This window comes from Anabrus simplex, chromosome 2, assembly GCF_040414725.1.
Source record: "Anabrus simplex isolate iqAnaSimp1 chromosome 2, ASM4041472v1, whole genome shotgun sequence".
In the NCBI taxonomy this organism is placed as follows: domain Eukaryota; kingdom Metazoa; phylum Arthropoda; class Insecta; order Orthoptera; family Tettigoniidae; genus Anabrus; species Anabrus simplex.
The window spans coordinates 837975409-838258863 of NC_090266.1; the positions used below are offsets into that span (position 1 = coordinate 837975409).

General features: G+C 39.3%; 2 protein-coding genes across 4 annotated transcripts; one reads left to right on the top strand and one right to left on the bottom strand.

Moving 5' to 3' along the window:
* Positions 1-5609: 5609 nt before the first annotated feature.
* On the top strand, positions 5610-118021 carry LOC136864500 (cytochrome P450 6j1). Of its 2 annotated transcripts, XM_067141551.2 has the most exons (9): positions 5610-5737; positions 26318-26534; positions 35116-35388; positions 47428-47675; positions 48865-48991; positions 66454-66675; positions 83211-83462; positions 101580-101681; positions 116729-118021. In XM_067141551.2, the coding sequence occupies exons 2-9, from the start codon at positions 26321-26323 to the stop codon at positions 116752-116754; spliced, it is 1464 nt and encodes a 487-aa protein (XP_066997652.1). In that variant the 5' UTR covers positions 5610-5737; positions 26318-26320; the 3' UTR covers positions 116755-118021. The 2 variants fall into 2 exon arrangements, with proteins under 2 accessions (XP_066997652.1, XP_066997651.1); XM_067141550.2 differs by lacking the exon at positions 116729-118021 and having other exon boundaries at positions 101580-102307.
* Positions 118022-118142: 121 nt separating this feature from the next.
* On the bottom strand, positions 118143-188509 carry LOC136864501 (hemolymph lipopolysaccharide-binding protein). Of its 2 annotated transcripts, XM_067141552.2 has the most exons (4): positions 188316-188509; positions 157934-158108; positions 144311-144574; positions 118143-118411 (listed from the first exon to the last, which is right to left on the bottom strand). In XM_067141552.2, the coding sequence occupies exons 1-4, from the start codon at positions 188463-188465 to the stop codon at positions 118245-118247; spliced, it is 756 nt and encodes a 251-aa protein (XP_066997653.2). In that variant the 5' UTR covers positions 188466-188509; the 3' UTR covers positions 118143-118244. The 2 variants fall into 2 exon arrangements, 1 of the variants encoding a protein (XP_066997653.2); XR_011017841.1 differs by lacking the exon at positions 157934-158108.
* Positions 188510-283455: the final 94946 nt, after the last annotated feature.

A 283455-nucleotide genomic window follows, 5' to 3' on the forward strand; every position in this document is an offset into this window, starting at 1 on the left:
CACCAACTAAATTTGACAATGCAGAAGGCTTGTTCGTACAATCCCCAAGTCAAATTATTTTTCTGTAACCTGTCCGCAATCTCAACATTTTTTTCCAACTCGTCTCACAGAAGTGACATTTTGAATGAAATAATAATAATCACTAGTCGTTGGAACTACAACATTCGTACGGGGAATATAGTTTACGAGAATAGAGAGAAATTGACTGAGTGCTTTCGTAGAATAGAAGAAGAAGGTAAGACGTCTATTAGCGTAAATGAAACCAGTGGACTGCGCCGTGCACTTGAGGATACCATATTCATGTTTTTTTCACAAATGAATGCCGCATGTTGACATACCTACTGTACAATCAGCTACAAAAACGCGAAACAGATTCCGTCCAAATAAGAAAAGGCTATTTCTGACTTCGCAAAGTGTGTAACACAACAACGTGAATAAATAGATACAATTGCATGTGATCTCACGGACTACAATAATTCCGATAAAAGACGTAGAGTAAGTGTCACAAGGACCATTGCAGCGAAAGCAGTCTGTGACGTTGTTATGAACCAGGTGCATGATAGGTTTTCATTTACTGGATATATTGAAGCTGCATGCTTTTGCTGGCGGGACCTAGTGTTTACAGTGCACTATGTCGTCTGGTTTGGGCTAGAGCAATCTTGTTACTTTCATTGATCTGTCTCAGCTTTATCCTTGGCTTTGACAAAATGAAAGTGACTGAGGTATGAGTGATGCTACTAATGCCATTAATTCTGCAGCCAGTCCCTGCTATGAACGGTGTGAAAATATTGCTCATAGGGTCGGTTGGTGCTTGCATTTTAGTGGGCTTGGCAGACTGATATGTAATAGCAACTTCTGGCTCGGTGAAGAAAGCAACGGGGAACTACCGCACTCCTCATTTCCCTAGTACGCCTCTTCAGTGATGCCTAGGCCATCTATGACAGCTGATGGCGGAGCTGTTGAGGATCCAACCAGCCTTCGGGCTGAGGACTAAACATACATTGAAGCTGCAAGACTACCGTACTCCGATTCATTTGACAAATTCTTTATACTTTCCAGAAAATGTATTAAATTCTACTGTGTTACATTATCCAATGTTTCAGAAAGAAAAGCTAAAGACGGAATTAGAAGTGATTTATAAACGGACAGATTTCAGACAAGTCAAAGGAGCTCTACCACTCCTCGCTTTTATTTCAGAAAGTAATCTCAAATCAACGTTCAAATACACGCTAAAGCTTCTCAGGATAATTGTGACAGAGCGCTGTTTTTCGACACTGGCTCGTATTAAGACATTTCTATGCAACACAATGACCGAAGAACGACTGTCTGCTCTAGCAATGATGTCTATTGCGAAAGACCTCATTTACGATATGCCTGACTTTGACAATAAAGTCATTTCTAAGTTTGTGGATTTACGGCGTAGAAGAATGGAATTCGTGTTTAAATAAAGGAATAGCACTGCCATCGTCGAACAAGGCCCTACCATATTCTTAATTTGTATGGCCACAGGCGAGTAGTACTTCATTCGTCCTGTTGACTCAGTAGTAGGCCTATCAGTCGGTACAGTAATTTGAATGGACTTAAGGATTACGCGGCCATCCAACGGTAATTCGATAATGTATATAGCGCAGTGAACGTATTCCAGATAGACTTCAGTGACAGTAGGTACCTACATCTAAATAGTTCAGGATACTTCAGTGACAGTACTTACTGTACATTTAAACAGTTCAAGATACTTGGGTGAGGTAAAAGTCTGGATCGCCGCCTTCTTCGAATGGACACCAATATTTCATTCCAGATTTTATCTTAAAGTGAATAAGATGACAGTGAAGTAGGTGAGTAATGATCAAGTATTTAACATTGTATGATGTGTATCCGGGTATGAATTTGTTTATTGTGTGTGTTTAGTAAGAATGTAAATTTGTGAAAAAGTAGTGCCCGTCCGCCAGTCCCCCTCCGCAGCCGCTGCTGGCTTTTGCTCCCGTTTAACATAAGAATTGTAGGTACCAAAGTATTACAGCGAATTAAAATTAAATTCAGTCGGATTGTGTTAAAGTCATCTCCTAAATCCACTCGTCTCCGGTCAAGGTGGTTAAAGGCAGCGGTTCTCAGCCCTTGAGAGGCCCCAGCCCGCTAGATTCTTTTTATAGTATCCCTTCCCAACAATTTACTCTTAAGGTATGTTTCCTATTTTCTTTTCATGCAGAAGTATTTAATATTTAACAACGGCGTAATCTTGAACAGTGTTAGCACACCATGAAAACGGTGACATGTTGATAAATAAATAAATAAATAAATAAATAAATAAATAAATAAATAAATAAATAAATAAATAAATAAATAAATAAATAAATAAATAAACTATTAAATAAATAAGTGAATACATAAATACAATTTTGTAACATGTGTGGTTCCCTCAAGCCAACATCATTAAATAATTTAAGCTAATTTTAATTGGCATACTGTCCCATTCTCACCACCAAAACTCATAAAATTTGTGACCAGTATTCGGGAGATAGTAGGTTCGAACCCCACTGTCGGCAGCCCTGAAGATGGTTTTCCGTGGTTTCCCATTTTCACACCAGGCAAATACTGGGGCTGCACGTTAAATAAGGCCACGGTCGCTTCCTTCCCATTCCTAGCCCCTTCCTGTCCCATCGTCGCCATAAGACCTATCTGTGTCTGTGCGACGTGAAGCAGCTTGTAAAAAATGTGACATTGATGACGATGATGATGATGATGATGCTTGTTGTTTGACGGGGTCTAATATCTAGGTCATCGGTCCCAGAAAAATCGAAATTGTATTATTAAATTGATCCTTTTCCTTTCTAATACGTCGCACCGACACAGATGGGTCTTATGGAGATGATTGGATAGGGAAGAGCTAGGACCGGAAAGGAAGCGATCGTGTTTTTTTATTACGGTAGGTACACCCCCGGCATTTGCCTAGTGTGAAAATGAGAGAACTTCGCCTCGAATTTATTTTATTTTTAAAGCACTTTTCACGAAAAAAGTATTTTATATTCCTAGAGGAATAAGTTTCGTGTTCCGGTTCTTTGGCTGAATGGTCAGCGTACAGGCCTTTAGTGCAGAGGGCCCCAGATTCGATTCCTGACCACGCCGAGGATTTAACTGCGTATGATTAATTTCTCTGGCTCGGGGATTGGATGTTTGTGTTTATCTAAATATACTACTTTTCATGTACAATTGCCCAAGGAAAAAAAATGCGAATGGTAATGTAAAAGTTTCTCAAGGGTACACTTTTCTTAGAAACAATTCAACCTATATATAATGTTTAGTGTGGTTATCCACAGGGTTTTTATCTACATGAGAAGTGAATTATAATTATAATGAATTCTGATAAAATATCAAAATGGTCGTTGATTATAGCTATCGTTGGAGGCTGTTTACCTTGGATTGTGTAGGGTTACATCAGTCGCCTTGAAAAAAGAATACTGCAATGCGTTGGAAACGTCGGCAAACAGCGGTTTAAGCCGGAAGAAGAACTAAATACTATAAAATAACACCAATGTAAGTTTAGCTAATGTCAGTGACCTAGCCACTTATTTTAGAATGATCGGTAATTAAAACATTGAACATTCGGGAGAGGGAATACCGCTGTTTATGACCGGTCATGTCCGGCTCCATGGCTAAATGGTTAGCGTGCTGGCCTTTGGTCACAGGGGTCCCGGGTTCGATTCTCGGCCGGGTCGGAGATTTTAACCTTAAATGGTTAATTCCCTTGGCTCGGGGACCCAACATCCCTGCAGCTCACACACCACACACAACACTATCCTCCACCTCAATAACACGCAGTTACTTACACATGGCAGATGCCGCCCACCCTGAGCGGAGGGTCTGCCTTACAAGCGCTGCACCCGGCTAGAAATAACCACACGAAATTATTATTATTATTATTATTATTATTATTATTATTATTATTATTATTATTATTATTATTATTATTATTATTATTATTATTATTATTATTATACCGGTCATCAAAATTGCTTGCAAGTCAATTATAACAATGGGTGGGAAATCGTCTGTACTCAAAAGTAAACGAAATAACAGCTGTGTTGCAAATGTCAGTGACCAATTAGCTGGAAAATATAAACAAAATATGTTCGTTTACATTGAAAGTTAAGAAAGTCTGAACCTGATTCTCGATACTGAATAGTCATAGTGAATTCTGTCTCTTGGCAGTTTCTTATTGAGTGTCAGTTTTCAAACCAATATCATTAAGATCAATTTAGCCGAGCGAGTGGCTGCGTGGTGTGGATCACGTTGCTGTCAGCTTGCATTCGGGAGATGGTGGGTTCGAACCCCACAGTCGACAGCCCTGAAGATGGTTTTTGGTGGTTTCCCCTTTCCATACCAGGCAAATGCTGGGACTATACCTTAATTAAGGCCACGGTCTCTTCCTTCCCAATTTCAGCCCTTTCCTATCCCATTATCACCATAAAATCTGTTAGTGTTGGTGCTACGTAAAGCAAATGGCAAAAGAAAAAGAAAAACATGCATCTCAGTCACTTCAAGGTTCAGAATTTTAAGAATTAGATATTATGTCACAAACCAAAAGGTAAACAAGAAATAATAATAATAATAATAATAATAATAATAATAATAATAATAATAATAATAATAATAATAGTCCGCCTATGTGGTATAGTGGTTAGCGTGATTAGCTGCCACCCCCGGAGGTCCGGGTTCGATTCCCGGCTCTGCCACGAAATTTGAAAAGTGGTACGAGGGCTGGAACGGGGTCCACTCAGCCTCGGGAGGTCGACTGAGTAGAGGTGGGTTCGATTCCCACCTCAGCCATCCTCGAAGTGGCTTTCCGTGGTTTCCCACTTCACCTCCAGGCGAATGCCGGGATGGTACCTAACTTAAGGCCACGGCCGCTTCCTTCCCTCTTCCTTGTCTATCCCTTCCAATCTTCCCATCCCCCTACAAGGCCCCTGTTCACCATAGCAGGTCAGGCCGCCTGGGCGAGGTACTGGTCATACTCCCCAGTTGTATCCCCCGACCAAGAGTCTGAAGCTCCAGGACACTGCCCTTGAGGCGGTAGAGGTGGGATCCCTCGCTGAGTCCGAGGGAAAAGCCGAACCTGGAGGGTAAACAGATGATGATGATGATGATGATGATGATAATAATAATGTTATTTGCTTTACGTCCCACTAACTACTTTTACGGTATTCGGAGACGCCGAGGTACCGGAATTTAGTCCCGCAGGAGTTCTTTTACGTGTCAGTAAATCTACTGACACGAGGCTGTCGTATTTGAGCACCTTCAAATATCACCGGACTGAGCCAGGATCGAGCCTGCCAAGTTGGGGTTAGAAGGCCAGCGCCTTAACCGTCTGAGCCACTCAGCCCGGCAAGCAGGGAAAAACGGTGATGAGGGAGTCTATTAGCCATTTTATAGGAAGATAGCTGAAGAGTGAAATGATTAATTTCCGCAGCTCCACTAAATCGTTAATAATAAACAAATGTTTTCCTAATGTCGCTGTCCTAGCTATTCAGAAGACGGCGCTAGTTCGCGAGGTCGCTGAAGGTCGACCTCGCTACGTATAGTATCGACTACTCTCGCTATCACTTCATGCCGAGAGCGAGAGTCAGCTGATTTTATGACCGGTCGTTAAGTAGACACATTCGTCTGCTGTAACGCCGTTGTGATGTTATGGTATTTTGTTTTTTAAACAGCAGTTTTCACTGAAGAGAACGCCGAAAGGAAGGTAGGTACCTTGAATGTAAACCGTCCAAATTTGAATGCTGTAAGCAGAGCGCATGGTCAAGACGTATTTTACAGCTGACCAGCAGATAGCAGTAGGGTTGAATATGGGAACACATGGAAGTTTATTTCATTGTTTTCCTACATCGCATTACTGTATTTTTAAGAAATGCATCGGTGACATTTGTTGTGTTAAAACTGGTTGGTTTCGAGACTTGCGCGCAATATATCTTTAGTAAGTTCCTACTTCGCCAGCTAGCGATCATTATGATTTTCTTTTGTATGTCGAAATGAATACATTACCTACAGTAATTTCACGTACTACTCGTTTTCCTGTGTAAGGAGGATTAAAAATCAGACTCCCTATATAGTTGTGAAAACCATCGTTTATCATTATGTAGGCCTGCTGTAGTGCATCAGTAAATATAGGTTATGGTCATAACCTCTCGTGAACTGTTTGTTGCTTTAAGCGATGCCAAGGTAGCCTACCAGAAATCTTTTTTAAAAGAGGATATTTATTGTGATAGTTTTAAAAGAGGATATTTATTGTGACAGTAAATCTGAGGTGGGGCTCTTGTACTTAATCCTCGAAGCCCACTGATTGGTTCTGAACGCGAGCGCTTTAAGTAAGAAAAAATCTAGTAGAGCCAGGAAAAAAATGTTTTCCATGGATACAGCAGGACCCCTCTTAAAGCGTTCCCCCTGCTTTTAAGTCCCTGCATTACACTACCGAGTGAGGTGGCCGTGCAGTTAGGGTCGCGCAGGTATGAGCTTGCATTCGGGAGATAGTGGGTTCGAATCCCACCGTCAGCAGCCCTGAAGATGGTTTCCCGTGGTTTCTCATGTTCACACCAGGCAATTTAATTTCGTTTGGCTATTTCTAGCCCCGAATGCAGCCCTTGTAAAGCAGACCCTCCGATGAGGGTGGGCGGCATCTTCCATGTGTAGGTAACTGCGTGTTATTGTGGTGAATGACTGTTATGTGTGGTGTGTCCGTTGCAGGGATGTTGGGGACAGCACAAACACCCAGCACCCGGGCCATTGGAATTAACCAATGAAGGCTAAAATCCTCGACCCGGCCGAGAATGGAACCCGGGGCTCTCTGAACCGAAGGCCAGTACGCTGACCATTCAGCCAACGAGTCGGACTAGGCAAATGCTGGGGCTGTACCTAAGGTCACGACCGTTGCCTTCCGTATCCTAGCCCTTTCCCATCCTTCCGTCGCCGAAATCCTTCGATGTATTATTGTGGTGGAGGATAGTGTTATGTGTGGTGTGTGAGTTGCAGGGATGTTGGAGACAGCACAAACACCCAGCTGCGGCGTTAAACAAGTAGTAAAAATAATCATTATACTGTAGTAATAACGAGAGTTTGCAAGTCTTCAGTATGTCCGATACCTGTCGTATCGTAGCCTTTTGAAGAATGATTTTGACTTATAAGAAGGCTTAGGTAAACCAATAAAGGACACTGGAGGGAAGGAGAATTTGTTTTTAATACTGAGTACGGTATCTCTCTTAGTTTATAACTGATAGGTTCTGCGGTCTGTCGAAACTAATTTATGAATAAAAATTGTAGAAAGTAACTGAAAAAAGAAAAATAACAGATTATACCTGAAAAAGAAACAACTTAATTAAATAGAATTCTTACGTGTTCCTGTGTGCTTTAACACGGCCCTGAACGTGCTGATTTAACGCTTGAATGGTATAGCATACTTGCAACATATATTACAGTATGATTTGCGCGCCTTTATAGAGAATTTCATGAATAAATCCTTTAATTAATGTATGTTTAACACATGCTACACAATGCACTGCAGGCTTGTTACATCTGTCGATGAGCCTGATCGAAAAGTGGCTACGTTATTTTGTATTTTGAACTAGAGTCGGAGTTCGTAATTTTTTGGTATTATAATCTTAATGAAACATGCAAAGACATTCAATTTTTCAATGCTTGTTTCGTCCACCGTAGCGTTCCAAACCTTGGGAAAGATGTGTAAATTAACCATAAAGGATAAAAGTTTAATTTCTTTTTTTAATTTGCTTTACGTCGCACCGACACAGATAGGTCTTGTGGAGACAGTGGGATAGGAAAGGGCTAGGAGTGGGAAGGAAGCGGCCGTGGCCTTAGTTAAGGTACAGCCCCGGCATTTACCTGGTGTGAAAATGGGAAACCATGGAAAACCATCTTCAGGGCTGCCGACATTGGGGTTCGAACACACTATCTACCGAATGCAAGCTCACAGCTGCGCGACCCTAACCGCAGGGCCACTTGTTCGGTAAATTCAATTTTAGTTTTACATAACTGTTAACGGTAATTTTTGTTTACCACTTTCACAATAATAATAATAATAATAATAATAATAATAATAATAATAATAATAATAATAATAATAATAATAATAATAATAATGTTATTTACTGTACGTCTCACGAACTAATTTTACGGCTCTCGGGGACGCTGAGGTGCCGGACGTTTGTCCCGCATGAGTTCTTTTACGTGCCTGTAAATCTAACGACACCAGGCTGACGTATTTGAGCACCTTCAAATATCACCGGACTGAGCCCGGTTCGAACCCGCCAACTTGAGCTCAGCAGGCCAGCGCTATACCGTCTGATCTGTTCAACCTGGCTATTTTTTAAATCGATACACTAACACAGATAGGTATATGGTAATGCTGGGATTGGGGAAACGGCTAGGACTAGGAAGATAACGGCTGTGGCCTTAAGTAAGATACAGCTCCGAAATTTGCTTCGCGTGAAAGTGAGAAACACCGGGCGAGTTGGCCGTGCGGTTAGGAGCGCGGAGCTGTGAGCTCGCATCCGGGAGATAGTGGGTTCGAACCTCACTGTCGGCAGCTCTGAAGATGGTTTTCCGTGGTTTCCCATTTTCACACCACGCAAATGCTGGGGCTGTACCTTAATTAAGGCCACGGCCGCTTCCTTCACATTCCTAGGCCTTTCCTGTCCCATCGTCGCCATAAGATCTATCTCTGTCGGTGCGACGTAAAGCAAAAAAAAAAAAAAAAAAAAAAAAAAAAAGAGAAAGAAAGTGAGAAATTAAAGGAAAACCATTGTAGCACCATTCCCCCAATGCAAGAATCGTAGGTACCGTTTAGTCAAATCGCTTGACAATTAATTTCACCTTTGATTCTGACCTATATGACCAATGTTTTGAATAACATTTCCTGACATAGTTTCAAATTAATTAATAACGATGGAAAAATGTTTTGCTTGTATATGATTTTTTTCCACAGATATCTTGAACAGCGTCTTAGCTTCACGTTATGATTTAAACAGTAAGATGATTCCTCTGCATGATCCATTGTTCTATGCTTTTCGCACTTGTCCTGCCATCTGTTACACGTTGTCAGAACATGCTCTATAGATGTGTCTCCATGCTGTAATAGCTTCATTACGTTATGTCCAATATCATTAAACTCATAGAAAGTTGTCATATTTTTTTGTCGCACCCACAGTGGGATAGGAATGGGCTAGGAGTGGGAAGAAAGCGGCCGTGGCCTTAGTGAAGATACAGCTACAGCATTTGCCTGGTGTGAAAATGGGAAACCTTGGAAAAACCCATCTTTAGATGGGCCGACAGTGGGGCTCGAACATACTATCTCCCGATTGCAAGCCAACAGCTGCGCGACCCTAACCGCACGGCCAACTCGTTCGGCCAGAAAGTTTTCGTTCGTTAACTGAATTGCTTCCGTATATTCACATTATCACTATTTCCCACCAAGCAATTTGGTATCATGACTGGTACTTCACTCTGAAAAATTACACTTTTGTTCTCAGACGAGGTCCTGCTTGAACTTCCCATGTCTTCATTAATTTTAAAGAGTGCCGAAATTCTCAGCCACCTCTTCCGTTCAGGAATTAACCAACATTCCTGAACACAGTGTATTTGCTGTGTAGACATTGTGGATAACTGTAATACTACCTCAATTATTGTAACACAGAAGAAACTGTAACATGCATTGTTAGCTTTTCCCATCTACTTTAAAAACCAAGCTAACTTAATAATGAAGAATTGGTATGGTAAGGTAAGGGTGTATTCTGCCCGAAGGCAGGTCCGAACCTACGCAGAGGTGTGCCTGGACCGGAGTTTACGTACGGTAGGGTGACCAGTTCCTTTCCACTCCTCCATTTCCTACCCCCACCAACAGCGCGTGGCAACCCATCCAAATCTTGACCACGCCCAATGTTGCTTAACTTCGGAGATCTCACGGGATCCGGTGTTTCAACACGGCTACGGCCGTTGGTAATTGGTATGGAAAACTGCAAAACATCCACATGCCTATGTGAGAAGAAAATCATACTGTATGGAAACTTTTTGGCTAGGATTATGTCTGATCCTGTCATAAAATAGCGTGGCTTTCTTTGTCAAGCGTAGTACAAGCTTGTTTGCGAATGTTAAGGAAACTGATCTAAAATTATTCTTATTCTTATTCTTTATCTGTTTACCCTCCAGGGTCGGTTTTTCCCTCGGACTCAGCGAGGTATCCCACCCCTACCGCCTGGAGAAGTGGGAGACCACGGAAAACCACTTCGACGATGACTGAGGTGGGAATCGAACCCACCTCCACTCAGTTGACCTCCCGAGGCTGAGTGGACCCCGTTCCAGCCCTCGTACCACTTTTCAAATTTCGTGGCAGAGCCGGGAATCGAACCCGGTCCTCTCAGGGTGGCAGCTAATCACGCTAACCACTACACCTTAGAGGCGAACCTAAACCTCAACCTATCATACATTTGTCCTAACAAAGGCTGTTTTGCTCATACATTGCCAGCAAAGCGGCTTCGCCAGTTCCCCAGGCACTCTGATAAATACTTCACTTATAAATGCCGGTACCGTATTTGTTTGCCAAGGTCGAAATGTGAAAAGACTGGTGTACGTATGGTTTTCCTTGTCTCTAAAACCAAGCAAATGGCCGCGCGGTTTGAGTCACGTAGCTATCTGCTTGCATTCGGGAGATAGTGGGTTCGAATCCCACTGTCGGCAGCCCTGAAGATGGTATTCCGTTGTTTCACATTTTCACACCGGGCATATGCTGGGGCTGTACGTTAATTAAGGTCACGGTCGCTTCTTTCCAACTCCTAGCCTACGCTAATTTACACTTTGCAATGCGCACCTCTCCCCAAAGTCAAAAATTGTTCCTGACAGATGCTGATAATATAATCAATAGTGCTGTGAAAGAAATCATCGGTATCCCCATTTACTGTCCTGATTCTGTGTGCCATTCTTCGAGAAAAGTACGTGATCGTTGGATTATGAAAGCTGAGTGGGAGGCTTATTTACAGCATATTAATATCTGCGCACGATTGCGTCAATCCAGTATCCTCATCTACAAAACACTTGGAACTTAAGTCTCGAGATTGGAGATTGTCTACGAAAACTTTGTTTGAATTGTGATTCGCAACTTCGTGCGAATAAACAGAGGGCAGAACTACGTTTGAGAGAGTTAGGAACAGGGAAACAGCTCTCACATAAAGATAAGGATAGTGTTCGCTTTGATGAGTGGCACGAATCTAATAACTGGATCTCGACTTAACATGGTCTTTCTTCGTCACAGCAGACGAACGCAGTTAAAATGAATTAATGTAATGTTGTTGCGGTAAGATGTGTCCATGACAGAGTCAAGTATCCCGCTGTCGTAAATGCAGTGAGTAGGGTTCGGAACGTTATGACCTAAAGAAGTACAAAATATGCAAGGATAGGTCTATATGTTCTAAAAACTAGCTAAATATCACCTATAAAAGGTAAAATAGGACTTATACATTTTAGGGATAGGTTGCAAGTGTTAGAGTATTACTAACATTAAAAGTGTCGAAAAGTTATAAGCGATAATTCAGCAGACACATTTAATCATGCAAACGGACAGAGCTACAGTAGGTAAATTAAAACTTTATACTTCATTCAGTATCATAACCCCGAGGCGCAGTTCTCGGTCTGTTTTCCTAAAAAGGAACCAACAATTAAGTATTAGCACGGTTTTTGGTATCGGTCGGCGTACGTTCGTACAGTATCTCTTTCTCAGAATCATGTCTTCTAAACATGCTACCTATCTCTTTCGGGAAAAGAAAGAAAAATACATCTACTACAGTATTTCGAAATCCTGTGTTTGAAAATCGACGCAGATAACATGTACCTTGTAAACGGCGCTTCATCTTAAACAAAAAATGCACAAAATATAACCAAGTATGACCTTATATCACTAAAATAAGCAAAATATGACCAAAGCAATAAAATGGCCGAAATATGCATTTATATGCAACATCAAATTGCTTTAAGTGTCCGACTCGTTGGCTAAATGGTCAGCGTACTGGCCTTTGGTTCAGAGGGTCCCGGGTTCGATTCCTGGCCGGGTCGGGGATTTTAATCGTTTCTGATTAATTCTTCTGGCTCGGGGACTGGATGTATGTGTCCGTCCCAACACTATCCTCATCATATTCAGACAACATTCCACACTACCAACCACCACAGAAACACGCAATAGTGATTTCATCCCTCCATATAGGGTTGGCGTCAGGAAGGGCATCCGGCCGTAAACAGGGCCAAATCCACATGTGCGACGCAGTTCGCACCCGCGACCCCTCAGGTGTGGGAAAAAGCAGTAGCAAAAGAAGATAAGATTGCTTTAATTGGGTCAGATTTCGGGTAAAATTACCCCAGTAAAGAAATATGACTTTTCCTTAATATCTGAACCTTAGCAATGAGTTTGAAACCCTCCCTCATGTGCCTTGCTTTTGTCTTATGGGTGAGCTCATCCACAACAACAGACGTTACAGGCTCTTGTCAGCCATTGCAGATTCTCTAAAAGTGCTTCAGAAATATGTCGTCTCTGAAGAAGTCTCATGGGTATCGAACAATGGATCACTGAGAAGAGCTGACATCATGGTTATTTACCATAAAGGGAACAGAAGATACGTACTCGACCCAGTGATTGAATTTGGGAAAACTGCAAACCAAGAATAAGGAAGTTAGTTAAGGAAAGAAGTAACATTACAAACCTTGCACACAATACATACAAGAGAAGTATGGAATATCGAAATGGGAGGTCATTGTATTACTTTTCGGAACAAGAGGATTGATTCCAAAATGTACTCTTAACCTCCTTAGAAGTTTTGGTATCAGCAGTTCAAAATTACATTTATTCGCTCTGAATGTACTCGAATATCCGTTGTCAAGTGTACATAATCATCTCTACCTCAGTTTTAAATACAATTCCTAAATTGATAGCCCCTAGCCAATACGTTTAAAAAATAAATGAAAATAATTGTACCAGTATGCTTTTTATGATAATCATTATTAATGTTATTGTTTGTACCTACTAATTGTTTGGTGCCGGCCCCGTGGTGTAGGGGTAGGGTGCCTGCCTCTTACCCGGAGGCCCCGGGTTCGATTCCCAGCCAGTCGGCGATTTTTACCTGGACATGAGGGCTGGTTCGAGGTCCACTCAGCCTACGTGATTAGAATTGAGGAGCTATCTGACTGTGAGATAGCGGCCCCGGTCTAGAAAGCCAAGAATAACGGCCGAGAGGATTCGTCGTGCTGACCACACGACACCTCGTAATCTGCAGGCCTTCGAGCTGGGCAGCGGTCGCTTGGTAGGCCAAGGCCCTTCAAGGGCTGTAGTGCCAGGGGGGTAATTGATTGGTAGACTGTATCTTTCAAATAACCCTTGGCTACGGACAGTTATCCGCTTTTCGGTTGTCCACCTTCTTAACTAGAATAAAAGTGTGATCATGTAGGCATAATTCGGGGGTGGCAAGGGGTGGTGCCACCCCAATATTTCGAAGGAAACCAAATTTTCGTAATATTACAGACTTAGGAATGCATATTTTACAAGTCGTTTTTCATTACTCTGTTTAATTTAGCTCAATGAAACAAAATTATCATTGCAAAGTTGTATAGACTATCTACAGCAGGGGTGTCCAACGTTCGTTTCTACGCGAGCACATTCACATGATAACTGAGGGTATGCGGGCGCCAGGTACGATTCCACTAATTCGACTACTGTTATCGGTACTACAACGACTATACTGTATAATAATAATAATAATAATAATAATAATAATAATAATAATAATAATAATAATAATAATAATAATAATAATTGTTACGGAGTTTTCTGTGGTAGTTAGAGGTGAAAGAAGGTGCGGGCGGGAATAGGTCTCAACTTTCGAAATTAAAGTTAATTTAAAACATTAACAAAGGTTATATTTTCTTTTCAAAATCAACAAATGACAACAAATAACAAAGATGTAACAGGTACCAAGTAGCAAGTTAACAATTTAAGAATTTACAGAGCCCCAAGATTAATTTATGAGCTCTCAGCTCACCACCACAATAGTTACAGGGCAGAAAACCCCTAAGTACAAGGAGCACTTGCTCCTAACTACAATATTAAGAGGGAAAGAGCAGACCCACTCTCAATTTTGCAAGCCTATCACAGGCTAAAACAAACTTCTTTCCTAACTGCCCTTAAGGCACACATACAGAGAAACAGGGGTATCTAGTACCCAACCTACTGGGCCTTCACATGAAGAAAACAAACTCTTGGTTAATTAAATGGCCCAAAAAACCAAATTGACTGGAGGCATAGCTTGCACTCCTACATGAAACTTCTTAAAACCTAGATGGCACTCGGCCAGTTATACAGGGGCTAATCCCATACTAGGGAGGTGACTAGTTGGCAAATAAGTTTAAGACTTTAAGAAGGAAGAGAAAAATGGTTACGAAAACATAGTCACCTCAAATTCAAAATGAAGGGGAGTTCGAGAGGGTTAAGCACACTCTATCCCAACTTGCGGCTAATTTACATGAATACAGTAAGGTTTACATTAAAAAGGATTTGAACCTTCCCCCGCGGGTTAAAACTGCTGAGCTAGCAAGACATAAAGATGTTAACAGGCCATTACCTTGTAGATGAACCGCTGCTTGGAGAAAGAGGCGCTTCCCGCCCCCTGCTATATATTGTTCACACACTGCGAAAGATGTTACTGAAGTGGCCCCGAGACCAAAAAATCAGCAGTTTTTATACCCTCGTGGAAAATTCGAGACCTTTCAAGAATGAAAAAGACACACCCCTTCAATGTTATTGGTAGACAAGGAATTACACATGGAAACCTGAGGAAGAAAGCTATGATTGGAGGAAAATTAATTACAGAAATTACCGATTGGTTAAATTCAAAACTGGTGGAAAGAGAAGGGTTATACTGCCAAACCAAAAAATGACTGAAAGAAATTTAACAAAGAACAAACTTATGAATAACAAATTTCTTCAAAAAAAAAAAAAAAAAAAAAAGTTCCTTCACTTCGCACTAGGGTGCACAATTATAGTTCTTAAGTAGTGCCATCTAGAAGAGAATGTTCACACTTCTTACTACAGAGCAAACAAATACAAATCGAAACAGACATAGTTCAGAACACTTCAAAATTTACAGTAGAGACATCTTCCGAGAAACTTTTGATTTAATACAGATTGTTAAAGTTCAGGCTTCCTCCTGTAGAGGGATTTCAACTGGCGCAATATTTGAATTCGCGGCGTGGAGGTGTACCGCCCGGTACAATAATAATAATAATAATAATAATAATAATAATAATAATAATAATAATAATAATAATAATAATAATAATAATAATAATAATAATAATAATAATAATAATAATAACAATAATAATAATAAATCTAGAATTAAAAATTATATGAAAATATATTTACTCACATAATTGTGAAATCTGGCACTGCATGCTCGCTGCAAGTTGAGGAAAGTCTGGTGTGTAACTGGAACAGGCTGCTCTTAAAGCGTCATCCAGGTGTGAGTCTGTCAGGCAGGATCGGTATTTGTTTTTTATTATGTTCATAGTCGAAAACGCGACTTCACAAAGAGGTTGAACCAAAACAAGATTGCATCTTCAGAGCAACACTGCGAGTAATGGGATATTTTTTACCGTCCACCAGAGTCCAGAAATTGCCACATTTTGCGTAGGAGGATTTCAAAGAATGGTCTGACTGAAGGCTTAAAATTTCCATTTCTAATTCTTCAGGATTATAATTTTCGAATATTTCACACACCCTCCCTCCAAGCTCACAAACGTCAACAGAAGCGAAGGGATTATTGACAAGCATGATCACTGGTTCAAGCATTGAAAATTGGCTAAATCTGCTACCAAATTCGGACCCAAGAGTTTCAAGATGTTTAGCAAGAGATGAAAAATCACGCTTGCCGCCATTTACTGTATCTGCCATAGATTTCAAATTTGGAAAATGTGAAAGGGAATTTCTGTTTAAATGGACAATCCATACCTTAAGTTTCTTTTCAAATCCATTGACAATACTTATCATACCTGAAATATTATGATCTTTTCCTTGCAATTCGAGATTAAACTCATTTAATTTTGAGGTGATGTCTGCCAATAATGCTAATTCGATTAGCCAAGATATATCATCAAGTTCGTGATAACATTTCCCAGGAGATGATTTCATAAAGTCTCGTATCTCATCCAACAGGCAGCAAGTCCGTTCGAGTGTTTTCCCCCTACTAAGCCACCTTACGTCTGCATGAAGGATGACGTCACCATACTCCGAATATGACATACTTAAAATATTTCTGAACAATCGATGACGAGTAGATGACGATCTTATATAATTCACTACATGAGTTACAATTTTCATGACATGATCGAACTTTAAAAGATTTGCGCATAAAGCTTCTTGGTGAATAATACAATGATAAGAAAGAAATACACCTGTTGCTATTTCTTGATGGATGCAGTACTTTTGTATCCGTCTCTTGGCACAGGCCAAAGCAAAGTGTAGCTTCCACTGAAGTCCCAGTCTCATCTATGGCTGTGACAATCTGGAAGTTGCTGGGGTATGGGTGGTGTTGAATAATGACATTCAGAGCACAAATAGTGTCTGAATGTTATGAAAGGTGTTGCTCATAGGGTCAGTCGTGCTGCAGTGGCACATTCTGGCCCAGTGTGGAAAGCAATGGCAAACTACCTCACTCCTCACCTTGCCTAGTACTCCTCATTTGGGTTCTGCCATTGGTTTTTGCTGTTTCCGTATAACTGCATAGCCTTTGGTGGTGCTATTTGAGGATTCAACCAGCCTCTGGGCTGATGACCTAACAGACAAGAAGTAATCCATTATTTCTACCAGTCATAGACAGTGCCCCATTTGTTGTTATAGAGACAAGCTTTGACAGTTGTAAGTTACTCTCTTTGGTGAATTTAACGAAAGCATAAAATATGTCTTCTCCCCTAGTACGTCCACGAAGTGGCAATAGCTTGACAAATTCTTCCTTTACTGTAAAAACATTAAACACCATTCTAGCAAATACATACAACTCAGCAGTGTCAGACATATCAGCACTTCCATCAAACTGGAGCGAAAAATGTTCACACGATTTCAAATCATGATGTAATTGAGATTCCATATTATTAGAAATCTGTTCAACCTGCCTAGCAACAGTTTGGTGAGACAACTGAAGTCGTTTGATTGAAGATATCAATTCAGATTTATCTTTGTGAGATTCAAACAGAGAATCAGCGGCATTTAGCATAGATTCTTTCACTACTTCCCCATCACTGAAAGCTCTTTCCCTTTTAGCTAGGACGTAACAAACTTTGTAAGAAGCTATTGTCACGTTACGCGTTTGCTGAACTGGCTTCTTAAACGCACATTGTTGCAATGATAATTTAGATTTTAGGTCTTTCACTTTGGGTTTTCTTAGTTCAGAATTAACAGGAAATTCACTGTCAAATTTTTTGTGATTAGTCAAAAAATGTCGCTGTACATTACTTCTTTTAGGAACAGACACGCTAGCATTACACAATAAACACACAGACTTTCCTTTGTTGTCAATAAAGCAATACTGGTCCTCCCATTCACTGTTAAAGTTATAATTTCTTTGCCTTTTAGCCATGTTAAGAAGAGTTATGTTTAATGAAATGTAACTGATTATAAACTGAATAATTTAAAGTTTAAATAGTAATGAAAAAAAAAAAAGCACACGAAACATGTTGAATGTACAACTTATCACAACACAAGGCATTCAAAACGTATTCCATAAGCCCTGCATAAGCTCACAAGTAATACTGAATGTTCGCCTGAAAGCTAAGAACTGGGAACATTCCAATTGCAAGACTTTCATAAATCGTTTGTTCATTGTTTATGGCACAGCCTTGTTGGGATTAAAGTTACTTTGTGGGCAAATTGGGTGTCCCATTTTCGTCCTGGTGAAACTCTGTCATGGTAGGAAGTTTATGGCATTGCAGTCAAGTGAATCATAAGGAAGTGGTTCCGTTTGGCAGAATAAATATGCGGCTATATTTGGCTCCCTGAGTAGAGAGGGCCTTATACCTGGCGCTAGCCCCCCCCACACAGTGAGAGATTTGTGGAGGATTTCCCTTTGTCGAAACTACTTACATGTCGAATAGCTCTCTTTCTGAACCTTTCTTCTATCTCTTCACTAATTGCGGACACGAGTCAGTTAGGCCTAGATCATATTTATGGCTTACTCATAGCTCTTTGTGTATTTGGAGGTACTGATATAACAAATTTCCTGACTTTGAGGACGGTATTTTTAAGAGAAAAGTAAGAATAACAAATTTCCTGACTTTGAGGACGGTATTTTTAAGAGAAAAGTAAGAATATTTATTGAAATGCAAAAGTATTGTTTTCAAATATTAAGTAAAAATGAATTTGGAAATTAATTGCAAAGGGCACCATAAAAGGGCACCTCAGGCGCCATGGTGCCCGCGGGTGCCGCTTTGGACAGGGCTGATCTACAGTGTATGATATTGATAGAAATAATTTATATTATTTTTCAATTTTACCTTCCCCCATCATTCTAATTAAAATGTCTCCAATAAGTAGAGCCCTGCACGGATGCGGATATCTGCTAAGTTAGAGTCTTGGGGGATGCAGACTGTATGGCAGTGCGGATAATTTCTAAAGAATGAAGTTTATTGATTTTCACTCAAATATGCTCTTTTTATTTGTTACTTGTGGTTAGGCCACCCTTGACATTGGTATGGGGAATGGTGATATATAAAGAGCCTTGACTCCATAAAGCTGTAAATGTGATCTAAGCCTAACTGGCTCCTGCCCGCAGTTAATGGAAAGAAGGAACAAAGGTCAGTACCGTACGTTGGTAGTTGTCGCGAGGGAAAGTCGCTCATAAACCTGTGACTGTAGGGGTTCTGGTGCCAGGTACCAGACCTATTGTTATTGTTTTAACAGATCTATCTGTTTCAATACCTTGGGTGTAGTTAAATATTTGCAATATCCATGGATAGCCATTCACGGATGCGGGTGCGGGTCAGCTGAGTAGAGGAGGTTTGATTCCCACCTCAGCCATCTTCGAAGTGGTTTTCCGTGGTTTCCCCACTTTTTATCCAGGTAAATGCTGGGCTAGTACCTAACGTAAAGCCACGGCCGCTTCACTCACTCCTCCTTGCCTATCCCTTCCAATCTTCCCATCCCTGACAATGCCCCTGTTTAGCATGGTAGGTGCGGATGAAGGAAGTGCGGGTGCGGAGCGGATAATATTTTGTATATCCGCGCAGGGCTCTGCGCAATAAGTTTGGGAAAAAATGCTGACGGGTGGGTGCCGACTACCATGGATTGCGGTCTGTGGCTCTACATGACTGTCTTGATGATCAGGGGTTCAGAGATTCTCCTGTAGTTATATATAATGGCTGTTCTTTTTTTGCTGCATTCTTCAATATTCTTATTAGCTAAATGGTTAGCAAACTCTCTACTATATTATTTTCTTAGGTTTAATACGGCTCCGTGGTGTAGTGTTTAGTGTGATTAGCTGCCACAAAATTTTAGAAAGTGGTACAAGGACTGGAACGTGGTCCACTCAGCCTCGAAAGGTCAGCTGAGTAGAGGTGGTTCAATTCCCACCTCAGCAATCTTCGAAGTGGTTTTCCGTGGTTTGCCACTTTTTCTCCTGGTAAATGCCAGGCTGGTACCTAACTTAAAGCCATGGCCACTTCCCTCCCTCTTCCTTGCCTATCCCTTCCAATCTTCCCATCCCCCACAATGCCCCTGTTTAGCATAGTAGGTGAAGCCCCTTGGGCAAGGTACCGGTCCTCTTCCCCAGTTTTATCTCCTATCATATGTCTCACACTCCACTCGGTAGAAGTGGGATCCTTTGCTGAGTCTGAGGAAAAATCCATCCCTGGTGGGTAAAAGGATTTTTTTTTAAAGTTTAATGTGTGCTATTTTGCGTTAATGTTTAATAGAACATTTTAAGTCAAAATGTTATCTTTATGTAGAAACTTTATCAGACTTGACTAACACTATTAGTTTTACTTGCAAATAAGTAGGTATTTAATATTTGTTAGATAACTTTGAAGCCACTCTGTCTATTCTACAAGAAATTTCATGGACTGACTGTCAGCGGTAGACAAGCCAATGCTCTGATATGGAGGTTTTCAACTTTTTATTTGATTTGCTTGTACTCAAAGAGCTCTAAAACAATGTGACTCATTATGAAAGACACTACAGTCCAGCAGTGTGCCCTACGAAGTTGTAAAACTCGAGGTTTTACAATCTTTTAGAACTGGATAATTTTTTATTCAGTACTGTTCAATCACTGCATGGAGGTAGTGGTTGCCAAGAAAAGGCAACAATCCGGTGAAAGTTGGCAGTGGGTGTAAAGCTCAATTTGAGACAGTGCTACAGTACTATAAAGTTAGCAATGCTGTTTCTCGTTATTGGCATACACACACACACAAACACGCGCGCGCACACACACACACACACGCACGCACACACGCAAACACAGAGAGAGAGAGAGAGACCAGGCTTCAGTGAAATAACTGGGATGTTCTCAACCATTTTAAGTCAAGTTATAAATGGAAGCGAAGTAGACATGGTCAGTGTAAAATAGGTTAGTAACTTTTACAGCTTGGACAAGAAACTTCTTCTGTATGAGTTGCAGTGCTTTTTTAATTTTACATAATGGAAGAATCAAAAAACAAATATATCCAAAGAAAGAGCTGCCATTTTTGTAGTGAAACACTTGCAAAATGTATTCACTTTCATTTTGTAAGTTTTCCCATATGTTTTTTACAGTTCCAGTGAATTCAGAAACCTTTGAGAGGTATTTTTCATGGTTGCAGGCATTTAAAAACATACCTACTGCAGGAACACGATCGCCCAGGAGAGGTTATCCTCTTTAGCTTTTTGGCTATAAGAAGTAGTACTGATGTTGCCATTTCAAAAGTAGTTAATGAATTTAATTCAAATCAAAAGAGAGGACATAATTATGTGTAAACATACGATGTGATCAGATTATGTAAAATAGAGAAAAGATTTACCTATGTTGTCTGCTTGATTTTTACTTCTACGTATAAAAACAGGACGAGTAGCAAATAAATTTGAAATAGGTCTACTTTTTAATTCTGTGCGAATGTTCTTTTTAGAGGTTTGGTTATTAAATTAAAAGATTAACATAGAATATTAACAATAATTTTCTGGTCGTAAATTGCTCTCAAAAGATAGGAGCCATGGAACCCTCGGTGATACCTTCCTCCCCACCCCCAATCAGAATGCTCAAATTACGCCCATGTGTGCAGCAGATATTCAGGCACTTCTTCACTTCAAGGAAAGTCTCATGTCACTCATCTCTCTCTTCTTTGTAAATCTTACCATACAATTCATGATCCTACTCAATACCAGTATCTGAAGCTGGGTGTTGCACCAACATTTTCAGTGTCACATTTTCATTGCTTACAGAAATAACAAGAAACTGTATTATCGTTAAGTAATGAACTACATTCCTACTAAAACTGTAATATATCTGGCAATTACAACCCAGGAAATAAGAGGCTAATTGTACACTGTAACTACAGTTACTCTTAATAATAATGTTATTGACTTTACGACCCACTAACGAGTTTTTACGGTTTTCGGAAACCCCGAGCTGCTGGAGTTCATTTACATGCCGGTAAATCTACTGACACGAGGCTGATGTATGTGAGCACCGTCAAATACTACCAGACTGAGCCAGGTCGAACCTGTCACGATGGGGTCAGAAGGCCATCGCCTCAACTCTCTGAGCCACTCGGCCTAGCACAGTTACTTTTGCCTCACTTGAATTGAAAATTTGCCATCCTGTTTTTCATTGAAGCAAGATGTTGGTAATATTTTGCCTGGTCTGGTATGGCGTGGAAAAGAATTACCCAGCAAGTTGGCCATGTGGTTAGGGTCGCGTAGCTGTGAGCTTGCATTCGGGGTATAGTGGGTTCGAACACCACTGTCAGAAGCACTGAAGATGGTTTTCTGCAGTTTCCCATTTTCACACCACCCAAATGCTGTGGCTGTGCCTTAATTAAAGCCACAGTCGCTTCCTTCCAACTCCCAGCCCTTTCCTATCCCATAGGCGCCGTAAGACCTATCTGCATCGGTGCAATGTAATTGAAATTTGTAAATTTAAAAAATGTTAATGAATTACCTTTGCGAGAGGAGAGAAAGTAGGAATGAAGTAATCTCTGCAGAGGGGTGCAACCTAGTGGGGACATTTGGAACTGTTCCTCAGTAGGGGACTTGCTAGTCTCGTGCAACTCCCTGAGACCGATACTGGCGAGCATGCTACCTGATGCTATACAGGCTTAGGCTTGTCCCTGCTGAGGCACATTGCGCGTGCTGTCTGCTAGGGAGTTGCCGTAGGAAAGCAAACCCCGTGAATTTGATTCGAAGCCAGAAGCATTTGTAGGTCCATTACGAAGCATTAGTACAGTGAATGACCAAAGATGGTTGATTTTGACATGTTTTTGAATACATGTTCGGTTTATTAATCTAAAACATTAGAAGAAAAGACGACAAATGAAGAGCAAAATTATTGGGAGTTGTGCAGCCCTGCAACAATACCATGCACCGCCCCTGCTCAATACAACAGAATACCGTTACTTACTTGTTAGTAGAATATTCGCAACATTATGAATATGTAAGAGCTCAACTTTTTAAGTACTAACGTGAAAATAAAAGAACCTACAATGCTAAAAATTTTTTGAAATTATATGGAAACTGAAAAGGACACATTTTTAAACTTCAAAACTTAATATCTTAGCCCTCGGATTGTGGGCCGTAGGGGTCCGTTGATTTTGCCTCTGGTGATATACATGAACGTAGTGAGAGTGATTTCCGGTACTAATTGGTGGGAATAACGGCTGTAGATTGCTCGTAATGAAAAAAATAAATGTCATTTTAGGACCAAACTCTTTGAACAAAGCTATGCTGCATGGGGTCGGCTTGTTGCCCTATCACCGAACGAACGAAATGGTATAGAACCAGGTGAAATTGCAGTTGCAATGTCACGTAGAGGATCGTGGAGGAGGTAAAAATATTCACAGATGCTATCAGATGAACGCTCCTAGTCATTGTAGTTTATCATTAAAAATAATAATAATAATGTTATTTGCTTTACATCCCACTAACTACTCTTTTATGGTTTTCGGAGACGCCGAGGTGCCGGAATTTAGTCCCGCAGGAGTTCTTTTATGTGCCAGTAAATCTACCGACACGAGGCTGATGTATTTGAGCACCTCCAAATACCACCAGACTGAGCCAGGTTCGAACCTGCCAAGTTGGGGTCAGAATGCCAGCGCCTCAACCGTCTGAGCCGCTCAGCCTGGCTAATTGAAAACATAGGAGCATGCATCTACAACATACGAAACTAACATCAGCCTGAGTTCAAACAAGAGTTAATACTAGTGGTGGGATATTCGATTCATTTTACAAAATTGAATCATTTGATTCTGTTCACGTTCCTGAATCGATACAGTGATCTGATTCACAGCACATTAGAGTCACCATTCCTATTACATCTGAGTAGTGGCTACTGATATGACAGCAGCAACAACATTCAAAGCTTGCTGCTGCCATCTGGTCTTCATTCTATGAACTGCTTTCCTACGGGTCATCTAGCTTTCAGATTCAGGGTTCTCCTGGCAGCCACCTCTTCGTATCAAATTTTGATGATACAAAGCATTTCCCCCACAGTGACATTAGATAAGTATATAGAATTATATGAAAAAATATCTCTATGCACAATCATCAGTGATCTGCATTTAGAGCTCTCGCCCAGGTGGGAGATTCCATATCAATTGTTTGCCTAGTCTTTTCTTTCAAAGAACATGGACATTTCATTGTATTCACGGTAAGTACACAAGACGAAACAAATAAGTTAAAAATGAAATGCGGGAAAAAATAGACACTTGTGCGTTACTATACATGCTCGTTATATTACAATACAAAACTTACATAGTTAATGATAATAATAATAATAATAATAATAATAATAATAATAATAATAATAATAATAATAATAATAATAATAATAATAATAATAAGAAGAAGAAGAAGAAGAAGAAGAAGAAGAAGAAGAAGAAGAAGAAGAAGAACTGACATAACTCAAATTTTATACACTAACTTATGGTTATCCCTCAGTTCTCTGAAAGTCACAACTGTATTATATACATACATACATTATATACAGAATTCGATGTAAAAATACCTGTGTAGCCTACATATTAAATATAAATCAAATAAGTTGCTTTACCTCGCACCGACACAGACAGGCCTTATGGCGATGATGAGCTTGGAGTGGAAAGGAAGCGTCCGTGGTCTTAATTAAGGTACAATGCCAGCATTTTCCTGGTGTGAAAGTAGGAAACCACGGAAAACCATCTTAACGGCTGCTGACGGTAGGATTCGAACCCACCATCCCTCGAATGCAAGCTCATAGCTACGCGACCCTAACCGCATGGCCAACTTGCTCAGTCATCTTTGAAACTATGTCTTTCTACAATAGAGGATTTTTTAAATCGTCATATTTTGTATAGGCTACCCGAGATGCAGAGTAGCCCTGTGGTTATCTGATTCAACATTTTTTATTTAAGTTATTGCATCAGTCAGCTCACTTACCCACTGTCCACGTACACTGGTGATCTCGTGATTCGATTACTGAAGTCTTGTGCAAGGATGTGACATACGAACTGAGAAAATACTGAGCGGTTCTTCCAAATATAAAGCAGATAATTTCGAGTGGTCACGAGCATGACTTATAGTAATTAGGTAGGCTAGAGAGTTGAGTTGAATTAATTGTCGAATGTCAACTAATTTATAACACTGATTCATTAAACTAATAAATAGAAGAACCTAATAGCCTACCTATTTACTAGCTAGTTACTTTGGATTTGACTACCTTTTCAACACTGCAAATAAATCCATATATTATTTAAACCTCCCTGTAAGAAGAGGACAGTGAATGCAAATGGGTATTATTTTCAAATGAGCTGAGAGTGAGAGCTGGTCTTAGCGTATGATTCTTTCAATGTGCTATGGCTCTGTATGTCTCGCTGCAGTGGAAGCTCGGCTCCCCGTCAATGTCCAGTGTGCCGATAATGAACCGTGTGTGTGTTGAGTCTCACTGATCCGTGAGTGAGCAACTCTGCACTGTCTGCTGTGAGTCATCGTGTGCCGTGAGCTCATCGTTCCTGTGAATCGATTCACTCGGATACTTGAATGAATCGATGCACTGCTTCGAATCATACATTCAGTAGTCAACACTAGTTGCTACAGCATTATTCACATCGCTGCCAGCACGGAAGGAGTTTTCAATGAATAGCGGTTATGCCACTTGAATCTGTCTGCCCTCGTGTGCATTGTGTGTTGAAATTTTGCCTCTATCCTATCTTTTGTTCCTATTGAGAACTATTTACAATCAGACATGATTTCTTTTGTCAACAAAATGTAATCACCATAAAACCTCTGTTTAACTTGTGTGTTCTTTCTCTGGTTGATTAGAGCGGTCTAGTTTGGCTCTGATTTACTCATTTTTATTTTATTTATTTCAGATATTGTTACAGCAATCAGAGAGTTAATATTGACCCTGAATGATGTTTTAGTGTGGTAGGAGGACTGTAACTGGAATTAACCTACCTTCGTGAGGACATTTGAGTAGCTGCGTGGGGTGTGATAGCCAAGTGGCGTCACTGGCGTCCTACCTGGAGAGCCACGCTTGGAATCTTGACCAGTGCATGTGGGATTTTAGAAATTAAAAGTCGCGTTCCTGTAGTTCAGTTCCACGTAAACTGGAGGTCCCACGGCAACGATCATGGTAACAAGTTTTTAGCTTCAAGCATCTGACTTACAAAATAACACACTTGGTTGAAAATACAATGTTAATGGCTGAAGGTGTTGTTGGGGTGAACACTCGTTCCACATAATCCGCAAGGTGTTCCACATAATCCTCAAGGTGTGAAATATTCAGCAGTTGCCTTTAATTTAGGAAAATCCAAAAATAAATAAATAACATAGTGTCGTATGATATATGCAACGGTAAATAATTGTCAGCCTGGGAAGGTAGCTCTTCAAAGGACACCATCTCAGTCTGTGACAGGAATGGCTGTGTTGAGATAAATCTGGGTTAAATCCTGTCAAGATAGATTGAACCATACTGTTTTGAATTTCCAGCACTCCCGTAATATTGTTCATATATTAAACATGGTTTTGCATGTAGGTTTTACACAATGTAGTTTACCCAAGTTCTTATTTCAGACGATGGAGTACGCGTGGTGGTTGTGTCTGCCGGGTGTGGCGGTTATCATCTACTGGCACTACACAAAAACTTTCTCATACTGGAAGAAGAAAGGAGTGCATTACATTGAGCCTACTATTCTGTTTGGGAATATTAAGGACAGGATGCTATTTAGAAAATCTTTCCATGAATTTCAGTTGGAACTATACAAAAAATTTCATGGTTATCGCTATGCAGGTAATCTTTTATGTTTTATTACATTTTAAGTTTTTAAAATGTGAATGTAAGAACTTCTCTATCACTGATTTTGATTAGCTAGATATTTCTGGTGTAATTTAGTCTGTTTCAGTACAAGTGACTTAAATACCCTTGTAGGCCCTATCTTTTGCTTACATATTACATATCACAAAATAGTGGTATTGAATTGATCTGAACTATGATATAACTGCTCAGTTTATTTGAGTTGGTTTACTCTGCCTTGCAGTATAATTCAGGTAGGTCGTAATCATCAAAAAATATTATAGTCCTCATAAGGCACAATTTTAGCTTCAAAGTGGAAAAAAAATTCAAAACTCTCTTGAGATCTGTGCTGAAAGTAGTAAAAGAAAATTGTGTTCTTGAAATTATTTAGTTTTGCTGGCATGAATAATCCTTTTTTCATCAGCAACATATATTGAACTGTTGTTGTATATTTTGATTGAAAAACTTTGTTATGTTACCTTTTTGTATTTTTCATTTTGAACTGTTAATAACTTATACTAAAATTATTTCATAGCTTCTTCAAACAGTATGGTCACGTTTTAGGAAGAGTATTACCTGATTTAAAGAATTTGCAAGGATGTATACCATATTGTTGTCTTCTTCTTCTACTTCTTCTTCTTCCTGGCTTCCTTTTTTTTTTTTTTTTTTTTTTTTTTTGTTAGTACTTGGAGTCGGTTCTTGATGAAGATTTATCCTGTTTTACTGCCGGATGCCTTTCCTGACACCAACTCTATGTGGAAGGATTCACTATTGCGTGCTTCTGTGTATATCAAGAGAAGTGTATCAAGATGAACAAAAACACCCAGCCCCTGATCAAGATGAATTTACTATGCGCAGTTAAAATCCTCGGCCCGGGCAGGAATCGAACCCGGGGCCCTCTGAACTGAAAGCCAGTATACTGACCAATCATCCAAGGAGCCATACATTTAGTTAACCATTATAATTCTATAAAGTTAAGGCTTTTGAGGCTGAATTTATATTACAACTTTTCTGCAGTCCTCAGTTATGTGTGTAATTAAAGCTTTATATGAAATGTCGCTGACAACGTACTTGGTCATAAGTTGTACACTCCGATCATTAGGATTTTAGGTGGGAAGGGAATTAGGCGGAGCCTCTGTGGCTCAGGCAGCAGCGTGCCGGCCTCTCACCGCTGGGTTCTGTGGTTCAAATCCTGTCCATCTATGTATGATTTGTGCTGGACAAAGCGGTGGTGGGACAGGTTTTTCTCCAGGTACTCCGGTGTTTCCTCTCATCTTTAATTCCAGCAGCATCTCCAATATAATTTCATTTCATCTGTCAGGCATTAATCATTGTCCCAGAGGAGTGCGAGAGGCTTCGGCATCCGGCACAGTTTATATCCTCACCGCTAGATGGGGCTTCATTCATTCCACTCCTTATCCAGTCAAATGACTAGGAACAGGCTGTGGATTATCAGTATGAAGGGAATCAGGTTAACGTTTGGATGAAGATTTTGGCCAACCTTGAGCATGGATAAGAGACAAGCAAGGCAACGTCACACGTGGTTTTTTTCCAGGAGGTGTGGCTTATGGTGTCACACACTCGCAAGATGCTCACAAGTCACGCCTACTCGATTGGCATTTTCCCGGGAACTGATTAAGGTGTTTCTATGATTAAATATTCTGGCTATACTGGCTTTTCCTTGTTGGTGATAAATAATTCTGTACACCATTTGGGAAATAACTTTAACAGTTATTTAAATTCGATGCCATGTTCATTTTATGTGTGTACAAGAAACAGGACTAAACGGTAGACGTACATACATTTATTTTTATGTGTGTTGAGTTTTATGTTATACATCTCCACCTGTTTTGAGTATTTTTATAAGGGAATATATCACAGCCCATATTGAAAGGTAAATCTGAAGATGCCACATTCTCTTTTAGAGGGTGGGGAACATAATTTATTACATCACTACCACACTTATATTACAAAAGACTGATAGCGTTAGTAAAAGCATGGCCATTAAGGGTGATGAATGTGTTTCCATTTGATTTGCATTGCCAATCAATCAATCAATCAATCAATCAATCAATCAATCAATCAATCAATCAATCAATCAATCAATCAATCAATCAATCAATCAATCAATCAATCAATCACTACTGATCTGCATTTAGGGCAGTCGTCCAGGTGGCAGATTCCGTATCTGTTGTTTTCCTAGCCTTTTCTTATCGCAAAGAAATTGGAAAATTATTGAACATTTCCCTTGGTAAGTTATTCCAATCCGTAACTCCCCTTCCTATAAACAAATATTTGCCCCAATTTGTCCTCATGAATTCCAACTTTATCTTCATACTAGCGAATGTACCCGTGCTTCGCTACGGTATTCTACATTGTATTCGAATATCGAAGTAAATAGTGTACATGCAGTAAATAAGATTGTTTTAAAATTGCATGTCTCTTAGCGTTATCCGAGAAAGAGCATGGGGAGGTCCCCGTACGTTGTTTCCAATGTAAAGTGTTTGTTACGGATTTGTGATATAACGGCAGGCTCACTTGCCTACTGCCATTCACAATCGATTTGGGGAGTTTTCGTTAAAATGGCAGCCCCCCTTTCCTACTTCCAGACAAATTACAGTTGAGGAGTTTCTATTATAATGGTAGGAAATTACCCTACTATCACTCGAAATTGAGTTGTGCAGTTATCATTACAATGCCAGGCCCATTTTCCTACTGCCAGCCAGCTTACTGCCAGTCACACCAAGTTGGTGAGTTTCCATCAAAATAGCAGGCCGCTATGCCTAATGCCAGTCACATTTTAGATGAGGACATTTCTTTATAATGGCGGGCACCCTTGCCTACTGCCAAACACTATCGGGTAGGGGAGTTTTAAAGAAAACTGCATGCTCACTTGCCTTCTGCAAGTCAAATGGAGAAGGGAACTATTCATTACAATTGTAGGCCTTCCTTACTAATGACAGTTACACAGGAGTTGGAGAAGGAACCCTTTCCTACTGCCAGTCAAAGTTGGTGTGGGGAGTACTGATTACAATAGCAGACCCACCCTTTCTCGATCGCTAAAAATCGACATCAGTGAATATATATAGATCGACATACGAAAGTATATGCGTGTTTACAATATTGAAGACCTTCATTTACAGATTAACTGCTACTAAACGTACGTCATATCGACAAAGGATTATACCATAAGACACGTCCTATGATATGTCATCTATTCTTGGGTCAGATTGAGTTAGAAACGTGGAACAGGGTAAAGGTTTTGTAAGATTATCTCACATTACATTACTTTTCGGATAATTATGTGACAGCTACATACATAGCATTTGGCTCATATATGCCTACTGGGTGGGCCAATTTTCGTGAAGAGTTTGATGATTCTGTATTTCATATAAGTAATTGAAAGTATGAATTATGCATGTGAAAATTCCAAATTGACTAAACATCGATTAATAGAGAAAAATCACACGTAAAAGGGATACAGATACGGCAAAAAGTCATAAGACCAAGGTTGTATATCATTTCAAATTGAACGGAGATTGTGCAATCCGTTATGTGATAGGAATTTCCGAAGGTCTGCACCATCATTAAAATTGCCTGCATATTTCGATATTCTTCGGGGATAAAAAGTGAAAAATTTAATGATCTAGGATGTTTTCCGTTCGTTACAGGCTAAAACGTATAATTTTGTCAAATTTCAATTATCTTCTTTTTCTTCTGGCAGATTATGCCGCAATGTGGATTTTGGGCGAGGCGGGTAAAATTAGGACTTTCAGGAAACTAAACCAAAAATTATGGAGATGGTCATTATTACCCCTTAAACGGAAAGCTGTAAGAAAATTTCGCCAAAATAGTCAGTGTAGAGGCACACAGTCATTACGATTTGATTTATATAGATAAGGAATCTGCTCCATGTAAAACACCTTTGTGGCTATGTCCGCTGGACTTAACCTGCAAAACTGACCATTCATGATATCTCCCTTATTAATCCTCCTGACGAAAAAATGCACATGAAGAAAAGGTTTAGAGGTGGAATTCCATCACGTTTGGTCGATTTCCAGTCAGGTTGGTCTTGTTCTGTATATATTGTGGAAGAGTAAAATCACCATTTCGGTTCCCTATAAACCGCCAGTCCATTCCGGAACATGAAATGTTATTTACGTTTAAAACCTTCCCTTTGGACAGGTGGATGCTAAATATAAATTTTGGTTCGAATGTCTTCAGTAGTTTTTAAGTTGTAAGGAATACGCTTTACACGCATCCGCTCGTGAGTCAAGTCCGATGGGACTTGTACAGAAAAACGGTCCGTTAATGATATCTCCCTTATTAATCCTCGTATCAAAATGATGCACATGAGAAAAAAGGTTTAGAAATTAATTTCTACCAAGGTAGGTAGATTTCCATTAAGTTTGGTTGTGTATATTTTGTGGAAGTGCAAAATCACTGTTTCGGTTTCGTATAAACCCCCAGTCAGTTCAGGGATTTAGAAACAATATTTGCCCTAAAACCTATCAAGGACAGGTGTATTCTAAATATGAGTCTTGGTGGAAATACATCCAGTAGTTTGTAGCACTCGTGTACATACGGTGTAATTAAGGAAGAAATAATACAGTTAAGAAAGTTGAAAGTAATAGAAAATGGATTATAACTGAGGACAGCCGGATAACGACAAATATGTAAATGCCAAGTGAATGTATTGGAAAATCAATTGCCCCTCAATAAATTATGCTAGTGTGAGTTATGGATATAATAAAGCGGTAACAGAGGAGAAATTTAGGTCCAGTGATTCTTAGGTAAACAAATAATAAGAAGATGACTAATGGTGTTATTACTTAATCTATTCGAGGGCGGTTATAACATCCAACGATATTCCGCCAATATTCCGCAGATAGGCCGATTGACGCCTCTCTTGCCTTCTACCCAAGGAACAACCACGAATTTAAAAGCATGATGAGGAAAATGGCAATACGTTACTTCCCTGCTGGCATGCAGTCAGAGACGTTGCCATGGTAACCTGTAGGTTCGTTGTCGGTCTGTCGGTCACTCAATGCAGAGCATGATACCAGCGGAAAATTGTAAATTTCTCCGTCATGTGAAGAGCAAGGTAAATTATGAACATAATGAAAGTTGTTTATAATGAAGAGACGTTTCACGTACGGTAAACGAAGTTTACAGAAAATCAATAGTATAAGAGAAAATGGAACCCCCCGTCTATTCAAAGATTTTAAAATGATATGCATATCCTAACCTTCCCCAGGATGAGTATACTCTAAATATGAAGTTTGGTTGAGATCTATCCAGCCGTTTCGACGTGAGGGTTGAAAAACCATTCAGGTTTTCCTATAAACCCCCGTCTATTCAAAGATTTTAAAATGATATGCATATCGAAACCTTCCCCTGGATGAGTATACTCTAAATATGAAGTTTGGTTGAGATCTATCCAGCCGTTTCGACGTGATGGTGGAAAAACCATTCTGGTTTTCCTATAAACCCCCCGAGTATTCAAAGATTTTAAAATGAGATGCATATCGAAACCTTCCCCGGGATGAGTATACTCTAAATATGAAGTTTGGTTGAGATCTATCCAGCCGTTTCGACGTGATGGTGGAACAGACAAACAGACAGACAAACAGACAAACAAACAGACACGAAACGTAAAAACCACCGATTCGGTCTTGAGTTGACCTAAAACGGATAAATATCTGAAAAATGGCAAAACAAAAGAAATTACAGACAGCGGACCCCCTACAGTTTTATTTATATAGATTGTGATCTTTCCTACTTTTAAGGACACCACTCAAACTTATTCGCCTACTGATGTCCTCCCACACCATCTCTCCACTGACAGCTCGGAACATACCACTTAATCGAGCAGTCCGTCTCCTTTCTCCGAAACATAAACATGATTGTATTTTACATGCAGTTTAAAATGTATTTAGTAAATTAGTATAACATGAAATATTTTGTTTTAAGTATTCATCTGTTCTTGTTCTTCTTCCATGGGCTTATACAGACATATTTTCTGACCAGATACACTGCAAATATCTAAAATTTTACAAATTCGTTTTGAAAGAAGTAATTTAAGTTGATGCATGATATATGTACAACCTTCTTTACATTGCTCCGACAGAGATAAGTCTTATGACAACGATGGGATAGGAGTAGGAAGGAAGGAACCATGGCCTCAATTAAGGTACAGCCCCAGCATTTGCTGGTGTGAAAATGGGAGACTACGGAAAACTATCTTCAGGGCTGCCGACAGTGGGGTTCGAACCCACTATCTCCCGAATGCAAGCTGATAGCTACGTGACTGAAACCACACGTCCACTTGCTCGGTATGATATTTGTAGATGTCTAAAATGAGAGTCAGGACAATGTAACGCCAGAGCTGGGATATAGAAAGAATGTGGGAATAACCAGTTGACTGAATCCTTCAGAAATGTCAAGTTCTATGATATTTCATGGGCTATGCTACATAGACATTGGACTGTCTTCTCTGCCTTCTATACTAAGGAAAAAGAATACACACAAAAGTCTTGTGGCGTTGATGGTTAAGGAGTGCTTTTCTGTAACATATAGAAAGAAGAAAGCAAAATTAAATGCTACCTGTAAACAGAAACTTGCATTGTGTCATAGTGGTTTTGTGTGTGGAAAGTGTTCATAAGCAACATTTTTATTGCTAGCCACATTACAAGAATGTCCTCTAAAATGGGCTATTGTGTCCTGTTAAACTAGGATTACAAAGAAGCAGGATAATTTCACCCTCATTGAGTAGACATACTTAAGTTTGCTCTTCGGTTGTGTGCAGGGCTCTACTCTGACCAGTGAGAGAGAGTGTAAGCCTGTACTGGACGGTTCTGAGGATTGTACAGATTTCCTTGCCTGAAATTAATATTTCTAGCCACTAGTTACTAATGATCATTAGTGTGCACATTATGATTGCAACTGTGAAGGAGATGATTTATTTTCTTTCTTCTCCATTCTGCGAGAAGCCTATTCCACTTCGAGGTCGGGAAAACACAATGTTGTCGATATCGTTGAAAACGCCATGCAATGTCTAGTTCACACGCATAATATTAGCTACTAATGTGAAACGTATAGCCAGGAAGTAAAAAGAAAGTTTCCATTATATACTGGCTGTGAAAGCTGACATCATTGTATGCCTTCACATTATCAGTGATCTCTGTTCGCTCTACACTTGTCGATCGTCAATCTGTAGAGGTCTCCAGATTAGCGACTGTTAATTTCAATACCCATATAAATGGTCCGTTACTGGACATTATAAATTTTCCAGCTAACTCATTTCTGGTTGCCAGTGTTTCGCCCCTGTGTGCTAGGTTGGGCTCATCAGTTGGTACCTAGCACACCTGCCAAGGCGCATGGCTAGTGCATACCATGGAGGCCACTGAATAGGCTAATTGTAGCCACCAGCAGTGCCAATGCACTATGAGACACTTTGTCTTACCGTATTATTGTATGATAAATTTACTCATTCGGAACAAATATTTCAGATTCCCTATGGGAATCAACAGCTATATCATCTGATGGCCAAGTAGGCATCAATTTTTGTCTGAAGACGTGTACCTGTCATTTTATCTCTTCTTTTGATCAACTTTCTCCAACTCATTCTCCTCTCACAACTCAATTTTTTATCTCTTCATTTGTGATTCAGTCCATTTGTTTAACTTTAAGCATTCTTCTGTAACAAACATTTCAAAAGCTTCTATTTTCTTTCTTTCTGCACTAATTATAATTAGCCATCTTTCACTTCAGTGCAGTGCTATGCTCCATGCAAAAGTTTTCAAAAACATCTTTCTAATATGCATACTTATGTTCTTCTTCTTCTTAACCTTGCTGGCCTTTTCCATTTATCTGGGGTCGACACTTTGTATGGATTCAGCCTAGTTTTACAGCCAGTCGCCTTTCCTGTCGCCAACCCTGTATACGGAGAAATGTATTTACTATTGCGTGTTTCCGTAGTGGTTTGTAGTGTGATATGTTGTTTGTAAATGAAGATATTTATTAAGATGAACACAAACACCCAGTCTATGAGCTAGAGGAATAAACTAGACACGGTTAAAATCCCCAAACTGGCTGGGAATCGAACCCGGCACCCTCTGAACCGAAGGCCACAACGCTGTCCATTCAGCCATGCATACCTGTGTTTGATGTGAGCATATTTATTTTCTCAGAAATCATTCCTTTTGCTACTCTCCATTTTATGTCCTCACTTCTGCCATCATTAGCTATTCTGCTACCCAAGTAAAAATATCCATCTGCTTCCTTTAAGACTTCATTTCCTAATCTAATATTTCCCGTATCACCTAAATTTGTTCGACCACATTCTATTACTTCTGTTTTGGATTTATATATTCTCATCTTGTACTCCTCCATGATTGTGTCCATACCATTCAGCAACTATCTTCTGCATACTGTATAAAGGCTAGGACAACAATAATGCATTGAAATAACTGCAAGTAGGCTAAATTGTACTACCATTAAAGATAGCCGGAATGAGGGCTGACAGCATAGTTGTTTCTTTTAAAATAAATTTTGAACATTTTCAATTTCATTGCAGGCTTCTTTGAAGGTCGCCGACCATCTTTGATGATACGTGATCCCGAGCTGATACGCTACGTTTTGATCCGAGACTTTGAACACTTCACTGATCGGCCCACGTTGCGCCTACGACATAGTCCATACATTGAAAACATGCTGATTAACCTCAAAGGACAACGATGGAAAAATGTACGTGCTGTGCTTACACCTACTTTCACTACTGGAAAACTGCGTGCCATGGAAAACTTGGTCTTGCTGTGTGGTGAGCAGCTGCATGATTATCTATACAAAAGTAAGTAACTTGTTCTCATAGTGTACATTTATATGATAAATAAAGGCAGAAAGAATGAACTAACGATAGTGGTAATATGTGTTCAACTTTTTCCTAATCCTGAATGATATTAAGCTGTGCTGGAGTTGTACAATTTTTGCTGATAAGTGTTTGATATGACAGTTAATCTTTTAACCCAGGGCTCTCACATTTAAGTACCCTGAACTTCTGATTGACTGTGCCAGGATTCAAACCTTCTAACAATCTTGGGCCCAGAAAGTGAGCATCCACACAGTATGTCTGAATGAGCTAATGCAGGCCTGCCCGTACAGCGCTTCTCGGGCGCAAGCGTGATCGCGAGCACTCTGGCCACAAGTAGTGGTTCTAGGGGAGAGGAGGAGGAGGAGGAGGAGGAGGGAAAGGTTAGTATATGTACAATGTGGCCAATGAGTGCTTCATTCTGATTGGCTCCACCATGTTTTAGCCAAATGCCCCGTCAGCTGATTTAAACGTATGTATTCCGCACTGGGTAAGATCACTCTTTATGCAATTTCAGCGAAATACAGAGTAACTATTTTAACTTTAATACTACCGAAAATACGTTTTATTAAACACGGGGAATTATTTAGTATTATTAGTTTCAAAATGTGTGTGAATTTACGTATTTCTGAGGTCTGAGATTTGAAGAAAATTATGCCAGGCTGTTGTGCTTATGGATGCAAAGACAGATCCGGAAAAGATTTCAAAATGAAAGTGGACTATTGCTTGTTTTCAGCTTTGAAAGTAGCACGTTATAAGATGCTCCCAGCAACGTGTAGAGCTGTCTCATGCATTATAATGGTAACAATAATAACAAATTGGGTTCATAATTTTATAGAGGCCAAGGCAGTCAATGTCAGATTTCTCCATTAATACGGTATCGAAAACTTGTACATAACAAAATATGTTTAGAACATAATTTCTGATCTTTTATGTTTTGTGCGATTTTACCGTGTAAGGAAAAATAACAGATTTTCACAAATATATTATTTTTCACAAATTTCCAAATATCCCTGAAAATATCTGTTTTATCTAAAACTTGTCCACAACAAAACTTACAGAAAAGGTCACTCCCGGTCATTTATGTCTCATTCATTTTCATCGTATGAGCTATCATCTTTCTTAATCTGTTTACCCTCCAGGGTTTTCACTCGGACTCTGGGAGGGATCTCATCTCTACTGCCTCAAGGGCAGTGTCCTGGAGCTCGAGACTTTGGGTCAGCGTGATACAACTGAGGAGGAGGACCAGTACCTCGCTCAGGCTGCCTCACCTCCAATGCTGAACAAGGGATGGGAAGATTGGAAGGGACAGGCAAGGGAAAGGGAAGGAAGGCCGTGGCCTTAAGAAAGGTACCATCCCAGCATTTGCCTGGAGGAGAGTGGGAAACCATGGAAAACCACTTTGAGGATGTCTGAGGTGGGAATTGGACCCACCTCTATTCAGTTGAACTCCGAGGTTTAGTTGACCTGGTTCCAGCTCTCTTACCACTTTTTAAATTTCGTGGCATAGCCGGCAGTCGAACCCGGGCCTCCGGGGGTGGCAGTTAATCAACTAACCACTACACAACAGAGGCGGACATGAACTATTATGATGGATACATTCTCGAATTCAAGCTTTTATGGCTAAAGGACATGGTTATAAATGCTGCCTAGCATCAAGTTGAATTTTTCCATATATTATAATGATAACAATAATAGTCCGACTCCATGGCTGAATGGTCAGCATACTGCCCTTTGATTCAGAGAGTCGTGGGTTCTATTCCCGGCTGAGTGGGGTATTTTAATAACTTGGGCTTGGGAACTGGGTGCTTGTGTTTCAATCAATCAATACTGATCTGCATTTAGGGCAGTCGCCCAGGTGGCAGATTTCCTATCTGTTGCTTTCCTAGCCGTTTCCTAAATGATTTCAAAGAAATTGGAAATTTATTGAACATCTCCCTTGGTAAGTTATTCCAATCCCTAACTCCCCTTCCTATAAATGAATATTTGCCCCAGTTTGTCCTCTTGAATTCCAACTTTATCTTCATATTGAGATCTTTCCTACTTTTATAAACGGCATTCAAACTTATTCGTCTACTGTCATTCCACGCCATCTCTCCGCTGACAGCTCGGAACATACCACTTAGTCGAGCAGCTCTTCTTCTTTCTCTCAATTCTTCCCAACCCAAACATTGCAACATTTTTGTAACGCTACTCTTTTGTCGGAAATCACCCAGAACAAATCGAGCTGCTTTTCTTTGGATATTTTCCAGTTCTTGAATCAGGTAATCCTGATGAGGGTCCCATACACTGGAACCATACTCTAGTTGGGGTCTTACCAGAGACTTATATGCCCTCTCCTTTAAATCCTTACTACAACCTCTAAACACCCTCATAACCATGTGCAGAGATCTGTACCCTTTATTTATAATCCCATTTATGTGATTACCCCAATAAGATCTTTCCTTATATTAACACCTAGATACTTACAATGATCCCCAAAAGGAACTTTCACCGCATCAACGCAGTAATTAAAACTGAGAGGACTTTTCCTATTTGTGAAACTCACAACCTGACTTTTAATCCCGTTTATCAACATACCATTGCCTGCTGTCCATCTCACAACATTTTCGAGGTCACGTTTCAGTTGCTCACAATCTCGTAACTTATTTATCACTCTATAGAGAATAACATCATCCGCAAAAAGCCTTACCTCCGATTCCACTCCTTTACTCATATCATTTATATATATAAGAAAACATGAAGGTCCAATAAGGCCTTGAGGAATTCCCCTCTTAATTATTACAGGGTCAGATAAAGCTTCACCTACTCAAATTCTCTGAGATCTGTTTTCTAGAAATATAGCAACCCATTCAGTCACTCTTTTGTCTAGTCCAATTGCACTCATTTTTGCCAGTAGTCTCCCATGATCCACCCTATCAAATGCTTTAGACAGGTCAATCGCGATACAGTCCATTTGACCTCCAGAATGCAAGATATCTGCTATATCTTGCTGGAATCCTACAAGTTGAGCTTCAGTGGAATAACCTTTCCTAAAACCGAATTGCCTTCTATCGAACCAGTTATTAATTTCACAAACATGTCCAATATAATCAGAAAGAATGCCTTCCCAAAGCTTACATACAATGCATATCAAACTTACTGGCCTGTAATTTTCAGCTTTATGTCTATCACCCTTTCCTTTATACACAGGGGCTACTATACCAACTCTCCATTCATCTGGTATAGCTCCGCCAACCAAACAATAATCAAATAAGTACTTCACTCTCCTTTTCCTATTCAGACAACACACCACACTGCAAACCACCACAGAAACACACAATAGTATTACATCCCTCCATATAGGATTGGCATCAAGAAGGGCATCTGGCTGATCGACAGGGCCAAATCCACATGTGTGACGCAGTTCGCTTCCACAACCCCACAGTTGTGGGAAGAGCGGTAGAAAAAGAAGAACAGAATTATTATCAGTAATAAAAATGTATTTGAGAAACCAAGTCCGCCTCTGTGGTGTAGTGGTTAGTGTGATTAACTGCCACCCGCGGAGGCCCGGGTTCGATTCCCGGCTCCCCCACGAAATTTGAAAAGTGGTACGAGTGCTGGAACGGAATCCACTCAGCCTTGGGAGGTCAACTGAGTAGAGGTGGATTCGATTCCCAGGTCAGCCATCCTCGAAGTAGTTTTCTGTGGTTTCCCACTTCTCCAAGCAAAGGCCGGGATGGTACCTAACTTAAGGCCATGGCCGCCTCCTTCCCTCTTCATTGTCTATCCCTTCCAATCTTCCCATCCCCCACCAAGGCCTCTGTTCAGCATAGCAGGTGAAGTCGCCTGGGCGAGGTACTGGTCAGCCTCCCCAGTTATATCCCCCGACCCAATGTCTCACGCTCCAGGACACTACCCTTGTGGCGGCAGAGGTGGGATCCGTTGCTGAGTCCGAGGGAAAAACCTACCCTAGAGGGTAAGCAGATTGAGAAAGAAAGAAGAAAAACCAATAGTAGCAAATATAATGTTTAAAATACAACGGATATCTGCCAATACTAACCGAACCGGAGCACAGAATTAGTCGCTCATCACGGGGATCGAACCGCGTGTGGTCGGTAACAGAGTCCTGAATACAAGTACTCCAGGACCAGGATAACCATTTGTTTCCACCGAGCAACAAGTAGTATTTTCTCAAACTATATTGTATAGTGATACCAATATTTAACGGGATTCAAACCATGGCCGTCATTAAGAGACAACTATCCGGGGACCATGACAGTTACTTGGTTTCACCACTAAAGAGTAGTTATTATTATTATTATTATTATTATTATTATTATTATTATTATTATTATTATTATTATTATTATTATTATTATTATTATTATTATTATTATTATTATTATTATATATCTGGAACCCACAGCAAGATGCCAGACCGCTACTTGGCAGTAAATTATATCTGCTGCCATTGTCATTGCTGACAATGTGACCAGCACCATCGTCGCGCGTAGGCAAGTGCTCGAGATTTCTGGCGACACCAATGATATACTTCCGTGAATTATTGACCTTATTATAGAGGTGAACAATTGCACGGTCAATATCATTCACATCGTATATTTCAAATGTGTTTAAATTTTTATTTATATGTCAGGAGAATCGACTGTAATCTAACTTTATGTACTCCAAAGGAAAAGATGGTTCTTGAAAACGAACCCGGGAAAGATTAAAAATGATCAGTTTATGATCAGAATAAGTACATTATGAACAGTAAACTCAATTGGTCTCAACTCCTTTTTCACCCCACTGCCGTTAAGTTGATTTACCTCCCCCCCCCCCCAAAAAAAAAAAGCGAAGGCGTGTTTCCTTATGTTTAAAGGAGATTCCAAATACCAATGTTCACGATTGTTACCTTCAGTTCTGAGACATAAGTATCCCCATTAAAAGAAGTCATTTTTTTCACTTCCTTTCACACTCCCCTCCCCCCCCAAGTGAATTTCTTGTTTAAATACGTGTCTCTTTAATAGTAAAGGATCTTCTAAATACCAATTATCACGACTCTAACATCTTCAATTTTTGATATATGTGTCCACATAAAAGGAGTTCAACTTTTTTCAACCCGCCCCCCAAAATGATTTGGCCCAAAAACGCTTTTTTCTTTGTTTTTAAAGGAGATCCATATATCAATTTTTACGTCGATAACGACTTTAGTTTTTATTAGATGTAAGTATCCTCATACAATTAATTCAATTAATTTTTCAATTTTTTTATCCCCCCCCTTCATTGGATTTTCCGAGAATACGTGTTTGTTTAATTTTAAAGCAGATTCCAAATACCAATTTTTACGTCTGCAAAATCTTTCATTTTTGAGATAATAGTATCCTCATACAAATAATTCTACTAATTTTTTAATTTCCTTCCTCCCTTTAGGTGGATTTCCGAAAACAAAAAATACGTATTCCTTTACTTTTAAAGGAAATTCCAAATACCAAATTTCACGTCTGTAACATCTTCAGCTTTTGAGATATCAGTATCCTAATTAAAATAATTTAACCCCATTTTCAGTCTCCTTTACCCCTCCAACCAAGTGGTTTTTCAGAAAACAAAAAATACATGTTTCTTTATTTCCAATAGAGATTAAAAAATACTATGTCACTTCGGTAACATGTTCAGTTTTTGAGATATACTGTAGAAATGCTCATTTTAAAATTTCACCCCCTTTTTAGTTCCCCTTAAGTGGAGTTTCCAAAGACAAATCACCTATGTTTCTTTACTTTTACAGGAGATTCCAAATACCAATTTTTACATCTATAACATTTTACGTTTCTGAGATATACTGTAGATGTAGTCTTTCTAAAAATTCACCCCAATTTGTCACTCCTGTTTAACCCCCATTAATTGGATTTTCCAAAAACAAAAAATACGTGTTTCTTTATTTTCAAAGGAGATCCCAAATACCAATTTTCAGGTCTGTAATGTCTTCTGTTTCTGAGATATAAGTATCCTCATTTAAGGCATTCAACCCATTTTCACCCTTTTTCACCCCTCCTATTAGGATTTTCCAAAAACAAAATAATACATGTTTCTTTATTTTTAAAGGGGATTATAAATACCAATTTTCACATCTGTACACTTTAAAGGTTTTGAGATATAGATACACTCATTTTAAAAATTCACCCGCCTTTTCAACCCCCCTCCCCCATTAATTGGATTTTCCAAAAACAAATATGTTTTTCTTTATTTTTAAAGGAGATCCCAAATACCAATTTTCATGTCCGTAATATCTTCGGTTTCTGAGATATAAGTATCCTCATTGAAGGCATTCAACCCCTTTTTCACCATTTTCCACCCTTCCTATTGGGATTTTCTGAAAACAAAAATACGTGCTTCTTTATTTTGAAAGGAGATTCTAAATACCAATTTTTACATCTATAAACTTTAAAAGTTTTGAGATATAGGTACACTCATTTTAAAAATTAAACCCCCCCCCCATAAATTGGATTTTCTAAAAACAAAAAAATGTGTGTTTCTTTTTTTAAAAGGATATCCCAAACACCAATTTTCAGGTCTGTAATATCGTCAGTTTCTGAGATATAAGTATCCTCATTAAAGGGATTCAACCCCTTTTTCACCCCTCTTATTGGGATTTTCCGAAAACAAAAAATTACGTGTTTCTTTATTTTTAATGAAGATTCTAAATACCCATTTTTACATCTGTAAACTTTGAAAGTGTTGAGATATAGATACACTCATTTTAAAAATTCACCCCCCTTTTCAACCTCCCATTAATTGGATTTTCCAAAAACAAAAAATACCTGTTTCTTTATTTTTAAAAGAGATCAAAAGTACCCATTTTAAGGTCTGTAATATCTTCAGCTTCTGAGATATAAGTACCGGTATCCTGATTGAAGGCATTCAACCCCCTTTTCATCCTTTTCACTCCTCCTATTGGGATTTTCTGAAAACAAAAAAATACGTATTTCCTTATTTTTAAAGAAAATTCTAAATACCAATTTTTACATCTGTAAACTTTTAAAGTTTTCAGATACAGGTACACTCATTTTAAAATTTCACCCCCCTTTTCACCCCCTTAGCGACGGTATATCCAAAAATCCTCTCTTAGCGAGCACCTACATCTTAATATGAATGTATCCCCAAAATTTCATTTCATTATGTCCAGTAGTTTTGGCTCGGCGATGATGTGTCAGTCAGGACAAGTTCTTTTATATATATAGTGCACCCTACGGGTCAGGGTGACCACAGTATTTTCCCAACTAGTCAGTTACATATCTCAGGGTATTCATGCCTCCAGAAAAATGGTTAATTTTTCTATGTTTTGGTTTAACGTGTGTTCAAAGAGGAAAATAATGACACCGTATGCGGTTCAGAATTACGTAATTCAACGCTCAGTAGTGGATTTTGTGAACATAAACATCAGTCAACCTTTCAAAAAACACATCCGCATAACGAGAACCTTACTCACGAAGTACAACTACAGACTACCATTATAAATGAAAACTCATTCCATTCTATAAAAATTAATCAAGAAACACATTTATTAAACTATCAAGATTCGCGAAAGAAATGGTTAATGTCAAGTATTGCTCATAATCTTCCAATTATCAACCTAATAAATAAATATTTTAATTACTGAATCAAATATTCTAGGTCAGCGCTGCCTTACTCCTAAACTAAGTTTACATATCTTAACATTCTGGGTCGCGTATTCCTGAAATGAATTGTTGCTTTTTTTTATCTTCCTATTAAAATTTACATCTGGTCACTTAAGTATATACTACCTCAAAGTCTTCAGACCACGGTCAAAATTCGGTATATCAATAAATTATTCCATCACTCACGGTGTTAATTATACACCCACATCAAAAATACAACCATTACATTGTTCAAGTTATCGCGGAAATGAACTGAATTTGAATAAAGTGTCCTGAATACAAATATCAGTGACCTAAGTTACATTGAAAATTATCTGAGTTCGTTGGTGCAGACTACGGTGAAGAAAATGAAATATTGAATGGCGCACTAAGTTTCTCGGTCCGATTGCCACTTAAATTACGGCTCCTAACTAAATATTCGCTCTAATAATATTTCAGATTAACAAAACATCGATGATATCCTACGTAAATCTCAAATAATTTCCCTACTCTAGCTAGATAATTTCTTATGTAACGTATTCCAGTTCAATATGCACATAGTCAATAAGCATTTTTCATATATAGATGTGCAAATGCCTACATAAAGATATTTCAACACTACATTATCATACTAGTTGCATACAAGTTTGATCTTCCACGCAATTACCATTCATTCAGGATATGATACAATCATGTATTCATTTACCCATCACCGGTTGTTATTATTGTCAAACCACTTTCACACTTCATTAAAATATGCGTAATTTTATTGTCCATACCTTGCTATAGTTCCTCCCTGGGGCATACTTATATTCCGTAGTTGCTTTACATGTGCTCCTACATCGCACATTATATATATCATATACGTTTTACTTCCTGTTAATCTGCGCAATATATCATTTAAAATACCATATATACTTCCATTATTTCAATATTAACCTTCGTTTCAACCCATATTTAATTCATTTAACATCTATAATTACCGCGTTTAACCTCCAATATTAATTAAACACAACGATACGTATCTTTCCAATAGCGCAGAATTCGTTCCTCAAAACGCATTTTGTCATACAATTCAACATATAACCCCAAATTCAGTATGTATTCTTTCAATATATTCACATAGCGAAGAGTATGGTAATTTAACTTAATCAATTCAAACATGCGTCCCTCTGTGACGTAAACTGGGTTTGACTGGTATTACATCACTCATGGATCTTTCTAACTAACTGGGATTCTTTGAAAACAGCTGTTACATTATGTCACATTTTAAATCGTATTCCTTCATCCTTGGATAAGATAATGTAGTAAACACGTTACCATTCTGTCACGAGATATCGTCTTAAATATTTCACACTGCACTTTCTTATATTCACTGCACACTTAATTATCTCACGCTTAGGCTATTCAGATCTATTGCATATACTGGTAATACTCTACATAAGAAATTATACTACTTAATACTATTACTTAGCTCGCCATTCAATATCTCGGGCCTTAGTTGCTCTTCGGTCTGGTCGCAGGCCTTGAATTGAGAACTGGGCAGGTTCTCCACCACTGGTATCTCAGGTATAGTGACCTCCTCCACACGGGTCGGGTGGTTTTAACAGCCAGGATGACATCTCCCTCCAGGTTGGTCTATGCCGATTTAGCAAGCCATCATCTGTTCAGGAACACAGTAGACAATATGCGTCGATTCTGGAAAATATAAATTCATCATGGTTCTGCGTAGTATATATATATATATATTTTTTTTAGTGATTGCTTCTTTATTTAGGCTATCCTTGCTATTATTTCCACTTAATATAGCTCAACCTCGAGCTCTCACGTCTCAATCAACTTCTTGTTTCCAAACGATTTTGCGTCTAAGTATTTGGACGGACTTTTCAAAATTTCTGGATTTTATTCCTTTTTTACGGTATTTCAACGTTTATCTCTTCGTTTCGTTCAATATTTCCGTCCTCTCAGCTTAAAATTTCACGTTAGATATTGCAAATCTTGCTTATTTTTGAGAGCGATGTTCGGGATATCTTGTCCTTACCACGTCAATTTTTTAAGTCAGTTTTTTATAATAATCTGTTTGATCCTTCTTATTTTTTTAAAAACAATTCTATCGATTCTACACCATTGTACACCGCCTTCATAGTGGTAGGTTTAAGTTAGTCATGGCCTTCTAGCATACATCAATATCGATACCCTATTACACATTTCTTTGCCTTGGCTGGCCTCTACCTTCCGTAGGCGCCATTTTTAATACGTCCAGTAAATGCATCGGGTACAATAGATAAAACCTGGAATATGGTAATGTTCATTTTTTAATTTTAATGTAGGCTTCCTCTACAGTCATCACATACATTATTCAAGATAATGGCTATACTATTTTATGCCACATGTATTATAATAAGAATGTCATTATAGGCCTAGCTACCAACACAGAATTTTTAACCTCTTAAATAACTGTGACTTATATACCATGTGTACATCTAAATTTTGAAGTCTTACATCAGATAGTCAGATTCTGAATATAACAAATACTGATAGGCATATATACACATAGTATAAGAAAAATAAATAACACCTTAAAACATTGAACTAGTCTATTTTTTATTGAAACAATAATATCACACTCCTTCATCTATCAGCTGATTGAGTACTTGGCTAAAACATGGCGGCTGAACTGGACTTTGCCACACTGTACATATAGAGTCACTGTAGGTTAGCGGTCTGGCCATGCAGTGGTGAGGAATAACCAGAGTGTTGTCTAGACTTGGTTGTGCTCCTAGGGGCGTGCTAGCGTGCAAGGGGTGAATGCCTTGACCACCACTGAGCTAATGGTTGGGAAGAATGGCAGATGGCTTGTTATACTCCTAGCCATCTGAGATTATACCTTTTAGCGAAGGTCTTTGTGCCATATTACTGTACACCATTTGAACATTTCACACTCTGAAGATCACTGGAAGGTCCTGTCCGAACATACACCATTCAGTATTTTCTGGTGACATATGGTCATATATAGAGCCTAGTTTATGTCAGTCTCACATGTTGGAAAACTATACAATCTTTTAAATTATATATTTTTTTATTATACAAATGCTGGTGTACTTTCCTAAAAGTTTTAATAATTTAATTGGTAAGAGAATATTATACAGAGGTATTTTATTATAGTCATTCACAAGAGAAAGGTTTAGGAATTAGCTAGACATGTCTTGTCCGTGTGGTTGCCTGGGAAATGTTCTTCTTCCTGACCTTTTCTCTATTACTTTAGGTCAGCACACCAGATGGGTATTAAGCCCATTTTGACGACTGGATGCCTTTCTTCATGCCAACGCTGTGTGGATGGCTGTATTCACTATAGTGTGTTTCTGTGTTGGATGGTAGTCTGATGTGTTGTATGTGAATGAAGTTGTGTATTAAAGTGAACACACACATCCAGTCCCTGAGCCAGAGGAATTAATTAGCCGCAGCTAACATCCTTGACCTGATCGTGAATTGAACCCTGGCCCTCTGAACAGAAAATAACTACTCTTACCTTTCACTCAAGGAGTCAGACTTACTTGAGAAATATTATAAAAGGAAAAGAGAAAAATGTACTCTTGCTATTGTGAACTGTAATAGAACTATATTCTCCTGTTGGTGCATCCCATGTGAAACCTAGATCATAGTTGTAGGAAATTAATAACCCATATTAGATAGAATAAAAGTGTCTACTTCTGGAGCTCTTGAGTGAAGACTGACTCAAGAATTTCGTAAAGTGATTTTTGTCATTAATTATTCTTGATTATTATGGAGAAGGATCTAATTCTATTTGCACTTCATAATGAGCTTGTGTTAGATTGCTCATTATTTCCCATCTACAGTGCAATAATTTTTTCTTTACAATTTTGTTTTACATTGTACCGATACAGATAGGTTTTATGGCGCTGATGAGATAGGAAAAAGCTAGGAGTAGGAAGGAAGTGACCATGGCCTTGATTAAGGTATGGCCTCCGCATTAGTCTGGTGTGAAAATAGGAAACTGTAGAAAACTCGCTGGTCTCTGATTTCTCGAATTGATTTAATACCTTCCAACAAAACACTTCAATTCCCAATTTGCTTGGCATTTTGTACCACAAGGTAACGCTCAAGGGAAAACATTGAAATGTATAGGTCTCTATTTACCTCAGCCATGGCCAGATAGTTACATGCTGCAATGTGTAGTGTGATCTTTTGATGTCCTTAAAGTTGCAATAGTGCCAAAAAGTAATTGTACAAAGATTGTTGTATATGAGAAAATCCTTTGCAAAATATTTACCCCACTAACCTTCATGTTTTGGTGGGTTTCAGGTAGTCAGTTATAAAAAATAAAAAAAACACATAGAAAATATTTCTTAATCTGATTTGTTTACAGCTACAGACGGAAATAACACAACAGAATTTGAAATGAAGGACTTATTTGGTCGATTTACGATGGATGTAATTGCATCATGTGCCTTTGGTGTGGAATGTGACTCATTAAAACAGCCAGATGCAGAATTTGTAAAAATAGCTTCTCAGTTCAACGATATACCTCTTCTCCACCGCATAGGCCTGTTCGCAGTCATACTTCTGATTCCTCAGCTAGCAAAGTTTCTGCCCCTTTCATTCTTTAACACCAAGGTAAGGCAATAATTGTGTGGATTATTGTATGAGTATGTGGTATATAAATTGTATAACCAAAAGAAGAAAAGTATTTAAAGAAAATTATGGACTGTAATTGAAATACCAGATGATGAATACCTTAATACATAAAATTGAAAAGACTAATTTATTTATGCATTGCATTTCATGTTTATTATTTAATTCTGTTTAGGGTCTTTCTTTGTGTGGAGTATTATTTAGTCATATGATTCCCCTTAAGTAATAATTGAAATTGACGTAAACATTTTTTCTGATAGACAACTTAAAATACTACTTGTTTCTGCCAGTGAACAATGTACTTGTCGCAACAGTGAACAAATAATTGACAATTGTCATAATTTTCCTTATATGGGAGTCAGACATTTCTGTCTGCCTTACTGCAAGATGCAATAAGTGATAGAGAAAAGTGTGGTGATTGTAGAAGTTATGGGGGAATGCTTTCACTTCTGCCATTTGGGAAGCTAACACCTAACTCATTGAGCCCCACAACTCTTCCCTGTCTGCTGTGGTTCATAAGAAACTGAAATAGATCTAGATATATGGTCCTGACATCTCATTTATAGCTGTGACCTCTATAAATAGTCAGTTTTTGTGGTTCAATGATTTATTGCAATTGGGTACTTACAAGAGGTCTCGGGTTTTATTCTGGGTTCTGTCCAAGTTCTTAAGTCCTATTGTGAACTACTTCAGGATTTCTCAACCTTGAAACTTAGAAATGTGCCTGATCCTGTGGTAGATGAAAAGGCGGAGAGTAGTCACTCTGCCATATTTAAACTCTGGATCAGAATATTTGACATTTAAAAAATGCATAAACAATAGTAGTAAAATAACCAAAGCTTACTTTCATAATGTGAAAGAAATAGGATGATTTTCAAATTATTTACAGTACAAAAGGTTTTAAGCTGTGAAATTTTCCATTGGAAATATTCTGCAGTTCCTATCCTTCGATTTTTTGATTGTTAGGGAACTTCCAGGATATTGATTTTATAATGTCCTAACGAATGAACATTCTTCTGCACCTAGTTGAGGTTCACTTCTAATACGTCTTCAGTTAACTGGTTAATATTATGCAAACAAAGTTAATCCATCTAGTCACTCTGCAAGTTTTTGTTCACTATTACCCTAAATATTTTATTAATATTATTCTCTTTTGTTTTTATTATGGCAGACAATGGATTTCTTGGCAGATGTAATCTCTCGAGCAAAGAAAGTACGTGAAAATTCCACTAGTCATAGACGAAATGATTTCCTTCAACTAGTCTTGGATGCCTCTCACAAAGAACCTGGAGCTTCAGGTATGTTGAGTAATTGATTTGAGAAAGTATAACAATTGGTGGAAGAAGACATTTTCATGTTAAGTAATTTGCTTTCAGATTTTGGAGTCCAGAATTTGATTCCAAGTAAGGGGAAGAATGTTTTACATTAATCTCCCAAGTATATTTATTGCAAGAAGTTAAGGCTACCAGTTTGATAATGTCAGATTATTTTGTGATATACTTCTTTCCCCTTTGTGTTTACCTTTACTCACTAAATACCAAGATCAGTGCTTTGGTTCACTGCCCTGGTCTAGCTGCCCACTGCCCTGACCTGGGTTTGATTCCAAGCTATGTTACAAATTGAAGGCTAATTTGAGGTACTGAACCAGGGTGCAGTCATCCTTAGGTAAAATAATGCAAGTACTTAATAAGAAAGAGTGGAGCCTTTCTAGAAATAATTTTCTGTGGTTTCCCACTTCAGCTACAAGTGAATAATAAATGGAACCTAGCATATAGGTTATGACTGCTTCTTTCCCAGTCTTGGGCCCAGTTAATTATAAATAAATACATGCAGACACCACATCAACACAGGTTATCAGATAACCCATACACATATACTGTATCTCTCTCTCTCTCTCATACCACTTTCACTATCCCTACTATGCATGGATATTCCTTTCCTTGTTTGCTTTGTGCTAACATTTTAAGCCTTTAATTTAGTAAAAGTCTCTCTGTAGTAACCTTTGAGTAATTTGTACTCATTGTAATGGTTTTTTGAATTGGTTGACTTGAAGATCTCATATGCTGCTTTCATCTTATCTTGAACATAGTTCAGTTCTGATTCTTCTAACCTACATACTGATGTTCTTATGTTCTCAAACTTCTTTTCCACATAATAGGCTTTGTTGTAGTGGATTCTGAAAATGTAATAAAATACATCCCACATAGGTACTATGAATATTATCGACTATGAAGATTGGATTCCATTTTTGTGTTTGAAGACACTCTTATAAGTCTGACATGTGTGTTTATTTATATTCTTACGCTGGGCGGAAGTTTTATATGATATATCTATTGTCTGCCTCCCCTGCGAACAATGTGACCTTGATGCAGTGGAGAGGCTTGTGCGTCCCAGTGATGCAGATAGCCGAGTCATAGATGTATACATATCAGGTGGGTATCTGTCGAGAGACCAGACTAACGAATGGATCATTCGAAGGAGAGTAGCGGCCTTTCAGAAGTGGCAGTGGCAGCAGTCTGGATGATTGACTGATATGGCCTTGTAATAATATTTAACATGGCTTAGCTAAGTTGATACTGCTACACAGCTGAATGCAGCAGGAAATTACAGCCGTGAGTAACTCCCGAGGACATGGAGCTCTCTCTGTATGAATGATGTACTGATGATGGCTTCCTCCTGGGTAAAATATTCCAGAGGTAAAATAGTGCCCCATTTGGATCTCCAGGTGGCGACTACATGAGAGAGGGTAATCATCAGAAAGATGGATGCTGACATTTTGCGAGTCAGAGCATGGAATGTTAGAAGTTTGAATCGTTGTGGTAGGTTAGCAAATCTAAACAGGGAAATGGATAGACTAGAGTTAGGTGCAGTCAGTATAAGTACGTTGGCAGGAAGAGCAGGATTTTTTGTCAGGTGACTACAGAATTATCAACACAACATCAAACAGGGAAAATGCAGGAGTTGGCTTAATAATGAATAAGAAAATGGGACAGCAAGTAAGCTACTACGAACAGAATAGTGAAAAAGTTATTGTTGTCGTGGTAGACACCAAGCCAATGCCCACCATAATAGTGCAGGTCTATAAGCCTACTAATTCAGCAGATGATGAAGAAATTAAAGAATATGTAAAAGGTGATGAGAATGTAATTGTGATGGGAAACTGGAAGAGAAGGTAATTCAGTAGGATCATTCAGATTGAGACAAAGGAATGAAAGAGGAAGTTGGCTGCTTGAATTCTGCACTGATCGTAAATTAGTCCTCACTAATACTTGCTTCAAACACCACAGGTGATGCCTGTATATGTGGACGAGACCTGCAGACACTGGAAGGTATCATATACCAGTCTAATTGCATACCTGCCAACTTTCCTGATTTAGGTGGGAGACTCCTGATATTCAACAGTTTTTCCCGCCTCCCGATTATTCTATTATTTCTCCCAATTTTACTTTATTTTTTGTGAACATCAATTAATTGTTTTCAGATCCCGCCATTTCACCTTTTTTTCGCCAGTGGATGGTAGTCCTTCGGTCATTGGCTGCATTCAAACGAAATATCGATGTTTATTAATGCTAGAAATTAATGTCCGTGAATGTACGATGTTTATTGAATCCTGTATATCGCGACACGTATATCGATTGTCAATCTCTCGTTCTCGCCTGCTATGTTCGTGTTTGTTCACATCAGTCTAGTCGATTCTAGAAACTTTTAAAAATAATTTTGCTTTACGTCGCACCAACACAAATAGGTCTTATAGCGATGATGGGATAGGAAAAGCTTAGGAGTGGGAAGGAAGCGACCATGGCCTTAATTAAGGTACAGCCCCAGCATTTGCCCAGTGTGAAAATGAGAAACCATGGAAAGCCAACTTCAGGGCTGCCGACAGTGGGATTCACACTTACTATCTCCTGGATGCAAGCTCACAGCTGCATGCCGTAACCGCACGGCCAACTCGCCCGGTGATTGTAGAGACTAGTTGGTAGATATAGAGTCTTTTTTAGTAATTTAGTGACAGAATTTCAGTGATAATGACTAGTGACTTTTCTAGAGAATTTAGGAGCCATTTGGAGACAATTCTGTCTCATTTTAATTTATCTCAGTGTAAATAAAATAAGAGTTTTGTCTGTACATTGCTCAGAATTTAAAAAGAATGATATTTCTGTACCGGTCGTGAGCACAGTAAGAAGGGAAAATGCACGTTTTAATTTTCCGTAGTTTCTGACTGTCTGTCTGTATGTATGTATGTATGTACTAGAAAGATACCCGTGCTTCGCTATGGTATTATACTGAAATTTATAATTAAATGCTTAACGTTTTATAAATAATTCGCCTAAATTCCGATCTGACTCGTTTTCTGAGAGATTACGGCAATGTTCCTCCCATTTTTCAATCTTTCTTTCCAGCAATCGATTTCGTACTTCCCGGGCTAGGTCCAGGTAGTCCACCCGCTCAGTTGGGTCCCTAAATCTTTGCCATCTTTTCCTATAAGCATTTTTAATATGGATCAAATCCTTCAGGAGATCCGGCGTGGTGTCGTCTTGGGCGCCTTGGCACTACTGACCCCTCGGCCAGACTGCATTCTTAATCATTACCCGTCGAGGACCCGTTTCCGGCGCTGTCCGCACATTTGACGACGGTCCAGAATATTATTATTATTATTATTATTATTATTATTATTATTATTATTATTATTATTATTATTATTATAGATGTCCTGGACCCCACAGCAAGATGCAAGACCGCTACTTGGCGGTAAATTACATCTGTTGCCATTGTCATTGTTGACAATGTGACCAGCACCATTGTCGCACGTAGGCAAGTGTGCGGGATTTCTGGCGATATGAAAGACATACTTCCGTGCATTATTGACCTTATTATAGAGGTGAACAATTTGACGGACAATCTCATTCCTATCGTTTATTTCAATTGTGTTTACATTTTTATTTATATGCCAGGAGAATCTACTGTAATCTAAGAACGTTCTCCGAAGGAATAGATGGCTGTTGAAAACGAACCCAGGAAAGATTAAAAATGATCGGTTTATGATCAGAATAAGTACATAGAAAATCTACAGCCTGTTTCCAGTCATTCGACAGGGTCAGGAATGGAATGAATAAAGTTCCATCTAGCGGCGACAATAGGAATTGTGCCAGCTGCCGAAGCACTCCTCTGGGGCAATGATCGATGAATGACAAATGAAATGAAATATTGGACAGTGTTGCTGGAATGAATGATGACAGGGAAAACCAGAGCATCCGGAGAAAACCCTGTCCCGCCTCCATTTTGTCCAGCACGAATGTCACGTGGAGTGACCTGGATTTGAACCACGGAACCCAGCTGTGAGAGGCCGGCGCGCTGCCGCCTGAGCAACAGAGGCTCCTTATAAGTATATTATGAACAGTAAAATAAATTGGTCTCACCTCCTGTTACACCCCACTGTCGTTAAGTTTATTTACCCCCTCCCCCCCCAAAAAATAAGGCGTGTTTCTTTATGTTTAAAGGAGATTCCAAACACCAATCTTCACGTCTATTACCTTCAGTTTTGAGATATATGTATCCCCATAAAAATAAATCACTTTTTTCACTTCCTTTCACACTCCCCCCCCCCCTTAAGTGAATTTTCCAGCAAAATATACTTGTTTCTTTAATAGTAAAGGATCTTCTAAATACCAATTATCATGACTCTAACTTCTTCAGTTTTTGATGTATGTGTCCTCGTGAAAGGAATTCAACTCCTTTTCACTCCTGCCACCCAAGATGGTTCCCTCCCCCCAAAAAACGTGATTTTTTTTGTTTTTAAAGGAGATCCAAATACCAATTTCCACGTCTGTAACAACTGTAGTTTTTATAAGATTTATGTATTCTCATACAATTAAGTCAATTAATTTTTCAATTTTTTTACCCCACCCCCACCCCCCACTTCATTGGATTTTCCGAGAATACGTGTTTCTTTAGTTTTAAAGCAGATTCCAAATATCAACTTTCACGTCTGTAACATCTTCCTTTTTGAGATATCAGTAGCCTAATTAAAAGAACTCAACACCATTTTCAGTCACTTTTAACCCCCCCTCCACCCAAGTGAAATTTCGAAAACTAAAAATACACGTTTCTTCATTTTTAATAGAGATAAAAAAATACCATTTTTCACTTCTGTAACATGTTAAGTTTTTTGAGATATACTGTAGAAATTCTCATTTTAAAATTTCACCCTTATTTAGTTCCCCTTAAGTGGAGTTTCCAAAAACAAATCATCTATGTTTCTTTACATTTACAGGAGATTCCAAATACCCACTTTCTACGTTTGTAACATTTTACGTTTCTCAGATATTCTGTAGATATAGTCTTTCAAAAAATTCACCCCAATTTGTCACTCCTGTTTAACCGCCATTAATTGGATTTTCTAAAAACAAAAAATACGTGTTTCTTTATTTATAAAGGAGATCCCATATACAAATTTTCAGGTTTGTAATATCTTCAGTTTCTGAGATATATGTATCCTCATTAAAGGCATTCAACCCATTATTCACCCTTTTACACTATTGGGATTTACAGAAAAGAAAAAAATACGTGTTCCTGTATTCTTAAAGGAGATTCTAAATACCAATTTTTATATCTGTAAACTTTTAAATTTTTAAGATGTAGACACACTCATTTTAAAAATTCGCCCCCCTTTTCACCCCCCCCCCCCCGCATTATTAGGATTTTCCAAAAACAAAAAAATATCTGTTTCTTTATTTTTAAAGGAGATCCCAAATACCAATTTTCATGTCTGTAATATCTTCAGGTTCTGAAATATAAGTAGCCGCATTAAAGGCGTTCAACCCCTTTTTCACCCTTTTCCACCTTTCCTATTGGGATTTTCCGAAAACAAAAAAATACGTGTTTCATTATTTTTAAAGGAGATTCTAAATACCAATTCTTACATCTATAAACTTTAATAGTTTTGAGATATAGATACACTCATTTTAAAAATTCACTCCCCTTTTCACCCCACCCATTAATTGGATTTTCCAAAAACAAAAAAAATACGTGTTTCTCTATTTTTAAAGGAGATCCCAAACACTAATTTTCAGGTCTGTAATATCTTCAGTTTCTGAGATATAAGTATTCTCATTAAAGGCATTCAACCCATTTTTCACCCCGTTTCACCCCTCCTATTGGGATTTTCCGAAAACAAAAAATACATGTTTATTTATTTTTAATGAAGATTCTAAATACCGGTACCAATTTTTACATCTATAAACTTTAAAAGTTTTGAGATATAGATACACTCATTTTAAAAATTCACCCCCTTTTCACCCCCCTCCATTAATTGGATTTTCCAAAAAAAATACGTGTTTCTTTCTTTTTAAAGGAGATCCCAATCACCAATTTTCAGGTCTGTAATATCTTCAGCTTCTGAGATATAAGTATTCTCATTAAAGGCATTCAACCCATTTTTCATCCCTCCTATTGGGATTTTCCGAAAACAAAAAAATACATGTTTCTTTATTTTTAATGAAGATTCTAAATACCAATTTTTACATCTATAAACTTTTAAAGTTTCGAGATATAGATACACTCATTTTAAAAATTCACCCCCTTTTCACCCCCCATTAATTGGATTTTCCAAAAACAAAAAATACATGTTTCTTTATTTTTAAAGGAGATCCCAAATACAAATTTTCAGGTCTGTAATATCTTCAGTTCCTGAGATATATGTATCCTCATTAAAGGCATTCAACCCATTATTCACCCTTTTACACCCCTCCTATTGGGATTTTCTGAAAACCAAAAAAAATACGTGTTTCCTTATCTATCCAATTAATGGGAGGGTGAAAAGGGGGTGAATTTTTAAAATGGGTGCATCTATATCTCAAAACTTTTAAAGTTTACAGATGTAAAAATTGGTACTTAGAATCTTCATTAAAAACAAAGAAACACGTATTTTTTTGTTTTCGGAAAATCCCAATAGGAGGGGTGAAAAGGGGTGAAAACGTGGTTGAATGACTTTCGTGAGGATACTTATATCTCAGAAACTGAAGATATTACAGACCTGAAAATTGGTGTTTAGGATCTCCTTTAAAAATAAAGAAATACATATTTTTTGTTTTTGGAAAATCCAATTAATGGGGGGTGTGAAAAGGGGGTGAATTTTTAAAATGAGTCTATCTATATCTCAAAACTTTTAAAGTTTAAAGATGTAAAAATTGGCATTTAGAATCTCCTTTAAAAATAAAGAAACACGTATTTTTTTGTTTTCGGAAAATCCCAATTGGAAGGGTGGAAAAGGGTGAAAAAGCGGTTGAATGCCTTTAATGAGGCTACTTATATTTCAGAACCTGAAGGTATTACAGACCTGAAAATTGGTATTTGGGATTTACTTTAAAAATAAAGAAACAGGTATTTTTTGATTTTGGAAAATCCAAATAATGGAGGGTGAAAAGGGGGGTGAATTTTTAAAATGAGTGTGTCTACATCTTAAAACTTTAAAAGTTTACAGATGTAAAAAAATGGTATTTAGAATCTTCTTTAAAAATACAAGAACACGTATTTTTTGCTTTCTTTAAATCCCAATAAGAGGGGTGTAAATGGGTGAATAATGGGATGAATGCCTTTAATGAGGATACATATATCTCAGAAACTGAAAATATTACGGAACTGAAAATTTGTATATGGGAGCTCCTTTAAAAATAAGGAAACACGTATTTTTTTGTTTTTGGAAAATCCAATTAATGGGGGTTAAACAGGAGTGACAAACTGGGGTGAATTTTTTGAAAGACTATATCTACAGAATATCTGAGAAACGTAAAATGTTATAGACCTAAAAAGTGGGTATTTGGAATCTCCTGTAAATGTAAAGAAAGATAGGTGATTTGTTTTCGGAAACTCCACGTAAGGGGAAATAAAAAGGGGTGAAATTTTAAAAAGCGAATTTCTACAGTATATCTCAAAAACTTAACATGTTACAGAAGTGAAAAATGGTATTTTTATCTCTATTAAAAATAAAGAAACGTGTATTTTCAGCTTTCGGAAATACCACTTGGGTGGAAGGGGGGGGGGGGGTAAAAGTGACTGAAAATGGTGTTGAATTCTTTTAATTAGGCTACTGATATCTCAAAAATGAAGATATTACAGACGTGAATCCTGCTTTGGAATCTGCTTTAAAAGTAAAGAAACACGTATTCTCGGAAAATCCAATGAAGGGGGGGGGGGGGGGTAAAAGAATTGAAAAATTAATTGAATTAATTGTATGAGAATACATACATCTAATAGAAACTAAAGTTGTTACGGACGTGAAAATTGGTATTTGAATCTCCTTAAACAAAGAAAAACGCGTTTGGGGGGCGGGAGTGAAAAGGAGTTGAATTCCTTTCATGAAGACACATAAATCAAAAACTGAAGAAGTTAGAGTCGTGATAATTACTATTTAGAAGATCCTTTACTATTAAGGAAACAAGTATATTTTGCCGGAAAATTCACTTACGGGGTGGGGGGAGGGGAGTGTGAAAGGAAGTGAAAATAAAGTGAATTATTTTTATGGGGATACTTATATCTCAAAACTGAATGTAACAGATGTGAACATTGGTGTTTGCAATATCTTTTAAACATAAAGAAACACGTCTTCTATTTTTTTGGGGGGGGGGGGGTAAATAAACTTAACGGCGGTGGGGTGTAAAAGGAGGTGAGATCGATTGATTTTACTGTTCATAATGTATTTAAGGAGCCTCCGTTGCTCAGGCGGCAGCGCGCCGACCTCTCACAGCTGGGTTCCGTGGTTCAAATCCCGGTCACTCCAAGTGACATTCGTGCTGGACAAAACGGAGGCGGGACAGGTTTTTCTCCGGATACTTCGATTTTCTCTCTCATCATTCATTCCAGCAACACTGTCCAATATTTCATTTCATTTGTCATTCAACGATCATTGCCCCAGAGGTGTGCTTCGGCAGCCGGCACAATTCCTATTGTCGCTGCTAGATGGGGCTTTATTCATTCCATTCCTGACCCTGTCGAATGACTGGAAACAGGCTATATAGTTTCGATGTACTTATTCTGATCATCAACCGATCATTTTTAATCTTTCCTGGGCTGGTTTTCAACAGCCATCTTTTCCTTCGGAGAACGTTCTTAGATTACAGTAGATCCTCCTGGCATGTAAATAAAAATTTAAACACATTTGAAATAAACGATAGGAATGAGATGGACCGTCAAATTGTTCACCTCTATAATAAGGTCAACAATGCACGGAAGTATGTCATTGGTATCGCCAGAAATCCCGCACACTTGCCTACGCGCGACGATGGTGCTGGTCACATTGTAACAATGACACTGGCAGCAGATGTAATTTACCGCCAAGTAGCGATCTTGCAGCTTGCTGTGGGGTTCAGAACATCTTTTAATAATAATAATAATAATAATAATAATAATAATAATAATAATAATAATAATAATGTTCTGGACCGTTGTCAAATGTGCGGACCCCCCTGGAAAATGGTCCTGGACGGGTAATGACTAAGAATGCAGTCCGGCCGCGGGTTCAGTACCGCCAAGGCACCTAAGACGACACCACGCCGGATCTCCTGAAGGATTTGATCCATATTAAAAACGCTTATAGGAAAAGATGGCAAAGATTTAGGGACCCAACTGACGGGGTGGAATATCTGGACCTAGCCCGGGAAGTACGAAATCGATTGCTGGAAAGAAAGATTGAAAAATGTGAGGAAACATACCGTAATCTATTAGAAAACGAGTCAGATCGCGAATTTTGGCGGATTCTCGCAGAAAACGAGTCAGATCGCGAATTTCGGCGGATTATATATCCAAAACAATTAGCATTCAATTATAAATTTCAGTATAATACCGTAGCGAAGCACGGGTATCTTGCTAGTATATATATAAAATAACTTGTCCTGACTGACTGACTGACTGACTCATCATCGCCGAGCCAAAACTACTGGACATAAAGACATGAAATTTTGGGGATATATTCATATTAAGATGTAGATGCTCACTAAGAGAGGATTTTTGGATATTTCGTTGCTAAGGGGGTGAAGAGGGGTGTGAATATTTAAAATGAGTGTATCTATATCTCAAAACTTTAAAAGTTTACAGATGTAAAAATTGGACATTAGAATCTTATTTAAAAATAAGGAAACACGTATTTTTTTGTTTTCAGAAAATCCCAATAGGAGGGGTGCAAAAGGGTGAATAATGGGTTGAATGCCTTTAATGAGGATACGTATATCTCAGAAACTGAAGATATTACAGACCTGAAAATTGGTGTTTGGGATCTCCTTTAAAAATAAAGAAACACGTTTTTTGTTTTAGGAAAATCCAATTAATGGTGGTTTAACAGGAGTGACAAATTGGGGTGAATTTTTTGAAAGACTATATCTACAGAATATCTGAGAAACGTAAAATGTTACAAACGTAGAAAGTGGGTATTTGGAATCTCCTGTAAATGTAAAGAAACATAGATGTTTTGTTTTTGGAAACTCCACTTAAGGGGAACTAAAAAAGGGTGAAATTTTAAAATGAGAATTTCTACAGTATATCTCAAAAAACTTAACATGTTACAGAAGTGAAAAATGGCATTTTTTTATCTCTATTAAAAATGAAGAAACGTGTATTTTTAGTTTTCGAAATTTCACTTGGGTGGAGGGGGGGTTAAAAGTGACTGAAAATGGTGTTGAGTTCTTTTAATTAGGCTACTGATATCTCAAAAAGGAAGATGTTACAGACGTGAAAGTTGATATTTGGAATCTGCTTTAAAACTAAAGAAACACGTATTCTCGGAAAATCCTATGAAATGGGGGGGGGGGGTAAAAATTGAGAAATTAATTGACTTAATTGTATGAGAATACATAAATCTTATAAAAACTACAGTTGTTACAGACGTGGAAATTGGTATATTGGATCTCCTTTAAAAACAAATTTTTTTTTTTTTTTGGGGGGGGGGAACCATCTTGGGGGGCGGGAGTGAAAAGGAGTTGAATTCCTTTCAGGAGGACACATACATCAAAAACTGAAGAAGTTAGAGTCGTAATAATTGGTATTTAGAAGATCCTTTAGTATTAAAGAAAGGTGTTTGCAATCTCCTTTAAACATAAAGAAACATGCCTTATTTTTTTGGGGGTGGAGGGGTATAAATAAACTTAACGGCAGTGTGGTGTAAAAGGAAGTGAGACCAATTGATTTTACTGTTCATAATGTACTTATAAGGAGCCTGCGTTGCTCAGGCGGCAGCACGCCGGCCTCTCACAGCTGGGTTCCGTGGTTCAAATCCAGGTCACTCCACGTGACTTTCGTGCTGGACAAAGCGGAGGCGGGACAGGGTTTTCTCTGGATACTCTGGTTTTCCCTGTCATCATTCATTCCAGCAACACTGTCCAATATTTCATTTCATTTGTCATTCATCGATCATTGCCCCAGAGGAGTGCTTCGGCAGCCGGCACAATTCCTATTGTCGCCGCTAGATGGGACATTATTCATTCCGTTCCTGACCCTGTCGAATGACTGGAAACAGGCTGTAGATTTTCTATGTACTTATTCTGATCATAAACCGATCATTTTTAATCTTTCCTGGGTTCGTTTTCAACAACCATCTTTTCCTTCGGAGAACGTTCTTAGATTACAGTAGATTCTCCTGGCATATAAATAAAAATGTAAACACATTTGAAATAAACGATAGAAATGAGATTGCCCGTCAAATTGTTCACCTCTATAATAAGGTCAATAATGCATGGAAGTATGTAATTCGTATCGCCAGAAATCCCGCACACTTGCCTACGTGCAACAATGGTGCTGGTCACATTGTCAACAATGACAATGGCAACAGATGTAATTTACCGCCAAGTAGCGGTCTTGCATCTTGCTGTGGGATCCAGAACATCTATAATAATAATAATAATAATAATAATAATAATAATAATAATAATAATAATAATAATAATAATAATATTCTGGACCGTCGTCAAATGTGCGGACAGCGCTGGGAACGGGTCCTGGACGGTTAATGACTAAGAATGCAGTCCGGCCGAGGGGTCAGTAGCGCCAAGGTACCCAAGGCGACACCACGCCGGATCTCCTGAAGGATTTGATCCATATTAAAAATGCTTATAGGAAAAGATGGCAAAGATCTAGGGACTCAACTGAGCGGGTGGACTACCTGGACCTAGTCCGGGAAGTATGAAATCGATTGCTGGAAAGAAAGATTGAAAACTGGGAGGAAGATTGCCATAATCTCTCAAAAAGGAGTCAGATCGGAATTTCGGCGGATTATTTATAAAACGTTAAGCATTTAATTATAAATTTCAGTATAATACCATAGCAAAGCACGGGTATCTTGCTAGTTTTTAAATAAGATTCTAAATACCAATTTTTACATCTGTAAACTTTTAAAGTTTTGAGATATAGATTCACTCATTTTAAATATTCACCCCCCTTTTCACCCCTTTAGCGATGGAATATCCAAAAATCCTATCTTAGCGAGCACCTACATCTTAATATGAATATATCCCCAAAATTTCATGTCTTTATGTCCAGTAGTTTTGGCTCGGCGATGATGAATCAGTCAGTCAGTCAGTCAGTCAGTCAGTCAGGACAAGTTATTTTATATATATATATATATATATATATGTGTGCATGTATGTATGTAAAGTATGTATGTATGTATGTATGTATCTATGTATCTATGCGCATTACGAGAAAACGGCTGAAGAGAATGTAATGAATATCGGTATATAAAATGGGGGAATATGTCGCTACAATCTAGGCTATAAATAATTTTATTCCCACTGAGTGAAATGGTAGTTTAGGGGAAGGTTAAAATTTAATTCTCAAATATTTATGTTATTATTGGCCCTGTTGATAAATACTACGTAACTAAAGTTATATATTATTAAATTTCCTATCATTTGTGTATTATTCATTTTTACCGTAGGCCTACCGGCTATGATAATAGAGATATTCATGAATTTGGATTTTTGTTGCTAAGTCCATATCAGCGCCGATGTTCGAGAAAATGAGTGTACAGAATTTAATGAAAATGGAATGTAAAGTCGGGGAATCAGGAACTACAGTCTACGCTACAAATAATTTTATTCACTCTGTTCGAAATGGTAGTTTAGGGAAAGGTTGCTAAATTTTAATTTTTAATTACCTATCTTATTGGTCATATCGAAAAGTACTACATAACAAAAGTTATAGAGATTACAATTTCTGGTTATTTATGTCTTATTCAGTTTTACCGTACCGACTATATAATAATATTGGTGGTGATGTTGATTAAATTGTGAAGATGATTATAAGATTGAGAAAAAAGTCATGAAGGAACACAAGAAGGAATCATGAAAGAAAGGAGGACTCACTTTACATTAGATGCTCTAATATCACAGAGTCGGAAGAAAACTAAATGTGAAGACCTGCAGTATAGAAAGGTTATAAAATTGATCAAAATTAACATTACATTGATCATTGTTTGTTGTGATGTACTTTTTGTATTCTGCTGCCATATTTCTCCGATAGATGGGATTACTACTGTGTACCGAGTATAGCAGCCTGGCTGAATATTGGTGGGAAGTAGCTGGGGAGTTAGATCACTCTCTTCTTTAGCATCCATTTCTCTGGTTCATAAATTTTCTTTTTCCACTGGTACGTAACACCAGTGGCATGCGGTGAACACATTCATTACCCGAGATGCAAAAATATGTTTCCAATATAAGCAATCTTAGCCCCACTACACTCTCTAAAGTTAACATTACCACTCTATAAGGCTGCATTTTTCTTGAAAAGGTCTACGTGAGAAAGATCTTTCAAGAATATTTTCAACCACACACTCGCACATACTTCCAAATTTATATTCATGGCAGGATGACACCATCATAACTTAATCTATAGCAGATTTTAAACAACGTACTTACAGTTTCATCTGGTGACACTTCGTGACAGTACAGTCATAGTTTTCACAAAAATACACTAGGACTAACTATTTGTTTTTAACTTAAAAAGCCTAATCTAAACTGAAGCAGCAAAATTTAACTGGTATTTTACCGTCGCCAAAGTTTTATAGTTTCACTTGTCTACTGAGTGTATGTGCATCAATGACAAATGAGGGAAAATATTTGCCACGATGTTTAACACACGCACACATTATATTCATGAAGAATGCCACAGAACTCGCGAAACCTTTGTCTATAATCCAAGAGGAACACTACAGAAATTCACTATACCACCATCACAGAAAACCAAGTACAAATTTTTTTACTTCACGCTTAGCTCTGTGTTCAAGCTGGGTAACCTAAATATTTTTCTGCGGCTATCACATACTTTGCACGTGCCATCAATGAATTGCTCGAAAAAGCTGTATACATGCCAAAACCCACGAATAAAATATATTCCCCTATATTACAATTGATTTCATAAACTGGCTCTACTTTTATTGGCAAGGCGATATGCAAGTGGTTATACTGTTAACATGTTGATATTTTTCTTGTAGCCTCTAGTGTGTGGCACTGAACACTTCGAGTGTCAAGTATTAAACTAACATACTTTATCCAAGCTAGGTGGACTGTTGCTGTACATTGCTGTCGGGGGAATGTCCACAGCTCCGCCCCACTCCCAGGGCAAGGAACCAACTCGCTGGAGAAGCTGAACTGCGGTAGTGCGAGGGGATTGTCGAGACAGCTGTACTTGGCTTGGTTTAGATTTTTTGCAGTTTTTTAAACTTTATAAAAAGCGTTCTATGCAATAATAAGGAAATGTAAATACAAATTTATTTACCCCCAGCAGTTCTGGGGTAGATGGGGCTCAGTGCACCCCACTGCGTAACACACTGGATCATCATAGCATTCCAGCTATTCGATCACTACTCTGAGGTAGTGATTGGAATGAGCAGTGTGAACACTTAAACAGAATAATGCTGCGGGAGTATTCGCGGCTGTCTGCGGCCTGGTCATTCTAGCTCTGGAACTTTGAACTGTTGGATCGACACCGTAGTACTCTACTTTTCGTTAAAAGTGAGAAAATGTGATTTTTTTTTTTCTCATTTTATTGAATATTTCACATGAGAACATTGCTTTTAATCGCGACATTCATACTGGCGTCATTGTAATGACCTATGTTGACTTCAGTTGGGAAAACTATAAGGAGAGTCTTTCTGAGAATTCCATAGCGAAGCACGGGTACATCAGCTAGTTATTTGATACAAATAGCATTGTGCTTCGCATAATTGCGCGGGCGCTTGATGCAATACACGAGGATTGGGGCAAAAGTCATGGCAACTATATTTTTTTTTCTTTTTCTTGTAGATATGTGAACGGATCACAAACATATATGTGTTGTGTAGAAGTTCTGCAGGCATAGTGTGTATTCCGAACAACAGATGGCTCTGTGATAGCTGGTAGACCGAGTTCAATAGCTGCAGTCACTTAAGTGCGGCCAGTATCCAGTAATCGGGAGATAGTGGGTTCGAGCCCCACTGTCGGCAGCCCTGAAGATGGTTTCTCCGTGGTTTCCCATTTTCACACCAGACATATGCCGGGGCTGTACCTTAATTAAGGCCACGGCTGCATCCTTCCAATTCCTAGGCCTTTCCTATCCCGTCGTCGCCATAAGACATATCTGTGTCGGTACGACGTAAAGCAAATAGCAAAAAAAAAAAAAAAAAAAAAAAAAAAAATGGTAGTAGCGCAGTGAGGGCTGTGAAATCAGTCAATTGGTGAGTGTCGTGCGAGATGGAAGTATGGAAGTAATCCGTGTTGAGCAGCGCGCTTACATCAAAATAACACCAATATAAATGGTCCGTTATTCGACATTATAAGTTTTCCAGCTAACTCATTCCTGGCCGTTCTCCGAGGGAGAAATGCAATGGAATGTCACAGTGAATCAGTGGAAGCCCTTGGGAATAATGCTCTACCATACCGTACAGTAGCACGGTGGGTAGGAAAGTTTCAGCAAGGACGTGTGTCAACCAGTGATGAGCAACGTTCGGGACGACCTGTCAGGTGCGGACCGACGTGGCACGCGTCGTCATCGAGCAGCTCTTGGATGAAGACAGACAATGGACGCTACTGGAGTTAGAGAGGGAAAGTGGCATCGAAAAACGCACCGTCCACAGGATGTTGCGTAATGAGCTGCAACTAATCACATCGCGGTGGGTACCGCATGCACTGACTAAAGTTCAAAGGTGGGTGCGCTATGCAATATGCTCCGACCACCACCTTGCACACTGGCAACAGGACGGCAATCAATTCTTGTCACAAATAATCGCCATCGATGAATTTTGGGCCAGGGCATACGAACCAGAACTGAAACGTCAGTCCGCGGAGTGGCGACATGCTGGATCACCAAGGAGGCAGAAGGTCCATCAGAATCCTTCCCCCCTGGGGCCGATGACCTTCGATGTTAGGCCCCTTAAAACAACAATCATCTTCATCAGAATCCTTCCCCAGTCAAATTGATGGTGATCATCGCGTCTGACATCAAGGGTGTCATTGTTAGCCACTTTGTTCCACATGGCAGAATAGTGACCGCACAGTACTACAGAGACTTCCTGGTGCGACAGGTACGACGTGGTGTTTGGGAGAAATGTCTGGATCTTATGGACAGTGCAATAATCCTGCACGACAATGCAAAACCACATAAAGAAGAGTGTGTAGGGCAGCTACTGCGACGTTGGGGATGGGAAGAATTTGAGCACCCACCGTACTCTCCCGACATTTCACCCTGTGACTTTGATCTCATTTGAAAGATCAAGGAACCACTACGTGGTAGGCGGTTTGCAACACAAGAGGACATTGCTAATGCTGTGCACCAACAGGTGACCCGATTTACACATGGTGTGGCAAATGCTGAGGCAGATGGTATTCAGAGCCTCCCACATCGTTGGCAGCGTGTGGTGTCAGTAGCAGGGGACTACTTTGAGGGTCTTTAGGCCCAGATTTGTCATGTCAACTTTATGTATACTGTGTTGTTATTCTTTTGCACCGAGAAAGACATATTGCCCTGCAAACTACCATAATAAATTAGTGTGTTACGATATTTCAGTGCTATTCATTGTCCACACATGTAGTTAACACCTTGTCCTTTCGCCTGTATATGTCACATTTTCCAACCGGACTGGTATCTTCAAGAAAAAAAAAAAATAGTTGCCATGACTTTTGCCCCAACCCTCGTATTAATTTATGTATTTACTAAGTAATGGCATCTAAGTGCATTACTGATTCACACGTGTGGAGCACGAGTTCATACTATTTTCGAAAGGCTTATCAGAGACTGACCCTCTCACTCACGTATTTCCTGTGAGGGAATAGAGATTTGTAATATTTAGCATTGTTGCCTTATATAGCAACAGTCGGGCTTTGAGACAGTAAGTGTTATATCATAGTACTGTATTGCACAAGACTTGTAGAATAAGCAGTTTTAACCAATTGTATCGCCTAAATTTTCCTGATTTTTATATCAAAATCCTGATTTTTGGTTTTGTAAAGTTGGCAGGTATGTAATGGCATCTGATATAAAAACACCTAGCTAATAAACAAGTACTGTATGGAGAAAAAGAAAAATTAAAAAATATAATGTGATAAAACAGGTAAAAGGCTGAATTAAAAACATGCAATTCTCATCACAGTGCAAGGAGTCATACAATTCCCCATTCATAAAATTCCATTCATCATACAGAAGTACTCCCAACAATCATTAATATTTCTCATGATTAAAGGCATTTGAATTAACTGTGATTTGTACATACATTCCTTTTGTAAAGGCTTTGTTCTTTCTTTTACAGTGTTGGATGATGATACTATTATAGCACAAGCAGTATTGTTTCTGTTAGCTGGCTTTGAGACATCAAGCACCCTACTTACATTTGCAAGTTATGAGCTTGCTCTTAACCAAGATGTTCAGGATGCAGCTCGTAAGGAAGTTAATGAAGTTCTGGAGAGAAATGATGGTTCCTGTCCATATGAAGCTCTGCAAGATATGCCTTACTTGGAAAATGTTCTCTTTGGTTAGTTCTACTATGAAATAGTGTATAAGCTTGAGTATGCTTTTGTTCATATGCCAAGATATTACAACCACTTTCCTAATAACCTGTTTCTCCTCTGTATATTTATAAAAGCTGTGACCTACCAAGACATGGACTGAAAGTACAGTAATTTGTGGTATCAGGTTCTGATACATTTACTACCAGTTCCCGAATTCCTGGAACTTTTGATGAGAAATTGCTGTGGATTGAACATAATCTTGAAAAACATTTCAAAGATGTCCTGTTGTATCCTGTTCTGGAGAGTAGTGATGCTAGGACATCTTATATTTGTGTTCCTCAAACTGATCCTGGTTGGTGCTGTGACGTGGAGCATGTTCTTCTGTGGAAGTAGTCAAGCACAGTACTACCGGAGAAGCCTGTTCCTAGGAAGGATAACTCTCAACCTCATTAATTACATTAATGTTTTTAATCATCAATTTCTCAGAATAAGAGTGCTACTCTAAGTCCGACTCATTGGCTGAATGGTCAGCGTCGAGGTGTTCAGTTCAGAGGATCCCGGGTTTGATTCCCAGCTGAGTCAGGGATTTTAATTGCCTCTGATTAATTCTTCTGGCGTGGGGACTGGTTGTTTGTGTTTGCCCGAACACCTTCCTCTTCATATTCAGAAAACACTACACTACCAACCACCACAGAAACATGCAGTAGTGATTACATTGTCATGACAGACAGGTTTAGGACCTCGTAAAAGGTTGGTAAGTTGGCTGGTCAGTTGATTGGAAAGTTCCCGAGCGGTTGGAGTGAGTTGGTTAGGAAGCTCCAACTAGGTGAGAAGATGAGGGATAAGAAGAAGATGCTGAGTTCCATCAATGAAGTTTTACTTGTCTTAAAAGACTGAACTATGTACACTATGTACAGACAAAATAAAGACTCTTTAAGTGAATGAGTCTTGATTTGAAGTCGTCCAGGCAAGTCTTAGTACTTTGCTGCCGAGTTGAAGAAGACTTATTATTATACTCGGTTGTACAATCGTCTCGTTGCTGACAAGGATTTCCCTAGCAACCGCTCCATCGAGTTTCTAACAGAAGGCCCCAGGGTAAAATTTCCCAGGCTTATATAGGCACTTGGGCCCCACCCAATGTTCACCAAGCCCGTCGAATGTTCCATCAAACGTCATCTTAGAACCTTCCAGGGTTTAGCCAATCAGAGGCCTGTATATCCCGTAATATTCCTCTGCGACTTAGCCTGCTCAGTGGCCTGACCTGTGTTCTGTATGCTTATGACTCATGACTCTATGACTATTAATCTTAAGCCTTGTGACCGGCTTCCTGCCCAAGATTCTGAAACTCATTCTTTCAGCCATATTACAATTTATGTGAATCACATATTATAATTCCTTTACCATGTTGTATCCTGTTCTGGAGAGTGGGGAGGTTAGGACATCTTATATTTGTGCTCCTCAAACTGTTCCTGGTTTGTGCTGTGACGTGGAGCATGTTCTTCTCTGGAAGTAGTCAAGCACAGTACTACCGGAGAAGCCTGTTCCTAGGAAGGATGACTCACAACCTCATTTAGACTGCCAGGCATTTTTACATGAATGTTTTAAATCATTAGTTTCTATGCTGGTTAACTCCAATATGTCAGGCCACAGCAGTTTCTCCTACTTCCCTATGGGTCGATTCTCGGAGGAAACTGCCGTCCTAACTTCATGTCCCAGGGAGGACACAACACCTCCCTCCCCTAGGGAGAAATGAATGCAAGGCTTCATTTGCATTCATTTCGCTACAACAATTTTACAGTCTATCAGAAGCTGTACTCCTAATTATAGGACTACGCTGTGCCAGAGTCTCACCTGTAATCGTCCTCACCCCGAACATTTGTTCTACTAACTCTAACTATAATATAATTTACTGCTTCTTGTAAATAAACATTGTATTGATAAGGTGGAGGCTTTTATATTATTTTTATATTTTAGTAGCAATACGGAGATGAAGCTCATAGATTATAACTCTAACTATGGCAACGAACCGGACACACTGGGGGACCTTCCAGCCTGTCTGGGTCGCTGAAAGTGGATGGTAATATCCTCATCTGATACCTTTGCCTTACTGTTTGCAGTAAATACATTTTGATATATACAGAGATTGGGACAGCGTTCCTTATAACCATCAATACATTTAGGAATGTACTAACATCGTCTACAGCAATTACTACAACAGCAACACAATATTAGAATCATTACTAGTAAAACACTCCATGTTATTATTCGGTACATATTCATGTAGTGGTAAGCCATTTTGTGCTTAAATTCAGTCTCTTGTTTTTGCACTAACTGTTCCACTTCTTCGCTTTGTGACTAGCTCACTTAAGATCATTGATATGACTTAATAAATTTCCTACAGTCACTGTATTTAATTCAGGGATCTGACCTAATTTTACATCACTATAACAGGCTTCACAACAGTCATATTCTAAGACAACTTCGGGAATTATATCCCTTTTCATTGTAGAGTTCACTGATCGCAAACCTTGTATTTTTACTACTTACAGTCAAGTCAGAGAGCTTTTATGGGATGACAGAGTACCCAAGAGAATGAAATTAACATTATATAAACAGTATTTCATGCCAATTGTAAGATACGGATTAGAATCATTGGTAACTAATAAGAGACAAGATAGTAAGATCCAAGCAGTAGAAATGAAACTTTTAAGAACATCGGTTAAAAAGACAAGCAGGGATAGAATTCAAAATATTAAAATCAGAGAAGAGCTAAATATAGAACCGTTAGTACAGAACATACAGAAAGCAAGACTGAAATGGTTTGGACATGTAAAAAGAATGGGGAAAGGAACGGGTAGCAAGAAGGGAATTGGAAAGAGAAGTTACGGGAAAGAGACCAGTTGGAAGACTGAGAAGAAGGTAGATGGATTAGATTTTGAAGGACATTAGAGAAGCTGGATTGGATGTGGCAGATGTAATGAAGCAGGAAAAGTGGAAGGACAGAAAAGAGTGGAGGAGGCTTGTTAACCACACCTGGGCGACTAGAGTGGGACATTGATGATGATGATGATGATGATGATGAGTATATATAGTACACAAATCCATAAAACTTATCATGCCTATACCTTGTAAATTCACATCACTGGTGGAGTCTTTGCATACACATGTTACCTTTGTCTTATGAGGTGAAAAGTAAATTTACTTATTATCATTTACAGGTATCCAGGTGAGTTAAAAAATAGGCAGCACTCTCTTTTCACAGTTCTCCGGTTTGTGACTTATACCTGTCTGTAGACTAACTAAACAATTTTGTGCTGCTACATTTCTTATAGGAAAATTAATTTTACATAACCTCTGATTATTATCTACTTCTTTACATTGTTGTAGCTGTTCATCGCTTAATTGTGCGTATGTTTGTTTCTCCACATCAAGTATTATGTATTCCTTTTCTTCCTCCAAGTATACAAAATGGTTGGGATTATCCTTTATTTTGGTAGGAAAGGGAATACATTTATACAACAAACATTTAATTCCGTTTGTTAAAGGAATTGTTAATATATACATCAGTGTGTCCTTCATCAGGTAAACACTTACCGACGAGATTTGATATATGAGATACCCATAACTTTCTCTCATTTCCATTGGCAGATCGTATCCCTTAGGAAAATCATTCTGTGACTTTTTATAAGCCTTAATTATATCATCAGGACCGAGGATCTGTACCTGTACTATTCCTAGTTGCACATTCATAATGCTGTCCAATACTACTTGATAAAGCTCATGCAGTTGAAGTAAAAACCCTTGCAATTCAATCAAGTGTTTATTTAACGTTATTTGCAGCTCTGACTGTCGGAAGGCCTCCGAAATTTGCATGCCTTCATTTTGCATGTGCTGTTTTAAGCCATTCAAAATTTTCACTTAATCTTACCTCATTCACGGTGATGTTATACAGAGTGTTATTTATAGGCTGAAGGGTAGATTTCACAATGATCATTTGTTCTTTTGTTAACTTGATTAATGACAACTGATCCTGTTCTAATTCACTAATCTTACTCTGATAAAATTCTGCGTCCTCTTGGCCTAATGTGCCAAACAATGTTTTAGCTACGGTATCTACCACATTTATTAATCCTCTTTTATTCTGCCTGCTTTCAGTGTCCGAAATTTTTCCTTTTGAAATTTTCCTTAATATATCCCTTATCCTTTGTATACGTTGTAATTGTTTTTCTACTAATCTTACGTCATGTTGGCAAGGTAAGTGCATTTCCTTTTCTGTATCAGTGCACAAATGTTGCACCTTTTGCAGGTTCTTACCAGCTAGAATATACAACTCAGATAATTTATTTAATTGGACGTATGTAATCGGTTTCCATTCTGCTCCATATAATCGCAGTTCGCCTTTATCTTCAAAGTATGCGCCTGGCGTGTTGTCGTACTGCGTTATCTGCAAGTCTAATGGCACTCCATATACGGCTACTAATGTTGTTATCGGCACCAAGGCTATTGTCCCTAATTGCTTGCCATACTTCATGTCTGCTTGGCCCATGCTGGCCTGCGAGTCAACGTCTGGTAGTGCTGGTCTGTAATTCAAATACAACCTCTCTTATCGTCTGGTAGTGCTGACATAATATTGTCTTACACTAATGTCAGATTAGTGTAGCACTTGGTGTCAGCATGACGAGGTATTACTGTTTACCCCTCAGTGATCTTCGAAGTATCTGTAATGGGCATTATTACATCAACTGACCGCACAGCGGTCCACGGTGCCATGAGTCCTGGGTTCGATGTACCCTCACGTCACATAATTGGACTCAGAGTACGACTGACTCTGTTTCAAGCTAGAGGTTATTCGAATTGATATACCTTCGTATCACTTTATTCTTTACTTTGACATGACCTTATTAATTGAGTGTTAGTCTCCAACTATATGAGAATTTACAATCTTTTAAACTGTGCCCTGCTAGGATAATACCTCGCTTCGCCTTATCCCATGAACAGGGAATCCATTGGTCGCCTGCTACGACCGGTTGGATGGACCGTGGTGCTATTCTGCCTGTGTCTTATGTGTTTCCAGTCATCCCTTACTGCTTGTAACTGTTGCTTGTATAATCGCCGGGCACCACATGGGGTTTTTCCATCTCCCTTTCATCATTAGGACTCAACTGTTCCTCTCAGTAATAAGGAGCATTACCGTAAATCTGACCATGCAGTTCAATTTCCTTTCAGTGTTGATCCGCATTATAACAGTTCAGCTGCAATTGTAATTTAATCATAGTCTCTTGGCCTTGATGCTGGCTAGGTTGTGCTTGATTCAACCAATTACTATGCCCATTTACTAGGATAATTACTGTTAAATCCCAATTAATATCACGCTTCCTATCTTTACTATGTAGGTGAGCTTTGTGCTTAATTCTGGACCTCGTGGGTCGAAGTTCAGCGAGGGATGACGTCTGAACACACAGCCTCGCCACTGTAATCCCTCTGATGAGTACTAAGGATCGTGCAATGCTTGACATCCCGTACTAATAATCCTGGCCGTGCGATTTTCTAGGTTGAATTCTCTAGACATCCCTAATTTAGCACGTCACCTGACAGGGTATTTACACTAAACCTATCAGCGGCCATCGAAAATTCGCAATGCCATTGGTGTAAGGGGAGTGTGGCTAAAATAGGGCCATTCATTACTATCTGTAATCTCCTAGTTGATATACAGTTTTTATCTATTCTTATGGACTCTTGTTTGTTTTCCCTGCTTACTTAACTGAAGTGTGCAGTTCACACCGTCTACCTTTGTGATTTTATAAGGACCCTGATAGGGAGGAGATAATTTCGATTTGCTACGCCCTCATCTTAGGGCATCATTATGAAGTAATACTAAATCTCTACCTTAAAGGAAACTTCATGCTGTGTTGTATTGTACCGTTCCTTCTCTTCTCTTTACTTTTCACTAGGGTTTACCTAGCTATCTCGTGACTCTCTTGAAGTCGTTGAGTTACTTCCTCCACTACGTTTTGTTACTCATAGCTTTGTTTGGGTTTCTTCTGAAGCACTTCTGGAATATTGGCTTTTCTTCCGAAAATCAATTCAAATGGCATGTACCCGGTACTGGTATGTTTGCTGGTATTACACACAAACATAGTCACTGGGAGATATTTGTCCCAGTCGTTCCGAGAGCTACACACACACACACACACACACACACGCACGCACGCACGCACGCACACGCACACACACACACACAGTGTCTCAGAAATTCACCAAGAACTCTGTGTGATGTTTCTAGGCTTCCGTTCGACTACGGTCAAGAGGCGGCGGTGTGTACCTTCTTAATTTGTAATGTCCATCATAATTTCTTAAACACATCCACCATGAAATTCGCACCTTGATCTGTTAAGATCGTTCCGGGTATGCCAAAAATGCTAATTATATTATTGATCAGAATTCTGGCTACAGTCTCTGTGCTCTGATCTGGCATTGCACTAACGACCAGGTACTTTGATAACTAGTCCTGACCGGTAAGTATATACCTATTTCCAGCTTCCGTTAAGTCCATAGGACCTATGATATCTAATGAAATCTTATCAACCGTGGTAGGTGTGTCCGTGTGGTGCTTTTACTTCAGGTCCGGTAATCTTGTTCCTTTGACTAGGACATGAACGAATATTGTTCTCTATGTCTCTGTGCATACCATCCCATTGGATGTAGTCCTTGACTCAAGCATATGTTCTGGCAATGCCTTAGTGACCTCCGAGGAGAGGAAGTATGCGCTTCTTCAATTATATCTAACTTTTCCTGTTCTGTTAGTTCCGACTCCTTGTGACTACTATTAGCAGGCGTTTTTCCTTCATTCTCAGACCGCTACCGAAGCTTCCTCGGATTCAGAGCTGAGTCCTTCTATCTGACTATGTTCCCTGTTCGGCTTTATGTTAAGATGATATAGATGTTGATTCCATAGGGAACCATATTTGCCCCTAATGAGTAAATTATAATACCAATATAAATGGTCCATTATTGGACATTATAAATTTTCCAGCTAACTCATTCCTGGTTGTCAGCATTTTGCCCCGGTGTGTTAAGTTGGGCTCATCAGTTGTTAAATAGCACATCTACCAAGACGCTTGGCTAGTGCAGACCGTGGAGGCCACTGCGTAGGCTATTTGGAGCCACTGGCAGTGCCAATGCACTACGAAAGACTGTCTCATTACCAAAAATGGATGCCTGCCTGGCCATCAGATGATATAGATGTTGATTCCCATAGGGAACCTGAAATATTTGTCCTGAATGAGTAAATTTATAATATCAATATAAATGGTCCATTATTGGACGTTATAAATTTTTCAGCTAACTCATTCCTGGTTGCACACGGGAGCGAAATGCTGGCAACCAGGAATGTGTTAGCTGGAAAATGTATAATGTCCAATAATGGACCATTTATATTGGTTTTATATTAAGAGTCGACGTCTTATCGTTAGTTCATTTCCCGTCACCTGCTGTGTCTGCCTCTTGGCTTTCAGAACTAACCACCTTTACCTCGTGCTTATGTACTACAGGGCATCTGCGTTACAATTATGCTTGCCCTCTTTGCATGCAATATCGAAATCAAACTCAGCTAGTTTAAGCCTGTATTTCTGTAATCTAGCGGATGGGTCTTGCATATTAAAGACCCATTTTAATGGCTTTTAACGGCTTATGGTCAGTCACCACAGTGAAACGGCGTCCAAACAGGTATGAAAGGAAATATTTCACACCGAATACTATGGCCAATGCTTCCCGTTTGGTGGTACTATAGTGTCCTTCAGCCTTATTGAGTGTTCTACTGGCATAGGCTACAGGTAAGTCCTTGCCTAATGGGCCTGGAGATAAAATAGCACCTAGTGCTTCTCCACTTGTATCTGTGGTTAAAATAAACGGTTTCTCAAAATCCGGGTATTAAAAGACCAGTTTCTCAGGAAGGTTTTGTTTCAGCACCTGGAATGCATGTTCCTGTTTTTCTGTCCACACATAGGGTACATCCTTCTATAGGAGTTCATATATTGGCTTCTTTATTTTGCTATAATTAGGTATGAACCTACAACAATAGCCTGACAACTCTAAAAATCCTTTTAACTGCTTTGTAGTGGTAGGTTGTGGAAAATCCCTTACAGCTTGGGTCCTTCGTAACAATGTGTTCTAAGAAGGTGACCTCTGTTTGCAAAAATTCACCCTTATCTGGCCCTAGTTTTATCTTTTTGAGCGCCAAGGGATAATTTTTCATTCCTCGGTGAACTTGCCGAAAGTGCTCATGCAGACTCATTTAGAAACTGTCATAGTTGTTCCTTTTCTGTTAGATGGTAGCACATATCAGTATATTCTTATCAAGGAAGGTGTCTAGTGTACATATTTACCACTAGGAGCCATTTAAATTTATTAGTTTTCATGTGATGAACATTTAAAAATGTGAAGGCTGTGCCTGCACATCTTGTGCACATGTCAACTGTGATGGCGGAATTATGGGACGACGTATTTACAAATAATGATGATCTAGCTGACTACATACACAGATTAGGGAATGACAATGATTATGCAGAGTCAGGAAGTGAATTGGACTTCATAATAGTGTTGAAAACACTTCTAGTGAGGTTATAGTCAGTGAGAGTGATTCTGAAATGGATTTTGTAAACACCACCAATTGCCAAAATTAGAAATAATTCAGAATGTAACGAAGATTTCCATGGTAATATTGGTATTAACAATATCACACATTGCCATTATTCAGTGAAGTTACCCATGATAGTGATTTACCATACCAACCACCTCACACTTTCCTCGAATTACCCAGACCGAAACATACCCCGCCTCATGATGCTGCGCCTGTACCTTATATTTTGATTTTTAAGACATATTATCACTCAAAATAACACAATTTCCATCCAGAACGTCAGTCAAGAGCCTGTGCTACAAAAAATACCATCAGTTAGCGTGTCATACTGATTTTTGGAACTACATATTTGCCTTAAAATGTGAATTTTCATTAATTGTATCTTAAATTTTTAAATTCATGATTTATTTTAATTTTAACTATAAACAATTTTTAGGTATAAAGTGCCATTAATTCAAAGGAACATTGCTTTCATATAATAGAAAAAGTTTCACTGAGAATAGGTGTAAATTGAGAGAGTGATGAATTTTTTTGTAGAGAGTTGCAAATCGTACAAAATGTGGGTGGCACTTTTGGCTAGTACCTAACAAATACATGCTGCACTGAGAGGGATAAGTTGGCTTCTCTTAGCCTTTGAAATACGTCTTGAAGCTTCTGATTATGGTCTTCTATCGAGCTACCATAACAAATTATGTCATTCAGGTAACACAGGCATTTTATACCTTCTAGACCTGTCAATATGGTTTTCGTTAACCGTGTAATTGTTGCTGGGGCGAACTTCAACCCCATCGGCATTTGCATGTATTCATGATGCCTGCCTAGTGCAGAGGATGGGGTCTTTTCTCTCTGTCTTCCGGTCTCAGCATGACCTGATGATAGCCGTGGGCTAAGTCTAATGTGGAAAAATAGTTTGCCTTCCCCAAGGCATCTAATAATTCAGTGATTAAAGGAAACGGGTATGCTGTACCGATGGTAATTCAGTTCAACTCGTGAAATCCACTACGACCCTGTACTTCTGTTTCCCAGAAGCGTCCATTTTCTTTGGGATTAAGAGGATTAGAGAAGACCAGGCGCTGGTGGAATGTGTTATAATTTCATCTTCTAACATCCTATCAATCTGTTTTCCTATCTCCTCTTTTCGGGCTGCAGGTAGCCTATATTGCCTTAAATGAATAGGAGGCTGGTTCGCTAGTGTCAGAATGGCATGTTGCAGCACATCTTTATGTGTCAGTTTATCACCTTCCAAATAAAATATATCTTTATAGGTGGTACAGACTGCGTATATCTCTTCATGATCTTTAGCTGCTAAATGACTCAAACGTAATTGTTCTCGCAGTCTTTGAGCTCTAGACTTGGCAATTGGAGATTCGGTTTCCTTACTGCCACTGTTATTATTATTATTATTATTATTATTATTATTATCATGATCTTCAGTGTGTTCTCGCATCCCGTTACATTCTCTAGATAAGGCGGATCTCTCAACCTTGTTTACTAACGCCGGTGAGTTAGCTGCTTCATTCATTACAACTTGCAGTTCCACTACTGGGCTTTGTAATCTCCAAGCCCTATCTGTTGTGTTCAACATGTTAACAAGAGATGTGTATTCCTTTGACTTGGTCAAACACTTGGCTAAGTAAACGCCCGGTTTAATTTCTTGCCTCTCAATCAGGCCTTTGGTATTGTCCTTATCTACTTCGATAGCTACTATCTTTTTTATGTGGGGTTCAAGTGTGATGAACACAGGTTCTCGTGCACCGAAGGAGTACCTTTTCCCTGCTATCAGTGCGTAGCCTTCCCGGTAATCCAATATACTATTGCATAGGACATCCTACCCAATGATTCCATCTTGCTTTAAGTTAAAATCAGTACTCACTAGATGGAAGTCTAGAATGTTTCCTCCTATCGGGATTCGAACTTCTCCCTTTGAACGTACTGTGTCTCCACTGATTCCTTTCAGCTGGAGAGTTTCTTTTCGATTTACGAAAATATCTCTTGGCACACACCTTTTTTTGAGAAGGGACACGTCCCTGTGTCAATTAAGAACCTAACAGGATCCCTTCTCCCTGCTAAATCAGTACCGTACCCTCATATTTGGATACGTCTGATATATTAACACATTGCGGACCGGGTGCACTTCACCCCATGCACAGCCCTGTTCCCGGCCACTTTCTAACTACCTCTAAGCTGGAGTGCATGCATTCAAATAAACTCTCAGAACTTCACTAGCTTTTGAAGGACTACTGCGTATTTTTCTAGTGGCCTTCCTGAATAGATGTTGAAATGCAGGGTATTTCTTGAAATCTATTTTGGCTCATAGTTTTCGGAAATATAGGTTTTATTTATTAGGGGATCGGTTGGCCAGTAATCTTCCAGACATGATTTCTTCACCTGCCCTATCAATATACACAGAGCAATATTTTTTAATTTCCCTGCTAGTGACATTAGTCCACTTTAGTGTTTTAGGGGATACGTTATAAGAATGTGAATTCTGCTCATAGTATAAGTTTGTCTTTTCAGCTACATACTGAAAATATTCATCACAAATCATAAGTCCTGCTACTTGTCCTACGTTTCCAGATTCATTAGACCATACCTTTATACCAGCAGCACCTTCAAAATCCTATAGCCTAGGTTCACTGTTGCCCATAACCCAGTTGTCAGAAAACACTACATTCTTTACAATATTTTGAATATTTACACCCGGAACACAATTATCAGACTCGTTCTGCGCTACGAGTGTTTCACACCTTGAAGATAAGACTATATAATCGTCATCACTTGAAACATTTCCGTTATAAGATATTTCATCATCGAACTCTAAATATTCAGCATTACTTAGATATTTGGAGCCTGTATCAGCACATAATTCGCGAATAATTTCATCTTTGTCTAAACACGTGCGATCCCTGGGCGCTGCCGTTTTGCATGGCTCTTCGAACTTTGTAAACATGTTGTCAGGAAATGCAAAGAAAATCTATGATATGAAGAATACTCTAAAAGAAATGCGACTATCGATTGTGTAGAACCATACATAACAGAGTTCTATCACCCCTGACCTCCAAATAGTTCCCGTATATCTCAAAAGATAGCACTAAAGTTCAGTCTGCTGCTAACACGAGATAACTCGGGACCGGTCCGCAACGCTCGGCAAGGCAAACACGAGTTTTCTCGGGACCGGTCCGCAATGTGTTAAGACTTGCTACTATCGGGGTCTTCACAGTCCTCCCTACCTTGTAGCCCCTTATTAGTTTAAAGTGTCCCGTGACTGAAACCAACAGTCCTTACTCTCATGCATCCACCATTTACATATATCACACCGTAATTTGCAGCTGTGATCGCGTACGAGAGTTATCTCTACACTCTGGTCCTTTCTTTTAGGACTAGTTCGTGCATCTTCACTAGATTTTGCCGTACAAGATTTCTCTACTTTCTGGTCCCTTCATTTAGGACTAGTTTGTACGTCTCGGCTAGATTTTGTTGTACACTGCCATCGACAATGGCCCGGCCTTCCACGGGCATAACAGTGCCTACGTGCACATCTGTTATTCATATCACTTTTGCCATTCCTTTAAGGGCATTCAGGCATCTTGTGACCCACTTCATTACACTCGTAACATCGTATTGTGGATGGGGACTGCCCTTTTCGGTACTCTGTTTCCTGCGCATGCTGAGATTGTGCTTGTGGCGGTACCTTTGTGGACCTGACTATATTTACATTCCTCTCTGCAAGTTTCTCATTGTCTTTTGATTTCTTCCTGCACTCTCACTCTCCATAGCGTAACTTTTTAAAGTAAGTACACTTGATCCGACTCACAGTCAAATTATTCTTTGCCCTTGGTCGATTGCATTCTTTTGCAATGTGACCCTCCTGTTTGCATTAAAACAGGTCATTAATACATTTCTGGTCTTGTACTGCTTGTTCCTTGATGCTTTCTGTCGCCCTGCGTTCCCCTTGGTTGGTACCACCTGCCGACCTTCCTTACGAGGGGTTCTAGGTGGGCATGGTTTATACAATGCCTCGTGTTTCTCCTGGGAATTTAATAGTGCTTCTTCCTGCCTAGCTACGCTTACGGCTTCCTCAAAGGTTTTTGGGTTCCTGTCTTGTACCTTATTCTGTATTCGCCTATTTTGGAGCCCTTGGGTGAACCCGGCCACCGCTATCTTTACTATTAGCCAATACTGATACTCGCGGCCTTCTATCAGTTCCTCCTCTAATATCACATTTCGGAGCATAACCATGATCTCTTCTACTTAATGTGCCCAGTCTGCTATGGTGTCCCCAGTCCCTTGCTTTGACTGGAAAAGCTGACACAAATACAACTTAAATGTGCCCTGTTTTCCATCGTATTCCATGTGACCCTCCTGTTTGCATTAAAACAGGTCATTAATACATTTCTGGTCTTGTACTGCTTGTTCCTTGATGCTTTCTGTCGCCCTGCGTTCCCCTTGGTTGGTACATTGCGTGCCTCCAGTTAATAATACCACCCTGTCATAGTAATTTCTCACGAGCTGGACCCGTCATTTTCATCAGAATGTACTTGAAAAGGAGAGTTTTCTCAGTTGGCTTTATCATACAGTGCGAATCTTCTACGTTAGCTATAAACTTGCGGAGGCATTCCAGCTTACTGCCGTCAAACTCATGCCCTATTAATTCATGGCCTTCTGCAGCTGATATATACAAGTGTTCTTCTGCATGCACACTATCGGTACCAGATCCTGAGTCACTAATCTGATCCACCATATTACTAGATTCTGCCATTGTAGTAAAGATAGTTATAGGCACTCACCCGTGAATGCTGGTCTGCCTGCTGATACTGGGCTGGTTCCTTGGTCAGCTGTCTTGTCTGCACCAGTTCCGCTACCTCGCGCTGGACTGGATTAGTAGGCTGCTCGTGTGCTGCTGGAGCCTCTCACTGGAACAGTAACTCCGGGTCAGTCTTCTTGCTTGACTAAGCCTCTTCTGCGGGGCCTTTAACCCTTTGGCACTCAGCCTATATGCAGGAGTTTGCTCGAAGACACTCGGACTAATTTCTGCCATTTTCCAAACCAAATTACAAAAAATCAACACGTAAAGGGTTTAACACACATTAAAATAAAATAAATCACACTAATACAGGAAACTATGAGCATTTCAGAAATGAACATACCTAGGACGTATTGTTATTGGTAAAGCCAAAAATATTATTAAATTTTGAAAATAAATTTTAAAAAATTTTTTTGATTTTCAATAACTGAAAAATCAGACATTATTGCGTCTTCCTTCTTTACTCCTAGACGTGAAAGAAAGAACATTGAATTCTGAATAATTTGATATCAATATGATGTGTGTGCTGCAATTCATTCATGAAGCATAGCACATAGTTATTCACTGTAGATGTAACGGTCATCGATGTCAGGTCCTCGTGGTCCGATGCGTGGTGAGCAGCTGTGACTGTGTCATTTCCCACATAATGCGAATCACTTTCAGCAAAAGAAGGTCATTATTACTGTCTAAATCATCTGAAAATTCAAGGATATCGGCCTCATTCGGCCGTGAATATGGCCTAGCCATTACGATAAAAAGATGATGCAAGCACGTGGAACAACGGAGTTATGAAATGGAGCAAAATTATAGTTTGTGAAGTACAGCGAACACACAATATACCAAAGAAACAAAATATACTCTTAACTAAACTCATATCAAGATCAAATTGTTGTATTCATAAGCCAACCAAAACAGATCCACGCAATAACAACTTCAAATAACACAACATAAACATTCACGGTCAACAGATTTCATTTGTCGAAAATAAACATATTTTGTAGGGCTGGTGGATATATCTGTAGAGTAAAACGCAAATTCAACGTTTTAAGGTACCGTCACGATCAACTGTTACAATTTAACAGCCACGCAAATGACGAAAATGCCTAAATAGGACAGAGTCGATGTATCAGCGCCGTGAGCTTTCTCGCCATAACCTCTCGCGCCAATAGATCGGCACGCTGCGAAAGGGTTAAAAACCAATGCTTCTTCTTCTCCACTCCACATCTGACACCAACATTTCCTCTTCTGCCGTGACAGACAGGTTTAGGACCTCGTAGGAGGTTGGTAGATTGGCTAGTTGGTTGATTGGAAAGTTCCCGGGAGGTTGGCATGAGTTGGTTAGGAAGCTCCAACTAGGTGAGGAGGAGGACGAGGAGAAGAGGAATGAATAAAAAGAAGATGCTGAGTTCCCTCAGTTAAGATTTACTAGTCTTAAAAGACTGAACTATGTACACTATGTACAGATAAAATAAAGACTCTTTAAGTGACTGAGTCTTGAGCTGAAGTCATCCAGGCAAGTCTTAATACTTTGCTGCTAAGTTGAAGAAGACTTATTATTATACCCATTTGCATAATCATCTCGTCGACTGACAAGGATTTCCCTAGCAACAGCTCCATCGAGTTTCTAACAGAAGGCCCCAGGGTAAAATTTCCCAGGCTTATATAGGCACTTGGGCCCCACCCAATGTTCTCTAAGCCCTTCGAATGTTCCATCGAACGTCATCTTAGAACCTTCCATGGTTCTAGCCAATCAGAGGTCTGTATATCCCGTAATATTCCTCTGCGACTTAGGTCAGGCCATTGAGCAGGCTATGTTCTGTATGCTTATGACTCATGACTCTATGACTATTACTCTAAGCCTTGTGACCAGCTTCTTGCCCAAGATTCTAAAACTCATACTTTCTACCATATTACAATTTATGTGAATTACATATCATAATTCTTTTACCATATTTATAAGTAATCGTAATTATAAGTACTGAATCCCAGCTCCTATGCTGGTTAACTCTATTATGTCAGGCCACAGCAGTTTCCCTACGGGTTGATTCTCAGAGGAAATTGCCGTCCTGAGATCATGTCCCGAGGAGGACGCGACAACATCCCTCCATATAGGGTTGGCGTCAGGAAGGGCAGCCGGGCATAAAACAGGGCCAAATCAACATGTGTGACACAGTTCGCACCCGCGACCTCACAGGTGTAGCAAAAGCAGTAGAAAAATAAGAAGAAGATTGCTACTAAAAATATAATCTTCCCTCTACTTTATAAAATTGTCTCCTTCCAACTGGGTATCCTGCAGCCAGTGCTTCTGAAGACATGTAGCCGGTTGTATACAGGATTCAAAGGAAATTTGAATTTAGGGGAACAGATGACTTCCTGTCATTCATCCATGATCCATTGTTCGTGCTAGTTAGTATGAGAAAGGTCAAATTCAGATGATGGTGTCCCACAGAGGGTCGCTCACTGGGTGTGACAGGTTGCAATAGGGTAGAAATGTCGAATGATCATTTTTGTGGAGGAGTCCAGGTTTACAGTCATTCCTGGTATGGTGTATTTGCATATGGCGACAACAGTGGGGTGCAGTCCAGATAACATTGTTATCTGGTCTATTCTCCTAATCTCAATCATAACAGGCATTCTTATCATACACTTGGGAATTGTGAGGCATTATATACTGTTATCTTCTTAAACCGTTCAGGAACTTTGGGTGGCTTTGGTCTATCTGAACTCATTATAGTATACACATTTCACTGGTGGTCACTTTACAAATGTTCACTCTTGAACTGCAATACTATAATTCCCCTACATTGACAAAGGGTGCAGTGGAGAGTTTTAGCCACTCTTAGGAATGCAGTTTAAGGCATGGAAGAGCTAGTCATTGTTACCTTCCAGCAGTGCCTATTACCATGTGTAAGTAATGCTATTTTCAGAGCCTAACAGCCTCATCAGCAATGGAGTAGCAGTATTTCTGTATTTCATTTTGGAGGATTCAGTATGTGAGTCCTCCTTTTTTATTTTTCATTCTTTTACGTGATGGAGTCTTATATGCAAGTGAATTTGGTAATTTCATTTTAATTGGTAAACATCTCTCATCATATATCATGTATCTTGTATTTCAGAAACACTGAGGAAATATCCACCTGTAGCTCGTGTGGATCGTACTTGTACAACAAACTACACTCTGCCTGGAACAGATGTAACTCTGGATGTGGGGTATGCTGTGGCCATTCCTGTTATGGGATTGCATTATGATCCACAGTACTTCCCTGAGCCAGATCTCTTTAACCCAGATCGATTTCTACCTGAGGAGAAATTAAAGCGTTCTCCATATGTGTATATGCCATTTGGTGCTGGTCCAAGAAACTGCATAGGTATGTAATATTTTTTTAAATGGAATAATTCATCATCATTTGAAACATTTATGATAATCATGAAAATGTTTTCAATGAGATACACTGACTGACAGTGACAATGCAACACCAAGGAGGAGTGGTTCGAAAGGGATGAAAGTTGGGGAAAAAACAGAGACGGCACGGATGAATAATTGATGTTTATTTCAAACCGATATGCAGGTTACACAATGCGCACGGCATCGACTCAGTAGGATGTAGGACCACCGCGAGCGGCGATGCACGCAGAAACACGTCGAGGTACAGAGTCAATAAGAGTGCGGATGGTGTCCTGAGGGATGGTTCTCCATTCTCTGTCAACCATTTGCCACAGTTGGTCGTCCGTACGAGGCTGGGGCAGAGTTTGCAAACGGCGTCCAATGAGATCCAACACGTGTTCGATTGGTGAGAGATCCGGAGAGTACGCTGGCCACGGAAGCATCTGTACACCTCGTAGAGCCTGTTGGGAGATGCGAGCAGTGTGTGGGCGGGCATTATCCTGCTGAAACAGAGCATTGGGCAGCCCCTGAAGGTACGGGAGTGCCACCGGCCGCAGCACATGCTGCACGTAGCGGTGGGCATTTAACGTGCCTTGAATACGCACTAGAGGTGACGTGGAATCATACGCAATAGCGCCCCAAACCATGATGCCGCGTTGTCTAGCGGTAGGGCGCTCCACAGTTACTGCCGGATTTGACCTTTCTCCACGCCGACGCCACACTCGTCTGCGGTGACTATCACTGACAGAACAGAAGCGTGACTCATCGGAGAACACGACGTTTCGCCATTCCCTCATCCAAGTCACTCTAGCCCGGCACCATGCCAGACGTGCACGTCTATGCTGTGGAGTCAATGGTAGTCTTCTGAGCGGACGCCGGGAGTGCAGGCCTCCTTCAACCAATCGACGGGAAATTGTTCTGGTCGATATTGGAACAGCCAGGGTGTCTTGCACATGCTGAAGAATGGTGGTTGACGTGGCGTGCGGGGCTGCCACCGCTTGGCGGCGGATGCCGATCCTCGCGTGCTGACGTCACTTGGGCTGCGCCTGGACCCCTCGCACGTGCCACATGTCCCTGCGCCAACCATCTTCGCCACAGGCGCTGCACCGTGGACACATTCCTATGGGTATCGGCTGCGATTTGACGAAGCGACCAACCTGCCCTTCTCAGCCCGATCACCATACCCCTCGTAAAGTCGTCTGTCTGCTGGAAATGCCTCCGTTGACGGCGGCCTGGCATTCTTAGCTATACACGTGTCCTGTGGCACACGACAACACGTTCTACAATGACTGTCGGCTGAGAAATCACGGTACGAAGTGGGCCATTCGCCAAGGCCGTGTCCCATTTATCGTTCGCTACGTGCGCAGCACAGCGGCGCATTTCACATCATGAGCATACCTCAGTGACGTCAGTCTACCCTGCAATTGGCATAAAGTTCTGACCACTCCTTCTTGGTGTTGCATTTGCTCTGTCAGTCAGTGTATTTTCTTATCTGCTTTTCTTTTAGGAAAGATATGAAGGAAAAATCTTTACTCTAGAATCATAGTCCATTCATTGTTAGAAGGTGAGATCAGCAAAATATGCTGAAGGTTTCTGATATTGAAGTAAACATATGGAAAGTAGGCAAACCTCATACAATTTTGTCCCAGTCCCAATTTTTTACATATCAGTTATTTTGAAAATCTCAGCAGCTACTTAGTTTGCAGGCAGAACTTCCAAAACATAGTTTCTACTCTTTACCCAATGAGATCGACAAACATGATGGTTATGGAATTTCTTAACTGTGTGGGGGTTGAAACTTTCCCTCAGAATAGGGTCTTATATACTTCCCTGACAATTTCCACATTCTGGTGAGAATGAGAAGTCCAGTTTGGGGAGATTTCAGAACAAAATAAGAGCTTGGCAGAGCTGGTGTGCTTCATTTGCATACAGGGTGGCACACCTAAGTTTTCGCTTCAAATATCTCCCGTCTAGTAGAAGGCGGTTTTAATCTAGGTGAATAAAAATAAGGAACACATGAAAGATTGCGGATTGCAGTACCACACAAATTAATCATAACAAGAATTTTTTTTTTCATAATTTTCCCAAGGGTTGGCAACAGAATACTACATATTGCTTATTCTTAGATCCTGCACTCTCTATGCATACTTTGCACTGTTATTTATTGGTAATTAGTCTGTGAAACAAGTATTTTAGGTTAAAAGTTTATTTATTTTGATGTGCATCACTTTTGAGAAATTTTGAAGTTTCGTTGTGCAATTAATTATTACCTAGGCCCCTATGTTGTGCCATAGGGTTTGGTTTTGGTTATGTCTTCAATGGATACGACTCTCAGGAAAAGTACTGCGATTGTAGCATTATTTTGGAATACTTCCATGACACAAAGAGAGTTAGCTACTAACTTTGGTGTCAGTATAGGCAATATAAATAAAAGTATTCAGCAGGACAAACAGACTGGCTCAGTATCACTGAAGAAAAAGGGAAACTGTAGCAGGAAAAAGGAAACAACATCAACTGATAAACATTTCCTCCTCAGAAGAAGCAAATCCAACTCCATGCTCACTGCTGTGGAATTGGCTCGCAAATTAGTGGGAAAAGGGAGTGAACCTGTACATTTCTAATGTTCAGCTTGGACTTCTGGCAGCTGAAAGGAAAGCCCACAAACCTGTAAAGAAACATCCTCTAACAGGAGAAATGTGCAGGAAATGTTTCTTGTGGGCACATAGTAATCAGGATTGGAAAATGGAACACCAGAAGTTGTTATTTTGTGATTAGAGTCGCTTTGAATTACAGTGGCAGAGGGTTCACTATGTGCACCAGCTTCATCACATTCGTAACAAACTGTAAAACACCCCATGAAGAAGATCTTTTGGGGGTGTTTCACGAATGAAGGACTGGGACCTTTAGTACTAGTTGATGGAGTGATGAAATCTGACCAGTATATTAAAATACTGGAAAGGAGAGTTGTTGGTGATCTGCAGAATATGTATCCAGCTGGTGACAGAATTTTTCAGCAAGATTTGGCTCTTTGTCATAGTTCAAAGAAAATGAAGAAATACATCAGTGAGAACAATATGCTTGTCTTAGAGTGGCCAGGGAACTCCCCTGACATGAATCCAATAGAAAATATGTCTGGTATTTGCAAAAGGAGGTGCACAAAATTTGGGTGTTCCACAAAAATATGTATTTTTTTGTTGGTTAAATTTTTTTTTACAATTGGCTTTACATCTCACCAACACAGATAGGTCTTACGGCAACAATAGGGTAGGAAAGGCCTAGGAATGGGAAGGAAGTGGCCGTGGCCTTAATTAAGGTACAGTCAAAACTTTTTAACAATAAACAATAACCAGATTATGAAATCTTGTACATTCCTTCTCCTATTATCCCTCGGTGGGTTACCTCCTTTCCTTGGGTTTTTCCCCAAATGATTGGTCATTCAAACTTTAACTGATATAAATTATTGCCTGGTGTGAGAATGGCAAACCACAGAAAACCATCTTCAGGGCTGCCGACAGTGGGATTTGAACCCACTATCTCCTGGATGCAAGCTCAGAGGTGCGTGCCCCTAAACACACGGCCAATTAAGACCACGGCCACTTCCTTCATACTCCTAGCCCTTTCCTTTTTTTTTACAAGTTGCTTTACATCGCACCGACACAGAGAGGTCTTACAGCGGCGATGGGATAGGAAAGGGCTAGGAGTAGGAAGGAAGCGGCCGTGGCCTTCATTAAGGTACAGCCCCAGCATTTGCCTGGTGTGAAAATGGGAAGCCAAGGAAAACCATCTTCAGGGCTGCTGACAGTGGGGCTCGAACCCACTAGCTCCCGAATACTGGATACTGGCTGCACTTAAGTGACTGCAGCTATCGAGCTTGGTCTAGTCCTTTCCTATCCCATCGTCACCGTAAGACCCATCTGTTGATTGAAATAATAACATTAAGTTATTTATTAGACCACCTAATCAATACAAAATCGTCTTGGATGATTTACATAAATTTGTTAGCTAATAATGGGACATGTTTCGCCTTCCCTGAAGGCATCATCAGCCATAGTCTTAACCTTAAATTAAAAATAAGCGTCTAAATAACATGTAGTAATGAAATGAATTTTAAAAATCTTGAAGAGATTTGAAGTAAAATAACATTAAAAATAACAATGATGGTTTGAAAATACAATGTGATGAGATACAATAGTGGAAGTATTAACAAAATTAACATTAGAAGGCTGCTAAAATAAGTACAATGGATAAAACAACAGATTGTTATACAATAAGTAGTAAGATTGCATAAAAGTAAAGTTGATAGTCAAGGCGGTTATAATTAGACGATGGCGAAAAATCTTATATAATCAAAGTAAAGAGGAGAGAATAAAAGTCGAAGTTAGTCGAGAGATCCAAAGTTCATCATGATCTTGAAGATAAAAGACGAAAGTCAGATGCATATGGTGAAGTTGAAGAACAGTTTCAAATAGGATCACTATGGACCATCTCAAAATTTGAAGTGATGTTCAAATGTTGTAAATTGTGAGTTTGTAGATATTCTAGTTGAAAAAGCATATAAAAGTGGAATCTGTAAATGGAAGCAAGAAACGTAGAGTTAATTGTGTGAAAAGATATTTGAAAAATATTGAAGTAGAATCGTATGCACTTACCATTTGACGGTGACAAAGATAGCTTGTAATATTATGAGTTAGAAGAATTTGCAACCGTAGACTTCTTGCTACGTGTGTTATAACTGAAGTTTTGTGCTGGAGGGGGATCTGTTTGCGTTGACGTAACTATTGGAGGGGGGCTGCTATTGGTGGGAGGGAAGGAAGAGAGTGTATTACTGCGCGTGTTGTAACGGTGTAAGGCTATTGGAGGGAGCGATGTTCCGGTGGGTGTGGCTATGGGTTTATTGGTTGTATTTGAATTAGCGGTACTAGCGGCGGGGGGAAGGGAGGGGGGTATATTAGCTGTAGGGGAGGTGGGAACCCTAATTGATGTGAGGTTGAAGATTTTTAAGAATTTGTTGGTGAGGGAAGTTGATTCTCGTAATAAAATAATAATCTGTTCATACAAGGGGCTTTTTTTATCAATAGTGTCGTTTAGATTTTTATCTTTATTAAAATGTTGGTCGAGGAAAATAAATAAGTTTTCATATTCTGTCATGAGTTTGCTTTTATCGACTCTTTTTAGGATATGGAGGTCTTGTTCTATTGTGGTGAATTTATGCCCGGTGTCCCTCATATGGTTGGCCATTGCGGAGAATTTGTTGTGTCTTTGGGCATTGTAATGCTCGGCATATCTGGTAGAGAAGCTGCGGCCAGTTTGGCCAACATAAGAAAAATTACATGTAGAGCATTTCAATCTGTATATTCCTGATCCAGAGTAACTATTGTCTGTGATGTTGATAGAGTTGTGATTGAAGAATAAATTACGATTAGTGTTTTTTGTTGTGTAGGCTATTTTTATTTCGTGCTTCATTAATGAATTGGTTATCGGGTAAATGCTATGGTTAGTGAACGTGAATTTAGCGTATTTTGGTTTGACGGGTTTTAATGGGGTTAAATTGGTAGCTAGTTTCAGTTTGGTTTTATTGATGATTTTATCAATCATACTCGTGTTAAATCCATTGAATTTAGCTATTTCCTTGATGAATAGTAATTCTTTCTTTAAATTAGTAGAGGACATAGGGATCTTTAATGCTCTATATATTAAACTGTGATAAGTGGCTTTTTTATGTGAGTTGGGATGTAAAGAATCATTTTTTATGGTTGTTGGAGAAAAGGTGGGTTTTCTGTATATTTGGAAGTCGAATTTGTTCAATGCTCGTGTGATTTTGATATCTAAGAAGTTCAAAGAGTTATTGAACTCATCTTCTTTAGTGAATTTAATATTATTATCTAAGTTGTTGAGGAATGATAGTATGTTATTGCTGTTGTTGATTTGTTTATCAATGATAGCTATGGTATCATGATAGCTATCATTGATAAACAAATCAACAACAGCAATAACATACTATCATTCCTCAACAACTTAGATAATAATATTAAATTCACTAAAGAAGATGAGTTCAATAACTCTTTGAACTTCTTAGATATCAAAATCACACGAGCATTGAACAAATTCGACTTCCAAATATACAGAAAACCCACCTTTTCTCCAACAACCACAAAAAATGATTCTTTACATCCCAACTCACATAAAAAAGCCACTTATCACAGTTTAATATATAGAGCATTAAAGATCCCTATGTCCTCTACTAATTTAAAGAAAGAATTACTATTCATCAAGGAAATAGCTAAATTCAATGGATTTAACACGAGTATGATTGATAAAATCATCAATAAAACCAAACTGAAACTAGCTACCAATTTAACCCCATTAAAACCCGTCAAACCAAAATACGCTAAATTCACGTTCACTAACCATAGCATTTACCCGATAACCAATTCATTAATGAAGCACGAAATAAAAATAGCCTACACAACAAAAAACACTAATCGTAATTTATTCTTCAATCACAACTCTATCAACATCACAGACAATAGTTACTCTGGATCAGGAATATACAGATTGAAATGCTCTACATGTAATTTTTCTTATGTTGGCCAAACTGGCCGCAGCTTCTCTACCAGATATGCCGAGCATTACAATGCCCAAAGACACAACAAATTCTCCGCAATGGCCAACCATACGAGGGACACCGGGCATAAATTCACCACAATAGAACAAGACCTCCATATCCTAAAAAGAGTCGATAAAAGCAAACTCATGACAGAATATGAAAACTTATTTATTTTCCTCGACCAACATTTTAATAAAGATAAAAATCTAAACGACACTATTGATAAAAAAAGCCCCTTGTATGAACAGATTATTATTTTATTACGAGAATCAACTTCCCTCACCAACAAATTCTTAAAAATCTTCAACCTCACATCAATTAGAGTTCCCACCTCCCCTACAGCTAATATACCCCCCTCCCTTCCCCCCGCCGCTAGTACCGCTAATTCAAATACAACCAATAAACCCATAGCCACACCCACCGGAACATCGCTCCCTCCAATAGCCTTACACCGTTACAACACGCGCAGTAATACACTCTCTTCCTTCCCTCCCACCAATAGCAGCCCCCCTCCAATAGTTACGTCAACGCAAACAGATCCCCCTCCAGCACAAAACTTCAGTTATAACACACGTAGCAAGAAGTCTACGGTTGCAAATTCTTCTAACTCATAATATTACAAGCTATCTTTGTCACCGTCAAATGGTAAGTGCATACGATTCTACTTCAATATTTTTCAAATATCTTTTCACACAATTAACTCTACGTTTCTTGCTTCCATTTACAGATTCCACTTTTATATGCTTTTTCAACTAGAATATCTACAAACTCACAATTTACAACATTTGAACATCACTTCAAATTTTGAGATGGTCCATAGTGATCCTATTTGAAACTGTTCTTCAACTTCACCATATGCATCTGACTTTCGTCTTTTATCTTCAAGATCATGATGAACTTTGGATCTCTCGACTAACTTCGACTTTTATTCTCTCCTCTTTACTTTGATTATATAAGATTTTTCGCCATCGTCTAATTATAACCGCCTTGACTATCAACTTTACTTTTATGCAATCTTACTACTTATTGTATAACAATCTGTTGTTTTATCCATTGTACTTATTTTAGCAGCCTTCTAATGTTAATTTTGTTAATACTTCCACTATTGTATCTCATCACATTGTATTTTCAAACCATCATTGTTATTTTTAATGTTATTTTACTTCAAATCTCTTCAAGATTTTTAAAATTCATTTCATTACTACATGTTATTTAGACGCTTATTTTTAATTTAAGGTTAAGACTATGGCTGATGATGCCTTCAGGGAAGGCGAAACATGTCCCATTATTAGCTAACAAATTTATGTAAATCATCCAAGACGATTTTGTATTGATTAGGTGGTCTAATAAATAACTTAATGTTATTATTTCAATCTAATATCATCAATACGGACCAAAAATGATATTTATTACATGTAAAGACCCATCTGTGTCGGGGTGACATAAAGCCAGTTTAAGGAAAAGTAGGTTGGTGGACGATAACAAAATAGTATCGTATTACCCACATCGTATTGTAGACAGTGCATGAAGTGTACTCGTGAATGTGCAAGGACAACATTCTCAAAATATAAATGTACTATATTCTAATACACCTTACATTCATATTACATGACAGTTGTTACATTACCATTTCGTTGATTGTATCTAACAATTTTCCAAACTTTATAAATTTGGCTTTACATAATGACTTAGTGAATTTGTCTGCAATATTTTCATTTGAATCTACTTGAACACTGTCTATTATACCATTCATATAGCACTCATTAACAAAATGATAATGTACTCCTATGTACTTCAAATTCTTTGTAAAATGACGATGCCTAGCCATAATCAAGGCTCCCAAACTGTCTTCATACAAACTAATAGGTTTCTCAAAATTTACATGAAAAATTTGTATTATATTTCTTATGAGTTTTATTTTGCTTACAGCTTCTGATTATGCTACACACTCCATGAAGGTTGAGGATTTGGTAATGCTTCCCTGTTTTCTAGTTTTCCAAAATACTACATTTGCGATACTCCCATTACATAGCCTAAGGTGATCTGTGCTATTAGCTGCCCAATATGCATATATGAAACAGTTGAGAGTTGCAATGTTTTTCCTTTTTACAGTACCTTAGTTTCAATTCTTTAGTTAAATACGAATACTTCAAGACTTTCAATGCAGACTTAAAATGGGTTTCGTTATAACAATTCTGGAAAATGCTTAAGTACCACAATTAAAGGCCAATGACCTAGATGCCAGGCCCCTTTAAACAACAAGCATCATCGTCAAGTAATTAATACTGTAACTTGTATCTGGTCTTGTTCCTGAACTGATGTACAAAAGTGCACCTATTAAGCTTCTGTATCTAATATTGTGACTTATTTCTTGTGCTGGTTGTAGTTCTAGATTTACTTCCATCAGGGTATTACACAACACTGAATTTGCACTCTTGTATTTCACAGCTAGAGAATCAGTCTTTCTTGACTCACTGCCATTACATTTTTGTTTCTGAGATATTTCTTTACTTCACCTAAATCTTTCATTCTGAATCACTGTGACTATAAATTCTTAAAGTTTTCTATTTTGTCTTTCCTTTTACAACAAATTAGCAAGTCATCAACAAACATAATTACATCGTTTCTATCTTGCTTAGCATTAAAGGCACTGATCATATTTCCTTCTCACAAAACCTAAATTCTTTATAAATTTATCAAAACAATCATACCATGCTTGAGGACTTCCTCCAAAACCATTTAATGCTTTATTTAGTTTACAAACCTTCTTTGTACCATCCTCTTAGTTGCTTTACATAAATTTAAGAGCAGCAGGATCCCCAGACAGAACCTTACCCACTGTTTCTACATGCATTAGTTCAATAGTTAAATTTTCTCGACAACAATAAGATAAAATATTTTCAATGTCTACATGTTAACAACAGGTGAACAAATATCATCTATAATTTCCTTTTGTTGAAAACCCTCATAGCTAACCTAGCTTTATAATTGTTTTCTGACTTTTTGGTATAAACCCACTTTACATCAAGAGCACTTTTGTTCTCTGTCTTTTGATTCATTTTCAAGTCTTATATTTTTATTCAAATAGTCATTTTCTCTATTCATTGCTTGTTTCCAGTATTCTGACTCATTACTATTTATTACCTCCTCAAAATTAACTGGACTATCTGCACTACAAAAGTGTATGTAAATGAAGTTATTATAAATATAGCTATCATCAAATCTACCTGGTAATCTACTTTCCCTATTTGACCTCCTCATTTCTTATATTTGTTCTTGTTCATGTTTATTCGCAACAATTTTTTAGTTTTCTTCTCTATCTTCCCATTCAAATTCATTTTTACTCTCAGAATCATTTGAGCATTCACTCCCTGAATCATAATCTTTCAAACCAATAAATTTGACATTTTCTTCTATGATATCTACATGTCTTGTAATGATGATTGTATTTTTTTTCCAACACCCTGTAACCAATTTACAGTAGAAGTCCGCTATAGCGAGTACGGCATATAACGAGAACTCCGTTATAGCGACGACTTTTTTCTGTCCCTTCAAAATTCCTATATTAAACTGTGTATCATCCTTCGGTTACAGCGAGAACCCTATCACTGGCGCATCCGTTATTACGAGCGATTAAGCGTGCGCGCGTTTTCCGTTACCGATAATTATGCACCACAGCGATGATATTGCATGCGATCGATTACCTTCGGCATCGTGTCCTCGCTATGTGCACTAGCGATTTCCCTCGTCGACATTCGTAGGCGATGTCGGAGTCGATTAGTAATACCCTCGACAGCTGTTCCGTAAAGAAAATTCGAAATGAAAGAGAACATATTTTCGTAATAAATGCGTAAATGTGTCCGATAACGGTTGTTAAATCGTTAAAAATTAAGGCTGACTAAACGACCGCTTAATTTTGAGGCTAAATACTGCACTTAAGTAAGAATGGGATACACCTCGAGATATGGCAGAGTACCGTACATCACTGATTTCAGAGGATATTTCATATCTTCTCCCGTTTAGTTACGGCTATTTACATGTAAATTTTTCGCGAGGAGGTTTTTCTCTACATGCATTTCAAATATGTTTTTATGTTAGGCTACATATACGGTTATGTTAAGTGACGCTGTTTGAAGAAGAAAGCTGAGGTGTTTGCCACATAAATCTCTGGAATGATACCGTATTTTTCCGAATCCAAGACTTTTTTTCTCAGAATCTCATGCGAAAACTCAAAGGTTGTTGCATTCGCGGCCTAACAGTAAGTTAATGGATAGGCCTACCACTAGCAACTACCGCGGTAACCACGCTGCTTCTTGTCACACGCGCATAACTCGTTGACAATAAACGACCGCCTCTTTACTACACATCGCTAGCCGCGACAACCGGTTGTGCAGTGCCTGGGTGTTTCTCAAATCTGCAGAATGGCATCAAAACATGCGACCCTTCGAATTCTTAGAAAGGCCATGGCTACTCAGTGGCAGAGTCATAACGCGTCTATTGTACTTGACGCTTAGTAAAATTAAGTTTTATACACAGCAGGAATATTTTCGTGATGGATAGTCGTATTGTAAAGATACGTGGAAAAGGTATTGCCGGCAAATTTTCAACGGGTTCTAGTCGATATTATGATGCCAATTTTAAGTTAATGTTTATTAAACACTCGGAAATGTAGAATAATTGTGCAGCCGCAAGAAAATACGGCATAGGCCTAACTAAAGCCAATATTTGACGTTAGCGTGAAGACAAAGAGCTAAAAAAATGCGTACTGCACAAAAAATGCATTCAGTGGTCCGCAACAAGGACGCTTTAAAGAAGTCGAAGGTGAAAATTATGAGGAATGTGCACGAAAACCGCAAGGGCGGAATGGCCATACCGTGGCGCAATAAACTCGTTCGTTGACTTTCAACGTTCGCGATTAAGCCTATACATCGCTAGCCGCTGAATTTGGCCGAACCCGACAAGCGAGACGTGCGTGTAGCGGTAGCCGGTTATATCTGACGCTGCGTAAAAGTAACAGTTTTATAGACAGCAAGAATAATTTCCTGATGGATCGTTGTATTGTAGAGACGCATGGAATAGGTATTGCCGGAAAATTTTCAACAAGGAAAAGTGGGGTTCATCTTGGATTTGGAGAAATACGCTACTATATTTTTTTCAGAAATAAATTAAACATACACTTTCACCTAGTATCGGATTACGAAAAATAACAAACACGTAAGCCGTAGTGTGGATATAATCTGCGGAAACACAAGTTTTGAACAAACGGATTGCCGTTTCATACCGATTTTAATGTGCATGAAGGGTTTTCCGACTTTTATAAAAAAATCTGATATAACGACAATCCGTTATAGCGAGTGAATTTTTCGCTGTTGTGAATTCTCGCTATAACGGACTTCTACTGTAATTATAACCTAATAAAATCCCCAAATCAGCTTTTATTACCATTAATAAGACATCATCATCATCATACTTCCTCAGTTGTTAATGAACATTGCATGTGCATGAGAGGCACATGTTTTAACTTTAAGAAAGATGTTACAAATAGTCTAAATTAACATAGACATTGTCTACATGATTGTGTGCACAAAGATAATAAACATTTAAAACAAGGTCTAACACATTAAAAACCCTGTATACACAGTATGTATCAAATACATTCAACTTGAGTCTTAAAAGAAGTTCAAAGTCCAAATTAAAATCTAAAATCAAAAGATATAACACAAATTTTTCATGTAAATTTTGAGAAACCTATTAGTTTGTATGAAGACAGTTTGGGAGCCTTGATTATGGCTAGGCATCGTCATTTTACAAAGAATTTGAAGTACATAGGAGTACATTATCATTTTGTTAATGAGTGCTATATGAATGGTATAATAGACAGTGTTCAAGTAGATTCAAATGAAAATATTGCAGACAAATTCACTAAGTCATTATGTAAAGCCAAATTTATAAAGTTTGGAAAATTGTTAGATACAATCAACGAAATGGTAATGTAACAACTGTCATGTAATATGAATGTAAGGTGTATTAGAATATAGTACATTTATATTCTGAGATATTTTAAATGGGACCATTGTAATTTGGTAGAGTAAAAGAGAACGTTGACTTTGACATGCAGGCACCCTAAATAGCATCAAATCAAAATGTTTGCGCACAGTAGCTGAGGTCATCTGATTTTAAAATTCTTTTCTGTAGTGGAAAATTCCCCACCCACCATTATACCCAAATATCGGCATTTTGCCCCATAATGTTACCCCATCTTGTTGACATGCACCAGTACTTATACAAAACCAGATGTTTACTATGATGATGTATATATATTTTAAAAACTAGTATTATTGTTCCCTCTAGTCAATACATTCAAATGTATTCACAATTTAGGACTGCAAAAACATTACATTAAAAGTAACAGTACATGTTTTGGCCTCATTAGGCCATCTTCAGCTGCATAGAACTAACATTGGCTGAGAATTAATAATGATGTACCCAAGAGATATAAACACTGGCTGCTCACCATTGCCATTGCAGTTTGAATCCAATGCATGCAAGTTTTCTGAAATGGAAGATCATGTCCCTCTAGTCAAGATTACACATTCAACCATATGCCGCCACCCCCTCCGCTCCCTCACCCTCACATAAAAGTCACAAGTTTGTATATTTGAAAACTTGCGATAAAACTGTATGAAGCATCTATGAACATACATGTTCCAGTAACTTTTTATTGAGCAATCCCCTTAAAAACACTGTATATATACATATATATATATCTCCTTCTATTTTTCTCTATATGTATTAGTTTTCCTACTGTTTTAGAATTTAATAAATTTGCTTCTGGAATGTTAGGAAATGCAATGTTGGCAGGATGATAGAGGGTATCTGTACACACAGAGCACTCTAAAATTTTTGAAGAACCTTTTGTGACAAATCCTGGTATTCAACTACTTCAGCCATACAATAATCATGTTTAACAGTTTCATCACAGTCCTATGAACAGTGATTGTCCAGTTTAGTCTTTATATTATCTATTGAAGACGAGACTTTATGAGCTCAAGAAATGCTTGAAAAGTTGTAGAAAGTAATATAAGTTCCTTTTTGGTATTTGGTTTACGTCACACCAACTCAGAGAGTCTTCATGGCAACAGTGGGATAAGACAGGTCTAGGACTGTGTAGAAAACAATGATGGCTTGTATTAAGGTGCAGCTCCAGCATTTACCTGGTGTGAAATTGGCTGCCTACAGTGGGGCTCGAAGCCACTATCTCTGAATACAAGCTATCAGCAACACATCTCGAACCCCTTAGCCAACTTGCTTAATAATATAAAATTTATCTTCATTCTGCAGTGTCTCACAATTTCTAAATTTCAGTGGCTTTAAGAAAAAAAGCATTGTTGAATGGTCATTCTAGAAATAAAGTGGTATTATAATTCTGAAAATCTTTCATAAAGAATCCTAGTTGAAATTCACAGATAACACATACTGCAACATTCTAGCAAGCATTTTGAAATGCCTTTAGTTGGTTTTAAAGTTACCCTCAAACCCTCTGCTGTGCTACTGGTTAAAAAGCTGTTCTTATGAATTTTTTTGAGATTAATCTAGTCATTGTAATCCTTCTTCAGTTATTGCAAAGTATATGCTGTCCTTTCTTATTGCTTCTGCATTAAATTGTCTGTATAAAGCATTCAAGAAATTGTTCATTTTAAAAGTAAATAAAATAGTAGACTCTGTATTCCCTAATCAGTTGGCCTGTCATCTTGAATAAAATACAAACCCACTGGCAGTTGAATTAATAAATGATTGTGATATGTATATTACTCTTCCTTTTTTGCCTGGAGTTTTAGGATTCACATGTGCCTGAGTCAGTTTAGGACATACTTATAGATGAGTTGCATGTACCATGTCAGTAACAATTAAGCTTTCATAGTGACACCACTTCATAATGCTTCCCTCAGAAACAAACTGGTTATTGTTATGTAGACGGTTTCATATACATACACAAATATTGCAAAGAAATAATTTAAACATTCCTTCTTCCCTGTAATGCTGAATTCTTTCTTTCCAGACACCCCGGTTTGTTGATACACCATCAGCAACAATTCCGTTGAACATGTGTTCCAGACATCACAATTATTATTATTGATGTTGTTGTTATTGCAGAGTTTCCGTGGCTCACAGGCGAATAAGAAAATGCCTGGGTTGAATGGGACAAGGAATTAACTAGAGCAGAATTTAACACAACAAATTTGGGCGTTTTATTTATTTCTTTTTTTTTTTAATTGAGAGATAGAAAAACAGAATGAATAACAAACAATAGAACAAGTTATTAACAAGCTCAACAGCTCTAACAATATCGGAGACTTAGAATCCGAACATCAGGGACAAAAACTTGCGATACTTACAAGTTGGTTAAATTACATAGAGAAGAGCATAATTGCTCCGGACATGTACAATATTTTACAAGAGCAAGGTTTGCTCTTAGCGGTTACATTACACAGGAGTCTGAGTTCCAAAATACCATAGTCAAGCCTCTCAGAGGCAATAACAATAATATTAAGCACTGTTCCTAAAGGGAAACCAAATGCAGAAACGGTTACAAAATAAATAGGGGCATTATTGCCCATACTACATGGCATTAACAGTAAAAAGAAAAGGGTTGCACATAACCAGCCATAAACAAAAGGCAAGGAGGGAAAACACCCGCACTCATTATAGAAATTGCTAAGTGGGCTTATGGCCCAATGATACGAGGCTGATCCTATGATACAAGGTGTGACTAAAGCAGGAACATATAAAAGCGAGACAAGATTGACCAAATTTTGAGGTTGAAAACTTTAGTCACCCAATGCAAGGTTGAATGGGAAACAACAGAGGGTCATCACTCTTTGTTCTCTTACATTACATATTTCCAAGTAGAAAATAAAAATAGAGTCCTCAGACTTCACCTGCATTGAAACAACCAGTTTACAAAATTACATTAAAACAAAACTAGTGAAACCTTCCCCCCAAAATACCCGCAGGTGCTATCACATGTTTAGATAAAATTCTGCCGTTACCTTTTGTCGCTGGGTGTTCTTCAAGCGGGCCTCGCCCCTGCCTCCTGGGCTTCCATCAAGTCACACTCACAAACACTGGAGCAATTCGGACACGACAGCCCTATAAAGTGCCCTACTTTTATAGTTCTGTAAGGGGAAGCGTCCAGAACACTTAACTGATAAGCTGGATTCCTGTACACATCCCAAGTTTTAATTGGCACGAGAACATACTTTGCAGGCCTCTGATAGGTAGATTACAATCGAGGAAGAACCAGCTGAAGTGTTGACGACTTCGGTACATTAAAAAACAATCCTCAGAAAAAGGTTTACTAACTCCAAAAATAAATATTACTCTATTAAAATTCACAGCCTGTTTCCAGTGATTTGACCAGTCAGGAATGGAATGAATGAAGCCCCACTTAGCGGCGAGGATAGGAATTGTGCCAGCTGCCGAAACCTGTCGCACTCCTGTGAGGCAATGATTAATGACTGACAGATGAAATGAAATGATAGTGGAGAGTGTTGCTGGAATGAAAGATCACAGGGAAAACTGGAGTACCCGGAGATAAACCTGTCCTGCCTCCGCTTTGTCCAGCATAAATATCACACGGAGTGACTGGGATTTGAACCACAGAACCCAGCGGTGAGAGGCTGCTGCCTGAGCCACGGAGGCTCCAAATATTACTATATCCAGTCGTTCATTTTAGTCCAGTAGAGGTAGCAAACAAATAGGCCAACATGTGCTAACCATTTAGCTCATACTATACATACCGGTATCAAAATATTGCAACCGTGATATAAGCCTACGAGATGAAAATGAAAAGTGTGACTTTTATGCCGTTTCGTTTCACATCTTTTTACACATTTCTTAATAATTAAAAACCTTTATGTTCAGTTCTCTTATTGCAAATTAAAGATATATATAGATATTACGGCGATAACCTGTATTTAGAAAAAGATACCGTAGAACCTTTGCGAACAATAGGTTAGATATCCAACACGGTGCGGTTCCTGCAGCTCAGCTCAGACAATGTCACGGAGGTTAGAAATTCAACGCGGCGCGTCTCGAACGATGTCATAGCAGCTTGTGCGAAGCTTTCAACTTAAGAACTAGTTACAAGACTAGGCTATGATAAAATATTATTGGTCTGGCTTGGTTAGGTCCGGCTTGTAACAAGACCATTGTGCAGAGGGCAACTGAGCAGTCAACAGGCCTCTAGCATCCCACTCACTCCACAAGGTACAATGCGATTAATCACCCTGTGACTGATTAAAACGTATCTGACGCACTACGCGATTTTCTCTTTTTTTCAATTAAGTTGGCAGCCCTAGTCAGCCTACACCAGCACAGAAAATGGTGGCAAATTTGAGTTTTACGCTGTCTAAGTTTTAATTCTTGTAAATAAGGATACTTCTAGGGGTGGTTAGTGGGCCGTGGAGAAGCGTTGACACCAGGAGGCTAGTAGTGAGGTTGCGCATGAATAACCTGCGCACATCACTCCAGCCTACAAGATCCTTGTTCAAGACTAACAACTCCGAATCGCTCGTACATTCTCGTGTAATAGGGTGCTGCTTTGGTGCTATTATATGCTAAGTGTATTGAGCAGTCCCTCTAAATTAAAAAAACCTTTTGCGTATATTTTTCTTACATACGATTGATCAATGCAGGAAAATTGTGACCGAGGACAAATATTTTTCGACGATCGTTCGAGAAACGATAGATGCGGGGAAATTTAACTTTGGATTATATGGAACATTTTTGGGACCAAATAAATTCAACGATGAATACGGGAAAACGACATTTCAGGGAACGATGCATCGATGTTCTACTGTATTTGACTTGTCTTAGTATTGTTTATAATTCCCCCCCCCCTCCCCGCCGACCTTTTTCATCATGTCTCAAAACTGTATAAATATATTGCGAGAGGGAGTGGGGGTGGGGATGCTGTTGGCCCATCCCATGGATGCATAATTGCAAACAACAGGGATATTTGATTGAATGGAAACATGACAATGACATCATTACCTAACAAAGCAGTTCAGCAGATGCCACACAAATTTTTGCTGTGTGCAGACTGGCAAACAAAGCATTATTATTAAAGTGATAAATTGTTTGAATTCAGTGGAATAACTTTGTGACAAGAAAGAAGACGCTCAATCTTTCCAATTTCAGTCATTAAAAAAAACCCACCAAATTGAGGAAAATATTGATTTTTATCTTCGGAATGTCACCTTAAAACCTTACTAATCTAGGCCATAATTGCTAGGATGTATGAAAGGAATGCCTTTCTTTGACATGTCTTTACCTGTTTCTCCTCCAATCACGGAGGAGACTTTAAGAGTTCTCTTTGTTTCATTTGTGCTGTATCCATTAACTTGTAAAGAGGAGAAATGCTTTACCATATTTTTGGTTAAACTTTTATATAATATATTCCTTTTTTCCTTCTTCTTTTCTTCTCCACAGGGACACGCTTCGCTCTCATGAGCACAAAGATTGCGATGGTGCATCTCTTAAAAGGCTTTGTTGTGAAACCATCACCAAAAACTGAAGTACCTTTCCAGTATAGTAAGTTCTCAATGTTGCTCAAGGCTAAGAATGGCATCTGGCTGAATGTAGAAAGGATAAATTCTGCAGAATAATATCAGTTTTAAATAATTTAATATAAAGTTCCTCTCACTTGAGTCATGTGGTTATCTAAACAAAATGTTTGTCCTACTTATCATAAAGAAGTTTGTTTTGTACATGTTCTGCATTGACATTCCATTGGCATTGTATATGATAGTACTCGTTATGCATAAAGGCCAAAATGTGTGGTTGTTTTTCTTTTTCAGGGAAATAATAGATAAGCTGTTAGTTTTAATTTCATACAGGTGTATAACAGAGACCTAACTAAATTTTTGCCATTATTTCTTGCATTTTCTGTACTTGATTTACAGTGGTTGAAAATACATCTAAAAATTAACATAAGGAAAGAAACCACTGAACATTTGCTCTAAAAGTGTTCAAAATGTTTCACTAATTGTTAAAAAGATATGTATTATAGAAAAGTAATTTTATTTCTACATTATATGAGTTAATTTGTTAAACCAATGAGAGTGCATATTTATTCATGAAATATCTGAAATTTGGAATTTATGCTAGTCTTATCCTGTGTCAAATTTCTTCTTTAGAATAAGAATATGCTTATTTGTTGTCTCTTCATGAAGAAAGTAAGACATAGAACCTGAAACTCTGGAGGGTTATATATATGAAAATGATTAGCTGAGAGAGAGAGAGAGAGAGAGAGAGAGAGAGAGAGAGAGAGAGAGAGAGAGAGAGAGAGAGAGAGAGCGCGCACGTGCGCGCTTGCACATAGTGCTGAGATAAGAATAACAGAGAAATCTAACAACGTATTGAAGTAAGAATATTGTCAAACTATTGAGAGAGCAGTTGATTTTCAGGAAAAAATATATTTTGACATTTATCTCCATCAGATGAAGAAGAAATGTATGGAAAATATTACATGTGGATTGTATGATGCTATCAGCCAACACTAAATAATTATAAACCTTTTTCTTTATGGTTATCTTTATTCCTGATATATACAGGGTTATTCACTTAAGATGTTACATGGAAATAACGTCTAAACCATTAAAGATATTGGTATTCTGTTTTCATATTCATAATTGATACTCAGGAGCTTGTAAAATAATGTGCTATGTATTCTCATGGGGTGATTAATAAATGAGATATTGATACTAACTACATATTTTTAAACAGAATGGCACAAATTCATACAGCTGGCGTAAAAGTTCAACAGTGTACAAGTTCAAATGTGTAAGTATTTTCAAAATCGGACAGTTAGTTTTTGAGATATCAATAAGAACAGCATGCACAGTTTTGCATGCCGCATCAGACAGCGTGCAGTCGGGCAAGGATATACTGACACGCAAGCAGTTTCCTGGCTGTAATTCCAGCCACAGGATGGAGACTAGGCATGTAAGCATATCGTACACATGTGATCGGTTTGCAAAGTGTGTATGGCAGGCGAACCCATGGCATGATGTAACGAAAGCTATAATTGTCACTGGTTTAAATGTACAGTGCATACTACTGTATGAATTGAGAAATAAATGTAACACAGGACACCTGCATAGCTCCTTCTAGAAAAGCAAATGAATAATGTCCGAATAATCTCCTTTCCCCGTTGTGTGTTCGCCAGTCATACAATAACGTTGCACACCCAGGATATGTTACAGAACATCACATCATGTGTACAATAGTTTACAGTACATGCGTTGTATCCGTTCTGTGTCTGGAATCAATACTAGGCAACAGCTTGCATGTCAATAATTCCTTTGCTGACCATACACTGTCTGATGCGGCATGCAAAAACCCAAATGTGGTTTTTATTGATATCTCAAAACGTAACTGTCCGATTTTGAAAATACTCACATATTTGAACTTATACGCGGTTGAAATTTTAGGCCAGCTTCTTGTATTCGTGCTGTTCCATTTAAAAATATGGAGTTAGTATCAACATCTCGGTTCATAACCACCACAGAGAATAAGTAGCATATTATTTTACAAGCCCCTGCGTATTATTTACGAATATGAAAACAGAATACTAATACCTTTAATGGTTTAAACGTTATTTCCGTGTAATATCTTAGGTGAATAACCCTGTATATGACAAGAGATACTGTATGCACACATGTTTAGTTTGTATGATGGTATCATCCTCCATTGTCTTCACCCTGAATATTCAAATGACAGAGACCGTATCATCTTAGAGGAAGTTAGGATTAAGGACATGAAAGTCATTAAAAAATTACCTTTGATCACAAAATAAGTCTCTCCACACTAGTGAATTATATTTTCTGTTTGGACATCGAATCCTAAGTATCAAAAGACTTTAAAAAGTTTTGAAAATATAATTTTTTGAAAATAGGTTTAAGTGAATGAAAAATATTAGAATGGAAAGTTTGACTACTCCTTCTGGCACTAATACCTAACCATGAAGTAAATTGGCTGCATGGTTCAGGTCACTTAGCTGTGAGCTTGCACTGGGGATATGGTGGGAAAAACCGCACTGTTTGCAACCCTGAAGATGGTTATTTTGTGGGCTCCCATATTCACACTTGTTCCTTAATGAAGGCCATGGTTGCTTCCTTCCCAGTCCAAGTCCTAGTCCTGTCCTATCCCATAATTGCTATAAGACCTGTCTGAGTTGGTGTGACATAAAACCATTAGAAAAAATGTGAAACAAAGCAGAACAGTTTACTACCAGTAGATTTCTAAATAATACTTTTTATTTACTAGTGGTTTAATGTTACACTAACACGTCAAAGATTTTTGGCAACGGAAGGATGGGAAAGGTCTGGGATTGGGAAGGTAACTGCCATGGCCTTAATTAAGGTACAGCCTGGTATGAAGATGGGTAACCACAGGAAACCATCTTCAGGGCTGCCGTTGTTGGTATTTGGAACCCTTCCCCCATCTTCTGAATCTTTCTAAGTAATAATTGTGTTGATCAGTATCAGCCCTCATCATGTATGCCATTTTGATTTTAAACCCTCTTAAAATTGTTTTGGTGTGATATTGATCAGTATTTTAATTTTTACAAAACATTAGTACAATTTAAAATATTAATTTATATTGGCGGCATGTTATAAAAATAATTTTTTGAGAAGTAGTACCTACATTTAAATTGATGGAGATAAATACATGCATTCCTATTCCACATTTATGTCAGCAGAATAATATCTCCCAGAATTATCACACATACTTTCATATGTGTCTATAAATTAAAATTTCTATATTTCACAATCAACCAGTTATAATGGATAAACAAAGCTCATATGGCTGTTAAGTTGCATTTTTTCCTCAATAAGCTAATTTCATATTGTTGCAGATAGTTTCTCCTGTATTTTTGCAGCAAAGTTTCTGAACCCTTTTATAGGTGGAAATTTTGCCATTACAAAATCACCAAGTGATTATTTGGCTCATTTGCCTAAAATATCCATGTTCTCATGAAATTGAGAATTGTTAAATAGTGTTGAATGTTTGGTATCCAGAAAGGATATTTTGGCATTTTCAGTTTTGACCATTAAAAATTCTGCTGATCCATCAGCCTTCTCAGAATCCTTCATCACAATTATCTTTCCAGTGGGAACATCCCGTTGCATTTGTTGATAAACAGGTCATTTTGGCTTTGGTTCCTTAGCATGATTCATGAAAGCACCAATCCACAAACTCTCATTGCCTTGAACCACCCTCAGATGAGTCAGGGATTTGATCCAGCAATTCTTTTCATTTTATTTTTAGTTGTTTTATTTATTTTGTGGACAGGAAGGAAGAATTCTGTATAGTCCGTGCACCTTTTAGCAATATTTCTTTGTGGAGGAAGGAGGGAGCTCTCACGGTTCCGGTTATACTGCCAACTGAATGAAAATGAAATCTGAATTGAATCGATAATATGATCGATCGATATGAATTTTCTAAACCTTTATTATCTTAAGCCAACAACTGTGTCATACACACTTTATATAACATTTCTCGATGTGAATCTTGTTCCCAGCATGATTTCTATAGTTTGGCTTTGCTGTATAAACAACAACAGTACTAGTACGTAAAGTGTACGCCAGATGTCACACAGTGATGCATAAGCGATTCATAGTTTGTGTTTCAAAGGTTGCCAATACGAATCTCGAAGATACCCGAGGTCAACCTATTCAGCACTAGGGTGTCCATGTATCGCTAAACGGTGCATGTACGCTTCCTGAATCTAGATGTTATGTTAGGTGCTGTATTAAAATCAGTGTTATGAATTATTTTATGGAGCAAGTTTGGAAATTCACTCTTAGAGAAAACTCATTTGTTTGATCTCTCTCACTTGTTCAAAATCTGCTTCCATGCCCTTTTCAATGTTAAATATGAAATGGAACATCAAATGTTTGACAAATAAGGGTGAACCTTTTTTGAATTTAAAGTAATATGAACCTAACACTGTAGTCTTCACAGAACTTTGTTATGCAAAGACAAGTTGTTACTGTTGGTATCCTTGGGTTTCTGTAATTTAATTATAAAGAGTATTGAAACTTCTGTGACCCAGGCCTATGATCTAGTTACATAAAATCAACCATTGGTATTATAATTGTATCCAGATCTGTGGATTCCTCCTTCCATTGAGGTATCATATAAGTGTTTACTTTTGTTGGAATGTATATGGTGGAATCAATCAATCTTTACTTCTGTTAAAGTAACTATCATTGCACTAATGCTGGAGTATGATGTGTTGAGGGTATGTTTGGGGTGCTTTATGCCCCATTTCACAATCACCTTGGCTTTCCCGACTCATCAAAAAAGATTGTTTTAGTGCAGGAGCATACGCAGAAATTATTTTTGGGGGGGATATTAAATATTAAAATTTGAGGACTTATATAAAATAATGTTGGATGCATATTGTGAAATTAGAAACACTAAATTAAAACTTTCAAAATAACACAATCATAAATTAAGACACATTTGTATTTATGTTGATTACAATAGCAAACATCTCTTGGATTTTTGGCCAGCTCATGGATTATAATTTCTATGGTATCATATTCTTGCAGTCATGCAGTCATATTCTGCAAAAGGCCTCTAAATATTTCAGGGATGTGAAAGAGCATTCTGGTGTTTCAGTACTCGATGTATTGTTGCAAAAATATCACTGTTGCAAAATGTTAAGTGCAGAAATGAGGTCCATTGGTTCAGGATGATTGTTTTTAGCAGAAAAGCTTATACAGTGTATATTTATTAATGGAAGCATCAACACATTGTTGGCAAATACATTCAATGATCTACCTAAAATGTTCATTTACATATTTGCTGTAATTTATCACAAGTTCTACATTTCTAAATTTGGTGGGGGTGGGGGGCATTTATCCCCCCAATCCCCCAATCTGCATACACCCCTGTTTCATTTTAATTGTTGTCCGACTTATTGGCTGAACGGTCAGCCTACTGGCCTTCGGTTCAGAGGGTCCGGGGTTTGATTCCCGGCCGGGTGGGGGATTTTAACCTTAATTGGTTAATTCCAGTGATACGGGGGCTGGGTGTATGTGTTGTCTTCATCACCATTTCATCCTCATCACGACGCGCAGGTCGCCTACAGGAGTCAAATAGAAAGACCTGCACCTGGCGAGCCGAACCCGTCCTGGGATATCCCGGCACTAAAAGCCATACGACATTTCATTTTAATTGTTGATATCTGAGAGGAAACATGTTGAAATGTTACCTTCAAACCAACAAAATAGTGATGTAGATCCTATCTTGTTTGGGCCAGTGACCTCGATATTAGGACCCATAGAGCAATAATAATAATATTAATAATAATAATTAGGAGAAGAAGAAAAGGAATTAACATCATCTCTGATGGTAAGTTAGCTCCTTCATTCACCAAACGTATTTAACACTGCATGATCCTCTTTCTAGTTACTCGTACTTCTTCAGGGGGATTCTTGATGTTCTCTAGAAATTATACTAATGGTAATTCTGGAATAAGAAATCTTGGAACCTTTCACAAGCAGGTCACTTATCCAAGTCTTTCCTTTATTCTACCTGATTAATTAAAGTACTTTTGCTCATCATATACACCCAGAACTTTTTAGAGTGAATTCCCTTCTTTTCATAATTGTACAGCTTTTCAACAAGATTCTGTACATCCAACAAATTCAAAAGTGTGGGAGTACTTACTTCAAGATTATTTGTGTTTAATTTTATCATTTGGACTTGCACATGTCATACTGTATGTCTCTTAAGCTTTGGCTTAACATCAAAATTACAGCTAATAGTAAATACCACTATTGTTTAAATATTATAATACACTTATGATTCTTTTCCATTTTCTTACAACTTGCTTTACGTCGCACCGAAACAGATAGGTCTTATGGCGATGATGGGATAGGAAAGGGCTAGGAGTGGGAAAGAAGCATCCGTGACCTTAATTAAGGTACAGCCCCAGCATTTACCTGGTGTGAATATGGGAAACCATGAACAGCCACCTTAAGGGCTGCCAACAGTGGGGTTCAAACTCACTATCTCCCGGATGCAAGCTCATAGCTGCGCACCCCTAAATGCATGGCCAACTCGCCTGGTCTTATGATTCTTTATACTGTATTGTTAAAGTTTACATAATACTTAATTAGTATCACAAGTTTGATTCACTATGCAGAATATGGTTTTGCTGTCATCCAAAATATGATTTCATATGCATAACCATGGCTGATGTGCTTATGGTTTCCCATGTTAAGCTACTTACTCCTTATTGTTCTTAAAGCTTCTGCGCAACTCCAACTTTAGAATACTCATTATGGTGCCAATGTTTACAATAGGTTTTAAAGTTTATTTCTCAATTTTTTCTTCATAATGAGATGTCGTTCTAGTATGGAATGATTGGTATTACCTCATTTTAGAGCAAGTATAAGGATATCATTCTTCTATTCATTTGTAAGAATTGGTTGACATTTTCTCACATTCTGTTCAGTTGTAATTTTGGTGAGTGCAAATAAGGTGTGAAATGCTTAATGTTCTGTTGTCATTTGCTAATCCAGTTATTGTAATACTGGAAATAATGAGGTTTAAAAAGGATTTATAATATTCATTTTTAGAATTAGAGCCAATAATCTTACACATAAACAATATTCTTGAATAATATCTTAAAGAAATGACTAATAAGGCAAAATACAAAATCTCAAAACTAACATGCAAGTCTAATTTTCACTGTAGGTTGTGTATTATTCACATTTTGAGAATCATCTCACTGTACAGCTAACTGGTTAGCATGCTGACCTTTGGTACATGGAATCCCGGGTTTGATTCCAAGCTGAGTTGGGGATTTTAACCTTCATTGGTTATTTCCTCTGGCTTGGGGACTGGGTATTTGTGCTGTCTTCAGCATTAGACTGCATTTTGAGGATATCAAGATGAATTACACTGAGTGGCCAAAAGTCGTGGGAAGACACTGAATGTGATGTTAATAATGAGTTGCTCCTCTGCGACCCTTCAAAACGGCAGCAATACAGCGAGGCATGGATTCTACAAGGTGTTGGAATCATTCTGGAGGGATCTGGACCCACACATCTTGCACTGCTACCCACAAATTGGTCTTGTGTAGTGGGTGTGGGGTTCATGGAGCGTGCACCAGCATCTACAGCATCCCATAAATGCTTGAATGGATTAAGGTCGGGGGATCTGGAGGGCCATCCATGGTCGTAACTTCACTTGAGTGCTCCTCCAACCACCTGCGTGCCACCACAGAGCGGTGACCTAGTGCATTGTCCTGTTGAAACATGGCATCTCCATCAGGGTACTGTAGGGCCAGAAAGGGATGCAGATGGTCTGAAAGAATGTCCACATAACGTGCACCTGTCAGCGCCCCTGCAGCTGGAGAGTGGGGCCTAATTGCGACTATGAGAACACCGCCTAGACCAGAACTGAGCCACCTCCTGCCTGGACACAACCTTGTTGACACACAGGATCCATAGCTTCATGGAGCATACACCACAAGCTCATGCGCCCTTCAGCTCGATACAACTGGAACCAGGATTCATCGGACCATACCACAAGCCACCACTGTTCCATGGTCCATTGCCGATGTTCGCGAGCCCATGCATGTCATTAAGCTCTGTGTCGTGGTATCAGCAAAGGGACATGAGTTGGTCGTCGGTTGGTGAAGCCTATGCGGTGCAGTTGCCTCCTTACAGTCCTGGTAGAAATTGGTTCCTGCTTCCCAACATTCAACTGGGCTGTGATCTGACTCACAGTAGCCCGTCGAGCGCCCAGTATGGTTCTGCGGAGGCGACATGATGTCCGTTCGTTAAACATCTGTCATCTTTCCGTGCGGTGGTTTACGCAGGTGGCAACATTCTCTCTGAGATATTGAAGATCCACCCTCGACACTGCTGACCTCGGAAACCGGAATTCATGAATAATCTCCGCAATGCTGTGACCCGTGCGCCGGTGATCATCCCACATTCAAAGACTGTTAACTCACGACAAGTTGCCATCTTCATGACACTGGTGTCTGTACCAGACTGTTCAACTACGCTGCAGCTAGCCTCAATGCTCAGGGGTCATACACGGCACATTTTCTAATGGGACACCCTTTCCCATGACTTTTGGCCACTCAGTTTATATAAATAATGGCCAGTACTGAATACTACTCATTATGAGATATAAAAGGTTCTAATCCCAGCCAGGACTTAAGCCATGTCTGGTTAAATCCTCTAGCTTTGGGGCTGGGTGTTTGTATCTTTTGTCATACTCATATTCACATAGGCTACATACAACACATTTCACTACCAACCACTACAGACACACAATGGTGAACACATCCCTCCACATAGGGTTGGTGCCAGTAAGTTTTGACTGTACTGTATTGTTTATTATATTAATATTATATTTTATAATACACTTACTTATAGTCATTCTGCATAATAGTTTGATTGGATTCACACTTGAGAGTAATTGGTGATTTGTATATTGTACAATCTATTTGTATATCATTGATTGAATCCTGCATAACTATGGTACCACTTGATATTGTATATTGGGGCACTACCTAGTTGTTTAGTAGATCTCCTTAAATTATTAAAAAATATTTCATGTCAATTCCCTTCATTATTAATGGTAGGACTTGTTAAAGTGAAGAGTGCAGCTGATATTTTTGTAAAGTTGTGACATAAAAGTAACATTGAAACATAAAAGAATAACCATCTGAAATAAAGTATGGTGTATTTTTTGAATACTCATATGATGCTATGCTTCTATGCATATGGTGTATAATATGTTGGAGATCTGAATTTTATAGCAATTTTAGAAGTTGTTATTGTGTTAGCCTTAATTTTCTTTGTACAATTTTTAAATGCTGTGACTGGTGTGTATATGTCATAAATTAGTGGTAAGGAATGTAAACTTCCTATGTCAATTTTTTATATTTTTGGGTTAAGACATGTACATATTCACAGTTTTTTGTGGAATCTTTTCCACAATCATCCTATGTCAACTTATATCCGAATACTTCTTCATACAAAATTATACTTCTAACTCCTGTGTCACAATCTAAAACTGGTTTTACCTGTCTCCTCGTAAAGTTGACAATATTGACATAGAAGGTTTTCATTCTGGACTATCAAAATGCTGTTATATTTTCTAGTCTTCCAAAAACAAGTAAATATATCACCTATTAAATTTCTTGTTTTATTGTATTCCTAACTGTGATATCCTGTGTATATTGCAGACAAGAGCAAACAATTCTTAAAAGAACAAACTGTAAGAAAGGAGTGATGTATCTTTATGTTTCAATGGCATCTCAACTGCAGGTCATCATCATGGCATATGATGAGAATAGATTGTTTGTGTGCCAGGATGATTTTACTACTAAAGATTGAAGGTTATAGAGGATTCTGTCTTACAGGAATACTTGTACATTTTAGTAAATCCATTCACATGAGGCTCGAGCATTCCAGGAACCAAGAATTAATACACGCTCACAAGATTAGAGGGTCAACTCCCAATTTACATTGCTTTCCAAGCAAAGTAGAATATTGAGAATGATAATAAAATGTGAAGTTGCAATTATTAATCTCTGTTTTGAAGCATGTACTAAATTCTAAACTACATAGGGTATACAAAAAATGTCGTCCAATAATAGCAGGTCATGATAAAGGACCTGGACAATGAAAATGAGGATAGGACCCAATCTTCAAACTCGGGCCTCTCAGAGTGCATGCATTGGCTGGCCAGAGTGCAGATCCCCACTCCTTGATTTTGAGCAAGAGCACTGTCTCTCTCTTTCCTTATGCCTGTCTTGCTCGCTCTGCCTCTCTCCCTCTTCCTCACTAGCTCTGCAGCGCTCCACCATCCGAGCAGAAATGAGCTGAGCTTAGTAGAGTCATCCCATAATAAAACGTTAGTCAGCACCAAGCCGAGTCGGACCAATGCATGACGCACAGAACCTCTGTGCCTCAGTTTGCATGTGTGAGATTTTGGACATTTGAGAGGCCCTGCTCTAACTTGAAATTTTCATCCAGATTCAAATTGGACAAGTAATGTAATGTTTTAGATGAGGTCTGTGGTCCAGATGCCTCAAATGGAGCCCTCACAAAATCTTAAAACACAGTTATGTTGCAAAAAACCAATTTTTCAGCATCCAGTGGTTATGAAACGTCAAGATCCATTGAAAACCATATGTCGAATTTATGCACGAATACAATACCATAATCCCTTCGATCACACCATTGTTTAAAAGTAAAAAATCACACAGAATGACCCCAGAGACTCTCACCTGATAAGTTCTAGTTGTAAAACTACCTAGGCACATTACTTTCATTTCCTCCAAGTTGACTCTGCATGAATATTGATAGTTAGAGAGTTTTTTGCCATCCTCATTTTAATTGTCATGGTCCTTTTAATCTCCCTTCCCTTAATCCTGCATATGCACATGCAGTATGGAGGTCTACTTGAAAACAAAAATATTCCAATATCATTATCATCATCATCATCATCATCATCATCATCAATCCTTCCTTCAACTAACTGGGATATAAGATTTGTATTGACATAATCTACTAGCTACGAGGCCATTCATGGATTCTATTGGCACCACACAGACGAATGATTGTTCTGTGGGATCTGTTTCCTTTCAGACGATTCTATGGAACTAGATATGTTCCATAGTTGAAACACATTGTATTAAGAGGAAATACAACTGGGCAACCATCACGACCAGTCTGATCCTTCTTTATGATGTTCTCTAGATCATTATGCAACACCTTAATTTAAAGAGAATAGTGCTCACCCAGCAAATAACTACTGTAATAGGGAGTGTCTTTCTTTCTTTCTATGCAGATTAAAATGAACGGGTTGCCAATGTTAGTTTATTCAAAGGCATATTTTATGTGGACATTTTAGAAATTTTAAATGCAACTATTAATCATGTTACTGATAATGGAATTTTGTTTCAAAAACCATTCTAATAAATTTTAATGTGTGGTGATACAGACTGTAGTTATATTTGTTTACTACTTATAATATCAATAATCATAATAACAGTGATAGTGAAGACCATGAATATGGTGTTGGCGACACAGAGACGAACTATTGTTCAGTCACCCTTAACTTCATTGGTAATTTAGTAAACGTTTTGGAAGCTCTAACAAGCAATGAAATAAAGTAATTTTATTACTGCTGGGCTGGTCCAGCCCCGTGATGTAGGGGGCAAAGCGTCCGCCTGTCACCCGGTGGCCCCGGGTTTGATTCCCGGCTGGGTCAAGGGTTTTTAATTGTTAATTATTAATATTCCTGGCCTGGGGACTGGCTGTTTGTGTTGTCTTTAACGTTTCTTTCCTCACAATCAATACTCTACACTTCTGCAACTCCACTTACACGCAGGTTCATTTCATAGGGTGAAAGTAGTGGTGAAAGATCTACAGAGGTCAACACCATGAACAAATATCATTTATTTAAAAAAAAAAAGTAAAGAAAAACTGCTGGGCTGGGTGGCTCAAATCCAAGTTGGTGTGTTTAATCTTGACTCAATCCAGAGGTATCTGGAGGTGATCAAATATGCTAGCCTTGTGCGCATAGATGCACCGACACATAAAGAACCTCTAATAGACAAAGTTCCAGCATTTCAGAATCTCTGAAGGCTGTAAGGTAGTTAGTGGGACTAAAACCAAATTACATTATTATAACAATTCAGCTACCAGTATCCATTTGTCTGATACGGACTTGTAAAACAGTGTAGAGTTAGAAACGATGATAATGATATGATGGTGATAATACCTGTTTTGAATCTCTTGCTTTAAAATATTTTCTATAATTTCTTCAGAATCAAAATCTGAACTCAGTCCAGCTCCTTGACAATATTAAGTTTAGCGACCTTTCTTTCAGAGGGCCCAAGCTTTGATTCACAGCCAGGTCAGAGAATTTAGCCACATGTGCTCAATTCCTCTGGCTCGGGAACTGAGGACATGTGTTCCTCTTAATATACACCTCTTCATTCACTTACAACATATCACACTAGGCTACCAACCAGCTTAGAAACACGCAGTAGCCAATATATAACTCTATATAGGGTTGGCATCAGGAAAGACATCCGGCCATAAAACTTGGCTTAATTCACGTGTAATGCAACTACAAATAACTTGTAATAAAACAGGAAGGAAGGATTGATTGATTGATTGATTGATTGATTGATTGATTGATTGATTTATTTATTTATTTATTTATTTATTTATTTATTTATTTATTTATTTATTTATTTATTTATTTATTTATTTATTTATTTATTTATTTATTTATTTATTTATTTATTTATTTATTTATTTATTTATTTATTTATTTATTTATTTATTTATTTATTTATTTATTTATTTATTTATTTATTTATTTATTTATTTATTTATTTATTTATTTATTTATTTATTTATTTATTTATTTATTTATTTATTTATTTATTTATTTATTTATTTATTTATTTATTTATTTATTTATTTATTTATTTATTTATTTATTTATTTATTTATTTATTTATTTATTTATTTATTTATTTATTTATTTATTTATTTATTTATTTATTTATTTATTTATTTATTTATTTATTTATTTATTTATTTATTTATTTATTTATTTATTTATTTATTTATTTATTTATTTATTTATTTATTTATTTATTTATTTATTTATTTATTTATTTATTTATTTATTTATTTATTTATTTATTTATTTATTTATTTATTTATTTATTTATTTATTTATTTATTTATTTATTTATTTATTTATTTATTTATTTATTTATTTATTTATTTATTTATTTATTTATTTATTTATTTATTTATTTATTTATTTATTTATTTATTTATTTATTTATTTATTTATTTATTTATTTATTTATTTATTTATTTATTTATTTATTTATTTATTTATTTATTTATTTATTTATTTATTTATTTATTTATTTATTTATTTATTTATTTATTTATTTATTTATTTATTTATTTATTTATTTATTTATTTATTTATTTATTTATTTATTTATTTATTTATTTATTTATTTATTTATTTATTTATTTATTTATTTATTTATTTATTTATTTATTTATTTATTTATTTATTTATTTATTTATTTATTTATTTATTTATTTATTTATTTATTTATTTATTTATTTATTTATTTATTTATTTATTTATTTATTTATTTATTTATTTATTTATTTATTTATTTATTTATTTATTTATTTATTTATTTATTTATTTATTTATTTATTTATTTATTTATTTATTTATTTATTTATTTATTTATTTATTTATTTATTTATTTATTTATTTATTTATTTATTTATTTATTTATTTATTTATTTATTTATTTATTTATTTATTTATTTATTTATTTATTTATTTATTTATTTATTTATTTATTTATTTATTTATTTATTTATTTATTTATTTATTTATTTATTTATTTATTTATTTATTTATTTATTTATTTATTTATTTATTTATTTATTTATTTATTTATTTATTTATTTATTTATTTATTTATTTATTTATTTATTTATTTATTTATTTATTTATTTATTTATTTATTTATTTATTTATTTATTTATTTATTTATTTATTTATTTATTTATTTATTTATTTATTTATTTATTTATTTATTTATTTATTTATTTATTTTCAAGCTTAAGCCTATTAGTTGAAACTGAGGTAAAGGTGCTGTAGGTGAGTTATATGATGAGTACTTTATTCTGAAGAATTCATTAACCATTATTTATTGTGACTTCATTCCTGTGTTGAAAAAAGTTAGATGGTCTCAAAAAAAAAAAAAACAGTTGTCATAGGAAATATAGAGGCTTATTATCCTTCAGCAACAATCTACTTATATGGGGCTGATGTATTTGAGCAAATACCTTCAAATACCAAGAAGCCTCCGTGGCTCAGGCGGCAGCACATCGGCATCTCACCGCTGGGTTCCATGGTTCAAATCCCGGTCACTCCATGTGGGATTTGTGTTGGAGAAAGCGGAGGCGGGACAGGTTTTTCTCCGGGTACTCCAGATTTCCCTGTCATCTTTCATTCCAGCAACACTCTCCAATATCAGTTCATTAATCATTGCCTCAGAGGAGTGCGACAGGCCTCGACAGCCAGCACAATTCCCATTTTCGCTGCTAGAAGGGGGCTTCATTCATTCCATTCCTGACCCGGTCAAATGACTGGAAACAGGCTGTGGGTTTTCATTTTCACTAATGGGAAATAATGACCATGGAAGTGTAATGTTTGTACTCGTATTGACTCTGCTACCCAAAACCATCAGACAAAATTCACTGAAACAAACTCTGTGTTAGCTAATAATCTGTGCCAGAGATAGATTATAACCTTCTAGAAGGCCTGGCTGGACAAATGAAATTACTTTGTAAATAAATAATAGCAGCATGTTTCTGTAGATATACAGGGTGTGCACAAATGATTTGAGTGGTTTTATCAATTATTTCTAGGCATATTATTAGAGATATGGTGATGGTGTTTGATGGTGTAAGGCAAGTATCCCTCAAAGTTTTGTTTTGTTTTGTTTTGTTTTGTTTGAATAGCCCTCCATACATTGTGCTTCCCCTAACGCCCACGAGACCGCAACAGTTGCAACATCCGGCAGACATGATGCATCCTCTACTCCAACAGTTGCAAAGATGGCGACTAACAGTGAAAAAGCGTATGCTGTTCTGGAATTTCATTCCAGCCAATCTGTGACAACCGTGCGACGAAACTTTAGAACAAAGTATCGGAAAGATCCACCCAGTGCCAACTCCAGTCGCCAATGGTATGAACAGTTCAAAACTATGGGATGTCTGCGCAAGGGAAAATCAACAGGCCGGCTTAGTGTGCCTGAAGAAACGGTTGAATGTATGTGACGCAGTTTTGAACTTAGCCCACGAAAGTCAACTCATCGAGCGAGCAGGGAAATGAACATGCCTCATTCGACCGTTTGGAAAGTCGTAAGGAAAAGATTGCATATGCGCCCTTACCGTCTGCATCTGCTCCAAGCCTTGTCACCGGCTGACAAGGTGAACCGTGTTCAGTTTTGTACAAGTTTTCAGGAGCGTATGGAAGATGATGAATTTTGTGACAACGTTGTCTTCAGTGATGAGGCAGCATTTTTTCTGAGTGGAAAAGTTAACAGGCACATTGTACGAATTTGGGGGACTGAAAATCCCCATACTTGTGTGCAGCACATTTGTGGACTCTCCCAAGCTCAATGTTTTCTGTGCCATCTCGAAATGTGAAGTTTACGGTCCCTTCTTCTTCGCTGAAAAATCCATTACAGGGCACATCTACCTGGATATGCTGGAGAATTGGCTCATGCCACAGTATGAGAGCGATAGCATGAACTTCATCTACCAACAGCGGCTTTTAATGTGTACAATTAATCTTCAAGCTCTAAACACATGTTTTAAATGTGGATACAGTAGTCACTGTAGATATTTTAAACTCACCTGAATGTTAACTTTCAACACAGTATTGTATTTTAACCTAATTACCATTAACTGATTCACCAGTTGAATCACCCTTTATTCATCAAGTGTTTTATATTAACCTTGTTCCAATTATTTTGTCTTTCGCCAGTTAGTTGACAATGTCCAAAATGTGGGCAAAACATGTCCTATTTTAATAAGTATGCTATTTTGAAATCAATAAAATAACTTTCATATTGTAAGTGGAACTCTTCACTAAAGATTTATAATGGCGGCTGTTTGGTCAAGATTTCCTTCTTGCCCTGTGCTGTCATGTGGGCCTTTCCACTTATTTTGACTTGACGTTGGTTTCCTTTGAAAGATTTAGATGTATTTCCATATTGAAAAGCATGCAGGTTTCTATTGGTTGCCTCCACTTCTTTACTGGCACATAACTCTGTTAGCTTTGCAGGAGGTGCTTTTGTGCTGATTCTGCTGGCTGTATAAATTGTTTCAGAAGGATGAAGGCACATAGACTCAATGGCTGGCTATCGGCCTTGGGACATAGAGATGCAAAACTATTTTATTTTTTCAATTTTGGCACTAAGCTTCATTAGCATTTCCACTCTACAATTGCATTGAAATAGTAATAATAATATCATAACTCTTGTTCACACAAATAAAATAGTGCCGCATTGCACTTAGCATCACTGAGATAGCGGATCTTCTTCTGCACTAAGTAGACACGCAGTGCCCCGCAATCACCGTGATCACTAGGCCAACCAGATCCCCACTTGAGGAAGCCGAGATGACCCAGAGGGCGGCCTGAAACAAAGATATTTTTCAGCACTGCACCGACACTGACAGAAAATTAAAAAATAACGCCTTTAAGAAAGTTGTTCTTTTTGCTGTTGTTTGTTTTAACATCACATTAACTCCTGAAGGTTTTTCAGCATGATGTGATAGGAAAGGGCTAGATCTGGGGAAGTGCTGTCTTGGCCTTAATTAAGATACAGGACTGGTGTTTGCTTGTTGTGAAAATCAGAAACCAAAAGAGGCCATCCTCAGGGCTGTCATCGATGGGATTTATGCTCACCGTCTGCTGAATGCAAACTTACAGCTACACAATCTGTTCCTTGCAGCCAACTTGCTCGGTGTCTTTAGTTCCAATGGTTAGAAATGTGTTTTAAAAAATCTTATCTGAAAACTGAAATTCTAACTTGTAAAACTACATATAATAATTGGTATTAAGTATTCATGAAGGATATGTTTTCCATATGCTAGTAACATTGCTAATGTATTTAAATAGCAGTCATTAATAATAATAATAATAATAATAATAATAATAATAATAATAATAATAATAATGTATGGTTGATTGCCAAGTCCAATGAGTTTCATCATAAGAGAAACACCAGAAGTGATAAACATTTAAATGCGATTTTCTCTCAGAACTTAATTTATAAGCAAATACGTTCCTTCCTCTCAGCCTCTATAGTATACACAACAGGAGTTTCATATTTTTATGACTTGTCCAGTGATACAGACACAAAATTTTAATGCAGGGATATTCTTCTAAGAATATGAGTTTCCATAATATTAATATCCTTATAGTCACTCTTTTTTTTTTAGGAACATACTGGCATCAATGAAAAAAATTATAAATAATGTTGCATTGATAGGAAAACAGATGCTTTTATTGAATTTGTAAGCAGTGCCTATAAATTTTCAATAAAATTTCATCACTGTATGCCTAGTAGTTACTGAGAAAAAGGGTCATAAAGTTAAGAAAATAAGCATTATCGAAATAGGCCACTGAAACCCATCCCTCTCCCACAAACCTCTTAGTGCCATGCTCTTATGCTGAAAATGTGCTAAGATTTAATAGCATTTTGCAAGTTCCTATTTAAAATGGCACATAATTTACAGTTTAGAATATTTTGACTTTAAAATTGCAGGAAATGTTGAGGATAGTATGTTCGTACTACTGATAATGATTGCAATACCATTAAGTTTCAATATACTGCTGGGGAAAAAAAAACAAAAAACATGCAACATCCTCAAGGACAAGGTCATTTTATTCACAGACAATGTGACAGGTAGTTCATCATTGCAGGAGTATATGATTACAAATTAAGACCAAATGAAACACACGTCACAGTAAAGGGTGCCCAAACAGTCGCATCAATACACAGTGTAGACCCCGCCCTCTCAGGAGGCAATGCAGCTGTGTATTCACAAATGCAAATGATCATAAATGTGCCGAACGGCATTCGGCGATAGATTGTCCCAAGCTTCTTGCACCTTTTGATGCAATTCGGCAATGGTTATTGCAGGCTCTGGAGAATACGTAAGTTCCCACTTCATCATGTCCCATATGTGTTCAGTTGGCGAGAGATCCGGTGATCTTGCTGGCCAGGGCAGTTGTTGTACATCACGTAGAGCACGTTGCATTGCAACAGTTGTATATGGACGTGCATTGTCCTGCTGAAAAAAGCACGTTACCTTCCTGTCAAAGAAATGGCAGTAGCATGGGTACATCAACCTGTGCAGTGTAGTGAGCACTGGTTACGTTACCCTGCAGAAACACCAACTGTGACCGTGAGTTGTATCTGATGGCCCCCCACAGCATGAAGGCTGGGGTGGGACCTGGGTGTCGTGGGCAAATGCGCTGCGGAATAGGTCGCTCACCAGGTCTACGCCGTACATGTGTATGTCCATCTCTTGCATACAGACAGAACCTACTCTCGTCACTGATGACAACAGAGCGCCATTCCCCTCTCCACCCGACACTTTTCACAACACCAGAGTAGCCGTGCTTGGCGGTATCACGGTGTCAGTGGTAGCCTGGCCAGAGGCACACGTGATCATAATCCTGCTGTAAGCAGATGGTTCCCTAGGGTCCTTGGTGACATAGCAGGTGCAACATGTGACCGGATTTTGTTCCTGGATGATGTTCGGTCAGCCACCGCTGCCCGCACAATGCGTTGATCTTGACGTGCGTCTGTACTACGCGGATGTCCGGTGCCTGGTCTACACAGACCACTGTTGAAAGCAGCGAAACACCACCGATACATTGTGCCCGACATGTGCGGCAATCCGTCGATACGTCTATCCAGCTTCCCGCAGGATCAAATGTGACCACGCTCGAATTGCTGGAATCTTTCGACAGGAGCACATACTTGTCAGTGGGAGATGGTTGTACCCTAGAATGAATCTTGCAAACACTGTTCACCCCTAACCTCAGCACAATTACTGCCTGCATAGTCAAAACAGAGTGCACATGGACAGGCCTCCTGAGCGCCATCTGATCGCCAATGTCAGTGACAAGTGAATCACTAACACAACAACCCCTCAGTATGCACTGAACACAATCCTTGAGGATGTTGCATGGTTTTTTCCGACAGTATGTATTGAACACTTTGAAAAAAAAAAAAGTCAAATTTCAGAAATAGCAATAAAAAACTCAAAATTTAACTTTGCACAAAATGTGGTAATCCCTCTGCAATGCTGCCATCCAAGTTCTAAACACAAAATTTGAAAAATATCTGTTTGGTAGTTCAACAGGTAATTACCATTAAACCTTAACACTACATACACAACTTATTATGTACAGAATTATATGTCATGACAATGACCAATTCCTTACAATTAACATTCATGTTTTGATATGCACAAGCCATGAAGGTCTCTTCCACACTTTTGACATGCAGTGCAGTATCTTCAGACAGGTCCACTATCTTTTCTGGTATAAAATATGCACACTTTTTCCTTTTGCCCTGGTAACCTTCAGATTCCTATTTTATAGACAGGGTGTGTTTTGGACTAGGTGTTTCATAATAACCAGGTGAGGGCTGATGTTTAGAATCTTGGCTGGTGAAAATTTCATGGAAATCTGGAATTTGATTAGTATTATTACCATCATCGGCAGTGCTGTTATCATTCTGGAGATTGTTGTCATTATCACTGCTGGTGTCAAAATTCCTATCAGCATGTGGCTGAATGTTTATGTAATGATGACTACTATCCCTCTAATTATGATCTTCAGCTTTCTCCTTGTCATCTGTTGGAGGAATTAAATATTCATGTGAACCAATATAATCCTCTCATTCACTTAAATTATTCATAGTTTCAGCCAAATAATCATCAGCAAAATCATTCTTATTACCAGTCACCATCCTGGATAACTGCCAGTTGTCACATGGCCAGCGAAACACATCAATTTCAGAAATTCTTGGTGCGTAAATAAATGAACGAGTGTGCTGCCTAGTGATAAAATAGAAACTACATTCTTCAATGTATGGAAACAACACATAAGATGTTGCCATCTGCCATTCATAATCATACTAAATGCACATAGTAAGGCATGCTATTCAAACAACGATAAATCATTGCTGGCATTTTATGCGCAAGTACCCAACAATGATATATCATTATGTGGCATTCTAAAGGTTAAAGAAGTGAAGGTAAATGACCATATTTCCTGTGCCATTCTTTGTTCAAGTTATGTTATGCATTGTGGCTTGCCAGAACAGTGTAAATGACCAATCATTTGAGCAATTAACGCAGTTTAAATGGGACCATATAGTGAGGCCAAATGAGCAAACTGGAGAACTGTGCAACACTTTGGATGACAAGTATCTGATGTACATCAATGTTGGTCAAAAGAAAAGTGCACATACCCTTACACCTGATTTCAGACTTTCAAGGGAACATCAAATAGTGCAAGGTTCATTCAAAACATCATCGAGCCCATTCTGCTGCCATTTCTGCAACAACTCTGAAAACCATCAGAAGTAGTTTATGGGACGTAAAAATAATAACGAAACAATTTCTGCAACAACAGAGTGATGTGAGACAATACTCTTCTGCATACCATGCATGTAAATCAGCATGCTCTCCAAGGTGTTCATCAGATCCCCTGGCTAACAGAATCATTAAACTTGTTTTCCAGCCTCATCTATGATATCAACGACAACCTTCGCCGAATTGTACCATCAGGCTGAAGGTGGAAGGTGCATGTGAATCCGTTCAACATCATGATATTCATCCTCTCTACAATCATTTCCATGCTAGAGTTCGGGCTACATTACTGATAGAGGAGGGTACTAAGAATACTGAAATTTTCTTTCAACACGCATTGTGAAATACATGCACAAGAGTATGGTCTCATGCGATTTATTGAGTACAATATTCCATCTAAAATGTGTCTGTATTCCTATTTCCTGAAGTCTTTTATCATTTTTCATTAGTGTATTACGGAACCTCATTCACTGAACCAGAAACATGAGAACAAACCGTATAGTCGATACACTGGTACGTATCTTTAAAGAGAGCTACTGTAATAGTATCAGTATCAGGGAAGGACTCTACCATGGGTTGCGTTCCTCCACAAGCCACAAACACACATACGCAACTAATGACATAGAGTAAAAACAGAAGTTATCTCCCCATACTTCATAAAGAAATTGAAAAATAGTGGTCTAAAAGTAAATGTAAATGACCACGTAAACATAAGTGGTGAAACATCATGTTATGCAACATCCTGCCAATCATGGATTGTACATGTTTGACAGCCTTTTACTGTCTAATCATGAATGCAGTTAAGCCTAAATACAGACAGTTAATAGCAATTGTTATTTTAGGGGAACTGTGAGAAAACCTCTGTTATTATGAAGTTTGAGATAATGTGAGCAATTACACGAAAAGTAAGGGATCCCATGTACGATTCCTGATCATGTCATCCCATTCTAGCTGTATCAGCTTATCTGTGTACGATAAACTAAATGAACCCCACATGATATAACAAGTGAAAAAAATTGTATTGTATTGTAAATTCAACCACATGTAACACGTGGTATTTTAAGATTGTATCCTATGGTATTTACACCAGATCATGGTCACTACATGGACTTTTGAGTAATCTTAGACAAGAGTGCATCAGTTTATTAGGGCATTACAATTGCTTTCTGAATTACCTGTAACTCATTTTGAAACATGTTCTTCATTGAAGAACAGATCCTGACAGCTTCTTTCAGGACATACATTGTCGAAGATTGTTAGTGACTGAGAGCTTCTTTGATGTAGGAGACAAAATGTTTTACTATAATGCTATGATGTCCTAAAAGTCAAGAAAATGTGTGATGATGATGATGCTTGTTGTTTAAAGGGGCCTAACATCTAACATTAGGAAATATATATAAAAAGGCTCTTTATCAGATTTTTTTGGTTAGGCCTATTTATTAATCTTAATTAATCTTAAATAGTCAGTTGAGCAGGTGTCTATATAGTAAAACCCTGTAAGCTTAAAGTGAAAGTAAAACAATAGGAAAAGTGGCTTGATGAACTGGGTATCAACTTTCTGTTTAAATGCAGTCAACTGTTCGTGCAAACAGGCATATCTGCTCAGGTTTCATTTCTTTCCTTAGAGCAAGGTTGGGCAGACAAGAGCCACGGTGACTGCACATGCCAGCTGGATGAAAAGTATGCAAGCCTGCCAAACACAAGTGGTGGTGTGATGTTTGGTTAGAACCTTGCTTTATGAGATGGCTGGGTGTAGCAGAACAAAGTAAAGACCGGGATATCTATTTATCCCCTTCTGAGAGAGCATGTTACTCTTCACTAGTCAAGGGAATTCTGCTCACTGTTTGGTGTGTAACAGATTACTTACAAAATTATGATGATTCCACTTAGATGTACCACATTGCTCAACAATATACTGAAGATGTGGATGACAGTGAAGCGATTACATGAAGACAAGCTCTAATTGATGTATTTAATTGACATTCGGTTACCACAGTGATAGTTGAATGCAGTTGCTGTTATGGATATCTAAATTGGCTCCAACTAACTTGATACCTGCCCTAATTATTGCTCGTTCTTCACGTCCGTTTAGTGATAGTGAATTTGTGAAACAGTGTTTGTTAACAGTGATGTGTGATTTCTTCCCAAATATGACTTGGACAGTTGAATCCATTAATCTTTCTAAATATACACTCACATGGTGCATTGAACATCTTGAAGACAGCTTAGGGGGGACAACTAGAAGATGCCATCAAAAAGTCTATAACATTCTCATTTGCCCTCGATGAGAGAAGTAACAACCTCAACTAGCGACTTTTATTCGAGGAGTTGATGAAAATTTGATAGTGGGGGAAGAATGGCTGAATCCTATTCCCGTAACAAGGACGACTACTGGTGATGACATATTACAAGCTGTGGATGAAACTGTGAGTCATTTCTGTCTTTCATGGGAAAAATTAAGCTCTGTAACTACAGATGGGATTCCAGCAATGACTGACATGAATGTTGTATTTTTAGGACACTTGAAAACTAAAGTGTTCTTAACAGGTATTAAAAAAGGGAAGGGCAGAGTGGGGTAGGACTGTTCATCAGGAATACTATTGTATGTAACATAGTTTCTGTTAGGCATGTAAATGAGAGAATGTTTGGGTAGATTTAGAAGTTGGAGGAATTACTGTAGGATGAGAATAGTCTCAATCTATTCACCATGTAAAGGAGTAGATGAGGATGAAGTTGACAAATTTTATGAAACACTGAGTGACATCCTAGTCAGGGTCAACAGCTAGGATAGTGCTAATGAGCAATTTCAAGGCCTGAGCTGGCAATAGAACTCAAGTATATGTGGATGTGATGGGTAAAATGCAGGGAAGATATGTAAGCTAATAGGACTCAAAAGTTTTTACAGGATATCTGTGCTGATATGGGATTAGCAATTATGAATACATTCTGCAAACTTAAGGCTATTCACCACTACACATGGGTGGGAAGGGGCACCAAATTCATAATAGACTATATCATAACTGATCTTGAATTCAGAAAATTTGTTAGGAATTTGCAAGTATTCCAGGAAATTTTCGATGATACAGACCACTCACTATCTGATTGGTAATAAACTAAGTATGTCTAGGCTTTGGATATAGAAAGTGAAATCTGTCTGCAGACAAATAAGGATAGAAAATTTCCAGGATGAGGAAATTAGACAGAAGTACATGGATAGGATTAGTGAAAGGTTCTAAACAATAGACAATATGAAGGATCAGGATATAGAAAGAGAATGGGTGGCATGCAGGAATGCTGTAATAGAAACAGCAATGGAATGCCTAGGATCATCTGTGTATCAAGAAGGGAAAAAGTAAACAACTTAGAGGAATGACGAAGTGATGGCAGCTTGTAAACGTAAAACAGAAAGGACTGATGCAGACAGGGAACTGTATGTAGATGAAAGAAACAGAGCAAAACAAATACTTGTTGAATCCAAGAAGTCATGGGAAGATTTTGGTAATAACCTGGAAAGGCTAGGTCAAGCAGCAGGGAAGAAGCCTTTCTGGATAGTAATTAAGAATCTTCGAAAGGAAGGGGAAAAAAGAAAATGAACAGTGTTTTGGGTAAATCAGGTAAACTCATAGTAGATCCCAGGGAATCACTGGACAGGTGGAAAAAATATTTTTGAAAATCTTCTCAGTATAAAAGGAAATCTTTCTGTTGAGGTCACCAACAATTGAGCTTATATGGAGGAGGACAATGATGTCAGTGAATTTATGTTTGAAGAAGTGGAAAAGATTGTAAATAAATTTAATTGTAATACAGCAGCAGGAATAGATGAAATTAGACCTGAAAAGGGGAAATATAGTGGGAAGGCAGGAATGAAATGGCTTCATAGAGTAATAAGAATAGAATGGAATGTTAGTAAGGTACCTTCTGATTGGATGAAAGCAGTAATTGGACCTATCTATAAGCAAGGGAACAAGAAGGATAGTAAAAACTACTGAGGTATTTCATTGATCAGTGTACAAGGCAAGGTGTTCACTGGCATTTTGAGGATCAATCAGTACCTACTGATCTGCATTTAGGGCAGTCGCCCAGGTGGCAAATTCCCTATCTATTGCTTTCCTAGTCTTTTCTGAAATGATTTCAAAGAAATTGGAAATTCGTGTGCTAAGTTGGGCTCGTCAGTTGGGACTTAGCACACCTCCCAAGACGCAAGGCTAGTGCATACCGTAGAGGCCACTGCATAGGCTACTTGACGCCACCAGCAGTGCCAATGCACTATGAGAGCTATGTCTCATTTCTATATCATCTGATGGCCAGGCAGGCATCAATTTTTGGAAATGAGACATAGCTCTCTAAGTGCATTGGCACTGCTGGTGGCTTCAAGTAGCCTATGCAGTGGCCTCCACGGTATGCACTAGCCTTGCGTCTTGGGAGATGTGCTAAGTCCCAACTGACGAGCCCAACTTAGCACACAAGAGCGAAACGCAGGCAACCAACAATGAGTTAGCTGGAAAATTTATAATGTCCAATAACGGACCATTATATTGGTATTAGAAATTTACTCATTCAGGACAAATATTTTAAGTTCCCTATGGGAATCAACATCTATAACATACCACTTAGCCGAGCAGCTTGTCTCCCTTCTCCCAAGTCTTCCCAGCCCAATGTTTGCGACATTTTTGTAACGCTACTCTTTTGTCGAAAATCACGCATAACAAATCGAGCTGCTTTCTTTGGATTTTTTTCAGTTCTTGAATCAAGTAATCCTGGTGAGGGTGCCATACACTGGAACCATACTTAGTTGGGGTCTTATGAGAGACTTATATGCCCTCTCCTTTACATCCTTACTACAACCCCTAAAAAAAAAACCTCAAAACCATGTGCATGTACCCTTTATTTACACTACTGTTTATGTGATTACCACAATGAAGATCTTCTCTTATATCAACACCTAGGTACTTACAATAACTGATTTCCATAAGGAACTTTCACCCCATCAACGCAGTAATTAACACTGAGAGGACTTTTTCTGTTTGTGAAACTCACAACCTGACTTTTAACCCCGTTTATCATCATACCATTGCGTGCTGTGCATCTCACAACATTATCGAAGTCATTTTGCAATTGGTCACAATCTTGTAACTATTACTCTATACTGAATAACATCATCTGCAAAAAGCCTTATTGCTGGTTCCACTTCCTTACAAATATCATTTATACCAGGTGGCACCCGAACGCCGTACTTTCTACTTATAAATGTCCCGCATGCACAAATGACGAATGGGTTATTGTAAGTACCTAGGTGTTAATATAAAGAAAGATCTTCATTGTGGTAATCACATAAACAACTGATATTCATAGGGGCACTACTGCTAGCGGACAGGTTACGTCAGAATATGAAGAGAGAAGAACCGGACTGTCGCTAGCAGATTGTTACTCAGCGCTACCGATCTAATGCACCCCTTGCATTAGTAAACCTCGTCTTCCACCGCATAGTTCTAGGCTGGGTATGGTACAGCCGCACTATATTTGCTGTCTACATATCGGCAATGGCTAGTGTGTTCAGCAGCGACGAATACACAGACATTTTTTAAATCTAGACAACCTGGTTGGAATGCAGCCGAAGCTCCAAACAGACGTATGCCTTCTACACACGTATTTCGCTGAAAAGTATTAGTTTTTGTTTCATACAAGCAACTCTTTTATCGAGGGGAATGTCAACACGTGTATAAATTAATAATTTATTAAATTTCCTTTTCTGCATCTTTGGTGTGTTTACAAACAGTAGCGGCGATTGGGGGTGGGGCGAGGAGGGACAGTCGTCATCGTCGTCCCTCTCCCCACTTTGTGGAGTAAACATTACATTTTTATTCCACTTTAGCCAGCTGGAACCAGGATTTATTTTAAAAAAGCTATTTGTACAAGCCTTGTTGTCTTATCTGCTAGTTCTTTTCTTTATTTTCTTTAATTATTAACATAATTATTGGTGGAAATACGCTCAAAATGCCGTTCATCGCGGCAAACCGATTTGTATAGCGCTACGGCAAGTAGTGGAGACTTTGCATGTGCTGTGAGGAAGGATAGAATGGGTACACATTTTTTTGCCAAGGTCGTGGACACTGAGATATAATTCACCCGCTTGCCGCGCGCATTCGTGTGGCAGTCTCTTAGTGTGTATTCAAATACTAAATTATTTTTAATTGCATAATCATGCCGTACTTCTATTTAATTGTACCGGGCGTGCTAGCCATGAGATTAGGGGCGCGCAGCTGTGAGCTTGCACCCGGGAGGTAGTGGTTTCGAATCCCACCATCGGCAGACCTGAAGATGGTTTTCCGTGGTTTCCCATTTTCATACCAGGCAAATGCTGGGGCTTTACCTTAATTAAAGCCACGGCCACTTCCTTTTCACGCATAGCCCTTTCCTGTCTCATCGTCTCCATGAGTCCTATCTGTGTCGGTGAAACGTTAAGCCAATTGTAAAAAAATATTCAGTTGTAATTTCAACGGCAGATAATACCAACGTTCCTTTCACTGGACTAACAAAGCTAAATGCTTAGACAGATTATTATGAGTACTATTTTATCCTATTGTGCTCTAATAGATACACACGAAAGATACACACAAATATAGCAGGCAAGGTACTATCTAATATACCGTACATTACAATTGTCAACTGAAATGTGGTTATATGATTTTACAGCTGGTGGATTACTATTATTTTCCCTACTATGCAAGACGGAGAATAAAGTGTTCTTAAATGCTGAAAAATAAGAGGTTGTCTACAACAATTTCCATTTAAAAAAACTGTCAAAACTACGTCGGGGATTTGAATTGCAATATTATTGGGATATAGGAATAAGCTGAAAATGTTATTATACAGCATTGAATCAAAATCTCAAAGAAACTATTATTACAAATAAACCACGGGGCAGGTTAATTACATTTACATAATAAATAACATAACACAAACGAAAGAATTTAGTCCGGTGAAAGTAAAGTTGGTATTATCTCCCCGTTGAAATTACAATTAAATATACGTTTTTTTTTGTTTTGTTTTTACAATTGCCTTTACGTCCCACCGACACAGATAGATGACGATGGGGCAGGAAAGGGCTATGCGTGGAAAGATGTTATCGACGTGAAAGTTAGAATTTTGAATCTCCTTTAAAAATAAAGAAACACGTATTCATTTTTTCGGAAAGTCAGAAGAAGAAATAAACAAGATTTTGTAATCTGGTTGTTGGTTGTTGTTAAGAGGGGAGAGGTGTGTAAAGATGTGAAGAAGAGGTAGAATTTTTTTAATCAGGACACTTACATCTCAAAAACTGAAGATGTTACAGACGTGATAACTGGTATTTGGAACCTCCTTTAAAAATAAAAGAAATGTACTTTTTGTTTTAGGAAAATCCCCTTAAGGGGGTGAAAAGAATTGAAAAAGCAGGTGATTTTTTAAAATGATTACCAGTATATGCGCAGTATATGTCAAAATCTTAACATGTTACAGACGTGAAACTTGGTATTTGTGAAGTCCTTTAAAAATACAGGAACATGTTTTATTTTTATTTTTCAGAAAAGGTACTTAACGGGATTGGAAAGAAGTGAAAAAAGAGTTGATTTTTTTTGTGAGGGTACTTATATCTCAAAAACTGAAGATGTTACAGATGTGAAAATCGGTACTTTGAATCTCCTTGAAAAATGAACATATAGTTTTTATTTTCGGAATAATCCACTTAGGTGGGGGTGGGGTGGGGGAAGGACTGAAAATTGGGTTGAATTCCGTTTTATGGGGATACATATATCTGAAAAACTGAAGATGTCACAGGCATGGGTAGAGGTATTTGGAATCTCTTTTAAAAATAAGGAAACATAGATCATTTGTTTTTTGGAAAATCCACCTAAAGGGAGCTAAAAAAGGGGTGAATTATTAAAATTGAACATATCTATAGTATATCTAAAAAACTTAACATGCTACAGACGTGAAAACTGGTAATTTTAATTTTTAAAAAATAAGAAAACGTGTAGTTTTTGTTTTCGGAAAAACCACTTGAGGTGGGGTTTAAAAGGACTGAAAAGGGGGTTGATTTGTTTTTATTAGGATACAGATATCTCAAAAACAGATGATGTTACAGACGTGAAAACTGGTAATTTTAATCTTTTAAAAATAAGAAAACATGTAGTTTTTTGTTTGCGGAAAAACCACTTGAGGTGGGGGTTTAAAAGAACTGAAAAGGGGGTTGAATTCTTTTTATTAGGATATAGATATCTCAAAAACCGAAGATGTTACAGACGCGAAAAAATGGTATTCGTAATCACCTTTAAAAATAAAGAAATACGTATTTTTTGTTTTCGGAATATCCACTTAAGGGGGGTGAAAGAATTAAAAAATGAGTTAAATTCTTTGTATGAGGATACTTAAATTTCAAAAACTAAAAATGTTGGAAATGTGAAAATTGGTATTTGGTATCTCTTTTAAAAATAAAGAAACACGTATTCTTTTGTTTCCGGATTATCCGCTTAAATTAGTTGAATTATTTGTATGAGCATACTTATATAAAGAACTAAAGATGTTGCAGACAAGAAACTTGGTATTTGGAAAGTCCTTTAAAATACAGGAACATGTTTTTTAACAGAAAAGGCACTTAACGGGGGTGGAAAGAAGTGAAAATGAGTTGAATTATATTTTATGAGGATACGTATAGCCCCAAAACTGAAGATGTTACAGACGTGAAGATTGGTATTTGGAATCTCCTTTAAAAATAAAGAAACATTTTAATTTATATTTTTCGAGTTGAAATAAGACTTTTTCTCACATGTAGGCCTACAGTTCTATGTCGCAAGGTCATCTTTTCCCCAAAAGGCAATACCACAAACATGGTTTACGAAGATTTTCTGGGGTAAATGAAACTCATTATCTTGGTGAGTTTTTATACTTTAGGGATTTTCAGATAATGTCTTAGTACAGTGCCGAGGAACGGTTACTTTCATCAAATTACGAAATCCACGCGAGCGAAGCCCTGGTAACTGCTAGTTTCTAATAAGATACTACAATACACTACAGTAATTTTAAACTACGTTCAGACGTTTCCTAATTACAATATGTTATTACTAAGCACAAATAGAACCGAAAATTACAAGTTTGTCATTCGCAAGAACTACTCAAAGATTATCAACAAAGCTAAATGCTTAGACAGATTATTATGAGTACTATTTTATCCTATTGTGCTCTAATAGATACACACGAAAGATACACACAAATATAGCAGGCAAGGTACTATCTAATATACCGTACATTACAATTGTCAACTGAAATGTGGTTATATGATTTTACAGCTGGTGGATTACTATTATTTTCACTACTATGCAAGCCGGAGAATAAAGTGTTCTTAAATACTGAAAAATAAGAGGTTGTCTACAATAATTTCCATTAAAAAAGCTGTCAAAACTACGTCGGGGATTTGAATTGCAATATTATTGGGATATAGGAATTTGATTAACTTATTAACTCGATGAATAAACGAAGGTGCAAAGTACAAAGTATACCGGGGACTAAGAACTACAAATTATACTACCCTGCGAATTAAAACTTTTCGTATGTTGCCTAAAGTAAAAAATGTGATTGTATATAATGTCGATGTGCTGAATCTGAATTTTCAATCCATTTACTTCTATCACATAAAGTTTTCTTGCGAAATCACTTTACATGTATTGTATAAATTACGCGAATTTCATCACAAACATTCTCATAATACTTTTTCTTATTTTAAAGAAAAAACAATATTTAATATAAGTTACACAACTTGCTGAAATTAATGTGAATCTCTCTGGTTAAAACAGCAGATGATCCTGGTAGGTAGTCACTGTCACTCGTCTCAATTTCCATCACTTCTACATCAGACTCAGTTGAAAACTGTTCAAGATTTTCCGGTCGCACAGGGATTGATACATTAGGCCCATGGAGGACAGGTAAAATGGCTGACCGAACAACTGGATACACAATTTGCTTTTGTATTTTTAGAATTGTATCCCTTCACATCATATGAACAGAAGTAGCAGTCATTACTATGGTTTGTCTGCTCTCTCCAAACCATAGGTATTCCATAAGATAGCGACGGTCGTTTGCCGTTGACCTAAATCTAAGATCTTCAATGGATACTCTACATACTTTGTGGGGTGCCCAAGGTTTACTTTGGTCTCCAGGTTTGATTCCAAAGTAGGCAAGATATGATTTTTTTACAAAATCTGTAATATTATGCCTTTGCTTAGGCAATGTGTATTTCCCACATACAGTATATAACAAAAGTGGTCTGGACCATTTATACATGAGCGATGTGAAAAGGTAAATAGGTGGTACTTTCGTATGGAACTACAAACTCACAACATTCTACTCCACAATACAGCTTGAAACTGATATCTTTTCCAGATGATGCACATTAATGCAATGTGAGAGAAACTAGAACAGGATGTGTAAGTTTTCACAAAGATAAGATAAGAATGTGTCTGTCACCAAGGAGTGGCTATCTGTCTCCCGCAAATAAACCTCACATGGCAAGGGTGCTCGTTGTTTCGATCTAACTTCCTGAGGCGCTCGCACCCCGTATCAGATAAGAAACATCTGATGCCCTCAGTGTTTACTATAAACACGTTAAAAGCATTCTAAATACATTTGGTGTTGAAATCCTGACATCATAAAACTACACATGATAAAGTATTACAGTTTCTCTTTGGGCATACAAAAATTACGCTATAAGGAAAATAAAATCATTTTTTCAAAAATGGAATGGTATTTGATGGGAACTTTCTGGCTTTGAATTTGAATTCAGCATGCTAGAAATACCCCAAAACAAACAAACTTCGGAAGCAGCAATTTCATCGCAGACTAGTATTATCAGAATACAGTAATCAGCTGACATTCTTGTATTTGTTTACTCCACCACCATCCTACTCTTTGATCTCGTCGGAATGCAGCAAACAATCATCAACAATCCAAAGATTGTTGAGTAATTCTCCAGTGAAATACCATGTATTCTCTTGAACTTCTTTTGTTTTTTAATCGAAGTTTACAGGCATATCGTGTTATTTAATTGAATAAATTATTACCTTCGTGATAATTTGAACGGATATCTATACGAAATACCGGGTCTTTTGTCTGCACGAATGTAAAAGGTATGGAAGTTACAACTCCTTATGATAATCTGCCTTTGTATACCAACGAACCTACAGATATTTAAAAAATTAAAAAGTTAATATTATTACCTAAATTATTTCCTAAATCTAAATTTGAAACAAAGTACACCTAACTAGCCTACTTAACCAAGAAAACGTAATCTACTGAACACCAACTGAACTACTTGATATAGGCCTACAATTCAAATAAATATCACTATTTCCACTTTCTTCCAACAAGCACTGGACACCAATATATAAATAGCAGTAAATAGATCACACACACAAAATTAAACAATTTCAATAGATTTTAACTACTTTATCAGTACTATAATGCAAGATCACTCTCAACAGCCGACCATTCACAAGCGCATCCAACAATGGAAGGGAGGGTGCGATCAGTGGTTGAGAGGAAGATGGATGAAAACCGATGTGGTTTCAGACCACACAGGGGCTGCCTGGATCAGATTTTCAGTATGAATCAGATAATTGAAAAATCCTACGAAAGGAATAGATAGTTATGTTTCGTAGATCTAGAGAAGGCCCTTGACAGAGTACTGAGGGAAAAGATGTTAGCTGTACTGAGGGATTGAGGGATTAAGGGTAGATTATTAAAAGCAATCAAAGGCATTTATGTTGAAAATTTGGCTGCGGTAAGAAATGATGGTAGAATGAGTTCTTGGTTCAAGATACAGTGGTTAGATAAGGCTGTAATCTTTCACCTTTGGTTTACATACTGAGAGGTATAAAGTGGCAGGGAGGAATTCATATGGGTAGAAATGTAGTAGGCAGTTGGCCTATGCCAATGATTTGGTGTTAATGACAGACTGTGCTGAAAGCCTGCAATCTAACAATTTGGACCCTGAAAATAGGTGCAATGAGTATGATATGAAAATTAGCTTATCCAAGACTAAAGTGATGTCAGTAGGGAAGAAACCTAAGGGAACTGAATGTCAGACTGGGAATTCAAAATTGGAACAGGTAGATCTTTTGAAGTATTCAGTATGTTTATTCTTGCAGGATGGTATTGTAGTAAGTGAGATTGAATGAAGGTGCATCAAAGCTGGTGCAGTGAGCTCACAGTTGCAATCAGCAATATTCTGTAAGAAAGAAGTCGGCCCCCGTAAAAAACTATCTTTACACCGGCCTGTTCTCAGACCAACTTTGTTGTACAATAGTGAAAGCTGGGTGGATTCAGTATATCTTATTCATAAGTTAGAAATAACAGACATGAAAGTAGCGAGAATGATCATTGGTACAAACAGGTGGGAATGGCAGGAGGTTACTTGGAATGAGGAGATAAAGGATAATTTAGGAATGAACTCGATTGATGAAGCCGTACACATAACCTGACTTCGGTCGTAGGGTAATGTGAGGTGAATTGAGGGTGATAGGTTACCTACGAGAATAGTGGACTCGGCCATGGGGGGTAAGAGAAGTAGAACAATAGTTAGACTCGATTTATAATGATTTAAAGATAATAGGTATAGAACTAAGCGAGGCCTCAGAGCTAGTTAGAAATAGAGGATTATGGAGGCATTTAGTAAATTCACAGTGGCTTGCAATAGTGATGGGCAGTCTGAGACGAGGTCTCGAGATTTCTCTAGATTTCTCGAGACTAGCACAGGCACTAATTCTCGCGAGAAATTTCGAGAGATCTCGAGAGCGTTTTCCTCGCATTGTGTCTCCAGAAGCGTGTTGTAGGCCTACAGGTACACGGAGCTGAATGTTGTTTACGCCGAGTATGTGAATAGCAAACAATGCGCCTTCTCCATTCCGTAAGTACGTGTCAACAAGCGACTAGGCCGTTCGTTTCTACCGCTGTCTATTTTGACGCAGTATAGCATAATTATAAAGGATACGCATTCTGGCATTGTGTGCAGCGGCAAGTACACGAATGGATAGGCTAAGTACAGAAACACCGAGCTAGATAGCTGCAGTCGCTTAAGTGTGGCCAGTATCCAGTATTCGGGAGATAGTGGGTTCGAACCCCACTGTCGGCAGCCTGAAGATGGTTTTCCGTGGTTTACCATTTTCACACCAAGCAAATGCTGGGGCTGTACCTTAATTAAGACCACGGCCGCTTCCTTACCACTCAGCCCTTTCCTGTCCCATCGTCGCCATAAGACCTATCTATGTCGATGCGACGTAAAACAGCTAGCAAAAAAAGTACAGAAACTGATGGCTTCTGTAGGTACACCTACCCCCCTTGGATTCTAAAGGCGTGCATTACTCGAGATGAGGCGAGATGCGCCTTACTGGATATGCAACCACCATTACGCATGAATGGAACGTGTAATTTACAGTGCCTGAGTTTGCCCAAATTATTTCAACAGTCAGGTGTACATCGTTATCAGACCCTACATTCAATATCACATCACCACTGCTTGTGTTTACCAATATTTTGGTGACAGAGGAAGTAATTCCTTAATATGTTATAGAGTATTCGCGTCGTAATTAGGTACTTCGTTATATGACGGTACAATTGTGTGTAATTGTACGCGCCCATTTTAAGACGATGTCCGAAACACAACGTAAGTCGCGGATGTAGGTTATTTTGAAGAGATGCCACATAGCACAGTCCGCTGTGTTGTTTATTCAAAAGAAGTAAAATACGTCAGCCAAAAGTACTTCTGGGATGATCCGGCACTGAAAACACATAATATCGCTGAAGGTAGTGATGGGCAGTCTGAGACGAGGTCTCGTGATTTCTCGAGACTAGCGCAGGCACTGTTCCTCGCGAGAAATGTCGAGAGATCTCGAGATTGTTGTCCCCGCATTGTACAGCGAGCAGCGTGTCGTAGGTTTACAAGTAGACGGAGCTGAATGTTGTTTGTGCGCGGAGTAGGTGAGTAGCCAAGCACGAGCGTTCTCCATTCCGTAAATGCGTGTCAGAAAGTGACTAGGCCGGTCATTTCTACCGAGGTCTTTTATAAAGGATACACATTCTGGCATTGTATGCAGCGGTAAGTACACGAATGAGTGGGTTAAATACAGAAATTGGCGGCTACTGTACGTCCTACATCGCTATCACTATATTGATCAGACCCCACATTCAATACCCATTTGACCAGTGCTTTTATGTACCGACATGACGGTGACGAAGAAAAGAATCCCTTACAATATTATAGAGTATTCGCGTCATAATCAGATACTTCGGCATACGACTGTGCAATATGTAATTGGTCTCCGAAACGCAACGTAAGTCGTGGACTTGGGATTATTTTGAAGAGACGCCGCGTAGCAAAGTTCGCTGTGTTGTTTGTTCCAAAGAACTGAAATACGTCAGCAGAAATACTTCTGGCATGATCCTGCATTTAAAAACACATAACCTCTCAGCGAACTGGTAGAGAAACATGTTCGTAATGAAGTAGCTGCAGCAGCGCATGTTTCCTTGACAACCGACATGTGGACATCGATGAACTGTGAATCGTACATGACCGTAACAAGTCTCGACAACGAATGGGTCATGCGGAGTATACCGCTCGAAACATTTCGATTTCCCCAGAGACAAACGGCGTTGAATATTAGTGAAGTACTGGATCCTGTAATTACAGACTGGGGGATAAGTGGGGAAGTAATATCAGTTGTTACGGATAATGCTGCCAACATGACAGCTGCTATGCAATTGGTCCTTAGCGGAGGTGAGGGTGTGCAACACGGATCATGCATGGCGTACACGCTTAACGTAGCTACAAAGAAAGTTCTTGTGAGCAATGAAGTGTTATCAGCCGTACGAGAAAAGGCGAGAAAAATAGTTTTATACTTCAAGTCCAGCAGCTGCACTGCTAAGGAGAAACTAACGGAGACACAAAAACAACTTAAAAACCATGAACACAAGCTCATTCAGGAGGTGGAAACGCGTTGGAATAGTACTTTTCACATGTTTAGGAGGCTGCAGGAGCAAAAGGAGTGCATTGCAGCCTGTCTGACAGCTCTCCGTGTAGGCATTGAATGTCTGTCGCAGGAAGAATGGCATGTTCTAAATGAAGCCCTCCAACTATTACAGCCATTTGAACACATTACCACAGAGATGTCAACAGAACAGCATACTTCGATATCTAAAGTTATACCTATCAACAGGCAACTTCGTCTGACGCTGTCAAGGGGAGGCGAGTAAACAGAGGCAGCGCGGCAATTCGAGAATAACTTGCGGGAATCCGTAAGTATAAAGCTAGATGACCCTGAAACCTATCTCCTATTCGCCACCGCGACCATTCTCGACCCTCGTTTCAAAACGTTGCCATTCACGGACGAACATCATGCGACAAGCGCAGTGGAGTATTTGACGATTGGCGGAGGCTTTCGCAATCCGTCAAGCCTTACTATACGTCAAGTATTCGCATCTAGATAATGCGTACATTGCCTCCGATTCCCTGAGTGTGCTTCAAGCCTTACATAGTCCCAGTTTCCGGTCACATTGGCATATTCAAAATCTCCGTAAACTTTGTTTCGATCTTCACCAACTCGGTAAAAAGATTACATTACATTGGGTTCCGGGTCATTCAAATATCACAGGTAATGAACAGGCGGATGCCTTGGCTCAGGCGGCAGCTCAAGGTTAGGGTGTGGCGTTTCATTTGGCGTTGCCCTTCATGGAGTATTGGAGTGGTTGTCGCGAGAAGATAAGACAGTTATGGCAGAATGAGTGGAGTAACCCCGCGTGTCGTACAGGACGGCGCTTGTTTACGATCCTTCCGAACGTCCCACGTTCTCCGTGGTTTACAAAACGTTACTCTACTAGACGTCATATTACTAACATTATCCGTATGCGGCTTAATCACATGTGCACGCCGGATCAATTATTTCGTATGAAGTTGGTCGAGTCTAACCTCTGTAAATGTCGTACTTCGGTTGCTACTATTAATCATATATTGTTTCAGTGTCCGTTGCTCGAAGTTAGTAGGCGAAAATGGTTACAGCCTTTTTTCCCGAAACACCTTGACATGTTGGATACTCGATCCCACGCCCACTACGGTAGTTGCTTTATCGAATTTCCTTTCTGACTCCAACATTTTCCTTTAAGTTATGTCCCTTTCTCCCTCCCTTCTGTGTTGACCAGGGAATGTACGTGTATGTAGAAAGTCGCCAAGTATCGGTCGCTCTGGCGTGAAGCTTTGTACCTTGTGTCTTTGCGTTTCTCCTGTGTGGTGTAGATTTGTAGTTATACTCATAACCCCCCTTTTACATTTTCTATTTTGTGTTTTCGCCTCCTCCATACTTTGAGTTTTATTATGGGATTTGTGACTGGGTATACCGCTCCCAAGCGAAGCCCATTAAATTATCAAGACAAGACAAGACAAGACAAGACAAGAAGAGTATTTGACGACACAGTGTACGGCTTTACTGACCAATACATCGAGTAATGTTTCAGATACCTCAACCAGTGAGCAATGCACACCATCATCATCCGACGTATTTTCAGTATGGGCATCATATGATGCCGTAGTCGCAGCAGCAAGAAACAGAAGCCATAAAGCAGCAGCCCATGCTGCTGTAGAGATCCAGCGTTAATTTGGTGAAGCCTATGTTCAGCGCACAGACAATCCTCTACAATACTGGCGCTGTAAAGAGAGCCGATATCCAACATCGAGTGTTTTACCCAGGAAACTCCTCTCCATACCGGATGCATCAGTTCCGAGTGAAGGGATTCTTTCCAAGACTGGTTTTCTGGTTAATAAACACAGAAATATGTTGAATGGGAATCTCATGGATAAACTTATATTTTTGAATAAGAATTATGTGGCTGAGACGGTGTAATCAAGTTGCATTGTGATGAAGAAGCCCATATTATTGTTACTAATTAATTATTCATTTCAAAGAGCAGTTTGGTCGGACAATGTATTGCAGATGTTTGGAGCATATACAGTATAATTTCACAAGTAGTTATAAATTAAATTAATGAGAAGGTTATTCACATTAGGACGTAGACTGACTGACAGAGCAAATGCAACACCAAGGAGGAGTGGTTCGAAAGGGATGAAAGTTGGGGAAAAAACAGAGTCGGCACGGACGAATAATTGATGTTTATTTCAAACCGAAATGCAGGTTACACAATGCGCACGGCATCGACTCAGTAGGATGTAGGACCACCGCGAGCGGCGATGCACGCAGAAACACGTCGAGGTACAAAGTCAATAAGAGTGCGGATGGTGTCCTGAGGGATGGTTCTCCATTCTCTGTCAACCATTTGCCACAGTTGGTCGTCCGTACGAGGCTGGGACAGAGTTTGCAAACGGCGTCCAATGAGATCCCACACGTGTTCGATTGGTGAGAGATCCGGAGAGTACGCTGGCCACGGAAGCATCTGTACACCTCGTAGAGCCTGTTGGGAGATGCGAGCAGTGTGTGGGCGGGCATTATCCTGCTGAAACAGAGCATTGGGCAGCCCCTGAAGGTACGGGAGTGCCACCGGCCGCAGCACATGCTGCACGTAGCGGTGGGCATTTAACGTGCCTTGAATACGCACTAGAGGTGACGTGGAATCATACGCAATAGCGCCCCAAACCATGATGCCGCGTTGTCTAGCGGTAGGGCGCTCCACAATTACTGCCGGATTTGACCTTTCTCCACGCCGACGCCACACTCGTCCGCGGTGACTATCGCTGACAGAACAGAAGCGTGACTCATCGGAGAATACGACGTTCCGCCATTCCCTCATCCAAGTCGCTCTAGCCCGGCACCATGCCATGCGTGCACGTCTATGCTGTGGAGTCAATGGTAGTCTTCTGAGCGGACGCCGGGAGTGCAGGCCTCCTTCAACCAATCGACGGGAAATTGTTCTGGTCGATATTGGAACAGCCAGGGTGTCCTGCACATGCTGAAGAATGGCGGTTGACGTGGCGTGCGTGGCTGCCACCGCTTGGCGGCGGATGCGCCGATCCTCGCGTGCTGACGTCACTCGGGCTGCGCCTGGACCCCTCGCACGTGCCACATGTCCCTGCGCCAACCATCTTCGCCACAGGCGCTGCACCGTGGACACATCCCTATGGGTATCGGCTGCGATTTGACGAAGCGACCAACCTGCCCTTCTCAGCCCGATCACCATACCCCTCGTAAAGTCGTCTGTCTGCTGGAAATGCCTCCGTTGACGGCGGCCTGGCATTCTTAGCTATACACGTGTCCTGTGGCACACGACAACACGTTCTACAATGACTGTCGGCTGAGAAATCACGGTACGAAGTGGGCCATTCGCCAACGCCGTGTCCCATTTATCGTTCGCTACGTGCGCAGCACAGCGGCGCATTTCACATCATGAGCATACCTCAGTGACGTCAGTCTACCCTGCAATTGGCATAAAGTTCTGACCACTCCTTCTTGGTGTTGCATTTGCTCTGTCAGTCAGTGTATATTGTACAGTAAATGTGTTATTGCTGTATTCTAACACAAAGAATATTGTATGTGGTCTCGTGTGTTAAACATTTATATCGTAAATTATTTTATCACATCATTATTAAATGTTATTCGTTCATTGTCTGGTTTTCACATTGCAGATTATGACATATGTTTACGTCTGGTATGCAGTCAAATCTTCTGTTTGTGATATGCTCCAAGAACCCAGCCGAGTAAACTAATAAATAAATAATGCTTTCGGACCCAATATTTCTCAATATAAAACTAACTTGGCCGTAATACTCTTATTCAAGTTGACCCAGTAAAGCAATGATTTATGGACGAGAACTCTTGGATTATAGAGGTCGTCCTAATGCCAAATTACGTCATGACTAGAGTGGTAATGATATTATTTTGTGTTTTATACCGAGCGTGGTATGGTAAGGCATTTAATTTGGCCTCGGTTCTTAAGTCATAAGTTCTAAACATTTCTCGTGGTTATACTGTAGCCCTATGATGAATAACTATTCAGAACTTAGGCAGCAGGATTTTAACAAAAATTGTCGGTGCACACGTTTCCATATAAGAACAGTATTTCACGCAATAACTGCTTATAACATACCATCAAGTTTACACTCGTACTTACTGGGACGTCGCATAGATCTCAGCACAGGAGAATCGGTTTCGAGAGCAACCCTATCGAAAGAATTGTAGCCAACTCAGTCATTTTAGATTACACATTCGATTCATTCGTAATTATGGTTGCGTGTGCAGCAAGACACATCTTGTCCCACCTAAAGTTCGAGTAATGCACGCCTCTAGTACATCCCATCTACTGTACAGTTATTCACAAATTATGCATGATTATTCAGCTAAGATGTCACATCAAATGAGCCGTGAACAGTTTAAGATACTGACATTCTATTTTCACTTTCGTTAATGGATTCATAGTTGAAAATGCACGACTTTTCCAGGCTTTTGACGAAATTTATCGGCACACACGTTTCCATATGAGAACATTATTTCACGCAATAACTGCGTATGGTATTCTGTCGTGCATACACTCGTACTTACTGGGACGTCGCACAAATCGCAGCACAGGAGAACCGGCCTCGAGATTCTCGAGATCTGTGACGTCAGTCTCGAGAGTCTCGAGCGAGAGCATTGCCCATCACCCATGCTGAAAACATTGGAGCAAAATCGGGTATTTTAGATTACACGTTCCACTCAAATGTAATGGGGGTTGCATATGTAGCAAAGCACATCTTCCCCGTCTCAAGTTCGAATAATGCTCGCCGCTATTATCCAAGTAATTGTACATCCTATCTACAGTTATTCACAAATTATGCATGGTTATTCAGCTAAGATGTCCACCCCAAATATGCCGTGAACAGTTTAAGATACTGAAATTCGTTTTTCACTTACGTTAATGGTATTAAGAGGTTCATAGTTGAACATGCAGTACTTTTCCAGGCTTTTGACAAAATGTATTGGCTCACACGTTTTCATATGAGAACGTTATTTCACGCAATAACTGCCAATGATATACTATCAAGGTTACAGTCGTAGTTACTGGTACGTCACACAACTTGCACTACAGGAGGATCGGTCTCGAGATTCTCGCGGGAGTCTCGAGATCTGCGACGTCGTTCTCGAGAGTCTCTAGCGAGATTGCTGCCCATCACAATTGCAAACTAAACAGGCAGCTTCTGGTCGTACATTTATTACGATTCACTACCTGTTCTTTCAGCAAAATCTTTATGCAAAAAGTGTGCAAATGATTAAATTAATGAAGGTTGTAATAATTGTCAACTTCATTAAGACTTAAGCCCTGAGCCTACAGGCCACAACTTGCCTCAGTGATTTGGCTTGTGAATATGGTGACATTCTATATTTCACAAATGTTCGTTGGCCCAGCCATGATGCAGTGTTAAGCAGATTATATGATTTTTTAGATGAGATTGCTATGTTCACGGAGATGAAAAATTGCCACGTTCCAGAACTTCGTTATCCAGATTTGAGCAACAACCTTACATTTTTGTGTGACATAACTAAACACATGAATGCACTTACTCTTCAGGTTCAGGGCAAGATTGAACTAATAATGCATTTTGAAGACAGAACCAAAGGTTTGAAACTGAAACTTGTATTATGACAGCATATTCCTGCCTTGTTTTCTAATCAATGGTGTAACTAACTGCAATAGTTCTACATTCATTTCTTCATGCATTCAAAGGAAGTCTGATAAATTAATTGGTTTGAAATGAAGCTATTTTTGTCTTCATTTATACCTATTTCCGCTCCATTTTGACCTTTCTCGCTTGGGCCTGTGTAATGCAAAAATAACAGAAACTCCTAATAATATGTCTTCACCCATACCTGCTCATCTGTGAAATGATTTTTCTTTTTACATTTGGCTTTATGTTGCACCGACTTAGATAGTCTTATGGGGCCGACCTATGAAATGAGAACCGACATGGAACGTGTAAACAAAACTGATGTATACATATCATATTACTGAAATGGAAACTGAACTGACAACTGAACCAGCTGTGTAAAGCCATTTAAGAGCTACGCTAGGTGTGGTGCCTCATAGTGGACTGACATGAGTACTTGATGTGTGAAGTCCAATTGATGGCCTATGTTGCTGAAGTCTTGTGTGCATTTGTAATCGATTGGGTTGGGATTGAGAAGGGAGCGACAATAACATATATACTGTAGTGTCTTATGAATTATCCTAGCATTCTTCTGGAGTTGAAGCAAAAAACGATGGAAAACGACTTCTGGGTTGACCAAGAGGGGAATTTTAACCCACATCACTACTGATAGATGTTATGAGATGCTGTGTGCATCCTGTTCTTATTCAAGCCAGACTCAAATGCATGTTGGAGTCAGGAATGCCTATAACCCAAGCCAAGTGAACAGAAATTTCCTATCCTAGCCTATAAAGCGTGGAGGATGAAATTACTATCGGGTTGTTTCCTTCAATCATGTACTGTACACTGCTCAAATAAGAAATTCGGTCACACATTCAGATGTTCCTAACTACATTGTATGAATGCAGATTGGAATAGATATTGGACTTTTACAGCAATACCGTGTCCTGTTTACATAACAGAGGGCTTCACTGTCATCCGGATGCTTGTAAGTTGTCAATGTCAATTGAAAGGTACGACTATTTCAATTCAAAATGTGTGTGAATATTAGTAGCCATTTTGGTGTATGACCAGAGACCACATTTTTATGACACATTCTGCAATGACATTGTGTTTTGAGAGTCCAAAGAACACTTTTTTCAGTTCTTAAGTGTTGCAAAAAGGTTTTATTTCATTTCAGTACGAATGCTATCATGGAGGTACGAACTCATAAAAAAGTGACCAGATTTATTTTCTGAGCAGTGTGGTAACTTATGATGGAGCTGTTGTAAACTTGCCAAAGACATTTCTCCATGTTGATCCGTTTACACGATGCACTCCTATCCATAGTGTGATGTGAGACCAAGATTGACCCACACGACGCAGCATATCTGACAGCAAATCAAACTCTTCTTTAGTTTCAATGACCGCCAGGTGAGAGCCTTCATCTTCACAAGCTTTCTTGGCGGACGCCCATGTACAGGCTTTCTCATGCACTTTATAAGCACCCATACCCGGCACTAGCAGGCAGTAATCCAAACGTCGTGGGCGTCTCTTTACACCTGAAAAGACACAAAATAATTTAATATTGTCTATCCTGAGAGAGAAAGCTCTTGCATGAAATCAGAGGTACCTACTTCATTTATGTTAAAATAGGATGACTAGATTTCCATAATAATAATAATAATAATAATAATAATAATAATAATAATAATAATAATAATAATAATAATAATAATAATAATAATAATCTATATTGTAGGTTGATTCCATCATGCTATCAAGTTAAAAGTACTGGGGACATCGATCTATGTCGGTGTCATGGTTACAACTGAAGTAGTGAGCTTCAGAGGTTGCTGAAAATGTTGGCGAGCAGCTGGCTTCGTGAAATTGAAACAGATCTCCAGGAAATCAACATCTCAGAAGACATTGTACAGGACAGATGTAAATTCAGAACCAAAATCGACAATCACCACTTTGAAGACAAACCCAACACCAGAGCTACTATAACTTGGACAGAAGAACGAAGGAAGAAGCTCAGCGAGAGGATGAAGAGATTTTGGGAGGAAAAGAAGGCCAACGCATCAGCTAAGCAAGTTCAACCGTGCTCCTGAGTAGGGCATAACGATGTTAAAAAATCTGTATATATAAAATAAAAGTTTTGTCTGTACATTGCTCAGAATTTGAAAATAATGGTATTTATGCATCGGTCATGTCCACAGTAACAAGGAAATGCACTTTTCACTTTTCCGTAATGTCTGTCTGTCTGTCTGTCTGTCTGTCTGTCTGTCTGTCTGTCTGTCTGTCTGTCTGCTTGTCTGTCTGTCTGTCTGTCTGTCTGTCTGTCTGTACACGCATCACGAGAAAACGGCTGAAGAGAATTTCATGAAAATCGGTATGTAAAGTCGGAGGATGAGCCACTACAATCTAGGCCATAAATAATTTGATTCACGCTTTGTGAAATGGTAGTTTAGAGGAAGGCCTAAAATTCATTTCTCAAATATTTATATTATTAGTTTTCCTATCGATAAATACTACATAACTAAAGTTACAGAGAATTAAATTTCCGAACATTTATGTCTTATACCGGTACGTTTTTGCCGTACCGCCTATGATAACACAGATATTCGTGAATTTCTATTTTTGTGGCTAAGTCCACATCAACGCCGAGCCACGAGAAAATGGATGAGCAGAATTGAATGAAAATCGGTATATAGAGTCGGGGAAGAAGAAACTATAGTCCAAGCTAAAAACAATTATCATTAGTCCAGCCCGGGAGGCACTCACGCGTAGCGACTGTCGTTTGTTTCCTCGCTCGCGGCCTACTCGGAAAGGATGTTCTCTAGCAGTGCTCAGCGCTGCCAACCTCTGTACGTAGGAACTATGCTTGCTTCGATAGCTGGTAGTAGTGGTGGTGGTGGCGGTGATTATTAGTTTGATTCTTGCCGTGGACAAGACCATTGGTCTGGATAGTTAGGATTCTTGCCGTGGACAAGACTATTGGTCTGGATAGTTAGGATTCTTGCCGTGGACAAGACCATTGGTCTGGACGGTTAGAAGCCGCGAAGCGGCGTTAGGCCCCTAGTTTCGTGAGGAAAGACGATTGGTCTGGACAGTTAGGATTCTTGCCGTGGAGAAAACCATTGGTCTGGATAGTTAGGATTCTTGCCGTGGACAAGACCATTGGTCTGGTCGGTTAGAAGCCGCGAAGCGGCGTTAGGCCCCTAGTTTCGTGAGGAAAGACGATTGGTCTGGACAGTTAGAATTCTTGCCGTGAAGAAAACCATTGGTCTGGATAGTTAGGATTCTTGCCGTGGACAAGACCATTGGTCTGGTCGGTTAGAAGCCGCGAAGCGGCGTTAGGCCCCTAGTTTTCTGAGCGCGGCCCTAGCCGTCTAGTTTCGTGGACTGGGACGACGACACATTTACTTGCGCTTTTATTGTGCTGCGGTTGGTAACGCATTATGATGAAGTTCCTTCTCGGGAAGGAGATCACGTGCCAGTTTACATTGACCAATAGGAATACAAGAAGCTACTTGAGAAATGAATATGGCGTGTAATAATCTTCATTAGGTTATAAAAGTAAATGTAGTTTTTGGGGCGGGTTGGTGGGTTCCTGGACATCGCAATGAACACATCTCTCCTCTCGGACGTTCTCTAAGTAAGATTGCATTAATTTCCACTCACTTATAACATTACAAATGTAGTGCCTCCCGGGCTGGATTAATATCAAACAATTTTACTGGCCCTGATTGAAATGGTAGTTTAGGGGTGGGCACCTAAAATTTAATTTTTAACTACGTATGTTTTTGGTCCTATCGGAAAGTACTAACTTACTTAACAAGAGTTATAGAGAATACAGTTTCCGATCATTTATGTTTTATTAAGTTTTACCGTACCGACTATGATAAGAGTAGTATTTCAGAGTCGGAAGAAAACTAAATGTGAAGGCCTACAATATCGAAAGCGCATAACATTGATCAACAATAACATTATATTGACCATTGTTTGTTGTGATGTTCTTTGTCTCTTATGGTGCCATCAACTCTGATAGATGGGATTACTGTTGCGTACCGAGTATAACAGCCTGACTGAATATTGGCGGGAAATAGCTGGGGAGTTAGAAAACTTTTTTCTTTAGCATGACATTCCTCTGGTTCATACATTGTCTGATACTGTTGGTACGTAACACACTGGTTCATCATAGTATTCCAGCTATTCGATCCCTACTCTGACGCGCAGTTTTGAACGAGCAGTGTGCACATTTGGCAGAGGCTCACTTAGTAATGGTAGTTTGACCTGTCTAGAATTACAATTTAGGCCTATTCCAAATTATACCACCACAATTCACTAAATAATTAAAAATTCAACCCTGAAAAAAGCCGTTTCTTAAAAAGCGTCTTCCTCTTCACTTTTATTAAATTCTACATTAATTTTATTCCAAATTAGCAGTGAAGAGGGGTTTTCTCCTCTGGCTTGGAGGAAAAATTTGCCTCCAAGTCAGATTTTTCCGTCACTAGCATGGGCGCCCGCAAGGGGCGGGAGGTGGGCAAGGGGGGGCGCTTGCCCCCTCCTGGAATTCTAGAAAGGTTGATGTTCAATTGTTTAATATCATACTAGATTATTTCATAAACTGAACTTACTGACAGTCAGAAAATTTCTGTAAACAATTGAATGTTGCTGACGTTATATTGGTTTTATATTCAAGAAAATTGTTAATGTGCCCCCCCCCCCCATGGAAAAGATCCTGTGGCCGCCCATGGCCGCCAGTGTAGTTAAATGAGATTTTCCGACTCATCGGGTACTCCTAGGAAACAGATTAGTAAAAGGGCATAGATTTGCCCTGGGACTCTTCACTATTCGACCTTCCCCCCTCCCCCCCGCCGAAAAAAGCCGAAGAGTGTTCACGGATCACGGCTGTCTGCGGCTTGGTCATTCCAGCTCTGGAACTTTGGACTGTTAGATCGGTAGCGTAGTACTGTTCGTTAAAAGCGAGAAAATGCGTGGTTTTTCATTTGATAGAGTATTTCATACGTTATTGCTTTTAGTCGCGTCATTCCTACTGACGTCATTGTAACGAGTAATGACCTATGTTCATCTCACTTGGAAAAACCACTAAGACAGTCTTTCTGAGGATGCAAAAACAGGTGGAGTGTGAATGTCTGCCATTATAATGAAAACTCCCCAACCTGACTGTGACTGATGGTAGGCAAGCGGGCCTACAATTACAATGAAAATTCCCTAACCCAGTCTTCATATGAGAAAAGATGTTTGGTGACTTCCCCGTCGCGTTTCTAAGGTAACGTTAAGAGCTGTGCAATATAATACAATCTTGCTCACAAGGTGTACACTACCTAACCTAGAATTCTGTATACAATGTAGAATTCCGTAGCGAAGCACGGGTACATCAGCTAGTAATAATAATAATAATAATAATAATAATAATAATAATAATAATAATAATAATAATAATAATAATAATAATAATAATAATAATAATAATAATAATAATAATAATGTAAACATGAGACACTCGGATTAGATCCCATTTTGTGTTATATCGTTGAGATGGTCATCTGAGAGTCTGGAGAAGACTTAAAAAGCGATTTCATCCAACAGCTGCACAATCTAACGTGCACTAATATGAATAAACATTTTATTGAACATTCATTTATTACACGTTTATATTATGTCAGTCAGCAAGAAGAGTCCAGTTTTATTTACAATAATAAATACCGTCCTGTTTACAATGATTACATGTAAGTACATAATACAATAGCATGGATATTTGGCCTAAATTATTGTTGACATTCATTTTTTTAAATTACAGCTAGGCTGGGTTGGGTTAGCTGTTTAAAGTTGGTTAATTAGGCCTTATATCACACCCATGTCACTGTATTCTGAACTTGTTCCTCATTAACTAAAAATTCTTCGCCTCATGTTACCCTTTTAACTTTCTCCAGGGGGCCAATGACCTTCGATGTTAGGCACATTTAAACAACAAGCATCATCACAAGCACTTTCCCCAGGAAGATTATATTTTTGAAAGACTTTGTTATTAACAAGGCCTTTACAGATTGAATTTTAAGTTTATTCCTATCATCCAACCGAATTGAATTCCAATATAAAAACTCCCTTTCAACAGCTTTCACCCTTCCAACACAATATTACGTTATTATTAAATTATTATTATTATTATTATTATTATTATTATTATTATTATTATTATTATTATTATTATTATTATTAAATTACTTGTATGCTGTTTTTGTAAGCTGGACATTGGCTTCTTGAACAGACTTTTCTCAGGACAGAAAACAAGAGACTAATAAAGGGACAGTTCTGGTAGAAACGATATGTCTGGTCACACGGTGTTAAAATCATTAGACTGCATTGAGATTCAATTATACTGTAGAATGAGTTTCTAATTCAAAGCACAACATTTTCCCAATGAAACCGAGAATTTAATATGATCGTCATATTATTACGAAGCAAGAGAACATTGCACGTGCGTCGGATGGCTTTGTATGTTGGGAAGAAATCTAATATCATCAGAAAATATTTGTATGCTGTTTGTACATGTGAAACCAATATGACTAGGTATGGTTTTGCCAGAATTGTCCAGCGTTGGTTATAAAGTTTATGTTGGGAAATAATTTTAGCGTCGTATGAAGGATGTGCACGGGAATGAAGGTGCATCATGCTATACAGTGTTCATACGGTGTTGGGAACTTCATCAGATATGAGTAAGGATGTGTCGAAAGCAGATCAGGCACAGTGAGGAAATGACAAAAATAAAATAAGGAAGAATAACAATCAAGGGATCCTGGTCTGCAAGCAGTGGTGAGTCTGGGAAACCGTTGAAGAATGGTTCCACCCCCAACCACGGACGTTCGCTCGGGGCATCCATCATCAAATTGACCACTGGGACACTGCTTGAACCAACAAGGCAACTATATTTAGGCAGATATATCACCCATACATCACTCTTTACTTCCTGCACGTTCACGTATTCCAAACAACAAACTATTACTGAAACCAACATAAGTCTCAATTTCATTTGGGCAATCCTTATAGTTCCAGGCAGAGGCATGCTCAAGATTTTTCATGATGGGTTGGGGAATGGAATGTCTGAATACTTTGAAATGAGATTATCAATACTGTTATTTCCTCATTCTTTTCTCTTCAAGTAGGACATTCTTTGTGTGGGAGTGGGTGGGATTGAGGGGTAGTGTAGTGTTCCACACCTTAGACCAGGGCCTCTCAGGGTGCATGCGCCGTGCAGTGCACGGGCGCAAGGTGCAGGAGACGACTTCACTAGGTTGACCAGAGTGCAAACCCCCACTCCACTTCCCCTACACCTGTCTCGCCCGTTCGGCCTGTCTTCGCCTTCTCCACCTTCCCCGCTGATCTTCCCCTCATTGCGAAATGTTTATGTGCGGTGAGCGGTGACACTGTTGTATGGGACAACGTTACCGGTGTTAAAACACTCTTGTTTCAATTTGGTTTGAGCAGACAATTTATCTTCTCTAGCTCTTCTCTCCCTTTATCTTTGCAATGATACCAGTTATGCCTGCAACAAGGGACCGGCTGACAGCAATTTGAGAGTATTCTTTAAATTACAATCAGAAATAGGCCCTTGCACGCAATTTAGTTTTCGCACAAGTCAAAGCAGGAAAAAATACCTTTCACATATGCGTGTGGAACCAAACATAGAAATAATCTTAGCTGCTTCTCGATGCAGCTTAGGAAAATCTGCCTTAGAAAAATTCTCGTAGAATTTGAGCAAAGCCTTTGTATTGGAAAGTAGATCTTTTTGATTAACTTATCGCATAATTATTGTCTCGCGGATTAAGCATTTGGCTTTATCGTCACGACTGACAAAGAGATACGAAAGTTTCCCAGTTCGATTAAAATTGACTTTCGGAAGTCTTTGCTTTCTTTGAAATAGGTTGCTCCATCATTATGTTGTTGTCTTGCGCTTATCTATTTCACTGATAAACAAGCCGTCTATCACCGAACGCTTCGTCGCTCTCAGCGCACTACACCATCCGAGTCAAGCCGAGTTGAGCCGAGGCGGAACGATGCACAGTGCATGGAGTCTCTGCGCCTCGATATGCACGCGTGAGATTTTAAGCGTTTGAAAGGCCCTACCTTAGAGAGTCAGTATTGCATAATATAAGTCTCTTTGTTTTGCTCTGGTTATTATCCACATTACCCTTCTATTCAGTTCCATGCTTCACACAAAAGTATTCTGAAATTTTTGTTTGAAGTAAACAAATTTATTTTCTTAAGGAAGACCTTCCTTGCTTGAGCTAGTTTACATTTACATGTTTAATTGACTTTTATGTCCAAGTTCACATGTAAGATGTAAGTTATTATTGGAAGGCTTCATTCTTTACTTTAAACCATTCATAGTTATATGTTTGTAAACGAGTGGAGTGGCTGTGTATGATAATACGCTAACGGCTATGGAGCCAATCTCTGCATTCAGAAGATGAGTGGGTTCGAAGCCCACCATCCGCCATCCTTATAATGGTTTTCTGTTTCTTTACATGGCGTATCAAACCCGTCGACTTGTTCTCAGAAAGTCGGCTCTTTCCTGCTCAACGTGTTGTGTTATGAGGCCGTGAGAGTTCGGGAATTATCATTATTGTACATTATTATTGGTATACCGAGTGAGTTGGCCGTGCAGTTCAACCCCGACTGTCAACAGCCCTGAAGATGGTTTTCTATGGTTTCCCATTTTCCTGCATGTCTTCCATTCTTCTCCCACCATTCGTTATTCTGCTCCCCTACTAACAATATTTTTCTGTTTCCTCTAAACCTTTCAGATCTCACTTCTCTCCCGCAGGTAATAAGAATATTCTAAAAACAGTGGCGTATGCTGAGTCCAAGACGTGGGCTACCACTAGACTTAGGTTACCCCTTTTAGATTGTTGGTTTAGTGAATGTGAAGCCCTAAGCGTTCTGAGCTGCAGCCAGTAGCCAACGGATTTGCCTGCTGTGTTGTCAACGCTGCTTCACAAACTACTGTCCTGGTCTCTGCTACTGTCAATAATCAGCACCTGATCAGTGAAGATGATAGCCTAAGGTTTAGCAAATTAAAGTCCGGCGTTGTGGCTAAATGGATAGAATGCTTGCCTTTGCTACAATGGCCCCGGATCAATTCTCAGAATCAACCCCCTCATAATGTTAATTCCTTTCGCTTGGAGACTGGGTGTTTATGACGTCTTCGCCATTCATTTCGTCCTCATTAGGTCACTACCAAACCTATACAGATGCCATGCACTATTATCATCATCATCATCATTATTATTATTATTATTATTATTATTATTATAATTATTATAATAATAATAATAATTATTATTATTATTATTATTATTATTAAATACAAATTTTGAATTATACAACATTACCAGATGTCGTACGTATCGTTCACTGATTTATTAGCTTCCTCAGGAGATCAGTGGTGGTGTTCGACCCATGATCACGGGTTCGATTCCAACCAACGAAAGAGAACACTAAACCTGAAAGAATGCATTTCATTTTAGCAGATCTGCCTATAAAAAGGAAACTATATTACTGCTATAACAGCAGCCCTGCAGTGTCTTCCTACAAGGATGTAGAAGTAACGGAAGTAAAATATCAGCACTCTCTTATCTATGAGTATGAGATGAGTAAATATATACGATGAGGAACGCATGGCTGTTGGTTAGCAGTGGCGATCTGTTAGACCGAAGCCTAGCACAACTATTCCCTCGGTCCCCGTACCTATCGAGCATACATCAGCAAGCCGCGCGCGGTGGGTCCAGGGGAGAGGGGCGCAGAGCTAGGGCTGCGAGATCTGTCTCCGATGCCTTGCTCTCAAAAATACGTGCGTCGTATTTTCTCATTGGTTTGAAGTTTTGTAAATGGAACAATATGTCAGATGCTTGCATTGTAATGTGCTTTAGATTTCCATCGTTTCCATGGTTTTATTTTTTGCTATTTGCTTTACGTCGCACCGACACGACACAGATATGTCTTATGGCGACGATGGAATAGGAAAGGGCTAGGAAGTGGAAGGAAGCGGCCGTGACCTTAATTAAGGTGCAGCCCCGGCATTTGCCTGTGTGTGAAAATGGGAAACCACGGAAAACAATCTTTACTGGATACTGGCCGCACTTAAGCGACTGCAGCTATCGAGCTCGGTCATTTGAGGTTTGGGCTTCACCGATAGCCTTGGTAGCCCTCAGCATACGCCACTGTCTAAAAATGAAATTTGACCTATACAGACATGTTTCATTGACAAGTTCACATGAAAGTTATTATTGTAAGGTTTCCTTGTTTACATCAAACCATTCATGGTTTGTAACCGAGCTCTACCTTAATTGAGGCCACAGCCACTTCCTTCCCATGCCTAGCCTTTCCTATCATCGCCATACGACATAAAGCAAATTGTAAAAAGGAAAATAATATCATTGGTATGTACTTCCTTTGGAAAACTTATGATTTCCTTCTATACTATACTAGTAAATTTACTGACACGTTAGAGAACCTTTTTCCACAGCATAATTTGAGTGCTCCAAGGATTTTTGAAATCCATATTAATTGAAGATAATTGAACAAATTTAACAGTTATTATTATTATTATTATTATTATTATTATTATTATTATTATTATTATTATTATGACACCGTCTGTTGTGTTCATTTCTTGTAGGTCTTCCTTTGTTTCTTCCAGCCAGTTTATCTTGGAATTCTGTAAGTTCATTATATTGAAAGTTCATTTGGTGAGTTTATTGCTGTATATCCTATAGGTATATCCATAGAATTGCAAGCATACTTTGGGTACAATATTCATGAATATGTCTGTCAGACTGTAGAGGTCTGTAATTCTCCTCGTGATCCAGATTCCATTTTCTCTCATGAGGCCATATATTTTCCTGGGAATTTTCTGTTTTTGCTTTTTAATTTTTGCAATTTTAGAATAACCTAAGGTTGTGGTTTCTGATGCATAGAGAGCATCTGCTAGGGCAACTGTTTTGAAGTGTTTCAGTTTTGCTTATGCGATATCACTCTTTGGCTGTAATAATTCCACGCTAGTCTGTATGCCTTCCGGAATTTGGTGACTCGTTTTGTGTTGGCCCACCTGTGCCATCCTGATGGTTGAACAATTTTACCGAGGTATTTAAAGAAGGACACCTGTGAGATCATCCTGTATTTCATTTCTAGTTGGGATTTTGTGATATTTTGACATTGATAACTGTGTCTACAACTAAGCTAAACACATGGGGGAGAGGTCATCTCATTGTCGGATGCCCATGTGTACGGTACTTCGAAATACTCAGCTATTTTTCCAAGGAATTTCACTTTTGCCGTGTTCGTGTGGGTCTGATGGATCAGTTCTCTGGTCTTCCTGTCCAGTTCTAGTACTTCTGTCATGTTGAACAAGGTCTGTCTGTCCACAGAGTCGTATGCTTTCTTCAAGTCCATGAAAAATGACAATAATTTTATTGCGTCTGTGGATCTTTAATATCGTCTTCAGGTTCCATATCTCTATGACACACTATAGACCTTCCCTGAAACCCCCTTTGTACTCGCTGATCATATGGTCAACCTGTTGTTCTAGCCAAATCAGGAGGGATGTTAAGAGACCATTAGTAGTTTAAGATAGGCCTGTGTTCTTCTACGGATTCATCTTGTCACCCTTCTTATGTAATGGATATATTAATGCGCACTTTCAGTCCTATGGAATTGTTTTGGTTTCCGATAAGTGTGTGTATTTTTCAGGCAAGGTCATTCCCTCCTAGTTTCCACATCTCTGCGGTGATGCCATCCACTCCGTGTGCTTTGTTTTTTTAAGCGATCGGATGATCTTTGCTGTTTTCTGTAGTGTCGGGGTCGTGAATAAGAGTTTGGTGTAGGATTTTTCAAAGTGTAGTTTTTCTTTTCATGGATCACAGTTGAGTACGTCTTGGAAGCAGTCAGCTAGGATCATGCAGTTTTCTTTAGAGTTTGTCTCTAAGAAACCTGGTAGATTCTCATTGAAGGTCTTGCAGAAATTCCTCATGTTGTTCTTGAGGAAATCCTTTTCTGTTTTAATGAATCTCCTTTTGTCGTAGGCATGTTTTTCCTTATGGATTACTTTTTAAGTCAGTATTTAGATCATTAGGAAGGTCTCCCATCTTTTGGTCAGTTTGTGTCTGTTGCAGTGTGTCCACGCATTGGTTCTGTCTTCGATGGCTTTATCACATGCCAGGTTCCACGATTTGTGTTTACGTGTCGTTGGGGCTGTCCTAACATCAGTGCTACTGTTTGGAGTATGTTTTGCAAGCCTGGCCATTTATTGGGGATTTGAACTCGTATGTCTTGTTGAAAGGCAGCTGGAGTTCTATTTGAGCTATTTGGGGTCAACTCTCTGTAGTCTGTTAATTAGACCTGGATCTGTTAGGCTGGAATTTCACTTTGACTTGTGTTAGGTAGTGGTTCGAGTCAACAACTCCCTTATGCACTCTTCCTTTTGTTTCTTGCACGTGTTCTTTTTTAGAGACAGCAGCATGGTCGATCTGGAATTCCCCTAGTGATGGATGAGGTGATTTCCACGCTTTCTTCTTGTTTGAGGGGTCTGGTGAAGTATATACAGATGAGTCTCAGATTGAAGGCTTTGCTGACGTCTATTAGGTGTTCTCCATTTTTGTTTGTTCTCCCGTGAGCTAGGTGATGTCCTATGACCCATCTTTATTTTATGTCTGTGCCAACCTGAGTGTTAAGTCACCTATTAAGATTTTCACATTATCTTCAGGGATTTTGCTGGTGGTTTCTCTTGGAGTTCCCAGAAGTCTTCCACTTCCTGCATGTGTTTTATTGTCACTTTTTACTGGAGCATGGGCATCAGTCAAAGTGTGTGCATTATTGTTTGATTTCACAGTGAGTATTGATATTCTTTCAGATGGAGATGTAAAGTCAAGTACTGAGTTTGGAATAGTTTTCCTTATGGGAAAGGCTGCCCCGCATTGTGATAGTTTACCTGTAATTCTTTGAGCCAAGGTGGTTTCCGTCTTGGAAAAGTGTTTCCTGTAGTGCAGCATTTGGATGTTGAATTTTTTTGGGCTGTCAGTGAGTTTGCCTGTATTTAATACGGTGTTTATGTTGATTGTACCTATGAAGTTCTTTTTCTTGGGGTGAAGAAATTTTGAGAAGCTCCGATTCTTCTCTGCATAATGTTCCTTATCCCCCAGAATCCGATGATTGAAAGAGACTGGACTATGGGGGTCTGGGGCCCGGGGTAGCTGTTTGATAGTGTATGTTCCATCATGCCAGTTTTGAGAGTTGAAATTGCATTATGGGTTTGGTCACAGAAGTATGATCACATGATTAAAACTCTCTTGTTGAAACTGAGAGGTGCCTCTTGGCATTCTATGGCTGACATCTCTTTTTGCTATTTGTTTTACGTCGCACGGACACAGATAGGTCTTATGGCGACGATGGGAGAGGAAAGGCCTAGGAATGGGAAGGAAGCGGCCGTGGCCTTAATTAAGGTACAGCCCCAGCATTTTCTTAGTTTGAAAATGGGAAACCACGGAAAACCATCTTCAGGGCTGCCGACAGTGGGGTTCGAACTCACTATCTCCCAGATGCGAGCTCACAGCTGCGCGACATCTCGTTTTTACCTGACTCAGTGTGTAGTCAACCAACCCACCTCCTTTATCCAGGCTTGGGACCAGCACGAGCAACCACTAAGCTACTCAATCCGCTGGCTATATTATTATTATTATTATTATTATTATTATTCATGGTCTAAACCAATCACTTGGGGTCAGCACTATGTAGATGAAAATCCACAGTCTGTTTCCAGTCATTCGACCGGATCAGGAGTGGAATGAATGAAGCCCCACCTAGCGGCGAGGATAGGAATTGTGCCGGCTGCCGAAGCCTGTCGCACTCCTCCGGGGAAATGATTAATGAATGACAGATGAAATGAAATGATATTGGGGAGTGTTGCTGGAATGAAATATGACAGAGAAAACCGGAGTACCCGGAGAAAAACCTGTCCTGCCTCCGCTTTGTCCAGCACTAATCTCACATGGAGTGACCAGGATTTTAACCACGGAACCCAGCGGTGAGAGGCCGGTGCACTGCCGCCTGAGCCACGGAGGCTCTTGGGGTCAGCACTATATGTTGATTAAACCCAGCTTCATGGTCAGATGCCTTTCCTGATGCCAACTCTATGTGGGAGGATAGCTGCCCAGTTATACTTCCTCTTAAAATAATACTCACAACCACTACCACTCAACCCTGTATGGATTGATGTATTCACTATTGCTTGTTTCCGTGGTGGTTGATAGTATGATTTATTGTGTGTGGTTGAATGAGATGTGTATTGAGATGAACAGAAGTACCCAGTCCCTGAGCTTGAGGAAATAATCAGAGGTGGTTAAAACTCCAGCCCGGTTGGGAATTGAACCCGGGTGCTTTGAACCAAAGACCACTACGCTGACCATCCAGCCAAGGACTGTACGGTTACATTTACGCTCTGTTGCATGGCAACTTAATATGTGTAATAAAGTGTTTTTCTTCTCTACGGAAAACTCCACAGAATACTACACAGAATATTTTTTGTTTTGCTTCAGGAGAGGCTCTTTCCTCCTCCTTAAGAAATTCTTGTCAAAGTCTCCCAACATATAAGAATGATAAAATTTATATTATATTTTATGAACCTAAAAAAACACAAACGGTTTTGAATAAATAAATGCCACTGAGCAGGAAATGAAGTCTTCAGTTTAACATGATCAATCTGACAGTCCTTTCCTTCAGTTCTTCAGTTTTATTTATGATACTTATGAGTCTTGTTTAATAATCAATCTATGATTCATCTACACAAGGAACGAGATGGTACATACATTTCTCTATAATACATCTATTAATTATTGTACCTTTCGTCATCTTGGGAACAGAAGACTCAATTGTAGTGTTCTCGGCAGTGTTGTTACTTGTAGTTACAAAGGAGACGTTGAGTGCCACGATCTTTCTGTCCTCACATTGCTCTGTCCAGTGCTCTACAAACAGGCCTGCATCATCTCCTGCCGGGACATTACCGCGCAGATCCACCTGGAACATACAGATAGACTTCAGTCTTCACTCTCCTGTGTTAAGTACTTAATCAGGTTCCCTTCGTCTTGGATAGTTACATCACCACACAAATCCACCTATAATGAGTAGACAGGCTTCAGTCTTTATTTTACTCTGTTTTATATTCCACAAACATACTCCATTTGACCATCATATAGGTCCACCTGGAACATACATAGAGACTTCAATCTTCACTTTACTCGATTCAGTGTTCTTCAAAGATGTCAAACATCATCGCCGATGAGAACATTACCGCTTTCTTCCCCTGGAGGAACAGATAGGCTCTATCCATTGCTTCATAAACATTGCCCCATCATCTGCTACGACAGGAACATTACCGCTTACTTCACCTGGAGCGACAGACAGGTTTCAATATTCATTCTGCTCTATCCACTGCTTCATAAAAAGGGGCCTATAATCTCCGACAGGAACATTTTCACTTACTTCACATGTAGCAGTTCAGTCTTCATTCTGCTCTGGCCACTGCTTCTCGCCTGGAACAGAAAGAGAGGCTTCAATCTTCACTTTGCCCAGTCCTGTGGTTTGCAAAGGCTCCCATCACCTCTGACAGGAATATTACCGCTTACTTCCTCCAAGAGTGGATTGTTAGGCTTCACTTTTCATTCCATTCAGTCCATTGCTTCTCAAACATACTCCAATCGTCTCCAAGAAAATATTACCTACAGCAGAGGAATGCCTGGAACAGACAAAGAAGCTTCAGTCTTCACTTTGTTCAGTCCAGTGTCCCTCAACCAAGTTCATGTCACTCCGACAGGAACATTACCGCAGAGGACCACCTGGAACAGACAAAGATGTTTCAGTCTTCACTTTGCTCAGCCCGATGCTTCTCAACTAGGCCTCCATCACCTCCAACAAGAACATTGTCACACAGGTCCATCTGGAATGGAAGACAAGTGTCAATTTTCCTGCTCTTCAGGGTAGTACTCTAATTCGTATCATCATGGACAGGAACGTTACTTGTTTATCAACCTGGAATAGGCAGATGAGTTGCTCACGTTGTTTAGTCTAGTGCACCACAAAGTCTCTGTTTGAAACATCACTGTGCAAACCCATCAGCATATTTATGCGCAAACAGTTGTAAGGATTCTCTTACTTGTTTCGTTAATATGCAACACAACAATATTTTGACATTGGAAGGACTGGCTATTGGATCGGTGAGGTCACCAGGATATGTTTGTACAAAATTGTTAGGCTTCTCTTACTTGTTTTGTTAATTTGTAACATAATGATAACTTATTTGGACATTAGAGTGAACATCTACTAGACTGCTTACACCCTATCACTCATTAGTAATTTTCAGAAGTGTGTTTCAATAGCCTTTACAGTACTTACAGTGATCTATGACTGACAAAACAACAGGTATCCAACCTGCAGGTACTGGGGTACACCAGGATGACACCAGGATTACTCACTTGCTTGGATTCCATGACCAGGTTTGTTGATGTACAGTAAGTAGTAATGTACTGGCCTTTGGTCCAGGGGCCGGGCTGAGTAACTCAGACAGTAAAGCGCTGGCCTTCTGATCCGAACTTGTCAGGTTTGATCCGGGCTTAGTTCGGTGGTATTTGAGGTGCTAAAATATATCAGCCTTGTGTCGCTAGATTTACTTGCACATTAAAGGACTGGGACGATGACCTTCGATGTTAGGCCCCTTAAAACAACAAGCATCATCATCAGCACATTAAAGGACTCCTGTGAGACAAAATTCCTGCACCACGACGTCTCCAAAACCGTAAAGGTAGTAGTAGTGGGACGTAAAATCAATATTATAATGACAAAGTCATTACAGTATTTATAAAACGAGTACTACATTGAAAGTGTATTGTACCCGTTCAAATGGTGCTTTATTGGATTTTGGGAAATTGGTAAAATTTTGTAATGAAATATTGGTTTATGAGCGAGCGAGCATCGGCTGATTACCGTGCCGTTCCGCTGCGGGCGAGTGAGAACTGGGTCAGCAGGCCGATGAAGGTCGCCACGTCACGAGGTTACGTCACTTAGCGCGCCGATAGCCAAGAGGGGAGCGACATTCCAAAGAAATCAACTCAAGTTTGAAGGACGAATCACGTTGCAGGATTGTCGACAGCCAATGAAAATCAATGAAGGTGTTGGATGGTCGGAGGATCTTTCTAGTAGTGATGTGCTTGAGCCCGGCTCGAGCTGCTCGAACAGATGACGTCAGAGCTCGAGCCTGTTCGAGCTTTGCTCGAGCTTTTGCGCGCGCCGCAACCTAGCGCCTTGCTGTTACTAACACCCAACGAACTTGAGAAGGATATGTAAGAGTATTTATGCTGGACAGTACCGGTTCGTCCTCTCTACTGTTACTTCCGTGTATTTTGTACATAATATAATTTCGACCCATACCTATATATTGGACCGCCTCTGTGGTGTAGTGGTTAGCGTGTTTAGCTGCCACCCCCGGAGGCCCGGGTTCGATTCCCGGCTCTGCCACGAAATTTGAAAAGTGGTACGAGGGCTGGAACGGGGTCCACTCAGCCTCGGGAGGTCAACTGAGTAGAGGTGGGTTCGATTCCCACCTCAGCCATCCTGGAAGTGGTTTTCCGTGGTTTCCCACTTCTCCTCCAGGCGAATGCCGGGATGGTACCTAACTTAAGGCCACGGCCGCTTCCTTCCCACTTCCTTGCCTATCCCATCCGATCTTCCCATCCCTCCACAAGGCCCCTGTTCAGCATAGCAGGTGAGGCCGCCTGGGCGAATTACTGGTCATACTCCCCAGTTGTATCCCCCGACCAAGAGTCTGACGCTCCAGGACACTGCCCTTGAGGCGGTAGAGGTGGGATCCCTCGCTAAGTCCGAGGGAAAAACCGAACCTGGAGGGTAAACAGATGATGATGATGATGATGATCTATATATTGGAGACAATCAAAATTTGTGTTTGTGCGATGATTCGTTACACATGCCTCCATCCGAATAAACCAATTCTCTACTAAAATGTGTTGTTTGGGCCGTATAAAGACAGAAAAAGGAAACCATTCACGTGTCGTAATAGTTACATATTTAAATGGTTACAAGACTAAAAATGTATATTTTACCTGCAGTTGTTGTTGACACGTTTCTCGCTCGGGTAGATTAAATTTGCCTAGTTCCTTCATTACATTCATTTCATTACAAATTTGTTATTCTTGATAATAGTACCACACTAACCAACATATGGCTCAATGGTAAGCGTATTAGCCTTTGGTTACAGGGGTCCCGGGTTCGATACCCGGTAGGATCCGGATTTTTAAAACCATAAGATGATGTCTTGTTTTATTTGTTCCAGATGGGCTCGAAAACTACTGAACCGATTGACCTGAATTATTGTAAATGATACAGCTTGAAATCGCGAGTCACGTTTGAGTTTCATATAGCCTATATTTCACGCAATCAGACAGTAACATTGCTGCATCATAATAATTATACATGTATTTGTGTATACGATTGATGAGATGTCAATCCTTTCTTACTCAAAGTCTTCTATACGAGCAACAAGGGTAATACTCTCCCAAGGAGTGGATTCAAACCCCCCAACATTGAGGACAGAAGGAGAAACTCGCCTGAAGCGCTGCCAGCTGTCTTAGCCGCCCCGATACGCGCGCGAGGTTCAAGCCTGTTCGAAGCAAGTTCGAGCAGTCACGTGACCGAAGGCGGAGTCTAACTCGGGCTACAGCTATAGTAATAGCCACGTAACGAAATACCCCAGAAAGTAAATATCGCCGCCCGATGCTCTTCTTTTCTCTATTTTGTAATGGCTGATCACTGCTGCCAACCTGCCTGGTTACATATTAAAATCACCAGACATAACCAAACAAACTAACCTCAATGTAAACACCGATAATAAATGTTTCCCTACCCTAGTAAATGATAAAAGTTAAGATGAAATAAATCAAGATATTCATAATTAAGTCGGTTTCCACGCTCAATGAGAAATTTAGGAAATAAACACCCTTTCTCACTCAAATTAATGTTACATATATCTGTCTTTATTTTGATATGCAGTAGGCGTACTATAACCATATTCTTGAAAATAGGGGCGTGTTAAACGATGCAATTTGTTTAATAAGTCTTTGCAGTGTGATTTTCGAAAGTCCAATGACTTCCCTTTCTTTTGCGCGAACATTTCCTTCTCTCTTCAATACCGGTAACCCGTAGCCTAAGGAGAGAGATTGGGCATATTTTCAGCCTGCAGGCTGGTTATATCTTCACGGTTATCAGGAAACATATAGGAATACTAATGTGCCAAGCTACGTGAACGGAAATTAGGTCAGCTTCAAGCTCACTGCAGAATTGAATATTAGTTCTACTATCTACTTCTATCGTTTTCACATACACCGAGGTGCCAGTATTTCGTCCCGCAAGAGTTCTTTATGTACCAGTAGATCTAGACATGAGGCTGGAGTATTTGAGCACTTTCAAATACCGCCGAACTCGAATCCGCCAACATGAGCTAGTCATACATTCTCTCCTTCACTCGCTTAAAATAATGTTAAACATTTCCTGCCTTTTATTCTGATTCTGATGTATGCATTACTATAACTGCATTCTTAAAGAAAGGGGGGAGGGAATATAGATTGAATAATTCATTGCGGTTTCTGCAAGTTCAAGGACTTACCACATAAGACATATGTCCTTCCTTTTAATAATAATGCTAACAGCTTTACATCCCACTAAGAACTTTTACGGTTTTCGGCATTTGGCATTTTAAACATATTTTCAGCTTACAAGTTGGTGTATCTCAAGCTTACAACATTACCAGATTTTTACATATATATTGGCTTAAATCACATGAAGACAGGTTGTGATGCAAGAATTGGATAGGAAAGAGGGCTAGGATTTAAGATGTAAATATAGTGATGGGCAAACGATACCCGTGTTCGAGCGGGATCGAGCCGACTCGATACGCGCCGAGGTTCGAGCTCAAATACGTCAACCTCTTGTCGGTAGATTTATTGGCACGCAAAGAACTCCTGCGGAACTAACTTCCGGCACCTTGGCGTGTCCGAAAACGGTAAAAGTTGTTAGTGGGACATAAAGCCAATAAAATTATTATTCTTTCTTGGCCCTTATATTTTTCTAGCCCGATTTCCCCAGCGCTTTAAAACGAGGATGTGAGGGGTGTTTATTTCCTGTTTGGGGCCATAACCATAGAAGTAAAGAACCCCATTGTTCGTTATTGGCTTTACGACCCACTAGCTACTTTTTCGGTTTTCGGCATCGTTTTCTTTAATTGCCCATCTTCTTCTTCGTCTTAATCTGCTTACCCTCCAGGGTCGGTTTTTCCCTCGGACTCAGCGAGGGATCCTACCTCCACCGCCTCAAGGGCAGTATCCTGGAGCTTCAGGCTCTGGGTCGGGGATACAACTGGGGAGAATGACCAGTACCTTGCCCACGCGGCCTTTCCTGTTATGCTGAACAAGGGCCCTGCGGGAGGATGGGAAGATTGGAAGGGATAGACAAGGAAGAGGGAAGGAAGCGGCCGTGCCCGTAGGTTGGGTACGATCACGGCAATAGCCTGGAGGAGAAGTGGGCAACCACGGAAAACCACTTCGAGGATGACTGAGGTGGGAATCCAACCCACCTCTACTCAGTTGACATCCAGAGGCTGCGTGGACCCCGTTCCAGCCCACGCACCACTTTTCAAATTTCATGGCAGAGCCGGGAATCGAACCCGGACCTCCGGGGGTGGCAGCTAATCACACTAACCACTCCACAACAGAGGCGGACTAATTGCCAATCAATTAATAAATTGATGGTTTCATAACGTAATGCTTACGCACGTAAAATCGGTATAAACTGTATACCTCAACAGTAAACTATGTAGACCCTGTCTAGGCGGACATTCTGAGCCTTTCGCCAGTCAAATGCGAGCGGGCGTCCACTGTGCTCTTCATGAAAAACAAAACGGAACCTATTAAGAATATTTTACCTGCATATGTCGACGTCGTTTACGTGGAGATGTCTCCCCCTCATTTGGAATGGTGTCATTCGACGAAGGACGAATATTATGAATTTTTAAGTATCTTATCATCGTCGATGTATTTTTACTATCGTTTTAATATTTTATCACATCGAGTGCATTTTACTCGTTTGTCTGGAAGCTCTTCAAAGTAGTCCCAAGTCCATGACCTTTTTCTACCGGCCATTGTCTGCTCTGTCTGAAGTAATAACAAATTCGTCTATTATAATAATGTATTTTCTTTCTTTCTTAATCTGCATACCCTCCACGGTCGGTTTTTCCCTCGAACTCAGCTAGGGATCCCACCTCTACCGCCTCAAGGGCAGTGTCCGGGAGCTTCAGACTCTGGGTCGGGGGATACAACTGGGGAGGATGAGCAGTACCTCGCCCAGGCGGCCTCACCTGCGTAGCCTTAAGTTAGGTACCATCCCGGCATTTGCCTGGAGAAGAAGTGGGAAACCACGGAAAACCACTTCCAGGATGGCTGAGGTGGGAATCGAACCCACCTCTACTCAGTTGACCTCCCGAGACTGAGTGGACCCTGTTCCAGCCCTCGTGCCACTTTTCAAATTTCGTGGCAGAGTCGGGAATCGAACCCGGGCCTCCGGGGGTGGCAGCTAATCACACTAACCACTACACCACAGAGGCGGACATAATAATGTATTATTGGGAGATAGTGGGTTCGAGCCCCACCGTCGGCAGCCCTGAAGATGGTTTTCCGTGGTTTCCCATTTTCACACCAGGCAAATGCTGGGGCTGTACCTTAATTAATGCTACGGCCGCTTCCTTCCCAGTCCTAGCCCTTTCCTGTCCCATCGTCGCCATAAGACCTATCTGTGTCGGTGCGACGTAAAGCCAATAGCAAATAAAATAATAATGTATTACTAATTATTAATGAGAAAATAATAGCTCGTAGCATACGAAAAACACGTTAACTATAGGTACTTGAAAGTAATGATTAACAACATTAAGCCTGCAAAACACGACAAAGTTATACAAAAACGTAATTCTAAAGAGCGGACAAAATGTAAAATGCAAAGGTACATATTAACGAAATAAATATTACCAATCTGTTGTTCGTACTGCCAGAAAGACTTAAACAAATGCTCTTTCCGTTCACTGAGAACGTTGTGTTCACCCCCCCCCCCCCACACACATAAATATACTGAGTGTACCTAGTAGTAATCTAATAGGACGAATTTTCCGTCCGCGCTCCGCTTAGTCGATGTGTGGTGTCGCCTGACAGTTCGAACAGGTTCGATACGGCATCGAGTCTACATAGCGTATCGGGCCGACTCCAGCCTGCTCGAACTTCCGTATCATTCGCCCATCACTACTTTCTAGAAAGAAGTCGAAGCCGAGTCTCTGGAAGAAAGTCGAACGGTGCAGTCTTTAGAAGAAAGTCGAACAGTTTTAGCCTCGAGAGAGAAGATGAAAGTTCGTATAGTTACAGGAAGGACAGCGAACAGTATTCTCCAGAAGAGTTAGCAAATAGTGGTATTAACTGTCTATTTCTTGTATTGCACGACGACTGTTATTAATGAGGGCTAATTCAACCTTTCGTAAACTCAACTCAGTATAGTGCGATATTATTACAGCCGCACATTTTCCCGGGTGGAACTTTCTAAACCACGGACAGTCAGTGCGCTCATGTCCGCCTCCGTAGCGTAACGGTTAGTGTTATTAGCTGCCGTCCTCGGGGGACCGGGTTCGATTCCCGGTACTGCCAGAAATTTAAAAATGGCAGGAGGGCTGGTATGTGGTTGAAATGGTACACGCAGCTCACCTCCAATGGGGGTGTGCTTGAAAAGAGCTGCACCACCTCGAGATGAGGACACGAGTTAGTATTTTAGTGCGCTCATTACGCCGAGTGTTGCGGCAGAAACTTGTAGAATGTTCCAGTAAGAACTACAAGGGAGGATGACCATCTAGAGAGAACATTCGAGAATAAACCTGGCCTATGAACACCGTTTTACCAGCAATATAATGTTCCGTCAGCTCAAAGATGTACTGTAGACTGGTAAATGTGCTCGAAATTCGAAGCTTTTGGTAGAACTGAACCTAAGTGTACATCATTGCGCCAGTTAAGTGCCGTAAGACAATTTAGTGATATACAGTAAGTGTGGATCCTATTTTTAATACACAATTTCAGTTTCAGCTGTCTCCGCGAAGACCAGCCGTCATCATGGAGCGAACCAGAAGGAAATCCTGGAATTGTCTGAAACATTGCTGGAGTGATGCAACGCTATTGTACTTCGCCAGGGTCATGATGTGTTAAGCCAACGTGTGCACGCCAGCGCGATGAATTTGTTCGTCTATAAGCCACCATAGTGAAGGAGAGGAACCGACATCTATAGCTACGTCCAGACGCCGGAGATTTACATCGGAACAATAAGAACCTTTGTCACATTTCTTCTCTTTCAGTAGATGGCTAGTTAGATTGTATTCTTATTTAATGAAATGTAGTTTCGTTAGAAATGTCTGTATTTAAGTGGTGTTGATGGTAGAGTAGTCATGGATTCATTAATTCATTAGTTTCAATTTTCTTTCTTCTTTTGTATTCTCTTGGAATATTGATATTTGATTCAGTGATGAATAACCCCAGTTGCCAGCGACTTTCACAAGGTCACGAACAGTTAAGGTCTTCAAAAGGAATTATGGGGGAATGAAGCCTAATAATAATCATAGTAATAAGAATAAGAATAAAATGTGACTTCATAATAATCATGACGACGAGGATGAAATTAAATATATAAAATTAAAACTATAATTAAATCGAGGTTTTAACGAACGACTGGTTTGTGGAAAAAAAATGAGCTTAGAAGGGATGGTGATTGCTGTGAACAGTAAGCAGACTCATCGAGAAGACACTTCTAGGAGCCATGATCGGGGAAATAGTAATTATTATAATAATAATGAAGAGTCGGAAATTTTGAATGGTTGTTGAGGATTAAAAAAGCGATTATTGTGATGATGGATTTTTATGATGATAATTGATGATATGGGACCACTAGGGTGCATGGCAGTCGCGATGATTATAGTGATTTATGGTGATGAAATAGTGTTTAGGGAATAATAATAGTTTTTTTTCTTCGCTCAACAACTGGTATTGTGTAATGTATGACTCGATTATTATTTTCTTTTCCCTGAGGGTTATGAGCGCGTTCTTCGAAGTTCTTTAACCGATGGTGATGATGAATATTTCTTCGAGATTATTCTTTTACTCATCCGATTTTGTCGTTTAACTCTAGTCATGATGAATTCTTACTATGATCGGTTAACACTGTGAGGGTCTTCAATCAAATTCTAAAGGGAGACATAATAATAATAATAATAATAATAATAATAATAATAATAATAATAATAATAATAATAATAATAATAATAATAATAATAATAATTAAATAAATAAGATAATAATAATAAAATATAATATTTTCGACAGTGTGATAAAATCTGCTGATAGTCAGTTGGGGGAGATTATGTTATTGCGCGATAGTTTATCCCTGTATTTTCATGAATGTTTATTCTTTTAGTGATTTTGTGTGATTTATTATCCAATGATGTTATTGTTGATTACGCGTGGTGCTACGTGATGCTCTATCTATCCACAATGTATTAGTCAATGAGAAATCGTTTTATGTGATGTGTAAAAAGAATACAGTCGAGCGAAATCTGCGAGAGAGGGGAAATATGCCAAAGAATTTCCAAAAATGTGCCAAAATAATTTATAAAAGAATTTCCAAAAATGTGCCAAAATAATTTATAAAAGAATTTCCAAACGTGTTACAGAATTTGGTAATGAATTTTCAAAAGGTGGAAAAAATGAAAATTGTAAAGATAATTTCCCAGTGAATTTGTAAGGAAATTTGTCGAAGTATTTTTGATGATAATGTTTTGAGATTTCCAAATGTTTTACAAGTAGATTTTCAGAGTATGGGAAAAATAGTTTTATTATAAAATGGTACGGAGTCTTTTAAAGCATGATAAAGGGAACTTCTAGAAAGAAAATAATAATACTTTCTGACAAAAGACACTATAATTTGGAAAGAATTAATTAATGGGAAGCTACCCAAACTCTTAGGATGAGGAATAATAATTTATAAAGATTAATGAAATAAGGGAATACGGTAATTTCATGTTTAATGTAGCATTTTGTTTTTGATCATAATGATATCACTAAATTTGTGATTGGTCAAATGTTACAGAGTATGACTTCGGGTGGAGTTTCATTGAAGATGTAACTGAATCTAATGGAACCTCTAAGCATGCCGAGGACTTACATTCATTTATGTTAACGAGAAGCAATTGATTTGAGTTATGTTGAAGAAAAGATTATATTTTTTTCTGCATTGTCCAGACTGGGTTCTTTTTTTATATTTTAATAAATAGTGTTGTTATTTTGTTCTGATTTTTATTCTATGTTATGCCACCTATACAGTCACTTATGGCTCTGCAAAAATAAATTTTCTGAAGGTCGGTCCCGAAATAGTAAAGTTGGCCCTGCGAACGGTCCACCCTTTTGGGACTCTCGCTCCGCCGACTGAGCGACCCCGGAAAAGGGGACAGTATAAATAAGTATTTTCTTAAATGGTGACATTAATGTGGACGTAGTGCGCGTGCAGCCGCTGGCCTCTATCGGTGCTAGAGTAAGATACTACCGGGCGAATGTGCCGTGCGGTTAAGGGTGCTTGGGTGTGAGCTTGCATCCGGGAGATAGTGGGTTCAAATCCCACAGTCAACAGCCCTGAAGATGGTTTTCCGTGGTTTCCCATTTTTTTGCTAGGGGCTTTACGTCGCACCGACACAGATAGGTCTTATGGCGACGATGGGATAGGAAAGGCCTAGGAGTTGGAAGGAAGCGGCCGTGGCCTTAATTAAGGTACAGCCCCAGCATTTGCCTGGTGTGAAAATGGGAAACCACGGAAAACCATCTTCAGGGCTGCCGATAGTGGGATTCGAACCTACTATCTCCCGGATGCAAGCTCACAGCCGCACGCCTCTACGCGCACGGCCAACGGTTTCCCATTTTCGCACCAGGCATATGCTGGGGCTGTACCTTAATTAAGGCCACTGCCACTTCCTTCCAACTCCTAGGCCTTTCCTATCCCATCGTCGCCATAAGACCTATCTGTATCGGTGCGACGTAAAGCCACTAGCAAAAAAGAAAAAGAGTATGATACTGTTTCGGGTCGGAGGGGAGTCGGTTATGTTCGGCTGTGCGTGACGTCAAGATGGCGGTGAATCTTAGGTCACCCCATTCAATGTCACATGCGAGGAATCGGTTCCGCGATGACGTCATTACAGTGTGCTGGGCGTACTCACTGAGTCAAATTCGAACCTGCAATATTTACTATTTCTTTTGTATGCAGTATAGTATGATATAACACCAATTTAAATTAAAAATCTTATTGGTTGTTATGAGTGAATTATGTCACATAATAATGAAATAACCATTTGACATGGTAGTCTTGAAATAACTTTACACATTTCGACACTGGGTACAGCAATCAATCAATCAATCAATCAATCAATCAATCAATCAATCAATCAATCAATCAATCAATCAATCCTGATCTGCATTTAGGGCAGTCGCCCAGGTGGCAGATTCCCTATCTGTTGTTTTCCTATTTATGCTTATACTGTGTTCTGCCTCTAATGTGGTTTTCAAATATCACTAGTATAAACGTAGGCCCTATAAAGTCTGCGGAATTAAGTCACATTCCTATCGAGTACACAACTTGTTATGTAGCGTGCCTGTCTTTCATTAAATTTAATTTGCAATGAATAATTCATACTAGCATTACGTATTATTATGAGAAAATGTTTTTGTTTTCATCACTGCTTAACACTAGCTTATTTTCTCTCTTTAGTACAATTGTATTTTGTTGAAATAGTGGTATTATATTATGCCATAATCCCCGTACAAGTTTTGATTTATTTACAATCCATACAATTTGATTATTTTCAAACACAGAATCATATATTTTGATCAAATTACAGTCGTATTAGAGTATATAATTCCAGGACACTATGAGGACAGGCATGGGTTGGAGAGTGACCTCGTTATAAAACAAACGAACTCACGTTACAGAACAAATTCGTGCTGCACATGTTTGCGTATCTGTATCATAGATGGTGCTACTAGCAAATACACTGTAGAGAATTTGTGACACTTTGCGAGATATCGCAAAACATTGATTGCCAGCGCACCTAGAGGAACGGCCTTGAAGCTGAGTGTAGTAGTGCACTATACAATATGAATTATGCCGAAAGTCAGTTCTGTACTGTATTTCGATCAGTAGGTAAAAGCCTTACGTTTGATCGCTTGATTGTCGTTGGTCCCTTAGCACCACCCAGAGGTCACGTACCAAATTATTATCATTTATAAATTATAGACTACATCCAAAATTTATATGTATATAGAAGTGTAGATCCTACCTAAGACAGACCTGTATCTCTAGCCATACGCTAAATAAATATGCCCAAAGTGTCAGGTTCCAAGTCGTCTTTAATTAAAATGTAGTAACAGGAATTTCTCCATTTCGCGTAGGTTAGTCAAATTATATTCTGTGACGTTTGCAGCAAAGAAGTAAGTGAAACTTGTCTTTTATTTACCCCTAATGAGTTATTATCAATTTAGCAAAGTAAGCATGGTATTTTAATTGATGCCTATTAAAATATGTAAAATTGAAGCTGCCTGAATATATATATTTTAGAACCTATTTGAGAGTCTATTTTAGGCAGCTAAAATAAAATTTGAGCACCTAACAATCAGAGGTCAAGTAATCACTATTGCATGTTTCTGTGGTGTTTGGAAGTGTAGTGTGTTGTCTGAATATGAAGGGAAGCGTGTTGGAACAAACACCCAGTCTCCGAGCGAGAAGAATTAATTAGACATGATTAAAATCCCGTTCCGGTCGGGAATCGAATCCGGGACCTTCTGAATTGAAGGCCTCAACGCCGACCATTCAGCGAAAGTTTTGGACAAAACGAAACCATTAATGAGTTTCATTATTTCTATCAGTATTAATATTCAACTTTTCGTAGTAGAACAGAGCATAAATCATTATTTAGTTTCATTATTTCTATCAATTTTAACATGTAACTTTCGTAGTTTCAGTCTTGCCACCAGATGTTTAAGGTCGGACCGCCAGGTACACCACTGTCAATATGTCTCTCAGTTTAGTACGGGAGAATACGGAAGTGTCCAGTATTATCCATAGTGCAATCTATTAAGGAATCGGGTACCCGATTTCCCAGGCATATGGCATTGACTCTTAGGGATTCCAGTCGCAACCCATCATTAATGTTGACTAACTTAAACAATTTGCTAACGCTGCTCGAAAATGGTCTGTTGCTATGGCAACGATAACAGCGATGCCACATTTAAAGTAACTATCGCCACGTGGGTTGGCTTACCTTCAGTCGCTTTTGTGATATTATTCGGAGTGATACTGTGTTCGCTGGGTTAGTTGTTGCTGCTTTATGTAACTTATTTGCGTGTTTGTTTTCTGAATAAGTCGTTGCAAGTTTTTTTAAGTTAATCAGTGGGTAATTGTACAGTTCTATTCAATATTGAACATGTGCATTTGTTGAGGTTATTGTCAGAAACTGATGATTTTGTTGGCGATTATGAAATCTCATATTTATCGGTAATGACGTGTTCTGTCTTAAATGGTGGAATTATTAACACGAGCTTAGGGTCAGGTCGAAGTTTATTGAATTGCATTAGGCCTACATATTTTATTAAACACTCAGCCGGTATGAAACGGTGATATGCCCTAGATGAAGGTGACTATGACAACGCAACCTAGTTCGTAGTTACTACTTTTGCCGCTCAAATGCCAGACTCCAACTCTCGTGGGCCCAGCTATAAAATAAATGCCAGATATTATGTATACATCCATTTCTTGGTTAGTACTGTACAGGTATACCCTTATTGAAGGATCTCTAATATGTCGGATTCTTCTGCTACCTAGCACCAAACTGTGTGCGCTTGAGTGTACAGTGAAGTAACTGGTGATATAATGTTGAAAATGAAGGCAAGTTCTCATTCTCGTTTGCAACAATAACTTGCTGGATTTAGAGGGATTATTACAAGCGATGGAAAAATTTCATTCTCTCAGAAATGTGGGAAACCTGTAAATGCGTATCAGCAATCTCAAGTCTTGCAGCGTTTAACAGATAGTAAAAACAGAATGGCCACTTCACGTGCAACCCCTAGACAAGATCATTTAGACGAAGCAACTACATTCTCCCTTTTCAAAATAATAATAATAATAATAATAATAATAATAATAATAATAATAATAATAATAAAATAAAAAATAAATCTGAATATCAAGCAGATTTGTGCAAAGCTGTTCTTATATAAGACTAGCAAGATACACGTGCTTCGCTACGGTATTATACTGAAATTTATAATTGAATGCTTGACATTTTATATATAATCCGCCAAAATTCGCGATCTGACGACAAAGTTCCTCTCATTTTCAATCTTTCTTTCCAGCAATCCATTTCGTACTTCCCTGGCTAGCTCCAGATATTCCGCCCAGTCAGTTGGGTCCCTAAACTTTTGCCATATTTTTCTACAAGTATTTTTAATACGGATCAAATCCTTGAGGAGATCCGGCGTGGTGTCTTCTTGGGTGTCTTGGCGGTACTGAACCCCCGGCCAGACTGCATTCGTAGTCATTACCCGGTCAGGACCTATTTCCAGCGCGGTCCGCACATTTTGACGACGGTCCAGATCATTGTTCTTCTTCTTCTTGTCCGTTTCACCCGCTTTGGGGTACGATAGACCTATCAATGGTTAGTGAGTCGTGTTCTTTTGTCCTCCCAGTACTTTTTCATTCTTTCAGATCTTTCCTTCCTCCCTTCTTCAGAAATTCTGTATAGTCGTTTGGGCTTCACCCTGTCCTGAAAACTCTTTATTTTATCTTTGGTTATTTTCTTTGCAGATCCATCTACAAGCATCTCTTCTGTAATTTGGAATTCTCGTAGGTCCTTCTCAGTTTCCCTAAACCAGTTCGGCTTGGTTTTCTTATTACGGAAATAGTCGAAGATACTTTTAGTTATCCTTTTTGGATCCATTCTTAGGATGTGGCCATAGAAGTCAATTCTCCTTTTCCTTATTGTGTCGGAAATCCTTTCTGATTTCCTATACAGGGTTTCATTGCTGATGTGTGAAAGTTCGTTATTATGCAATTTGGGGCCTAGAATTTTTCGTAGTATTTTCCTTTCCTTTAACTCCAACTTTTCCATTGTGCACCATTCCCGCGTCCAGGTGAGGATACATGAGATCCAGACTAGCTCTTGATAAATGATTCTATCTGATTAATGTTGCCGGGTTGTGGGTTCCGCTTGAGAAAGTACGCCGATGGCCTATGGTAAATCTCAACTTACGCAGAAGGACGTCTCCAACACGCTATCAGTCGGATACCATACTTGCATGTCGCCAAAATTAATCGCAAATATCAGGTCAATACAATATTTCAACTGATTCGCATGTGTCGCCAACGAATTCGCAATTAAAAAATGAGTTATTACAGTCTTACATCTAGTTTTTATACTAAGTAGGCATTAAAAGAATTATGGGGTTTCACTGTTCAACTTTTATTGACTATTCAATCCAAATACTAAGGAAATGTTACCTAACATATCGTTGAAAATGTCTCACACAACGTAGATAGCTTCGTAATGTTATAAATATCTCAATCAGTTACAGTTAAGTTGAGATAAAAAAATAAGTTTGGAAAACTTGTAATAAGTAGCTGAAATCTAGGCCATAATTATCGATTCATTAATACCTTGGCCTGTTGAAAATCTAAGTCATATATAAATAATGTTCGAAATATCAATTGAAAAATTAAAAAAATATTAATTAAGTAAAACATACTAAATAGAGTTGTAAGAATTAGATGCATCCAATTGGTTAAAAATGAAAAGAAAATTACATTCATTACTATATACATCATTTCAGATTATAGTCTTTAAACAGAATGTAGAACGCAGTGAAAATAGCCAAATAAATAATTCATTAAGATTTGGAATCTCTTCTCTCTGAGCTGAATTGCTCCTCAAAGTCATTTAAAGTTCTGTCATTTAACCTTTAACTCAAATATGACTGGTGAAACGAATGTCACTTTGTGCTAAACCTAATATCTGTGTCCATACTCAGTCGAAAATCATATGGGAAAGCAATATCTGTTTTCTAAGGACTTCAGTTAAATAATATGCTTGTAAGTTCCCTTCGTTTTCATGTTTCATAGGATCCGATCTATATATAAGCAAACTCAGGTCCGCTCTAAGTCGTGATTGATTTCAAATTAATACTATCATATGGCTTATGTGGTTAATTCACATAATTATTATCTGAATCCATGGTTAAAATTTAATTTAAGTGCGTATCTGGCTGAATATAGCATTGCCAAGTGTATTTTATTAAATTTCTAACAAATTATACCACAAGTGGAAAAACTGGCATGTTAGAAGACTCTATCTTCATCTAAAAATCCGTATATGAATGACTAAGTCACCAGTGATGTGTCAACATGCTCACATAAAATCAGGAATTAGGTTATCATGTGTGAGAGTACTTGAAAACGGTCATAAATAACTCAGTGAAGGCCTAAATATTATCATTACTAGCCTCTTGGCTCATTTGATGATCCTACATACTCAAACAACACTGTATTGATGGCATTGAGATCGTATCCTAACCTACTTTGAGTGTATCTGGGAATAAAAACAGCAATTGAAAGCAGTACGTTTCAATACATCTCTTAGAATGCATAATTTGAACGTAATATCATCTCACAGAAGACTACTATGACCAACCTCTCAAATAAAAATAAATATCACCATCACAACTTAACATCTGCTTATATTATTATTCTATTCACCATTTACCATTCCAAATATCACGTAATATCCATATCAATGCATTACAAGCACCCCATCTCATTAAATACGATGCATATGTGCCATAACCTTCACATATAAAAACATTATTCTTACCGTCATACTATCAAAGAAAAGTGTATCATAATACTAAGCTGTACTACTATATTTCGTCGCAAACATTCCCTAAATACGATCTCTTAACTTGCCATTCCGATAAAGCCATCACACATGTATATTGACACTCATATTACACTTTAACACTTCACTGATAATGGTTAAAAATATCTATTACGTTCTCTCACACCATATTGATAATGTTGCGAACGGATTTCACTGGTATATTACGCCTACATATGGGATTGACAGTAACATCAGATGAATACCTACATCCATGTAATTACACTTAGATATATTATACGCACGCACAATGTCACAAAACATATCAACACATAGCCAAAAATAAAGGTTTCTACTTACGAACAACGACTCATAGGGGACTGAACTTTGCTTATTGGACCCTGTTTGCCATCTCGCTGTTGGTCATCGGGAATGGTAGGCCTCGCTCCATGGTTCTGCTTTAGGTAATCGGGTCCATCTCGTCTTCTCAGCTGACTTTCAATCCTCCTGGGTCATCAACCTCGTAAAGCGCCACCATAGTCGGAGTAGTCTTTGCCTTGGTCTTTTACAACATCATAGTGGTCTCTGGTACGTTTGGAACAGAATAATACGTTAGTGTTGTCATCTTGAAATTTATCTTCGTTTCGTAATGCCTATGATATCAGAATAAAATGTGCTCTGGGACGATTAGTCTAAATATAGTAGTTCTAATTGTGCTATTATTTGTAAAAACTCTCTCGTTTGCAGAGCGAATGTGATTTCTCCGTGTTTATTAGAAATGCACTTGACAGCTGGTTGGACTCTGCTGTCTACGATATGCAGTATCAGACAAATATAAAACTTCTAAGTCCAGCCGTGACGTATTTACTGCACCAAACTTGCTAACTCCTTTTGCTGGTCTTTAAATTTCGCGCAGTTATATGATCTCTAAGTTGACGTTGAGCGGGCTGCCGCGGATTTTATCCTCCGTCAATATTTGATCTTTAAATCTGATAAGCTGGCTTCTTTCTTTGCTCGACTCTGTCTTGCTCGCAGTAGTACTGAATTGTGAAGAATGTTCTAATGGAAGTCTCATTTTCTTAATAATTGGTTTAAATAATCCGCTTCTGTCATTCTTTTCTCACAGCCTTCTAAGTATGGTTCTTTCGGTGACTACCGATTGAAAGGATTATCATTTCGGTTCGTACCGATGTTAGTTGCTTTCACATTGACCTTTTAATGGCCTGAACTCCATTTTTGTTCCTAATGATGCAAATATAGAACGGTGAAATGGCACAATTGGGCCATGTGTAGTTGTCGATAGAGTTTCTGCAGCATAAAGGGCTTCAGGCTTAACTACTGTTATTATAATTATAATTATAATGTCTGATCTTGGAATTCCACGAGAGGGATTTTTTTTTTGTTATAGGTGGCTGGAGGTGGGGGGGGGGTAAAATGACTGAAAATGGTGTTGAATTATTTTAATTAAGCTACTGATATCTCAAAAATGAAGATGTTACGGACGTGAAATTTGATATTTGGATTCTGCTTTAAAGTAAAGAAACACGTATTCTCGAAAAATCCAATGAAGTGGGGGGGGGGGAGGTGAAGGAATTGAAGAATTAATTGACGTATGAGAATACTTAAGTCTAATAAAAACTAAAGTTGTTACTGACGTGAAAATTGGTATTTGGATCTCCTTTAGAAACAAAGAAAAACGCGCTTTTTGGGTGGGGGGGAATCATCTTGAGGGGCGGGATTGAAAAGGAGTTTAATTCCTTTCATGAGGTCACACAAATCAAAAACTGAGGAAGTTAGAGTCGTGATAATTGGTATTTAGAAGATCCTTTACTATTAAAGAAACAAGGTTTTGGCGCAAAATTCAATTTGGGGGGGGGGGTTGAGGAGTGTGAATGGAAGTGAAAAAATGTATTATTTTTATGGGGATACTTATATCTCAAAACTGAAGGTAATAGATGTGAATATTGGTGTTTAAAATCTCCCTTAAACATAAAGAAACATGCCTTTCTGTTATTTTTTTGTGGGGGGGGGGGTAAATAAACTTAACGGCGGTCGTGTGTAAAAGGAGGTGAGAATAGTTGATTTTACTGTTCATAATGTACGTAAAGAGCCTCCGTTGCTCAGGTGGCTGCGCGCCTGCCTCTCACAGCTGGGTTATGTGGTTCAAATTCCGGTCACTCCATGAGACATTCGTGTTGGACAAAACGGAGGCGGGACAGGGTTTACTCCGGATACTCCGGTTTTCCCTGTCATCATTCATTCCAGCAACACTGTCCAATATCATTTAATTTCATTTGTTATTCATTATCCATTGCCCCAGAGGAGTGCGACAGGCTTCGGCAGCCGGCACAATTCCTATTGTCGCCGCCAGATGGGGGCTTTATTCATTCCATTCCTGACCCTGTCGAATGACTGGAAACAGGCTGTAGATTTCCGATGTACTTATTCTGATCATAAACCGATCATTTTTTATCTTTCCTGGGTTCGTTTTCAAGAGCCATCTTTTCCTTCGGAGAACGTTCTTAGATTACAGTACATTCTCCTGGCATATAAATAAAAATTTAAACACCTTTGAAATAAACGATAGGAATGAAATTGACCGTCCAATTGTTCACCGCTATAATAAGGTCAACAATGCACGGAATATGTCATTCGTATCACCAGAAATCCCGCACACTTGGCTACGCGCGACAATGGTGCTGGTTTATAATTTTAGGTTAGTTTCTTCTCGTATTTTCTACTCATACGTAATTTCAGAAATAAATACTCTTACATTAAAGAAATATATATTTTAATCACCTACAGTTATGTATCCCTTCAGATTATTGAAAATAGCGCAACATGTTTATGGAATGATTTTAGACAAAAGCTGTGGTAAAATCAAATGAAATGGCGTATGGCTTTTAGTGCCGGGAGATCCCAGGAAGGGTTCGGCTCGCCAGGTGCAGGTCTATTGATTTGACTCTCGTAGGCGACCTGCGCGTCGTGATGAGGATGAGATGATGATGAACACAACACATACACCCAGCCCCCGTGCCACGGAAATTAACCAATGATGGTTAAAATTCCAGTCCCTGCCTGGAATCGAACCCCTGTGACGAAAGGCCAGCACGCTAACCATTTAGCCATGGAGCCGGGCAAAAGCTGTGGTGACACGGCTGCACTAAATTCCAAATCTCTGTAAATCGCTCAAGTAGCTAAAAATCTTAGAGTCACGATTAATCTCTCTTGAACACTCACACTTTCCCCCATTATAGTGTCTTGTTTCTTTATTAAAGGCGCCACCAGGTAGAGCAGGTCATTGAGAGTGTTGAGAGTGTTGATATCCATTCACAGAAAATTTCTAAAATTTCTAAAATCTAATATTTGTATGACTAAATTTCTTTCTCTGTAATAACCACCTTTAGCCCAATATATTCTCTTTTATATCGACTTCAATGACAACAAAGTCAATGCAATTCCTATTTTTTGAAATTTAGAAAATGAAGGAGCCATGATCACGCGTTTCCAGGCCAGAGCGAGCCAGCCTACTGCAGAACGGGCCCTGCAGATTGTGCCGTGTGGAGAGCAGCACTCGATTTTTACCACGCCAACTGCCAACTGCCTGCAGATCGAACCCAGCAAATTGGGTCGTGTGTAGAGCTGTACCCGATTTACCGCGCCATCTAGCCTGCAGATCGGGCCCAGCAGATTGGGTTGTGTATAGAGGCCTTTACAGCACTGATAAGCTGCATTACATAACATCGACTGTGTCTGTGCCATAATTTCGTAACTAGGGAAATCTCATTCATCGACGATGTGCTAGTGGTTTACGGATTAGTTCGTAATCGGGCATTCTCTTTGATTGCTTCATAACTTCATCTAGTTCACTACCAGTCATTCACAGTTTGAATTAGCAGTGAGACGGATCATAGTGTTCTTGTACGTTCAGTGTGTGCAGTTGTATATTGATATTCATTGAAGACATTAATGTTGTTACAATATGCCTAAAGTAGCTCAGTCAACCATAAAATTGAAAAATTACGTATCAGAATTTAAAGAAGATGGTTTATCAACTGACAGTAAGATATTATTTTGTAATTTGTGTCATTGTACAGTGACATCTACTCAAAGGTTCCTTGTGCAACAGCACGTTTCAAACAATAAACACCAGGCTAACAAACAACGAGATTCCAAGCAGAGACAGTTGTTTCTGACACAACCAGCAACTTCCAGTGTAACGTCCGAGTTCAACACCGATCTCTGCCGTGCTCTCATCTCTGCTGACATACCTCTCTTCAAACTGAATAATCAGTGCTTCAGGGAATTCCTCGAGAAATATACTAAACGATCCATCCCGGATGAGTCAACGTTCAGAAAAGCGTGCTGTTCAGCCATATACGATGAAACTCTTCGGAAGATAAGGCAAGAGATTCAAGACGGTCCAATTTGGGTTTCCATTGATGAGACAACAGGCAAAGAAGGCAAGCTAATTGGCAACGTAATCATTGGTTTGTTAAGCAAAGATTATTGTAAGCGGATTCTCTTACACTGTGATGGTTCCAGGAAAGTGCGATAACAAAACTATAGCAAAACTGTTTAATAAGGCTATGGGTATCCTCTGGCTACAGGGCGTTAAGTATAACAAAGTGTTACTTTTTATTAACGATGCCGCACCTTAAATGATAAAAGCCGGAGAAGCATTATGTGTTGTATATCCTAAGATGACTCATTTAACATGTGTAGCACATGCCTTTCATCGTGTGGCAGAAGTTGTAAGAGGCAGTTACCCCAAAGTAGATTTATTGATTTACTCAGTGAAAAAAGTTTTTTCTCAAAGCCCACAGAAGAGTTCATCTTTTGAAAGAAATGTACCCAGAGATTCCATTGCCGCCTAAGCCGATTCTAACTAGGTGGGGTATGTGGCTGCAAGCGGTTGAATATTATGTTGAATATATAGACTGTATTAAGAACGTTCTGCATGCCATGTTCTCTGAAGGTGCAGCCTCAATTGAAGCCGCGAAAACAGTTGTCAGTGATACAAGTGTGAGAAATGACTTATGTTACATTCAGCATAATTTTTCATACATCACAAAGACACTGAAAAGGCTCCAAAACTCGCATCTTTCACTTTCTGAAAGTTGTGAAATTGTGAATAAAACTGTGTAACAACTAAATCGTGGTACAGGTAAAGTTGCAGATGTAGCAAACATGAAGATGGCCACTGTACTTTCAAAGAACCCTGGATATGAAGAAATGTCGTAGGTTGCTGCAATGCTGTGTGGAGATTTAAATGTAAAATTAACATTGGATTTAACCCCAGCAGATATTGTGAAGTTGAATTATGCCCCCATTACCTCTTCCGATGTTGAACGCAGTTTCAGTCAATATAAATCTGTCCTTAGAGACATTAGGAGAAGATTCACTTTCCAGCACTTAAAAATTTTTTGTAATCCATTGTTTTGGTAACAGAGAATAAAAATTGTGTGTTCTTCAAATATATTAAAATGAGAGGTGCAACATTATGTTGCATGTAGATCTATTTTGTTTAGCTCCTTTGAACTTTGATATTAAATAGAAATTAATGTTACATGTGTAATTTTAAGTCCATATATAATTCCATATTTAAATAAAAATAACTATATATGTGTACATATTTCAATAATTATTAGTACATATAAATCCGTTCCCTGGTTATTATTATTATTATTATTATTATTATTATTATTATTATTATTATTATTATTATTATTATTATTATTATTATTATTATTGTTATTGTTATTGTAGATGTTCTGGACCCCATAGCAAGATGCAAGACCGCTACTTCTCGGTAAATTACATCTGCTGCCACTGTCATTGTTAACAATGTGACCAGCACCATTGTCGCACGTAGCCAAGTGTGCGGGATTTCTGGCGATACGAATGACATATTCCGTGCATTGTTGACCTTATTATAGAGGTGAACAATTGGACGGTCAATTTCATTCCTATCGTTTATTTCAAAGGTGTTTAATTTTTATTTATATGCCAGGAGAATGTACTGTAATCTAAGAACGTTCTCCGAAGGAAAAGATGGCTCTTGAAAACGAACCCAGGAAAGATAAAAAATGATCGGTTTATGATCAGAATAAGTACATCGGAAATCTACAGCCTGTTTCCAGTCATTCGACAGGGTCAGGAATGGAATGAATAAAGCCCCCATCTGGCGGCGACAATAGGAATTGTGCCGGCTGCCGAAGCCTGTCGCACTCCTCTGGGGCAATGGATAATGAATGACAAATGAAATTAAATGATATTGGACAGTGTTGCTGGAATGAATGATGACAGGGAAAACCGGAGTATCCGGAGTAAACCCTGTCCCGCCTCCGTTTTGTCCAACACGAATATCTCATGGAGTGACCGGGATTTGAACCACATAACCCAGCTGTGAGAGGCAGGCGCGCTGCCAGCTGAGCAACGGAGGCTCCTTATAAGTACATTATGAACAGTAAAATCAACTATTCTCACCTCCTTTTACACACGACCGCCGTTAAGTTTATTTACCCCCCCCCCCCACAAAAAATAACAGAAAGGCATGTTTCTTTATGTTTAAAGGAGATTCCAAACACCAATATTCACATCTATTACCTTCAGTTTTGAGATATAAGTATCCCCATAAAAATAATACATTTTTTCACTTCCATTCACACTCCTCAACCCCCCCCCCCAAAATTGAATTTTGCGCCAAAACCTTGTTTCTTTAATAGTAAAGGATCTTCTAAATACCAATTATCACGACTCTAACTTCCTCAGTTTTTGATTTGTGTGACATCATGAAAGGAATTAAACTCCTTTTCAATCCCGCCCCTCAAGATGATTCCCCCCACCCAAAAAAAACGCGTTTTTCTTTGTTTCTAAAGGAGATCCAAATACCAATTTTCACGTCAGTAACAACTTTAGTTTTTATTAGACTTAAGTATTCTCATACAATTAAGTCAATTAATTTTTCAATTCCTTCAACTTCCCCCCCCCCACTTCATTGGATTTTTCGAGAATACGTGTTTCTTTACTTTAAAGCAGAATCCAAATATCAAATTTCACGTCCGTAACATCTTCATTTTTGAGATATCAGTAGCTTAATTAAAATAATTCAACACCATTTTCAGTCACTTTACCCCCCCCCCCACCTCCAGCCAAGTGGTATTTCGGAAAACTAAATATACACGTTTCTTGACTTTTAATAGAGATAAAAAGTACCATTTTTCACTTCTGTAAAATGTGAAGTTTTTGAAATATACTAAAATTTCACCCCGTTTTTAGTTCCCCTTAAATGGAGTTTCCAAAAACAAATCACCTATGTTTCTTTACATTTACAGGAGATTCCAAATACCACTTTTTATGTCCGTAACAATTTACGTTTCTCAGGTATTCTGTAGATATAGACTTTCAAAAATTTCATCCCATGTACAAATGTTGAGTTCTGTAATATCAACAGTTTCTGAGATATATGTATCCTCATTTATGGCATTCAACCCATTATTCACCCTTTTACACCCCTCCTATTTGGATTTTCCGAAAACAAAAAATACACGTTCCTTCATTTTTAAAGGAGATTTTAAATACCAATTTTTACATCTGTAAACTTTTCAAGTCTTAAGATGTAGATACACTCCTTTTAAAAATTCACCCCCCTTTTCACCCCCCATATTTGGATTTTCCAAAAACGAAAAAATACCTGTTTCTTTATTTTTAAAGTAGATCCCAAATACCAATTTTCAGGTCTGTAATATCTTCAGGTTCTGAAATAAAAGTAGCCTCATTAAGGGCATTCAACCCATTTTCCACCCTTTTCCACCCTTATTACAGTATAAGGATTTTCCGAAAACAAAAAAGTACGTGTATCTTTATATCTGAGGGAGATTCTAAATACCAATTTTTACATCTATAATCTTCGAAACTTTTGAGATATAGATACACTCATTTTAAAAATTCACCCCTTTTCACCCCCCCCCATTAATTGGATTTTCCAAAAACAGAAAAATACGTGTTTCTTTATTTTTAAAAGAGATCAAAATACACATTTTCAGGTCTGTAATATGTTCAGTTTCTGAGATATAAGTACCGGTATCCTGATTAAACGCATTCAACCCCTTTATCATCCTTTATCACCCCTCCTATTGGGATTTTCTGAAAACAAAGAAATACGTGTTTCCTTATTTTTAAAGACGATTCTAAATACTAATTTTTACATCTGTAAACTATTAAAGTTTTGAGATATAGATATACACATTTTAAAAATTCACCCCCTTATCACCCCCCATTAATTGGATTTTCCAAAAACAAAAAATACATGCTTCTTTATTTTTAAAGGAGATTCCAAACACCAGTTTTCAGGTCTGTAATATCGTCAGTTTCTGAGATATAAGTATCCTCATTAAAGGCATTCCACTCCTTTTCTACCCCTTTTCACCCCCTCCTATTGGGATTTTCCGCAAACAAAAAATACGTGTTTCTTTATTTTTAATTAAGATTCTAAATACCTATTTTTACATCTGTAAACTTTACAAGTTTTGACATATAGATGCACTGTTTTAAAAAATTCACCCCCCCTTTCACCCACCCATTAATTGGATTTTCCAAAAACAAAAAAATACGTGTTTCTATATTTTTAAAAGAGATCAAAAGTACCAATTTTCAGGTCTGTAATATCTTCAGTTTCTGAGATATAAGTACCGGTATCCTGATTAAAGGCATTCAACCCCTTTTTCACCCCTCCTATTGGGATTTTCTGAAAACAAAAAAATACGTTTTTCCTTATTGTTAAAGAAGATTCTAAATACCAATTTTTACATCTGTAAACTTTTAAAGTTTTGAGATATAGATACACTCATTTTAAAATTTCAACCCCCTTTGCACCCCCTTAGCAATGGAATATCCAAAAATCCTCTCTTAGCAAGCACCTACATCTTAATATGAATCCATGCCCAAAATTTCATTTCTTTATGTCCAGTAGTTTTGGCTCGGCGATGATGAATCAGTCAGTCAGTCAGTCAGTCAGTCAGTCAGTCAATCAGGACAAGTTATTATATATACATAGATTTGGAAACTGGTATTTGGAATTTCCTGTAAAAGTAAAGAAACATAAACTTTTTTTCGGAAAATCCACTTAAGGGGAACTGAAAAAGGGGGGTGAATTTTTAAAATTAGGGTATCTACAGTATATCTCAAAAACTTAACATGTTGCAGACGTGAAAATAGGTATTTGGGAACTCCTTTAAAAATTAAGGAAACACGTATTCTTTGGTTTTCTGAAATGACTCTTAGCGCGGGGGGGGGGGGGGTGAAAGGATTGAAAAATTAGTTGAATTTTTTGTGTTAGGATACTTATATCTCAAAATTTAAAAATGTTTTCCGGCTCCATGGCTAAATGGTTAGCGTGCTGGCCTTTGGTCACAGGGGCCCCGGGTTCGATCCTGGCAGGGTCGGGAATTTTAACCATCAGTGGTTAATTTCCCTGGCACGAGGGCTTGGTAAATATGTTGTCTTCATCATTTCATCCTCATCACGACGCGCAGATCGCCTACGGGTGTCAAATCAAAAAACCTGCACCTGGCGAGCCGAACCCGTCCTAGGATCTCCCGGCACTAAATTCCATACGCCATTTCATTTCAACTAAAAATGTTAAAGACGTGAACATTGGTATTTGGAATCTCATTTTAAAATAAAGAAACACGCATTTGTTTTTTTAATCGGAAAATCGACGTAAGGAGGTGTGGGGTTGAAAATAAGTAAATAAAGAGTTAAAATACGTTTATGAAGACACTTTATCTTAAAAACTGAAGCTGTTACATACGCGAAAATTAGTATATGGAATCTCCTTTAAAAATAAAGAAACACGCATTTGTTTTTTTAATCGGAAAATCGACGTAAGGAGGTGTGGGGTTGAAAATAAGTAAATAAAGAGTTGAAATACGTTTATGAAGACACTTTATCTTAAAAACTGAAGCTGTTACAGACGTGAAAGTTGGTATTTTGAATTTCCTTTCAAATTAAAGAAACACGTATTTTTTGTTTTCGGAAAGTCCAGTTAAGGTGGGAGAGGGGTGGAAAGAATTGAGGAAGAAGAAGCTGAATAATTCTTATGAGTATTCATTTATCTCAAAAACTGACGGTGTTACAGACGTACAGGCATAAAAACTGGTATTTGAATATCCTTTAAAAATAATGAAACACGTATATTTTTTTCTTTTTGCTTTCGTAAAATCCAATTCAACGGCTGAAAAGAATTGGGAAAGCGGGTGAATTATTAAAATGAGTACCGGTATATCTACATTAAATGTCGTCCAACTCTATGACTAAATGTTTAGCGTGCTGGCCTTTGGTGACAGGGACCCCGAGTTCGATTCCCGGCATGGCCGGGAATTTTATCCGTTATTGGTTAAATTCCCTGGCACGGGGGCTGGGTGTATGTGTTGTCTTCATCATCATTTCAGCCACATCACGACGCGCAGGTGGCCTACGGGCGCCAAATCAAAAGACCTGCACCTAGCGAGCTGAACCCGTCCTGGGCTCTCCCGGCACTAAAACCCGTACGCCATTTCATTTTACATTATATGTCAAAAACTTAACATGCTAGGGACAAGAAACTTGGTATTTGGAAAGTCCTTTAAAAATACAGGAACCTCTACTTTTTGTTTTCGGAGAGGGCACTTAATAGGGGGTGAGAAGTAATGAAAAATAGTTGAATTATTTTGTATGAGGATACTCATATCTTAAAGACTGAAAATGTTACAGACTGGAAAATTGATATTTGGAATCTCCTTTAAAAATAAGGAAACATGTATTTTTGTTTTCGGAAAATATACTTAGATGGGGGTAGGACTTATCAAGGGGTTGAATTAATTTTATGGAAATACTTATGTAGGCCTATATCTCAAAAACTGAATATGTTACAGATGTGGGAATAGGTATTTAGAATCTCCTTTAAATATATGTAAACATGTATTTATTTTTTGACTTGAGAGGAGACTGTTCTCGCATGTACAGTTCTATGTCGCATGGTCGTCTTAGCCCGAAAAGGTAATACGAAAAACATGGTTTACAAAGAATTTCTGGGATAAATGAAACTCAATTTTGGGGTGTGTTTTTATACTTTGGGAATTTTCAGATAGTCTCTTAGTACAATGCCGAAGAACGATTACTCTGATCAAATTACGAAATCCACGCGAGCGAAGCCGCGGGTAATTGCTAGTATATATATATTAAATGAATTTATGTTGGGTTTTTAGAAATATAATTAACTCAGTGAAAATTAAATTACTATCGCTCCTTCTCCTTGCAGAAACAGCAGATTTGCACACTTGATCTTCAGGTCCTGTATCTGTAGTATGGTAACAGTTCGCTACCATACATGGGTTCCTTTTCGTTATCAACTCAGTCCCTTCTTCAAGCCCTAGTAACTAGTAATACGAATTTCTGAACACCCGCTATATTAATAAGGAGCAGATATACACGCCAATATTCAGAAAGAGCGTTTGCATTTGAGACCATTCTTTTACATAAATCTCTCTGTTCCTGAATAGGCATTCGCACATGTGCCTACTTGTGAGCATTGCAGTTATTGCATGTATGTATGTGTCACTTCTACTTTTAATGTAAAATGTCATGAGTTATTCGGTGCGTATGTATACCGTGTATTTTGTATGTGTCTGGAACAGAGGTGTTCATGCCCCACGGGTGCCCAGCACGTAAGCGGTTACGACACAAGCCGTGAAGGTTGGGCGAAGTTCTCCCAATCACTTTCGGTCATTGCGGCGATACACGAGTTTAAAAGAAAGACAGAAAATAATAAAAGAAAGAGGGCAGAAGTCGTCGCCACTTTCAATTTACGTTGTATGAAATAAGTTATTTATGTTCATTGCAGTCCCATACACTAGAACCACACTCTATTTGGGGTCTTACCAGAGACTTATATGCCCTCTCCTTTACATCCTTACTACAGCCCCTAAACACACTCGTAACCATGTGCAGGGATCTGTACCATTTATTTACAGTTCCATTTATGTATTTACCCCCATGAAGATCTTTCCTTATATTAACACCTAGGTACTTACAATGATTCCCATGAGGAACTTTCACCCCATCAACGCAGTAATTAAAACTGAGAGGACTTTTCCTATTTGTGAAACTCACAACCTGACTTTTGGGTTCAAATCCCACTGTCGGCAGCCCTGAAGATGGTTTTCCGTGGTTTCCCATTTTCACACCAGGCAAATGCTGGGGCTGTACCTTAATTGAGGCCACGGTCGCTTCCTTCCCACTCCTAGGCCTTTCCTATCCCATCGTCGCCCTAAGACCTATCGGTGTCGGTGAGATATAAAGCAAATTCCAATGTATAATATTATCTGTCAGCGAATCAATATGGCATTGGTTCAGTTCAGGTTCAGTTTGGATAACCCGTCGTTGGTCCCGCTCACGTGGACTCGTTCGTGTTTGAATCGCGACTGATTGGTAGAGCCCTGCGCGGATATACAAAATATTATTCGCATCCGCACTCGCATCCGCGGATATTGTAAATATTGGACTAATTACACCGAAGGTACTGAAACGGATAGATCTGTTAACACATTACAATAGCCTGATACCTGGTACCAGACCCCCTACAGTTACAGGTTTATGAGGGATTTCATCTTGTGACAACTATCGACATATTGAGCGGTTTTCTTTTGGAAGCTGCGGTCCTTCCTTCTATTAATTGCGACCAGGAGCCAGTTAGGGTCTCAAGGTTCTTTATATATCACCATCCTCCCATATCAATGTCAAGGGTTGCCTAAACACAGCAAAAAGAAGAGGATACTTGAGTGAAAATCAATAAACTTCATTCTTTAGAAATTATCAGCAAAATTATCCGTACTGTTATGCAGTTTGCATCCGCCAAAACACTAACTTCGCGGATATCCGCAACCGCGCAGGCCTGTACTGATTGGCACTGATCTTTGCTGTTGTCGAAGGGATAATGAAGTTCTTCGTTTACCCCACTGTTGACCTCTAGAAATTTGTATTCATTTATTTACGATACTGGAACGGAAATCTAGGAGTAGAATCATCCTTCAGGCTAATGGTTCTTCAATCGAAAAATATACTAGTAGCTGAAGGTTGAAGGTAACGGTGAGCTCAGGGGTCACCCATTACACACAGCAAGTTAAAGAATGGCCATCACGTACCTGAAAGAATCGATGTCCTGTGCCATTCAAAGCACCAGTAACAGAGAAACGGACGGCGGTAGTTGCCTGAGAGGAGCAGGTGTCGGTTAGATTCGTTGTTCCCAAAGATACCAGTCCCAAAACACAGAGTACTAGTAGAAGTGCCTCCATTACACACAAGTCACAAGAAGCATATACATAGATAGGCTATCACTACCAACTGGGGTCATGTTTAATTCACGCGGTATAATAATATGCTAGCAAACGGCGATAAGACAGCGATAACGGAGGCCATGGTCTATATATTTACGCCAACAATTTAATTAACACGGATAATATATAATTGTTTTCGTTTGGGAGTAACGCATCAATAGTCGAAGTATTGAGAGTGTCGTCTTCCTACCTAAAATCTCATTTCTATATTTTCATTCTCTTACTCCTTCATTTGTAAAGTAGCAAAGAAAAACAGGCTTGAATTTTTACGAGACTGTGGGTCATATCGTAAGAACTTCCGTTTTTTTACTCGGAACCTCAACCACAAGAACGTTATGCCTATTTGTCCATCACGTCCTACGAAACAAGTAGACTGGTTAGACTTCCAGCCAAAGGGACATTTAAGAAACAGCATGAGGATGATTCGTCATCATTATTATTTTCATATTTCCGCAATTACTTTTTCTTGTTTTGTTATTGGTTTTACGTCGCAACAACTCACCCAGGCCTTACGGCAACGATGGGATAGGACAGGGATAGGACAGGGCTAGGACCGGGAAGGAAGTGACCCTGACCTTAATTAAGGTACAGCCCTAGCATTTGCCTGGTGTGAAAATAGAAAAAATGTAAAACCATCTTCAGGGCTGCCAACAGTGGATTCGAATCCACCATCTCCCGAATTCAAGCGCACAGCTACGTGACTCGAACCGCGCAGTAAACTCGCTCATCCCCACAATCACTGTCAATAATGCTATACTGCTATAATAATAATAATAATAATAATAATAATAATAATAATAATAATAATAATAATAATAATAATAATAATAATAATAATAATAATAATAATCGGGCAAGTTGGACGTGCGGTTAGGGGTGCGCAACTGTGAGCTCGCATCCGGAAGATAGTGGGTTCGAATCCCATTGTCGGCAGCCCTGAAGATGGTTTTCCGTGGTTTTCCATTTTCATACCAGACAAATGCTGGGGCTGTACCTTAATTAAGGCTACGGCCGCTTCCTTCCTACTGCTAGGCCTTTCCTGTCCCATCGTCGCCATAAGACCTATCTGTGTTGGTGCGACGTAAAGCAAATAGCAAACAAATAATAATAATAATTGTACCGGGAGGTACACCTCTACGCCGCACATTTAAATCTTGCGCCTTAAAGAACTCCTCTACAGGAGAAACAGTGAACTTGAAACTGGACCAACTTATACATTTTCTCTGAAGATGGCACCACTAAAATTTGGCGTAATTTTGTTATTGTGAAGTTTCCAGAACTGTGTGAATTTCTACTTGTTTTTGTTTTCCATTCATCAAGAAGTTTGGACATTCTCTCATAGATGTCATCGCTAAAAAAACTATGGTCATGCACCCTGGTGCGAAGTGAATGAATCTTTTTTGAAGAAGTTTTGTGTTCATAAGTTTTTACTAAGTTTTTACTAAATGATGCTCATTTATTTTTGGGTTGGCAATATTTATCTTTTCTTTCCGCCTAGTTGAATCCAACCAATCAAGAATTTCTGTAATTAATTTTCAACCAATCCCGTATTTCTTCTTCGACTTTGAGTGTAACCAATAAAATTCTGTGGGTGTGTCTTGATTATTCATGAAAGGTCTCGAATCTTCCCCGAGGTTTTATAAACTGCGGATTTTCACCTCTCTTGGCCATTTGATCGTCATCTAACTTAGTGTGTGTGTCAAGCAGGGGGCGGGAGGCGCCTCTTTCATCAGGCAGTAGTTCTTCAGCAAGGTAATGGCCAATTAACATCTTTATTTCTTTGCTAGCTCCGCAGTTTAACCTGTGGGAAAGGTCCTAAATCTTAACTATGTAACCAACTTCTCTAAAATGTAAGTTCTGCCGGATAATGTAATATTTCATCAACCTTTAACTGTAAATCGGGGATAGAGAGTGAGGTACCATCTCGAGCTCCCCTTCATATTGCTTTGAGGTGACTACGTTTTCTAACTGGTTTTCTTCCTTTCCCTAATGTCTTAAATTCTTAATTATACAAGTCACCTCCATAGTTTGGGAATAGCCCATGTTTCATCGGCCTAGTGCCCTTTAGGTTTTAGAATTCTCATCTAGGAGTGCAAGTATTCGCCTCCTTTCATTTTGTGTTGGGGCCATTTATTTAACTGTTATTTCTTTTACACGAAGGCACTATAGGTTTGGCACGAGATACTCCTGTTTCAGTTTGTAAGCTGGGCCATGGAAGGCCAAAAAGCTGTAAGATATTTTTGGTGTTGCCTTGAATTGGCTTGAAAACTGAGAGCCTGTTAGCTCTTTTCAATGCATGATTACTGAATACCTTTGGAAGGCTTGATATTGTGAGTTGGGAGCCAGCGCTCCATGTATTAGGGGATTTCTGCCCTTGTGTAAAATTGTAATCTTTTGTAAAGTTGAGGTGAGAGCTCAGAAAATATAAAGCGAGGGGCTGGAAGCCCTGGTTACTAAACAGTCACTATAGTTTGGGTTTTCTTGCTGTGTCTAAACTTTGTCATGGTACCTGATATATCATTGTTATCTCACTAAGTGAGAATTTTGTTAACTTGTTGTTTTTTGAAAATATAACCTTCCATTTCAGTTTAAATTCTTTCTTGACATAGTAGTTAGACCCATTCACCCCGGCACCTTATTTCACCTCTGCTGGTCCACGGGTAGCCCCGTAACAAGTGGTAGCAGAGCGTGGTTGAATGGGTCTCAATTAAGCCCTTTTTGACGGCTAAACATTGGATCCGATTTGTACTCTAACAATTTTCTCAGTCGCTGGAATTTTCTTTTCCTATTTTCTAAATGCGTAAACCTTTTGTCATCATGTCCGGCCCTAGCGAAGTCCTCCATCCCGGCTACTTGCGCAAGGAGGAATTGATTTATGAATTAGCTATTAGAAATGTTCAATCTGGAGGCACGGTTGCGGCAGATACCACCAAGTTTAAAGATTCATTACAATTACCAATTTGTATCCCAGCCTTGGGAGAGAATGACATTGATGAGGATCTCTCAACTATCACGGACAACAGTACTGAGCTAGCATCTGTAGTTAGTTTTTTTGAAGTGATTGATCCATCTCCCAATCAACTTAAACGAGTACAAGCTAGACTGTTTCACTTTTACAATAGAGTTAGCGATCTATTGTCTCTTAAGTTAAACGAAGTTCAGGGGAAGGAGTACTCTTGTTGAACACCTTTCTAAAATGTCCAGTAAAGTTAGTCAATTGTTAAATGGGTCTGCTACTCCCAGAACCGACCAAGCCACTGCTGTAAACATCGTATGTGAGGAGGACTTCTCCAAGAACGTTGAAAGCAGAAAATCCGTGGCAACTCAACATACTTCTGCCCCATTAGGAAAGGAACCTGAGCGTCGTACATCCATTCCACCTTTCTTTTTAAATAATGCTGTGTCTGAGGCTTCTTCACCCCCAAAGCCGTTACCTGTTATGTCACCTGGCTTTAGTAGTTTACCTCATCCTTTCGCTATGTTGCTTAGGGGAATTTCTAAATTTTCTATTAATTCCACTAACGAGGTTATTTCATTTTTAATGTTTTAGTTGAGTTTCAAGATCACGCTCTAATGTTTTCTCTTTCCCCTTCTCAAATTCTTCAGATTATTTACTCTTATTCCATAGGTGTCCTATCGGACAAAATAGTCAGAGCCATAGCTGAACAATCATCTATAGAAGACTTCCACGCCCACCTGCTAGCTAATATCATTCCGGCTCGAGCTATGTCATCACTAATTGAAAGGTACTATTACAGAGTACAGCGACTGGATGAAAATCTTGCCGACTTCATCCAGGACATTAAGTTCTACACTTGGGTATTCGCTCTTCATTTCCCAGAAGATCAAATCGTGCAGACCATTGTGGAAGGCATTTCCCCACCCTACAAGTCATATCTGTGTTTCGCATCGCGTCCTCAAACCTTTGCTGAATTGGAATCGATGGCTGTCTCAGCCGAAGGAGTTAGGTATGCCGACACCTTAAGAGTCGCTAAGGAACCCCCTCCATCTTCCAGTAGTTTTCGGCCTTCATATCGCCAAGCTTCCACCACCCGCAAATGTTATGCTTGTGGATCGGCAGATCATCTGCGTAATAAGTGCCATTTGATTAAATCCAATGGGACAAAGAATGGAGTAGGGTCATCACAAGGATGTTTCAAGTGTGGCTCATTTAATCACCTCGCCAAGAACTGCTCTAATGCCAATAGCACCCCCTCCTGTTCAACTTCTGGTGCAACATCTACCAACTCGAATGATCAAAAGTGACTAGTGGCATCGGCTGAGTCCGCCAATTCATCTTCACATGGCTCAGCCCCGGTTAAAACCACCGAAAGCTCAGAACAGTGTAGCAGTTCTTCAAACTCAGCATTTGAATGCCCCAAAGAATGTCTTATGATTGCGGCGGAGACTTGTACCTTTTCTCAAAACTGAGTTGAATAATGAACCAATTACTGCTCTAGTAGACTCAGGGAGTGTTTGTTCCATTATTTCGGCTGAGTGTTATTCCAAATTAAAGTCCGTTTGTAAATTTTCTAATTATTGTTCATCTTCGGTTCAATGCGTTTCGGCTAATTCTTCTCCATTAGAAATTTTAGGTTTCCTATATGCCAAAATTCGTATTTCTAAATTCACTTGGAAAGTAAAACTGTTTGTGGCTAATCACTTTTCTTGCCCAAGGAGCGGATTTCAAGTCTCACACCGGTCTAGTGCTCGACATCCAGAGCCAGTCGTGCACCTTCAAATTTGCTAGCAATTGTAAAATTAATGTGCTTAAGTGTAGTTCTGCGTCATGTTCATCTGTTTCGCCTACCCAGGATGAAATGTTGTTAGACCTTAGACATCTACCTGAGGAGCAGGCTGATAGTATTCGTAAGTTATGTCAGTCGTTTCCTGATGTCTTTTCTGATACTCTCGGAGTTACTGACCTTATTGAATACAAGATTGAGGTTACGGATTCGATCCCCGTTAGGTTTCCACCTTATAGGTTATCTCCTCCTAAAATGAAGACTCTCAAGGAGATCATAGATCAGATGCTAAAAGATGGTATAATTCGACCCTCTAAGTCGGCATATTCAACGCCTATTTTCCTTGTTTCGAAACCCCAAGGTGGCTTCAGGCCTGTGATTGACTATAGGGCATTAAATCGGAAGGTGGTGTTACAATCAGTGCCTCTTCCCGACCTTCATTCTTGTTTTTCATGGTTTCGGAAAGCTAAGTTCTTCACGATATTAGACCTTAATCAGGCGTATAATCAAATCCTTCTAGCCGAAGAATCCAAACATCCCACAGCTTTTGCCGCGGATTGGAACTTGTATGAGTACAACCGCGTGCCTTTCAGGATCCCCGCGGGGGCAGCTGTGCTTAGCAGACTGCTAGATAGGGTCTTCTCTGACATCAAGTTTGAATACTTATACCATTATCTTGATGATGTCGTGTTTGCTGAGACCTTTGAAGAACACGTGGATCATCTAAAAGAGGTCCTTAATCGCCTACGTAAGGCAGGGTTAACGGTGAAGTTATCTAAGGTAGCTTTTGCTAAACCTTCCATGTCATTCCTAGGGCATATTGTGTCGCCCGACGGTGTTTCGATCGAACATTCTAGAACACAGGCCATCCGTGATTTCAAACCTCCTAAGGACATCAAAGGTATTGCCAGATTCATAGGCATGGTGAATTTCTTCAGGAAATGTATTCCTAACTTCGCTAACAGAGCGGCGACCTTGAACTTACTTCGTAGGAAAGGCGTCAAATTTGAGTGGGGACCTTCTCAACAAGCCGCTTTCGAAGATCTGAAATTAGCTCTTTGTAACGCCCCCGTCTTGGCTATGCCTGATTTCTCGAAGAAATTCATCGTTCAAACCGACGCGTCGTCGTCGGCGATGGCTACTGTGCTTCTTCAAGAAACTGAACTCGGAAGGCGACCCATCGCCTATGCATCTAGGACACTGTCGGCTCAAGAAGCCAAGTATTCCATCTATGAACTTGAGGGTTTGGCAGTCTTATTTGCATTAGAGATGTTCCGACTCTACCTGGAACACGTCAAGTTTGACCTGGAAACAGATAACCAAGGCTTAAGCTGGGTCTTAGATAGGCCGCGTCGTACTGGTCGTATAGCCCGATGGGCCATCAGGATTTCGGCCTTCCAGTTTGATGTTAGGCATATAAGAGGATCTGAAAATGTTGTGGCGGACGGACTAAGCCGTATGTTTGCTAATCATGTGGAGACCTCCGAATTGGAAGATAGTTCTTATCTTCCCGAGCCCATACCTTCGGGCATTAATGCCATTCTAACCGATGCCTCCATGTTGTTTAGGGACATTGAAAAATATCAAAGTGAAGATCCAGTGCTGGCACCTATTATGAAAACCCTTTCTTCTGGGGAACATGTCGTTCCGTATGTATTGAGGAATGGGGTTTTATGTTGCCCGTCGGGGCATGATCAAAAGATGAAAGCTGTGGTTCCAGCTGTTCTTGTACCTATGATCTTCAAGTACTACCATGAGAACCCGTTAGGGGGGCATTTAGGCATCTTCAAAACTCGCGAAAATATCCGAGAGATGTTTATCTGGAAAGGTATGGACGGTGAAATTCGAGAATTAGTAAAAGCTTGTAAATCATATTTGTTCAGTAAACCCACATTGTCCACTAAGCTAGATCTTCTATCTTCTCATCAAGCGTCGCGCCCCATGGAACACCTCTATATCGACTACGTAGGATCATTCCCCCAATCAAAGGGGAATGCCAACAGATTCATTCTCGTGTGTATAGATGGTTTCACAAGATTTTCCTGGTTATTTCCGACTAAGCTGGCTACCGCTCAGTCCATCATTGCTTGTTTAAATACCATCTTTGCTTCTTTTGGTCCGTGTCAATATTTAGTTTCTGATAATGCTAAGGCATTTACCTCCAGCCTCTTCCGTAAATTCTGTTTTGATCTGTCCATCTCTCATGTAACTACTTCGGCGTATAATCGTCAACCATCTCTGGCTGAGCGGGTCAATCGTAATCTGAGATCGGCGCTCATTGCATTTCATCATGATGATCATTCCAGGTGGGATACTTCCCTGCATTGGTTAACCTTTGCTTTGAATTCGGCAGTTCACGAGTCGCATAAGTTCACTCCAGCTTCTTTGACGTTTAAATTTGTGCCTAACACGCCGCTCTCTAACCTTTGTTCACTCAATGATATTCTACCAGAGACAATAGATCCCGATAATATTAGAGATCTATGGAAGAAGGCTAAGGCCAATCTTAAGGTTTCTCATGAAAAGGTTAGGGAAAGATATGATCGTGGACGGAGGTCCACCAATTTAAAAGTAGGAGATCAAGTCATGGTTAAAAAACTTTGTTCCCGCGGGCAAGCTTACCCCCAGATTTCATGGGCCGTGCATTATTTTAGATTTCCTGACTCCTGTTACATTATTTGTGAGCAATCCTTCCACCGAGAGGATATTTAGGGTCCACATCTCCCAGGTGAAACCTGTGGAATGTCATTGACTACTTTGCCATCAACGTTTAACAGCTGGTTGAAGGTTATATTTTTTGAGAGGCCTTCTGCCCCAAATTTCTGTATTTTGTTAGCTATGTATATTGTATGTAGGATCTTCCACTCTGGTTTTTCTGCTGTCCATTCCTGAGTGGCCATTACCAACCCCCCGCCTCCTACATATCCACACCGTGGCATGAAAAGCCTTCCACGCCGCCCGGTCCTCAGCATCACCAATAAAGATCGTACCCCATTTTCTCAAGTCACCAACAATACGTCTGTCGCCGAGATCTTACTGCTTCAGTGCCCCCGCAGCCGTTCGTCGCCGTACCACCACGGAGGTGGGGTACGGGCCCACTCCACTCCCGTGATCTCTACCTGTGTACGGCGCGCCGGAGCCCCTCTCCCGGCAAAGGCTGAAGTGCGGCGCCTCTACCGCCAATTCATCTGGGGTCTGTACATACAGTATACTTCTTATCTGCGGCGTACAGCACCACGACTACCCCTCTCATAGTAGCGGGAGAAGTGTATCTGAGGGTAATTGAGGGGTCCGGGCGACCTCAACTGGATATCGGCAGCAGCGGCAGTACTTGCCGTCAAAAGTATCGACATGTATTCCACATTCTAAGGCAACAAAGACACTCTAAAGCTGGAGTTAATCTACCTTCCACCTGTCTACTCAAAAAAAACTTAGACATTTTTTCTTTCTTCAAAGTAAAATAATAATATTTTCTAAATTCTTCTGTGTAACCCCTTGGAAGGACATTTGGGGGGGGAGGTCTGTACCGGGAGGTACACCTCTACGCCGCACATTTAAATCTTGCGCCTTAACGAACTCCTCTACAGGAGAAACAGTGAACTTGAAACTGGACCAACTTATAAATTTTCTCTGAAGATGGCACCACTAAAATTTGGCGTAATTTTGTTATTGTGAAGTTTCCAGAACTGTGTGAATTTCTACTTGTTTTTGTTTTCCATTCATCAAGAAGTTTGGACATTCTCTCATAGATGTCAACGCTAAAAAAAACTATGGTCATGCACCCTGGTGCGAAGTGAAGGAAACTCTTTTGAAGAAGTTTTGTATTCATAAGTTTTTACTAAGTTTTTACTAAATGATGCTCATTTAATTTTGAGTTGGCAATACTTATCTTTCCCTTCCGCCTGTTTTGAATCCAACCAATCAAGAATTTCTGTAATTAATTTTCAACCAATCCCGTATTTCTTCTTCGACTTTGAGTGTAACCAATAAAATTCTGTGGGTGTGTCTTGATTATTCATGAAAGGTCTCGAATCTTCCCCGAGGGTTTATAAACTGCGGATTTTCACCTATCCTGGCCATTTGATCGTCATCTAACTTAGTGTGTGTGTCAAGCAGGGGGCGGGAGGCGCCTCTTTCATCAGGCAGCAGTTCTTCAGCAAGGTAATGGCCAATTAACATCTTTATTTCTTTGCTAGCTCCGCAGTTTAACCTGTGGGAAAGGTCCTAAACCTTAACTATGTAACCAACTTCTCTGAAATGTAAGTTCTGCCGGCTAATATAATATTTCATCAACCTTTAACTGTAAATCGGGGATAGAGAGTGAGGTACCCTCTCGAGCTCCCCTTCATATTGCTTTGAGGTGACTACGTTTTCTAACTGGTTTTCTTCCTTTCCCTAATGTCTTAAATTCTTTCTTATACAAGTCACCTCCATAGTTTGGGAATAGCCCATGTTTCATCGGCCTAGTGCCCTTTAGGTTTTAGAATTCTCATCTAGGAGTGCAAGTATTCGCCTCCTTTCATTTTGTGTTGGGGCCATTTATTTAACTGTTAATTCTTTTACACGAAGGCACTATAGGTTTGGCACGAGATACTCCTGTTTCAGTTTGTAAGCTGGGCCATGGAAGGCCAAAAAGGTGTAAGATATTTTTGGTGTTGCCTTGAATTGGCTTGAAAACTGAGAGCCTGTTAGCTCTTTTCAATGTATGATTACTAAATGCCTTTTGAAGGCTTGATATTGTGAGTTGGCAGCCAGCGCTCCATGTATTAGGGGATTTCTGCCCTTGTCAAAAATTGTAATCTTTTGTAAAGTTGAGCTGAGAGCTCAGGAAATGTAAAGCGAAGGGCTGGAAGCCCTGGTTACTAAACAGTCACTAATGCTTGGGTTTTCTTGCTGTGTCTGAACTTTGTCGTGGTACCTGATATATCATTGTTATCTCACTAAGTGAGAATTTTGTTAACTTGTTGTTGTTTTTTTGAAAATATAACCTTTCATTTCAGTTTAAGTTGTTTCTTCACATAGTAGTTAGACCCATTCACCCCGGCACCTTCTTTCACCTCTGCTGGTCCACGGATAGCCCAGTAACAATAATAATTGTATAGCCTCAGCTACCATCTGCACGACTGTTTGATCTGATACCATTTAAGGCTGCCTGTGTGTGAGTTTTGATGTTCCTTTTTAACTCTACCAGATGGCAGAGAAACGAACTATTGTTGGGTGAAGAGTGGCTTAATTTGGATTGATTTTGTCGGGTAGACACCGAATATGTCACCAGATGTATTTTACACGTCGATATCGTACGACGTGGAGTGACGAATGGACATTTTTCCGCCCTTCGAAACTCCGAGTACTGGTACCTCTGCTGTGTTTCAACCAGTGATCTTGCGATTCTATCACTGATCAACAGAGGCAGGACGTAGCTAGGCTGGTGCAACCGGTGCACTGCACCGAGGACCCCCATGTCAGGGGCCCTAAATGAGGACCCCCAATAAAGGTGGTGTTCGTGTTCAAAAAATATTTTGAAGATAATCTATTGATTCAATACAATTATTTGGTACCTTGCTATCCTGATGGATGTACTGTTACAGTGACCAAGGCTGAAGGATCATTTTCTACATTAAAACTGATCAGAAACTACCTTAGAAGTTGTATGACTCAAGAAAGCCTAAGTGGTGTGGCTCTGTTGTCAATAAAAATGAAAGGGTGCGACAGATTATCGCTGATGAAGTCCTTGATATTCTTTGCCGATATTAAATCAAGGAATAAAATCTCAAAATCTCAAGTTTTTATTGTTGAATAAATAGTTTATTTTCAAGATATCAAGGAAATTTGGACTTTACATTTTAGTCTTTGTTTATGTTACTTTAAATAAGCCTTTTAAAACAGTTTTTTTTACTACGTAATGCCTACTAGGAAAGTACTTAAATAATGCAGTATTTAGCTATTTTAATTTGATAAAAGTTCAATTAATATATTCAAATAAGTTATTTTGATGAGCCTACTATTATTTTAGCTTGCTTAGACCAGTAGTCTCAAATAACACCTGATGTTGATGTTATTGTAACGATAAATGAGTGCCTAACATTTTCCAAAACCAAGCCACCCGTGCTCAGTCCGAAGATCTGCAGATTACGGAGTCTCGTGTGGTCTGTACGAATAATCCTCTCAGCCGTTATTCCTGGATTTCTAGACCGGGACCGCTATCTCAATTTAGTGGACTTCGAACCAGCCCTCAAATCCAGGTAAAAATCCCTGAGCTACCGGGGAATCGAATCCGGGGCCTCCGGGTAAGAGGCAGACACGCTACCCCTACACCGCGGGCCGATTAGTCTAAGTGTGTTAGACAAATAAATTACTAAAACAAACAATTACCATCTCAATGTTCTTCAAATTTGTAAAACCAAGTATTACATATGGATAGTATGCTTAAATCTAAGTTATAATAAATATAATGCGTATATAGATTATATTAAAAACTGAATTAACGTTTGGACCTTCTGCAACGGGGCTCCGAAAACCTAGCTACGCCACTGTATAAAGGTGAGGTAATGCCGTGTCTCAAATCGCAAGGCACTTACTCGAACCATTTTTTTAATTTTTTTGTGGTTTAACGTCGCACTAAAACTTCGAAGTTTTTCGGTGACGCAGAGATGGGAAAGGGTTAGGATTGGGAAGGAAGCGGTCGTTGGCTTAATTAAGATTCAGTCCCAACATTTGCCTGTTGTGAAAATGGGAAACCACGGAAAACAATCCTTTGGGCTGTCGCAAAGAGGCAACATTCGAATTTTAGGCTGTGATCCTATAATGACGCGTGCGGTAATAGCGAAGGATGCAGATTAGGAAACGTTTACTGTTCATTAACGTGGCATTTAGATTTTCTCATTTGATTTCTGGAATGGAATGTAACTATTGATGATAAGGATTTTTAAAATAAAAATGTAATATGCTTTACGTCCCACTAACTACTTCTACGGTTTTCGGAGGCGCCTAGGTTCCGGAATTTAGTCCCGCAGGAATTCTTTTACGTGCCAGTAAATCTACCGACATGAGGCTGACGTATTTGAGCACCTTCAAATACCACCAGACTGAGCCAGGATCGAACCTGCCAAGTTGGGTTCAGAAGGCCAGTGCCTCAATGTCTGAGCCACAAAGCCCGGAAATTATATTTCAGGAACACATGTAAATATTTCTTTTATTGGCCCTAGGACTTCTGGGAGCCGGTTCATTGAACCCACAACTGGATATATTACTATTTTTTCCTGATAAAGTGTTCCATGATGGAAACTTTTACTTTTGATTCGTTTGTAACGTTGTGCACTTAGTATGGGATCAACTAGTCCCTTGGTTCTGATATTTCATTTGGTGCTTGAAGGCTATCTGTATCACTTCGCCACCTGACCCCATCTTCAATCTTAGCCAATATTTAATTAACTTTTTAACAATATCTCCTTTTAAACCTACATCATTGCACATCATTCTCACTCCAGTGTTTGCCATAAAACTTGGTAATCCCATAATTGAAATGAAAATCCAGTCATTTGACCGGGTCAGGAATGGAATGTATGAAGCCCCGATCTAGCGGCGAGGATAGGAATTTGGCCGGATGCTGCCGAATCCTGTCGCACTTCTCTGGGGCAATGACAAATGACTGACAGATGAAATGAAATGTTAATGGAGAGTGTTTCTGGAATGTAAGATGACAGGGAAAACCGGAGTACACGGAGAAAACCTGTCTTGACTCCGCTTCGTCCAGCACAAATCTCACGTGGAATGACCGAGATTTGAGCCGCAGTATCCCACCGTGAGAGGCCGGCGCGCTGCCGCCTGAGCCACGGAGGCTTAATCCCATAATTATTTTAGCAAATTTACTTGTGATTGCAAAAAGTATGGAAAAAATTTCTTTCAAATCCCCACACAACTGTTCCGTACAATACCCTAAATTTAACTAATGCATTACAAACATATTTAGAGACTCTGTATCCAGTGTTTGTCATCTTTTTATCAAAAATGTTAATAGCTGACAATGCACTCGCACCAGTTAGTTTTGAGCTTTTTATGCCCATTTTCCATTTCCACTTAATAGCACGCCAAAATACTCTATTTTCTTGAAAAATTCTAATTTTATCTCACCCATCTGCCATTTTTCATTCTTTGATAATTTATAGCCTGTTTTACATACCATTAGCATGGTTTTTTCTATGCAATCATTTTTTAAAATCCAATCTTTGCAGTAATTTACCACTTTATTTCTACTACCCTGCATGCTTGCAGGAGTCAGTGTGAGTAGAAGGATGTCATCCGCAAATGTGAGACCCAGAATATCCTGATTCTCAAGACTTGGGTAATCGTCGCCATAAGACCTATCTGTGTCGGTGCGACGTAAAGCCCCTAGCAAAAAAAGAAAAAAAAGACTTGGGTAAACCTCAGGCTCGAAGTCTTTCGATTGAAATACATTATTTAAAACAGTAAAAACAGTATAGGCGACAACTTACATCCCTGTTTTAGCCCTACTTTGGAAAATATCTCCCCAATTACTACACTCTCCTTAATTTTAATGATCACTTAACTTCTGAATGTATGCTTTCAACCGAATCATCTTATGGGACACCCTATTCTTCCCATCTTCACCTGGACAACCGCTCTACTCACAGAATCAAATGCTTTTTTTTCCAAGTAAATAGCAGTTACTTAAAAATCACCCCTTTTTAATAAGTTTATCCATTCTTGTTCTCCCTACAAATATATTGTCAGTTGTTCTTATCCTTTCTCTGAAGCCTGACTGAAGTCTCCAAAGGATCGAGTCCGCTCCACCCACTTTATAATCCTTTTTGCCAACACACCTAGGGATATTTTATCTAACAACGTTATGCCTGTATAACTATTTGGGTTTGATTTTTCTCCTTTCTACTTATAGAGTTGCAAATCGCTCCCCCTTGCCAAAATTTTGGAAATTATTCCCCTTCAAACATGTTAAATAATTTAATGGTGCTTTCTTGGATATCCTTATTTTTCACCTCTTGATGGTAAATGATGTGACTCTCCCTGTTCTCGAACTTCATGCTCCTAATCACAGGCAACGCATTCCTTGAACATAGCACCAAATCTATAATATTACTCCCAGTCTCTGTTATGTCTGTAAGATTCCTAATTTCATCCCCAGACCACCAACCATTCAAAATATATACAGGAGTTCTTCAGTACGACACAAGTCTAACAATTTTTCAACCATTTGTATTATGTCCCTTGACTTACCCTCTTTTGAATGCAAACTTCCTCTGCGCCTTTGTCATACAACGATTCCTGGTCCGTAAACCTCGCATTGAACTCCCACACTATCGCAATGCCAACGTCCTCAAAACTATTCTGTATCCGATTACTTTCTAGTGCCAGTACATCGAAAAATTATTTTTCGCAAATGGAGAGGCTTCAGGAATGTTGTAGACAAAATTCAAACATAAATATCGCGCACGTTGCTCATGAAATATTGTTTTAACTAAACCATACTATCTGTTTCCGATTCAATATGTTTTATTTTATCCTACATCTCCTCCCTCACAATCACCATTATTCCACCCCGATATCTCTCTCTACGTGCTCTCTTTTCCTTTGCCTTAGGATAGACTGTAAACTCTTCTACTTGCACCTTACTTCCTGGTTGAATCCAGCTCCCTACACAAGCAAAGACATGCAAGTTACCTCATCAACTTTTTAAAAGATGAATTCCCTAACTTGCTCCTAAAACCTTCAACAGTGTTCTTGTCTAGTGAGCTAACACTTTCCATATCACAAACTTCTTATTTGAATTACCTTTCATATGCCAAAAGTCCTACAGACTCAAGCGCGTATGTCTGGGAGCTGAGTACTCCCTCGCAGAATCAGCAATCACCTGCCATTGAAGGTCATCACAGCCATGCTCCCTGCTGGTGGCCTCTGAATCAGCTTCTTCCTCTGTGTCTCTCCGTCGACTCACTTCATCGTACCTGACACTCCCAGCTGATTCGCGTGCTGAGCTGAGCTGTCTCGTGCTTCCGCATTCCTCCTCGGCCAACGTTCTCTCTGCGGTGCACGTCTCCTTTAGCTGATCCACCGATCATATTCGACTCCTCTTCCTATCACCCGCCACTAATTAGTTTATCCTTATGTATGCGATGCGTCCAGGACGCCTAGCCTTTCCCACATTCAATCGGGGCGTTTGCTGATTCCTATAGTCTTCCCTCTTCATCTCCTATTTCATCCAAACTTTTCCACCTTTAAACAGGGGTACATTATCCAAAATCTTCTTCGCCATTATGGTTGAAATGAGTTTCAATTTCACTGGTCTCTTGAATATTACCTTCCTCATCCGCTGAACCTTGCAGATATTGACCTCCCTGGGGGCTGATCTTCATCCTTTCATTTATTAAATCTAGCAGTTTTGCTACTAGATCGCCCTTAGCAACCTCTAGTAACCCGTGTATATTTTTTATAAGTTCCTGCTGAAGCCTTTTCTCTTCCCACCACAATTCCTTTTATATCAATTTCCACTTTCTTCACTTTATCCCTCAAACTGCTATTTCCTAATTGTTCTGGATCACTGTGTTACCTTTTTAGTTCCTCTTTCATACAGTATTTCTCTCTTTTCACCGACTTATTCCCGTAGAAGCTCTCTTGTCTGTTCATTTTGGCAATCATCCTTGATAATTCCTCTTATTTATTATGGATATCTTCCCATCCAATTGCAACAACAGGTGTGGGTCTAGGGTTCAGTTCCACCCGTCCTATGACCAACAGCACTGCCACTACCGAAGGAACCATAAGAATTGTGGTAAGCCCCGTTTGCTGTCCGGTAGGCCCTACTGTATTCAAAGCACGCCTCACGAGCCTGAGCCTGCCTCGCTCGTGCCAAAGACCTATCACTGCCCGGTACTGCTGAATAGCAATTCCTATGTCGGCATTCGCTTAATGTACAACCTTCCTCTTCGCTTGCATGATTGCAACTGCATTATTATAATTTTAACTGGTAAGTTCATGTAATTGCATGATTTTGTTCATGGTCATATCTGCATGAAACTTAAGATCTGTATGTTTTGTAACAAAATATTAAATCTGATTTATGTAAGTTTTGAATATAATGCATATTTTGAATATTTTAGAGAAACCTGACATTTACTGTAAATATGTGCCTTTGCGCATTTCTTAACTCTTTTGCCTAAGAGAACACACACACATAATTATTTTCAATAAAAAATAAACATTAGTGCGAGTACATCGCATAAACTCTCTTGTAGCTTCAAACAGGCTTCTACAAAGACTTATGTACGACTGAAAGCCCTTCTTCTATACCGCAAACGTCGAGAATGAAGCTACATTCAATCGAGTGTGGTACCATTGTAGGCCTTATTCTTATTATTGACAATGTGGACCACGTGGCGTGACGATATTAAATCATTTTGTTTTGTGGTGCTGTACGGTTAAGGCACAAGAAAAAGATCGAGGAAATATGGATTATTGGCAAAGCTTAACGCGTGGATCAATGCAATTCGTGGAGGTGTTTCTTCGAGGGATGGAGAAATGGTATTGTGTAAATCGTGTGTCAAATTTGTAAATCAATTCGAATTTAACATTATAAAACTCAGCTTTTGTTCCTTGATAAAAATAAATTCACATTTACTATAGGATAAAGCAGCGATGTATCGGAATGTAAGCAATTACAGTAAAATCCCGTTATTACAACACCGCAAACGCTATCCCGTTTATACACTCTCTCTGTAAAGTCCCTGGACGGCTCATATATAATGCTGCAGAATTTTACCCCATTATAACGCTTTTAAATTCCACTTGAAGCGCTTTTTCCATATCGAAAATGAGGGGAAATTTACATATAAAATGTAAAAAAAAGCTCTGTACTGTATTTGGGATGTTTTAAATGGCGTGGTGGGAAACTTGTTGGTCTCTGTGTATTGAAGATTCGAGTAGCTGAAAGGATTTCCACACCCTAAGCGAGAAAACTCTCCGGCCAACAGTGCCGAGATTTTACGTAACGGTACTTGCCTTACCTGGAAAGGGATTAAACCCTCAAGTCTACTTGTCAGTACAGCTCATTTTGTCCTGACTTATTAGTCATTTTCTGAATTCTTGTCAGTGCAGTTGTGAATAGTACAAAATGGCAAGGCGTAAATCTATTTCTATAAGTGAAAAACTGCAATTACCGACGCAACGAAGGGTGGCTGCAAACGTAAAAAGGCGAGACCTGGAAAATATGAAGACGTTGAGGAAATACTTATTGAATGGATTTACCAATCCCGTGATGCTTGAATCCCATTAAGCGGCCCAATCATACAAGAAAAGGCGCGAGAAATGACAGGCAAATTAATTACAGACTTTAGTGCTTCGAGTTGTTGGCTTGATAAATTCAAACAAAGGCATGGCATAGTATATCGTCAAGTCATTGATGAATCAGAATCAGTTAGGGACATTGATGTAAAGGACTGGCAAAGTGAAGTGATACGGAGACTGTTAAACATTTTAAGCCGAGAGATGTGTTTATCGCCTGGCAGGTCTCATTTGTTCAAACGGGAGAAATGTCATGGTAGAAAATTATGCAAAAAAAGGGTAACTGTGCTTTTGCTGAAAATACCGATGGATCTGAAAAATTACCTCTGTTAATGTTGTGGAAGTCCGCTAAGCCCCGATGATTTGAAAACATTAAAAGGCTGCATTGTGAGTATAAAAATCAGGCACTTGTCTGGATGACCAGTGACTTGTTTGTTAATTGGCTGAAAGAATTGAACAAAAAATGGTAAAAGCATCCTGCTTTTTGTCAACATATCTCCAGATCACCCGAAAAATGTGACCCTGAAATATGTAAAACTAGCATTCCTGCCTGCCAATACAACTAGTAAACTCCAACTAATGGACCAGAGGGTCATAAAAGTGCTTAAGCATGTTTATCGAAAGCGTACAGTACTTTGGCGGTGGAGCCGAAAACCGTATCACCTCATTGGACGCAATGAATTTCATCTCCACTGCATGAGAAGGAATCGAAGCGCAGACCATCGCTAATTGCTTTAATAAAGCAGGCTTTTTCAAGGTAATATTCAAAACGTTCTTAGATAAGGACACTATATTTTGTCTGTCTTCTGTATAAGACAAGCCCCGCCGTGGTGCAGATTGCAGAAAGTCGGACTCTCACCACTGCTCCGGTGCTTCAATCACCGATCACTCCATGAGAGGTTTGTGCTGGACAAAGCGGAGGTGGGAAGTGTTTTCTTCGGGTACTCCGGTTTTCTCTGTCGTCTTTCATTCCAGCAACACTCTCCACAATCATATCATTTAATTTCGTTTGTCATTCGTTAATCATTGCCTTGGTATGGGACAGGCCTCACCAGACGGAACGATTCCTTTCCTCAGCGCTAGTTACGGGCTTTATTCATACCATTCCAGATCCAGTCGGTTTACTTGAAACAGGCTGTGGATTTTCCGTTTCTGTATGAAATGTTTTCGTTTCGTCAGGCGGTTAATTTGCCTTTTTTAGGGACATGGTGCAGCACACGGTGAAACAAATGCCCTTGTGACAACTGATAATGAAGAGGATCGGGCTTCTGTACGGTAGAAGTTAGGAGATCTTAACTTGGAAAATGTTGTGTCAGTTGACAATGGTCTAGTGACATCAGAAAACCGTGATGTCGACGACATGGTTGCGGATCATGTTGCCGCTTCTGTCCAACATGAAGGCATTGATGAGGAAATTGAATCTACGGATGAAAATGTTCCCACACGAAATGAAGATCTCGGAGCAATCAATCTGCGAAATGATATGATCACTATTATTCGTAGCGAGTATCAAGTGATGTGAATAGCTACTTAAACCGCACAGAAAATGTAATCATTCACAGCAGTAGTACACACACTCTACAAGCATCAATGAAAGCTTTTTTAATGGGAAGTGAGGTAAAATTTGCATTTTGCATCGGAACTACAGTAATGAACAGAAACGTGTTGTGCTATAATAATAATAATAATAATAATAATAATAATAATAATAATAATAATAATAATAATAATAATAATAATAATAATAATAATAATAAATAATAATAATAATAATAATAATAATAATAATAATAATAATAATAATAATAATAATAATTGTACCGGGCGGTACACCTCTACGACGCAAGTTCAAATCTTGCACCAATTGAAACTTTTCTACTGGAGAAACCCGGAACTTTAACAACTGAACTAACTCGGCTGTTTATCAGAAGATGTCACTGTGTGTTTTTGATTTGCTTTTGTTTTTCAGTGATCAAGAAGTGTGGACATTTTCTAACAGATGTCTCTACCAAAACTATGGTAATACACTCTGGTGCAATGGAATGAACTCTCTTGAAGAAATTTTGTATTCATAAGTTTCGTCTTTACTAAATTTTGTTCTGTCATTGGTGGATTGGCAATATCTAGTTTTCTTTCCGCCTATTTTGAATTTAACCAATCCTAAATTTCTGTAATTAATTTCCCACCAATAAGGTGTTTCTTCATTGCCTTGTGTATAAGTTTTGCTGTCAACCAATAACATTGAGTGGGTGTGTCTACTCATTCCTGAAAGGTCTCGATAAAAACTGCTGATTTTCTTGTCTCCGGGCCACTCGTATTACACCTTTCTCAGTGTGTGAATATGTAGCAGGGGGCGGGAAGCGCGTCGTTCTTCAAGCAGCCGTTCTTCTACAAGGTAATGGCCTTTTAACATCTGTATTTCTTGCTAACTCAGCAGTTTAACTCTCGGGGAAGTTCGAAACCTTTAATATGTAACCCATCTCTTTAAAATGTAAATCCCTTCTCTCTCTCTCCATGTAAAAACTACAATTTCTTTAACTGTAATTCGGGGATAGAGAGTGCCTTACCCTCTCGAGCTCCCCTTCATTTTTGGAATTCGAGGTGACTACGTTTTCGTTACCGTTTTTTTCTTCCTTCTTAAAGTGTTACATTTATTTTGCAGACTAGTCACCACCATAGATTCGGATTAGCCCCTGTATTATCGGCCTAGCGCCACATAGGTTTTAACAAACTTTAGTGTAGGAGTGCAAGTACTCGCCTCCATTCAATTGTGTATTTTGGGCCATTTGTTTAACCCGTTTTGTTTTCCTTCCTGAGAAGGCCCAGTCGATTGGGTACGAGGTACCCCTGTGCCATTATAAGTGTGCCTTGAGGGCAGTTAGGAGTAAAGTTTGTGGTGGCCTTTGATAGGCTTGTAAAATTGAGAGCAGGTCAGCTCTTTCTAGTATGTTGGAAGGTGACTCTAGGAGGCTTGACATTACTTTTTTTTTTTGCTAGGGGCTTTACGTCGCACCGACACAGATAGGTCTTACGGCGACGATGGGATGGGAAAGGCCTAGGAGTTGGAAGGAAGCGGCCGTGGCCTTAATTAAGGTACAGCCCCAGCATTTTCCTGGTGTGAAAATGGGAAACCACGGAAAACCATTTTCAGGGCTGCCGATAGTGGGATTCGAACCTACTATCTTCCGGATGCAAGCTCACAGCCGCGCGCCTCTACGCGCACGGCCAACTCGCCCGGTCTTGACATTACTAAGCGGCAGCAAGAGCTCCATGTAATTAGGGGTTGTTTGCCCTTTGGTATTTGGTGGTTGTGAGATGAGAGCTCAGAGATTGTAAAAGATGGGGCTTGAAGCCCAGATCATTAATTTGTCTCTAAATCCTTGCTTTTCTGGTCTTGTACCTGATTGACTTGTTAAGTTTTCAAATTCTATGTAAGCTTTTGTTAACTCTTGTTGTCTATTGAAAATATAACATTTATTTAAATTTTAAATTCATCTTTCGGACTTGTAGTTAGACCCATTCCAGCCCGCACCTTCTTTCGCCTCTGACTTCCCCGGATAACTCCGTAACAACAACAACAACAATAATAATAATAATAATAATAATAATAATAATAATAATAATAATAATAATAATAATAATAATAGAGTAATAATAAAATACATCACTGAAATATTGTTTCACAATAGTTTTCACACCTAACAAATAATTTCCCGTTTTTGCAGTGTCCAGATTAATACGCCTTTAAACAACAGTTCCTCGAAGAGCGTAATAACGAGGTTTTACTGTATTTGCACACTTAATTAATTCTACACATTTAAATGAATTTATGATTTTTACGCTCATTAGAGGTGTAGTATTTAGGCATTCCTATTACATGTTTCACTGAGGAAAGGCTTTCTCGAAATACAAGACGATACTGTCTGATAGGAGACACATGCAAAGAGGAGAAAATCTTAACGAAATTCTCGTCGCATTCTCGGCTCTTCATGAAAAATAAAACATAGAAAAGCACGAAATCTATTTTTAATTTGCATGTACCTTGTTCGACTCTGTGGCAAAGGAGTGTCAAAGTCATTACAAATAACATCGATTTATATAACCATATTTTGTGTTTATATTTGAAGTTGTCTTTAGCATATTTACATGCATATTTCAGGGCTAAAAGCTTGCATAAACTTCTCAGCCCTTATTAGTATATATTTTTATTTTTTGTGATCATACAAACATATTTTAATTGAATGGAATCCTTAGCGTGATATTTTCTCATAGAGTGTATGTGTGAGTTTAGACTCATCAATAAATCCCTCTCTCCTTCATAGGTTAGAGAAATGGCTTTCAATCAATTTTCATTGATCTGCATTTAGAGCTGCCACCCAGTTATCAGATTCCCTTCTTTTCTTAAATGATTTATCGAATTTTTCGCACGTCACAGCACTGGCAGTCACTTACTGAATGAGCTCACGACTGAATTACACCAACTCCAACTCAGGCAAGTCACTCCTGTCTTATATATCTGTGCCAGTCATTCCAGAACAGTCCAGATGCTGAGTGTATCCAGGAACCTCGCGAGATGGAAGACTCCAGGTAATTGTCTCGTAATTTCCATTGTCCTGTGCCAGGCCACCATTGGTGGAAGCGAGAGCCTTATTTTAGATTGGTGCGCTCGAAGAGTAAGAGGGTGGAACGATAACGGGACGTCACCAGTACATAACAAGTTGGCATGACGGTCTCTGTAACCATTACACTGCCCCCGACTTAAGCCTGCTCCACGATACGGTGCCAGACGATCCAGCTGAACAACCATCACATTCCCTTGGGGAGGCCGCCGGCTCCGGTAGACGACGTCGTTGATCCTGGTGACGATTGTGTATTGTGGCTGCAGTTTTGGTGTCTCCCCATTTGTCCGCACCGGACGGTACAACCACACCCTGTCACATTCCTAGAAAACCGTAGAGTCCACCGACATGTCGTAGCGGTCGCTGGCTACACTTAGCTGATGTCGGGCATAATCGTGGATGTCGCTGAGTCGATCCACCAAATCCTATACATAGTCCGTCGATGGCTGCTGCTGGTCTGGTGCCGACGGTAACAAAAAGTAAACAGACTCGGGGATGGGTTTAAAGCAATTGTTGAGGGATGTGGAAACAGGTTTGTACCTTTAAAAGTGGTAAGGAATGGTAAAGACCAACTTTATTATAACACAGATATAAAGAGACTCAGAAGGAGGTGCAGGTTGGAAGGCAATAGAGTTAGAAATAGCTGTGGAAGTGGAGAAATCGAAGGAACTTTCTAGGAAATTGAATCTAGCAAATAATTCAGCTAAGATCAACGTGACGACAAGCATAATTGGCTGTCATAAAAACCTCAGTGAAAAAAGGAAGGGTAAGTATAGGTACTTTAAGGCAGAAACAGGTTCCAAGGGAGACATTTCAGGAGTCATTAATGAGCAAGTGAGTTTGTATGTGAGGATTTTCAAAAGGCAGAAGTATTCAGTCAGCAGAATGTTAAGATTGTTGGTTAGAGATTGTTGGTTAAAGATAATGGGTTGGGCTATACTACCATATCTAAAGTACTTATTTGATTATTGTTTGCGTGAAAGAGCTATACCAAATGAAAGAAAAGTTGCTATAGTTTTGACGTACCCACTTGGCCCACAGATGACAAAATTATAACGTGGCGGGTCACTTTAATATTAAAATAAATAAATGATATGTCATTGTTTCTCCATAAACAGTATCCCAAGGGCGCCAGTCTTCAAGCTTATGGCTTGAAAACAAAAGTAGATAATTAATAATAATAATAATAATAATAATAATAATAATAATAATAATAATAATAATAATAATACGAAATGAGACTCAAAAAACTCCCAGGGGTGAGGTGAACGGAACACAAATCATTAAGTACACTAACTTGGAAGTTAAGGGTCATTAATAATCATTTCATAAAATACAAATTAAAACAGCTATTTATTAAGATGAAAAACGTGACGTAACGGCGTTTTAACGACATCTGAACTTACGGAAGCAAAAGAAAAAAATGAATGAAATTAATTTTAAAAATGAACTGTTGCGCGAAGACTTGCAGTAACTTATGCCATAAGCTCACCATATGTAGACTCTGTTGTCTTGAAGCTGATGATGTGTGGATCTCGTACCGGCTGCCTTCTCTGTTGTTGGATTCCAGTCCTACTTCTACATTTCCTGTCCTTAACACTTCCTACTGTACTCCTTACATAAAGTCGTAATGAGTCCTAATTTTAAATGCAAAACCACCATGGGTTATGTTCTTCCGTATTACGGAACAGTAGCGTAGCTAAATTCATAATAAAAGCTCTCCTGCCCGATACTAGTGAAAACCGGTCTCCCGTTGACTACCTCTCGTCATTGAGATAACAAGTCCCAATGAGAGTAACTTTTGAGTAGAATATACTCAGATGCGAAGTGAACTAAGTTAAAATCTTCTCCGATGTGTCGACGTAGAATCGTAGTAAGAGTATCTTCCAAGAGTGAGAATCAGAATGTCCGAAAGTCCGAATGCAAGTGACAATCTGCTCACGAGTAAGAATAAGAGTATGAATCTTCTCTCCAGCTCTTGTCGGTGGTATATATCGGTTCAAAAGTCTCCTTCCATCAGCCATATCATATGATCCAGTAAGATTCGAGGTCTCATCCCTTCTCCTATGTATTGCTGTGAATCCATCACGTTGCTTCATTACGTTCATTCACATAGGCTGAACTTTCCCGCTGAAATAAAGCGTCCCGAAGCGGAGTTTGAAAAGTGGGTGTTAATAATGTATCAACTGTCTCTTCATGAGGTAGAGAGGGTAAGGTCTCTCGTAACCTAGATGACGTACTTTTCCTGAAATTGGGCTGAAATTAGCCTGCTGACTCTGGTCACCTCACAACGGTTATTGGAAAATTTACTGCAAGTTATAAATATGCATGATGTTGAAATACTTTACCGAATAATTTGTTCGTTCAGAATACGTTATAGCCGCGATAGAAAGAAATGAAATGATGATTGAACTGGATGATAAAAACCCTATATATATATACATATTAATTTAAACATGACCTATCAGTGATTAAATATACACATCTTATCAATTAATTTCATAGTTCAATAATTAAAAACATGCAGTGATGTCCCAAACATCACATTCGCCCCTCTGAGCCTGAAACAAGTAGTACTTCCGTTGAGGGCTCACACTTACACTTTGCCACTTACGTTTCACTTGTCTTCAAAACAACTGTACATTCATTCATTACTGTATACAACATTACACTATTTTACAAAATTACAACTTGATGATTCCACCTACAACCTAATAACAAATAATATATAACACTTCAAAATTTCCATTAAAACACAATATTACAACTTAGCGAGTTTCTGATGTCTCACTTTCTCAAATGTTCGTCATCTCTTGCTGATTTTATGAATCCAGTGTATGCAACACTTGACAATTCAATTTAGATCTGTACAAAATTTACACAAACAAAATGCATCGTATTACTCTTTCAAGTGTTTATACGTTCTTGCTGTATGACTATCACTTCACACACGCTAACACATTCAAGTGGTTTTAGCCTAGGGTAAAATTATTGCAAGTCTTTATGATGACTTCTTATAGTCTACGGGGAATTTACAAATTTTAAACTGCAATATTAATGATCCTCGTTATATAAGATCCAATTACTAGATAACCCATACATGGCATTACGTAAAGAGAACAGACGTAACCTTGGTAATGAACTCGTGTCAATCGTATACACACACATCGTGTAGCAAGCAAAACAAAACTTGGAAAACTCCACCTGCCAGAGAGCAGTCACTCCACGCTGCGACAGGTGTATATTATATAAGAGATAAGCGTGGCCTGGCTCACTGACCTATATTCCAGCTCTATGGAAAATCCACCGGACTCATAATATATTTACGTAAACTCCGAATGTTGTATGAACCCAATAAAATGCAATCGCCGTCAGATAATTTATAAGCACAAGGTCCTAGTTTCTTATGTATACGATAAGGTCCTTGATATAAAAGGAAAAACTTTTTTGTGACTTTACCTTCACTGTTAGATAACATGGGAACTCTCAAAAGAACAAGGTCACCTACCTCAAATTCATCCAGTACCTTACGTTTTTGCTGCTTCTTTCGAAGTTTGCCAGCTTTTACTAGGTTTTCTCTGGCCAATCTAACATAAAATTCAGCATTACGCTGCGGCACCTCAGTAATACCCAATACTCTCACCAATTCATTTTGTGGCTTAGTACCGAAATGAACTTGCAAAGGTGTCAATCTAGTGCTTTCGTGCTGTACGGCATTGATCCATGTCTCAATAAGGGATAATTTCGCTACCCAAGCGGAATGCCTCTCGTGAACTAGCGACCTAAACATGCGCGCCAGTTCCTTCATCACACAATTTCTGATCTCTGGACAACAGATCAGCAAGGACATTGTCTTTTCCTTTTATATGCACTACAGAAAAATCGTACTCCTGTAAGGCCAGTATCCACCTACTAACCCTATTGGATGATAGCTTACATGTAGGTATAAATGAAAGAGCATGATGATCAGTCCTAATCTCAAATTTTACACCTAAAACATACATCCTAAATTTACTTAAGGAATACACAATAGCTAAGAATTCAAGCTCCGTAATGGAATACCGTTTCTCCGGTCCACTTAAACCTCTAGACGCTAATGACACAATTCCTAAGTCTCCGTTGTCATCCTCTTGACATAATACACCAGCCAGACCATAGTGAGATGCGTCAGTGAGTAACACATATTTCTTATTTGCCACGGGGTACTTAAAAACAACCGCTTGCCTGAAACCTTCCTTTAAATCATTAAAAGCTTTGTAGTGACCTTCTGTCCATTTCCACTTACTGCCGGCTTTTAACAAGTCTCTAAACGGCTCAAGCAAGTTTGCAAATCTTAGCACAAAGCGTCTAAAGAAATTGCATACTCCAATATACGACCTTAATTCCTTGATATTTCTAGGTGTACTGGTATTCAATATTTTCTCAATCCTTGTACTCTCAGGCGTAACCCCTATCGCAGATACACGGTGTCCCAAAAATGTAACCTCCTGTCTACCAAAAACACACTTATCTAACTTCGAAGTAAAACCAGCACGCTCTAACTTAGTAAACACCTTCTCTAAGTGACACAAGTGCTCTTCAAAGGTCCTAGACGCAATCACCAGATCATCAATATAAACCGTGGCGAAATCACCTGTATCATCACCTAATGCAATATTTAATGCTCTAATTAAGGCTGCAGAACTAGTCTTCGTCCCGTAGGGAACGCGCTGAAACTGATACAAGCTGTACTTATGACAAAATTCTGTCAGAGGCCTGTCCTCCACTCTCAAAGGAATCTGCCAAAAACTACTTCTTAAATCAACAGATGAAAACCATTTTTTACCCTCAAAGCCCTGAATTAACTCTTCAATAGTCTGCGATTTTAACTGGTCAGCACAAATACGTCTATTCATATCTCTCCCATCAATGCAAAGTCTGACGATCCCATCACTCTTAGGCACAACGATTAAAGAATTTACATACTGGCTATAAGACACTTCAATTATCCCATCAGCTAACATAGCTTGTATCTGATCGTCAACTGCCTTGGCATATTTGTGTGGGATAGCATACTGTGGCCCGCTGAAAGGACTGTCATCCAGCACTGAAAAAGAATGTTCATAAACATGTGTTTTACCGGGTTTCTTAGAAAAAATCTCAGCGTGTTCACATAACACTGCCAACAATTCGTCCCTCTGGACTTCCTCTAATTTACTGTTACTCGCAGCTTCAAATAAGGCATCCTTCTGATCCTCTTTCAACCACAACTGGCATAAATTAAACCCCTCACTGGGTTCCTCCTCATATCTAGAAACCTCAATAACACTCCACATAGCACAAACATTCGTTTTCCTCTGAATTCCATTTCTCAGTTCGAGTTTGACATACTTATTATCCCACTTCAGATTTACCATTGCATCATAGTAATCTAACTGAGCCGATTTTAAAGCCAGCCAGTCACATCCCAAGATGAGATCAAATACAAGGTGAGGAATAACCAAACATACCTGTACTGAAATAAAACCCTCTATACAAATCGGCACCGCAACCTGCTTGCATATTTGTTTCGACTTTTTACCAACAGCTGTAATAATGAATGTAGACTTAACAGGCATCTCTTCTATCATAATACCCTGTTTAACTAAAGAGTCATACCATTCTGAACTAATACATGATTTCTGACTTCCAGTATCAATTAACGCGTTAACATACGCCCCCCAAACTTCTAATTGAACCACAGGATTAATCACTTCATCACCCGAATCTAAATAATTATTATCTGGTTCACACATAAGATCTTCCTTAACATCTAGGTCATATGGCAATAGTTTCATAACACAATTCCTAACTACTTCCTGGTAAGGCTGGAATTCTACGCCATCATTACAGCCTGCATTTAGTTTAAAGGTTGCGATCGTGTACCTACACTTGGCTCGTTAGTAACTTGTACTCTGACTTGTTGGGCATTTCCCGTTCTATTTTCAGGTGCGCCACCCCTACCGTTATGCCTTGGCTGAAACTGATTACGATTCTCGTAGTTTGGCTGTCTCCTATTGTCCCTTGGTTCACTATGAGGAACAAAATTATGTGAGTTTCCTGTTCTATGCCCAATGTTTCCTAGTGCGTCAAAACTCCCTAATAATTGCTCCATCTCCTGAATAGTTCTAATACTTTGCATACACGCTGCTTCGCGTACCCTGTCTGGAAAATGTCGTAACAGTAATCTGACTACATCTGAATCAGCCGTGATTCCGTCTAAATTCTGGCAAATCATAACATGTGATAAAAAATACTCAGTCATAGAGACCCCTTCATTATGTTTGAATTTCCCAAATACTAACCTTTCTCTTTCACGGCTTTGAACGTTTTCGTTCCATTATTTGTCTGTGAACTTCGTCTTAAATTCCTTCAGACTTTTCATGTTACTTTTATAGACTGAAAACCAGGAACGCGTCTCTCCCACAAAAGCATGATCAATAATGTCGATCGCCTCTTCCCAGTCCATAAACCCTTCCTCAATCCGTTTCCCAAACCGTTTTTCTACTATTTTCAGAAATTCTAGTGGGTTAGTTTGTTTCCCGTTGAACTTCGGTAATTCGATTTCCTTACTGTAAATCCCTCCATGACTTTGCCTCTCAGTGTTACCTTGCCTTTCTCTTACTTCTCGTCGTATGCGTGCTTCTGCCATCGCTATGCGGTTCTCTACATCTTTATCTCTTCTTTCAATTTCATTCACTACAGTGTTCTGTTTTTCTTTCAATGTCTTAATTTCCACTGTATTGCCTTCTACCATCGCAAACTTTTCTCTTTGTTCCCTAGTGTTGTCTTCTATTATACACTTAACCGTATCGATATTGCTTTGTACCTGATCTTTAAATTCTTTTATTTCTTCCGTTTGGGTATCAACTTTATTATTAATACTTGTCACCTGTGTCTCTAACTCCTTTCTGGTGTTGTTGCTTTCTTTTTCCATTAATCCCAACAATTCACTCCTTTGTTCTACAAATTTTATTTTCTACCTCTTGTTTGTTTTGCTTAGTTGTCTCTTTCTGTTCCTCTATCTGCTTGTTAAATCTTTCATTTTGTTTAAATAATTCTTGTAACTGTTTGCTATGTTCGTCCATCCTTTTATTAGCTTCGACCTTGTGTTCATTCAATGCCTTACGTAATTCTCGTTTAGTTTGTTCTACTTCATTTTTGATTTCTGATTTAGTTTGTTCCAATTCCTTTTTTATTTCATTTTTTATTTCAAATTTATTTTGTTCCATTTCATTTTTTATTTCAGATTTACTGTCCTCTATCTTACTCAACATTAACTGCATCATTTCAAGTAACTGAGTATTATTACTCTCAATGTTTGGGCTAACCTCCGCCTCGCCCCCCATCGTACTATCGTCTGAATCTAACGTAACTTCGTCATTCCTACTCTTATTCCCTTCGCTATCTTCGCTCCTAATATCAGTTTCCTCCTCTACACATTTATCTAACTCTTCCTTAGAATTACTTAACCTCCTCAGACCCAGAGAAATATTTAAATCTAATTTTTATATTTTCTTGCAATACCCAATAGAAGAAGCTTCTTGGAGGCCAGGAAAAATAATAAAAAAATATGGGATGGCTGACGCTTGCAAGGTCCCATGTCCCCTGTAGGGGACACTGGGTCTTAACCTAGTATATCTAGCCTCATATTTAGATTTTGAAAAACACATTTTAAAGCATTTCTGTTGTCAAACCATGACACATATACTTAGACAAAAACACAAATATCATGGGTACAATAAAATAAATTCAAATGGCTGACTTCTGAGGAATTTCACGTGCCCTACAGGGGACATACAGTTTTAACAAAGGATGAGTTAGTCACATTTTCAGATTTGTAAAAACATATTTTAATCCACTTCTGTAGGCAAACCATGATATACATATTCAGAAATAATAGAAATATCACTGTCACAATAATTACATTAACAATTATAATTAACATAAAACAAAATTAGAAAATTCATGTAATAAAAAACTTCAGAAAATACACATTCAAAATAGCCCGGAACAGTAAATTACAGCTCATGAAAGCCACTTAAAATTCACAAGTCACTTACAGCATATGCTAGTGATTTTCATCGCGTGATAGCCATCTTCAGTCCATGGTAGTCACTTACATTCACAACTCATGGTACAGTTTGAAACAATTCCTTGTATCCTGCAGACAAAGAAACACTTTACATGTTGAGCAGCAAATGCGAGCCTTGTTGGCATTGCAACCAGGAAATCGGCATCTATTCTTGGTTACGGGGGTTGGAAACTCAGGCAAGTGCAAAACATTTTTTGTCCTGAGGCTATCTGAAGGATGGGATACCTTGGTCTTGGGATGCTTTGGCGGAGGCCCTTCTGGTTCATAGTCCGACCCTGAATCAATTGCAGGCACATTGATCAAACTTACTTCTACTTTCTCCGTAAACTGTAGGTAATCCAGAACATCCTTCTTCGGTGTTCCTAGGGCAGCCTGGTCTCTTCTGTATTCGATCCAGGAGGCTGCAATAGCGAAGTCAAAGAGATGGAAGATAAGCCTTACCGTCCATTTTTTGGTTCGTGCACAGATCCTATAAATGCTGATAATCCTATCTAGAAAATCAACGCCACCCATATACATGTTGTATGCCTTGACAATTTGTGGACGTTTAACTTGAATATACATAGCATTCTTTTTCGACCAACGTCGACATTCATCAAGGGGAATCTGGCCTTCTTTACTCGAGATCATGGTCACTGGTCTGTTATCATTCCATTTTACTAGTGTTATCTGTCCATTATTTCGTACGGTTTGATCTGTTGTCCCTCGACCTTCTTTCTTCATGTCTCCATCACTCTTGAGATTGCAAGATTTTGGAATTCTACACTTCTGGATCGTACCTGTCGCTTGACACTCTGCCCTAGCATGCAGCATGTCAAGCAACTGAATGGATGTGAAGTACCGATCCACATAGATGGTGATTCCACGGGGCAGGGTTTCGGTTAGACGCATGACCACTTTACCACCTAAATCAAGCTGCTGGTACTCCAGATCATGTGTAATGGAATCTCCTTTACCTTGATAAATGAAGGAATCAAGGGGAAGGCCATCTGGCGCAGCTGCAACGAAGATTTTCAACCCCCATGGGTTAGGCTTCCCTTTCACAAACTGCCGAGCAGATACATGGCCCCAGAAGGGTACCATTTGTTCATCAATGCATATACGACTGGACCGAGGATTTCGTAAACACCCGTTCTGAACTGACTGGATAAGCGGTTGAACTTTCCAAAACCGATTGCTCTCCTTCTCTTCCGTTGTGACCCTTGAATCATCTCGCAACTTATGGTTATTTCTGATAATAAAATAGCGATTTCTGGACATTGTGTCTGAAATTGCAGGAATTCTTGTTTTCCCTGCCCAGTACGTCCTGATCCTAGGGAATTTCAAGTGTGACATTATGACTGTGATACCGAAAATTTTTTCATCTCCTCGGCAGAACAATTCAGTATCATCCCAGTATCCTTGAGGTAGTGCTGATTTGTGTGCATGGCTAATGCTTCAAAAATTTGATGAGGAATATATTTATTAAAATATTCTATTGGAGGAAGATTTACTGGATTGGTAGGTATCTCGATGTGAGCTGGAAGGAAAGGGTGAAGTCTTCGGTTCTCTTCCAATATGTTCTACGAACCGGACTTGGCTGTACATGGCTTGCTGTCATCAACACCTTCGTCTCCTTCCTCATCTTCTTCCACATTTTCTTCAGCTGACTCGCCAATTAATTCGAAGGATGGGCCATTCCGTTCATTATCATCATCATCATCCGGCAGGTCATCACAGACTGAGATGTTGCCATCAATCTCCAAATTAACAAAATTAGCGAAGACCTCAGAATCTAAGAGAGAAAAAAGGACTTCTGTAACTGCTACTATCAAAAAGTGGAATAACCTCACTCATAGTTTCTACTTTGCATGTGATGATTCAACAATTACCCTGTATCATCACAAATATATGTATGGAATAAATATAAATTCGAATTAAACGGTGATACTTGCATTTAGTTCATTACGTGACAAAAAAACACTGAGTTGCAAACGAAGCCCAAATCACTTTTGAGGTTAACATGAAAAATCTTCTACTATTTATTTAAGCAGGGGACATGTATTAATGATTACGCCTGCATTTAGTTCATTACGTGAAAAGAAAACAACTCTGAGTTGCAAACAAAGCCCAATTTGCTTTTGAGGTTAACGTGACAAATTTTCTGCAATTTATAACACTGAGACCCAACGTCCTCGGTAGGGGACATCATACTTTGTTTACTTGTATAACATTGTCAGAAGATGTTTCAACAATTATTTTAAAGTAATTCAATAGCAGAAGCCTTGTTGATAAATAACTGATAATTGTGCATTTCTACATTAAAATACAATGATTCCACAAATAAACTTACCTAGAGCACACCTGAAAACGTGTCTCTGCTAGAAGACGCCATTTTGATAATTCGCTGTGTATTCCAGAGAAGCTAAATTTCATCAAACAGTAGTTTGGCGTGTGCTGCCATCTCTCCTTGCAAGCCTGAACTGATACGGGAACTATTAGTTTCCTGGCTTGTCCACCAGGGACTTTTAAACAAACTGCTGTTTGGTGTCCCCCACAGGGGACTGTGGGTCTGAGGAGGTTAAAGTACTACTCTTCAGCACGTGTCCACTACGCAGCGTCATGCCTTTCTCCTCTTGCTCATACATGTTACCCCCAAAATCAAACACACAAGAAAAATATACTGTGGATACACAACAGTTACCCCCAAACTACTGAATTTATCCTTCTATACCAGTACTTAATGATTTACGAGCCCCTAAGTTCTGGCGACAATATGTGACGTACCCACTTGGCCCACAGATGACAAAATTATAACGTGGCGGGTCACTTTAATATTAAAATAAATAAATGATATGTCATTGTTTCTCCATAAACAGTATCCCAAGGGCGCCAGTCTTCAAGCTTATGGCTTGAAAACAAAAGTAGATAATTAATAATAATAATAATAATAATAATAATAATAATAATAATAATAATAATAATAATACGAAATGAGACTCAAAAAACTCCCAGGGGTGAGGTGAACGGAACACAAATCATTAAGTACACTAACTTGGAAGTTAAGGGTCATTAATAATCATTTCATAAAATACAAATTAAAACAGCTATTTATTAAGATGAAAAACGTGACGTAACGGCGTTTTAACGACATCTGAACTTACGGAAGCAAAAGAAAAAAATGAATGAAATTAATTTTAAAAATGAACTGTTGCGCGAAGACTTGCAGTAACTTATGCCATAAGCTCACCATATGTAGACTCTGTTGTCTTGAAGCTGATGATGTGTGGATCTCGTACCGGCTGCCTTCTCTGTTGTTGGATTCCAGTCCTACTTCTACATTTCCTGTCCTTAACACTTCCTACTGTACTCCTTACATAAAGTCGTAATGAGTCCTAATTTTAAATGCAAAACCACCATGGGTTATGTTCTTCCGTATTACGGAACAGTAGCGTAGCTAAATTCATAATAAAAGCTCTCCTGCCCGATACTAGTGAAAACCGGTCTCCCGTTGACTACCTCTCGTCATTGAGATAACAAGTCCCAATGAGAGTAACTTTTGAGTAGAATATACTCAGATGCGAAGTGAACTAAGTTAAAATCTTCTCCGATGTGTCGACGCAGAATCGTAGTAAGAGTATCTTCCAAGAGTGAGAATCAGAATGTCCGAAAGTCCGAATGCAAGTGACAATCTGCTCACGAGTAAGAATAAGAGTATGAATCTTCTCTCCAGCTCTTGTCGGTGGTATATATCGGTTCAAAAGTCTCCTTCCATCAGCCATATCACATGGTCCAGTAAGATTCGAGGTCTCATCCCTTCTCCTATGTATTGCTGTGAATCTATCACGTTGCTTCATTACGTTCATTCACATAGGCTGAACTTTCCCGCTGAAATAAAGCGTCCCGAAGCGGAGTTTGAAAAGTGGGTGTTAATAATGCATCAACTGTCTCTTCATGAGGTAGAGAGGGTAAGTTCTCTCGTAACCTAGATGACGTACTTTTCCTGGAATTGGGCTGAAGTTAGCCTGCTGACTCTGGTCACCTCACAACGGCTATTGGAAAATTTACTGCAAGTTATAAATATGCATGATGTTGAAATACTTTACCGAATAATCTGTTCGCTCAGAATACGTTATAGCCGCGATACAAAGAAATGAAATGATGATTGAACTGGATGATAAAAACTCTATATATATTGAAACGGGAACGCCATACGAGCATTCACGTTTCATTCATTTATTAAGAGGAACTCGCTAACACCCGGCCGTAAGCATTTAAAACTTGCGCCGAGCGCACAGGCATTGTGAGAACTGCAAGCAAGCTCGCGCTGTTCTAGAACACCGGCCAAGGTCAAGCGACGTCACGCAGAAGGTTCTTTCATGTTCCATAGCATTGCTGCATGAACGAAATGTAATATCAATATTTCAATAACGTCACCTTGCAGGCAGGAATAATGAACGCTGCTAGCCGAAATTTCGTGTCAATCGGTGTAAAGATGGCCAAGATATAAAATTTTCTTGGGGCCCACATGTGTAGCCACGCCCACCAACCTTCGGCAATATAAGCGAATCGCCAGCCTGGGGTAAAGCAGAGAGTGTGCGGAGTGTGCAGTATGCAGCTGAAGTGTGCCGTAGGCAGAGAGAGTGAGGGAAGTCGGCAGTAAGCCGTGAGTTCAGTGTGTGTGTGCAAGTAAGCACGTCGCGATATAATTCGTCACTCGGTCCGGCTGTATACTTGAGTTCAGAAACGTTAGTGTTAGAAGCTTTCTCCGTGGGCTTGAACTTTGTGCATGAACAAAAACGTAATTTCGTTTTTATCAGTCTGTACGACTGGGTGATTATATTTCGTTTAAAGACTGTGTTTCTAGCATAAACTGTGCCAACCTTGATTTCATTTAAAGACTGTGTGAAAATAGCGATAACGTTTCTAACATAGAACTGTGCCGACCTTCTTTCGTTTAAGGACTGTGTCTATCCATTGAACTGTGTTCGTAATAAAACTGTGCCAACCTTGATTTCATTAAAAGACTGTGTGAAAATAGCGACAACGTTTCTAACATAAAACTGTGCCGACCTTCATTTCATTTAAAGACTGTGTTTATCCATTTTTCGGAACTGTGTTCGTAATAAAACTGTGCCGACCTTCAATTCATTTAAAGACTGTGTCTATCCATTGAACTGTGTTCGTAATAAAACTGTGCCGACCTTCATTTCATTTAAAGACTGTGTTTATCCATTTTTCGGAACTGTATTCGTAATAAAACTGTGCCGACCTTCATTTCATTTAAAGACTGTGTCTATCCATTGAACTGTGTTCGTAATAAAACTGTGCCGACCTTCATTTCATTTAAAGACTGTGTCTATCCATTGAACTGTGTTCGTAATAAACTGTGCCAACATTCCCTCTTAAAGACAGTATTAACTTGTGGAATACGGTATCGTGATTTCTTTCCGAGGGACCATGCCAATTCCCTCATAACCTGTTCAGAATCACGTATGATCTTAAGTACCAGTGATAATCTTCTGAAAATTACGGCGTAACAGAACTTGGACTGTCGTTTATTTCAACAAGTGTGTGAATATTGTGCTCATGGTGTACAGTGCAGAGACTGTACCCGGTAAATTTAATTTTCTTTGTGAAGTGCTTAATCACTGCACGTCGGAAGGTCCTAGATTGTTTTCGTTTGTTTATTATTCCAAATACGATAATTCCTTCCATCTTATTCTCGTGGAACTGTGACTCTGACTTTATCCTTGCTGCTAAAGTGCGTTCAACATCATTGGCTGTGGGAACTATTTCGGTGTGCTTCGCCTTAGAGAGGTGTCACACCAGAGTCCCATGACGTCCGATGTGGAAGCTCCACATTTCCCCGTTCCTGCCTCAGGTTCGAGTCATCAACACTAATACAGAGAAAACACCAACGACGGAAGACAACGCCGACGCCGACCGCAAGACGACGCAGCCGCTGCAGGACGACGTCCCCTCCACGCCTTCAAGGACAACTCCACGATTCAGCTGTAAAAGGTGACATAATTCTTTGCATATCTATTGAATAAACTGAAGGATCCACTTAATCATTAAAAATTTTTTTTCACTACCCTTCTCTCTCACACTCTCTTAGCATGGGCCGTACACGCCTTGTCGTTTCTCATGCTCTCCGATAAACTGAAGTACGGGCGTTCCTGTTTCAGAGAGAAGGTAGTGAATAGTAAAGTGGCACCCGTGACGTTGGGGCCAGATTAAAGAGAGTAAAGTGATAAAAATTAACTTTGAAATCAGTGATAACTTACCAATTCAAATAAAAGTGCATAGTACGTACGTTAATTCCAGTTCAGTGAATGTGTTAAAATTTTACGAAGTTGAATTCAATGACTTTGGCGAAATTTTAAACTTTTGGCACAGAACTCTGATTAAGTTTATGGCACAAGTGATTATTTTTTTTCTCTTTCTCTTTCTCTTGCTATGTAAAACATTTCAGGCACAATATTTATGCACAGTCTCATATAAATTTTTGATATTTATGTCAGTGAAACATTGAACTTTACCATTGGACAATAATGGTGATATTTAATTTTATGCACAAGTGTTTGATATTTTGTGTTGGTGAAATATTGAACTTTACCATTGGACAATAATGGTGATTTTACGTATGAAGTGAATGATTGTATTTTCTGCATTTTGTGAAAATAACGACATTAATATGGAAAATATACTAGCTGCTATTGAGGCTTTAAAATCAGTCTAAATGACAGGATTACGGAAAGTAACACTAATCTCGGGCGTAGGATTGCTGAATCTAATAATACTTTAGGAGCTCAACTTAAAGAATCTAACGCGGCCTTGGAAAGTCGTATGGAAGCCACTAAGGCTAGTATAGGTCAGCTTAGGGAGGCTAATGAAGTAACTAATCGTAATATCACTCAACTTAGGGAGGCTAATGATGCCAACATTGTAAAATTGACAGAATCTGTTGATCAAAAGTTTGCAGAAGTTAATAATAATTTGGAACGTAGGCTCAATAGTGCAGGTGCCGAAATTGAAAAACTATTTAAAGAATCTAACAAAAGAATGGATTCTAAGTTTACGGAAATAAATGAAAGATTAACACGTGACTTAGAAACCATTAAGCAAGATATAAAATCACAAGTGGCGGAGGACTTAAAACTTGCTTTCCCGTCTTCTTCTCAGGAAGTCCTTAAAGAAGTAGAAAGCTTAAAGGAAGAATTTCAAGAGTCCCATGCTCAATTATCTCTTGCGCAAACTAAAATCGCTTCTATTCAAGACAAACTTCATGAATGTGTTAAAAATAATTTCATGAAGTTGGGAAACGAAATTACTCTTCTGAAAAGTCAGCAAGAAGAGGCCGATAAACGTGTCAAGACTCAGTTAGATAATGCTCACACGCAGATTACTCGTATCTGTCGCGATGTAGCAGAAGTCAAGACCGACTTAGAAAAGGAGGTCAAGGAAATTGAGAATTCCGTACAGGGGAAAATTAAAACCCTAAAACTTGAACTCCAAGGAGGTATAGAAGCTCTCAACAGCAAAGTATCGCAAATTGAACAGGATGTTTCATCATCTAGCCTTCACAACACTAGTGGAGAATCCATGAATGTTTCCACAGTTTTTAAAATAACTGAGGAAAAACCAGCCAAATTTTCGGGGAAGGAAGAGTATACTGCTAAGGAGTTTCTCCTCAACCTCGAAGAGTTCTTTCAAGAAGATCACGTTAAGACCGACCGCCGTTTACGAATAGCATCTCGATTGTTAGAAGGCAAGGCGTTAATGTGGTTTACCGCTTTTAAATACAGTATTAACACTTACGAAGAGTTTAAGGAAGCCTTACTTAGACGATTTTGGAGTCCTGAGATTCAGCACCTGATAAAACTTCAATTATACTCCAGAAAGTAAAACACTTCCGTTAATTCCTCGCGATATTCAGATTATCTCATATCTCAGCTTAAAAAAGTGCAGTTTTTTGACCCTCCTTTGCCGGAGCAAGAACTTATTCAGGTCATAACGCTGCAATTTCCACCAAATGTTCAGGAAATATTGGTGGCAGCAAACGTCCAGGACTTGGAGCAGCTCGATGATGTCCTGAGGAGACTCGACACTGCGCACACTCAGAGCGCAGCAAAAGCAGGTCGAACCAAAGAAACTACGACCAACTTTACGGAAATGAAGACTCCGGTTCAAGTAAATCCAGAACCGCGAGAAGAAAGAGAAACTCGCCGAGATATTCCGTTTCGGTACAGAAGATCTAGGAATCGTACCTACGAAGGGAGGGCTAAGTTTCAACCCGGACCTTCATGGAGACAGGCAGTTAACCAACCCAATGATAATAGGAACTCCCAGCGAGAAGAATTAGAGAAACGTTGGAGAGAGACTACGGAATATGTAAGGAATAAGAACAGGGAAGAGGGCTTACCTGGAGCAGCTTCTTTGGAATACCAGGCAGAGATGCAGAAAAGAAATGAGAGAACGGAAATGGATCCAAGAGCTACGGGTACAAAAAAAACTTTGACGAAGCAATAAAGAGATTGCCTGAAAACTCGGAGGGAGGAGAAGTAGTATGTAGCGCACTTATTAACCATTGGTATTTAGAGGATGCAGATTTACTATATGAGTATTCAACACCACGACAGCCTCAGATACAACGCGGCTTTCCGATCATTATCATTAAGTTAAGCAATATGATTGTCCACTCTTTAGTAGACTCGGGATCGCAAGCCTCACTAATTTCGCAGAAATTAATAGATGTGGCGCAGGAGACGACCTACATCTCCATCTTCCCGGTTGCTCAAGTTAAGGTTAAAGGCATAGTTCCTGACAAAGCTATTAAATGTAAATTCCAAGCGTTTCTTGAGTTAGAAATTGGTGGTGTTAAGTTCCAACATCTATTTTTGATTTTGACGCAAATGAAATTTGACTTAATCCTTGGATCAGACTTTCTCATTCAACATGGGGGAATCATTGATTATCCCGCTAATGTGATTAAATTTTTCCACGTCGAATCTGTAGGGCTACAGTTGGTTACTTATAATGACGTGAAGAATCCGGAATGTGAGACCCCGGTGGACATAGTAGAAGGCAAGATGAGTGAGGCTCCGCCTGTCGAAGGAAGCGTCCACGAAGAGGGGATACTCGAGGAAGTGGGACCCGTAGAGGACCAGATGGCGTCCATCATCGATGATGAGTTGAACGAGGACCACTACAACTTCACGCTTTACGCCAATGTAGCTGAAAGCCCAGATTACGATGATGATGAAGTAACAAAGGCAATCCAAGAGCTTTTCAAGAAGTTTCCAGATGTATTTTCCGAGAAACCTGGAGTCATTAAGGGTTTCAAGCACCACTTAGATGTTACTGACACTTCACCTTATAAGAAACGGCCTTATCCGATACCCATGAAGTACTTGGAAGAAGCTCGGGTCATCATTAAACAGATGGAGAATGATGGAATCATATCAAAATGCGTCACACCTTACATTAATTCTCTGGCTATAGTGAGAAGACTGTTCAAGTTTTTGAAATACTTTACTAGGAGATGAGCGAAAAGAAAATCGCCCAGCAATTTTCTTTTTCCCGAGCAGGGGGGAGATGAAACGGGAACGCCCTACGAGCATTCACGTTTCATTCATTTATTAAGAGGAACTCGCTAACACCCGGCCGTAAGCATTTAAAACTTGCGCCGAGCGCACAGGCATTGTGAGAACTGCAAGCAAGCTCGCGCTGTTCTAGAACACCGGCCAAGGTCAAGCGACGTCACGCAGAAGGTTCTTTCATGTTCCATAGCATTGCTGCATGAACGAAATGTAATATCAATATTTCAATAACGTCACCTTGCAGGCAGGAATAATGAACGCTGCTAGCCGAAATTTCGTGTCAATCGGTGTAAAGATGGCCAAGATATAAAATTTTCTTGGGGCCCACATGTGTAGCCACGCCCACCAACCTTCGGCAATATAAGCGAATCGCCAGCCTGGGGTAAAGCAGAGAGTGTGCGGAGTGTGCAGTATGCAGCTGAAGTGTGCCGTAGGCAGAGAGAGTGAGGGAAGTCGGCAGTAAGCCGTGAGTTCAGTGTGTGTGTGCAAGTAAGCACGTCGCGATATAATTCGTCACTCGGTCCGGCTGTATACTTGAGTTCAGAAACGTTAGTGTTAGAAGCTTTCTCCGTGGGCTTGAACTTTGTGCATGAACAAAAACGTAATTTCGTTTTTATCAGTCTGTACGACTGGGTGATTATATTTCGTTTAAAGACTGTGTTTCTAGCATAAACTGTGCCAACCTTGATTTCATTTAAAGACTGTGTGAAAATAGCGATAACGTTTCTAACATAGAACTGTGCCGACCTTCTTTCGTTTAAAGACTGTGTCTATCCATTGAACTGTGTTCGTAATAAAACTGTGCCAACCTTGATTTCATTTAAAGACTGTGTGAAAATAGCGATAACGTTTCTAACATAAAACTGTGCCGACCTTCATTTCATTTAAAGACTGTGTTTATCCATTTTTTCGGAACTGTGTTCGTAATAAAACTGTGCCGACCTTCATTTCATTTAAAGACTGTGTTTATCCATTTTTCGGAACTGTATTCGTAATAAAACTGTGCCGACCTTCATTTCATTTAAAGACTGTGTCTATCCATTGAACTGTGTTCGTAATAAAACTGTGCCGACCTTCATTTCATTTAAAGACTGTGTCTATCCATTGAACTGTGTTCGTAATAAACTGTGCCAACATTCCCTCTTAAAGACAGTATTAACTTGTGGAATACGGTATCGTGATTTCTTTCCGAGGGACCATGCCAATTCCCTCATAACCTGTTCAGAATCACGTATGATCTTAAGTACCAGTGATAATCTTCTGAAAATTACGGCGTAACAGAACTTGGACGGTCGTTTATTTCAATAAGTGTGTGAATATTGTGCTCATGGTGTACAGTGCAGAGACTGTACCCGGTAAATTTAATTTTCTTTGTGAAGTGCTTAATCACTGCACCTCGGAAGGTCCTAGATTGTTTTCGTTTGTTTATTATTCCAAATACGATAATTCCTTCCATCTCATTCTCGTGGAACTGTGACTCTGACTTTATCCTTGCTGCTAAAGTGCGTTCAACATCATTGGCTGTGGGAACTATTTCGGTGTGCTTCGCCTTAGAGAGGTGTCACACCAGAGTCCCATGACGTCCGATGTGGAAGCTCCACATTTCCCCGTTCCTGCCTCAGGTTCGAGTCATCAACACTAATACAGAGAAAACACCAACGACGGAAGACAACGCCGACGCCGACCGCAAGACGACGCAGCCGCCGCAGGACGACGTCCCCTCCACGCCTTCAAGGACAACTCCACGATTCAGCTGTAAAAGGTGACATAATTCTTTGCATATCTATTGAATAAACTGAAGGATCCACTTAATCATTTTTTTTTCACTACCCTTCTCTCTCTCACTCTCTTAGCATGGGCCGTACACGCCTTGTCGTTTCTCATGCTCTCCGATAAACTGAAGTACGGGCGTTCCTGTTTCAATATATATATACATATTAATTTAAACATGACCTATCAGTGATTAAATATACACATCTTATCAATTAATTTCATAGTTCAATAATTAAAAACATGCAGTGATGTCCCAAACATCACATAGTAGCCCCTATGTATAAAGAAAAGCGTGATACGCATTAAGCTGAAAATTACAGGCCAGTCAGTTTGACATGCATTGCATGTAAGATTGGGAAAGCATTCTTTCTGAATATATTAGACATGTTTCCTAAATTAATAAATGGTTCGATAGAAGGCAGTTCGTGTGTAGACAATGTTATTCCGCTGAAGCTCAACTTGTAGGATTCCAGCAAGATATAGCAGATATCTTGGATACAGGAGGTCAAATGGTCTATATCGCGATGATCTAAGGCATTTGATAGGGTGGTTCATGGGAGACTACTGGCAAAAATGAGTGCAAGTGGATTATACAGGAAGTGACTGAATTGGTTGCTATATTTCTAGAAATAGATCTCAGAGAATTAGAATAGGCGAAGCTTTATCTGACGCTGTAATAATTAAGAGGGGAGTTTCCCAAGGCAGTATTTTTGAACCCTTATGTTTATTATATGTAAATGATATGAGTAAAGAAGTTGAATCCGAGATAAGGCCTTTTACGCATGATGTTATTCCGTATAGAGTAATAAATAAGTTACAAGATAGTAGTAACTGCAAAATGATCTCGATTTCGTTGTGATATGGACAGCAGGCAATGGTATGGTGATAAACGGGGTTAAAAGTCAGGTTGTGAGTTTCACAAATAAAAGTCCTCTCAGTTTTAATTACTGCGCTTATGGGGTGAAAGTGCCGTATGGGGATCACTGTAATTACCTATGTGTTAATATAAGGAAAGATCGTAATTGGGTTAATCACATAAATGGGATTGTGAATAAAGGGGACAAGTCTCTGCACATGGGTATGAGGGTGTTTAGGGGTTATAGTACCGATATAAAGTAGAGGGCATGTAAGTCTCTGCTAAGGCCCCAAATAGAGTACGGTTCCAGTGTATGGGACCCTCACCAGGAATACTTGAATGAAGATTTGAAAAAAATCCAAAGAAAGGCAGCTCGATTTGTTCTGGGTGATTTCCGGCAAAAGAGTAGCGTTGCAAAAATATTTCAAAGGTTTGTTGGGAAGAATTGGGGAAAAGGAAACGATCTGCTCGTCTAAGGGGTATGTTCCAAGCTGTCAGCGGAGAGATGGCATGGAATGTCATTAGTAAACGAATAGGTTTGCGTGGTGTCTTTATGAGTAGAAAATATCGCTATATGTAGATGAAGTTGGAATTCAAGGGGACAAATTGGGGCAAATATTATTTTATAGGAATGGGAGTTAGGGTTTGAATAACTTATCGAGGGAGATGTTCAATAAAATTCCAATTTTTTAAAAATCATTCAAGGAAAGGCTAGGGAAACAACAGTTAGGGAGTCTGCGACCTGGGCGACTGCCCTGAGTGCAGATCAGTAGTGATTGATTGGTTGATTGATTGATTGATTGATTGATTGATTGATTGATTGATTGATTGATTGATTGATTGATTGATTGATTGATTGATTGATTGATTGATTGATTGATTGATTGATTGATTGACCCGAATATTACATCGCATGGCAGGCAGAGCTCCCTTACGAAGACAATGGTGACAGGTATTATGTCCGTCGTCTCATGAGTGGACGCTCGATAGACCAACAAGAAAAATGGTACCCTCTCGTCCCAGTCCCTCTGGTGCGCCGAAACCACCTTCCTGAGGGGCACCTTGAAGGCTTTCACAAAACGCTCCGCCATACCATTCGACTGAGGGTGAAGAGTCGCCGTATGGGTTTTCCGCACTCCTAAGCGCTGCAGAACCCCTTGAGTAAGCATCGACACAAAATGTCTGCCTTTTTCGCTATGCAGTTCCCTCGGGACACTGAATCGGCAGAGGAAGTCGTTGACCAAGACGTCGGCCACTGTCAATGCCTCTTGGTTGGTGATGGCGTAGACCTCCGCCCACTTTGTGAAGTAGTCCATGGCCAGAAGTAGGTAACGGTTCCCGGCTTCGGATTCGGGAATGGTCCAGCATTATCAATAGCGATCCTTTCGAAAAGTGCTCCAACGTTGTACTGTATCATCTGGACCCTACTCCTGGTACGCGAGCCTAGGCTCAACGCGAAAATGTCACAGAGTTGGCACATCATCTCAACATTGTTCCACAGGTGCACCCAGTAGTAACGATCTCGGGCACGATCTAGGGTCTTATTCACTCGCAAGTGTCCGGCAGTAGTGCCCGCACTTCTTTTCTCATGCTCTTGAGAAATATCTGCTGGGCAATCTGCTTCTTTCCGTCGATCGATTCCCACACGCGGGTAAGCATCCCGTCAGTAACCACGAGAGACGACTACTGGGCCTTGTACGCCTTATATAGTAGGTTGGAATGCGTTCGGCGATTGTCTTTCCATTCCGGCCTCTGCCCCAAATCGACTTCCCGTAAGATCATCCCGATGTCGTCGTACTTCAGCTGCTCCCTCCTGAGAGCGTCTCGATCCCATTCTCCAGCGGTGGAGGCCCTGATGGCCCAGACGTCCACGATGTCCGCCTGACTCTCCAATTTCTGGCAGTATGCACAGTTCACAAGGCACGGTCTTCCGGAGAGAGCATCAGCGTTGCATTGCTTCTTTGCTTGTCGGTGCTTGGTGGTGAAGTCGTACTCCTGAAGGCGTTGCACCCAGCGAGTTGTCTGTCCTTCTAAGTTTCTGAAGTTTAGGAACCAGGCCAATGCTGAGTGGCCGGTGTGAAGATGGAAAGGTTGCCCATAGAGATACTTGTGGAAGTGATCTAAGGTCTTCACAATGGTCAACAATACCCGACGCGTCACGCAGTAATTTCTCTCAGCTTTTGACAACGACTTACTGAAATAGGCAATCACCTTCTCCTGGCCGTCTAGCAATTGTGACAGCACCCCACCAATTCCCACGTCGCTGGCGTCGGTGTCTACGATGAACTTCTCCCCAGTCTTGGGGTATCCTAGGAAGGGTGCCGTACATAGTTACACCATCAGCGTTCGGACGACAGCTTCCGCGTCATTTGACTATTGGAAAGACCTCCTCTCCTCAGTGAGCCGTAGTAGTTAATTTTTGACAGTTCTGGTACCACCACCACCGCCGGCCCTCTGAACGAGGCCTCCATTTCATTGACTGTGCTGACTAAGACTGCATGCTTAACCTCACATCGCCTTTCACTAGAGCGGCTGGCTAAGTGTGCGCTCGTAACCTCACATGACCTTACGCTTGCTACGTGTTCAGGCTTAACCTCACAGGCCTGGGTTCGACCCTAGGCTTAAGGGCTTAAGCCCCAAATTCTATGCAAAAAGTGCAAGCTGGGCCCAACTGCTAATGTGATTATAGTCAAGAGTGTAAACTTAACTTAACAGGTACGGATTCGACTCCAAGCTTAACCTCACAGACCCCGTTTTCGACCCTGGGCTTAGGGGCCTGAGAATGATTTTCGATGCCAAAAAGTGGGAGCTTACCCTAACAACCAACGGGATTATGGTAAAGAGTGTAAGCTTAAACTAAAAGGCATGACGTTAGACTTAACCTCGCAGATGCCGGGTTCGGCTCCAGGCCTAAGGGCCTAAGACCCTAGTTCGAAGACAAAAAGTACAAGCTTTAACCTAAGAGACTCAAAGTTCAACACACGGGCTGACAGCATAAGAGTAGAAGCTTAACCCAGCAGACTTCAAATTCGATACCCGGGCTAACTGCAGGCCTAAAGCTACGCTGACCACGCGTTAACGCGTCCTTATTTGTCCGGACACGGTCTTGATCTCGATTCCTTTCTTTCGTCTCACTAAACTGGATTTTATGTGCGATTTCCTGCTCGGCATCTTTTGGCTGTTCAGCTATGTTCTGGCATATCTCGTCATAAAAAGTAATTAAAATATTTCGCTCAGTTTTGTTTTCCCTACGCGTAGAGGCGCGCGGCTGTGAGCTTGCATCCGGGAGATAGTAGGTTCGAATCCCACTATCGGCAGCCCTGAAGATGGTTTTCCGTGGTTTCCCATTTTCACACCAGGCAAATGCTGGGGCTGTACCTTAATTAAGGCCACGGCTGCTTCCTTCCAACTCCTAGGCCTTTCCCATCCCATCGTCGCCATAAGACCTATCTGTGTCGGTGCGACGTAAAGCCACTAGCAAAAAAAATTGTTTTCCCTAAAAACACTCTCTTTATATCACGATGGAAATTTGGATCAAAGCGGGAGTTTCTTTGTCCATTTTCAGTATAAGTTGACGAAGAACTTGCAATGGTTGGATTGTAATAAGTATTATCATCACAACTGCCACTGTCGTGATCGCTACTTGAACTGGAATCGAACGCGTGTTATCTCTTTTGCGACTGTTGAACATTCACATCAGCTACGCCCAAACACTGTATATTCGAGCTTGCAGTACTTATTCCAGGTAATTTCTTGTCACTTACGAATTCCCCTCCGGCAAAACTTACTTTACTAATATCACAATTCTCCCCACTAAATTCCAACATTTCGTTTATCATGACCCGTAAATAATCTTTCTCTAACAGTGGGGGCCGGTAATTCGTTATAGATATCGAATAGGATCGAATAGAACCCTAGTCTCAGCAGTTTGGACGGAAAACATTAAATATAACTGTATTACGGATGCGTACAATAATAAAATGTTGTGTATCACGCGATAAACACACACTCCAGTCGTGAAGGAAGAACTCAAGACTGGGGATAATAAATCAGGTCACAGTTCTAAATTGTCATCAGAGAGGTCTGTTCAGTATCATAATCTCTAGAAATCCCTTCTACAGCAATATTATTACACAGATAGAACAACCAAGGGAAGATGAGGAACAGGGAACAGTTGCCGATAAGTTTGGAAGTAGGAGAAAGGGAAGAGGTAGGAAAGGGAAATGTGGAGTAGTGGATAGGAAAATACAGATGGAACAGGTTCATGGGATGGAGAAAAGGGAGGAGGAAGTAGCTTCTGCAGCTGCCAGGAAAGATAGGACTGACCAGGACGGGAGGGGATCAAGTGAGGTGGGTAGGGTTGAGGGTCTGGTCATGGGGGGTGCTATGGTTAGACATGTCGGGAAAGTGTGTCGAGGAAAGGGTACCAGGGTAGAGTGTTATCCAGGAATTAGGTTAAGGCAGATGTTCAGGAAAGTAGAAGAGAAGAAGGAGGGAAAGGAGAAGGTGGTAGTGTTTCATGTTGTTACTAACAACGTAAGACAAGCAGATATAAGTACCAACATAGTAGGGGATGTGTGGGATCTGGTAAATGCAACACGGGTAAAGTTTAAGGAAGCAGAGATTGTTATCAGTAGAATACTGTGTAGGAGGGATACTGACTGGAAGGTGATTGGGGATTTAAATGAGACTATGGAGTGGGTATATGGGAAACTGGGAGTGAAATTTCTAGATCCTAATGGGTGGGTAGGAGATAGGGATCTGCGCTCAGATGGCCTTCACTTAAACCGGAGTGGTACATATAAGTTAGGAAATTTGTTTAGAAGGGTCATAGGGAGGTACATTAAGGGAAACAGGGTGCGCTTGGGAGCGGTGTTAAGGGAACAGGGAACTGGAAATTAAGTAGGGATGACATAAAACTGTTAGTGCTCAACTGTAGAAGTATTGTAAAGAAAGGAATAGAATTAAGTAATTTAATAGATATATGCTTACCAGATATTGTAATAGGAGTTGAATCCTGGCTGAGAAATGATATAATGGATGCAGAAATTTTCTCACGGAACAGGAGGGTGTATCGTAGAGATAGGATAGGAATGGTGGGAGGGGGAGTATTCATTCTCGTGAAAGAAGAATTTGTAAGCTACGAAAAAGTTAAAGACGACCAGCACGAAATTCTAGGGGTAAGGATCATTTCTAAAGATAATAGGCAACTAGATGTCTTTGGAGTGTACAGACCCGGAAAGTGTAGCGCAGATGCTGATTCAGAATTATTTGATATGATAATCAGCTATGTGGGAAACGATAAATAAAGGAACGTGATCGTAGCGGGTGATCTCAATTTACCAAATGTCAATTGGGAAGGTAATGCGAACGACAGGAAGCATGACCAACAAATGGCAAATAAGTTAATATGGGAAGGGCGTCTGATTCAGAAAGTGATGGAACCAACTAGAGGGAAAAATATTCTGGATGTGGTGCTGGTAAAACCCGATGAGCTCTATAGAGAAACCGAAGCATTAGATGGTATTAGTGATCACGTAGCTGTTTTGTGGTAATTAAAAATAAATGTGAAAGAAAGGAAGAGATTAAAATTACGACTGTTAGGCAGTACCTTATGGATGATCAAACAGGCATGAGGGAGTTTTTAATAAGCAACTATGATCGGTGGAAAACGGTAAATAAAATGTAAACAGACTCTGCGATGGATTTAAAGCAATTGTTGAGGAATGTGAAAATAGGTTTGTTCGTACAAAGGTGAAAAGGAATGGTAAAGATCCACTATATTATAACAGGGAAATAAAGAGACTAAGAAGGAGGTGCAGGTTGGAAAGAAATGGAGTTAGAAATGGCTGTGGAAGTAAGGATAAATTGAATGAATTTACTAGGAAATTGAATCAATCAAAGAAGTCAGCTAAGGATAACATGATGGCAAGTATGATTGGTGGCCACACTAATTTTAGTGAAAAATGGAAGAGTATGTATAGGTACTTTAAGGCAGAAACAGGTTCCAAGAAGGACATTCCAGGAATCATTAATGAACAAGGGGAGTGTGTATGCGAGGATCTTCACAAGGCAGAAGTATTCAGTCAGCAGTATGTAAAGAATGTTGGTTACAAGGATAATGTCCAGATAGAGGAGGTGACTAATACTAAAGTATTAAAATTTACCTATGACAGCAATGACATTTACAGTAAGATACAAAAGTTGAATACTAGAAAAGCAGCTGGAATTGATAAGGTTTCGGGGGATATACTAAAGACAATGGGTTGGGATATAGTACCATATCTGAAGTACTTGTTTGATTTTTGTTTGCATGAAGGTACTTTACCAAATGAATGGAGAGTTGCAATAGTAGCCTCTGTATATAAAGGAAAGGGTGATAGACATAAAGCTGAAAATTACAGGCCAGTCAGTTTGACATGCGTTGTATGTAAGCTTTGGGAATGCATTCTTTCTGATTATATAAGACATGTCTGCAAAATTAATAAATGGTTTGATAGAAGGCAGTTTGTGTTTAGGAAAGGTTATTCCACTTAAGCCCAACTTGTAGGATTCCAGCAAGATATAGCAGATACCCTGGATTCAGGAGGTCAATTGGACTGTATTGCGATTGACTTATCTAAGGCATTTGATAGGGCAGATCATGGGAGACTACTGGCAAAAATGAGTGCAATTGGACTTGACAAAAGAGTGACTGAATGGGTGGCTCTGTTTCTAGAAAATAGAACTCAGAGATTTAGAGTAGGTGAAGCTTTATCTGTCCCTGTAAAAATTAAGAGGGGAATTCCTCAAGGCAGTATTATTTGACCTTTATGTTTTCTTATATATATCAATGATATGTGTAAAGAAGTGGAATCAGAGATAAGGCTTTTCGCAGATGATGTTATTCTGTACAGAGTAATACATAAGTTACAAGATTGTGAGCAACTGCAAAATGACCTCGATAATGTTGTGGGATGGACCGTAAGCAATGGTATGATGATAAACAGGGATAAATGTCAGGTTGTGAGTTTCACAAATAGGAAAAGTCCTCTCAGTTTTAATTACTGCGTTGATGGGGTGAAAGTTCCCGTTTGGGATCATTGTAAGTACCTAGGTATTAATATAAGGAAAGATCTTCATTGGGGTAATCACATAAATGGGATTGTAAATAAAGGGTACAAATCTCTGCACATGGTTATGAGAGTATTTAGGGGTTGTAGAAAGGATGTAAAGGAGAGAGCATATTTATCTCTGGTGAGACCCCAACTAGAGTATGGTTCCAGTGTATGGGACCCTTACCAGGATTACTTGATTCAGGAACTGGAAAATTCCAAAGAAAAGCAGCTCGATTTGTTCTGGGCGATTTCCGACAAAAGAGTAGCGTTACAAAAATGTTGCTAAGTTTGGGCTGGGATGACTTGGGAGAAAGGAGACGAACTGCTCGACTAAGTGGTATGTTCCGAGCTGTCAGTGGAGAGATGGCGTGGGAGGACATCAGTAGACGAATAAGTTTGGATGGTGTCTTTAAAAGTAGGAAAGATCACAATACGAAGATAAAATTGGAATTCAAGAGGACAAATTGGGGCAAATATTCGTTTATAGGAAGGGGAGTTAGGGATTGGAATAACTTACCAAGGGAGATGTTCAATAAATTTCCAGTTTCTTTTGCAATCATTTAAGAAAAGGCTAGGAAAACATCAGATAGGGAATCTGCTACCTGGGCAACTGCCCTAAATGCAGATCAGTAGTGACTGATCCCAGGGACGATTAGGCGATGAGCTAAAGCTTCAACGCGGAGCTATTAGGCCTTAGGTGTTTCTTGCCCGGACTCGGCTGTGTTCTTTATGTTGCAACTCATGGATGACACATTGGTATTAGGAGAACGTAGTTGAAAAAATTCACATCAGAGGGCAGACTCATACAGAATACGCTGCTGAAAAGGAAATAAACCTCTGCAGGCAGGCAACTGAGAAAAATTATAATTTGAATCGGCGGATATATCCGCGTTTCCCACCGAGCAAGCGACTTGTAGCCGCTGATCTCGCCGCATCGCCCACCGAACGGGTTAACACATCTGAGATAGCTTTATAAGTTCATAGCTTTATAATACATTGCTCAACTCAAGTATACACATTCTACAGTCCTTAATCATTGGATTTAATCCATCCCAATCGGTATTAACGTTTGTACCGTACCTCGATCCTTGTAGTGTTGTTGGCAACGTCTGCATGTGGCTACTTCTAATGGCATCTTGCAATGGAAAGATAGCATCCGCCAAGACGAATGTATATCGTAAGCAGCGTATGTACGTTGATAGAAAACCAGATGATAAATACATAAGCAAATGCTGCGGCATACAGCGTAAGCGTTTATGTTTATAGAAAGCTGTAATAGCCTTACTTACCAGTGTATCTTTAGGTTCAATGTAAGATTTGCACAAAAAAGCTTTTCTTACTTCATCGTCTCTACTCTCTTCTTTCCTATTAATAATGAAGTAAAAATATTATATTTATATTATTGTGATGATATTCGATAGCGGATGGTTAGTAATATCAGTCATTTGAATAAAAAGGCAATAGGCTGTAGTGTTATCAGCAATATTTTCATATGTTTTAAATTCTAGACTAATATCTACATGAGATTATTTTATAGACTCTTCATGATAAGAGCAGTCTTTAACAACAATTGGTGCTTTATTCTTAAATTCTTCAGGAGAAAATCGCCGTTCATCTTTTTTCTGGTAATATGATGTTTGAAATTTACAAAACATGTCATAGAGTAAGCCAAATATATTTTTATCGAAATTAATACCCATGTTTTCTTAGCGGTAAGTAACTCAGTTAAGGTATAGTCTGATATTTCTTAATTTGCCGTGATCAAACTGAGGGCTATCTTTTTCATGGCTGAATTTATGATCCCTTTGAAATCCATAAATAATGTACAGAGGTTTTTCAGTGAAACGTGATGTTTCTACTGCCCAGCTATGCTTGTTTTTAGGTGGTAACACAGGCTACTTCTGCAGCTCCCAACTTCGAAACCATATTGGTGATGGTGCATCATTTTCTACAGTCTTCAGAAATTGAAGCTTTCCTCGATCAGGTAATATTACATGCGGAATCCTCCACAGTATACGCTGAAGTGTAATTTTTGAATCTACAGGTACCGCTGCTGCTTTCAGAGCATTGTAACCACTACATTCACGGATCAGAATTACCTCTTGTTTCGAGTTGATTATAATACTTCTGCAGTCTTCAGCGAAGTCAAGAATATGTTTCAATGATAACATACCTGCAAAAGTACCATCATCATTAATCATCCAATTGTTGGTACCTTTTGGACACCATCCTGCCATTCGTAAAAGATTACTTTCTTCAACACTAAAAGAAGGGTAGAGTTCCAATGCACTTGTAATACCAACATTCATCGATCTATCTATTTCAACCCTATTTACTTCATAACGTGCCTCCGAAAGGAGAAATCTAAACCATGGTTGTTTAGTTGAGATGTGCTCGGCCCACTCCCATCAGCCTTGGTTTTAAGAACACTTTCAATTCATGGATTAATAAAGAGGATGTGATTTAAAATGTTTATTGATTTTTTGTTCTAGAACCTCTACCTCTCCTGTCTACTATTGCATAAACTTTTTAGTCAACATTACTACTACTAGTTAAGCTTGCATAAACCCGTTAGGTAATGCGAACGACAGAAAGCATGACCAACAAATGGCAAATACATTAATATGGGAAGGAAATCTGATTCAGAAAGTGATGGAACCAATTAGAGGGACGAATATTCTGGATGTGGTGCTGGTAAAACCAGATGAGCTCTATAGAGAAACCGATGTAATAGATGGTATTCGTGATCACGAAGCTGTTTTTGTCGCAGTTAAAAATAAATTTGAAAGAAAGGAAGGTATTAAAATTAGGAGTATTAGGCAGTACCATATGGCGGATAAAACAAGCATGAGGGAGTTTAAGAAAAGTAAATATGATCAGTGGAAAAAGACAAATAAAAATGTAAACAGACACTGGGAAAGGTTTCAAGCAATTGTTGAGGAATGTGAAAATAGGTTTGTACCTTTAAAAGTGGTAAGGAATGGTAATGATTCACTATATTATAACAGAGAAGTAAAGAGACAAAGAAGGAGGTGCAGGTTGGAGAGAAATAGAATTAGAAATGGCTATGGAAGTGAGGAGAAATTGAAGGAACGTACTAGGAAACTGAATCTAGCAAAGAAATCAGCTAAGGATAACATGATGGTAAGCGTAATTGGCGGTCATTCAAATTTTAATGAACAATGGTGGGTTATGTATAGGTACTTTAAAGTAGAAACAGGTTCCAAGAAGGAGTTCCAGGAATCATTAATGAACAAGGGGAGTTTGTATGCGAGGATCTTCAAAAGGCAGAGGTATTCAGTCAGCAGTATGTAAAGATTATTGGTTACAAGTATAATGTCCAGATAGGGGAGGTGACTTATACTAAAGAAGTATTAAAATTTGCCTATGGCAACAATGGCATTTACAGTAAGATACAAAAGTTGAAAACTAGAAAAGCAAATGTAATTGATAAGGTTTCGGGTGATATACTGAAGGCAAGTGGTTGGGATATACTACCATATCTGAAGTACTTATTTCATTATTGTTTGCATGAACGAGCTATACCAAATGAATGGAGAGTTGCTATATTAGCCCCTGTGTATAAAGGAAAGGGTGACAGTCATAATGCTGAAAATAATAGGCCAGTCAGTTTGACGTGCATTGCATGTACGTAAGCTTTGGGAAAGCATTTCTGATTATATTAGACATGCTTGCGAAATTAATAACTGGTTTGGTACAAGGCAGTTTGGGTTTAGGAAAGGTTATTCCACTGAAGCTTAGCTTGTGGGATTCCAGCCGGTTATAGCAGATATGGACAATATCGCGATTGACCTATCTAAGGCATTTGATAGGGTAGATCATGGGAGACTACTGGCAAAAATGAGTGCAATTGGACTTGACAAAATAGTGACTGAATGGATGGCTGTGTTTCTAGAAAATAGAACTCAGAGAGTTAGACTAGGCCAAGCTTTGTATGTCCCTGTAATAATTAAGAGGGGAATTCATCAAGGCAGTATTATTGGACGTTTATGTTTCCTTATGTATATCAATGATATGGGTAAAGAAATGGAATAAGAGATAAGGATTTTTGCAGATGATGTTATTCTGTACAGAGTAATAAATAAGTTACAAGATTGTGAGCCAATGCAAAATACATCGATAATTTTGTGAGATGGGCAGCAGGCAATGGCATGATGAAAACGGGGTTAAAAGTCAGGTTGTGAGTTCCACAAATAGAAAAAGTCCTCTCAGTTTTAATTACTGCATGATGGGGAGAAAGTTCCTTTTGGGGATCATAGTATGCACCTAGGTGTTAATATAAGGAACGATCTTCATTGGGGTAATCACATAAATATGATTGTAAATAAGGGGTACAAATCTCTGGACATGGTTATGAGGGTATTTAGGGGTTGTAGTAAGGATGCAAAGGAGATTGCATATAAGCCTCTGTTAAGCCTCCAACTAGAGTATGGTTCCAGTGTATGGGACCCTCACCAGGATTACTTGATTCAAGAACTGGAAAAATCCAAAGAAAAGCAGCTCGATTTTTCTGAGTGATATCCGAAAAAAGTAGCGTTACAAAAATATTGCAGAGTATGGGCTGGGAAGATTTGGGAGAAAGGAGACGAGCTGCTCGACTAAGTGGTATGTTCCGAGCTGTCAGTGGGGAGATGGCGTGTAATGACATCAGTAGACGAATAGTTTGAGTGGTGTCTTTAAAAGTAGGAAAAATCACAATATGAAGATAAAGTTGCAATTCAAGAGGACAAATTTGTGCAAATATTCGTTTATACTAAGGGGAGTTAGGGACTGGAATAACTTACCAAGGGAGAAGTTCAGTAAATTTCCAATTTCTTTGAAATCATTTAAGAAAAGGCTAGGATAGCAACAGATAGGGAATCTGCCACCTGGGGATTGATTGATTGATTGATTGATTGATTGATTGATTGATTGATTGATTGATTGATTGATTGATTGATTGATTGATTGATTGATTGATTGATTGATTGATTGATCGATTGATTGATTGATTGATTGATTGATTGATTGATTGATTGATTGATTGAACATAACTACCACTAGTTAAGTTTGGATTTTAGTGTTGGACAAGGGACAAGTTAAAAAATAATCAAGCAACAACTGCACTATGTTTCACAAATTTTACGTATTTCAGCGTATGTATACTATTTCTTCTTTCATCAAAGAAAACCTCTTTAGTCCTTAGATACACCTCTGCCGTTCTTGTCTTTAAAGACCTCCACCCAGCAACAGTTTCCCTTTCATTGCACCGGCAACGACAAGCAACTGTAGCATTAGGTGACGTCACACGCTGCATAGATTTACGAAGCAGATTTTCATCAGCTACACGTCTTAGTTCAGGTTTGTTTTGACGAAAAGCAATGCCATGCTCTTTGCAGGCAGCATCTAACATATTAATACCAGGATCACCGCGTGCCAAGCGGACATCAATTCAAGTTCTAGGGCCACAGTATTGGGAACTATGAAGACGAAGCTCAAAAGGAAGATGATCGATCACCTTATTGATGAGTCCATACTCAGCAATCTTCCTCACCTTTCTCACAGCACGTTTCTTCACCTTTTATCTGCGACAGCTTGATTACTCGTTTCGCAGCCATGATAAGTGTTTATAACTGAAGTTACTCGTTAGTTTTAGGTCCGTGATACAGTTTAGTGAGTTGACATGTACGGCACTGTCTTAGCTAAACTCACTTGTTCATGATGTAACCTACAGGTTTGAAGCTCTGACGAAACAGGATCTTGAGTCCACTAACGAGGGACCTTATCCCAGATCTTCTTTACAGCATTCGCAGCTGCATTGACCAAAAATGCCTTTGGTAATGCATTCAACTCTTCTTCAGTAAAAGTGTTTATTTTCTTTTTGCAGGCATAAAAATCTACAGATGTTTCTTTCTCACTGTCGACTTTCGAACATTGCACTTTACATATGTAGCTCACTTCCCGGCATCCATTGCCACACAGCCATTCAAAGGGCATACACAAATGACGTAAAGACTATTTCCGCGTTTCCGCACTATGCTCCTTCAGAAGAGATTTAATGATTAACATCCTAATCCACGCAGATCGATAACTTCACATGTTGATGGTAGATACACACGAGCTTTCGAGGTCATACAAAGCGATATGGAATTAATTTTCCTTCCCACGGAAGTCCTAAATATTATTTTACCCATTGTGTCTGCCTTTTATCTTCATCCGCTTGAAAGCAGTAAAGAAAAGGTGGGCTAAACACTAATCTCACGACTTTTGGTGCCCACAATACAGTGCAGTCTAAAACATTAAAGCCTTGAACATGAACTATCATAGACTTGAATTTATAAGAGAGATAGAGAGAGTGAGCCTGATAGCGAACAAGTCTAAACACGCATATCCATGACCACGTGATCACTGCGTGTCAAAAACAGTCGAGCATCATTATGTTACATGTTCAGCACTTTTATGCGGTTAGTTGGGATATCGAACTTAAATTCTGTTAAGCTTACACTATTTCACAACCCTTTACAAACCCTCGATCTGCTCTTGAGAAGTGAGCGTTCAAGATCATAGAAAGCGATATGGAATTAATTTTCCTTCCCACGGAAGTCCTAAATATTATTTTACCCATTGTGTCTGCCTTCATCCGCTTGAAAGCAGTAAAGAAAAGGTGGGCTAAACACTAATCTCACGACTTTTGGTGCCCACAATACAGTGCAGTCTAACACTTTAAAACCTTGAACATGAACTATCAATGTCTTTATCATGATGAACTACAAAGCGAGGAACTCTCTGTTACAGTATCTAACCGACTAAGTAAAACAATGTCTACTCATAGCATATATAGACTTGAATTTATAAGAGAGATAGAGAGAGTGAGCCTGATAGCGAACAAGTCTAAACACGCATATCCATGACCACGTGATCACTGCGTGTCAAAAACAGTCGAGCATCATTATGTTACATGTTCAGCACTTTTATGCGATTAGTTGGGATATCGAACGTAAATTCTGTTAAGCTTACACTATTTTTGCGGTTAGCCCGGGAGGTTATGCTCAATTTCGAGCTCAAAGTTGCTCTCTAAATGTTACACACCCTATGAGTAAAGTACATGCATTATGCTATACACCACCTCCCTAGTCCCATGTGCAGCCGCTATCTTGTTCTTAGTTCAGCTCTGAGCCCCTGAAGTCACCTTCCGATATTACGCCCCTATGAATAAGCCATACGTGTTGAGCCTTATAGCTATCATCTTGTTCCAAATTCAGCTCCAAGCTCCCTTAAGTCACTTTCCAATGTTACGCCCTATGAATAAAGTACACGTATTAAGCCTTATATCCGCCATCTTGTTTCATGATCAGCTCCAAGCTCCCTTAAGTCGCTTTCTAATGTTACGCCCTATTAATAAAGCATACTTATTAAGACTTATAGCCGCCATTTGGTTCCAAGTTCAACTCCAAGTCCTGGGAGGTTAAGTCAGGTTAACGCGTAGTCAGCGTAACGTTAGGCCGGCAATTCGCCCGGGTATCGAACTTAAAGTCTAAAAGCATACGTATTAATCCTCATAGCCGCTATCTTGTTCCAAGTTCAACTCCAAGTCCTAGAAGATTAAATGTGGTTACCGCGTGGTCAGCGTAACTTTAGGCCCGCAGTTAGCCCGGGTGTCGAATTTGAAGTCTGTTAGGTTAAGCTTCTACTCTTATGCTGTTAGCCTGTGTGTTGAACTTTGAGACTCTTAGGTTAAAGCTTGTGCCGCACCAAGTTTGCCTTGGCGACGGACTTCTTAGAACATACCACATTCTTTGACCGCTATCGACATTTCTGTCGATCTATTCCCCGGACGTGACGTATGACTTGTTTTCTCCTCGACAGAGAGCGCTTCCGGCCATCAGCCGAAGTGTCTCCCGAGGAGTCTTGTGCTCACTTTCTTCGGAATAAGAACGTTAGACGGTGAAGCCAACATGGCAGTCTACAAAACAATTCACATCTTGAGATGTGAAATATTTTACTTGTATCGTTTACTTTTCCTGCCGTGGATTTATCCACTCAAATGCCCGATTCTTCCTTTGAGTTGCTATTTTGTGACTACCTGAAGGCACTGCACTCCACCCGATTATTCAGGTAATTTCATTTCCGGGCTTGTTATGGTTGCGTGGGCATATTAGTTATATATTTTTCTGCTAATTTCACGTTTCATTTTACTGTAGGTTTCCATATATTTTTGTGTGCTATATTTTTCGTGTCATATAAACCTGTGAGGATGGAGGATGATATTGGTCTGTTATGTGATTGTTTTGCGTGCATGTGATATGATGCTTGAGACCTACTACTTCTTATCATTCGTCGATTTCCTTCATGGCCGAGCTATGGATGTGTGATGCTGTGTTTCGACGCTATGACTGGTATTCATGTTCGTCCATGGCGAGGCGATATGAATACGTTGTGGACGTGTTGGTTATGATGATGTTGCGGTGATTTAAGTTGGGATATGCCTTGCCTCGATGCGGCGATCCTTTATCATTCTTACGCATCTTGTATAGAGCTCATGAGTCCATGAAAGCACATGTCTTGATAGACGGATTACTGTATATTCGTTTTGTGTCTGGACATACTGATTATTCTGATTTACGTACACTTCTCTTGGGTCTCTGTGGTGCGTGTGTATGTGTGGTTGTGCTGTCTGTCTGTCTGATTAATAGTATTCTCCGTTTCTCACAGTGTTATTTTTATTTTTATTTACATTTCCTTTATATTCATTCCTTGGGCTATTTGCTGGCCTAATTATTTAGTAACGCTTGTTGTGTTCCTTTGAATGTGTCTTCTTTCATTGTTAGATTTGTTTACTCGCCTCGTAACTATGGCAACCATCTTTTATCTTTCCTTTGTTCTTTGAGATGCTGCGTATTCGAGATGGGGGATTGTTGTGATGAATCGCGTCTCTGGTGATGCTCGTTCTTATACGCGGAGATATTTGAGTTGTGATCTGGATGTATCTAATGTTTTGATGTGTGTGAAGTTCCTTTAATGCATGTGCGTTTCATTATTTCACTGTGGGGAGCGACGCGTCATATGTCACGCATACGATATAAGGTGGGGCAATCCAACCGTACGTTTGGAGATGTTTGGGGTTGTAAGAGGCGAATGTGGCCATGTTTGATTTGTGTTTGATGAGCCTGTTGGTATCAGTTGGATGTATGAGATAGACACCTGACGTAAACCTCAGTGAGTAACATTTGTTCCTATTCATTTTCTTTTCATCTATCTTGTTTTGCCTTATGTTTATCAATAAACCTCCAAATTTTGGACCCCATTCTTTCATTTACTGGGAAGGGTTCTGGGTTCTTTCCATTCCCGTTCCTCCCCTTACTCTTATTAGGCTCGAGTTCAGCTCCAGGCTGTTTTAGTCTGTTCCAGCCCGTCCACGGCCTTTTAAAGAGGTACGTAGGTAAGTATCCACGGACCTGTCGGTGTATGTACGTGAGAGTGTGTGTGCGTATGTGCGTGTGTGTCTTCTGTAGCAGTGTGTGTGTGTGTGTGCGCGTGCGTGCGTGCGTGCGTGCGTGTGTGCGTGAATGTCCTCAGTAGCAGAGAAAGTGTGTGTGTATCCCCTGTATGTGTAGGTGTGTGCTGATGAAACTTGTACTCTTAGTCTTCGAACTAGGGTCTTAAGCCCTTAGACCTGGAGCCGAACCCGGGATCTGCGAGGTTAAGTCTAACGTCATGCCTGTTAGGTTAAGCTTACACTCTTGACCATAATCACGTTGAATGTTAGGGTAAGCTCGCACTTTTTGCCATCGAACATGATTCTTAGGCCCTTAAGCCCAGGGTCGAACCCGGGGTCTGTGAGGTTAAGCTTGGAGTCGAATCCGTACCTGTTAAGTTAATGCTTGGTTTCTGAGAAGCGACGCATGCGAGGTGCTAGGTGCGAGGCCCGTCTCGCACAAATCCAGACTGCACGAGCTTAAGCAAGTGGATTCTCAAGCTGCGCGGTGCGCAGTCTGCGCAACTTCGCAGTGAGACCTCGCAGCGTCACCGCGCACTGATTCGTCCAGCCAGATTTGTGCGAGGCGACAGCAGTGCGAAGCGACATTGTTTCAGTTCTTGTTTTCACTGATTTAAGCAACACGATGAGCTTCACGCGCGAAATGGACGAGAAACTGATTTAAGAAGTTCGAATACACCCAGTGTTGTATAACTTACAACACAAGAGCTACAAAAACAACGTTGTGAAATATAACTTATGGAAAATGATATCACTGAAGTTGGATAAAACAGGTAATAAATGGTGTTAGCTTTATGTTATATACTGTACCATTACTGTACAGTCGAGGCGATCATACTCACAGAAATGTAGCGGACAAAATGGCGCGCGCCGGCCTCATGCAACAAATACATATGAAGTATCAAAAAAGAGGCAAGTTAATCACAGTTTAGAAGGCGGAGACTTATAAAAGATTATCGAAAAAGAGTTTCATGTTGAAACAACTATTGTCTTGAAAAATACACTGACTGACAGAGCAAATGCAACACCAAGAAGGAGTGGTCAGAACTTTATGCCAATTGCAGGGTAGACTGACGTCACTGAGATATGCTCATGATGTGAAATGCGCCGCTGTGCTGCGTACGTAGCTGACGATAAATGGGACACGGCGTTGGCGAATGGCCCACTTCGTACCGTGATTTCTCAGCCGACAGTCATTGTAGAACGTGTTGTCGTGTGCCACAGGACACGTGTATAGCTAAGAATGCCAGGCCGCCGTCAACGGAGGCATTTCCAGCAGACAGACGACTTTATGAGGGGTATGGTGATCGGGCTAAGAAGAGCAGGTTGGTCGCTTCGTCAAATCGCAGCCGATACCCATAGGGATGTGTCCACGGTGCAGCGCCTGTGGCGAAGATGGTTGGCTCAGGGACATGTGGCACGTGCGAGGGGTCCAGGCGCAGCCCGAGTGACGTCAGCACGCGAGGATCGGCGCATCCGCCGCCAAGCGGTGGCTGCCCCGCACGCCACGTCAACCACCATTCTTCAGCATGTGCAAGACACCCTGGCTGTTCCAATATCGACCAGAACAATTTCCCGTCGATTGGTTGAAGGAGGCCTGCACGCCCGGCGTCCGCTCAGAAGACTACCATTGACTCCACAGTATAGACGTGCACGCCTGGCATTGTGCCGGGCTAGAGCGACTTGGATGAGGGAATGGCGGAACGTCGTGTTCTCCGATGAGTCACGCTTCTGTTCTGTCAGTGATAGTCACCGCAGACGAGTGTGGCGTCGGCGTGGAGAAAGGTCAAATCCGGCAGTAACTGTGGAGCGCCCTACCGCTAGACAACGCGGCATCATGGTTTGGGGCGCTATTGCGTATGATTCCACGTCACCTTTAGTGCGTATTCAAGGCACGTTAAGTGCCCACCGCTACGTGCAGCATGTGCTGCGGCCGGTGGCACTCCCGTACCTTCAGGGGCTGCCCAATGCTCTGTTTCAGCAGGATAATGCCCGCCCACACACTGCTCGCATCTCCCAACAGGCTCTACGAGGTGTACAGATGCTTCCGTGGCCAGCGTACTCTCCGGATCTCTCACCAATAGAACACGTGTGGGATCTCATTGGACGCCGTTTGCAAACTCTGCCCCAGCCTCGTACGGACGACCAACTGTGGCAAATGGTTGACAGAGAATGGAGAACCATCCCTCAGGACACCATCCGCACTCTTATTGACTCTGTACCTCGACGTGTTTCTGCGTGCATCGCCGCTCGCGGTGGTCCTACATCCTACTGAGTCGATGTCGTGCGCATTGTGTAACCTGCATATCGGTTTGAAATAAACATCAATTATTCATCCGTGCCGTCTCTGTTTTTCCCCAACTTTCATCCCTTTCGAACCACTCCTCCTTGGTGTTGCATTGTCACTGTCAGTCAGTGTAATTGAATTCAATTAATTCTTACTACCTTGAGAAAGAAGATCGCGTTTAAAAACAAGTAATCCAGTTGGAACCAAGAAAAGGTTTATTAACAAACAGGAAGAGAACTGTGTATTAAAAATAAAATATTGGTGAAGAATTCAATTATTCACGGCTAAAGATTAAGTCAAGACGTGGAGAAACGTATATATTTCAATTTAAAATATTGGAGGAAAATGAATATACGGAACGGTGCAAGATTGAAGAGAAAGGGCGAATTCTAGCACTATAAGTGGCTGAATATAATCAAGGATAACGGAAATAATATCCAGAAGCACTAGCCAACGTGAAGAAAAAGATCTATTTAATGAGAATAAGCCGCATTTGAATTCATATAAGAGCGCAATTTCGAGATATAAGAGAAAATACTAGCATTTATTCATATCTGCTAATGCATAAAATGAAAGAATTAGCTATTTATTCTGCCCGTCTATTATTGTTTTCTTCTTGCATGGACACCGCCAATATGATGAGAACCGCTTAAGCTGATGGAGGAAGACTGCCTAGGCTACCATGACAGAGACCAATATTGCGACGCCCAGTAACCAGCTGTGACGTGTCCGGAGATGGAATATAACTACTCAGAGATGGCATAGCGTACAAGCAGGAGCCAGAAGCTGACACACTCCAGACGAGATAAGAGATAAGTTTCCGACATATAATAAGGATTAATAGAAGTTGTATTAAATTAATTATATGTGCCAAATTGTGTGAATGTCAGTGTTAGATCTTAAGCAGTTAACCGCGAGTGTGTGCCAATTTAAATAGCAGATATAATCAAAATGTAATTATAGGTTATTGTCAACGTACGTGAAGTGTGTATATCGATTTTAACATACCAATCTACAAGGAAAGTTTATTTAACTATGAAATGGGCGGAGATTGGAAAGAGTAAAGATGAATTGCAGAGTATAACCTAGTTTTTGGGTAAACCAAATCGACAGACATGGCTGTAATGACTTTATTATACGAAGAGATGTATTATATTAGGAATACGCGTTTTATAAGAAGAATATATCGTCGAGGGAGTATCGAACCATGGAAGCGAAATGAGAATATATGTATTCAGGTAGATTGATAAGAAGAGGTATATGAGAAATGTGTAGTAATGAGTGTATTGAGATATAATGTTTTATTTTCGTCGTAAGGTTAAATGAAGGAAGTTGTTGTAACGGATCCATGTGATAGTTGTTGGTAATCCATGATAAATAAAATGAAAGCTATGGGGATTGGTCATGCTGATGTGAACATAGAGTTACAGACCAGCTGATTTAATGCCGATTGGTGATATAACGTGAAAGATTATGCGTGGTTATTGAGTTTCAGATACTTATTGGTGTATATGTAGGGACATTAAGAATTATCGCCCTACAGAAAGAGAATGTCTCCCAGAATAAACTGTAGATTGAGGAATTATATTACGTCGAAGTATTGGCACAGCGGTAGAGGAAATAAGAGTACACATCATTAATAGTAGCACATATATAAATGAGTGGGACAATTTCAGAATTAATATCGATAGGCTATTTTATTAGAGGCACTTATTGATTATATATATGCTTTCCAATGTCATAAACGAATTGATACAACATTGCCTAGTTAGTTTTTCTAATTATAATAGTATTTTAGAGTGTGGTGACAGTTTATAGCCACAATGAGGAAACTTGTTAATTATCTCGTAAGGTGAATACGAAAACCCAAAGATGAGATATCCTCCACATCCCAACAAAAATAAAGAATATGACCATGTGAAAAAATAACCCTATGAACAATACTTATGCAAAATGATGGATTTAATTAATTCAGTGAAGCATTAAGTGGCAAATAATGAATGTAAGAATAAAAAAGACCCAATTTCAACTATGATGACAGAAAGAATCAATGTATATAACATGGTTAATTATCGTATTCGGTACTCATTTTCTTTTCTCTACAATACATATTTCAATTTATTATCATTCATAAAATGTTAGCATGATAATAAATTAGTGTAAGGATTGCTTCTGAGCTTTATTCTGAAATATAGGTAATGATATGTAGCTCTAAGGTAATATAACAATTAATGACAGGAATTATTGAGGTGATATAACGAATGATGAAATGCATTGGTAGAGTTTGGGAGCTAAATAATATTTTAATGCACATGCCCTTACTCATCAACGGAACCTGCAATAACATTATTATATTTTATGGACGAAGTTAATAGTTTACCCTGAGTTGCTGGCGGGAACATAAAATCAATCATTTACCAGGGTTTAATAAGATGGTCTTGAGAATGAAAGAGTTCTTAAAAATAGAAACTCCAAAAACGAAGATAATAAACGATTAATGTTAATTTACTGTCATTTGGAACCTCCGTTCTTGGGATTCTTTGATTTTTCATTAATGTGGTAGCTCCGTCTGTGTATCCTGTATTCATATATTCATATTTAAGGAATCAAAAAAGAAAAGGAATCCAAATTCCTACAATGGTGGAAGAAGGGGGTGAACACTATTTGACAGATACTGAGAAAGCAAATCAATTTAGTAGGGAATTCAGAGATTCAGTAGAAGATTGTCATGAGTTGCCTATCGGGCTCTCCACGGGAGCAGCTGTGCTTACCAGACTACTAGATAGGGTCTTCTCCGACATCAAGTTTGAATACTTATACCATTATCTTGATGATGTCGTCGTATTTCCTGAGACCTTTGAAGAACACATAGATCATCTAAGAGAGGTCCTTAATCGCCTTCGTAAGGCGGGGTTAACTGTGAAGTTGTCCAAGGTTGCCTTTGCTAAGCCTTCCATGTCATTTCTAGGGCATATTGTGTCGCCCGATGGTGTTTCGATCGATCATTCTAGAACACAGGCCATCCGTGATTTCAGACCTCCTAAGAACATCAAAGGAATTGCCAGGTTCATAGGCATGGTGAATTTCTTCAGGAAATTTATCCCTAACTTCGCTAACAGAGCGGCGCCCTTGAACTTACTTTGTAGGAAAGGCGTCAAATTCGAGTGGGGGCCTTCTCAACTAGCCGCTTTCGAAGACTTGAAACTAGCTATTTGTAAAGCCCCTGTCTTTGCCACGCCTGATTTCTCGAAGAAATTCATCGTCCAAACCGACGCTTCGTCGTCTGCGGTGGCTGCAGTGCTTCTTCAAGAGACTGAACTCGGAAGGCGACCCATCGCCTATGCATCTAGGACACTATCGGCTCAAGAAGCCAAGTATTCCATCTATGAACTTGAAGGTTTGGCAGTCTTATTTGCACTAGAGAAGTTCCGCCTCTATCTGAACACGTCAAGTTCGACTTGGAAACATATAACCAAGCCCGAAGTTGGGTCTTAGCTAGGCCGCGTCTTACTGGTCGTATAGCCCGCTGGGCCATCAGCATTTCTGCATTCCAGTTTGATGTTAGGCATATAAGAGAATCTGAAAATGTTGTGGTGGACAGACTAAGCCGCATGTTTGCGCACGATATGGAGACCTCCGAGTTGGAAGAGTGTTCTTCTCTTCCCGAGTCCATAACTCATGGGGTAAATGCCAAACTAACTGATGCTCCCATGTTGTTTAGAGATATTGAAAAATATTAACGCGAAGATCTAGGGCTGGCTCCTATTACGGAAACCGTATCTTCTGGGGAACATGTCGTCCCTTATGTGTTGAGGAATGGGGTTTTATGTTGCCCGTCAGGGCATGATAAGAAGATGTATGTTGTGGTTCCAGCTGTTCTTGTACCTATGATCTTCAAGTACTACCATGAGACCCCATTAAGGGGGCATTTAGGCATCTTCAAAACTCGAGAAAAGATCCGAGAGATGTTCATTTGGAAAGGTATGGACGGTGAAATTCGTGAATTGGTAAAAGCTTATAAAGCTTGTTTGCTTAGTAAGCCCACGTTGACCACTAAGCTAGGGCTACTGTCTTCTCATCAAGCGTCACGCCCCATGGAACGACTCTACATCGACTACGTAGGACTCCTCCCCCAATCAAAGGGGAATCCCAACAAATTCATTCTCGTGTGTGTAGATGGTTTCACAAGATTTTCCTTGTTATTTCCGACTAAGCTGGCTACCGCTCAGTCCACCATTGCTTGTTTAAATACCATCTTTGCTTCTTTTGGTCCGTGCCTATACTTGGTTTCTGATAATGCTTAAGCCTTTACCTCCAATCTCTTCCGTAAATTCTGTTTTGATCTGTCTATCTCGCATGTAGCTACTTGTCGTATTATCGTCAACCATCTTTGGCTGAGCGGGTCAACCGTAATCTGAGATCGGCTCTTATTGCCTATTATCATGGTGATCATTCCAGGTGGGATACATCCCTACATTGGTTGGCCTTCGCTTTGAATTCGGCGGTTCATGAATCTCATAAGTTCACTCCAGCTTCCTTAATGTTTAAATTTGTACCAAACACGCCCCTCTCTAACCTTTGGTCTCTTAGTGATATTCTAAATGAGACAATAGATCCCGATAATATTAAAGATCTCTGGAAGAAGGCTAAGGCCAATCTTAAGGTTTCTCATGAAAAGGTTAGGGAAAGATATGATCGTGGACGGAGGCCCACCAATCTAAAGGTAGGAGATCAAGTCATGGTATGAAACTTCGTTCCCGCGGGCAAGCTTCCCCCCAGATTTCATGGGCCATGCATCATTTTAGATTTCCTGAATCCTGTCACGTTATTAGTGAGCAATCCAGCAACCGAGAGGATCCTTAGGGTCAATATTTCCCAGGTAAAACCTGTATAATTTGTTTGTTGTTTGTTCAGTGCCAGTAAACTTTTGCTGGACCTCTGAAAGTTATTTTTTCTCTAAAACTTTGGCCTTCTGCAATTGTGTTGTCTTATCTGATCTGTACACATATGTACGACCTTTCCCTCCGGTTTTCCTGCTGTCCATTCCTTTGTGGCCATTACCAAGCCCCGCCTCCTGTAAATCCACACTAGTGGCAAATCGTCTTCCACGCCGCTGACCCCTCTACCTCACCAATAAAGATCGTACCCTCCATTCTCAAGTTACCTACAAACTTTGCTGTCGCCGAGATATTACTGTTTCAGTGTCCCCGCAGCCGTTCGTCGCCGTACCTCCACTGTGGTGGGGTTCGGGCCCACTCCACTCCCGTGATGCCTACCTGTGTACGGTGTGCGGGAGCCCATCTCCCGGCAAAGGCTGAAGTGCGGCGCACCAACTGCCAACTCATCTGAGGACTGTACATATACTTTTGATCTGCGGCTTCCTTCACGACGACTACCCCTCTCATAGTCGCGGGAGAGGTGTATCTGAGGGTACTTGAGGGGTCCGGGCGAACTCAACTGGATATCGGCAGCGGCGGCAGTACTTGCCGTCAAAAATACTCAAATGTATTTAACATTCTGCAGCAACAGAGACACTATAAAGCTGAAAATTAACGACTTGCTACCTGACTACTTAAAAAAATTTGATTTTTTTTAAACGTTCTTCAAAATTCTTCTACAAAAAACGTTAAAAGATTTTGGAAATTATTCTCCAACTATTAATGTCTCTTCCATTTTCTGCCACAAATCTATTTGCAAGGAATTAGAATTTTTCTTCAACTAATGATAAATTTAAAAATAAAATTCTTCTGTGTCACCCCTTGGAAGGACATTTGGGGGAGGTCTGTACCAGGAGGTACACCTCTACGCCTCACGTTTAAATCTTGCGCCAATTGGAACTCCTCTACTGGAGAAACACTGAACTTAAACGGGATCTACTTAAACCTTTCCTCTGAAGATGTCATTGTGTGAATTTCGACTTGTTTTTGTTTACTATTTATCTAGAAGTTTGGACATTCTCTCATAGACGTCACTGCCGAAAAACTATGATCATGCACCCTGGTGCGAAGTGAAGGAACTTTATTTGAAGAAATTTTGTATTCATAAGTTTGTTCTGAACAAAATTTCGTTCATTCATTTATGGGTTGGATATATGTATCTTTCTTTCCGCCAGTTTCGAATTTAGCCAATCCAAAATTTCTGTAATTAATTTTCAGCTAATCAGCGGCTTCTTCTTCGATTTGGTGTGTATCTGTAAGTTATCCAATAAAATTGAGAGGGTGTGGCTTAATTATTCTTGAAAGGTCTCGATCCTTCCTCGAGGATTTATAAACTGCTGATTTTCACATCTCTGGGCCACTTAATCTACGTCTAACTAAGTGTGTGTTTGTAAAGCAGGGGGCGGGAGGCGCCTCTTTCATCAGGCAGCAGGTCTTCAGTAAGGTAACGGCCATTTAAAATCCTTATTTCTTGCTAGCTCAGCAGTTTAACCCGCGGGAAAGGTCCGAAACTTTTTCCATGTAACCGACCTTTCTGTAATGTAAATTTCTGCCGGCTTATGTAAATATCTTTAATTGTAAATCGGGGATAGAGAGTGCTTTACTCTCTCGAGCTCCCCTTCATTTTGGTTTGAGGTGACTACGTTTAGGTAACTGATTTTCTTTTCTTCCCTAATGTTTAAATTTCTTTCTTATACGGGTCACCTCCATAGTTTGGGAATAGCCCATGTGTCTTCGGCCTAGTGCCTTTTAGGTTTTAGAATGAGTATTTAGGAGGGCAAGCACACGCCTCCATTCCTGTGTATATTTCGGGCCATTTACTTAACCTGTTCTTTCCCTGCTTAGGCCCAGTAGGTTGGGTACAAGATCCCCCCCCCCCCGTTTCATTTTTGTAAGTGTGCCTTGATGGCAAGTAATTGGATAGTCTGTTATTGCCTTGAATAGACGTAGAAGACTGAGAGCGTGTCAGCTCTTTTCCTGTGTTGCAAAAGTGCCTCAGGGAGGCTTGATATTCCAATTGTGAGCAAGCACTCCATGTATTAGGGGTTTTCTGCCCTTTTGAACAAAAGTTGAACTAGGAGCTCAGAATTGTAAAATTAGGGCTTGCTAACCCAAGAATGTTTAAAGGTTGAAATCTTGGATCCTTATAAGTCTTGGTTCTAAATTGCCATACCGTTGTTATTGTTGTTAAAGTTTTGTTGTTCTTGTTTGTTAAAACTTAGAAAACATAACCTTGTTAAAGTTTTACATTAAGTTTGATTTGGTAGTTAGACCCATTCACTCCGGCACATTTTTCACCTCTGCTGTTCCACAGATACCCCGGAACAACTATAATCACGTTAGCAGTTATGTCCAGCTTGCACATTATGGCATTGCATTTGGGACTTTTACTCTTAAGCCTAGGGTCAAACCCGGGGTCTGTGAGGTTAAGTCTGAACACGTAGCCAGCGTAAGGTCATGTGAGGTTATGAGCGCACACTTAGCCAACTGTTCTAGTGAAAAGTCATGTGTGGTTAAGCATGCAGTCTTAGTCAGCACAGTCAATGAGGTGGAGGCCTCGTTCAGAGGGCAAGCGGTGGTGGTTGTGGTGGTACCAGAACAGTCAAAAGTAACTACTAGTGGTGTAAGAGGCTTTGAGATGTCTGCGTAGTCAGCTATAAATCTGCGGTAGTACCTGTAAAGGCCAAGAAAACTCCTCAATTCTCGCTTGTCCTTCGGCACTGGCCAGTCCCGGTCAGCTCCTAAATTTTCCGGATCTCTGGATACTCCCTCCGATGACAAGATGTGGCCGAGGTAGCGCACCTCCTTCTGGAGCAGCTGGCATTTTCCGGGATTTAACTATAGGTGAGCATGACGCATTCTCTGGAACACTCTCCGAAGGTTCTCAACGTGCTCTCTGAACGTGCATCCTACAATAATCGCATCGACCAGATACACGAGGCAGGCGCCGTGTGTTAGCCCACTCAGTACAGATTTTATCAGTCATTCGAAGGTCACCGGCGCGTTGCAGAGGCCTAAGGGCATCACAGTAAGCTGGTAAAGCGTTTAGCCGGTTGAGAACGCTGTCTTCCCTTTGTCTTCCGGATGGAGCGCCACTTGCCAGCACAAGACTTCTAGTCCAAAGTCGAAAACTACTGAGCTCCGGATTTTGTGTCCAGTCTGTCATCTATCCGAGTTAACGGGAAACAGTCCTTCTTCGTGACGTCGTGCAACTTGTGGTAATCGACGCAGAAGCGGAGCTCAACGTTCTTTTTTTCACCAGGACCACTGGCGATGACCACCGGCTATTCGACTCCTGGATGACTCCCCGCTCTTTCATGACACCCAGCATCTGGTCGATTTCTGCCTTCTTCACCAGGGTACCCTACAAGGTGGCTGTCGGTTTGGAGCGGCGTCGCTGGTGTTAATGCGATGGTACACTCTATCCTTCTTTCTGTAGTCACCTCCTGTAGCAGTGAGGATGTCCCGGAACTCATGGATAAGTTCCTTAAGCTTCCTGAGCTGTTCCGCCTCCAAATGTTTCCGGGCGTCGGTTATAATCTTCCGGGACTTAGCCGATCCTTCGCCTCCTTCCACAGCCTGTGCGCCTTCGCCGTCCACTGGCACGACGCACGTGACTTATTCACATGTCCCAAGCTCGGTTCCGCTGGGTATCCTCTGCTCCCGTGACGTCAAATTCAATATTCATACCGGCACGCAGCTTCGTGCAGGAACGAGCGTCCCGGCCAGGTAGAGTCCTTGATTGGTGGCCGGCGATGCTGGTCCCACGAGCACGCTATCACCTTGTACGTGTTCCTCTAACCGTGCGTTCGCCATCATCTCGCTGTTGGCTGGTATCACTTCGTCGCTCGCCAGCGTTAATCGCGCTACTCTAGTTTGCGTCCCTGGGCGTCGGAGCATTACCTCTTGTCTGCCGAGCCACACCCCACGTCTTCCCACGTCGAAAGTTGCCTCGTATATCCGTTGCGCATCTAGGCCCAGGATGACTTCACCCGTGATGGTGGCGACGAAGTCTCAGACTCGTAGCCGTCGTTGAACCAGCGTCAGGTGGAAGTAGCGCCTCTTTCAAGACACGAATAGTGGCTCCTGAGGCCGTAGGGGTAGGGGTTGTTGGGTTCCCTCTCAGCCTGTCCCTCAGTGATGTCAGGCCTGGCGATTGTTAATGCCTCCCCGTGTCTATCGTGGCGGCCTGCCTCCAAGCCTCCCGTTGGCGATCAGGCTCTCGTCGCTCAGCTCGATGACCACATTTAAAGTGAAGCGAGGGTATGGTGGTGACAGCAACGTCGAGCTCTTCTCAACTATCGGCCCTTATTTGTCCCTCTGATCGGGGACCGCCCCTCACATGGCAGTTCAACCTTAGGTGGCCACGCTCGTCACAGTTCCAGTAACTTACCTCGTTAGTCCTTCGGCGCCTCGGACGTGGCGTGCACCGTTCTCCTGTAATGGAACGGGTCTCTGGCGCGTTCTTGCTTCTTCGGCTCGTATTCCTGGCTACAGTGCCGCTGTTCCCTTCACTGCCTCCATCCTCAAGGCTAATGTCAGGGCCTCCGTGAGGTAATGCTCCCCGCTGAGCACCTGCTTTTGACGGATCTCAGCGTCGCGGAGCCCATCAATGAATGTATAGATTGCCTCCCGCTGAATGTGGTCCTGAGGCAGCTCATCCAGAGCCTTGCGGACTTGCTGCTTCACATATTGCGCGAATTCCTGCAGCGTTTCATTAGCGCGCTGGGTCCTCTTCCTCAGCTGGATTCGGCAGGCAGCTGACAGCTGATGGTCACCATATCGGCTGTCGAGTGCTCTATCTCCTCGTAGGTGGCACCCGGGTCGAGGCTGTGTACCGCCTCCGCTGCTGGTCCTTGCAGTCCGGCGATTATGCGCACGGCCCTTTCCTCCGATGTCCGACCATTGTTCCCGCACACGGTCTCGAATTCGGCCCGGAAGGTCCTCCAAGGTGTGGTCCCGTCGAAGCGTGGGTGTTTTACCTTCGCGGCGCCGGAGCTGCTGTCACTGCTGATGGTCCTAGTACCAGTCTCCATCGTTGTCACTCTAGGGCACTTACTTCTTGTTTCAGGTCTCGAACCACTGACACCACAACCTGCGGTATTTCTTTGATTTGTTTTTCTACCAATTCCTGTACGACCTGCATAATGTCACTCATTAAGTTTCTTTCGAGAGAGCACATTTCCTGTTCTAATTTACATTGTCGACCCTTAAGTTCATTAAACTCCTGTTTCAGTTCCTTTTTGATTTCGTCCTGTTTGGATGAAATTTCGGTGAATTGATTGAGGAGAGCCTGAAACTGTTCGCTATTCATTTTACTATTCACTAGAAATTATTAGTTACGAAATTACTGTTACCAAGCGATCCCGATTCTTACACCAGTTGTGACGAGTTGGCGGAGTAGTAGGATAAATTAACACTAGACTAGTAGCTTCTATACTAAGATTTATTAAGTAAACACTAAAACTACACAGGACTAAGGAGCACATAACATTCGCTTATAACACACACTCACACAGTTCGCGCGCGCCTCTCGCTCTCTCTCTCTCTCTCTCTCTCTCTCTCTCTCTTAATTTTCTCACTTGTTCTAACACTACAGATTATTCTTACAAGCTAAACAGTTATTTCACAAAGTCACACGGCACACGCATTTGCAACCTGGGGCAGTGTACACTGTATTTTAAAAGTGGCCGCACACTTCACAGTTCGCGCGCGCCTACACAGTTTTACATTCATACACAAGGCCGTCGCACAGCTTCACGGTCTCTCTTTCGCCGCCAGTCCAGGCTGTAGCATGCTAGTCCGATAGTCACGGCAGACAGGCACTTGACATCACTGGCAGTCACTCACTGAGCTCACGACTGAATTACACCGAGTACAACACAGGCTAGTCACTCCTGTCTTATATATCTGCGCCAGTCATTTCAGAGCAGTCTGGATGCTTGATATAACCAGGAAGCTCGCGAGATGGAAGAATCCATGTTAATTCTCTCGTAATTTCCATAGTCCTATGCCAAGCCACCATGGGCGGAAGCGAGAGGTGGGCCGGCGTAGCACCGAAGCCTTGTTCGTGATTGGCGCGGTCGAAGAGTAAGAGGGTGGGCAGATACCGGGACGTCACGAGCCCATAGCAAGTTGACATGGCGGACTCTGTAACCATTATATTATGAAGTACAGCTGATGACCTGCATTTCGACATGGCAAGACAAATTAGAGGTAATCATAACCAAATTCCTATATTTCAAAAAATATTATACGGTACATAGAAGTAGTGTATTATATTTGAATAATCATGAAATGTACTTATTTCAGAAAATAATTATATTTCATGCGTGTTTTACACGTCTTTTTCATTGTATCACATACGACACCTTTGGACAAATACAGTAGAGATAATACGCGACACTCAGCGAGATATCAAGAGACAGCTATTAGAGCTCTCTCTAGCGGATTGACCTGAGAACTACTGATTCTGTCATAAGAGCACGTGTATTTTTGTGTGAAGGTTTTGGTGTTATTTATGCGTTTTCAGTGAGTTTACTTAATTAAATAGTAGCGTGTGTCATTCCTTGATATCTCCTCAAAACATGAGGGGAAAGGTATGTGCTGTGTTTGGCTGCAGTAACTATGAAGTAGAGAAGAATGCGCGGTCTTTCTTCCGTTTCCCTCGTGACAAGAAAATGTAAGTAATATTGTGTTTGCATATATATTCTTCCAGTGACAAAGAGATTTTTTTAGTACTTCATAATCTTCTGACCTGCTCGACCCATATTTTAAATGGCTTAAAATATAATACGCATATTTTATTGTACGGTATAGTGCAGCAGTTAACCTTCAATATCGATGTGTTGTTGTATGTATAGGTACTTTAAGGCGGAAAATGGTTCCAAGAAGTACATTCCAGGAATCATTCATGAAGAAGGGGAGTGTGTATGTGAGGATCTTCAAAAGGCAGAAGTATTCAATCAGCAATATGTAAAGATTTTTGGTAACAGGGATAATGTCCAGAGAGAGGAGGTGACTTATACTAAAGAAGTATTAAAATTTACCTATGAGAACAACGACATTCGCAATAAGATACAAAAGTTGAAAACTAGAAAAGCAGCTGGAATTGATACAGTTACTGGGAATATACTAAAGACAATGGATTTGGATATAGTACCATATCGGTAGTACTTATTCGATTATTTTTGCATGAAAGAGCTATACCAAATGAATGGAGAGTTGCTATAGTAGCCCCTGTGTATAAAGGAAAGGTTGATACACATAAAGCTGAAAATTACAGGCCAGTCGCTTTGACATGCATTGCACGTAAGCCTTGGGAAAGCATTCTTTCTGATTATATTAGACACTAGCTGATATACCCGTGCTTCGCTACGGGATTCTCAGAAAGACTGACTTTGTGGTTTTCCTAACTGAAATCAACATAGGTCATTACAAAAACGTAAGTATGAATGTAGCGATTAAAAGCAATTCTATCATATAAAATACTCGATCAAATGGAAAGCCGCACGTTTTATAACGAACAGTGCTGCGGTTAGATTGCGGTGCCAATCTAATAGTCCTCAGAGTAAGGATCGAACCCCATTGTCGGCAGAGCTGAAGATGGTATTCCGTGGTTTCCCACTTTCACACCACTCAAATGCTGGGCATGTACCTTAATTAAGGCCTAAGGCACTCCTAGCCCTTTCCTATCCCATCGTCGCCATAAAAACTATCTATGTCGGTGCGACGTAAATCAAATAAAAAGTACTCTGTACGCAGCAGTAATCCTATCTACCGGAAATGAGGGACGACAGAAGACACAAAGCACATCACGACAAACAATGGTCAATGTAATGTTATTGTTGATCAGTGTTATGAGCTTTCTATATTGTAGGCCTACACATTTAGTTTTCTTTCGACTCTGTGATTTGTAAAATATTTTATACCGTAAACTGTAGTTTCTTATTCTCCGACTTTACATACCGATTTTCATTAAATACTGTTTACCCATTTTCTCGTTACTCGGCGCTGATGTGGACTTAGTAACAAAAATCCAAATTCAAGAATATCTTTGTGATCATAGCCAGTACGGTAACAATGTATAAGACATGAATAATAGGAAATTTAATACTATATAACCTTAGCTATGTAGCATTCATCGATTACACCTCTAATAAGAAATATTTGAGAATTACATTTTAGGCCTTACCTTAACCTACCATTTCACTCAGCGTGAATAAAATAATTTACAGCCTAGACTATAGCGACTTATTTCCTGACTTTGCATACCGATTTTCATCAAGATAGGACTGCTAATAACAACAATATTTGAGAATTAAATTTTAGGTCTTCCCATAAACTACCATTTTTCTCAGCGTGAATACAATTATTGACAGCCTAGATTGTAGCAATTTATTCCTCAACTTTGCATACCCATTTTCTTTAAAATACGACCACTAATAACATAAACAGTTGAGAATTCAATTTTAGGCCTTCCCCTAAACTACCATTTCACTCACCGTGAGTAAAATAATGTATAGCCTAGATTGTAGAGGCTCATCCCCTGACTTCACACACCGATTTTCATTAGACCACTAATAACATAAATAGTGGAGAACAATTTTAGGCCTTCCCCTAAACTACCATTTCACTCAGCGTGAGTAAAATGATTTATAGCCTAGATTGTAGAGGCTCATCCCCCGACTTCACATACCGATTTTTATTAAATTCTCTTCAACCATTTTCTCGTGATGCGTGTACATACATACAGACAGACAGACAGACAGACAGACAGACAGACAGACAGACAGACAGACAGACAGACAGACAGACAGAGAGACAGAAATTACGGAAAAGTAAAAAGTGCATTTTCTCTTTATTATGGACATGACCGATACAGAAATACCATTATTTTCAAATTCTGAGCAAGGTACAGACAAAACTCTTATTTTATATATATAGATGTTTGCGGAATTAATAACAGGTTCGATGGAAGGCAGTTCGGGTTTAGGAAATGTTATTCCACTGAAGCTCAGCTTATAGGATTCCAGCAAGATATAGCAGATATTCAGGAGGTCAGGTGGATTTTAGCGCGATTGACCCTTCTAAGGCTTTTGATAGGGTAGATCATAGGAGACAACTGGCCAAAATGATTGCAAATGACTAGACAAAAGAGTGACTGAATGGGTGGTTATATTTATAGAAAATAGATCTCAGAGAATTAGAGTAGGTGAAGCATTACCTGACCATGTAATAATTAAGAGGGGAATTTCTCCAGGCGATATTATTGGACCTATATATTTTCTGATAGATATATATATATATGAATGGAATCACAGATAAGGCCATTTGCGGATGATGTTATTCTGTATAGGGCAATAAGTACGTGCAAGAGTGTGAGCAAGTGCAAAAAGACCTCCATAATGTTGTGAGATGGACAGTACGCAATAGTATGATGATAAACGGGGTTAAATGTCAGGTTGTGAGTTTCACGAATAGGAAAAGTCCTCTCAGTTTTAATTACTGCGTTAATGGGATGAAGATTCCTTATGGGAATCATTGTAAGTACCTAGGTATTAACATAAGGAAAGATCTTCTTTCGGGTAATCACATAAAATGGGACTGTAAATGGTTATGAGAGTGTTATGGGTTGTAGTAAGGATGTAAAGGAGAGGGCATATAAGTCTCTGGTAAGACCCCAACTGGAGTATGTTTCAAGTGTATGGGACCCTCACCATGATTACTTCATTCACGAACTGAAAAAACAAAGAGAAGCAGCTCGATTCTTTCTGGGTGATATCCGACAAAATAGTAGCGTTACAAAACTGTTGCAAAGTTTTGTTGGGAAGACTTGGGAGAAAGGAGACGAGCTGCTCGACTATGCGGAATGTTCTGAGCTGTCAGTGGAAAGATGGCGTGGAATGACATTAGTATACAAATATTTTTGGAAGGTGTCTTTAAATGTAGGAACGATCACAATATGAAGATAAAGTTAAAACTCAAGAGGACAATTTGGGTTAATATTCATTTATAGAAAGGGGAGCTAGTGATTGGACTAACTTACCAAGGGAAATGTTCAACAAATTTTGAATTTCTTTGAAATCATTTAAGAAGAGGCTAGGAAAACAACATATAGGGAATCTGCCACCTGGGTGACTACCCAAAATGCAGATCATTGATTGATTGATTGATTGATTGATTGATTGATTGATTGATTGATTGATTGATTGATTGATTGATTGATTGATTGATTGATTGATTGATTGATCGATTGATTGATTGATTGATTGATTGATTGATTGATTGATTGATTGATTGATTGATTGATTGATTGATTGATTGATTGATTGAAGGAGAACGAGATACCCAATGATTGCAGACGACATTTCACGAAACAGGTTTTATTTACTTAGAAACGTCCTCAAAATAGTTTATGATGGTGACGTTCTTGACGAGAAAAAGCAGAACAGCTACTGGAAAATTGAATCAGGGTGATCAATAACCCACTAACTCCAATTTTTGGTAAAATATAGTTATGGGCTGGATGGGGCTTTTTAGTGTATTTTGCATGGATGGAAGGCAAGGATACCTTAATTCCCCATTCAACTGCAAACAGGAGGATTTTTAAAATCTATGGAAAGCAAAACACCCCTTACTCCAAGGAATTAGAGAGTTCTTGCTTTCCATGCTTTATTTCCAGGTAGATGGCATCACCATCGCTTAACCAGCTGAACAGAGATTGAGAGGTTAAAAATGGTTTCAAAATTCAAGTTCTAACAGGAAAGTAAGTGGAAATAAACAAAGAAATGAAGGCAAATTGAAGCGAAACAGTATTTAAAGGCTTAAAGCAAAGGGCAATTAGCTAACCTCAAATGTTTAATTTGATATTGTATTACCCGAAAGGTTGAACATAAAAAAATGCATCATTGCTGAGATATGAAGTAGGAGTTTTCTTCTCATGTACAAATGTTATATATAAACATACGCTTTGAATAAATGCGTTAGTATTAGCATTCGTAATTTTCTAGGTGCAAAAAGCAGTGCCCTTCTAAATACCATGATGGAGTAATGCAACACATTATTGAAGCGAGCAATACCTTATTTCAGAAAGTAAATTAATAGGATATTCGGCATCCCTCAAAAATTATATCTATGTGAGTAAAACTATGAAAAGTACAATATGGAGTTGATTTAACATCCAGAGACCCAATACAACTGCATCTTTTTCCACTCAACAAAAGTACAACTCACACTTGCCACTGAAAACAGAAAAGCAAAAGGACTTGAAAAATTCTATGAATTTCACTTCGGAGGAAAGTAGGATGTATTACAAAACTCTGTTGACAGTAATAAACCTGATTTACAGACTGAACAAGAGAGTGAAAGTGAAACAGAATATCTATAATGAAAGTCTTTAGGTTTATTTGTGGTTTTTTTAATGTATTTTGGTATAATTTAGATTAGAGTATTTAATGGATACCAGCCTCACGCTGTACCTTTGAAATTTTAAGATGTAACAATGCTAATTTTAGTAATAAACTTTCATATTCTATTGTTTCATATGGCAGTCATTATATACAGGCACCTTTATTGTCACATCTTTTATATTTCATTATTTCATACACTCCGGAATTCAAAAAAACCCTAACCCCACCACTATTTATTTCTAATTGTAGCATTAAATAATATGAACACTTAAGTTATGAAGCATTTAATTGATAAGGAATATACTTCTACTTAATAAGAGCACATGAAGCATTTCATTGATAAGGAATATACTTTTACTTAATAAGAGCACATAAACACATTAGATTTAAAATCAAGGAGGGAGATTATAAGTTTTATCTCTCTCCTGTAAAATTAGGTTTACTGGAGTTAGTGGGTTTTTTTATTTCCCTACTTCAATTAGACCTCTACTTGATCAAGTGACGGGTGCGTGCTTAAAGAATCCAAGTTCAAAAATGTCAGCATTGACGAGCAAATGATCCCATCGCACGGCAAGTGTCCCATGCGACAATATGTAAAGGGATATCCACATAGAGTTGGGCTCAAGAACTTTATGATGGCGACTCCTAATGGCGTACCTTTGGGCGTCTACTTACTCTAGGAGTTTTTCCAAGGCAACGGTGCCACTCCATGAAAATATCGAAGGTATAGTGTACAGCGTTCACTTTAAGTATTCGTCTTTCACCTAAAATTATTGGAGTAAGTCAGATTAACCACTCAGTATATCACTAACTTATTATAAAATTATATCTTAATTAGAACTAATTGGTTTATGTAATTACAAAATTTTCAGCTACAAAATGCTTCGAGCAGACTTTGATTACTACTACTGAAACGTTTCCATTCCGTCCCTGAAGGGGACTACGAGCCACGTAGATGTTAACGTTCTCTATCAAGCCAGTGAGATGTGATGCGGTGAAGGAGATGTTCAGAGAAGGTGAAGGGGTTAGCGGCCGTGGCCTGTACTAGGAAATATCCAGGAAGTCGCCTTAGCGCAGGAGAATGGAATACCACGGAAAATCATTCTTAGGACAGCCGATGGTGGGGACCAGCCCATCTCCGCCTCACGAATGCAGAGTTGTAGAGCCACGGCAGAGCCGCGGCCATTCCTCCTCTGCTCGGTTGATCTGTCGGAGTGCAGAGCCGTCGAACCACGGACCAGCTGGGCCACCTGTAGGCCGAAGCTCACTTTGCAACCGCCGACCACCTTGATTTTAGGAATCACACATTTATTTCTTGGGTCCTGCCGACGAAGCGCGTAAAACCACGTTTTTAAAAGCGCTACTGCTTAGGAAATTGATGGTGTGAATAGGATTGGCCGTGATTTTAGAATACTACCATAGTCAGGCACAACAGTTTTCTTGTTTTCTTTGCTGCCGTTACGATATAACAAAACTTTACTTCATCAATGGACTCAGCAACTTCCATTAAAAATTTAGAAGAAAAATGACGTTCGACCAGCGCATACCGTCTGCTGCTCGTGAGGCATCTGTCAGTAATGCTTCGGTACATCCATATCGTTCAGGAAAAATTTAACGTAGGTAGCTTTAATATTATTTTCCATGCCCTTTCACGCAGTATAACTATTCTAGTAAACAATCAATTATTTAGTACTGCAACCATACCACCCACGCCATTGCCCTATAGAACCACATGAAAGCATCATTGTCCCCATAATTTTTGGGCTACCGATCTATAGCACCATACGCCAAGGCGTTCGATGGTATGGGACCTTTTTAGTCACAGTGAAATGCCACCTCATCTAGAAAAACGAAGAAAAATAAACTTCAAAGTGATGGGTAAGCAAAAGCTCTTTCGACCGTCCAAGGATCAACTGCACTCCTCCGTTTCAAATAATCAAACCAACGGCCCCCCAGGGCCATGGTGCGTTCGCGACAAAATATCAAAATATAACACTTAACTAACTTAAAGACATAAATGAACGGAGGGAAATTTAGGATGCCATGTTTATCCGGCAAAATGACAAGCAAAGAAAAGTTTAAAAACCTATTTATTATTCCTTGATAAAATCACGATTAATTGAAATTAATCCTGAATAATTCTACATAATGAAAATAAAATATACAATGTCCGGTGGACTAAATACAAATTTAGAGATGTGGCTCCTTTCATTGACAAAATTGTAATAATTCATATTTTGATAATATTTATCGATTAAATGTCGAAGTTGTTTGTTCTATTCCCTTTTTGACATGACAATAAATATTACATTAAATAATCGGTACAAAATCATTTTAAGAACATAAATATCCTTATAAATGCGACAGTTCTCATTACAATCCTTCTTCACTATTAGAAGAAACAATTATCTATGCGAAAAATTGGAGACAACTTGGAGTGGACGCCTAACTAAATAATTATACTACTAAATAAATAAACAAAAGAATAAGCGAAAACTAGTACCGGTAGATAAAATCATAATCATCAAATTAATATTTGATTGATGCCGGGTCCAGAAATCGAACCCACATCACAATGAATCCGATGACAAATAACGAGACAGAACCCGTTTTGGAATCCAAACAAAAAATTAAACACAACTCAAGGAGCATATTTAAAAAATATGTACACATATTTTAATACAAACTATAAACAAATATACGTATGCTACTGGCTGTATAACGTAAAAGAAATATTGTGTGACAAAGAAAGTCCATGGTCTGCCTTGGAGTTCGAACCAATGATCACCAGGATGCCATCGACAAACGGGTCTCTGAAAACTCCCTATCTCAATTATTCACAAGGTCCACAAATCAATAATAATACTGGCGTTCCAGTTATTTAATTTCTTTATAGAAATAAACGTGAACGAGTTAGAAGAATCCTTTAAATGTAATCGGGTTTATGAGAAACTCCCAGCATTCAGTCTTAGTCGACAGGCTTGAACAATAATATTGGCAGTGACCCTACTCACAAGGGAAGTGCTAACGCACCCTTTCTAAAATCATAAATCATACAACGTCTAACCACACCAAATAATGGTCGGCCGCAGAATACTTCTTGTCAACAAATCAAGGCGAGTCCAATCGTCTCCCTGAAAATACATCATGGTTAAATATATCATTTCAACAGATATCCTCATGTCATATTCCAAAGCTCCACTGGCTTATTAATTCACTGCCCTGTTACAATTCTTTAATTCAATATCAAGCCACTGTTCATCTTTTCAATTTCACATCAGTGGACATAGAATGTCCAGGTTCACATCCATCCGACTACATAGAATATCTCAGCCTATGTTTTCCTTCATTTTGAACTCAGACAAAAATCAAATATGGATTTAAACGTATCCATAATGCTATTCTCATATTAGAGAAAAGCAAATACTTGACATAAAGGAAAACATTTATCTAAAATGGGAGGGCGTTTGTTCGTTGTCCAGGCTTGTCACAAGTTGCGCCTATAAATAATACAGCCATCTACATATTCTTATCATGCAAAATTACATTAAAACAAGAGTGCCTTCATATCTTCACGATTATTATGCCGATAGTGCATTTTGAAGACACTGTCATCATGCATTACCAAAATAGGCTTGAGCATTCCATAAAATAAAATATAAATATCACGGTTTGAAATCATCAATAATACAAATCTACATTTTTCCCACCTAATCTATAGCACTCTCAGACTTACTGATATTTTTCCATTAAATCACGTACATGCATTCCATTAAAATTATATTTTTGAGGCCCGAAATTTTAGCCCATATAATAGAATTTCAATTCCCATCTAGATGAATATATAAACAATATGAAGACCACTCACAAGCTCCCTCTAATTCAATAATACATGCAATTAACATTACTAACCTAATTTATGTGATCTACATACTACATAACCGTGCATTTATTTAGATAAAAATTTACATTTTCCGTACTTATCATCATGTCGTGAAATCCATGGTTCGAGCCCAGTAAAAGGCCCTTATCGTCGCTTAGCCTCTCATGGAGCTGACGTGGATCACTGGTTCGAATCCACTTCTATTCCTGCTGAGCACGTTCATAATCCCAGGGTCCTCTTCTTTACTGTAACAACTCTAATAACGTTGAAATAAGATGCGTCACTCAAAAACACAATTTATCAAAACTGTAACACAGTTCTCGCCGTCACGCTACTTAAATACTTTCAATACTATCACTTGGACAAGGTTTCTCACACCGCGTATTTGCAAAATGTATATTATCACTCCCAAATACAGGTAAGGCCAGAACACCAGCGGACCGTGGGTCTGCCTTCAATATTTCGCGTCAAGTGGATATTGTATCATCATGGCTGCCCCTTTTTTAACATTACCCCTTCACAAACAATAGACGGCGGTCAGTCCCAACCAGATTTTTTAAATTAGTGTTTCTGCGGGTTGTATGACATCGGTAATGCGATCAAAAGTGTGACTCAGACTCTTAAGTACTCTTGTTATGCGCGGAACACGCATCGATCGGCGGTTTATTTAAAATTTATTTTCAAAATGATGCCTTTACGGGGATCCTCGTGCGGCGTCTGCGTACTTAGTTAACGTGGGTACGCTACTAGTGGTTATATAATCAAATGATTACGTATTTTTTCACATGTTAACATTTTATAAACAACTCGAATATTGGCAGAGGTCTATTATGAAAACATCTGACATGCCGAGGTTTCCCTTGCTAATTGTTATGCGTATCTCGAAATCTTACCATACAAATCAAGCTTGCACGTTGGCATTGCCGTGTTTCGGCCATTTTTAGTGGGCAGAGTTATTAGTATTGATTTTCTTTCCTTGTCGTTTTTCATATCTCGCTCTCTATGTGGGGATTCCTCCAGCTATGACGGACTCGTGTTTACCAAGTTAGAGGCGTTGTGCAAACAGATACAACCTAATGCAACATTCTGTAATATGTACAAGGGAGCTTAACAATACTTTTCTCCGCCTGAAATCATTATTAAATAAATATGTACATGACCGGTACGGTCACAGTACGACATGCACATACATAAAGCATATAAGTAATGTCGCTGTCAATTAGTGCTTGGAAAACAAATTTCAGTCTGTTTAGAATACCGATAACTTTGATCAGTTTGTCACAGATAGATTCGATTTGCTAATTCCGTGTTAGTGATACATATATAAATAGTCCAACAAATTTAGTTGCCTTTAACCTAGGTATTAATCGTCGAAAAAGTGTCAATTGTAAATCTAAAAAGGTAATTCATTTTAACTTTATAAAATATGTTTTGTCAGATTACGGTAATTGTAAATTGTTTGAGCACTACTACTACTAAAATGTTTTCATTCCTCCCTTGAACTGGGAGGCGGGATTCTTAGAGTGTAACGCCGTCTCTCAGGCCGAGTGATTTGTGACGGTGAAGGAGATGCTCGGAGAAGGTAAGGGGATCGGCAGCCGTGGCCTATACTGGGAACTGTCCCGGCATTCGCCTTAGTACAGGAGATTGGAAAACCACGGAAAACCGTTCCCATTACAGCCGACGGTTAGGGCAAGACTTGAGGTCCAGCGCTGTCTGGTCTCCCGAATGCAGAGGCGTAGAGCCACGGTAGAGCCGTGGGCACCCCTCCTCTGCTCGGTTGGCCGGTCGGAGTGCTGAGCTGTTGGACCATGGACCAGACGTGGCCAATTGTGGGCCGAGAACCACTCTGCATCCTCCGATAGATTTTAACAGAACCACATTTCAATTAAATATGCATTATGCTGCATATCATACTCGAGTTCTTGAATGTTACCACGGTACCTATAGATAAATTGGTGCAAATCAGCAAAAAGTTATAATCCACCATTATAGTGTAAATTAACAATATCATTAATAAAAATGAGAAACATTATAGTCGTAACACTAAGTCCTGTGGGCATCGACTGGGTTAGTTTGGTATTTACTATTGGTATTCATACAATTCCCCTTTTGCCAATTTCTTCCGATTGATCGAATGAAATATCACAGTTAACTGTTATATCTATGCATATTCCCGAGGCTAATTTATCTAAATGCAAGGCTTCTTATAATTTAATAACAATACCTTCTAACAGCATTGTAAGTGCTTGAATTTTGTAACAATACATTAATGCTAATAACATAAATTATTACTATGTAGACATTTTAATAATCTCTCTTTAATTATAATATCCGTCATTGTTAGCAATATATGACCAGTCTGTTCATATTCTTGTTTAACTTGGTCGTAATAACTAATACACTGTAGCATAGTTGGTAATAATTTAGAAGATGGCTGCAGCGGCTAGTAATGTTTGTGCTCCGTGCGGCAAAAAAGTAAGAAATTGGAGGGAATTGGTTAATTGTGAAGGGGATTGTGGACGTAATTTTTACAAGGGATGCACGCAAATGTCAAAGAAGGCTTACGAGGCGGTAACAAGTGATCCGGGAAAGGTATGGAAATGTAAACGAGACGATTGTCACTACCCACCTAACCTAAGCGAATGTGACGTAGTTAAGGAGGTAACGGAGAAGATACAATTATCTGTTACTGAGCTGAAAACTTTATTCATGGTCGAACTCAGTGCTATTAAGGAAGAGACAGAATTTATAAATGACCAGTTTGAGAAGTTTAAAACATTCACAGGTGAGTTGAACAGAAGAACATCTGAATTAGAAAAATCTCTGGCGAGTGTAAGCAATTATACCAAACAGTCTTTAGATGGGTCAGAAGAACTTAAACAGTACACCCGCAGGAACAATTTGTTAATCAGTGGAATGACAGAAATGGCAAAGGAAAATGTGTATGACTTGGTAATACAAACAGCCAGGGCATTAGGGTTTGATTCGATTATTCAGGAGATTGACGTCGCTCACCGTGTGCCTTCAGGAGGTGGGGACGTTGGAAGAATTGTGATGAAATTCACTAACACGAGGAAGAAAGACGAAATAGTGAGTGCAAGAATACTGAAAAGAGCGTTGAACACCCAGGATATTGGACTGAACTGCCAATCACGCAAAGTATTCATTAATGACCATCTTTCGCCCAAGATTGACATCATTGCAAGAAGGTGCAGGCTACTGAAGCAGAATGGCAAAATATTTGCCACATGGACAAGGGACTGCAAGATCTACGTCCGCGAAGCTAGAGATGGACCAAGTATGCTCATCAGCAACGAAGAAAAGATCGCACACCTAGAAAACAAACTCGGACAGTAAACAATACAGGTACTATATTCATACGAATTTAAACTTATTTTACATGGTACAGGACATTTATAGCAGTAATGAAATAATAAGTTCTGTTGAGATCCAGTGTGTACTATAGAAAACTATAAATTAAAACTAAGAATTAAGCACTACATTCTAAATTCAAATGTATCTGTATCAATGCACGAAGTGTTAGGAACAAGTTTGAGGATATTATGCTTATTATTGATGAGGTTACAGAACTTGACATTATAGTTATAACAGAAAATTGGCTATCAGATGAAGAAACATCCTATTATAACACACCTAGCTTTGAATCTTACCATCTAGCTGGGGAGGATACTGGACGGGGACTGTCAGTGTATGTATCAAGAAAGTGGACAACTAAAGTCATTAAGGTCATTAACAGTTATCACAGTATTCTCCAAATAGAAGTATTTAACGAAAACCGGAGATGTAACGTAATTTCATATTACAACCCAAAGGAGAGTAATATTATTAACATTATGATAGACCTTAATTTGTTTTGTGCAACACCCGAAAATCAAACTCATTGCTTATAGGAGACGATTACGTATATTTTCTAAAAGATAGCAATATTTATAGAAACTATACATGCTTAATGAATTGTTACAAGTTTACCCCTGCAATACAAGGCTACCAACAAGAATAACACCCACAACCTAAAATTTAATTGATCAAATCAAATCAAAATCTCTTTATTTGCAAATGAGGTGTCTACCTCGGTGGCAAATGGTACACTAAAATACATTATTGTCAAGCACTAAATTTTAAATTAACAAGGGACGAAGAAAATTTTCCTAGAATACAATATTATACAATTTACGCTAATAATTTTTCTATTAAACACACACATCATCCTTAATAAATTTATATTGTTCACAAAATTCTACTTATAATAACTCCTGTATTTTACAAACATAGTCAACTCATATACAGTATGTGAAATAAATTCTAATAATACTATACAACTGGTATAAGATTAAAATTAACATAGTATTTATTTACGTATTTATATTTCACCCAATTTGGAACCTAACTAGCATAACGACCTGCTGCTTCTTAACCAGAGCCCCGTTTGACACCACATTTCAGAGTTCCTGAAGGGCCTTCAAAGCTACCGTAGCGGTCCCAAGGCCCTCGAAGTCCCCACTGTACTTCACCCCTACAGGCAGTCCCCTATTGGGCTGTCCAAACTCCATAGACCAGGGGATGGAATTAATTTATTCACACACATTTTTATTTACAATAGCCTGCACTGGTCGAATGCTCTCTAACATTTCATTTATTTTCCCTGTTGCTGTTTATTCTCTTCTTGCATATCTGTACAGATTTCGGAAAAGGATCAAACACTACCCCTGGTAAACTGTTCCACCCCTTCACGCCCTTCCCAATGAATGAAAATTTACCCCCAATCGCTTCTGCTAAAATTCCTTCTAATTTTGTACTTGTGGTCAGTTCTGCCAATATAATTATTTTCCAACTGAAGCCTCTCACGGATTTCTCTCCATGCTTCTTCTCCTGTACAGGCTCTGTATAATCCTATAAGTTTAGTTTTCTCCCTTCTCTTACTTAAAGTTTCCCACCCAAGTTCCTCTAACATTTCTGATTCACTACTCTTTCTCCTGAAATCCCCTGTTACAAATCTTGCTGCTTTCCTCTGCACACCATCTAGTTCTTTTATTAGGTATTCTTGGTGAGGATCCCAAACACTGTTTGCATATTCCAATAATGGACGAGCCATACTTAAGTAACTTTTTTCTTTTAATTCTTTGTTGCATCCTTTAAGTAGCCTCATTATGACATGTAACGATCTTTATGCTTTCCCAACAATGTCATCAACATGACCCTTCCACTGCAAATTACTTTCAAATCTCACACCTTGCTTGCTTGCTGATGCTTATGGGCTGTGTCTACGACATTTCACCCAGTCAATACTCACTTATTCATGTAAACACACTAGTATAAATGAAAAATGTCAGTTCAATAAGTGATGCTTGCGCTGGCAAGTAGAAAAACACAAAACACTGCACTTCACTATATCACATAACAACCCCATTTTGCTATAGTAGCCTGTTGTCATACGGTACACTTCCAATCTTGCAAGCACACTGCGTCTAAAGCTTCACCCACACGAAAAATCCAAAATAGCACTCACAAGTAATACACTAAGGATATGAGGAATCACTCAAATGGAACCTTGAAAAGCAAGAGTCGTTCTCACCCTACATTACAGACAGAATTATAACACGATATTGGCTTCATCTAGAAACAAATTTAACACTCGAATAATCTCGACTGTAGGAGTACAGAGCAAACAAGAAACACTGGTAGGAAAAACCTGCTTGAGTCGCTTGAGGTTATTCAGAAGTTTTTTACGGGGGTTAGCATATAAAGAACATTCAAAGAAAATGTGGTTGGAATCGCCATTACGGATATCTGTACCACACAAACAGTTTGTATCCTGCGTTAAATGGAAACGTGATCGATATTGTGGTGTAAGGGCATGATTAAACCGTAACCGAATGATGTTAATAATATGTCGTCTAGTATAAGATCCTCGTATAAACCAAGGTTTAACTAAAAGTGTTGGTTGTAAATGATAATAGAAGTTACCTTTGACTTGTGCAGTCTGACGAAAGAAATCCTGCCAATCTTGATGCCCCTCCTGTCGGATAACAACTACATAATCAGAAGCTGGAACAATATTGTTAGTATTCGGAACAGGAAGATGAGAAGCTTGTTTTGCAAAACAATCTGCTTTTTCATTACCCTCGATACCCACATGACCTGGTACCCATACTAAAGTTATGGAAATACCGACGTTGTCCAGCATATAAAGGAGACTCTTGACATTGTAAATATACCAATTATAAGATAACTCATACGAAACTAAAGATTGTAATGCACTCAGCGAATCCGTATAGATTGTAGCTCGCGTATATCCCTGTCGCTGAACAAAAAGTAAGGCTTGCTGTATGGCGAATAGCTCCGCCGTAAAAATCGAACAGTCACGAGGCAAACCATATTGTTCTTTAACATTTAGAGAAGGTATATAATAAGCGGAACCAACTCCATTAATGTTCTTTGCCCCATCTGTAAAAATGTTTATGCTTCGTGGAATATGAGAAAATTTCACTCTTTTAACAGGACATATCTCGGTCTCCTGCAGACAAGGAACATTAGTAGAGCCATTACGCATAGGCCAAATTATTTGAGGCTTAAAATAAGAAACAGGATAGGGTAAGGTATAGGGTAGTAAAGTAACACTGTGTATTAAGGTACACTGTTTCGACTTCAATGTATTAAACTCATGAAACAGTACAGGCAATCTGCGTAAACCCTGTCGCCGAACGGAATAATACTCCGAGAGTAACTGTAACTTCGGAATTAAAGGATGACTTGTGAAAGAAAACTTTTTAAGTAAATATTTCGTCGCAAGTATTTTTCTACGTACTTGTAAGGGAGCTTCGCAGGCTTCAACTAAAAGGGCATTGGTAGGTGTGGACTTTAAAGCTCCAATACAGGAGCGTATTGCTTTATATTGACAAGTGTTAAGAATATTCAAGTTAGTAGAAGAGGCTATGTCAAAAATATGTGATCCGTAGTCCAATATCGTCCTAATAGTGGTTTTGTACAAAGCTAGCACCACAACGGGATCTGCCCCCCATTGCCTCCGGGTTACGGCCTGTATGACCTGAATATACCGTTCACTCTTCGAACGCAAATATAAAAAATGATGTTTCCATGTAAGTTTTTGATCGATAAATAACCCAAGATATTTATGGTGACTAACCACCGGTATTTCATACTGATCAAAAACAAGTGGCGATCGGTTATAGGTTCGGTGATGTGTAAATATCATTGCTCGACATTTCGCTATGGAAAGATTTAACCCATGGGCCTCTAACCATGTTCTAGCCTCATGAAGCGTGAAACTAATATGTTGCCTACAGAGCTGTAAATCTTCATGTGTACAATAAATCAAAAAATCATCAGCATACGCCTGTATTCGAGCATGACGTAAAATGACCGTTTCAAAATCTTTCATAAAAAGAGCGAAAAGAATACCACTCAGAATATCGCCCTGTGGCAACCCATTACTTACCTGCCGGGGCTGGAGTGTACAAGGTGTCGATTTAAATCGGAGTGTTCGATAAGTCAGAAGTTGTCTGAGAATGTTAATAAATCCCTCAGGAATCTTAAGCGTTGCAAGTTTTTCCCATAATATGTTCAAAGGTACGGAATCATAAGCCCGTTGAATATCAAGAAAAACCGCTATGGTACTATGTTTTCTATGACGAGCTAATAGTAAATCGATATCAAAACTATTAAATGCATCAGATGTACTGCGTCCCTTAAAAAATGCATAATGATATCGAGGCGTCAAGTTATAGTATTCTAATACCCATAGGATTCTTCGAAGTAAGATCTTTAGAAAGACTTTACGGATGCACGACCCGAGGACTATACCGCGATAATTACTTACCTCAGTGGGTAACTGCTTATTTTTAAGAATGGGAATTAGGAAAAATTCATTCCAACTAACCGGTGTACTGTGACTGCGAAAAATATCATTATACCTATTTAGTAATGCCTTCTTTGTTCTAATAGGTAATAATTGGAGCATTTGATAGGATACATTATCTGGACCTGGGGAAGAATTGGAGCATGATTGGAGTACTGCCTCTAATTCCTGATAGTCGCAGGGTTGTAGCAATACGGAAAAACGTGCGTCTAGTGGGTCTTGGGAATGAACATACTGTGGCACTACAAAATCTGGCGTCTCTCTAACAAGAAAATCTGATAATACTTGACCTGGGATGGTCTTGGCAGGGGAGTGCTGCGTAACTCGTGTGATTGCCCTGATGGCATCCACAAGTCTGCAATTGGAACCTGACGCGTGAAGGACGATATAAACTCCCTCCAAGCGACACGACGTTTTTGATGGAAAATTCGGCGGGTTTGTGCCATGTGTCGTTTGAGTCGGAAGTAATTTTCAGGTGTTGCGTGCTGCCTATATTGTCGAAACAGTACTTTACGAGTTTGAATCAGCAAATGACATTCGTCATCCCACCACTTAACATGCACAGGTTTCCTAGCAGATAATGGAGGTGAAGCGCTGATGGGGTGGTGAAGGTTAATATAATCAGTTAAAATCTGCAGTAAAGCTTGATATGAAAAAGTATTTTCCGGTATTTTTGTAACGCATCCTCAATGTAAGCGGTATATATTTGTGGTTTAAATCTCCTCAAAGATCGAATCATGTTATGTTACAATGTGTGGTGCGGTGGAGAAAAGGGTCTGCCTACACCATAAGAAATAACAATAGGGAAATGATCACTGGAATAAGTATCACTCAAAGTATGCCATGTAGCAATAGACACCATATTTCGCTTACACAATGTTAAATCTACTGCGCTAGGAGGGGCAGAAGGCGCAGTCAAACGCGTAGGAGATCCATCATTCAAAATAGCAAAAGCATGGTTATTTACTTCATTAAGGAACTGTGTACCTTGAAGTGTATCCAAATGTCCTCCCCACAGTGTGTGATGAAGATTAAAGTCCCCAAAGATAAAAACATATGGTTCGGTAGTAAATTTTTGAAAGAATTGGTTCCATTGTCTCTCAGTAATGGAAAATTCAGGAGGACAGTATATATTCACAAGTAAAAAATGCATATAATATAATCCTATAACATATGTATGGGGTATGGCCTGAATATTCGAATGGATGCGATATGTCACGGACGAGTGGACTAAAAAGGCAACCCCACCGTAACCGGGTCCATCATTACGTAAAACTTTGTAATTTGGATACTTAATGCGAGTCTCTAGATGAAACCAAGTTTCTTGTATAGCTAAAAAGTGAGGTACTGTTTCTTGTATTAATTTAAACAGCTCATGACGCTTGTTCATGAGACTTCTAGCATTCCATTGAGTGATTCTGATCATAGAATTGAATAAAACTACAAATCCTACCCCTTAACTGGAATACATTATGAGCTAACGCGGGGTGATCACCCAATAATTGTACCAATTGCTGAATAGATTGATAAAGACCACTTTGAAGATATTCTCTTTGCCTATGAAATGACGAAAGCGGTTGCGCCATGGAGGCGCTACTCGTGGCAACAGGTTCGTCCAAAGGTGCCTCCATCCGACGGCTTGCGCCGCCGTAAACAGGTGTACTTCTTGAAGCTGCCATCTCCATGCGGGGAATCTCTCGAACCAAATTTTGATAACCTTCCTTATCATATCCTGGGGCTGGTACTGGCCTCGGTGATTTTAAAATTACTTGTGTGAATTTTCTCTTACGCGGATTCGACTGTGTAGGAGTCTGCCCCTCCCCAGTTAAAGGGGGAAAATTTTGGGAAGTGTCCACTAGATTATATTCACTAGGTTGGACTTTTTGTACAGCGTCCTTGAAAGATAAGTTCTGATGGCTCATGATCTTTTTAATGTGGACTTGCTGTTGGTGAGTTGGACAGTCAACATTGCCAGTGGAATGGGAGCCGCGACAATGCACGCATTGCAAGAAAGTTTCCGTACAGTTCGCCGTAGTATGGTGCAATGCACATTTCCCACACCTGGGACTCGTTGCTCTGCAATGCTTATCAACGTGACCGTACCGTTGGCATTTTTTACAGATGATGGGAGCAAAAACATATGGCTCCACCTCTAAATGCACCTGATATAATGACACGTACTGTGGAAGTTTCTGGGCACGAAAAACCACTTTTATAGATCCAGTAGGTACATACTGTGTGCTTTCTTCGTTAACAATTCGACGGTTCAAACGCTTTACAGATTTTATAGTAGCAGGAGACTTTAAGTGCTTTAATATAGCATCCTCGGTCAAGGTCTTCTCTACTCCCCTGATAACTCCTACCCGCAATACATTAGAGCTAGGTATATATGCCCGTAACTTAAGCTCAACTAACATAGGGTGTTTCAAAAATGAATTTGCCTGTACTGCATATACAAATTCTATTTGCACCCTATTTCGTCCCTTGCGGGCCACTGATTTTATGCCTGGAATATTTTTCTCATAGAAAATTCTACCCAGTGTCATAGGATGCATGTTACCGACATTGCCTGTTGCTGTGGACTCCACAAAAATAATGAAAGGTCCATAATGAGTACTAGGATAAAGTTCCTGCGACTCAGTCTTCGAAATCGAAGCATCAGTCTCTTTATGCACTACCTCATTGGGTGGAATCGATGTACTCACGGTACTACTATTCTCACTTAGACTATCATCCTCATCCTGGTCCATTTGAACTGTCTCTTCCCGAGCAACTGGGAGGGTTGAAGGATCAGGAGACTCCTCACCACCACTTTGCTCCCCCATAACGTACTTATTACACTCGTAGAATCACTACTCTATATCGTCCACGCTACCTCCTCACAGCGACCGTCAACTCAACTGCACACGAGCACTGCCAAGAGGGAACTTTGTTCAGACTAATCTCACACCTAAGTATTTGCACTTGCCATCTTTTGGGATAACTACCTCATCCAAAGTATATTCAAATTCAGCTTTAAAGCTCCTGTTTGTAAATGTTGTAACAGTTGATTTGCCTCCATTAACCTTCATATTATTTTCGTCAACCCATTGTTGGATACTCTCAAGGTCCCTTTGTAATTCTGAACAATCCTCAATGTTATCTATTTCCCTATAAACAATTATGTCATCTGCATACAATCTTATTTTCGATGTTATGTTGTTCCCGAAATCATTTGCGCATATTAAGAAAGTAACGGACCTATTATACTACTCTTTGCAATTCCCTTCCAAACTTTCTCTTCCTGTGATATATTATTTCCTACTTTGACTTTCTGAACCCTTCAATTTAGAAATGTTCTTATCAAACGTATAACTCTTACGTCCAATCCTATTCCCTTCAATATCTTTAATAATATTCCATGTTCCACTCTATCAAAGGCTTTGGAAAGATCTATGGCTATGCAATCTAACTGGCCTCCTGAATCCAACTGATCTGATATGTCCTGCTGAAATCCCACCAGTTGTGCCTCACAAAAAATTTCTTTCTAAATCCATACTGGCTCCTCATGAACCAATTTTATCATCACATATCGCTCTGATGTACTTTGCTATTAAATTCTCCAGTATTTTACAAACTATACTGGCCAGGCTGATTGGTCTGTAGATCTCTGGTTTCTTTTTATCACCCTTTCCTTTATAAATTGGTATTATTATAGATTCCTCCCATTCCTTTAGTATTACACTATTATTTATGACATAGTCAAAGAGAAATTTTAAATAAGGCATTATGTACGACCCCATTGTCTTTAATACCTCCCCAGTAATGTGATCACTTCCTGCTGATTTTTCTTGCTGAAGCAGTTGGATTTCTCTGAAAATACCTTCATTTGTGAACGAGAAGTTTCTTGTTTCGCTATGTCTCTCTCCCTCTCTATCTTCTGTTATGGTTTCCAACTCATGATAATCATCTACTGAATCTCTGAATTCCCTACAAAATAGATTTGCTTTCTCAGTATCTGTTAAGTAGTGTTCACCTCCTTCTCCCATCATTGTAGGAATTTGGATTCCTTTTCCTTTTTGATTCCTAATATATGAATACAGCTTTTTCCATTTCCCTTTGTGGTCATTACCCTCTTGAAGTATGCCATTCATATAATTCTTTTTTGCTTCCTTTTTCACTCCATTCAGTTCCCTCATTAGCTGTTTTCTAGTTTCTCTATTCTCCCTACCCTCTTTGATTTTCCTGTTTACTATTCTACATTTTAATTTTCTTATTTCCCTTGTATAATAAACAGGGTCTGAGGTCATTTTACCCTTCTTGACAGGTACAAATCTCTTCTCTCCTTCCCAAATGATTCCTTTAAATTTAGTCCGAAGTGTATACACATTATTCCCTTCACTTATCCAACAACTGAATTGTGATTTAAGGTAAGTCCCAAATTCATCAACTTTAGTTTTTCTGTATAATTTCTTGTCTTGTGACCCTCTTATTAAGAATTTTTGGTACGAGTCCTACATCCATTATTACAGCCTTATTGTCACCTATTCCTTCAATTACCTCAGTTTTATCAACAATTTCCCATGGTTTAACCAAGAATACATCTAGCAAGTTATTGAGACGAGTCGGTTCTTGTACTACTTCTATAGATCCTCCCTCCCAAATTAACTTATTTGCCAGTTTCTGTTCCTGGGCTTTACTTGCAGCTCCATTCCATTCAACTTCAGTTAAGTTTAGATCCCTCCCAATTATTACCATATCATTATTATTGTTTTTATGAGTATAATCTATTATTTTCTCAAATATATCCATGTCTTTTTCCTCTCTTCCAGGCCTATATGTTCCTATAATTCCCAACTCCTTCATATTATCACAAACTAATTTTATCCCTAATATTTCATCCCTTTCATCAGTAAACCATTCATGTGAACAATAAGTTTCCTTCACCAGAATAAACACCCCCCTACTTGTGTATAAAAATGTTCAACACACTTCTAGTGAAGATATTTGTAAAGCTTTTGACACATTTTTCGTAAATGTAGTCGAAAACGTGGTTAAAGATCTTGGTCCATGTAACCCATCTTTGCTATCTAATCATACGATCTGCAACTCTGTGTACTTTACGCCAACAGATGTTAAAGAAGTAACACAAATCATATAAGCACTAGCCAATAAGAATAACTACACAGATGACGGAATAAATAACATACTCCTCAAGAGGTGTGGAAATCATCTGCCCCCATTGCTCACTGAGATAATTAATTTGTCATTGCAAACAGGAGTAATACCAGACAAATGTAAAATTGCAAGAGTGGTACCAGTTCTTAAGAAAGGAACACAATCTTACCCCAGTAATTACAGGCCACTAAGTATAGTATCTTCACTAGCAAAAGTTCTTGAAGTAGTAATAAAAAAACAAGTCTTGAATTTCCTAATAACAGAACATTTCTTTTTCAAATTTCAGTATGACTTCCTACCCAAACATAGCACACTTTCAGCAGTCCCTTATACAGAATGCATTAGATAGTAATAAAATAGCAGCTGGAATTTTCATAGGTCTTGCAAAGGCGTTTGTCACTGTTAACGATATCCTACCACTTAATAAACTAGCAAATGTAGGGATTAGAGGAATAGCCTTTGAGTGGTTTAAAAATTACTTAACTGATAAGAAGCAATATGTTAATATCAATGAAACTAAAGGAACCATCTACAATGTTAAACATGGTGTCCCACAAGGGTCAGTGCTGGGACCATTACTATTTTTAATATTTATTAATGATATAGGTTATCTTGAGTTTACTGGTAAGATATACCTATTTGCAGATGATATATTTATATTTCATGACGGCAGTTGCGAACAAACGGTTATGGAGTTTATGCAAAAAGATCTGGACATACTAACATCACGGCTGAACAAAAAATAACCTAGTTATAAGCACCTCAAAAACAAAATACA

Bases quoted from the DNA above. Each gene is read 5' to 3' on its own strand.
- LOC136864500 (XM_067141550.2), top strand. From the start codon at position 26,321: ATGGAGTACGCGTGGTGGTTGTGTCTGCCGGGTGTGGCGGTTATCATC. The intron at 66,676-83,210 runs GTTAGTTCTACT...CTTGTATTTCAG, and splicing joins CTTGGAAAATGTTCTCTTTG to AAACACTGAGGAAATATCCA. The intron at 83,463-101,579 runs GTATGTAATATT...TCTTCTCCACAG, and splicing joins TGGTCCAAGAAACTGCATAG to GGACACGCTTCGCTCTCATG.
- LOC136864501 (XM_067141552.2), bottom strand. From the start codon at position 188,465: ATGGAGGCACTTCTACTAGTACTCTGTGTTTTGGGACTGGTATCTTTG. The intron at 158,109-188,315 runs GTACGTGATGGC...TGTATGTTCCAG, and splicing joins CAGGACATCGATTCTTTCAG to GTGGATCTGCGCGGTAATGT. The intron at 144,575-157,933 runs GTACAATAATTA...GTGTCTTTTCAG, and splicing joins TGTTCCCAAGATGACGAAAG to GTGTAAAGAGACGCCCACGA.